Here is a 288,358-nt window from a genome sequence, read left to right on the forward strand (position 1 = left end):
ATTTTCTGTAATAAAATCTAATGTTTTTTTTTTTGGAAATGAAATATAATTAGTTTTGGTTATGATAACAGGTAAGTTATAAAAATTTTCGGTAATGCTATGCAGTTATTTTCAACGCATTCAATTCTGTCTTATTCTCTAAAATGTATCAAAAAGATATATGTCAATAAAATTGAGTTCAAAAAAAGTTTTCAAAAATTTGTATTTTAATTGCTGCAGTGTTCATTAACAATGACCAAAGCATCACTATATTGTGAAGATAGCTAATGATTAAAAAAAAATACACACTCTCTCTCTCTCTCATACATTCACCGACAGAGGAACGAAACGACTACTCTACTACGGAGATTGAATAAAAATATTCATTTCATTGATATACCAAAACGATAGTCTATTTTTTATTTATAAAAAGGAAGACAACTTAAACCATTTATACACGGTTTCAAATTCTGTATAATTAACTTGGGGCTAGACTTTAACCCCCACAACCACCACAGCCTCCACCACAACCTCCCCCATCTCCCCCACCACCACCATCCCCTCCCCCTGAATCACCACCCCATCCCCCTCCATCACCGCCGCCCCCACTGTCACCTCCCCATCCACCGCCACCATCATCTCCTCCTGTATCTCCACCCCAGCCACCACCACCACCATCATCCCCGCCGTATCCTCCAGTGTCTCCATCCCAGCCACCACCACTTTCTTCTCCCCCATGCCCGTCGCCCCCTCCACAGCCACCACAACCACCACATCCTCCTGGATCGCCATCAGCAGTGTCCACATTCCCATCATCACCATCTTCATCTGCCAACATATTTTCAAAATCCTCATCTTTACAACAAAACATTGCTGCCTCCCACTGGTCAACCTCTTTATCATCGTCATTGTCATCGTCGTCGTAAACATCTGGCTCATTGAAAGGAGTATCAGATGAATGCATTGGCTCACTCACAGTGCCACCAGCATAAACGGGCGTCACATGCTCCTTATCTTCTTTCTTTTTCTTGAAGTGCTTTCTTAGCAGATGATTTGATGGTGAACAAATTTGGAATCCAAAAGCCATGACCAAAGCTAGTTTGTCTACCGGAAATTCTTTCTTCCTGCTAACATACGCAGGCATGTCTAGCGTAGTTTCCTTGACTGGTTCCCAATCTGGCGGTCTGGGTTGACAAAGTACTTGCAAAACACTAATACAAAATACCAGCGCAAGATTTTCGGCTCCATCTGTTGGAGAGATATTAATTGTACATTTGGAAAAATCTGCTACAAAACCGTGAAATTTGACTGTGAAATCATAGTAGCGGAATTGTTCACTGTCAAGTTCAAGTATCGAACGCTCCCCAGTAGGTAATCTATACATCGTGACCTCTAAGTGGCCTGGACTTCCTCGTATTGGTGCTCTGCCTGCTTTATATTTGGTGGCTAAAATAGAGGAAATTCAGATTGAACATTGAAGTTTAATAATAACCCCTAGGCCTACCTTTAATTTCTAGAAAGACAATTATAGTTTATGTTAAACAATAGATTTACCTTTCACCCCCGGTACACCCTTCCTGACGCCTGTCCAGCGTCCAACTAATATAGCCCAGTCGCCATCGTTATTCTTTATTATCATAGCTCGTTCTCCTTTTTGTGGTGAGAGGGTAATTGGGGGATTCTCCGCAGAGGACTGAACCTATTGCAATAAAATTACACAAGGAAAGTAACTTATTATGTTCCCCAAACGGAGTTTGGGAACATATTGTTTTTACTCTGTTTGTTATTATTATTATTATTATTATTATTATTAAGGTCTTCCGTTTCAGTCGGAAGACCTTATAGTGATTGTACTGTTTATTAAGGTCTTCCGTTTCAGTCGGAAGACCTAATAGTGATTGTACTGTTTATTATTATTATTAAGGTCTTCCGTCTTCACGGAAGACCTTATAGTGATTCTACTGTTTCTTATTATTATTATTATTATTATTATTCTTATTTTTTTTCCTAAATTTTGTGCACGCGATTTCTCAGCAACTATTCAGTGGTTTTCTATGAAATTTTCAGGAATTATGCGCATTTATAGGAACTTGATACATCTTGGAGGAATTTTGAAAATTCGCTTCCGGTGCCAAGTTATGGACAATTTCCTGATTTTAAAATGAAATTTTGTCGCCCCTTTTTTGCAAAAATGGTAAAAGATATGAACTGGAGACTTGTAAGAGAGTATAGGGCATGACTTATAGGTGAACAGAATCACCTTTTCGTTCGTCGTCGGCACTTCCGGTCGCTTACGGAAGTGATCAAAGAAATCGTAAAATTTCAACTTTGCATTTTCAAATCAAATCCTACACAACATTATTGCATCTCTTTCGTAGCTTCGAAATATGTTGGTCCCACCGGAAACAAAAACGTCAACTTCCGGTTATAAGAGAAAAACTACATAATTTGAGTATTTTTCTTTCCCATTAATATCCTTTGTAGATAAGGTATTTGAAATGAATTTTACATATGTTATTTAGACTGCAAATATCTAGAGTAACATTAATTATCTTTGTAAAATTCACTTCCGGTCGCGTGTTTTCCTGTCCTCAAAATGAGAAGTTGTCTGAGCAAGATCTCGGAAACGGTGAGAGATTAGGACACCAAACTTATATGAGCATCAGACCTTAAGATGTAGGCAAAACCAATTGGGTTCAGAGCGTCGGCCGTCACTTCCGGTCGTCACAGGAAGTGATCCAAGAAATCGAAAATTTCAATTTTTCTTTTTTTAAGTAAAAATTGCATCACTTCATTGCATCTTTTTCACAGATTCGAAAGATGTTGGTCCCACCGGAAACAAAAATGACAACTTCCGGTTATAAGAGAAAAACTACATAATTTGAGTATTTTACTTTCCCATCAATATTTTTTCTAGATAAAGTATTTGAAATGAATTTTAAATATGTTATTCAGACTGCAAATGTCTAGAGTAACCTTAAATATCTTTCAAAAATTCACTTCCGGTCGCATGTCTTCCTGTCCTCAAAATGTGAAGTTGTCTGAGCGAGATCTCAAAACCAGGTAAAAGAATAAAACACCAATCTTTTATGAGTAATAGACCTTGAGGAGTAGCCAAAACCATTTGGGTTAAACGCGTCAGTCGTCACTTCCGCTTGTCACAGTAAGTGATCAAAGAAATCTAAAAAAAACTAACTTTTCTTTTTTAAATTAATGCTTGCATCACTTTATTGCATCTCTTTCGCTGTTTTGAAATATGTTAGATTCCACCGGAAATAAAAACGTCAACTTCCGGTTCTAGGAGATAAACTACTTTATTTTGATATTTAACTTTCTCATAAATATTGCTCATCGATAAAGTACTTGAAATGACTTTATGTATGTTGTATATACTGCAAATGTCTAGAGAAAAGTCAGAGATTTTTTATAAAATTCACTTCCGGTCTCGTGTTTACCTGTCCTCAAAATTAGAATTTGATCTCACAATATTGCTTGGCAACGACAGTAAACGACTAAGGTCTAAAACTTTCTGGACTGATGGTCAGTCATCAGTTTATTTGAATCGTGAGAAAATCTTGTATCGCCGTTACTTTCGGTATTTCCGGTCGTGACCGGAAGTGATGTAAAAAAGTGAATGGTAAATGGTTAGCACGTTGGATTTTCACGCTGACGACTAGAGTTAAATCTCCAGAGTGTCTGAATTTCTTTTATCTCTTTTTCAGCTTGAATTTTCGTTTTTATTTTCAAAATCGGACGGAAGACCTCTCATTGCTCGCAATGAGTTTCTAGTTATTATTATTTTTTTCCCGTTTTTTGTCCAAGCGATTTCTCAGAGATGGCTCGATGGATTTTCTTGAAACTTTCAGGGATTATGACAAATGAAATAAACTAAAAACATTTTGAAGGATTTTTCAAAATTCACTTCCGGTCGTCAGATATGTCCGATTTCCGTTTTTTCAAAAGAGTTCATGTCCAGACGTTTTCTCAGAAACGGTAAAAGATTAAGACACCAAACTTTCAGGAATTATAGATCATGACAAGTACGTTTGTGGAACATGTTTAAATTTGTCAGCCGTCACTTCCGGTCGTCACAGGAAGTGATCAAAGAAATCGAAAATTTCAACTTTTCTTATTTTAATTAAATCTTGCATCATATTATTGCATCTGTTTTGCAGTTTCGAAATATGTTGGTCCCACCGGAAACAGAAACGTCAACTTCCGGTTATAAGCGAAAAACTACATAATTTGAGCATTTTACTTTCCCATAAATATCGCTTATAGATGAAGTATTTGAAATGATTTTAAGATATGTTATTTAGACTGCAAATGTCTAGAGTAACGTCAAATATCTTTGTAAAATTCACTTCCGGTCGCGTGTTTTACTGTCCGCAAAATAAGAACTTGTCAAAGTGAGATCTCAGAAACGGTAAGAGATTAAGACACCAAACTTATATGAGTAATAGAACTTAATGAGTAGGCAAAACCCTTTGGGTTAATAGCGTCAGCCGTCACTTCCGGTCGTTACAGGAAGTGATCAAAGAAATCAAAAATTTAAACTTTTCTCTTTTGAAATAAAACTTGCATCATATAATTGAATTTCTTTTACAGTTTCAATATATGTTGGTCTCACTGGAAACAAAAAACGACAACTTCCGGTTATAAGAGAGAAACTATGTAATTGGGATTTTTAACTTTCCCAAAAATATCACTATTGATAAAGTTTTTGAAATGATTTTTACACATGTTATTGAGACTACAATTGTCTAGTGTGAAGTCAACAATCTTAGGAAAATGCACTTCCGGTCGCGTGTTTTTCTGTCCTCAAATTGAGATTTTGTTCACCTAATTGCTCAAAAACAGTACATGACTGAAGTCTAAAACTTTCAGAATTAATACTCAGTCCTCAGTTTATCTACATCATGTAAAAATCGTACGTTGCTATCACTTCCGGTCGTGACAGGAAGCGATGAAAGAAAGTGAATTTTTAAAGTTTTTTTTTCTTTTTACAGAAATGTTTGGCTAGTGCGGATGTTAGATATACCATAACCATGCAATTTATTTTCATCGGAAGTGCCAATCGAAAAACCGGAAGTTGTCTCAAACATGAGTAGTTTTGAATGGAAACTTTTAGGGAGGATCAGTTGTGAAAAATTTAGGTGTAGAATGAACATTTTATTCGTTTGTAGCACTTTCGTACATGATGAAGTACATGTACATAAAGAAAACAGGAAAATAATTCAGTTTGTCTTTATTTGTATTTACACATCTTTGGAAGCCTTGAGATAACTTTTGTTAATTATTTAGGGTAATTTTATTGACAAGATTGTGGGGGTTTTTTTTCGAAGAAGTCAAGAAAACGGAAGACCTGTTATTGCCTAGGCAATAAGTATCTAGTTATTATTATTATTATTATTTTTTTCCCATTTTTTGTCCAAGCGATTTCTCAGAGATGGCTCGATGGATTTTCTTGAAACTTTCAGGGATTATGTAAAATTAAATAAACTAAAAACATTTTTAAGGATTTTTCAAAATTCACTTCCGGTCGTCAGATATGTCCGATTTCCGTTTTTTCAAAAGAGTTCATGTCCGGACGTTTTCTCAGAAACGGTTAAAGATTAAGACATCAATCTTTCAGGGATTATAGATCATGACAAGTATGTTTGTGGAATATGTTTAAATCTGTCAGCCGTCACTTCCGGTCGTCACAGGAAGTGATCAAAGAAATCGAAAATTTCAACTTTTTTGTTTTTGATTAAATCTTGCATCACATTATTGCATCTGTTTTGTGGTTTCGAAATATGTTGGTATAACCGGAAACAGAAACGTCAACTTCCGGTTATAAGCGAAAAACTACATAATTTGAGCATTTTACTCTCCCATAAATATCGCTTATAGATGAAGCATTTGAAATGATTTTTAGATATGTTATTTAGACTGCAAATGTCTAGAGTAACGTCAAAAATCATGGTAAAATTCACTTCCGGTCGCGTGTTTTACTGTCCGCAAAATAAGAACTTGTCAAAGTAAGATCTCAAAAACGGTAAGAGATTAAGACACCAAACTTATACGAGTAATAGAACTCAATGAGTAGGCAAAATCCTTTGGGTTAATAGCGTCAGCCGTCACTTCCGGTCGTCACAGGAAGTGATCAAAGAAATAAAAAATTTCATCTTTTCTCTTTTGAAATAAAACTTGCATCATATAATTGAATCTCTATCACAGTTTCTATGTGTGTTGGTCTCACTGGAAACAAAAAACGACAACTTCCGGTTATAAGAGAAAACTATGTAATTGGGATTTTTAACTTTCCCAAAATATTGCTTATAGATAAAGTCTTTGAAATGATTTTCATATATGTTATTGAGACTGCAATTGCCTAGTGTGACGTTAACCATCTTATGAAAATGCACTTCCGGTCGCGTGTTTTCCTGTCCTCAAATTGAGATTTTGTTCACCAAATTGCTCAGAAACAGTACATTGCTGAAGTCTAAAACTTTCAGAACTAATAGACAGTCCTCAGTTTATCTACATCTTGTAAAAATCGTACGTTGCCGTCACTTCCGGTAGTGACAGGAAGCGATGAAAAAAGTGAATTTTTAAAGTTTTTTTCTTCTTTTTACAGAAATGTTTGGCTAATGCGGATGTTAGATAGGCAATAACAATGCAAATTATTTTCACCGGAAGTGCCAACCGAAAACCCGGAAGTTGTCTCGAACATGAGTAGTTTTTCATGGAAACTTTTAGGGATGACCAGTTGTGAATAATTTAGGTGTAGAATGAACATTTTATTCGTTTGGAGCACTTTTGTTCCTGACGAAGTACATAAAGAAAACCGGAAAGTAATTCCGTTTGTTTTTATTTGTATTTACATATCTTTGGAAGCCTTGACATAACTTTTGATAATTATTTAGAGTAATCTTTTTGACAAGATTGTGTGGGGTTTTTTTTCGAAGAAGTCAAGAAAACGGAAGACCTGTTATTGCCTAGGCAATAAGTATCTAGTTATTATTATTATTCTTTTTTCTTCTTATTTCTTCTCCGGTACTTTTTTGTCCGCGAGTGTTCTCGGAAACTGCTCATCCAATTGAGTTAAAACCTTTTTAGGGTTAATAGGCATGTTATGTAGATTTGCGGAACAAAGGTCATTTTGCGCGCACGTGCATGCACGTGCGTGCGCGTGCAATGGGTAAAATGACCAATATACTTGATATAGCTGTAATTTTTATATTTTTTGGTGAAATGCTTTGATACTCAGAATATAAGGATATATTAGAAGTGTGAACAAGATGACATGGTCAACATGCACATGCATGCGCGTGCGCGCACGCGCAAAGCGTTAAATGACAAATTTACTTGATAATATCGTAACTTTTATACTTTTTGATGAAATGCTTTGATACTCAAAATATTTATATATATATATATATATATATATATATATATATATATATATAGAAAGAGTAGACAAGATGACATGGTCATCATGCACATGCATGCATATGCATGCACGTGCGCGCGCGTGCAATGTGTTAAATGACTAATATAATTAATATAGCCGTAATTTTTATATTTTTTGATGAAAAGCTTTGATATTAAGAATATATAGATATATTAAAAGTGTAGACAAGATGATTTGGCTATCATGCACATGCATGCACATGCGCGCGCGTGCAATGTGTTAAATGACCAATATACTTAATATAGCCGTAACTTTTATATTTTTTTATGAAAAGCTTTGATACTATGAATTAACAGACATATTATAAGTGTACACAAAATGGTATGGTCATTATGAACATGCATGCATGTGCGCGTGCGCGCAATGCTAAGATGACCAATATGCTTGATTTAGCCGGAACTTATATATTTTTTGATGAAATGTTTTGATACTGAGAATATAAAGATGCATATATAGTATAGACAGGATGACATGGTCATCCTGCACATGCATGCACGTGCGCGCGCGTGAAATGCAAAAAATGACCAATATACTTCATTGCCTTATTTAATGAAGCTTACAGGAAAAAAGTCACCAAAAGGGAGTTGGGGAGCGTTTGGGGAACATCTGTAACGGTCCCCGTTACAATTATAACTAGTTTAAGTTCTTATTAGCAATTTCAAAATGAAAAAGATCTTACATTTGTTTTTGTTTAAAAGAGGTTAAATTCATGTACATACAAATAATTGTAAAAAGAAATCTCTTAAAACCTAGAATTATTAGATTTTTTTATCAAACCTGCGCTGGCGTTGGTAAGGTGTCAGGGCCTATCAAGTGGCAGACGACACTCAATTTATCGTGATAATACACGTGAACCACTGACGTCATCAAAGACAAACTATGTATTACGCGTGCTGTGAACATCACTTCGCCGTCTGCGTTTCGTATTCTGAGAAAAAAAAAGATTTAAAATTTCAGATGAGTGTTATTAAATACTTTTTTGTCTATGAACGCTACATAACGAATATTTCAGTTTTCCTTTCAACTTACCTGTGATTTGCCACAGAACAACTGTTGTCCACTCCTTCAGGAAGGCGCGGTAGAGGCATAGGTCCCCAGAGGTCTTCGTTGTGTTCGGGAATGATGGCCATCTCAAAGTTTCCCGCCTCCAGCTTCAAGGCACAGTCTCTAGATTCTGTAATCTTGATCGTGTGATGAAGATCAATGGATTCTCCGTTAGATAAACGCACAGTTGAAGACACTTCTGATGAACGCTTTTTACAATCCTGCAATACTTCTCTACAAGTTACTCTGCCACTTCCAACTAAGCTTTTACTTCCAAATTTCCCCAGAGCGCCGTACCTGAAAAGTTCGACATTGATGGATTCAACCATCTCTGTGTCAATATCATACATAGGCATATTGTGGGAAGATGTGCTCCATACACCCTGGACATGCTTCTTTATCTTCAAAAGTTCTATATCTACTCCATTTCTGAACACTGCACTAAGTTTCAGTTGATGAACTTTCAAAGAAGACGTGTAGTCTAAAATTTCTGCTTTGTTTAATTGAAGTTCTATATGCTTGGAACAGTGTTGGTCAATGACTTTGCTGGAAACAGTGAACAGATGACCTTTCGGTGGTTTTCCTCTGTACATGGCACCGAATTCTGAAAAGTTCGTTCCAAAAGCTTCCCGCCATAACATTCGTGTCTCCTTATCAGAGACTACGAGTTTTGATCCTTCTCTCCTATCATTGACAGAATCATCGTGGTTAAACAGTTTCCCTAGAAGAGTTTCTGTATCTTTTTTATAACCTACCGGGTGAACTTGATGTGAATGCCAAATTAAGTCAACATCATAGCACGGAACAACAAAAGATTCTGGATTTAGACGCTTTAATGTTAGAAATTGCTTGTACCGCTTTATAGCGTTTTGAAGAAACATTTCATCAGTATAATGAGGCAGGGATACCTGATAGTAGAACATTTTCTGTCTTCCTGCTGCCGCTTCCAAGTCATATTGAATGCAAGATTCGTATGAAGGTGGTTTGATTCCCGTTTCGACGAGATTCACATTGAAATTAACATCCGGGTATTTCTTGGACCATAGCTGCTCTGTACCCGCGGCGTCTACAGTAGGTGTTAGGCTGTGGTTGACTTCAGTATTACAGGTCCGCAGACAATCGTTGATGTACGCCACAGGAGCTAGTAAATGACAATGCCACACCCATGCAATGTCTAGTGGGGCAGTCAGAGTCAGATCCTTATGTTCTGCAGCGAATGGCAACCACAGTGTCTCATACCTGCATTGACGATTGATGAGTTAAACCAGTAGGTATTTGTATTTATATAATTTAATTTCAACGTCCGCTTTAAGAAAATGTCCCCAGGACGATTTTAGTAATACATGAAACATTTTGCAAAAATAAATGCACAATTTTTTTTCAATTAAGATAAATATACTATTGCTACATGTATTTTAGTGTAACTTCACATTCAATAATGCCTTTAATGGTCTTAATGAATCTAAATTTATATTCACTGAACATTTATTCCTTTATTTCTTATGAAAACAACTTCCTTAATAAATCCATTAATGTTTAACTAGTTAGAACCGGTTTTCAAAGGCCACCTTTTTGAAATATTTCAGTAGGCTCTTCCATCAATGAAACATACCATGACGTGCAGATCAATAATACTATATTTTACATACTTAACATAAATCTAAACAATAAAATGTCTCTCTTTAATTTGGTAATTTATGTGGGATTAACGGTTGCAACCATTACAGAAAAAATTACATAATTTTACGTGGGTTTTGTGGTAGCAACCGTTTATTTCCGCATTAACAAAGAAAGCACTTAATTAAATTGCTTAAATATTCGCATTTAGGTACATAAACGCATAATGGTCTCCCCTTTCATAAACATCCTTTTGACCACAAAGGAGAGGCATATATAAAAATACTAATTTGACATATATACCGATGAACACACATAATGATAAATCAACTAATTAAAAGAAAAATCATAATAATAGAGGCACCTGAATATGGCGTATTTGAGGATAGGTCCTCCATACAGGGACGGATATTCGTCTATCGTTGTAAGGAAGCCCAGTTCTTTAGTTCCTGCTGTCTGGAAGTCCACAGAGAATTCATAATTCTCAATGTCTGTCATAATGGCGTTCTCACCGGGACCCCCTATAATAAAATCATCTATATGACTATTGTTTGTGGAACAAATATTATGTCAATGATCAAACTTTGAAATATGTAATGATCAGATTTTCATCAAAATGCATCATTTCGAAACTGGGGTGGTTTCCGAAACGCTACATGTATAAGGAAAAACAAGATCGTGAAATACCGCTTGTCATGTTATTCACCCGGAATTGGAGAATGCGAGAAGAGCTATTAGACGGATAAATTGTGTTTGGTCAATCTTTTGCCTTAAATTCCCATGTAATTATTAAAGAGATCTCATACTTTGGTTGCAACAGTAGCATCTTATGAAGGGTGTGTCAAGCCTTTGAACCAGAGTAAAGTAACAAGGCCAAAGGAATTGGAATATATAGCAACGTGTCGAGATTATAACATTAAAACAGGGACGCAAGAAAAGGACATATTCTTGAAACAAAAATCCATGTAGTGTAATTAATGCCAGAAAATTTATCCTGATCATGTTAAAAAAAAAAAAGGGTTCTTTGACCAGTCAGTGATACGGGGACTGGAAATGTACGATTTCGCTTTCTGTAATAATGAAAAAAATTTGGAAGCTTAAGTTTACAAGGGTGTAAAGTGTTTGTTTATATATTACATGTTATTTCAAAAATGACAAACTAAAAATTTGCACAAAGATTAAGGGTGTGACGCGACTTGATCTGACCCATGGTCATCTAGACAATTTAATTCACTGTCCGATAGGCTTTATATGATTGCTGAGGGCATTTCGTTAATAGCATTTTACTTCCAAACAAAATACAAGCACTTTAAAGGGAAAAAAATCAAAATAAAAAATAGCATGATATTACATTCCCTTTTCATCACATTTTTTTCGGTCAATCAGTGGAAAAGTTGCGACAGAAGATAGGTGTCAAACTCTTGTTCATGCTACTATTATTTGACAACAGAAAAAATGTGAGAAACGTGCACATCTATAGGGTGGGGCTGTTGGAAAATATATTTCATCGGGAAACTACACAAGATCATCTCAACAGTTTATTTAATCGCCTTATTATAACAAGGGATACATTACATAACATTTTGACAACTTAGATATCCCCAACAGGAAGGCCTATTCAGTATAAAAGCCACAGGCACTTGTTTCGTATACGGGGCACCCCTACTTATGTGGTAAAAATAAGTAGGGGTGCCCCGTGTACGAAACAAGTGCCTGTGGTAAAAATAAGTAGGGGTGCCCCGTATACGAAACAAGTGCCTGTGGTAAAAATAAGTAGGGGTGCCCCGTATACGAAACAAGTGCCTGTGATAAAAGCCGCTGATTTTAAAAGTGTACACATACTTACTTTATTCTTTATGTTTTGAAACCTGTATACAATCCTTCCAACTGACTAAGGAATGCGTCTATCATGTCTATCACTCTATGATCATGCTAATATTGATGATACATTATTACACTGAACACAGCTTTGATGTGAATATATAATGGCATGTTAAATACTCGGAAAGATAATGTTTTTATTATATCGTGGAACATTTCCTAATTTTTGTAAAAACTTAACTCAATAACTGACCTTTCTCAAGACTTGTCCATTTACACCTTGTTCATTTGTTTATGAGGGAAAGTGAGGCCCCGATGGGATACATAATTTTTCGTGTATATGAAACACAAATAAATGGAAGTAACTAAGTATAGTTGTTAAATCCGGTTACTGGTTTTTAACACAACAATTGTTTAATATTTCGTGAGATTACTGTAAAAGATTCTTATAGATAGACCTAGTTCAACTATTAAATTACTTTGTGCCCAGAAGGGGAAAGCCCCTTACCGCATTATTAAAAATACTTTGTTTTGTTACAACAGTTCGAATATATATGCGAATGAAAAGTCAAGCAATAGGCCTAATGAATCAAAGTGAAAGTGTACGTGTTTTCAATTTTAATCTGCTGTTTTGTTTACAATTTTTTGAGCAATGACCTAGGGGATAAGAAAAGTGAAACAACCTTCCAAAATGAAAGTAGAATTAATGTCAACATGAGCACGCCAGAATCGACGGAGCAGACAAATGGTACAGAAAACCCTACACAGGAAAATGTACGCAAAATCAAAACAGTTTTACCACATCATATGGCAGGGGGGCCTAAAGGACTAGGTACAGTAATTATTAAATTCAAAGAGCGAGCTGATATTAATAGCGTTGCTACAACCAGACAACGGTTGTGTAACAAAGTAATTAATTACTGGTAACTTTAATAAACTTGTAAGGGGAGAGGAGAAATATGCGACGAACCAGACCGGGATTCAACCCGAGCCCCCTGAGTCTTCATCAGGTACTCTGTCATCAAAGCTATCTGGCCAACGGCGATCGAACCCGTCTGACCGCCACGTTCCTCCCTCCTTAAAAGTCTTCGGCCCCCGAAGACGCCAACCCAGGGTCTTCCTTGGCAGGTCTTTCACTTGTCACTTCCAGGGTATGACATGGCACCAATTGTAATGGGAGAGGAGAAAATGTGACGGACCAGACTGGGATTCAAACCTGGGCCCGAGTCAGGCCACTGGCGATCGAACCCATCAGACTGCTACAGACTTATAAGTTGTATATGCAGCATGCCTGGTTTGAGTGGCCTGACATCGGTGTAACATGTCCTGACTCTATAGTATTGTATGGACTATTTAAGAGGGAGACATCACAAATTATCAGGTTTGGGTAGGGATATCACCGAAGGCTTGCATCTGAGGGTGACAGCTTACTCAGACCTGATGATTTGTGATGTCTCCCTTCTAAACAGTCCATAAATAGTTTTGTTATCCTGGAGTATTTAAATTTAATACAACAGAGTAAAAACATTTAAACGATCCAAACTCTTGTGTTCTCTACCCACTGCTCTGATTCTATAGTTTCAAAAAATGTCGACAGACAACTTTGATGTCGCCGTTGGAATTTATTGTTTACATCAATTATAGGCCGTATATGAGTTATCTTGCTTTCAACATTTTATTCTGATATAAAGGGAGACAACACAATTGTCACCTTGCATGCTCATTTGTGCTATTTCATTGTCATCTGAAGGGAGACAAGATCATCCTGTGTGTGAGGGAGACATCATGAATGGTCACCCTGCATGTGGCATGCTTTGAACCAATCAGATTGACTGGTTTATTCTGAGGGATAATAATAATTGATGGTGCTTTTGTCCTTCGCACTTTTGGACCAGGCCCGACCAAATTTTGCACAAGAAACTTGGAGCCAAGTTGATGTGAAGAGCCTCCCATGCACTTTTCATGGGGTGATAGGGTTATAAAAGTTAAAAATGAAATTATGTGAATCTTTAAAAGAAAATACCATGCTTCTTTTGACTGCATGTGCAACCAAATTGAATATTTATTTAAGAAATGACCATTGTGAGTCACCATTTTTGATGTGTGATGCATGTAGTTTCATTTGATAATATAATGTAGAATCTAATTTAATTATTAAATCTTTGCATAAGCAACCCCTTCCAGAATATTCCTGTATGAACAGTCTTAAGTGGTGTATCAAAATGTATTTAAAACATAATTATTTATATTTCAGGTGATCCCGATGACCGAACTTTGCGTAAAGTGGAAGAAGATACATTGGTTGGAAATGTAATGAGAGAACGAGGAAAGATTATTTGTGAACGTGAACTATTAGGTAAAAATAGATAGAATTCAACGTGTGACATTCTTTGGGCTCTGACTTTATGAATATGCAGTTGTTGTTTTCACATGAGTAAAGCCAGGAATATTTGGATTACTTCAATATATACTCAACAAACCTAAATGTATTGTTATCAAAAAGATTATGTAATTTACAAAATGTAGTTCTGAATTTTTAGAGTTTGGTATATTTTTTTCTATAATAATTAAGGTACAAAATGGGACAATTTTGACTGGCAAATAAATAAATTTGGAATTTTTTAATGTTTAAAAATGGGAATCAGTGTTAAGATTTCATTTTGTATTAAAAAAAAATCTTCATCCATGAAATATGTTCAGGGGCTGACAAATAGATTTTTTAGACACTTTTCCAAGGGCAAGTGCATGGTCAAAATTCACTTGCCCTACCTGAATATTGTTTGCCCCACCATAAACTATTATCATATTTTTATATATTGGTACATACACTGTATATATTACTATAACAGCTGAACAACTATCAGAACGTGCTAGGAAAGCATATTATGCTATTAAATCAAATTTTCCTGCAAACATTAATTTTTCAGCTGAAATTATGTTAAAATTATACCAGTCAATGATAATACCAATTATTACATATGGATCTGAAGTATGGATAACTGACTTCAAATGTGATTTAATGTCTTCAGACCAATTTCCTTTTGAAAAAACACAACACTTAATATTTAAAGACATACTAGGGGTACATAGAAAGGCATCAAATCTTGCTGTTTTATGTGAATTGGGTCGTTTTCCTTTGTACTATTTATGTTATGAATATGTGTTTAAATATTTTAAGAGACTTAAGGAAATGGAAAACAAACATGATTATAATAATTATTTAGTGATTTCTGCATTTAAAGAAGACAAAAAACTTGTATCTAGAATATCTTGGCAAAGAAAACTGTCTTCATTACTACAAAAATTAAATATCACTTCTTTGGATATTTCTCACACAACCTTGAAAAACAAATTACAAGAGCATTACCAAAACAAGATACATGAACAACTGAAAAATATAAGCAAATCAAACTCTGGAAAGTTAGCTTTTTATAGTAAAATTGTAATTCAAAATGAATACAAATTGCAAAGTTATTTAAAGCTGCCTTTAAAGAAAAGTTTTAGATCTGTATTAACAAAATTAAGGATCAGTGCCCATCCATTGTATATTGAAACGGGCAGATACTGTAAACCCCCTATTCCTAGAGAAAAACGTTTATGCTATTCATGTAAATTATTTATTGAAGATGAAAAACATTTTGTTCTATACTGTTCAAAGTATGACCAATTTAGATGCAATTATACTGATATATTTAATGTAAACACATATACTAGTGATAATCCCATTAGAAAAATTGTCAATCCTACAAATATTACAACTGCTAGAAGGATATGTTGTTTTTTGAAAAAGTGCTTTGACACCAGAAAAGAAAGTCAGCAATGAATACTTAGAGATATGTGAATATACTCTACATTATTTTGTTCAACTCACATTTGTCATTTTGTATATGTATGTATTATTCTTGTTAATTCGTTTTATGTCATGACTGTATGCCGACATGGTAATTGTCAATAAAGTGAATTGAATTGAATAACAGTAACGTGATCCAGAGAGCCTTACGTATCACATAGAGTTGACAGGCGCGAATCATTAGATTAAATGAGACACAAAGCATTTCATTTTATCTGATAATCCTTGCATGTATACTCAATGTGTTATGTCTCTTCATCTCAAATTACTGATATAATGATCAATTCATTTTATACCACTCTATTATTAGCTGAATATAATAAACAAAAAACTTTTGGGATCAATTACACAACTTTTATCTGGTAAACAAAAACTTTTTCAAGGAATGTTTTTGATACTCAAGACAATAACATTTTGTCAACTATGTATTATGTCATTGATTTCAGAGGGGGAGGGGGGATGAAACCACTGTGTGCTGATCTGGAAAGTCGGATCACACCTTCACATGATTGTGTGAAGTCAACACTAAAATTCAGTGGTACAAAGTTGGATACTGGTATATGAGAAATCCACTGGTACAAAGTTGGATACCGGTATATAATAAATCAAAGTGTTTTGAACAAGACTTCATCCTAAAGTTTTCTTTTCCAGGAATATAAATCTCGATCTGTGTAAAATAAAACCTTTGTAGGAATTAAGATGTATTCAGTGATAAATCGATTTTATATAATTAATACTTGTATATTTTTCAGATTTTATGGCATGCTCAGATGAACACTATGTCTTGTTTCCATGGAAATGTAGGACACAGAGCAAAAAATACAATCAATGTTTAACAGATCTGTAAGTATATACATGTACATGTACATAGTAAAATAGAAGTTCGAAGTTTTTGTCTTCTTTTTAAATAATGGCTACTTGGAAGCTCGGATGAAATCTAATAACCATGAAGATGAAGATAGTATTAATGTTTTACACTATAATGCATTCCAATGCAGTTGCAGAACTGTAGGTCATTGCTAAAGAATTAAGATAAATGATCAGCATTAATCTCAAATTTTTCACACCTGTTTTAAACTAATGAAAATGATATGTAAAAGGAAAGGAGAAAATGCGTGGCTAGACCGGGAATCGAACCCGGGACCCCTGCATCACTAGTCAGGTGCACTACTGACTGAGCTACCTCAGGCTGATATCCATGACCCAAACCATTACATTCCTCCATCCTTAAATTGTCTTTGCCCTTGAAGACACAACCCAAGTTCTTATTTGCCCCTGGCAGGACTTTCACCTGCAAGTCCAGGGGTGGTCAACGGCACCAAATTATATAACATAAAAGGAGAAATGTATGGCTGGACCGGGAATCGAACCTGGGACCCCTAGGCCTGCATTACTAGTCGGGTGCTCTACCGACTGAGCTACCCAGACCAATATCCACAGCCCAAACCATTACAGATATACATGTAGTTTGACATACCATCATTTTGAGAAAAGAGTATGCACAAAAAGAAGTTGAGCAGGATCTTTCATATAGACCAATTTTAATACAAAACTGGAAATTGTGGCATGGCTAATTCCATCTTTCAATTGATAAATTAGTACATTTACACCTGTGTTTACTATAGTTGTCTCCCTTTGTAGTCAGGTACAATTTTCTCAAAATGATGCAAACTATGATAGAACATGTTATTGTATGTAAATAGTAAACATGGATGAAATTCATTACATAAAATCTTTTTTTTCAAGGAACAGTGATCCAACATTTCAAGATGAATGCAAAGAGATTTATCTCCAAAGGCGGAGACATTATCGTTTAACAGGAAGATTCGACACTTATCATGAAAAAAATGAAGCCATGAAAAGAAGGCTTGAGGAGAGAAAGAAAATGAAAGAAGAAAAACAGCGACAGAAACAATTGGAAGAAGAGCAGCTGGGAAATATACAGGACACTAGCATGTTTGGAAGATTTAGAAATTTATTTAGGTCCTGAAAATTTTTTTTATGAAACACATGCATCAATTAAAGTCATTTCCTAATACTACTGTGCTCTTATCTCAACATTACCAATATTTGAGGTCCCTCTATACACTAAAGTAAAATGTTTTTTAGACAATATTCAATGATTCAGTCGCGAGAACGAGAAAATTTGGTAGGAGGCAGCCACGGGTTTGTGGAAATAGAATGGACACAAAACCCATGGCTTGCGACAATGATTCCTTATATTTATATTATGCAGCACCAAAAATATACTTAATTGTTTGAATTTCTTGTTGCCCTATATCATATTTTTTATTAACGATGTGATGTCATTTTAGCATGAGTTTCTCAGCGTATATTCTTACACTTGAATATGTAAAATGGCATTCAAATCAGTTTCATAGTTGGTATATAAAAACACAGCAAATGTAAATGATACGATTTTAACAATTAGAAAACATGACCTTGCTCAATGTAACTTTGGCATTTTCAGTAGAATCAGTGGCACATATCTGACACCAAAGACATTCTTTATGCCTCCTTTTTAAAATGGGGGCATATTGGTTTGTATCTCTCAATCATAGGTCGGTTGGTAGGCCAAGTGCTGTACAATCAATATCTTGAGAACCCTATGCTTGACAGACATCAAACTTGGTACACTGTTAACCCCTAATAGGATGGCCACTACCGATTTTTAGGTAGAAAGGTTAATGGTCAAACTTCTCTGAACATTGTAAAAATTGAACACTCATTTGCTTGCATTGATAGACATCAAGACTTGGTACTCTTGTACCTAGCACCTAAGGATTAGATGACCCCTACTGATTTTGAGGTTGCAATTAAGGCCAATGTTCAAAGGTCAAACCACCCTTAACATGAGAAGATATTGTTTGCTCAATATCTTGAAAACCCTTTGCTTGACTGACATTAAACTGGCACACTGGCACCATTTATGAAGGAGATGACCTCTATTGATTCTGAGGTCACAAGATCAGGGATCAAACTACTCTGGACAAAAAAAATATTGTCTGCTAAATATCTAATTGAGAACCTTTGCTTAATAGACATCAAACCTAGTACACTGGTACCTGTAAAGGGTAGATGACCCTTGTTAATTTAAAAGCTCACAAAGTCAAACTTAGTACATGTATTGTGGTTGCCCCTGACTAGTAGATAAGCCATGTTTTTCACTATCATTACAGACATTTGGAATTTAAAGTTGATCCTTTTCAATATTGCCATATTGGGGGAAGGGGGTGGGGCATATGGCATATGTTTCCAAAACATTTTGGTTTTTCAAAAGGACACTACCCATTTCACCAATAAGAACAACATTGGAAAATTGTGAAAGCAAATGATGTTTTGAAAATTAGTTGGTATATATAAAATACCTTAAAGTGCAGTACTTTTATCCTTTTTTACAAAATTTACAAATCCAGAAAGAAAGTCTATATTAACAAGTTGCTCTCGTGATAACTACTGCTTCAGCTCTTGAATCTAATCTCAACCTTCATTCTGGGGACTTCTACATTTATAGTTTGTACTTCCTAGTGTTGCTGACAAGTCCAAACTATTTAACATAGAAAATGCAGTACACACCAAGTACACAAGGCAATTTTTTTTTCTTTTCCGTAAGTGACAGTTGATACAGTTTGTTTTGATGTAACATAAATGTGTTAACACCTACTGAGATTCTATAAACATGAAAAAGAAAGAAAAGCAATCACACAAGTTTCAAAGCTTTTATTATTATATTAACAAAATATATCTGGATATTTAATGCTCTGCGTTGAACACTAATTTCCAGATGATCCTCTTACCTTAAAGAATGATAAAGAGAGGAATTCTTTGTATTATATAGATCTCATTATGATCTAAATAATTACCCTACAATTTTTAATAAAATAAATGAATCAGGGTATAAATATACAGTAAATTACATTAAGATGAATTATCACTGACTCCATCTATGTAAAACCAAAACAATTATCTAGTAACTAATTGTGTATATAATAATGCACAAAGAAATTTTACTTTATTTCATTTGTAAATAGATTTTTCTTGTGTAGTCCACATCATAAATTAATTAAGTGCTAAAAGCAGGTAAATGTATATATGGCAACTTATTTGATGATCAAGAGACAATGAAATTTATCTGAAAGAATTCACAACCATCAATACAATATTAAAATCTTTTTTAAATAATAATCACACGGTGAACATGTGTTGCTAATTATGATCTATCTATAACAAACTGAAGACACGGATTGCAGATTTGTACCTTGAAAGGCCCAGATCTTTTACTAAATGTGAAAAACTTAACAAAGTTACCTAGCTGTGTTTCCAACTGTCAGTAATCATGGCAATATTTTAATTATAAAGACACACCATTCTAGGATAAATCATGTATTACTAGAAAATTCATAAAAATACCCGTGGGAAAAAAAGCATAGTCATAATATTTCCTTTTTTCTGCAGGGGCATTAATCAAGTGTATAATAATTAAGTAGTATTATGCAATATGGCAAATAGACATCACCTATCAATCTTCATGTTATCAATAGTTTTTCCACATGCTCAAAATAATTCTCTAACTGGACCATTAACACACAAGCATCCTTTGTTATCTTGCCTACATTACATGCAGCATTCTCCCAGACTTAATATTCCTGTGCGAGGACATGAAACAGATTGGAGAGGACTATTAGTTGAGATCACACTATTACTGAGATGAGCTAGCTTGCTGAACGTTGCTAGTTTGTTCACTTGATGGTTCCCTTAATAACACAGTCTCTTGCTGTTTCTGACTTTCTATAGCTCCCATTTCTTTAGCTTTGTTTGTGGCTGTTTCCACAGCACTAATTAATGCGGAGCGGAAACCCTTTTCCTCTAGTCTGTGTATCGCTGCTATCGTGGTGCCCCCTGGTGAACAGACTTCATCCTTGAGTTGTCCTGGATGCTTCCCTGATTCCAGCACCATTTTAGCTGCACCCTACGGAATACAATCTTACAGGGTTATAATGCTGTAAATTAAGCATATTTGGCTAATGCTGACTTCCATAAGTTATGGAATCTCTGTCTTTCTTTCCTTAAATCTTAATCAATAATCAGTAAATTGTACAGGGGAGCTTGATACATTTTGTATTCTATGCATGACACTTTTGAGTATCATAACTATTACTAGCACTCACCAGTAATGTTTGAGCTGCCAATTTTTGTGCTAGGTCTCGGGGGAGTCCCATCTTGACTCCACCATCTGCAAGAGATTCTATTGCCAAAAATCCCTACAAGTAGTGAAAATTCATCATTATAAGCAATGTTTTTTTACTCCACAAAAGGTACATATATAATGAATAACCATGTTTGTCTGCCTTTTTTACATAAGATTGTTTAGGGGTTTTAAGATACAGATGGCAGATTTTCTACACTAAGACGATAAGCAGTGACTGAATGACAATGCTTACTGTGAAATCACTAATTTTCGGGGGGTGGGGGATAATTTTCATTGATTTGGTGGTACATGTATGAAGAGCCCCACAAATTCATGTTTTCCATGAAATGATAAAATTCTATACAAAAGCTTAAAGTCCATCCTTCACCCACAAAATCAAATCCCCTTGAACCAATATTTTCATTTCAAACCGCGAAAATTTGACCCCACGAAAATAAATGATTTTACAGTACATAAGCAGGTCAACTCCCACTAAGATTTAGAGAGAAAATTTTCTAAATCAGTAAGCAGTGGCTGAATTGTAGTACAATGTACTTACATAGGCGGGTCCACTCCCACTAAGTCCTGTGACTGCATCCAGCTGACTCTCAGATCCAGCCTCACAAATTCCAATGGTTCTGAACAGTCCCTGAATAAGTTCCTTGTCCCCAGGGAGGACAGAGGACCCTGGAGCAATAACTGTGGCCCCACTCTGGACAAGGGCTGGAGTGTTTGGCATAGCTCTTACAACTCTAGTCTGGGATGGAAGATTCTGAAAATGCATAAATGTTAACATTTAAAGCATACAGATGAATAATGTTATAAGTATAGAAAGTTTTTTTAAATATTAAGTCTTTGGTGTGGAGTAGGTGTTTAAATCTAAGTTGGGAGAAATTGGATTAGCAGCTTCCAAGAAAATTTATATTTGGAAATTAGCTTGATTCAAAATTACTGTTTGATACATAAACTAGAATAAGTAAGGAAAGTAAATTTTGACTATCAGATTTCCATTGTTATGTCCTGTCTTTCTAACTGAAACTTACTTTTAGTTTGAAAAATAGCTCACTTTTACACACTTGGAGCAAAGTCATATGAACAGGAGTTTCAACATGCAGAAAAAAACACAAATATAGTTTCCAAGATCAGACAAGGAGTTTCTGTTAATACATTGATTTAGAGACAGTAGATCATGATGTGTTAGACAAGATGTTATATAATACAGTATAGTACATGTACACATCAAATTGCATTTGGTCATCTTTGCTTGAAATATTCCTTGAATTTTTTTTTTTTCAAATTAATTTTAAATTTTTTGATGTACAACATCTCTGATGAATATTGTCTTACTTTCTAACATGAGGACATTTTTGGATCCTAAGTGTAATTTTGAAGTTGTGTATCATACAAAACGAAAAAATCCAATTTTTAAAAAAAACTCGGCATATACCGTAAACTTATACATAAATGAAATGTACATCCTACTCTCAGTGATAAATAAAATATGTGTGTTTTCAAAGAACACTGAATTAAATGCCCTATTAATAAACATCAGGCACTACCTGTAGACCAACCTCTTTGAATCACTCACCCTTTCTAATGTTTCTAGTGTGACCCCCGCTGCTATTGAGAGGAAGAGTTTTTCTCTTGTGACTTTACACGACACTTCCTGTAATACCGGGGTTACGATGTGAGGTTTGACTGCTATGATGACCAGGTCACTGTTTTCTACAATCTCCAGGTTACTTCTGGTCGTTCTTACTCCTTGTTCCTATAAATAGCTCGAGATTTAAGGAATTCATAATGGCTAAATTAGAAATAAACACAATTATTCAATCTGGTTGAAATCAGATCTTTGTTATGCTCCAAAATTCTGTTATAGTTGTTGTACAGTGACTATCAAAATTTCAGAGCATAACAAAGATCTGATTTTAATCAGATTTTTAACATATCAAGATCTATCATTAGATGAAATTTTATTTTGATGCAATTCTAAGATTACATGGTAGTCTTGATACCTCATAATACATGTACATCTAAATACATATACCTTGTGCATTAAACAGTCTACTAAAATGTGTTACATGTATATACATATACCATGTGCATTAAACATGCAGTATACTAAAATGTGTTCCCTGAAAGATCTTACATGCAAATACAGTTCATGAAGGGGTTATACGACATGTGCATCAACACCAAAAACTTTAACCAGAGTCACAATGAATGGGATATAGCATAAGTTCTCCCAAACTTCATCAAGATAAGCTAAAATTTACAAATATATCATAAATATGGAGGTAAAGTTATTTATTACTGCTACTTTATATATTATTATTTTGAAAACTTGCATCATAAGTGCTTCACCAAATTCTAACTCTGCATCTTAGGCCCATTATTTTATTATAATCACCAGACTTGAAGTTCCATAAGTTTGACATAGATAGATTAGGATGTACTGCATACATTTTTTTATGTTTAAAAGGAAAAAAATATTTGAAACTAACCATTTTGTCTGACAGTTTCATACAATTTACAGCCCACAAATTCTATAAAGGTTTAGCAAGCCCAAGTTTACATCTCATCACTAATATTAAATGCAGTAAACAATATGAAGTTATTATATTTGTTATTCAAAATTTCCATAACATTTTAATCATTTCAATAATAATCTCTCAGCCTGTTTCTTTTGGAATGCATGCAATCTAAACTTTATTCACAAAGAAGCAACATATTTTACAAACACATGGACTTGAATTGGTTAACTTTTGACATGACAAGCCCAACATTGAACAACTATTTGTTAAGCATGAGGCATAGAGCTGTGTGTTCATGCATGCAGTCTTTCATACAAAATTATTAACTGCTTTTTCAAGAAGTTTGTTTGCCCTTTACCCACTTGTCAGTAGGTAGGTAAAAAAAAATTTCCAGAAAAAATTCAACATCAGTGCTGAAATTGAAGGTGTTATTAAAATTAAAATAGTTGTTGATGAGATGTGAAAATTCCAGAATGAATTAAAAAAATAATCATTTCCTAGAGGTTTAAAAAAAAGTTTTTTGTTTAGAGGGAGAGAGCAAACAGAATTGTTTTAAGATGGCCTTACCAGTAGTTAACAGATCTGTAACTTACCCTGATACAATCTAACATTTGAGGAACTGCATCACTGGCTATTATTTTGTGAGGTTTTAGTATACCTTTATAAAATAATAAAAATAAATTTGATACAGTAAGTACAGCAACATTCATTGTCTTCAAACAATGTACATTAATTATCACACCCAAGATAATGTCTACAGTTTTAGAAGAACTGAGAACTTATTATGACAAGAAATACATGTACAATAAAAAAATATACAACTACATACAGTACAAAGCATTTTCTACAATGCTGAAATGACAAAGAAATTTAGGTTTTATAACTTGTGTGAGATTAGTTACCAGTTTTTCTCCAACTTGAGTTTCTTAATCTTTATAATTGTCAATGGACACAGGGATTGATGAGTTTCTATTGACAAATAAAAAGTTAAGGAATGAGAGTTGGAGAAAAAACAGTATATAAGATATATGTATACTTTGTGGAACCGGCAACTAATATTCTTCAAATCATCTATATAATTATCATCATTACTGGATGAATCAGTAAACCAATATTACACAGACAATGTGACATCATATTAATATAAGTAGTGTATTATTACAATATTGATGTCAAGACAGCCAATCAATAGACCTTCTCTTACAATTTAACTCAATTCAATTCAATTGTTTATTTACCAATTAAGGGCCCTCAAGGGGCAAAAAAGAAAGTACATTGTAAACACCTGTATACTTTCATATATGTTACAGAACCAATAAAATAATCACTATGTGGGAGTGATGAAGCATATGCTGTAACCGACTACATGTATTACTTGCAGCAACTTTTATATTTCACAATTTGTCAGTTTGAAATCTATCTTAATCTATGATGACTAATTTTTTTCGCGACTGAGGAATAACTCTACATGTAAGTACACAATGAAATAAAAAGTTCACAGTGAGACTTATTTGCAAATAAATAAGAAGGTCACAAAATTCGCAGATATTTCTCACAGTTGGTTTACAGTATGTTATTGAAGATTATGAATTAAACATCAGCAAACCATTTAGTCTCTCTTTTATGTTTTTTTTTTTTTTAAGAAGCATTTGAAATAAAAGCATTTAATTTGGGAGGTTCTAGGAAGAATGCAGAACAAATTGATCTGACTTTTCTGCGACTTTACTAAAATTTCTCTATTTCTTGATATTTCTTCTTCTCTCTCTCTCTCTCTCTCTCTCTCTCTCTCTCTCTCTCTACTTTAAGAAGATTTAAGAAAATCAGTATTTCGTTCAAGCATTATTTAGTTTTTTTAAGGACAAGGTAAATAAGATGATGCAATCAATTACTGTTTTTCAAAATGTCTTAACCTGGCATACGAACAGCTGATGTAAGAAAAAGCCACATCATGAAGCATCAACATGATCCCTGAGTGACCTTGGCATTGTCAATCAATACCTACCAACAAATTTTAAAACTGGGTAAAAATAATAAATAATTCTAATGAATATATTCCAATCTGAACATAATCAATAAAGACTTGTATTGACACATTTCATGTCCAATATCAAGACATGTTTAATGTATTCATATAATCATATAACACTTTTATTAAGTGTTGACATGCTTGGTGTGTAGTACTTATGTATATGATTTGGGGTGAACAAATCTCATATAATATTAATATGTAATATTAAGATTACTGAAATATTCGGCCCTCAGGAAACTGTCATAAAAGCAAACAGTTAACATGGTTACGGTTAAAGAAAAAGAGTCTGTAATGCATACTCTTCTATTTGTCAATTTTTATTTCAAAATATTTCCACTTTAAAATTAATAAATTACATTGACATTTTTTTTTTATCTTCAGCTTAAAAGAGCTAAACTTCTTTACAAGATCAATTTTTTTTTTTTTCATAATCCGGTGTAACCGGCAACTGGTGGTGATGCAATATTGATCTCACTCAGTCACAAAGTGCAGTGTTAACATTATCTATATTTAGAGTGACTTCCCCTTTCTTTTTGCCACCGACTAAAAAAAACAATTTGATTTTCTTACCTTTGGATATAAAGCCACGACTCATGGCCTGTGCCATTCGGCCAGCCCCTATAAATCCTATGGTCATGCTCTCACTGACTGTGAATCTCTGATCTTCTGTTCGAGCCATAATAAGGTTTTATTTGGACACACGTTGTAGGATGCAACGTGCAATCAACTGTAACGACCTCTCCGGAAGTTGGTCAAAATTGAAAGTAGATTTGCATTTAAAATGGGGGCGTGGTTATCGAGAACACATGTGGATGATGCAATATTTCACTAGTTATTCTACTAAACGATATATTAAAGGAAATAAAATCATTATACTATGGGTGAAAAATTTAATACATAAACAAGTGTCTCTGATTCAGAGAACTATATGGTCTGTTTGAATACACAGGCACTTGAAGTGTCTCAAAAAATATGAGATTTCCCTGTCAATCACATCCACATTTCATTCCATGCAAACAGACTGTACTTTTTTCAAGTTTAGGGATTGGCCATACATTCGGTATAATAATTTTTTTCATGATTACACCGTATACAATGAAAAAAAACCGAGGACTAGAAAGAATAGAATAGGATTTATTACCAAATCAGGGCCCAATGGGCATAAACATATAACGTGTATAATTACAGATAAGATAACAGACAGAATACAACATATAATGAAGAGCAATTCTTCCATTTAGTACATTCATTTGGTGGTGTTTTGAGTTTCATATGTTGACATAGGTTGTCTTGATTTAGGATATATCTCTACTCTTAATTGATACAACTTAATGTGCAATGATGTGCATTACTATTACTAATATTATACATATAACTGAACATATAAAAAATGTCTGATACATCAACAAGAGGCAGCAAGAGTCGGTGCTAAAGGATATACAGAAATCCACTTCTGCCTCATGTAGAATAAACAGATACATATATGTTCATATTAATTTAAGATGTATCCTTCATCACAATTTGAGGTGTGTATATAACTAAATATCAAAAGCCCATTTAGTTAGTTATGATAAAGTAGGGATAAAATGACCAAAAGGTACGCATGGGACACAATGCTCACCTATGTCACCTCAAGTTGGCCTTGTTCCTCCCAAAACGCGGGATTTTAACCTCTTTATTCCCTAAGAAGAAATTAACCCCATATTGTGATCCACCCTAATCCTGATGGGAAACTAATGACTTACTAATGAATTGATTATATGAAGCTGCAATAATGTAGTTCTCACTAGTATTTTTAATACATATGTTTTCAAGGGCCGGAGCGCCCCCCCCCCCCCCCCATCCTCGCGTTGGTCCAACTGCAAAGTGTAGACTCAGGACCCCTGGCTTGCGAGGATGCCCCCCTCCCCCAAATGAGATGACTACGACTACATTATTGCAGCTACAATACAACATATTTTATTGAATCATAATCAATTGGATCGGGCACGTTTTTCCAACTTAGATTGTCAGTCTCTCCGATACAAAGAAAATGAACTATAAGTGTACAAGGGTTGACTACGAAAGCCTATTAGGATCAAACTACGGTAAAAAAAAAATTTTGTAAAGGCGCAATAACTCCTTTCCAAAAGGCGTTATAACGCGAAAAAAGGCGTTATTACGCCTTTCCAAAAGGCGTTATTACGCCTTTCCAAAAGGCTTATTATTACGCCTCTTTTTTTCAATACATGACTTACTTAGCCCACCTTGGGGGCTGATTATAATTAGATTTCCAGGAAAAAAGATTTTTTAATGTGTAAAATATTTTCAGTGTTAAACCAACTTAGTCCTTTTCTGATGCCAGACGCCTCTACCAAGGTGCATGGATTTCAGAAATTTGGTTGAAGGCTAATTGCTCATTATACCTATGCAAATAGTTTGCCTGTTTTTTTCCAAGAGGAGAGAAAAATATTTCAAATTTGACATGAATTTTTGATACGTGGCTAGCAAAGCCCAAAGCTGGTTCTGCCTATATCCTGGATTTTCAAAAGTAGAGTGTTGACTTCTCTTAATAAGCATGCAAAATGCAAACAACTGTCTGCGAGATGTGCAGGAATATAGAGAATACTATAATTTATAATATAATTTATAATATTAAAACTATAATCTAAATATTGCATAAATAAAGATGGCTTTGGTTCAATCTTTCATATATTTACTATTTTAAAATAATGCCTTTCCATTTTTGGATATAACTCCTTTTCAAACAGGCCGGTAGTACGAATGCGGGGGGGGGGGGGGGGCTCCCCCACCCCACTTTTTGGGAGAATAATCTTGCTATAGTTTAAATATAAAAAAAATCATTTATTGATTGCTTGGTCCCTTAACATTTTGTTGCAGTATGGTTAAACTCGGGCAAGTCATTGCATTTAAAAAAGTTTTACCGAAAAGTTAGAAAAATTCCCCTCAAGTTTAGGCAGTTTATTTTTTTTCGGGAGGGGGGGTTGTTTCTTGGGTTTTTTTTGTTTGCTTGTCAATTTTATGGGAGCCCCCTCCCCCACTTCAAAAGCACGGGCCTGTCAAAGACATAATAATGGCCCTTCAAAAGGCATAATAACGCCTTTTTGAAAGGCGTATTAATGTCTTTTAGAAAGGCGTAATAACGCCTTTTGGAAAGGCGTAATAACGCCTTTTGGAAAGGCGTAATAACACCTTTTTTCGCGTTATAACGCCTTTTGCAAAGGCGTAATTACGCCTTTATTTGCGTTATTACGCCTTTTTCCGCTTTATAACGCCTTTTAAATTTTTTTTTACCGTAGTTTGATCCTAATAGGCTTTCGTAGTTGACCAACAAGTACGCGTAAATTTCACTAATGATATGAACTCTTATAACAGGAAATCAGCAACACATTTTATTGAATGATACCTCTATCCATAATTCAAATTTGTATACAGTGATATACTTTTAAAAACAAGAGGCCCAAGGGCCTTAATGGTCACCTGAGTATAATACAACAATTTAGAGAATCCATAGAGTATGAAATGAACTGAAAGGTGAACTTTTGTTGCCCAAAAGCAAGAAGTATAGGGTGATCAGGATCAACAAAATAATTTATTCATTACCAGTTCATAAATTATGTTTTGTTTATTTACAAACTATCAGGGCTTCTGTACTATTTTAATGCCTTGTTGTATTCTCTTACATTGACCTCTCTTGGTCTTTGATGAACATTTAATAAGACAAGTTATTTTTGTCTCATTTTTATTTATCTATTACTTACAAGTCTACCTGATCATTAATACTATGAAAGCACTTTTTTTATCATACAATATAAATTCTTGCATAATTTTCCTATTCTATTAACCTTTCAAGTACATTATTTACAGTGATTAATTATCAAAATAAATCGCAAAGGGGAATAACTCCTCTCAGTAGAATACAAATTAATAGAGCCCTGACCAGGACCAGTACACTTGACCGAATGGTTCAGATGTTCAAAAATCTGGTAAAAATACCCTTCTTTATTAAAACTTTTACTCTTTTTGCCTCATATATGCCCAGGTGCAGAGATGATTTTCAAAGAAATAATGCATTTTTACTAAAGATTCACTATATTCACTATATTATTAATACCCCCCCCCCTCCCCACCTAGAAACACCAGAGCCTCTCACCCTGGGACCAGAAGTTTGCTCATCATAAGTAATCATTTTGTTTATCTGCTGAACACTAAGGAGCAGACAGGATTATTTAATAGAATCAATGCATTTTCACTATATTATCAAGAGCTCCACCGTTACACCAGCACATCTGACCCAGGGGTCATGAAATTCACTACTCTGGAAGAAGCACTCTTGCTCATCATAACTATACACTTAGCTTCTTTGCGTTTTAACCAGAATATTTTCAAAGAAATTTTGCTTTTTAATTTTTGCTATATGATCAATAGAGCCCCCCCCCCCCCCACCTTTTCACCAGAACCCTTGAGCCTGGGGCCATGAATTTCACAATTTTGGAAGAGGCATTCTTGCATATCATAACAATGTACTTAGTTTGTTTAAATAATACCCAGGAGCAGAGAAGAAGATTTTTAAAGCATTAATGCATTTTCACTACAAAATAAATAGAGCCCGGTCCTAATATCAACACCCCTGATCTAGGAGCCATGAAATTCACAATTTTGGAAGAGGCATCCTTGCTTATCATAACTATGTATTTAATTTGTTTAAATAATACCCAGGAGTAGAGAAGAAGATTTTCAAAGAAATAATGCACTTTCACTATATGATCTATATAGTCCCGCCCTAGTACCAGAACCCCTGACCCTGGGGCCATGAAGTCACAATTTTTTTAGAGTCACCCTTGCTTATCATAATGATGTATTCAATTTGTTTCAATAATACCCAGGAGTAGAGAAGAAGATTTTCAAAGAAAAAATGTACTTTCACTATATGACCTATATAGCCCTGCCCTAGCACCAGAAACCGTGACTATGGGGCCATGAATTTCACAATTTTGGTAGAGTCACCCTTGCTAATCATAACTATGTATTTAATTTGTTTAAATAATACCCAGGCGTAGAGAAGAATATTTTCAAAGAAATAATGCACTTTCACTATATGATCTATATAGCCCCGCCCTAGCACCTGAACCCCTGACCCTGGGGCCATGCATTTCACAATTTTGGTAGAGAGCTCAATGCTTATTACAATCATGCCAACAGTTTGACTGCTTGATGTCCAGTAGTAAAGAAGAAGATTTTTAAAGACTGCATTAATTTTGGTGGTTTTAGCCCCACCTCTTAGGCCCCAGGGGGCAGGGACCATGAAATTCACAATTTTTTCCCCTTCACACATAGGTGCCATATGCTAAAATTGGCTGAAATTGGTTCAGCGGTTTCAGAGAAGAAGCTAAAAATGTTCAAATGTTAACACACGACACACGACGGACGACGACGGACGAAAACAGATAGCAATAGGTCACCTGAGTGACTCAGGTGACCTAATAATAAGAAGAAAACTAGAGCCGAGCTCGTTGCAATGCAACGAATAGGTCTTCCGTCGGAGCTCCGGACAGGACAGAGCGACCTTGAGTCAAGTTCATGCAACATTTTAAGGTTATAAACAATCCTGTAAGGGGCATCAACTTTCAATGTTTCAACAGTAGAAAGACAGTAAAGGAATGTAAAATTCCCCTGTCAGTGAACTTGAACTTGTCCAAATAACTTTGCGTCAAGCCATGACACATTCTGCAGCTTGCTAAGAGCAAACACCATCTTTATGTCACCGAGATAAAAAAAAAAAATCACAGTCACGTATTCTTTCAGACTATTCATCCAAAACATCATATTCTAAGTGACCTCGAATTTAAGTCAAGGCCATTACACACTCTGGATGATATATTTATCATCTTTTCAGTGAAATGCAAATGCATGCAATTTTTTCTATTACAAAAGTACAGACCTTTTTGTTTATTTGTTTGTATGTTGTTTAACGTCCCTTTCGAGAATTTTTCAATCATATGGAGACGCCACCATTTACCGATGGAGATCTGCAAATTTTGACCTATACTCGGCACACATGGCCATTTAGCAGTGAGGGATCTTTTTCGTGCCAGCACCTACTGCCAGACGGGACCTCAGTTTGTACGGTCTCATCCGAAGGATCAGTCTCTGCGTCCCACAGTGGGATTCGAACCTGCGACGTAAGGATCAACTCCATAATCCACGACTCTAGAGCAGACACTCTTACCACTGCGCCACTTGGGCGACTAGACCTTTTTGAATTTTACACTTATTATATCAGTGACCTTGAACTTGCCTAAATGACCTATGTTAAGGTAAAAAACAACCATTGAAAAAATTATGAGCTTCCAGTGATACCCAATGACAAAGATATACCTGAAAAAGAATATTGCACTTTTCTGTCAGTGACCTTGAACTTGCCAGAAAGACCTTGGATCAAGGTCAAAACACATTCTTGGATCATAAGCAATCTCTGTATCAAGTAAAAGCTTCCAGTGATTTTATGTAACAAAGTTATAGCAAATGGAAAAAAAAATAATATTTATCTGCCAGTGACCTTGAACTTGCCGAAAAAAACCTTTGTTCAAGGTCAGGAAAACCCATCTCAAGCAATCTGAGAAAAAGTTTCCTGTGTTCCTCCCACCCCTTATAAATTTATAATCCAGGCACGAATTTTGCCACTTCTTCTGCCAGTCTAGTACTATGTTATCTCAAACCGGTGGATCATAAGCAATCTTTGTTCCAAGTATGAGCTTCAAAAGTTATAACACATACAGTAGTCTTACAGTTTTCTGTCAGTGACCTTGAACTTACAGGAATGACCTTGGATGAAAGTCGTGTCAAACCCTTTAATTTTGTCATAAGCAATTTCTGTATCAAGTTTGATACTTGCTATTTTTTTTCCAATGACCTTGAACTTGCTGGAATGATATTGGATCAAAACCATGACACACCTTCGGATCATTAGTAATCTTTGTACCAAGTATGACCTTCCAGTTTCTTCATAACAAAGTTATAATATCCTTGGCGAACTATCACGTACAGACGGACAGCTAGGCAGACGGACAGTGTGATTCCAAAAGACTCAAAACACCCCCACCCCAAACCCACACACTTTGTTTGGGGGGATATATAAATTCCTTTGTTAAATTATGAACACTCTTTCCGGCCCAAACCTTCTCCCTGGAATCAATATTTGAAAAAAAAAAAATGAATGTATGCTATGTTGGAAATTTTCTCATTCTAGTCCAGGGATTCTTGAGAATACTATTTTCAAATGACCCCATGCGCGGATCTAGAGGGGGTTGGGGGCAGTTAAATGTATATACTAAACAGAGGCCCATGGGCCACATCGCTCACCTGAGTAACTTTGGCCATGCTGTTCATTACCAGACTTCCCCCCTTGTAATACCTATTGTGGCCCCGCCTACCCCCACGGGCCATGATTTGAACAATTTAGAATCTACACTACCCCAGGATGCTTCCACATAAGTTTCAGTTTTTCTGGTCCAGTGGTTCTTGAGAAGATTTTTAAAGATATTTCCTATATATTTCAATGTAAAACTTGAGATTCCCCCTATTGTGGCCCCGCCCTATCCCCGGGGTCATGATTTGAACAATTTAGAGTCTACACTACTTGAGGATGCTTCCACATAAGTTTCAGCTTTTCTGGCTCAGTGGTTCTTGAGAAGAAGATTTTTAAAGATTTTTCCTATATATTTCAATGTAAAACTTGTATTCCCTATTGTGGCCTCGCCCTACCCCCGGGGGTCATGATTTGAACAATTTAGAATCTACACTACCCCAGGATGCTTCCACATAAGTTACAGCTTTTCTGGCTCAGTGGTTCTTGAGAAGAAGATTTTTAAAGATTTTTCCTATATATTTCAATGTAAAACTTGTATTCCCTATTGTGGCCTCGCCCTACCCCCGGGGGTCATGATTTGAACAATTTAGAATCTACACTACCCCAGGATGCTTCCAAAAAAAAGTTTCAGCTTTTCTGGCTCAGTGGTTCTTGAGAAGAAGATTTTTAAAGATTTTTCCTATATATTTCAATGTAAAACTTGTATTCCCTATTGTGGCCTCGCCCTACCCACGGGGGTCATGATTTGAACAATTTAGAATCTACACTACCCCAGGATGCTTCCACATAAGTTTCAGCTTTTCTGGCTCAGTGGTTCTTGAGAAGAAGATTTTTAAAGATTTTTCCTATATATTTCAATGTAAAACTTGGATTCCCTATTGTGGCCTCGCCCTACCCACGGGGGTTATGACTTTAACAATTTAGAATTTTCACTATCCCAGGATGCTTCCACGTAAGTTTCAGCTTTTCTGGCCCAGTGGTTTTTGAGAAGAAGATTTTTTAATGACCCCACTCTATTTTTGTCTTTTCTTGATCATCTCCCCTTGTAAGGGGACTTGGTCCTTTATTTTAAAAATTTAAACTCCCCTTCCCCAAAGGATACTTTGCACCAAGTTTGGTTAAAATTGTCCCAGTGGTTCTTGAGAAGAAGTTGAAAATGTAAAAAAGTTTACAGACGGACGGACGGACAGACAGACGGACGGACGACGGACAACGGGTGATCAGAAAAGCTCACTTGAGCTTTCAGCTCAGGTGAGCTAACAAGTAAAACTGACCATGCCCCCCCCCCTTAGAAAACACGGACCCTTCCCCCAAAACGCGGATCTGTGTTAAAATGGTATGAAAAGTCTTAGGTATGAAGCTTTACAAGAGGCCCATGGGCCACATCGCTCACCTGAGTAACTTTAGCCATGCTGTTCTTAACCAGATTTCCCCTCTTGTAATACTGATTGTGGGCCCGCCCTACCCCCGGGTGTCATGATTTTTACAATTAAGAATCTCCACTACCCCAGGATGCTTCCATATAAGTTTCAGCTTTTCTGGCCCAGTTGTTCTTGAGGAGAAGATTTTCAAAGATTTTTCCTTTATATTTCAATGTAAAACTTGCATTTCCCTATTGTGGCCCCGCCCTACCCCCGGGGGTCATGATTTTAACAATTTAGAATCTCCACTACCCCAGGATGCTTCCACATAAGATTCAGCTTTTCTGGCCTTGTGATTCTTGAGAAGAAGATTTTTAAAGATTTTTCTTATGTATTTCAATGTAAAACTTGGATTCCATATTGTGGCCCCGCCCTACCCCCGGGGGTCATGATTTTTACAATTTAGAATCTACACTACCCCAGGATGCTTCCACATAAGTTTCAGCTTTTCTGGCCTAGTGATTCTTGAGAAGAAGATTTTTAAAGATTTTTCTTACATATTTCAATGTAAAACTTGGATTCCCTATTGTGGCCCCGCCCTATCCCCGGGGGTCATGATTTTAACAATTTAGAATCTCCACTACCCCAGGATGCTTCGACATAAGTTTCAGCTTTTCTGGCCTTGTGATTCTTGAGAAGAAGATTTTTAAAGATTTTTCTTACATATTTCAATGTAAAAATTGGATTCTCTATTGTGGCCCCGCCCTTCCCCCGGGGGTCATGATTTTAATAATTTAGAATCTCCACTACCCCAGGTTGCTTCCACATAAGTTTCAGCTTTTTTGGCCCAGTGGTTCTTGAGAAGAAGATTTTTTAATGACCCCACTCTATTTTTGTCTTTTCTTGATTATCTCCCCTTGTAAGGGGACTTGGCCCTTCATTTTAACAATTTAAACTCCCCTTTACCTAAGGATACTTTGTACCAAGTTTGGTTGAAATTGGCCCAGTGGTTCTTGAGAAGAAGTTGAAAATGTGAAAAGTTTACAGACGGACGGACGGACGGACAGACAGACGGACGGACGACGGACAACGGGTGATCAGAAAAGCTCACTTGAGCTAAAAAGTCAACGATCCCCCCCCCTCCCCCATACACACACACAAACACACACACGAAATAGGTTTTTCACGTTTGGGAAAAGAGTTACTTTTTTTTTTTTGGCTCGTCAAGAAATTTCTGGGTTGAAATATTTTTTTTATTGGGATCCCCCCCCCCCCCCTCCGTGGAAAAAAATTCCTTGATCTGCGCCTGGACCCCATCTAATTTTTTCTACATGTATCCATTAAAAGAGGATGTGACCCTTCATTTGAACAAAACTTTACCAAAATATTCTGTATTAATTTTCGTTGTTATGGTCCAGTGGTTATTCATAAGATAAAAATGAGAAAAATTTACGAGTAGCTTTAAAACAACAACGACGATAATGCTTATATACACCAATATAGCAAACAAAGATGAAGAATTATGAACAGCAAAAGCTTACTTTGGTCTTTGGCTTGGGAGATGAGATACTTATTAAAAATTGAAATTATTTTGTCTTTTTTTTTTTACAATCGACGGGCCTGCATTTCAAAGAGAGAGAGAGAGAGAGAGAATTTCTAGCTAGGTCTTTGAATAACAGTGAGATCGGTTCAGAAAACCAGGTCCCTAAGAATGTACATGTATATAATATAGGCAGTGCCTTTCTCTCGGAATTCATCACCTGCTTCTATAAAGCTCCATCCTCACTTGTACTGACATGTACCTGGTAAAACCAATCGACTGCGAAGGAAAACATTCTATTTATTTCGAGGATGGGGGTTTACGTATAGTGATGAGAGGAAATTTATTCACCTATACGTTCATTAAATATGAAAGATTGCTTCTGAGTATTTGTATACGATCGCACGACTTTCGTGTTAATTTATAAAAAGTTAGATTATGAAAGCAAAGAACTAAACTAACATTTGTTGTAGATGAATTAAATAATTATTTAGCCGTTTATAAGGTTTTTTTAACATCTGTAAGAACCACTTTATTTTAAAAAACAAATAATCGTCCTATTATTGGCGCCCATGATATATTAGACTAGGTGTTTAAATAAAACATAATTCAGATATCGACATCCAAGGGAACAACACATTCTTTTTCAGTGGCGGAAACAGGAATCTTGAAAAGGGGGCCCGACCAGTTTTGTGTCGGGGTAGGGGCCCAAAGCCACATTACAAATTGATTTATTAAATCTTGTGTATATTTTGGATACAAAAGGGGGCCATGGGCGGATATAGGATTTGTGATGGGGGGGGGGCGTGGATAACTTCGTTCAGGCAGGGGGTTTTGTTCAAGTATGTCACTGCCTATTACATGTATTACGCTCAACATTTACTGATTTACTGGATTATTTTTCCTTCGGAATACCTTTTATTGTTCAGATTACATTGTGTCATATGTATTATTCGTCATGATATAAAATAAATGTGTTCGATTTACAAGATATGTGTGTTGGGTAACTTCAACTGCACACGGGGTATTTTCGATCGATGTGCAAATATAAATGAAATTATTCGCGTCATCTCTAATTTAAAAAAATACATATATATTAATTTAAATTATTCTGTTGTAAAACATAAAAGATTGTGAAAAAATGCTGACAAAAAGAAAAAAAAGCAATTTTCAAAATGTACCTAATTTGAAGACATTAAGTGCACCAGGTGCCTAGAGACTAATTTACCGATTTATCAAGGCATGCTACAAATATATATATGCCCAGGCATCTAAACCGCATGTAAACAAAACAGATGATTTTTTCACGGTTATAGAACTAGTTTCTACGGAGTATTCTTGTACATAATACTTATCCTAATACTTTTTTTTTTACGGATGGTGGTCATGATTTTTTTCTGGTAACAAATAGCATTGCGTCATTTTCATTGGTCGAACTGAGTTACCTGCTGACGCCGTATTCATGCAAAGGGTAACTTCGGCCGATTTCTGTTCAGCTGATTTGCATTTTATTTGTAAAAACTAAATACTATAAATTTAAAAGGTATGAATTTAAGTTGCAAATTTAAACATAGTTGATAAATTTCACGCCAGGAATATCCACTGTGTCTTTCTGTATATACAAGATATTTTTAGAGGTGTTAAACTGATAATTCCCCGCAATGGTTTAAAAATACTCGTCCGTAATTTTTCGGGCGATAAAGTTTCTTCTTGGATGTAATTTTCCAGTAAAGAAATAAATTTCGCCTATTATTATCAACATTGATTTGTATATGAAAAATGCACTTTCTTTCTGCATAAAATAGATGTGTGTACACTATAATGGGTTATAAACAAATTATTTTAAGGTATTTATGAACAGTCGAAATTAACCAGGTGGTCGAAGTTACACTCGTCTGGGACCATCCTAAACTATATCCTGACGTTAAAAAAAGTCTTGTATCTATGTAAGTAAATTACTGCATAGTTACACCATTTAATAAATAAATACATCAATCAGTGGATAGGTTTGAAACGTAGACCTTCTGATTTTAAATTCATTTATTTACCTCACTCGGCACACCTCGGCCGATTCGTACCTCATCTGGATGAAGGTGACGGAATCAGCCGAGGTTTGCCGAATGTTATTTACCTTCGACCAGCCTTTCTTTGCGTCATCATAGGAAATTGACTAGTGCTGTCTACCCTTCAAACGAAATCAGTAGACGTTTTCCGCTTTGAATAATTATGAGATAATATTCATAGCCTAGGGAATGCAAGGTTTTCAGACTTGATTTTTAAGAAAACCGATACTTGGTCATAAAATAAAATTACCATTTTTTAATTGACCATTAATTATAAAACCAAAGTATGGCATTATTAATATTAGTCATGTCATATTTTGAAAATTTTAGGGGGGGGGGGGGGGCGTGCGCCCCCAAGCCCCACTTAAACCCGCCAGTGGGGGCAGGCCCCCTGAACCTCCTCTAAATCTGTTAGTGTTTTCTTTCATTATACGGACTTGCAGAATAAGCGAAATACTCCAGACATTTAATAAAAATCTCAAACCCAATCTAAAACGCGTTGACAAAGTCAAACCAGACGGTTTTAGTTTTTACGGCATTTTTACAGTGATATGAGAAAAGTCGGATAATTGCTGTTAATTTTAAGAAATAAAGTTCGGCATTTTTCAACCTCGTTCGTTATAATATAATTTACTGATAATTTTTTTCCGTTAAGGAGGAACACGTGGACGAAGGATAAAAAAAGAGGTATTCTGCATGTACATGTACACATCATTGCTATAATTGTGTACTCGGGATTAAACCCAAAATCCTTCGTTACATTGTATTTGGGTATAATTTTCACATGTTCTCAGGCGGATAATCATTTATTTTTATCTGTCTAAAGACAATAATTTCAGTTAATATAGAGAAATGTTTTTATTTCGTCGTTTTTTTTCCATCCTTTTGGTTTACACATTTGCTTTGTACACAAAAGCGTGTGTTCATATACCGCTGTTTCTACACGCTATCGATGTGATCAGGGAGAACATGATATCCTCCAGCAATTTACTTCTTATGAAAACACTCAATGAAAACATATTAGGTGAAAATATATACACCCATTAGTATCTTAGTACCTTAGTATCGACCTGTTTAATTGCAATGTCACCAACCGTAACGATCGCTGGTCAGGACTTGAATATAATTTATTACGGTTATTAAAACAACTCGTCAGCTGAGTGGACCTATGATTTAAACAGTAAAATAGGGAAATTCCAGAGTTCGAAGTGTATTTATTTTGGGCGCTCTTCCGCACAAAAACAAATTAAATCGCATTTACGCGTACTTACATGCATGTACCAATAATTTGTGTCATGGGTAAATTCAATTTATTAGATGAAATAAAACAAATGCATAAGATTAATCTTCCTAAACAACACGTTTTTAAAACAATCTATCTGATATAACTGACGGTATAAAATAACAAAGAAAATAAAGGGTTTGTATTTGTATTTAATTTGGAATGAGAACAAATCTTAACCTGTCAAATCACTTATAAAACATACTTCGTTTTCCAGACACTAATTGCCATGCGTAATCTTCATATGCACTGACCAAGAGGTCACAAGTTTGAAATGTATGTCTTCTCATTGCGTGAGTTTTGTCAACACCTGTCGGAGTAGACTATCTAAGCCAATTGTTTCCCAAAGAAAACTGCATAGGAAGGGTTTTTTTGGTACACTTTTTAACGGGTAAAATTCATTCGACGCTCGATAGAATTTTCAAATACAAGTGAAATATTGAGGCGGTTAAGTTACATGCGTCCGACCTAGTATTTTGTATGCAATAATATAATTGTAAGTAACGTAGGAAGAAAATAATACAAAATCAAAAGTACTTAATTTTATTTTCGATTTTCCTGACAATTAAAAATGTGACCTCTACATACAATTATCGTTTTTAATTATATACATCCTGTTTAATGTTCATGAAAGAAATAGCAACTCGTTAAATAATAACATAAGAGAGATAAATAAACTGTTTCTTTAATACGCAAAGAAAGTGGTCTTTTCGGCATTCAAAATGCATTGAATTTGAAGTGAATAAGTGAAAGGCAGTTAAGACTAGCTGATTAAAACGAGCGAGTGATAATTAAACAGTAAGACGGAACCATATGAAAGATTCGAAATGATTTTAAAGTAATTTTCCACAAAGCGCAATTATCTCAACAATGCAATGTTTATAAGAATAAATATGCAACTTTCTTGTAATTGAGCGAATAAAATATAAATCGAAATGTACTAGCGACTTAATCAAAGATATGAAATAATCTGAAAGATTCAACATATTTATCCACTCATCACTTAGTTAAAATGTATTTGGAATGGCCATTCTATGGTTTGTTTTGTGTATGACCTTAGGTCGCTGGTTCACACGCCGATTGATCCTCGGTGACCTCCTTTGCCACGCGCTATCGAGGGAGGGGTTACATAATTGTAAACACACGAGGTGAATGTAAAAGGCGTGTACTTAATGGCTGTGAATAGTCTATGTTTAAAGTTTTGTTTTATTTTCTAACTTTATTGTTTGTTTTTATATGATAAGAAGAAAAGGTTATCTTTTTATCCCTGTTTAGTAGACTGGTTTATCCAAATTTGAAAACAAACGAAATAAAAGGGAAAGTTGTCAGTAAATAATTTGGAAATAAAGCACAAAATACTTCAAAAACCTGATTCTAAAGAATATTAGCATCTAATATAGCAAGGTTTATTATTTATAGTAAGTTTATTTTAATTACACACATGAAGAGCTCTTGTTTACTTGCTGAATGAAAACACTTACTTGTATATGTGTTATGCTTCTAGCTCATTTAGAACACAAGACTCAAACAAAATATCATTTTCTTGAGATCAATAAGATGTTAAATAACAACTTTAATTACGGCAGCTATTTCGAAATATTTACCGTTTTTGAGTTATAAATCAAAAACTTTAAAGGGCCCCAGATCCCTAATTTTAGGGGCCAGACCCTTTTTAGTGGTCTCAAATGAAAGGCCTTAAAATTGTGCACAACTTTTATTCTACATGTTTTATCAAAATATTTTTAGTTTAGAAGATAAAAAGGAAAATATGTGTAAATTTTCGCTCTTTTTGGCGTTCTAATTTTTGACCCCTCTCTAGCGCCATTTGGAATACAGAAATTGAAAAACAAAAACCGATGTGCACAACTTCAGTGCTTCTATTATTTAAATTCGGTAGAATTTCTACTCCAGCTTCTGTAGTCTCTGAGCCTTTGTCTGGAAATGAAGCCTCCTAAATTTTCATTTAAAGGGAGATAACCCAAAAGCGGAGGTGGGTTTTTGAAATGTTTGACAGCATTCTGATAAAATTTTGTAACGTCTTTAAACCCTGAAAACTTGAGCAAAATCCGTTGAGAAATGAGCAAGATATGAGGTCTCTAAGTTGGCGTCTAGGAAAAAAAAAAGAATAATAAGAATAATCTTAACCATCAGAATCAGTAGAAGGTCTTCCGCCTGGAGCGGAAGACCTTAATTAGCTTACGTCTATCGCCGCACGACATCGATGATACCCGTGTCTTAACTAAGGAACTCATTTTCAATTCATTCACAAGAATCTCTTGCACGACTTTTATTTCATCTACACCGCAATGAATTTGCGCTAGAGCGTCTTTTTTTTAATTTCAATTATTCAAACCTTTCCATAGTTCATTTCAATATTCATTCCGCTAGCTGTGCGTAAATCTTGTGTAGCGTTGGTTTCAAGAGTAAGTGACGTTAAAGGTTTATGGCCATAGCAACGGGTGCAGGGGGCAAGTGTGGAGGGGGTGCCCCCTACTGCCCCCTTAATTATGCCGATATATGATTTACTATTAAAAAAACAAAGCTACCTTAAAGATGTGCCCCTCAGTAATTACGTCTGATGACTTTTTTTGTGCCTACCCAAACTGAAAGTATTTGGATGTTTGGCTGATTTTCCACCATTTCATCATTGGACTTCCATTTAGATTTTTTATTTTAGTAAAAGGTTTTTAGTTCACTTATTTTAATGAAAGTGTTTGATGTCACATCTTGGCGTATAGATCAGGTATAAACATTTTCAACATTTCATCAGAGGAGAAGAATGCGAGTGGACGATCAGTCAACCTTGAATGCCACTTACTCTTGAATACGACGATACAGGAAAAAGATCTACGCTAAATGGAATGAATATGGAAATGTACTTTGGACAGATCAAACAACCCAAAGCTAGAAGAATTTAATCAAGATGGCTGTCAAGAACATTAAAATGCATGGATATGAAGACGCATATGAGGGGTTAAATGGATTTGTGGATGAACTGAAAATGGATTCCGAAAAGTAAAGTCATAAAATACAGAAAACATAGGTAATCAAAGATAACGAAGCTCACCTCGACGAATGTTATCTATAAGTAAGGCAAATTTCACATAATATTTCTTTTCTAGTTAGGGTACATCCCAAGATCAATATCTATGCAAGTTTGGTTTAAGTAGGACTTATAGTTACTTGGAAATAGACCTGCTCAAAAAACTTTTAAGCTGTTTAGTAATCAAGAAAATCGTGGTGAGTTCCAACATCCAAAGCAAGTCTGGAATTTTTCATCCTTAGATGCACCATCTATGCAAGTTTAATCATAAAAGGACATAATATTATAAAGCTTCTCCAAAAAATTACCCTGGTCACTCATCTGGAAAATGTAGGTCAGATTCAGAATCCAAAGCAAGTCTGGAAGTGTCCATCCCTAGATACATCATTCATGCTAATGTGGTTAAAATATAGCAAAAATTCACTCATGTGGAAAATCTAGGTCAGATCCAGCATCCGAAGCAGGTTGGTCAGTGTACATCCCTAGATGCATCATCCACGAAAGTTTGGTCAAGGTAGGGCATATAGTTACTTTGGAACGGGACTGCTCCAAAATCTAAATTTGATCTTACATGTGGAAAATCTAGCTCAGATCCAGCATCCGAAGCAAGTGTGGTAATGTCCATCCCTGGATGCATCATCCATGCAAGTTTGGTCAAGGTAGGGATTTTAGTTATCTGGGAATGGACCTGCTCCAAAACCTTTAACCTGGTCATCCATCTGGAAAATCTAGGTCAAATCCAGCACCCGAAGTAAGTGTGGTAGTTTCCATCCCTAGATGCATCGTACATGCAAGTTTGGTCCAGGTAGGGCTTATAGTTCCTTGGGAATGGACCTGTTCCACAAAACTTTAACCTGGTCACTCATCTGGAAAATCTAGGTCAGATCCAGCATTCGAAGAAGTGTAGTAGTGTCCGTCCCTAGATGCAATATGCATTCAAGTTTGGTCCAGGTAGGGCTTATAGTTACTTGAGAGTGGACCTGCTCCACAAAACTTTAACCTGGTCATTCATCTGGAAAATCTAGGTCAGATCCAGCATCTGAAGCAAGTGTGGTAGTGTCCATCCTTATATGCATCATACATGCAAGTTTGGCACAGGTAGGGCTTATAGTTACTTGGGAATGGACCTGCTCCAAAAACTTTTATCTGATCATTCATCTGGAAAATCTAGGTCAGATCCAGCATCCGAAGCAAGTGTGGTAGTGTCCATCCCTAGATGCATTATCCATGCAAGTTTGGTCCAGGTAGGGCTTATAGTTACTTTGGAGTGGACCTGCTCCACAAAAGTTTAACCTGGACGCCGACGCCGGGGGTATAGCATAAGCTCATCTCGACTTCGTCGAGGTGAGCTAAAAATGAAAACCTCTATTGATTTTAAGGTCAAAAGGTCAAAGGTCAAGATCATAAATTCATTCATTCTGTTTGTGTGCAACACTTTCGTTTCCGGACGATATCTCAAGAAGCTTTGAGCTTTTGCAATGAAATTTAATGCCACAACCCTATGGCCTTAAGAAGACATTCATGGACTTTGAGGTCTAAAGGTCAAAGGTCATAAATTCATTCATTCTCTTTGTGTGTTGCACTTGCGTTTCCGGGCAATATCTTCAAAAAGCTTTTGCAATGAAATTTTTAATCACATTTCACTATGGCTTAAAAGAGACCCCTATTGATTTTGAGATCAAAAGGTCAGAGGTTAAAGGTAAAAAAAAAATCATACATTACAAATAACATTTATCAAATGATAACTACAGTTTTTTTTCTTTCTTTTAGCTTTCTTCAATAAAATTTTATATCACAACTCCTTATGACGTATAGAAGACCCCTAACGATTTTGAGGTCAAAAGGTCAGAGATCAAGGTCATTCATACAAATGTTTGTGTATAACACTTTTTCGGACAACATCTTTAAAAGTCTTTGAGCTTTTGCAATGAATTTATGTATATATCAACTCCTTATGGGCGAAAGAAGACCCCTTTTGGAGGTCTAAAAGTCAAAGGTCATAAATTCATACATTGCAAATAACATTTTCCAGATAATAAGTTTAGGTTTCTTCGAGCTTTCTTCTATAAAATTTAATGTCACAAATCCCAATGGCCTATAAAAGAACCCTATCGATACTGAGCTCAAAAGTCAAGGTCATAAATTCATATATAATCTGTGCAGCATTTTTTCCAAACTATATCTTAAACAGCCTTTGAGATTTTGCAATGAAATTTTATACCACTTCTCCCAATGGCCTTGAAATAACCCATATTAATTTTGAGGTCAAAATGCTAAGGTCAGAAATACATATTGCACACATAGTTTTCAGATAATAATTTTAGTTTTTCTGTAAGGTTTTGCACTGTAACTTTTCTTCATGAATTTCGTTAGCTTTAAGAAGACTCCTGTTGACTTTGAGACCAAAAGCTGAAAGGTCAAGGTTAACCTTTTTTCTTTCTTCATCTGCAATATTGTTTTGTTTTTTTTTCAGTTCTTCCACCCTCTTTTTTTCCTTAAGCGGGAGACACAAATTCTACGAATTAGCTGTTTAGCATATTCTTTCAGAAAGTCAGGTTTGTCTTTGTCACTCTTGTGTACTGCATTTTATTGTTGATGTTATCAGGGACCACAACTAAATATTGCGGAAAGGTAATGCTTCTAAAGGTAAAATAAAATATATTTTGCGGATACGTAACATAACTTACTTGCATGTATGCGAAAAGGTAAAAAATGATAATTTCCCCCAAAATTTGCGGAAATGCAATTCGCACAAGAAATCGCCGTGATTCAACAACAATTTAAATTTATGGAAGATTGCAATTTCTTTGGAAAACTTTGTATTATACAATCAATATGATTTGTCTATTTCCCTAAATTTGAAAATATGTTAAGTCCAAGATGACTGCGACTAGATAGAAGAAGGGACAATACGTTGATTGTCAAACACGAAGTCATAGTGCAACTTAAATATTTCATTTCCGTTACTATACGATATTAATATTTTAGTTTTATTAGAATTGAATTTCACAAGCCATTTTTTTTCTAAATCATGGTTAGTTAAATTAGTCTTTAACAATATGAATCGAGGCTACTTTAATTTGAATGCTTGCAATTAAATATGCACTTCGCGCTCGGTCGATATGCTTTTCATGAAGTCGATATATCTATGGATCCCTAAGTTTCTTTTTTACATAATCCGTTTGATATTTATGCGTACATCAATATCCCTCCCATCATGTGTTTAAAAGATGTTCCCGTAACCTTTTTGTTTGGAAACACATACCGAAGTGATTGTGTACTGATCAGACTGGAAAGGCTTACACTGAAGTTTAAAAATAAACTTTTAATTCATAAATATTACACAGAATAAACATAAAAATAATTCAATAGTAGAACACTAACACAACATAAAATGTAAATATTGTAATAACAGTAAAAATGTGTAAGTTTAGAGACAAAAAAGTATTTGACCAGATTATTTCTATTGCATTGGTATAATTTTATAAGAAATAAAAGCGTTTAACCTGCTTAGAAGTGCTATTAGGATGATTCTAAATTAATTCTAAATAACGCTGCTTGAAGATATTATGAGAACGTGTAGTTTAGCAATGCTACTCGACTGAAGAGTAAAAACCACCGGTAACATACATACATGTACAAAAGAACGTAAATTGTACATGTATCTATACACTATCTGTATATAGTCAAATACTGGTCATGCTCTGTCTCAATACATAGTAAATGAATTTTATTTCTTTTGCAGAGCATTAAGTTGGTACTTTGCACAACGAAACCTAACATCAATAACGCATGTTAATGTGTCTGTGTCATGTATGTACAATCACAGGGGCTAAGACCGTTTTTGATGGCTTGGAATGCTGAAATTTTCAGTAACTATGGCGCCATCTCTCCTATAACATAGCCTGGTAGATGATGAGTTCCAATCTTATTGGGGGGAGGCTTGCTTTTTGATTTTCTCCACCTCTCTTTCCTCCAACTCTTCTTCTGTTTCGAGAGATTCCTCATGTTTTTGGAGTTCGAGTTCGCCCATTTCTTTAGCCTTAAGAGCCGATGCTTCGACAGCGTTCATGATGGTCCCTCGGAACCCCCTGCGCTCCAACTCATGCATGGCTGCAATTGTGGTGCCCCCTGGTGAGCAAACTTCGTCTTTCAGCTGACCGGGGTGTTTTTCAGATTCAAGAACCATCTTTGCAGCACCCTAAAAGCAGAAAGTTTTTGTTTGAAGTTTTTAAGAAATTTTAATTATTTCTTAACGATATCATAATGTTTGACGGCAGACTTACAAATAAGGTCTGTGCTGCAAGTTTTGTAGACATGTCACGGGGAAGTCCCATTTTAACTCCTCCATCTGCCAGAGACTCGATGGTCGCAAAGGCCTAAAACATTAATTCGCTGATTATTTATATCATGAAAAAGTGAAAAAAAAACAATAATTTTTGGATCTACAGTGAAAAGCAACTGAAACAATATACCAAACGGTTCTAAATTTAACAGAATCTTCCATTCATTTCTCAAAGACCAGTCGTTAATATGAAAAAACAACGTACATAAGCTGGTCCACTTCCGCTGAGCCCAGTAACTGCGTCCAGTTTGTCCTCTGTCCCTACATAACACACCCCCACTGTTTGAAACAGTTTTTGTACTAGTGGGGCGTCACCATTGCGTACTGACTTTCCTGGGGCAATAACTGTAGCTCCCGCATGCACCAAACTAGCAGTGTTCGGCATGGCACGCAGTACACGTGTGTCCATCGGTAAATTCTGAAAATTGTTAGAAAAGGATTCTAATAAAAAGATATGATTATAAATAATGAGAAAGATTCAAACTAACATAAACTAGATATCATTGAGATGGTGGCCATCTCAAAGGGCCCCGCTTTCAGCAACAAACATAAAAATGTAAGGTAGCTGAAAAGGGTTTATTTTGAAGAGAAACATTTGTGTACTATTAAGGGATGTGTTGTTTGAGTCTAAAGGGCTTCTATGTCATCCTTGTTATAATAAAAATGGCACGAAAATCACGAGTGCTCCATACCTCTATCAAAATACGGCTCAAAAATCACGAATGTTACACATCCTCTATGAAAATTGTTGCATATCCTCTATCAAAATATGGAAGAAAAATCACAAATGTTCCGTACCCTAAGTCAATTGGTAAAGTTTGAGGCTGACTGGAATTAAGAGAAAGAAATTATGCACCGAACAGAGATTTTAAACAGAGAGGCTATTTTTGACCTTGACCCTTGACCTAGAAATTTTGTTCAAGGTCACTGCACATCCATTGACCAGTGGCACTCTGTGAGTGAAGTATGAGCCACATTGGACCAATGGTAGAGAAGATATGCTCCGGACAAGGATTTTTCATATAATTTTGCTATGACCTTAACCTTAGACCTAGAAACATGTTTCAAGGTCACTGCACACCCTTTACCCAAAGACACTCTGTTGGTGAAGTGTGAGCCAGATTGGGCCAAGGAGAGAGAAAATATGCTCCGGACAAAAATTTAAACAGAGAGGCTATTTTTTACCTTGACCTAGAAACTTTGTTCAAAGTCACTGCACATTTATTGACCAGTGGCACTCTTTGAGTGAAGTATGAGCCACATTGGACCAAGAGGAGAGAAGATATGCTCCGGACAAGGATTTTTCATATAATTCTGCTATGACCTTGACCTTAGACCTAGAAACATGGTTCAAGGTCACTGCACACCCTTTACCCGAAGACACTCTGTGGGTGAAGTATGAGCCAGATTGGGCCAAGGAGAGAGAAGATATGCTCCAGACAAGTGATTTCGGGCGGACAGACGGACGGACAGACTGATCACTATGTATAGGGCGCCCGCAGAGCGAGGCCCTAAAAAAAAATGGGAGTGCACATTTTTTTGAGTGTCACGTGTCGATACATGTACATGTAATTAACACCTCTGAATAGAATTATGGGCGCATTCCATACAAGAAAACCAAAAAAAAAAAACTATTGTTATACCTTTAAAAATATGTTCCTATATAAATCAATACTAAAAAAAAGTCTAACATTTCCAGTTTTACTGAGCGGGCATAAAAAAAAAATCGATGTATGACAGCGGAGTGAGATATTGGACCTGTCGATATGTTGGACCGCTTACGTCACATAATGGGAGGGGTCAGCTAAATCTCATTTGCATTCGTTGGTGTTCTACATACATGTATGTCAAAAAAAAAATTAAATAAATAAATAAAAGGTATAACAAAACATTTATTGACTGGGTTCGAGGGCAAAATGCGTTCTGTCGACCCCTCGAACCAAACTGTTTGGTTCTTGGGTCCGACAAAACGCATGTTACCCTCGAACCCAGTCAATAAATTATAATGTTCTTGAAACTAAAGTCTGAACAAAAACTTCATTGATTCTCACCGCCTCAAGGACCTCAAGAGGTACCCCAGCTGCTATTGAGACAAAAATCTTCTCGTTTGTGAAGAAGTCCGAGATTTCTTGAAGTACATCGGATACTGTATGAGGTTTGACAGCCAGCACTACCAGATCGCTTCTCTCTACCACTTCAATGTTACAGGTAGTGGTAATTATACCCAGTTTCTGTTATGGAAATAAAATATCATTGCGCATGTATATGAAATGTTTTCCCAAAGCATAACCAGCATGAAGGATACATTTGACAGAAATATCGAAAGTTCTCAAACTACATTACTGCCATAGGAAAAACGCGCATTTGTAGACTATCCCTTCTTATAGTTAGAGATGCCTACTTGTGGACATGAACACACAGCCCACCCCAAACCCAACCCCAATTAAATTCATTACTGGATTTTTTCCCATTTTCTAGCACTTAGTTCCTATGCACTCAAAATGAAAATTCTAAAAAAATGAGAAAAAGCACATTTATAAAATCACGTTTTGTTTTAAAATTGAGAATACTAGTACTCAAGAAGGGGAGGTGGGGACTACCTTTACGTACAAGGATTGTGAGAAGGCCATGTCAGTAGACAAGAATTAATATCATAATTAAACAAATAAAGCAGGTTTACAGTCTATCTATAGAGAAACTATTGGATTGGACATTACCTTCATGTCTTGCAGGACTGATTCTGACATGTCACTGGCTATCATCTTCTGTGGCTTCACAATACCTACATGTAAATCAAATGTTTTTTTTAAAAATGCAACGTAACTTCTCCAATAAATAATTTATGTTTTTAATGAATTTCTAATATTGTCATTATGATAAAGTTTAGAAACAAGGAAGGATTTTTATCACAGGCTTTAAGATCACTTTAATCCGACTTAAAAAAAAAAAAAAAACGGGGTGTTAAAAGAAATATTTTGTTACTTATTTTTACATTTTTGACTGATTTATAACAATTATTTTTGACTGTGACTGATTTTAGCAATATTTTAACACCCTATTTTTTGTATGTCGGATTAAAGCGATCTCAAGGCCCGTGAGTCTGACACAAGAAAAACCGAGCAACCCCTAAACTTAATCCTCGTTCAGTTCTTAATGCATTATTACACATCGTTTGAAACATTAAGAAGAAATTCGCTTCCTCAGTAATTGTTTATTAAGAAATAAGGTATCAATTTTAAACATTTATCAGGAAATAAATACGGGTTGGTCACGTGAGCAAATACCATAAAAGACCGAAAGGCTTTAAGGTAAATTTGATCGCGTCGTACGGTACCAACCCGTAGCTCTATTTATATTCCGATAAATATTTTAGAATGATACTTTATTACTTATCACAGACCTTTAGATCGCTTAAGGACCCTCTATACGCTAGAGGAAAATATTTTTTGGACATTGAAAAAATTATAGTATGTAAAGGTATAAGCATTGAGCTTATCTATCACATTTTCAACATAGTGTGCCTTGCATTTACCCCCAGGAAAAATGTTCAAAGACAATGAAGTACTGATGAACAGAAATCACTGTTGTTTACTTAAGTGGACAAAATACCTGCAAATGAAATGTTCTATCTATTCCTCTTGGCCTGTTGAAGTGTTACGAATGCTTAATTTAATAAAAATTAAGTAATAAACTTTACATTGCAGTTTATTTTCTTCTTGATCAAAGGGCAGATCACTCTTTCTGCATAAAAATACCACAAAATCAGAACTCTTTAGTGTGCAGTGTATAGAGGGCTCTTTATCCGACTTACAAAAAAATTTGGGTGTTAAAAAAAATACCCCAAATTTTTTGTAAGTCGGATTAAAGCGATCTAAAGGCTTGTGTTACTTACATTTACATTTGTGACTGATTTATAACAATTATTTACGACTGTGATTGGTTTATAACATTTATTTGCTATCATAGTTTTTAACCCATGAAATGATTTATTTTCTACTCTCAACAGTATAATTTGAATGTGTTGAACACAGTATAAATTGAATGTGTTGAACACTTCCAGCACTTAGGACGTCACTGTGAAATTGCGTCGCTCGTTTATAAATTTGTGGTCATGTGACGAACCTGGTTTTATACAAGTTTAATGTACTGTTATATAGGGGGGAAACATGTAAATCTGTAAGAATAAACAAATTGATTCAATTTTATAATTTAAAATAATGTGAACAAGCACAACATCGTGTCTTATTTCAGTCAGTACATTTTCTCATTTTTTCTTCATAATCTAAATGTCGCCCGCGTGGCGCAGTGGTTAGAGCGTCTGCTCTAGAGTCGCGAAGTAAGGAGTTGATCCTTACGTCGCGGGTTCGAATCCCACTGTGGGACTGGTCCTTCGGATGAGACCGTATAAACCGAGGTCCCGTGTCGCAGTAGGTGCTGGCACGAAAAAATCCCTCACTGCTCAATGGCCGTAAGTGCCGAGTATAGGACAAAATTTGCAGCTCTCCACTGGCAAGTGGTGGCGTTTCCATATGAGTGAAAAATTCTCGAGAGGGACGTTAAACAACATACAATCAATCAATCATAATCTATATAATGTGCATTGTGTCTTATCTAGGTTTTATATAATATTACTATACATGTGTAGTAACAGTATTTAGTCAACATTTCAAAGCCAGCGAAACTTCCACATTTACTTTTCATGCAGCTAAATCAGTATTTCTATTATGAGACGACGATTTGAGAAACACAAGTCAATGACCCCACTGTTCCATGACTTATCTCTAACCATTAAGACCCAGTTAAAATAAATGTAGGTCTTTGGCCTACTAACATAAGCTGGCATTTTGTAGATCCACGCCTTGCCTTCCGCTACATTTACAGCATATATACGAGAAAATCTCTGCAATGAGTCATTTTCAGTATACTTCCTCAAAGTCATTTCCTTCCACGAGAGTTTTGCATTGGCAAGGTCACAATTTAGAAAGATCAATGGTGTGTTGTATTGTTTTTATGATAAATTATCATAATTATATTACACACTACCACCATCATCCAACTTCTGAGATTTTTTTCTTTAATCCAAATAATTAAAAAGTATATATCTCGGCACAGTAAATTTACAGAATATATTAAACAATTTTTGGCATATTGTTCACCACAATATGTAGGTAGATCAGAAGACAACGGTGTCAAAATTAACAAGTCACACCCACCCACCCGCCGCTGGCTAAAACATGATGAAGATATACTATCTATATTTTTTTCAATATTTCGTGAAACACGTACGTTTATCTGTTTTGAAAATTGCACGCACGTATCTATAGTGCATGCATATTTTTTTTTGGAATCAAATAAATGTAAATTGATTTTTATTCTGCTTCTAAATTCAATTATCAAATTATATGTTGTTTTCTTATTTGATATACTACTGGCATATATTTATACATCCACTGAAAAATTTCTCCTTTATTTTTCATGAAAACCGGCCAATATTGTTCATGATGTTAAACACTTTACTTAGAACTAATTTAAACTGGTTAGATCCAGTCTAGCTGTACCGAAGTTTTTCAAAGAAATGTCAAAGGTCAACTGTTATATCAATGTAACATTGATAATACAATATTATATGTTGTACGTATTTTCTCATAATTTATATGAATAATTTATACAGATATGAATAATTTATACAGATGCAATAAAATATCTTTGTTTGTTTACACGGGTTAATCATGCATTTCTGCAATTTTAATGACAAGCAAAGCGTTTTATTGTTTAATTAAAGCACAATGGCGGATCCAGAGTGGTTACAATTTAAGAATTTAAAAAAATAACGCACAAGCAAAAAAATTCATTAAATTAATAATTAACCTAGCTATTTTCATGCCATTAAACATAAGTTTTGGAAATTATTGGACATCTTAAAAAGGTAGGGTATTCATCAGTGATCATCATTAACTCTATATTGATTCAACACATTCATAGTTGTCAACAAAAAGTGGGGGGGGGGGGGGGCATCCGTTTATGAAGACTAAAAATACGTATACCTACCTTTTGATATAAAACCCCGACCCAAAGCCTGGGCCATTCGCCCAGCCCCAATAAATCCAACCGACATTTTAGTTAGTTTGTAATTTCATTCCCTTTATACACTGGACATTCAGCCAAGCCATGCAGACTCTTTTGAGGTATGTTAACAACTGAACAGCTGAGAGGCACGTGTTAGCATAAAAATCAATACATTATCACGCAGACCATGAATGAACGCGTTGCTTCACTATAGTAACCGATGGTCGCAGAAACTTTCCCATGTTGCGTGCGCAAACACTAAATATATTTTTACAGTGCGGGGAAAATTACGCTTTTGCGTACTTATAGATTCAATCTAATTAAAATCCGACTTCTTAGATCCGCGTCGTGTCATCTCTGCGTAAAGGAACTTTTTACGCAGAGTTTACATGCAAGTTTTTTTTTAAATTTAATTTTTCCAAATGACACTGTTCTTCATAATGACTCGATTCAGTAAGGTTTATCTACGACATAAATACAATAGGCATATGAGACATGGAAATTTAGCCGGTACATGTGGTAAACTTTATTAAGAAACAAGTGCCTGTGTAATTATTGTCTGGTCATTAAAGTAATTATTTACATAATTAAAACATATAGAATGTTCAGTCCGTAAGCTATATAGGAGATTTAAAACAAAAAGCACACAAACAAAAACTTATCTATGAAATTGATCTGGTTCAGGCACATTTAGCATCGTTTTTGAAAAGGGGGTGGCAGGAGGGAAAATAATTGACGAAAATAAATAAACATGAAAAATCTAATTACAAAGGGATTGGACGCAGGTTCTAAAAAATTATTACACCCTCTCCCTACATGTAAATTACAAAGATTAAATTAGGTCACAGATAAATATGTACATTCAAAATATTCAATATTTGTGAAATTTACAAATCAATGCATTTTAAAGAATCATAGATATAATTTTGTATAATATACATGTATATATAAATAAATATATTTATATTAATACTAATACTAACATGTGAATCTGCCAGAATGTTAAATAAAAGTTTGAACAATAGAGAAAAGACGTTCATTCTCCACAGCACTCAATGAATCTATATCCCATAACAAAACATTTGTATCTAAAATGTGAATTTTATCAAATAATAAAAATTTATGAAGAAATTCTATTCTGGCTTCTTTATACTTTGGACATATAAAAAAAATGACTCACGTATCTTCGTTTTTGCCCATGAGCATAAAGGACTTGAGATTAAATTATGTCTGCAATAATAATAATAATAATTTTAAAAATGGGGGAAATTGTACTAACTTGAAATTTTATTTCATGGTGAAGTGTGGTTGGGGGAGGGGGCACCAAAAATTACAAGAAAAAAATGAATACCTCAAGATGAGAAATTATGAAAATTAGGGGAGGAGGGCAACCAACCTTTCAATTAACATTTTCATTCTAAATTGATAGAAAAAGTTTATGTTTGGAAAAAAGTGGGACACCCCCCCCCCCTCCCGGATACTACATGTGCTTCTGATCATATGCACTCCCTAGCTTATGCACTCCCCAGCTTAGCTGTTAAAAAATATATATCTACTATGCTATAAACATTATTGTATAGTAGATATATTTTTACCAGTTAAGTTGGAGAGCGCCTGTGCTCCAAATCATTGAATTCTATCTATAACAAGTTATTAATAGTCGAATAGAAAATGTATGCCAAAACTTTATCTACAATTAACTCTTTTAACTTATAATTATACCCTCCTAGTGGAAAATAATGTATTATTTAATAATTTATCACGTAAAATTAAAAAAAAATATCCTTGTTCATGTGTTTATTTGTGCCAATACAAGCATGTACAATCAAGTTAGATGTCAATGCACTTGCAGACGTTGTCAAAGCAGTGCCAGGAAGCGTTCTGATCAGCACAGGCCGGAAGTCCATAGCAGTCCCGAAGTCCACGACAACCTGTAGACAACATAAGCAGAAAAATTGAGTACGTAATCAGATATATCCCACACAAAATGGTAGCTTTTTAATGAAACCTATTGAATGAGACAGCTTCAAAGCGTTCAAGAATATTTATTTGTATACCACACCATACCCTACCATTCATTTTTGCATTATTTTTTTAATCTATTTAACAGGAAGGTTCAGTTATTTTTTGCTCTTTTAGAGAAACAAAGCTTTAAATAGAGGTCCCATATCAAGCTAAAAATTTCTTTACAGCGTTGAAGCTATTGTTCTTAAATTCCCAATAACAGCAAACGTTATACTATATTCGAAAGTATAAATTTTGAATAAAAGAGACCCGGGGTTTTAAAAAAAAATGTGAATACATGGACAAGCTTGTTGTTTAGTTTCCCTTGATTTTGGAGAAACTTTGATTTTAAAACAAATCCGCTCTTTTGGCGAACTTTTCCTCTTTAAAGGGACATATATGGTCCTTTATTTTAAGCCCTCTGAATAAAATAAAGAATGGTTGAAGAGAAAGCCCTCTCCTTGAGAAAATGACCCAATAGTAAAACGGAAGAGTTGAAAATATGTTAACAAATAGAGACAATAAAGACGAACGAAAAACAGATTTAATTTTTTATTAAATCAAAGAAAGTATAAAAAGAATTTTACCATAAGGGAGGAGTCATCTTTTGGGGTATTTTCGGAAACATATTTTGGACTTTGGAACTGAATGTAGATCGTTTTAAAGTATCTAGAGCTGCGAGTATGACTAACTATCTCAAAGATATAAATCTAAGCGCTAAAGTAATCAGATCACAGAAACTCGCGGTCATTGTACTTTGGACCCATAAAAATGGTGCACAAATTTTAGATGACATACGTCTCTCCGTTAGGCACGTGCATATTCCCTGTGTACAGCCGATGAAGGATCCGGATGCGCATGTCTCCAGAGTACAATCGTCTGCCCCTTGACATCTCTCGCCAGATATAAATGCTAAAAAGGGAGAAATATTTCTTGAAATGTTTGCACAATTTTATTGGACAGGAAAAATTAACTTACTTCTTTATATTTTGACAAGACAAGCTAAGAAGAACGTTCATAGCTAGATCACATGTATTGTCAAAGTTTCAAACGCACACAACGACTAAGCTATTCCCCCCTCCCCCCGTACCATTCCACAAAAAAACTGTTAACACCAATGAATATTAGAGCCTGTAAAACAGACGAGATGATGTAACCCCCCCCCCCCCACCCACCCACCCACACACACAGACACACCATCACGGCTGCTTATCTCAATTTGGATTCCTTTTTATTAATTTAAAATTTTAATTTTTTATACATTTTTCTGTCAAAATTTCTTAATAAAATTAAAAATTTACACAGGTGATTCGATTTTCCATTATATATAACATTGTTGCATAAAGTTGGTTTTCTAGTTAATATGACGGGTAGAGAAAAATCCAGCACCATCGCTCAGTAAAATATTTATACTTAAGTCATACCTTAGGTTCATCGTCACTCTCTTCACTCATTTCATTTTTCTTTTCTTTTATTAAAAATGTATTTTCCCAAAAGAAATATAAATTAATGACTGAAATGCAAAGAATTTCGGCAAAAATTATACAAATATCCTCTTCAGGACACAAATTTTCAATGGAATAAAAATTATTAATCCCATAGCGAGTTATCTCTCTTATCAGATGGTGAATGAGCCTTAAGATATTTTAACTCTTCTTGTAAAAGAGACCTTAGAAATTAAACGCCATGGCAATTTTACAAAGCTTTTGATTATAAATTTGTCCAAATAATCCAAATGCCGTATTGTTCATAAACATGCGCATTGCCTGATATTATGGATAATATATACGCAATACCTGCGAGAAGACCAAAAACTGTGATGGAAACTAGAACCTTCATGGTGTCCTGATGGTGGGTTTGGAGATATGATGTCGGACTTAGTCGTGAGTAGTTACTTATAGGGATTAGCGCGAGGAGAGATGTGACGAAATCAGAAAGCAAGGGATCAAACGTGTTCTGTTGGCACTGTACATAAAAAGTTGTCCATAATCATCATGGACGGATTATGACGTAATCATATCATGATAAAATAAAATAAAGGAATTAAACATGCAAGGAAACAGCATTTGAGACATTATGGGACATTATGAGCTTCCATGCATGATATTTATAAAAAAAAAATTAAATGATCGTGTTTTAAAAGCCATAAAATAGAAGTAGTGATGTATAATGCATAAGTTGTGTAAAGTTATAAAGACAATCAATGCTTCCTAAAATAGTTTCACCGAAAGTCAACCTGTAACCTTGAAACCAAACTGCATTGTTAGCTGTGAAAAATAATAAAATGCAAGTCTTAAACTTAAGTCTGTGAATTCACTGCGGGACGTGGAGACTGGTCCTTCGGATGAGACCCTCTTCGCTATCCAAGAGTTTCTGATCCGCTACTCTTCTCATAATCCCTTAATTGGCCTACGGTGCTGTCAAAAGTTTGGATTTTTTCCTGAGTTGCGATTGGAGTTGATTAAGGAAGCTCTAAACACTAATTAAAAATGCTTTTTGGACTTTGAGAAAAATATATCATATAAAGGTGCACATATTCAGTGTATCTAGTTCATTTACAACACTGGGTACCTGCCCTATTTCTGCAGAAAAAAACTTCAAAGACAATGAACTATCTGTGAACAGAAATCACTGTTGTTTACTTGCATCGGGAAAATTAATTTGGAAAAAATGTATTCAATTACTTAATCTTGGTCTAACATAACATTAAGAATACTTTAATTCATAACAAATTGTGACATTAACTGTAGATTCCCATTTATTCTATTTTTCTTCTAAGGGCAGATCATTATCATGTTGTAAATTTTGAATTTACTTGGGGGGGGGGGAGGGGGGGTAAATGCAAAATTTACAACATGATAACTAGTTATCATGTTGTAAATTTTGCATTTACCTCACCCTAGTAAATTCAAAATTTACAACATATCACTCTAACTCAATAAAACTACCCTACAAATAGTACTCTTTAGTGTGCAGTGTATAGAGCTTCCTTAATATAATAGTTCGACCAATCAGCAATTGTTTCTTGTAAATGACGTTATATACGTTCGGGATATATTTTGACTCTTGAAAAACACAAGTAAACAAATGTAAGATAACATGTCATTCTATAAATAGTTATAGTGTCATCCAATCTTAAGTTGATGTCCAAATAAAGTGACCCGGAATCTTTATTACAGATGTAGATTTGCATCCTAAATAACAAGTAAACATCGCTAGATCCTCTTGTTAATTATTCTCTAAAATCTTTTTATGTTTGTATTGGAACTTTTTATATCTGTCAATGACGCAATCTGTGCGTATGTGGTAAGATTCGAGATCACGTGACGTAAACATTCCCGTCTTTTGACAGCACCATGGACCAAGGCTTTGTTAGGAGAGTAGCGGATCAGAAACCCTTGGCTAGTGAAGATGCATGAGACCGTATAAACCGAGGTCCCGTTCCGCAGTAGGTGTACTGAGTGCCGAGTAAGGTCAAAATTTGCAGCCCTCCACAGGCATGTGGTAGAGTCTCCATAACGAGTGAAAAATTCTCGAGAGGGACGTTAAACAGCAAACAAACAAACAAACACCATTGCAACTTTGGCACAGGATTGATTTTCATACTGTCATTGATTGTAGATGGTCAGTTGATTAAATAGTGATTTATGGACATTATCTATAAAAGAGATTGCCGGGTTTTATTTTGAAGATATAAAGGGACACCATAAAGGAACTAAGTTGCGCTGTCTCTTGGTGTGCTTATTGGGTATTCCTTCTATGGACCTTTCAATGTATGAATTGACTGTGATCTACGCCAGGATATAGCGGACACTTAGCCGAGCACAAATAATGGGCAAAAATAAAAATTCTCTCCAGAGTTGGTCATCCGTATTAAAATTATAATACATTTTTATGTATGTAAGCCTTGCCTGTGTTATTTCTCGATATTTAGGACAAACATTGGAAAGTGAAAAGTCTGGTACACATAATTCTGTATTCACTAACTTTACAAGATATAAACAACTCTGATTGTATGTTCTTTGAAATGTGAACAAAATGATTTTGAATGCTACTGACATATAAGAGACTGAAAAATTGTAGTTCTTCCATACCTATTCTGAGTAAATTACATTAACAAAATTCTTTGCATTATATATACTCACCATGTGTACCTTTTTAAAAAACAAGGATAAAGTTATGTTTCGTTAGATAATACGATTAAACGAAATTGAAAAGAAATAAAGAAATTAACAGTGCATGTTTATTTTGCCTTCCAATGCATATGCAATACATGTAAATACTCAATTCAAACACACTGGACTTAGCCCGTTTTGTTACCGAAAGTCATGATTTCCGTTCCAAAACGGGCTTTGTCCAAAAATAAGAAGCGTATAATCGAATGATTTCGTGCGCGAGTTCTTTTACCTGATAACCTTCACATCCCTCTCTCACCTGAGTGTATGGAATCTTCCATAAAAATATGCCTAAAATAGAGTAATAATTTACCTCGCCATAATAATGAACCGAGTGAAATGTCTTTTATTGTTTTCTCTTATTCTTAATGTGGTTGGACTAATATTTTTTGTGATTGGATTTTCTACGCATTTTTGGTTGGAATCGGACAAAAACTACCGAACTTCCTCGGGATTTGAAAGCGTAGGTATTAATTTCTGTGTGGGTCAAAAATGTCTGCCTCAGGTGTACAACTGTTACTGTGTTATTAGATTTGACTGAATCATGGAATAAGCTTGTTGTCGTTATAAGTCTTTTAAAACGTTAACCATTTTTTGATATATTTTATTTCGAAAGAAATACCAGTAAAATAGAACATGAAATGCATCTCTGTTTTTGGGGAGGAGTTATTATTTTTTATGACAGTTGTAAATTTCAAATGACATAAACATGGAATATTCACCAGTTATCACAGGTGATTGGTACGTGACCCTCCAGGGCTTTCATGAATCAAGTTTATTTTTCCTCGTCATTTAAGTATTCTCAGTCGGAAAAACATTTGTATTTATTATACACATAGATCATATGGTAATAATAGTATATTAACGTACGCTTTTTATGTAAAATGATATAGAGAAAACCTCCTCCTCTAAGATGGGTTGTAATTCCTGAAAAATCATTTACCAAGCATTGCAGCACTTCAAAGGGTGATAATACCGACAAAACCGTAATGTGAAAATAAAATCTCATGATAAAGCTTGTTGAAATATTATGACATCGCTAATTCTCATTTGCCTAGAGTAACATAGTTTTTCTTACTTTTATAGCTGGGCTTATGGGAAGCTTGCTTCAAAGATTTTTCTCATAAGACAAGTTATAACGGGAAGCTCTATAATGGTTGCTGGTGGATGTTCTCATACGAGTATGAACCAATCAGAGAGTGGCTGAATCCACGTAAGTATCGAGGAGTATAGACCAGAAAGTGATTGAATCCAAGTCATGCATAGTATGGCTGAATCCACGTAAGTATTGAGAAATGAGTACATGTCACTCAGAGAATTACTGAATCCACGGAAGTACAGATGAGTCCCACCGTATTATGCGTATGAAGGAATTAGAGAGTGACTGAATCCACGTAAGTATAGAGAGACTGACCGTATTATGAGTTTGAGCCATTCAAAAAGTGACTGGATCCACATAAGTATAGAAGAGCCCGACCATCAGAGAATGATTGAATCCATTTAAGTATAGAGCAGTAAAGAAAGTATTTAGTCCGAAATAGCAGGGACCTATATACTAACGTTAGTATATAAGTCCCTGGAATTGGAAATAGGTAGCAGGTTGTGGCAGTTTGTGTTTAGATAATTATAAAAGACTTGTCATTATTCATTTTCTCTATATAAAAGGATCACATCTAAACTAAGGTATAATTTATGGACTTCAAACTTTAAAAGCATATCCTTTAATATGATTACATGAAACATATTTTCAGCACCAAATTATAGTTTATTGCCAAGAGATCACGTGCACATTGTACATATTTTAAAGACAGTCCGATGGTGAAAGAAAAAATGGCTTAATCAGTTTATATTAATATGTATTTCACATATAAATGCCCTTCTTGTTTACTGTCAGTTACAACATGCAATATTTAGAAGTTAATTTTTTTTTTTAATTTTACGAACCCTTTTGAATGATCCTGGGTTTTTGTCGTTTTAGCGTGGTTGGTTGCTATCCAGGTCTTGATGACGATTTCCCTCCTCCTTCAGTTAGTGGGAGGGATCATGGGCGTGCTGGTGTTCCTAGGGGTGTGTCCCGGAGCTGCCAGTTTCCTCGCACTCTTATCCATAGCCATCATGATCCTTGTTTCGGGTACTTATCTATAAATTTTAGCTTATAATTTATCATTAGATTGCCAAAATATCGATTTCGTTATTTCCTGCCTTGGAAATGTACTTGTGGTATGTTAAATAAAGATAATTCTAATATTCCAATTATTTTACAGGTGTAATTTCAGCAGTTTGTTTAATCTTGTTTGGTGTCAAGTCCGACCAACCGGAATTGGAAGCAAAATGGATATATTATCCAGAAAAGAACTTTTTATCATGGTCATTCGCCATGGTAGCGGTTTCTGGATTTCTGTCCTTGTTTGGTTCCATGTGTGGCTTTGTTGCCGCCATGACAGCGAGACTAGAGGATAAATATGGCGAACGCCCATCATATGACGGACACATGCTTCGGTCGCAACCAACTGTTTACTGAATCCACAAAAATAGCACCTCCATATAAGTGATGGATAAATAATCTTTTATACATTATACATGTGTATATTTTTTTTCAGTTAATGATGTTAAAAGTTTTATTCGTTTTTTATATTGTTGATTTTTTTTTTATTTTATCCTTACGTAAAGGACAAACATTTATTTCGATGCTGATGCCGTTTTATAATGATATTTACTATAAACAGCGAGAACAACGAGTGAATGTCAGATCACATTTTAATTTTCTTAAATTTAAGCTCCTTTAACGACTTTACTTTTAAAAAATTGAAAAAAAAACAATGTATGTCAATAACAAAGTTTCTTTCTTTAAAATATGTCAACACAATGAGTCTACACGTGTAGACTATAAAACATAGAGGATTTTATGACTGTTATTGTCCTTTTTGCCAGGTACACGGACCACGTAATTTCAAACATCTCATAACATCATGTACATGTAGTTTCATAGCAAAATATGCATAATTTACATCCTTTACCATATTGCCATTGTCACATCTTTATTGGAGTTTTGTATCATCGTTCAATGAATGATGTTTTATTTTTAATAAAATATAATACAAAAATATATTTATTCTTTTGGGGTTTTTTTTACTTACGTTCTCAGCTATTCAGCTGCCCTGTGTCTTTCTTACACAATGCTAGATTACGATTGACTACAAGTATGGAGGAAACCAAAACCTAAAGAAGCTAGGATATTTCAATGAATACAGATAAAAAATTTCTCCGAGCTTTCAAGTGTATTATAAGTACTAAATCTTATGACTTTTCGATTGTGTAGGTAAATTGAACAGGCTGTTACCCTTTCAATACTTCCATGTTATCTTGTGGTCGTCTTGGAAACATTGATGGCTGGGAGAGTGTCTCATGTCTCCTCTTATGTTGCTTCTCAATGTTCAGGAGATATTCCTAGAGTATACATCGCAATATCAAAATCTTATAACGTTAAATAAATGCATAAAGTTCTCAAGGGAAATTGGATTAAATTGTTATTTTTAGTTCAAGATTAGAATATTCGGCACAAGTGACATTTTTACTGGAACACCTTTATGAAAACAGACCTAGCTTGCACTGATGGTCCTTGATTTTCTAGATATATTTTATAAACAAGTAGAAATTACATGTATTTTTTCAAAAATTTCAAAATATTGCTTTTACTAAAAAAAAAAAGAAAGAAAGAAAATAAAAAGCCGACAAGTACAGGTATTTAAACCTTTTCTAGTAAATAACCAACTCCATTGACTTCTAATTATATATAATAAACCGTCCGACGTACGACTGATTGTGCAACTATTCTTTCATTTTAACATCCCTTGCTGAGGTGAAAATGGACTCGGCCTACCTGTATTTACATCCCGTTTGACTTGTCTAATAATAGCGTCATGGCTAATAAGGCCAGTAAGCTTGTTTTGATTTCTCTCTTGGTATGTTCTGTTGGCATCGTCTTCTTTCTTCTGAGTTTTGGGACTGGGAATTGGCTGGAAGGTGGTAATCAAGGTTTCCTCAGCATGGGATTGTGGGAAGCCTGCTTCAAGAACTGGCGTTACTACAAAGACCCTACGCAAAACCAGTACGACGGTTGCAGATGGATGCTGTCATCTGATTTTGATGATATCAGGGAGTGGATTTGGCCGAGTAAGTATATGGAAACATCGTAATGCCAGCAACAACTTAATCGTTTGATATGCAACGTACATTGTAGTGTCCTGTTCTATAGTTTATAAACAATTGCTGGAGGTCATGGCTGAACATAGATTTAGGGAGTAGTTATTAAATTTATCAATTATAGTTATCTACAGTTATCATCACATCTACATTTACGTACAGAATATAACACTTTGTTGGGAATTATGTAATTATTATAGCTAAAAATACATGTATTTGGAATGTGGAAGTAAAAATATAAATGTCACATTCTCTCCCACAACTCTCTCTCTCCTCGCAACGTCAGGGGGTCCTGAGTCAACGCATTGCAGCTGGACCCCTGACAAAGTTCATTCCAAATTTTACGGGCTGACTGAAGTGACGTCTTTCGGGACAATTGCAAATCTTGATTGTTTTTCTTATCTCTCAACCAATCACACTGATAACCAACTTATAACACGTGCATTTGAGGTGATTCCTTTCTGTTTAACCTTTCCCTCTACTTATGAAAACTTCAATTTGATTGGTGCTTCTCAATGAGAGAAGCAAGCCCGAAAAAAACGAATGATCTTTGTCAGGGATCCTACGTCAACTTGTTGACTAAGGACCCCTGACCTTGTGTCTCTCTTCCTTCTTCTACAAGTTATATTATAGTAGTCTTACTATGATTGCAATAATACAAGTGATATAATTTCCTTTCACTTTATAGCATGGTTGCGGGGAGTACAAGGCATCATGTGTGTCTCCCTGATTCTAGAGATTTCTGCAGTTATTGTCTACGTCGTCGTTATGTTTCACATGTTACGACAGAAGTACTTTTTCATCATTCTTTTGGGCACCGCAGTGGCAAACATCATCTCAGGTACGCATAGCCAACAGAATACGCTTTCGAGTCCATCTTTCCAATTAAATTCTTTAAATATTACAGTTTGTCTAATGCTACTAGCATTGTCTTTTCAGCGTTTTTCTGTTTCGTGAGCATGATCGTCTTTCACATCAAGGCCCTTAATGATCTCAGGTGGATTGAGAATAACGAAAAACATAACCAAGGCTGGTCCTTCTACATCCTCATACCAGCCATGTTTTGTTTCGTCATTTCCGGTTTGACAACTTTCATGTCCGCCTGGCGTTTCCGAAGAGATGCAAATGATCGGCCAGTGGCAATTCCGTACCGGTCTTGAAAATGTACAAGTCATAGTGCGATGTCTCATTGCCAGTAGATAAAATGTCTGGTACGTCGCTAAATGATTGTAGTAGGCTGCAGAGCTATGTACGTCGTAGACTCCGAACAGAGGCGATTAATTTTTTTTCCAGAAGCCAGTTGTATAGTTACTAAGACCAACATTGCCAGAATGTGGTGCTTTTGATCTCTTGTGCAACGTTTATTTTTTAACTAGATTGTTTAAGTTCTAGAAAAATATACGATTTTGACTTCTTTTAATTTTAAGCATGACAGTTTTGGTAGCCTTAAGCATATGTAATTATAATTACCATGTTGGCAATTTCAAAAACAAACGCAAACTTTTGTGCCAAACAGTTTATACAATATCTAACAGGTTCTTGGTAATAAACAATACAATACATTGTATCTGCAAATTAGTCGAGGAGAAACGAGGCAATTTGTCTTTTTAAAAGATTTTTTTTAATTTTTGTCTTTTTTAAAGCATTAAACTCAAACTCCAATGGTCCCGAAGGATATACAAAGTGATTTAGTTTGAAAGTGAATGTTATGCATATATGTATGTTTTATCTGCGATCGGTTTACAGGTATTAATTACCAATCCAGTTCCTTTTTTTATTTAATATTTATTTTTTCAGAAAGTCAGGGATGAAATTCTTTTCATCTGCATGTTTTTAAAAAGATTTTTTTTCTCTCGGCTGAGGGGAGGGGGTCCTTATAAACTTTGTCAGTAAATCAAGTAGAAATTTTTAAATCTTTGTGTTAACTGTCCACGATGCTGATTTGTTATGGAGTATATTTTACTTTTATAATGCATAATTGTGATAATTTATTTTGTGTGGGGTTTTTTTATATACATGTATAAATTGACTTATACATGTACATGTTTTATCAGAGAATTAAATGTTATACATCTTTGATGTTTATTGATAATAAATATATGCAAAACAGACAGTGTTTAAACTTTTTTTTAATCTTCATACACTTGAATACAAGTATGTCATCAAAAATACGGTAAATTCTTTCAAGTTAATATCATGTTGTAAATTTTGCATTTTCCTCCACCAAGTAAATTCAAAATTTACAACATGATATTAATGTACATGTATTTCTAATTCACTCATGAAAGGTTAAATTTTAAACGTTTATATAGTCTTTCATTACACTTATTTGTGAACGGATTGATAAGCTTGAATATAGGCGTTGATCATTTTAGTCGATGAGTCGGGTTTAATGCGTATTTTAACACACACACAGGATGCATATAATTTAGACTGTGTTGTCATATAAATATTCTACATGAGGCAGTTCTAAATGGATTTAAATTCTGATCATCCTTTAGCGCCGACTCAGGCTGCCTATTATTGATGTATCAGGCCATCTCCGCTAGCCAACCTCACAAACCCTAGGACTTCATTAGAGGATGAGAAACCCTTGGCTAGCGAAGGTGCGTGGTATCCTGAAGGTACATGTTATGTGTGCAGATGTATATTGCATTAAAAATAATAATGCATATGGTTACACATTAAGAATTAATTAAATATGCTGATCGATGTATCTTAAATTTATAATAAGAACATATATCTACACATGAAATTGAAAATATACCACCAATTAACTAAATGGAAGATTGAACTTCATTATGTGTTGTCCTATTGTCTGTTACTTTATCTGTAATTATATGCTATAATTAATATATATACGGACATCAGAATGTACTATTTTAAAAATGATGGTGATAGGTTTCGATCCATGCAAATATTTTAGGTAAATGTTACTTAAGGTCAAAGAAATAATTTATAAAATTCTCTAATTATATATCATTTATATTGACAACTTTTACCAATTTATATTTGATATTCATCCTATTCTCTAGTTTATTTGTTTCATAATCTCTCGGGTTTTTTTTTAATTGTTTCACTTCCATTGTTAAAGACGGAAACTTTAAGTGTACATTTATAATCTTTAATATTCTAATTTATTCATGTATTTATTTATTTTTAGTTGTTTTGTGTATTTTTATTTTATTTCTTTATTAATTATATTTTATTTATTGATTTTATTTTTTTTATTTATTTATTGTAATGAATTTTAAAAATGATACATTACTTTGACTCGATCTGTTCACCCCTTGTACCAGTTTGGACGCTTCCAAATTCAATTCTCATCTGTCAACTTCCGGTTTATCAGAGAAGAACAAAATGGCTACCTGGAACAGAGCGAGGTATCTGCTCATATCGTCTGCGGTGTTTATTTCGATAGGTTTCCTTTTCTTTCTCATTGCTTTTTCGACACCAAATTGGTTAGAAGCCGACGATAAATATAAATTAAAGAACGGATTTGTCAAGGTAAGCCATATCGAGGTGTACACAGGTAAACAGGAAATGACACTTACTTTGTTTATATACATTGTATGAGCATTTGCCTTTTTTTGCATCAAGGTAGTTTGTAAAAGAGAAGCTTACACTAAATTTGACAGAATTATAGAATAAGGAAAATGATTGATCAAGATCGATCGTGTTGTTATGTCTAAGTTGTCATATTTTTTTCTTCTTTAATAAACAATTGTAAATTTCTAAAGAGAATCATTTTACTCTCATTCTGAGCAAAAAGATTTTTGTAACATTTACGCACCTTACTACCTGTAAAATGTCTGATATTTATTACATGCAAGATTGATCATTTTCAAGCTATAATCTTGATTATTTGTAAATTCACTTTTATTGTATGTGTACTTGATACATGTATGTTAAATATTCTTAATTTTGTATTTTTAGTTGGGTCTGTGGACAGCATGCTTCAATCACTGGACATATTTTAATGATTACAATGGAAAGATTTATGATGGATGCTGGTGGATTTATTCATATGAATATAGACCAATCTTCCACTGGATTAATCCATGTAAGTGTCCATTAGCTGCAGAACTGTAGCTCTCTGATTGAGAAAATTCGGACAGATAAAGCAGAGAGCTAAAGATCCAAGCATTGTAAAAACTTTTGATTTAAGCCGCTGCTTTTTTTGTCGCTCACTTCAGGTGTTATTTCTTGTATTTTATGCTTTACCCGATTTAAGAATATGGTATCCGATAATAGGGCTGGGACGATATATCGAGATATCGATAATATCGATTCTTTGTGAAGACGATACGCATATCGATACATATGATGAAATATCGAAATATTGCAAAAAAAATTCTGACTGCTGTTTTTCTTTGTTTATTTAACATTTGGGGTTTAATATATAAAATAAATAAGCAAAATATAAATATAGATATGAAATAAATAATAATTAACACCACTTGAGTAAAATATTTTTGTTTTACAACATATAAACAACTATTTTGAATAAATTATTTTTTTTTGCAAAGAAATATTTTGTTTATTTCAATGCAAAAAAAGATTTTATAACCAATTAAACATATCGTGATACATATCGTATCGTGGCTCAAATATCGTGATACATATCGATATAGAAAAAGTTGTATCGTCCCAGCCCTATCCGATAATAAGCCATATATTTTACTCCTATTCTTGATACTTTAATTATTAAACCTTTCAACAGTCCCAAACAGCCCTTTATGGTTTTGGAATGTCTGTTTAAAAAAATCCCATTCCCACATCCCTGTTGAGTGTCGTGCAGAAATAAGTCTTTCAAAGAACATACACTTGTTGAAAAAAAAAAAAAAAATTCAGGAGGTTCAAATATCATGTATATTGTCAATAAACAAGACATTAAGTCAGTAAAAAAGAAATGAGATAAATAAAACTTAGGCGTGATATTACAGGATGACACCAACATGGACATTGGAATGAATTTTTTTAACTGATACTCCAAAACCACATACGGCCATTAGGAACCATTGGAAGTTAAATAAAGTATGAGGAATAGAAGTTAAATATATGGTTAATTAGTGGATATCATTCTTAAAATGGGGAAAAGCATAAAATACAAGAAATAATGCCCGAAGCGAGCGACACAAAGTGGCGGCATAAATAGAAGATTTTATAAAATCACTTAACCAGATTTCTGAAGCATAAGTCAAAATTGGCATAATGCATGATTCATATATCTTAAATTGAACCTTTCCTGAGAGACTAAGATATTGTTTGGTAGTTTTTATTTGATTGTAAAATATGCATTCCTTGCTCTACTGCTAAATTTTCGCATGCATATTTCAATTTACCATTATTTTTTAGGACAACACCCAAATATTTATATTCATCAACAAAAGCATTATAAACACTCAGAGTGGCTCCAGTCCATTCTCAAGTTTCTCTATTTCAAGTAAAAAACTCTGGCTTCCTAATTAATTATAAATACCCAAGTATGATATACATGTACAAGTAATACTGCAATTAATGTTACTTCAATTCTGCACTTAAATTCCTACTGCTAACTGGGGGTATTCAATACACTGTACGTGCTATAATTATTCTAGTTTAATACTTTCCATATCTCTTATTCATCACATAAAATATTACACATGTATGCCACCATAACTTGTAGTGAATTAATTGAATCTTCAGTGTTTCCTGTACCTTGAGATTTACTTCCATTATAAGATATGTTTTATGACCTATATACTTTTTGTAGCATGGTTCCTTTCTATACAAGTGATGATGACCTTGACCCTGTTGGCAGAGATTGTTGTCCTCTCCCTCATCATCTTGTTCATCCTTAACATATTAAAGGGCAAGAACAGCTTCGGGGCACTCATGTCTGTGGGGGTCGCAGCAGTGGTCTGTGGTAAGAAGACAGTAATGATGAGAAAAATGGCAAAACTGAACCAAAAAAAATATTTCTAAAATTGACATTTGATAATGAATGATATAAAAGTACTTGTTCTAAAAAAAAAAAAAAACAAGTGTAACAATTGAGTGTGATGTATTTTAAATCCATTACTTTCATGTAAGAGTGATTTTAAGATTATCTGCCTAGTTGAATAAAGGTAAGACATCAGATGTAGAACTTGCAGCATCACTTAACAATTTTAAGATTATTAGAAAAAATTATATAGTTTCTAACTAATATCTTCATCATGAAGATAAGATAGATTCTGACTTTTTTCCTCTATTTTCTCAGGTGTTGTGACAGGTATCTGCATCTTGATTTTTGGCACTATGTCAGTTGTGAACAGACAGTGGATTCAGAATCCAGACAAGAATTACCTGTCCTACTCTTTTGGTCTGATGGTCATGTCTGGGTTCCTCCTTGTGTTTGGGGGGTTCTGTGCTGCGTTCTCTGCCACACAGGTTCGCTTCGACCAGAAGATGAGTCAGGAGAAACCAAGATATGGAGGACAGATCATAAAACCCGCCCAACCAATTTATTAGTCCAGGAGTGCTCCATTTCTGACAATATCAACATTAACTTTGTAAATGGAAATATTCATTTTCTTGTTAAGAAAGTTGACCAAATATATGTACATTGATCTGCCATTTATTTGGAGAAGGATTTTTCCCCCACAATTCCTTGTGGATTGACGTTTATGATTTACTGTACGATAACAGGACTCGTTCATTGATATCATATACAGACAACTTCACAATTTCAATTTGTAAATATGAATTCATTACATCTGTCCATTCACCTCATTAACATCATTCATTAAATTCATGCAATGATACTTTCATAAGTTCATGAAATGCTTTTTTTAAAGTAATTGACATTTTAAAAATTCTATCAGTCTAATAATTGAAGTGCACTCATTACTGAATTTCTCTGTTATTATGAACACATTTCAATAATTGAAAATCTTTTGGACTAGTTTATAGAGTAATGCACTACAAGGTTTAAATATAAAGGATTTTTTTTCAAAAATCTGATATTTTTTCTAGATTCCATATTTACTTTTAACATTCATTTTTATTTCAAATTAAAAAATATTTGAATATATTATCACATTTAGCATGTCAAATTGTATTTTGCAGCTATTTTCAATTTCCATCCATCAACCTTAACTAAGTGTATTTTTACCCTCTGTGTATAATGTATATACATATATTTTATATAGAATTTTTACTGATCATAATGATATGTACTTGTACAATAAAAATATTTAAACAAGTAGTGATGTGTTATGCATTGTTAAATCATTATGCATGTTGTTCTAAGTAGTAATCAAATCAAAAATGTTTTGTTTTATGTCAACGTTTATTATAAATACTAATTCAGAATACATATAATAAAAATCACGACAGGTAAATTACCCTATATAAACCCATCATGTATAAATGACAAAGAACCTTTTTTTTTAAGTAGATGGATTTTTCCATCAAAACACTATCAGTGGACGGTTTGTCTTGATCTTAGGAGTCATGAAAAGTTTTGTATTATTATATCCATATATTCATAATTTTCAATATTTTGTATTTTCGTACCACTATTTTGATGAGGACTTGACGTGACGATACGAGTTATCTCCCTTAAATCGGAGTATAATAAAATTAGGCAAATATAATTATTTGCATGTAAACAAATAGTAAAGATTAAGTTTATGATTATTTAAATTTACTTTTATTATTACATATCAACAATTTGCCATTTTTGTGTGTGTTTCAAAACAACGACGCACCTGCAATGCTGACCACCCCTTTGATTTAAATTTGGAACACTCTCAGGTGTTGACATTCCAGGTAGATGATCTAATGGAGGCGATTTGAAAGCAAGATGGCGAAGTCGTTGATCGCCTTGGGTTTTTCGATTGTGGCGTTCACCTTTATGGTAGCGTCCTTTGCCAGTCCGTATTGGGTAGAATCATTTTCGAAGGCAGATAGTAGATTTGTAAAGGCGGGTCTCTGGGAATTTTGCTTTAATGATTACACATTTTGGAAAGACTACAATGGAAAACGCTACAAAGGCTGTTGGTATATTTTCTCCGACCAGTATCGAGTGATTTGGGAATGGCTATCACCACGTAAGAATTTTAACATATTTGAAACATTAAGATGATATAAAACGCAAGAATCCTAAATAAAACACTCGCAAATTTGGTAACTTAATTTCTTCCGGTATTTAACTAGAGTTTTCTCTAACATCCCTAGCGAGGTTTAGGAACATATTTCAGGAGATAATAATATTCTTAAGGACATACGCAACATAGTTTTGAACTTTTTTTCTTATTCCCAGTATAATTTAAGAGTTCCAATAATTGAAGTACCCTTTGTGTGATTATGATGCCTGGCAATTATGTACATCTCCTTTGAATTAATTATAAATTTTAGAAAATACCATCTAAAACTATATTTTTGTTCATAAAAAAAAAAAACGCAAGGATTTTCTTCATTTGATATCTGTTCAAAACGCCTGGTAATGTATGCTGATTTTTAATCTAAGATAAAGAACATCTGATGGTGCTATGATTTTAAATTAAGGATATCTTGGAAATTATTATCAGTGGTAAAGGTAAATTATAAAGTACATATACATGTACGTTGAATATAAACTTAATTCTAGATGGCATTGTCTTTAAAATTTGTGCATGAAAATGGAAGTATAATTTAAATTTTTATTCTTTTTTAGCCTGGTTTATAGTGTGTCAGGTCATTGCCAGTGTCTGCATCCTTTTCCAGTTTATTGCCACCATTATTCTGATTCTACTGGCCTTGAACTATTTCCCAATATATCTACATGAAGTTATATTAATGGGTGGCAGTTTTGTGTACTTTTTCGTTGGTAAGTTTACTGATCAAGTGACATAATTTTTCTCTTGATATTTCAACATATTTTATTCTGTATCAAGGAGAGAAGACATTTCACACTTTTATCTTTTTTTTTTTTTTTGCAGTTGTCTTAATTCTCATCCAGGCCATTATATTCGGAATCAAGAAGGAGGATCGACAGTGGGTACCCCGTCCGGATCAGAATTACCTCTCTTGGGCCTATGGATTTTTTATCATCTCGGCCTTCTTCACACTATTCTCTGCCATTGCCCTAGTTATGGCTTCACGGGAATTTAAGAATAAGTTAAAACAGGATTATCCAGATAGGCGAGAATACTAACCAACAAGCATTGAAAAACTTGACTTGTAATCTCAACTATGCAAGAAAATATTGATAAGTTGGAGTGATAGTTATCCATTTCATTCTTGTATATAATATTTCATTGCCATTTTGAAGTGTGTGAATTAAATTGTATGAAAGAAATGATTTTTTTTTAAACTTCCATATCTGTTGTATACATGACTATAACATATCTCTAAAGCCCTTTTGTTAGGACTTGTACAAATATGAATGTAGTAGACAGTGTATATGCCAATTTTAAAGGGGGTGGGGATTTGCTGTCTATTTTGAATAGTAATGAAACACTTTGAAAATTTTGTGCCAGCCAAAATCCTTCAACTTGTGATTTTTAATATATAATTTTGATTGAAAAGAAAAAAAAGAGACAAAAAATGTTACTGATTTTTTTTTTACGTAAAGGAAAAGAGCCACAGTATGTATGATATTAGAATGATTGATGATATCATAACATAGTTGTAAATAACTTCATCTTTTTGTAATACCTTGTTTAATATGTAGATATTATATTCACATTGTATTTTCAGACTCAAAATTGTTACATTTTAGATTTTTAGACACAGTGATCATGATTTATATTTATATATATTATTTTTATATTTATCCCTTCAGTCATGAAGTTCTCCTACACATGGAAGACACATGATATGCTATTTTTATAGAATGGCAATAATTCCCAGTTTTTCAGACATTGTAATTTTATTTTACAACATTTTTTTTTTTGAAAATGAAATCTTAATTACTTTTTAGAGTGAGTCAAGATCCTAACAGAAATGATCAATCTTTATGTATACTGATATTTCTCAATTAACAACGTTCACTGATAACATTTTAAATAAATAGATGATAAAGATATCTATAATTTACACAGAATTTATTCAGATGCCATATTTTTTATCTTGCATTTTATATTGATGTATTCCTCAGTAAAGATAATAAACAATCTTCTGCTTTATTGACTTATTAAGAAACTCTTTAAGACTTACTAAGAAACTCTTTAGGTACCCATGTTTAACGACCTTGAATCGTGCTAATTTTCATTGTTTAGTATACATCAGAGAAATCATGAGAGATAGGATACAGTAGAGAATATTTGGGGTACTTTCTTTAAGAGGCCATTGTAATTAAGGAATATATTTGTCTCTGCTTTTTAGTGTATATGGGAATTGTGTTGTGCTCTAAAGCCTATTATTATCCTCAAACGCAATTTTTAAAAAAGCAGCTGGATGCTTAATATTCGTTATATTTCAGGTCCATCTGTCTGTCACACTATATGTTTCTTCCTCAAACTAATCTTACATTTTAAGCAGTAGCCAACTCATCTTTTGGAATATGATTCGTGGTGCCTTGAACATGTTCAAGAAGATATTTGAAATTTTTATTTCTACCTTTGGGGTCAAATGGGGGTAATAAAGTGGAGTTTTTATACGTAAACCTGGTTCCTTGAACTCCTCTTACATTTTTCACAGTAGCCCATTCATCACTGAAATATGATTGGGAGTGTCCTATAGATGTACAATAAGGTTTTGGGTTTTGATTTTCACTGTAGGGGTGATTGGTGGTCAAAAAACATTTTTCTACAAAATCCTGGTTCCACAAACTCTTAATGTTTTTGCAGTAGCTAACTCATCTTTAAGAATATGATAAGTGGTGTCCTGTAGATGTGCAATAAGGTTTTGAAATTTTCATTTTCACTCTTAGGGGCCGAAAAAAAACTTCTACAAAAACCTGATTCCCTTCACCCTACTTACATTTTTAACAGAAGCCTATTCATATTTTGAAATATGATTGAGAGTGTACTGTAGGTCACATGCAATAAGGTTTCGGAATTTCGATTTTTACCCGGAGTGGTGGTGGTGGGCGATTGCGGATTAATTAAATAAAATGACTTTTTTTAAACAAAAAACCTGGTTCCCCGAAAGCTTACATTTTTTTGCAGTAGCCAACTCTATTTTGGGATATGATTGGTGGTGTCCTGTAGATGTGCAATAAAGTTTTAGAATTCTCATTTTCATCCTTCGTGCCGAGTGGGAGATCGAAAAACGTCGTTTTTTTCCTACAAATACTTGCTTCCCTGAACTCGTCTTACATTAATTGTTTGCATTAGCAAATTCTTCTTTTATATGGTGAATGGTGGTGTCCTGTAGATGTGCAATAAGGTTTCAGAATTTTAATTTTCACCATGAGAGCCGTCAAATGGAGGTAAAAAAAAATGATTGTGTGTGTGTTTCCCCCCCCCCCCCAAAAAAAAAACATGGTTGTAGCCTACATTTTTCTCAGTAGCCCAATCATATTTTGGAAAGTAAGACCGGAGTGTCCTGTAGATGTGCATTTAGATTTCGGAATTTCGATTATCACACGGGGGATAATTGGGGGTCGAAAACGCAATTTTTTGTAAAATATAGAATTGTGGCTTAAAATCTTCCTTTGTTACACAAATATGAGGGAGAGTACATTTAGAGGCAAACACCTGCGTGCGGGTATTACTGTCTTATGACAGCATCAATCTAGTAATTTACAACCTATAGAAGGATGCAGAGAAATAGTTCAGAGGTCATACAGGAGATGCAGTTATGAAGGCATAACCCCAAATTGGTTTGTCATAGTTATTATTAGTAAAAATAGCATATGAATCATTTGAAATTAATTTATTCTTTCAAGAATAAGTGACTCATTAGTGGGAGTGCAGTTATATTAAACAGACAGGCAATATTATTTAGTGTATTATACCAAAGCTCCATTAGCCATGTTTACAGTTCATGTGATATGAAAGCGCGTATAAATACACGTCCTTAAATGTCCCCTTCCTTTTTTCCACTGAAGTTAATCAAGAAAACTGCTATATTTCAGCATATGTTTTACATCTTGACTTCCCTCACATATTGGTCATGTGACAACCATTTTACGAGGCTTACAATTTGAAGTTTACATTTTACTATGTATTAATTAATGCTTATGGTATGATTAGATGAGAGCCGGTAGCACAGCATACAAATTTATTATTTAAAACTTCATTCTGTAATTCACTTCAAACTTCCTCAAATTTTGTACGCATAAAAATGTACATCCATAGTAATAAGAATTTTCAGACCATGGTCACGCTGCTTCTACGACCAATAAAGTGTCAAAATCTGGAAAGACAAACTGAAACAACCGAAACTGTTTACAATTTTATATACTTAAAATTCGTACACTTGTGACCAACATAACTCTAATAATGATCAATATTAACATGTTAGCACTATATATTAGAATCGAACTCTTTCTGTCAGAGTTGAAAGACTAGAGTTGTGCATATTCGAGTAGCAAAACAAGTAAGGGACACAATACATCACTAGATAGCACCAAGGATTTCATTTATCAACCCCTTGAGCTAAAATAAAACCGAAAACAAACTGATATCGAAATCAGAAAACACCTCGAATTCAAAGTCAGGGGATCTTGCAGTTGTCCAATGCAATGTCAAAATATCATGCTTATAGTAAATCGAAATCCACAAGCATGGTCGGTAAAGGACTTTTCTCACGAAAACGCGGACAAGCTTTCAGTTCCAAACAGATCCACTGGCCATTTGCATCTGGCTGCAAACACATTAAGGCTTTTTCCTCGAAATCTTTCCTGAATTGATGGATGCATCTTACGATCGTGCAGAGAGTGGATAGGGTGTTGGCACGTACCGATGTTCTCTTTCAGGAATATCAAAATGAACGCTACACAATCTTTCAACGATGTCTTCTACTTCATCGGAAGTGCACTTCTGCGGTGGAACCATACTCTGACGTGGGATTCTGCGAACTATGGTGGGAATCCCTTTTGATTCCGCTGGACCTTTCAATGGGTTATACTCTGATAGTCGGTCCACGATTGACTGAACCTCGTTTTCGCTGTATTTTTTCTTGTACACGATAGGGGGCGGTAATTTTATAAACTGTCCCCTAGACTCCGGAACTTTACACGGATCGTATGTCGACAGTCTATCCACAATACTTCTGACGTCATCGGCAGTGTACCTTGACCCAGGGGTCATAGGTGTATTTGGCTTTTGGCGCCCGACGGGCGGAAGATAAAGACTTCTAGAAAAATCCTCGGAAAAATTTGTACGACCTCCCGGCTCGGAATTGACGACTGTGAACCGAGAAGAACCTTGAGAGACGAGTTGCCTGTATTTCTCGCGGGTTATCCGGGACTTTTGTCGTTGGCGGTGAAGAATCTGTCTAGCAAGTTCCACACTTTGTGTTTCCATGTTTTGAACTTCTTTAGGCAGTAGAGACTTCTTCACGTTTTTATGAAGGTTGAAGTACATTCCTGTCTCAGCTTTCCTTGGAGTGACGGGTTTAAAGTGCATGTTCATCCTCGCGGAGGACCACCCTATTGGAGCTGTTGGAGCTGTCATTTTGACTCCTTGTTCCGATCAACAATGTCATAAATACAAAACGTTTTTACTCCTAGACACGATGTCTTCACAGTGGTGTTTGCGTCTAAGATCTCGGAACTATCAAAAACATGGAAAAAGACAACCAAAATTTTTAGCGTCCAGTCACTCGATTGTTTTGTCTATGTGTTAGAGATCTCGATTTCTTAAAACAAGGGACAAACAAACTAATGCCACACAGTGATTAAACTGAAAAACATACCCAATGAAAACGATACCTAGATATTGGTGATTAGTTTCCGATTTGGAGTAATCCAAAACATTAGAACACAATCTGCTTAAAATCTTGATCAAAATTTAATACATGTACACAAAAGCAAGATTCTGTGTAATGTATTCAGAATTAATCCATGGCAGTTTAAACTCCCAATCATACATGGCTTTACGAATAGCCTTTCACAATGCTGTTTAAAACTGTCTTCATAATAACAATTAAATAATTTCTTAATTAATGTTCATTTCTATCGATTCTATTCAATGTATCATAAACACAAAAGAATGCACAATCTATTGGAAGCTTCATTTCCAACCATTCCTTGCCACCCCATTTCACTGACCATTTAAATCAACATGGCTACGTTTTATGTGAGACAATTGCAAGACTTTAAATGGCTTTTTTCGGCATATTTAATCAATGAATGACATCTAGATGATTCAAAAAAGAATGCAAGGATTATTTTAAATGTTTAATGTCAATGTGATCTATAAAACGAAGACATCACAAACCCTTTCATAAAAAAACATATTCTAGTGCCTGAGAAATTAATATAAGCTATAGTTAATTGATGCACAAGACTAGGATAGGATATTCATCAAAAGCATATTAAATATTTTATTCAAATAATTGTTTAATTATATATATATATATATATATATATATATATATATAGAACTACACGTTCCTTGTTTTATAGAAAATCAAACTCTCTCTCTCTCTCTCTCTCTCTCTCTCAGCTTTCAATTATTATCAGACTACTAAATACAAAGCTGTTAATAACTTTCCCCATTAGAAAGCATCGACTCTTTGACCTTTGTGACATTTTCCGGTACATTTTTAAAAAAAAAATATTTTTCATGTAAATTAGCAGTTTTATACATTCGAGACGACAAATATATAAGACATTTCAACTTTTCAATTTTATGAATATCGATATACAATGTACAAACTTCATTATCATAATATTGTGAACAGCTATTTGAGTATTTTTGTGCGGATCCTTCGTATAGTGTGACAAAAACATTGTCATATACATGTATATAAACTTGCAAATACCTATGTGCTATTATGCAGGCGATTTAAGGACATACGCAACGTACCTTACCTACTGATAAATTTTCAAGATATTCTTAATTTAAGATTATAGTGCCATCAGAAGTTCGTAGACAAAAGATCAGCATGCATTACCAGGGGTTTTGAAAAGATATCAATTGATGAAATTTTTTGTATAATTCAAAGAAAAATACACAAAAATTACTAAACATATATTCTAGATGTTTTGTTTATCCAAACTTGTTTTAGAAGAAGCGTACAACAGCATATATAGACATAAAAATGTAGCACACAATTCCTTTAAGTATCGGAATTCTTCAAATCCAGGGAAAAAGACAATAAAGTTCAAACTACGTTGCGTATGTCCTTAAAAAGCGCTTAATGACTATCTGCACTAGCACAACAGAGTAAATACTAGCAAAGTTATCTACAGTTATAAAAGTCACTATCGCCCTCTTGTCTTCATAAGGTTTTAAAATGCACTAAAGATTTGCGCAATAACATTGAAAAACAAAATTGCTATTTTCGGAGAATTACGCAGTGGCGGGCAATGAATATATATATATATATATATATATATATATATATATATATATATATATATATATATATATATATATATATATATATATATATATATATATAATTCATAGTTTCAAGACAATCATATTATGTATACGGATTGATTATACAAAAGAGTTGCTTATAAATGCGTAATCAGCTATTATCTCCTTTTTTGCTTCCATTCATGTCTTTTTTCATAGGTAAATAACATTCTATATATCTTTTTATTTTACCAAAACGCTCGTAAGAGACAAAACAACAGTCACTAAGTTGGCTATTATATAGACAGACGATGACTTCATATTGCCCCTTTGAGCCTCAAACTTCTGGTAACTATATTTCTCCCTGCTGCTTGCTTCAAGATCAACAGAAATAGAAGCAACGCAACTTCCTCTTTTTGACGTACTCTTGGAGAAAGGTACACGTGGTAAATCCTCTGTATTTACTTCCATTGTAACGGAAGTGACGTTCACATTTTTGCTGCTTGCATTGCTATATTCACACTCTATGCGGTCAAAGTCGAGTTCACTTTGAGGAAACTGCATAGAACCGAAAGTCACGGGACAGGTGAAGTCTCCGTTAGATTCCGAAGAGCATGGCGTAATGAGTTTGGTCCGCTGGTACCAATACACTTTCCCGGTAGACTCTATGGTCAGAAAGCGGGGATTGATTAGTACTTGTGGCTGCGACTCCCTACAAAAGTTAAAAGAGTATACGTAAAGTGTCTAATTGACATCCAGTCAAGATTTGTTTACTTGTAATATCAGGCCCTTACAAAGCTTTTTCAGATTGAGAGGGTACTTAATGCTAAGAGGGTAAAGCACTTTAAATAATTTGAGAAGCAGAAGGAAAAGAATATGCCCATCGTCCCATGATTGGTAACTTTCACTTCGTGGGGCTAAGGACGAGGTTTAGTTCCTCGTAATATCTAACAAATACTGAGCAAGACACTGGTACCGATCTCGCTTGAATGATTTTGACCCCTAATACCGGTATATATCAAAGACAGAATCATATTTTTTTTAACCCTTAGTGCTAGTATATACATGTATTTCCAAGACTGCTATTTTGACCCTTAGTACCGGTATATATCAAAGACTGATATTTTTACCCCTACTACCGATATACTAGTATATCAAAGACTTATATTTTTACCTTTAGTACCGGTGTATATCTATAAGTCTTTCACATATATACTAAGAGTCTGGTGTCTCTGGAGCGAAAGATACCCTCTCCCGTTTCCTACGACTATTGATAACGTCCTTTCATTTAGGATAAACAAATTTTGGAATGAGGATATACATGCAAGGGAGTGTAAGTAGATTGTGATATGGGTTGCCTTGTTTTGAGTGTTTCATAAGCATAATAGGAATGTTTTTGAAACGGTGCTTACATATTTAGGAAATATACATCAGGTGTCCACACTTCAGTACTGTTGACTGTTACATGCTTAATGATGTCAGAGTACCAGTAAAGTCGCCCGTCAACCCATTGCTGAAATGTAAGATTCTATAGTGTAAGCTCAAATAATTTGTATCTTGTTTTAACTCATAACTTTTCGACACATAACAGACATTACAGGTTTCGTAAACTTATCAAACTAAATAGAGCGGATAGTTTATTATGCCATCCTGTATTTTCTTTGAATATAACAAGCCTCATATCTACTGTATACAACTTCAATTTTTCATATAACTTTCACTATTTACACACTTAAGAAAAAGCCACAAATGAAACATGAAGTTAACTTAGCAATAAACAAAATACATGACCTAACACATATTTGAGGCTTCTCTCTTCTTTTAAAATTCCGAGAAATAAGCGCAAATATACACTATGAAGCTTTTAACTGAATTGTACTCACAAATCGGGTGTCCACTATGGAAGTCATACTCGGAATCTCGGGGTCTACCTTTAGAACTTTTACAAAATCAAATCGAACATTCACCAGGAGCGGACTAGAAGACTCGTTGTAGGGCCGGAAATGCTTATTGTACTTTAGAAAGGCTGTCGTAAAGACGTTTGAAGTTTCAGCAACGTAGCTCTTCTGTCCAAATGTTCCAGTTAATCTAAATATAAAGATTTAGATCTATAATTGGTTCAATGCTACCTGTTCAAAAGAATAACCTGTTCGCCCTAACTTAACTTTTAAAGTAGCAAACAAAAACAAAACAAAACCAAAGAAAAAACACTCAAATATAAGAAAAGGTATCATGTTTGTAATGGAGTAAAGAAGCTGCAAACAGACATTTTAGATATCCCAGTCTTGAAAATGCATGTAAGTATAAAAATGTCAAATGTTTTGAGTTCACATCTACTGAATTCATGTATTTGAAACTAAGCTATAAACATACATTGTAGGCTATGATCCAATATTCAAATATACGTAAGTATCAGATACAATAATACTTTTCGGGCTTTTATACTTCACCCTCTCTCCGATGTTGCAAAAGCTTCTCATGTCTATCTTAATATCAATTAAGAATTAACTAAGAAGGATAAAAACTTTGTTTTAGTCAATAAACACTTTGATAACAAAGAGGGTTTTACCAGCTCAACATTGCTGTGAATGATTACCAATTCTCTGACTTTTGGAGTACAGAGGATCTAGTGTTGGAATTTTCATAATTGGTCCGCTCTCAGAGACGTCAAGATTTTTAGTGAGTTTTTTCTATAATAAAAAAAATGTACTACCCGACAATATGATTTCCCTAGCCTATTTAAACAATTATTTTAATCTTTTCTCATCGTGAACATATTGGTTGGATGATGTAAACTGGGGTAATGCATCGTGCGTAAGCACTGTAGGAAAATATATATATATACGTTTTCTCGAAACAAAATACATTAGTAAATGGCATCTTTTATCCTAGAAGACATGTGTATTTTATATAAGCATGGCTAATAACTGAGATGTTGCAGCTCTAATAAAATATTAATCGTCATTATAAAAATAAAGAAATAAAAAGCAAATAAAATTAAACAAATTTTAATTATCAATAATCTCATTTTAGGATCATGAAACGATTAATAAATATTCAAGTACATTAAAGTTATATGAGAATGAAAATTTCCACCACCCCACACGTTGATAGCAATAACTATTTTTTTTTTCAATCAAGGCAAAAATAATCGTGCTAAATGTTTATCGACACGACCCATTGAGAATATGATATACGGAGAGATAAAATTTGCAACGACTCCAGTTTTGGCTCAGAGGTTTTTACTCTCTGAGAGAATAATCATAAACTGATTGCATTCCAAGATACTGCACCACTGCCTAAATCATGCAAAAACTGGATGAGATCACTGGAAAATCAACTGTTTTTCCGACACAAAGGCCGTCAGATATTTTGATTTACATGTAATAAGCAATTGTTTTATCTTGCAAAACAACAAGGCCCAATATTTTGGTTATTTTGCCGCCTTCCGCCAAAAACATAATTTTTCTTCTTAGAATGATATAAAGGGAGAGAGACAATGAATATGAAGAGTTAATAATGGAGTGAACACATATTAATATATTTGACTGCTAAGCCAAGATATTCAAGTGTGCAGACATTGTTCAGAGCGCAACTGCAGGCAAAAACCAGTCTACAAGAATCTTTAGATCTAGAGCTTAATAAGTAATAGGCGTTGCTGCATGCATCAGCAACTTTCCACTTAATTTATGATCTTATAAGTTGAATGATATATCTCTAATCTGTTCTTCTGTTATGAATTTTATTATTTTATATTAAGTATTATACACCTAACGTTACATTTCATCGCAGAAATGCCCCTTTTTCATAAAAGAAATGTTCAGTTTTTTCACAGTATTTCAAAAAAAAAAAAATACTGTGAATAAAATATTAATCATCGAATACTATACATATGGTAAGTTATAAAAGAAGAAAGATGTTGTTGGGAATTTTCACAGTTGAAAAGTAATTTTAAAATTACTGAAAATTTTAAAGTAAATAAGCAATAAATCCTAAATTACCAAAAAGCAGAAAAGACAATGGTCGACCAGTAAGAAAGAGAAACATAACAGAGCATTCCACAACACTTTTACTTGGCACAATCATGTATAAAACAATAAACAATCATATATTAAGATAATTATCAAAGATAACATGGCAAATGACAGAGCCACAATATGTAAACCAGTGCCCGTTCTGTAAATAACAGGTCAGCTAAGGTTACGGCTCAGAGTGGTTGCATATTGCCGTAAAACTAAACAGATCGGGTAATAATTGTGACATATGGCGGCATCATCTCCAAAGATGTTTGGATTACACGGTCACTCGCCTCGGAATAAAGCGGGACAGACACTCAGATATTAGGTCCTGACTCGTACTCTGGTGCTCTTTGAAAGGTGTCAGATTCTACAAAAGTAGTGGGTTGATACCGCCCACTTAAAACAAGAGTACCATTGATAACAAACTGAGAGACGTACTTATCTCATCAAGTTAAGGGGGAAAAACAAAGTTGTATACATTCTAAAAAATACTTAAATGCAGGGTACCTTATAAATCACTTAATGATCTCAGGGAAAACTACTAACAAAAGTAGTACTAAATTAAAATACTAAGGTTTAGGTAGTACATGTACTTGATTTATAATGGGCCACGCCTGAACACATCAGAGTTACATGTATTAGGAAAAACCGAACAGTTCCTTTTTTTAAACCAGTACAGCCTCAAGCAAAAGTAGTAAAACCATTGACAACATTCAGATGTTTTTGACGTAGATCATGACCACTTTATAAATTTATACTGGATCACGCCTCACACATCAGAGTTATAAGGAAAACCGAACATTTTTTTAAACCAGTACAACTATATCTAGCTTCAAGCAAAAGTAGTAACCCATTGACAGCATTCATGTATTTTTTAGACATGGATCATAACCACTTTTTTACTTCGCTGACAAGGATTCTTTAATGACTTGTTATAGGTAATACAAATAAAAAAATTAAACTACAGTGTAGTAAATATACTCTTTATGAGTCAACATAAACATTTTTCCACTGCACCATTAGCCCATTTATCTTATTTGTTTTAATCATGCTGTGTTCAACAAAAAAAATCATTATATAATTAAATTTCTGCTCTTTCAAAGACCTGGAAATGCTGTTTTTTTTTTGTTTTTTTTTTTTTTGTTTTTTTTAAATATACATATCGAAAGTCAATTAAAATACAAAAATCTAGACCAGATTGCATGCATTTATTGCTGTGACATATACGACATATGAGAATCTTTAATTAAGATAACTCTTTGTTAATTAAATGACAATTTTACAATGTATGGTAAGCCTTCATTTACAGAGAAAATGTATTTTGCAAATACGTGTATTTCATGAGAATGCTATCATTATGAACTGTATAGGAATTTGGACTTGGTGAGGTTTCTGTTTTCTTTACGATTCGAGAGATTGTGCCTATATATTCATTATTCAAATAGTCTTCGAAAAATTCTTTGTTGCTAGTTAGTGCTTTATTAGCTGTTAAGTCAAGATAATTTAAAACAAATTAAACACTCTGTGCATGAACACTACAAACGTATTCGATTGGCTTTGCGGGGCAATTATCAAATAAATCCCCAAGAATTCCCATCGTAAGTCCCTATATAAACAGATTTATTAGCCATGTGTTGTATTATTTCTTACTGGTAAATTGACGCATGTACTACACGTTTAGAAATAGTTTATTTGGAGAGGGGAATATTGAGAAACTTTCAGAATTACGAATATAGTGTGTTTATACAACATTTGTTTACACTTTGAAAAGTTCTGAAAATGTGTGTCATTTTTAATACATGTAGGTTCTTTTGAACAAACTAATATGTCTCTAACACGTTTAATTCGCTCCGACTTAAATTCTGCATCAAATGCAAGAAAAGCAAATTCCATAAAAACTAAGCGTACATTCTTAAGGTTCACTCCCCAGTACTTTATTACATAAAACTGAAAATGCACCTTAGTTAAAAGAACTGAGGTCACTTGAACCTTTAAATATTACGCAAAAATCTAGTTCTTTCCTGCTTTTCTTTAGCTAAAGACTGCAAAACATTTTGAAACACTTAGTTTTTGTTTTTTATTTATATGTTTTTAAATTCATGAGATTAGTGAAGTTTTTTTTTTCGGATCAGTGTTTTACACTGTATAACATTATCTAAGTTCCAGTCATAAAATAATGAAACAAATGTCTGTTATGACTTAAAAACCGCCGTCTTAGTGCGTTAATGTTGGTGTTCAATCTCTTTATCTATTCAACTGAGCAACCTAGATGTCGTCTCGCGGTCAGAAATATGTAAGATTGGTAGAAACTAAGACAAAAAAAGATTGCTCCTTAGGTTTCTTCGTTCATGGGCCGAATTATCAGGTTAAACAAATTCCATGCAGGGTTCAGGAAAAATATGTTTTCGCCATTTGGTTAAAAAAGCATAAGTGTGTAGTAAGCCTGAATTATAAAAGGTGGAATATATATATATATATATATATATATATATATATATATATATATATATATATATATATATATATATATATATATATATATATATATATATATATATATATATCAGAACTAAAAAATACGTTTTATTTATTTAATGATATATATATATCAGAACTAAAAAAATACGTTTTCTTTATATTCATTTACCTGTCTATAGCAACTATTTATGTCATTTTTTTTTAAAACTCAAAAGTTACCCTTTTCTTAAACTTAAATAACTTTATTCTTCATGATTATAATTTGTACAGTTATAAAGGTTAATGTTTTATTTCTGTTTTCAGATTTTCGTCCTGAAGAAGGGGTGTTAAAATACTTTGTACAAGCATAGTTCTTATGATTGAGATCAAGCTGCAAACTCAAAAATGTTGATCTTCATTTAAAAACACTAAAATCTTTAATATACAAATGTGGCTCTTAAGCAAATATTTGTATTACAATACACGAACAATATAGTAATAAGATTTGGATATCTTAGAAACTTTATTGGAAGATTATCAGACGTCCATTATTTGGATGATATTTGTCTTCGTGGCCTTATATCAAACAATCTGGTAATTAGTCGAATCCCAAAGTCAAATATTGTCTAATATCGACATACAGAGGCTGATAATTGTTGTATTTACAGACTTTGTCATGTGGGTGTATAACCCTTCCGAGTGTAATAAATATCGATGACCTCAAGTTAATGGTGGCATTTTCTAAGAAACTACAGCACATATTGTAGTTCATTAACACATTATCGTCTCTTTAATCTAGTATTAATAAAAGATTATTTCAATTTTAAATGAAGAAAAACTCAATGTTGCCTGCAGGTATTCATACCCATATGATATACATTTACTAGTAGTCGGAACAGGTCCTAAAGTAAGGTAACACATCCGCTTTGACTGCAAAGTGCAAACTTCAATCTTTAACAAAGCATCACAGCACAGCGATTGCCATGTGTACGTGATTGATAACAATTTGCTCATTTTTCTCCCTGTAGTATTCTTGTCTAGGACAAGATGTATAAGTCTAGGAATAAGCTAGGTATAAGTCTAGGACATATATAATTTGAGATCATTGTAACTAAAAATGTGGGAACAGCGTTAATTAATCTTCCATTGAGGTTGTCTAGATACCACAGCCTTAATGACTGAAGAATTGAACAGTCTTGACATTAGACAAAACATTTTAACTCATTATATGCTAAGACATAATGACGTTTGCTTTGACCGACTGAACACCAGGTAAGGTCATCCATGCAAATGACCAGCGGATGAAATGATAAACATGTGTAAAAATATAAATTAAGCTATTACTGAATCTAATAGGCAATAATATATAATACCAAATACAATACGTAGTGCCAAAACCGCAATATAAATGTAATATGATACATTTTTTGTGAAAACTATATCGAGATCTTAACGTTCGTCTAAGATAAACTTTACCCCAGTAATATTTTTTATCACATTTTATGATGGTGATGGATATAAAGACAGGCTTTTTATGATATAAAAAGTTAGATTTACAGATATAGAACACAACGCCTTCATCAATCTTATATCCGTCATCTTCTCACAGTTTATTAAGTTACTCATCCGTATCGGAGTTATTTATAGAAGACGTATGTTTTAAATTTTGACAAAGAACAAGAATAGAAAGTGAGCATAATCCTATATTATAACGACACGTGGTTTAAGACGCAGTGAAAGGCATATTCAGCGCCTCCTCCCCCGCATCAGGTGATGATTTTGGCACGAGTTGGCGGCATCCGAAGTGCTAATAAACGATTGCCAATCTTTTTGTTACTCGCGACAGGGGGTCTACAACATTCGCAAGTCAAAATTTCCACCCAGACAGATGAATACCATTCAGATTATCTGTCTGATTAAACTACAAGATTTAATTACATATCTTACATCATATAATCCCAGTTAATACTACGGTTTTCATTTTAAACATTTACATCTCTTAACCTGTTAACATACATATAAGTTTTATGTACTTGTCTTCAAATTAGGCCTACATTGATTTTACAAAAAAAAAAAAAAAAAAAAAAAAAAAAAAAAAAAAAAAAACGAATACCAGATTAAACAGATTGGGATTAAACTAAGATGAGCGACTTATATTGGTAAAAAAATAATGTTTAATTAAAGCTTTATTATCACGTTTCAAGCATCTTAGTTTCCTGCACGGTTTACAATTAGGCACATGTTACACCAATTAATATTTGCTTAATAACAAGTGGTTCCTGTGGTGCTGTCGTTTCGAGATTCTAGACCCATTAATGACTAGAGCAATTTTCAAGATTCTTCACATCAAATAGATCCTATATTTGCCGTTAGCATTGAAACCTGCTGCGATTTTCTGTGTTTCGTCTGTTTATTTTAGGGATATACATGTGTTTTTTCCGCATTTCTACATGCATGTTTGGCTATCAAGATGCATGTTATGTATTTCCTTGATATTATCAAGAACTCATAAATTTGCTTTGAAGTTAACTATATATCATAATTTCCTTCATGAGACATTTAAAGCAATACTTTTATTATATTAAAATTAATTGTTCTACTTTTATTACCTTTACGAAGCTTTGAACATAGATTAACTTTCCTGATGATAATTCAGAGTAGTCGAAACATAAAACATATTTCTTACCTTGAAAACAATCCTAAGAAAAGAAAAATATACACGTCCATCCTTGTTCGCTGTTCCCCGCACACGATGCAGTACGAACTCCCCCTGAAATCAAGAACACTACATAATGACAGATCTTCTATAGTGGCGGCTGTTATATTTGACAATGCCGAGCCACCGGACAAACTAAAGTACCAAACCAGTAGTTATAACGAGCAAAAATACAAACAAGTAAGAAAGCACGAAATCAGTGGCTTTAGTAATCAGGTGCATGCTCCCCCCTACACGTCAGCACTCAGGCTTATTGCTAGGAAAATAATCCCGACATGCACCGATTAATCCGCTAATTAAAACCTGATAATCCCAGAAAAACATTTTATCAGTCTTAGAAACAGACAATATTTCAAATAACTAAACGATTTTACTATTTTCCAAATAGCATTAACAGGTGTTTCTTAAAAACAAAAAAGCTCTTTCATCTAGTTTTGCTCTATCTTAAAAATACCTACTCCTTTATCCAATGTTTCTTTGCAAATATTTTGCCTTCAACAAAATTTGCGAAATTTCAGCTGTTATTCTGTCCCGAAGGATTGGTAGTGTGTCACCTTAAGAACTGACCGCCTGACTACGGAAGGATATCGGGAACCAATACTACTTGAGTTGTCAGTTGGAACTTTGAACAGAAATACCGGTAATTATGCGACAATGGACCTGCCTTCATCCCATTATATTCCATTATTCAGATGTTGTTCATGTAATTACCAATTTTCGTATATGAATGACTTTCTTGAATTTCATCAAAATTGAATTAGAGAGCTCATTTAGTTTCTGCCATTTTAGAGAACTGTGGAAGTAAGGCTTTCAGCTAGAAAATATTGGACAACTGACCCTACGAAAAACAGGATCAGTCTCAAATTTGATATTCTTAAAATCAGTCCTCTTCTTTTTTGAATAAAGAAATTGTCCTTTTTTCTTACGATGTTTCATATAGAGACAAAGCACGCTTTCGATTGTCTGAGTGGCCATATATTTTGCCAACAATTAGAGAGCACGTTTCAGATTGAAATAGGAAAAATAGTGCAAAAAGTTAAAATCCCAAAGACATGAAAGTTTGAAAGGGTGTGTCGCATTGAAAAAAAGTGCATAACCATTATAAAATCGTTCTTTAGAGAGCTACAGTCACCCAGCACTAAATTCACAATGAAATGCTCTTATCCACTACAATTCATACACAGGCAATTCTTTGGTGTTAAATGTGTTATTAAAATGCCATTTTTTGGATTCAAGTGTCGATTCTGATTTACGGAATGATGAGTTTAAAGCACAAAAACTGGCACCTTCGAGAAGATTGTAACAAGAATTTCTCTAAGAATGACAACTTTGAGTGTTTCCACGTAAGAGCGCGGAATTGTTTTTTCCCTAGTTTCACACAGAAGTCTGCGGCTTTACCTTGAAATAATCTACCCTTGATTCATAACATGCTTAATAACCAGGAAGTCTGGTATCGCAAGCAATAGAGCACATCACCCGGACTGACCTGAATGCTGCAATATTGGAGTATAAGCAGAGTACGTAAGCAGGTACTATTTTAAAACCGAAAGATTCAATGTTACATTTTTTACCTACCTACACAATCATTACTTACTTAGCGACAAGTCAGACAAATCGAAAGAAAATCAGAAAGCAATATTGTTTATTATGAAAAGAAATGATAATATTCTTGGTGATGACTGGTCACTGACATTGTAAAATGTTTTCCTGCACTCCAAATTCAGATTTGTAATTGATACCGTGTAATCTCAGCATGCCTTTACCAAAGTTATCAGTCCAAATGAATTTCAGTGAAGTTATTAATGAAACTGCGATATTCTAAATCAAGAGAAATGTTACCAACCAATTTGATTGCTCATTATTCAAAACCGCTAACGCTTGACAGTTTCAACTTTCACAAATAACGTTTAAATTGCCCCAGGGTTTTATATATAATAAATAAGCTAGGAACTATCAAGAATGCACCGACAAGCAACAAATGAGGGACAACTTAAAGAGACTGTCCCACATGAGGTCATCAAAAAGGCCATGCTAAGTTACTATCTTCCACCCCAAACAATCAATCTAATTAACGACTAATTTAGTGATATCAAGCTGCTGTTTACTTTCAGTGACCACACAACTACATGAAAAGAATAGAAAAAGGATGCACAACTATCTTGCCATGTATGTTATAATTAGTGATGCTTATAATCAGTGCAGCTGAGAGAGACAAGAGGCCCAAGACAGACATTTATATATCAGCAAACAGAGGATTTATGGATGGTCAGGCTGCTACCACAACCACCCACGTGCAAGCAAGATGGATCTTAAAGGCCCTGGAAGAAGCAATAACTTGGGCAAGGATGGAATATAAACATCAAATGAAATTCCAGCATCAACAGCAGAGCTATATATGTATAGACTGGTTAATGGATATCTTCATCGATAGCTTGGAGTTCCACCCAATTTTACTTCCATTCCAGTGAAGCTTCAGATACCATTTTCATCACTGATTGAAGAGTTCAAGGTTGGTTATGACACTGAGAGACTCCCAGGATGCGAAAGTCAGAGGAGTGCAGACAAGAACAGGGCGAAAGTGGAGTGCTAGTCAAGCTATACTGCAAGCAGAGGAACAGCAGTCTGTTAAATGGGTCGCCTTGGCAGATGCAAGTTGATCTCGGGGGCGGAAACACGTATTTTCTGATGTGGTCAAAAGAAGACAGCGGCCGGACCTAGTTTTTTGGTCTACAAACAAGAGGATCATCATCTTCGAGCTAATGATGCCGAAAGAAGAAGATTGCGACATTGTCCGAGAGGAAGTGTGCCAATTACTGGGAACCAAAATGACCAGAGAGGATGGAAGACATGGCTATTCGATCCTATAGACGTTTGATGTCGTTGATTTCCTGCGTAATCTATATGGAGAATGACTACAACCTTTGGAATTAGAGGCAGAAATAGAAAAAAAAAAGTTGTCAAAATCTTAGGCGAGGAGGCAAAGACAGCTTTGTGCTGGATTTGGTAGCTATAAGAGACATCAATGAGTGGAAACAGCATGGTATGCAGTGAGAAGATCTTCACTATGGACCCACCAACTGTAGGATGTCGTGGTTTTAAAGAAACACCCAGTGATAGTAGGAAACCACTAATGATGTCAATGGCGGACTTAACACTCAACAGTAGCAGATAGCAGTGAGGCAACAAACAGAGTTTAGATTAGGTGCCTGATCCCAAAAGTCAGAAGCAGATAGCCTGATCAGTATTAAGCAGAATACCATCATCTGTACGTAACATAAAAAGCAGGATATACGCACAAAGTGAGTACACTTACTTACCAGAACAACGTCAATACACAAAGGTCATATGACAGCAACTTTTCTACCTCTCAAAAGATTACAAAAACACTTACTAGATAACCCATTTTAGTTAGAATGAGCTAACCGCGTCAAGGAACAGGTCCTCAGAACAGTTGGAATACGTCCTATGTAGTTGCAATGTAGAAAAACGTAGCGGATCCGCTCTGGCACGATTTTCAAATGAAGTTGCATTGAAAATATCCACAAAACTCATTCTAACCTTCAAGTATCTTCCACCAAAAAAAATTAATCCATATAAAGGAAAAATTGAACACATTTAAAATGATTTTTTCAACGTTTTTACTCGCATCAATTTTATCCCCATGTCAACTGATATTCGGAACTCTCTGAATTGTTCAAAGTACAATGCGTGAACATTAGAATTCTTCAAGTTTGCAATACTGCCCACATACGGAACAGATTCTATCGTTAAATCAAGTCCGTAGGACTATTAGCATCTCAACCATAGAACATGTCAACACTTTGTCCATCTGATTCTTCAGCAGTTCAGGCAGGTCCGTAAAATGCGGGGTGGGGGTGGGGGCTGGTTAGCTTTTTCTGGGTATTGTATTTTGCTATAGTAAATTTACCTTTAGATGATGACTGGTCCCCCACTTTTTTCGCTGTAAGGTCGAGCATTGGCAAATTCCAGGATATGGACAGTAAACAAGTTTTGTTTTTTTTTTTTTTTTTTTTGCTTGTGAGATTTTTTGGGGAGGCTCCCTCCTCCCCCCTTTTGAAACCGTTGCTATGGGCCTGCAGTTGAAAAAAAATTCGGAACGATGGACATTTAGAAAATTTTAAAATGTTGAAAGCACAATTAGAGTGATTATTATCATTTCTGTGAAGTTTCATTAAAACTGCCCATACTAACTGCGAGAACATTCATGGACAAAATATATTAGAAATTATCTTTTATTTGAATAAATTTGAAAATGAAATCTTTTCATGCAACATTTTTTTCATTTCATTCTCCTTAAATATAATCCAAGTTAGTTTAAAGTCTTTGAAACGATATTATAAAGTTTTGACATGAGCTCCCTATATAACTGCATGTTTTTGGGGTTTTTTTTTTTTTAGAAATCAAATTTCTTCATGCTCGCTTATCATACCAATGCTTATTAGCTTGAGATTAAATTGAGCTTAATCTGTGATATCTTGCGATGATATCACATACTATTTACATTATTATTAAAGAAAGCTGGAGAAGTTTTGATGGGATTGTAATCAATGGATTTTTTTAAAATGTTTTGTTCCACCACAAACTCAGGATCACAAGTATGTTAAAGATATATATTCTCCATTTCGGTTGTCAGCCCTCAAACGAACATACTTTATTCAACAAGCTTCATCTGTTGTTGGAATGTCTAATATGTCACTCGAGTTAAAGTTAATAACAATAATTCTTCGAAAAGTGGCGGTTCAGGCAAACTGACATTTTGTCACCTAGTTAATGCTTAAATGTAAAATGAATTTAAATTTGTATTAATCGACGTAAACTCTCTTGATAAATAACATATAACATATACCAAAATGTTATTAATATATATTTTAAACCAGAAGTCTCTGACGAGACTGTAGCTCTACTGGTTGTACTTATAAAAAAAGATAAAAGGAGCACTTTGACTTGAAACTTTTCAACAGCAATAAATAGAATTATGATCCTTGGTTAAGTCTCTTTTTGTGGCAAGATTTATTGCAATCAGACTAAAACTGTAGGAGGAGTAGCCTTTTTAAACAAGTTTACAGAAATTTCGATTTAAGTAACCATGGCAACATCATTCAACAAAATCAAAAAACAATAACGACAATTATGTATCTCATGTAATCTACTTGTATGTCAAGTTATACTGAAATCAGACAAAAAGTGTAGGAGAAGTAGAGTTTTGAAAGTTTTAAACAGAAATTTCTATTTTTAGTAACCATGGCAACACCATTCATTGAAATCAAAAACCGATATACAGAAATACCTATCTTATAATAGTTTGCTTGTGTGCCAAGTTATATTGAAATCAGATCAAAACTGTAGGAGGAGTAGCGTTTTGAAAGTTTTCACAATAATTTCTATTTTTAGTAACCAGCAACACGTTCATTGAAACCAAAAACCGATAAAGAGAACTATGTATCTTAGTATAGTCTACTTGTGTGCCAGGTTATATTGATATCAGACCAAAACTGTAGGAGGAGTAAATCGGACCAAAACTGTAGGAGGAGTACCATTTTGAAAGTATTTCCCAGAAATTTCTATTATTAGTAACCATGGCAACACCGTTCATTGAAATAAAAAACTGATACATAGAATTATGTATCTTATTATAGTCTACTTGTATGCCAAGTTATATGGAAATCGGATCAAAACTGAAGGAGGGGTAGCATTTTGAATGTATTTCCAAAAAAATTCTATTTATAGTAACCATGGCAACACCGTTCATTGAAATAAAAAAACCGATAAAGAGAACTATGTATCTTAGTGTAGTCTACTTATGTGCCAAGTTATATTGAAATCGGACCAAAACTGTAGGAGGAGTAGCATTTTGAAAGTATTTCAAGGAATTTTCTATTTTTAGTAACCATGGCAACACCGTCCATTGAAATCAAAAACCGATACACAAAATTATGTATCTTATGATAGTCTACTTGCAATTGTGTGCCAAGTTACATGTATATTGAAATCAGATGAAAACTGTAGGAGGAGTAGCGTTTTGAAAGTTTTTCACAGAAATTTCTATTTTTAATGACCATGGCAACATCGTTCATTGAAATCAAAAACCGATAAACAGAACTATGTATCTTAGTGTAGTGTACTTGTGTGCCAAGTTATATTGAAATCGGACCAAAACTATAGGAGGAGTAGCGTTTTGAAAGTATTTCACAGAAATTTCTATTTTTAGTAACCATGGCAATACCGTTCATTGAAATCAAAAACCGATACACAGAATTATGTATCTTAGTGTAGTCTACTTATATGCCAAGTTATACTGAAATCAGACCAAAACTGTAGAAGGAGTAGCATTTTGAAAAATTGTTTACAGACGGACAGACAGCTAGACAGACGACGGACACCTTACTATCGCATAAGCTCTTCTGGTCTCTGACCAGTAGGGCTAAAATGAGGTTTAATATGCATATACTGGTAATCAGCAAAGCCTTGCCTCCGGGAATGAAATAATACTTTTTAGAAACGTACACAGATCAATTTCAACATTTTTTTTATACTATAGAAACCAGTGATGATAGTATTAAATATGAGAAATATGTATAAACTATTAGGAATCTCTCTACATGACTCGATAGTGGTGCTGCCTTTGGTCCGAGGGTTCGAGGTTGAATCCCTCCATACTGGGAACGCATGCTAATTATTATATCTTAATCGTCGTAAATAAGAAAAAAATATGGTTTTATCTTACCAGTATAATGAATATTTTCTAAATTTGAACAATTTGTGATAAAAGAAAGAAATCTGGTATTTCCAATATGGCTACCATAAACTATATTTTCTTTAATAAAGCAACTGAACTGAAACAAGCAATCGATTTGATTAATATCTCTTGAATTATTTCATAAATTTATTTCATGCTTTAATTATAGAGGGAGTAAGTAAATTTCAATTTTACTTTCCTATTTCAACAGTTCTACAGCTAACCAAAGGGCAAAAATAAAATGATCATAATCAGCAATGAGTTGAGATCCTGCAAGATCACTTTGTCTCAAAAGCTTACAGCAGTCTTTTAAAAGGAAAAGTTTAATTTGTATAGAAATGGTTTCCTATTTAACACATTGACGAACAAGTACAGCACAGTGCTGTTAAGTTTCAGTTCATGAAATGATACTTTTCATGGATACGGAAAGTCAAGTACCATGTCAACTGCACGGCGAAATAAGAACAGTCAATATTGAAGAAGAGAAGGATATAATAATAGATTAAAAAGGGAAAGGTACGAGTATGATAGTTATTGTGCTTGCAATCATCAGAAACCCAGAAGCGAGAGAGACCTCGTAAGTTTTCGACGATGGTGTTTACTGAAAATGTGAACATGACTAACAGTGATCAATTTCATAATTCCTGTTATTTATCCTTAAAGTTAAAACCAAATGTCGAAAGGTTTTTAACCTACTAGTAAGTTTAAAGATAGCAATATTGTATTATAAAAAACAACAACATGCATGCTTCTTAAAGAACCACTTTTCCTACAAATTTTGTTTGTGAGATGGACTGCTTTTTTGGGCATGTTCTGGAGTATAGGTATCAAAATAAATCCTCAGAAAAACGAGTATTTTTTTAAAATAGTTCTGCAGATTTTCATGCAATATTTCTCACCCATCAGCAAAGAATTCATACAATGTCTATATTTTCCTCCAATAGATCAACATATTATGCAAGATGTAATGAGAAGCGTTTGTTTTGTTCTAATTAAAACTGTTCCTCTACAGATGGTTTCATTTTCCGGTGAGTGGATCCCACGATTTTAGCGTATTTCTAGTAATATTCTCCTGCTGTGATGCTCATTTTTAAATGACTATTGTTGACATCCAATTAAAACCCTCATCTCCTGACTAATTTCACTATCTGAATATCTATTTGTGAAGAGATTGAATTGTCAAGTTTTAGCACTAACCAGACTTCAAACAAAGCCATTACTCTTATCCTAGAATAGGGTTTTGGACTTCGAACTTATACAAGTGGCAGTTCATTTTTTAAAGATGTGAAATGGATTTCAGTATTTTGTACCTGTATTTGAATGGGTTTTTTTTTTTTTTTTTTTGGGGGGGGGGGGGTATACGTCTATAACAAAATGAAATATCCTGTTTATCGGTTTTTAATTTCGTTAATTTAATGGTGTTGCCATGATTAGTTGATTTTTGAAATAAAATAATCCGAGAAATTCGTTCAAAATGCTAATCACCCTGCAGTTTTACTCTGATATTTAAAAAAAAAAACCTTCATACAAGTAAACTACCTTAAATAACATAATGTGTATCAAGTTTTGTTAAAGATTTTGTCGTGGCTACTAAATATAGAATGATCTGTGAAATTAGTTTAAAATGTTACTCCTTCACAACTATATATTATCCGTCCACGATAAGTTGACCGAGCGGATGTAACCTTTGCATGATCATTTTTTTTTTAACGATTCTGTTTACTTTCCGGTTATGACAGGTCACAGAAAAATCAATAACTTACATTTTACATGTTGACCTGGTTACTTAAAATAGAATTTAAAAAAAAATCTTTCAAAGTACCACTTGTCCTTCAGTTTTGGCTTGATACGTGTAACTATAAAACTTGGTATCAAAAGGGGTTTCAAGTCCAAAAACAACTAGATACAAACCTTGAAACCAATAGAGCTACAATCTCGTCAGAGATTTCTGGTTTATTTATCTTTTTAAAGGTAAGAGTTTAAATATTGAAATATATGTTTGGTGTAAAGCATGTACTTAAGTACAACATGTTAAAAATGCATCTATCTCTAAACGATATATAAATTGTCTAATGATGTATATATTGAAGCAAAAAATTAGACTCTTAGGAAACCTATAAATCACGTGTTGCTCTTCTGCTTCTTTATTCACTTTAGTTTCTTTAAAATCATTTGTAAAAACACCGGTAAAATTAGCTGAAGACGCACAATACTATAGATAATAAACATCTTAATTTTCGGTAAAACATTTTTTGTACCTCAGACCGTAATGAGTTGGAGAGATTCCATTTTACAAAAGTAATGAGTTTTTCTCTATCATATATATTTTTTTCAAAAGTGAAAACTGGGAATTTTTTAAAGTATGAAACACTGAAAATCTAATTATGAAAAGATCCAAGGAAAAAACATCTTTTGATAAAAGAACAGTTGCTGGGCGTTCTCTGCTAGATTGGATTTTATGGAACAAAGAATGACTTTCCATTTCTTATGATTTCGATTCGCAAAAGGAGCATCATTTGTATGTGTGCTCAAAGAATTAAATGCACAATCAAATACTTAGAGGGATTTGTGATTCTTATTCCCAGACCGTATATCAGCAACAATTGCGCAAGACATCTGCACCCCTCCTCTAGGGTTTTAATCAATGTATTAAAAACAAAAATAAGTACAAAGGAGATATCGTGAGGTATAAAATATCAGGGTTTTTTAAAAATAAATTAAAGACACAAAACAACATGTTATAACAAGCCAACGATGGATTTTATATATAATGAAATTATTTAATATTCCTAATGTCGAAAAAAAAATAGGAGTTTTATACTAGCAAATCCTAGACAGTCATGTGTTCTTTGAAGCAAGCTTAAGTCTCAATAAGTGAAACAAGAATCATATCTAAAGTCAGGCACGTAGTATCGTTTTTGAAAGGGTGTAGCCAGAAAAAAATGATAACTTACCTGAAAAACTTTGACAAAAAAAGAAAAAGAAAGAAAGAATAAAAAAAAAGAAGAAAGGGGAAATTTTCCAAACTCGAAAACTCTAATTTCTGGGGTGGGGATAGGGGTGTATGGTTTTAACTTCCTTTTTATTAATACATATCCAAATTACCATGCATGATTTAACTATGTTACAAAAAAAGTGGAGGGCATGCCTTTCAATGAACATTTACAATAGTTAAAGGTAATGTTTGGAAAAAAAGTGGGGGGGGGGAGACTAATCTGCCCCCTCCCCTTCCCCCCGATACAACTTGTCTGAAAGTTAAAGGCCCAAAGTGCAAATCAAATAAGAAATGATATATGATATATTATATCTCTTTTTATGCCCCCGTATCGAAGATTCGGGGGTATATAGTTTTTGCCCTGTCCGTCCGTCTGTCTGTCTGTCTAGCTGTCTGTTTGTCAGCAAAAACTTCAACCTTGTCCATAACTTTTGATTGGTTGGAGCTGTGGCTTTCATATTTCACATGTGTATTCCTTGTGACAAGACCTTTCTTTGGGTACCATCATATTTGACGTTTTGACCTTGACCTTGGAGTTTGACCCAGTTTTGCAAAATTTTACCAAAAATTAACCTTGGTCATAACTTTTGAACGGTTGGTGCTAGTGCTTTCATACTTCACATGTGTAATCCATGTGACAAGACCTTTCTTTCAATACCAACAACTTTGACCCTTTGACCTTAACCTTGGAGTTTGACCTACTTTTGAAAAACTTTAACGTTGGCCATAACTTTTGAACGGTTGGTGCTAGGGCTTTCATACTTCACATACGTAATTCTTCTGACAAGACCTTTCTTTGAATACCAACAACTTTGACCCTTTGACCTTGAAGTTTGACCTACTTCTGGAAAACTTTAACCTTGGCCATAACTTTTGAACGGTTGGTGCTAGTGCTTTCATACTTCACATATGTAATCCTTGTGACAAGACCTTTCTTTGGATACCAAATCCTTGACCCTTTGACCTTGGAGTTTGACCTACTTTTGGAAAACTTTAACCTTGGTCATAACTTTTGAACGATTGGTGCTTCGGCTTTCATATTTCACCTGTGTATTTCTTGAAAGAAGGCCTTTCCTTGGGCACCATTAATTTAGACCATTTGACCTTGACCTTGATGTTTGACATACTTTTGAAAAAACGTTAACCTTTTCCATATCTATTCAATGGTTGCTGCTAGGGCGTTCATATTTCAAAGATATATTCCTCGATACAAGACCTTACTTTGTGTACCAACATATTTGACTTGCATTTGAGAAAGTTTTACCTTTGCTATAATTAAGTTGCCATACGGGGGCATCAGTGTTTCACAAACACATCTTGTTTAATTGTTAAAATAATTTTGCATATTACTGATTTCTTATTTCAGTGCTCTGGTAATTTCAAGCCGTGTCCAATATTGAAATATAATAAATATCGAAAGTTATGTTCTCTGATATGCATATTTTAAAGAATTTTTCATAAATGTTAACATATATTAGAATTGTAATAAAATATGTAACTAAGTACTTTTTGAGAGAGAATAACATTTTCAGTAGAACATAATAAATGTGGTTTAGGGAGTTTCGTACATAAATGCAACAACTTGATAAGACTTTTATTACACTGAACAGAAAAAAAAATTAATATCGCCGGAAAACTGTGAAAAGTAGTGATAAAACCTCGATAAAGTGTGAAACAGCGTTCTTCTTTACAAATTCTGGATTTTGAATTAAGCTACCTTCTATCTAGATCTTTTGTAATTGGTAAAACAAGCAAAACCGCTACCCCCGTCACTTCATTACAGATCAGACGTGGGGAATATTATTTACAAACCCGAGAACAAGAAATCTCTCTAAAAATAGTAAGTGATGAAGTTTGCACATCGCAGTCTTCAGGGATTATCTCTTTGATGCCGATTTAATTCTTTATACCTGATGCAACATCGCTGTTAAAGCAACGCTCTAGAAAACTGAAAACAGAAGATGGGAAACAGGGAAAAAACAGATGAAAACGTTTGATACTGTCGAATATTTATTCTTTTCTTTCCCCCTGTTATCTTCAGCAAAGATATAATTCAATCACTTTGAGTTTCAGCATGTATTTTTAAAACGAATTATTGAAGCCGTAGAAAGCATGTGAGATTTATTTACTCATTTTGTGTAGGTATTTACAATTTTTTAAACACACTTGTGTATAGACATTGAGTAATTTTGGCCAAGTGGACCTTTAGTTTCATAAGCACTTAAATTAAATTTAAATGAAACAATTCCATTATGCCATTGAGCGTTTAAGGGTCTTTTCCCATGCAGAACATCTCAATGTTCAAGGGACAGATAAGCGCAGTGATGGTTTAATAACCAATCTTCCTGGGCGGATCCAGGATTTCAATTTATGGAAGGGTGAACGTAGGAAACAACATACACTCAAAATACAATAAATGTGCATTTAATAGCATATGTTTTAACAAGACTTTCTTAAGGGGGTGGGGGGCACTTCCAAACCACCACTGATTTTTTTTCTTTATTCATGTTCTACATGTAAACATATTTGAATTAGACTCAACAGATGAACTCAATGGTATTTTGATCAACTCATCAAAGTAACCTAACAACAAACATTTTCATAATTCTGCTTTATTGGTGCATATATCGTACAAACAGTGTACATTGAAGTACATTGATGCTATAAATATATTAATGGTGTATAACAGGTTTCGTCTGGTCACAATAAACAATACACACTTTTAACATTTACATGTAAGTAGTCTGCTGTCAATATTACCATTTATGAATGATTAGACTTTCACATAAACTTGATATTAAAGACTAAACATTCTGTATGGAATAAATCAAGTCCCTTCATTTTGCTTCAACACTAACATAGAAAGTGCTACTCTCTCCAGTCTTTGAAGCCACACATTAACAATTCGTTATCATTACTATTCGGAAATGTATCTTGGGATGGATTTTTCAATTCATATAATTTTACAAAACTGGCCATGGATAATGCAGATAATATCATTAATAGCTGGTACTGGAGATTTATAGTGAGTGACCATAACCTGAAGTAAACGTTTGTCAATCTAATAATTGAATATTTTATTTGTAAATTCTTGCTTGAGGAAGATAATTTGTACAATTTTCAGTCCAGTGTCTGCCCTATCAGAGTTTATAAGTGTGTCTTTCCAATAAGATTTTTTTTTCTGAGGCTTGCTGGGCAGGCCTAGGTAGTTGAAATATAAGAAGCAATATACATCTACTACCCAAATACATGTACTTCAGGGTTGATGAAATGTGTAAATATGAAACATCATAAAACATTTCTTACTAAATTCTTTATTGTCTCAATAACATACTATATTAAATATTAACTCATATAAAACATTACTTCTTACAAGTTTAAAACCCTATTTTGAGGAATGTTTAAAATTACAGTGTATTACAGCCAACAAAAAAAAATGCATGGAATTTTTCAATAATTTTTCTAAGAAAAAAACTTCAAATACTCTCCCCTTCGTCAGATTCTAATGTGACTCAATACAATCCTAAAGAATAACAATTCCGTATCACATACAACATGACTATATGATAAACAATAATACAATTTCTCTATCACACTTGATATATGATATATGAGCATTTCTCAACACAAACAAAACCCACCCTTGCCTCAAAATTGACAGTTCTTTTTTTTTTTTTTTTTGGCAAGGATCAAGTTTGATAAGCGACATCCCTATAATGTGAAGTGCCTGTCTAATTAATATCACAAAAACACAAAGTGATTTTGAAATACATACAATACTTTTAGTACTGGTATCGAAGGTACATGTAAATGCTGAAATCTTAAGTGGTTTATACATGGTGTTATATCACAGAATTCAGGATGAAATGGCATTCTGAACAACATTTGTTAATCAACACAAAACACAAAAAAGCTTGCTAACATAAAACATATACATGTATACTGAAGCACTTTTTTTTAACACAGTTTGATACATTAATTCTATTTCCGACCATACTTTCGTATTATAAGCCGGAAATTTAAAAAAACAAAACAAAAAAACAACGCACACACACATTCACACATAGCATTAATTCTGCTTTAATTTCTCATTTTAAATGTTAGTTGACCGATATATCATTTATAGATGAAAAATGTTTAATTTAAACACAATTATGCTCAAAACAGCATTCACTTTCTGAGAAAATTTACCCCTTTTATTGAACACAACAGGAATCATTACAATATCAAGAAAGGAGAATGTAAATACAGTGAAAACTGTCTAATCTGACACCTTCCTAATCTGTTTCACTGTGAATTCCAACCTTTATTTCAATTCCCATTTTACTATTTTCCATGTTCTTGACACTGTGTAATCTGACACCCTCTCTATTCTGACAAAAATTTAGTCTCCCAATGCATGTCAGATTAGACAGGTTTCACTGTACTTATTTCTCTGCTGTGTTTGTTTTATTTAAAGTTATGTCATCACAAATGAACTTATAAAATTCATACATATTCAATCCCAGACATAACTATAAGTTCATAACTAATGTATCACAATATTCATGGTCAACAAATATTAAAATAAAGCACTATTTATTCTAAATATAGTAACACAGGAAGCCTACATAATATGACTAGATATCATGATCTATATAATCAAGCACAATTAACTGAACACAAAATTTTGAATAGAAAGGTCAATCAAATTGTTCATTAAAAAGTTTTACAAAACACAATTCGTCTCAAAATCTCTGTTACCAAAACTTATTTTATTAAAAGATGGTGACTTTATTGCATATAAACATTAAGCATATATATATTACACACTTACTAATGAATTGTTTAAATATCATAAATTGGAAACCTATCAAATTAATTCACTCCTTTGAATAAGCCATTATTCAAATCTTCTTGTGAAAAATATGTCCTAAAAGCCATAAATTTTCTCACGTTAACTAAGTAAATGACATCACAATTAATCTGTATCACCTTGGCTAAATGACCTTGAGGTTTGAGTCAATGAAGATCTATATACATTGAGACATTACGGGTTTATTGTAGACTTGCCAATTTTTAAAGTTAACACTTCAGCAGTACAAACACCAACAACTAGGTGAAGTCTTCTCGGTAATTATTGCTGAGTTGGAGACGTAACATGCCTACTGGACTAGGAGACACACTGCACTAGTCCTGTGAAAATATCCACGCTTCCAGCACCTTGACGATGAAATCTTCTGATGAGGTGAGAACATCATTGTCATAGGTATCACAGTGATGAGTCTGACCATGGTACAGATCACCATCAAACCACAAACCAAACAGGCCTCTAAAAATAACAATGGACTTTACTTTAAACAAGGAAAATCGTTGATGTTTTCCTGACAAATGTCTAAACAACTACTCATGCTTTTAAAATAAAAATAGACAATGCTAGATGAAATCCTGCAAAAGTATGGGTAATTGAAATTTAACCAACGGAATACCGTTAGTTCCATTAATATATCTTATAGTTTCTACTGAAAGTTACAGGCTTATAGCAGGAAAAAATACTTTGTTCAAATCCTGCAGTTGGTTTAGGAGCAGAAGTAGATTTAGCCCCCCCCCCCCCCCCCCCCCCTCCTCCAGTCTTTCACTAATTGACATTTTTTCTCTTTACATGTTAGCAACTTTGCCTTATGAATTATCATAATACAAAAGACTGTATGCAGAAAAATTGATTAAAGCACAAATTATTAAAAGCTTTAGTAAATTTGAAAAATTAGAATGAACCACTTTTACTTCATCTTGAACAATACCATAATCATTATTTGATATTTTCTCTTTAGCAAGTTATTACTATGATATACAAATTGTACTTCGGGTTTGTTGCCATGATGCTCTCAGTGGCAAATATGCACATTTTACAGGTAAATTTATAAACACAACTGACTAATTATCTTTTGATATATTAAAATATATTCACAACTTATAGTGATATCAATTGCTTTACCACGATTTCCATGGATTCACATACAAAAACATTTTTTTTTTATTCATGTGGTGTTAATTGCCTCATTTTTCTTTATACATTGGGTTCGACGCCATCTTATGTTCCAGAAAATTCCATAAGCTATCAGATCAGATACTGGCCAAAAAGATCTGTACATTTTTTTTTTTAATCAGAAATCATATCAAAATTTCATCTGTATAACTTAAATCAAGTTTTCATTGAATAATTCATTATTGACATTTTATCAAATAATTAAACAATTGCTTGTTGTTTCTTTCCGTAAAAATTACCAGTAACTTAGATCTGCCAACCGTTACCACCACGTTACTCTCTTTTTTGCTATTCACAACTGTTTATCGAAAAAGAAAGTAGACTTTTAATTAAATGTACAATAATTGATACGCGAATAAAATCTGAACATAGTTTACGGACATCATCTTATACCTAGTGTAATATAGGCAGAGTAATTATGAACTCTGGTGCAGTCGTTTCAGAATTTATTTGCAAAATTTATTAATTATAGAGATGTAGACAATATGGAGGGAATGATCCTTTGTTAAAAGTTGGTTTTCCATTAATTTATCTTAGATGTACTTTATTACTTTATTTCACAAATTTTTTTTTTCCAAATACAAATGCCTCAGTGGATGATAATTCCTGATCCCTAAATTCAGTGAAAGTCAGAAAGAACCCCTTATCAAACCTGGTGAAATCAGCATAGATATATATATACTAACTGGCCGGCCCCTATAGATAGACTCTCCTGGTTGCCTTTGATGAAAAAATTATTGTCTCCTGTCCACCTAAATACCTGTAAATAACATTAATAAAACGCAATGAATTCAAAGGTAATATTTATTAAAATATACCAATACATTGGACAGCTGGTTAAGGAAAAGGGAAGTTGAGGAAAAAGCATGTCTGGGATAAAAGCCATTAATCTATACATTGCTACACATATTATAACAATACTAATATACTGTAAATGTAAAAACAAGATTCTTAAAATATTGTTTGCTTTGAATTATTCTGATAAGTATATACAGAGTACATTTACATAGACATCTTCCCATACCTTGAACTCTGGATAGAATGTAAATAAAAATGATTCCCCCGTTCCGTAGAAATGGTCACTTGGTTTCAGTTCACAAGATGTCACTGCCCCAAAGATCTATACAACACAGAAAATGGCACAATTAACATTTTGAAAATGAGTTATTTGTATAAACAAGAGTCTTAGACACTACTTCTGCTGAATAATCTCATGTAATAACAAGGAAGATAACTCAGATTCATGCAATTGAAATCAAGACTCTCGCAAGCAAAAGAATGTACATTTCAATGGTATCTTATGTGAAAACATCACTCAAGTGAAATTCATGTACATGTAAAAATCTAAAGTGAATTGCACATGGAATTCTTTACATATGAAGTTTATGCAAGGCTTTCGGCTATTAGCTAAATTAAGACAAGAGAACCAATAATACCTTTATTTGGACAGAAGATTGCAGAGGGCAGTAAGCACATTTAAGTACGGTACATGTACCAGGATACTTTTTTTTAATGTAATGTCCATCACAACTGTTTACTTACATTGTCATTAGTGTCCTTGACTAGGAGCATGACAGGGCTGTCCACACCTTGCATATCTCTGTACAGGGTTTTCAGGCTAAAGCCATGCTGTTCTGTACTGTAGATCAGTGTCCAGGGGTAACCAATGGTCCGGGCCGGCATATGTCGACTGAGCTGTAATACAGAAGATACATCTTACATTTCATACATGTCACAGCAAATTCAAGTCCTAAGCTTATTTTTCATGTTCCTGCCAGGTAAACTCAAATTTAGAAACATTAATAATTTCTGATTCAGTGTACAGATACCCAGAGATTTCTGACTTCTTATCTTACCATGAGTACGTGATAGTCATCTACAATGGTGGATTGTCCATGTAGCTCTGGTAAGATCGGTGTTTCCTCTGTTTCGGACTTCCTCCTGTTGGCCTCTTCTGCACTGATTATCTAAACAAAATTAAGTCAAACATAAGTCACAGTGTTTTCATTACCTCTAATGCTTTGCATGAAGATTCAGAATAACAATTGTCTGAAATCCCTATTCATCCTTCTCTGTGCTCATAATTGTTAATAAAGTAAATGTACTCATTCTCTCCCTTTTTTTCATGCCTTGTTTATAAATGCAATTCCCACAACACATGATCTCATTTACATAGCATGTTATTATTTCCTTTGTGTTTACATATTCCTTTCATACAACATTTAGACTGCAGTTTTATTTTGTAAAGCAAACTTCCCACCAAAAAACTAAGTATCTACCCTCTCCATACCTGTCAATGGTACACAAAGCATCTGAATTTATCCCTTCTCTTTTTTTTCAGCTCCATTATGTAACAAATTGAAGTCTGTAACTATTAATTTGATTCTTACCACATTCCTGAAGTCCTATAAGCCCCCTATCCTCCACTACTAAACTCTGAAACTCTATACTCAATTTTCACCATCCCTACCTCCCAGTCTTTCTGTAAAGCAGTCAATCCATTGCTAAAGTACTCTTCAAAAACTTCCATTTCATCCGGGTCATCTTTATCGTCATCATCAAGGACAACAAAGCCCCTCCTCTCCGCAGAAATTTCCTCATCGTCCCCATACAACTCTGGCTTCCACTGGACAAAGAATGCGTAAAGCTGATCCACCCTACAAGGCAAAATAAATGTATCATTTCAACAATAACCTAAATGTTTTTATTTCCTTTAATTAAAGCAGCAATATGTAAAAAAGGGTATGCTACTTAGAATGTTGCTCAAAAAAATAATTAATTTCCAATCACACAAATTTAAGGTACTTTCACATGGTAGAGGACTCACAAGCATTATCTTTATAAGATTTAACCATTATTACATTAGGAAGATTTCTGACATGTATTATTCCTGAGCTGAGCCACAATGACCTACTTTTCTCTAGGTATGGAGAACCAGTACTCTGGCTTCTTTTTCTTTTTTGTGTAGGCTTGGATTGGTGCTGTCTCAGAGACATGTTTATTGACAGGTTTACCCAGATGTAGACAGAGGTACAGGGGTGGATCCTCTGCAGCAACAGCGGGGCGGGGAATCAGTTCTGAAATAATGGAGGGAGGGTGTCAGAACAGCTTAGTGTGCAAGTCTATACTAAGAAAATATTTTGTTACAAAGTAAACATTGGGAATCATGTAAATAAGAGGGAAAGAAATTACATATTTACTGACAGATTTTAGTTTGACAGCTTGATTTCCTTCTATAATCACTATCAATATACATGTATTTTGCATGTACATGCATGTAATATATCTGTAAATCAGAAATCATTGCATTTTTCCAACTATACTGAATTCCTTATCAGATTCAAGTATATAAATAAAACAATATCAACATCTATAACATGTATGTTCCTTAGTAAGACAAATTAAACATGCTGCAACCTTTGCTTCAAGTTTTTTTTTAAGCATATTGGTGTTATACTCTAGAATGACATATATTATTTTAAAAGGCCCTTTTGAGCTCTCTTCTTGCTAATGCAAAAGCAGCAGTTTTTCAGCCTTGCATGAGTTGCCAATTTCTGATGCCCTAAACACATCTGAACCTTTCTCTTCATGTTTTAAACATAATAACAAATATTAGCCAAGCTATGTGTTGAAAGATGCAACACGGGGATAAAACATGCAAAGGACAAGGTATGGTAAAGGCCGAATATGGCCCCTTATTTGATATAAAAAAAATCAGAACGCGGTTAAAATTGCAATAATTAGCAATTAAGAACTTTAAATGCAACTTGTTTTAAAACCAGCATTAATTTTGATTGAAACTGTACAGGGAAGCCACATGAGGGTGACAAAGTAGAACATTTTACTAAAATTTCTCTCCATTCTGATGGAATTTTGTAAAACTTGAGATACTTTTCAATTTGGGAAACATAGAGCACAAGCTTGCTCATCTGACATTTTTAAACACAAGATGTGTCTGATACTTACGCCTGAAATATACAAATTTGGTAGATAGGCAAGATTGTGCTCTGTGATTTCTGAACCAAAATGCGCTTTAAAATTAATGGAAAATTGAATAAAAAGAAACTTTGGAAATTGACAATTTTGTGACCTCTGTGTATCATATCACTTTATATATCAAAACCTATACTCATTTTGTAATGTGGATACAAAAGGTTTTTGATTATGAAGTACTGCACCATTTTAAGAGATACCTCAAACCAGGGGCCAAAAAGGGGTCTTAGCCTATCTTGTCCTTTATCAACTTTTCATGCATAAAAACAAAGAATTCTAAAATGTTTCTGCAAGTAAACTTTACCCTGTATACTATTTGCAGTGCTCTGCAACTAGTCTCTACCATGTAACTGGAATTTTTTATTGTAAAATGTACTCATGCCAGTTTCTGTTTGCAATGCAATGCTGCCAGTATATACTATAATACAGTAATTTCTGCATGGACTATTAAATTACTCTTTGCTTGCAATGCTCTATAGCCTTTATCTACTGCAAAATACCTAGATACTATACATTGATACAAAGGTCCCCACTTTTACATGAAAGTTTTTTCCCCTGCATGAAATCAATGCAGTTGCATGTTTGCTTTCTATGTATTGCAGCATTAACATAGATCTTGCAATAGCTAGATTAGTAAACTTACTGTATTTCCATGAAAGTTGAACATTTATGCATTGTATAAGCTCTGTTACAAAATACAACACCACATGAATTCACACACAGTGGTTAACAGTGATTGATCACTGACAAAACATGGTTGTAAGTATTATAGACACACAGTGAAATCAGGAGATGCAAAACTAATATGACAGCTAGTCTTCTATATACTGTATTTCTTATCCAAATGACCAGTCTTGATATAGAAGAGAATACCACAGGGTGAGAAACAAAATTCAGTGACCACTCGATCCAGGGAATGAGTTTGAGATCATATCCACTTTTCCCCTTGATGATTTTACTGGTTCCTTATAAAACTTGCTTTTTGCCAAGTAATAAAGAATAAAGTTTGTTTTAGATTAAAGAGCTAGGTTCACTTTATGCTTAAAATGGCCCTGTAGATATACCAATTCATTGACTAACATTCCATGTTTTATTTCAAACATGAAGATAAAGTATAGACTTAGTGCTTTCATTTCTTATTAAAAATTTTCTCCAGAAAGTTCAGGTATTGGAAAACAGGCTTTATGAAATTGTAATGTTCTTGAATCTTATGGAAAACAGGTATATTTGAGTACTTTCGGAGAAGAAAAATAATATGAGCACACTCCTTGATCTAAGAAATAAATCATGTTTTGTAATCCTCAAAAACAGTTCTATAATTTTATAATTGGATATTTTAGATCAGAGGTTGCGCTCTATATGAAATATCGAAAAATAGCTTTAAAGATTGGCCATTTTTGTAGATTTTTTCAGGATATGATGAAAATGACGCAATTCATGACATCATAATGCATTCACTAGCCAGAAAATTGTGTCATTTTTGATAGATACACAATCACCAATGGTCAAAATGGTAATTAATGCATTGTCAACTTAAACTAAGCAGTTTCACTTTTTTAGAAATTCGCAGGGCCAAAAAAGGCCCTAAGTAAAGCTTGTTTTTTCTTTATCTTTTCAAACTTGTCTGATGTACATAATTATGATATCTGTTCATTCAGCATCTAAGTCTCTTGTCAAATCTGAAAGTACCTTTACTTTTGTTTCATTCTCTTGACATTATCACCAGATATAAATAGAAGAAATTGTCATGCCAAAAATTTTGGTCGTCACCAGGGATAAGCAGATTACAACATCCACTTGTTCTTGGTCAATTTTCACTAATCCTGGGCAAGTGGACAAGTGCTTTTTTCGCACCCTGTACCATAAGGGCAATTATTTTTAAATTTGATTTTAGCATTGAACACTAACTTCTATGAATAAAATTATTAAGTAGACTGCCAACTTAGATTTAAGCACGAAAATTGGAAAATTGTCTTCTAGACTATCAACAAATTTTAAGGTAATGCTCTGTATAAACAGGAAGGTAAAATTTTGTGTAAAGGGTAAACACTGTTTTTGTGTAAACATACTGCACTGTGGTGAAGAGAAAAGGGGAGATAAATTGTTACCTTTGATTAAATCTGACAAGCTGTCATCTGAGAAGTAACACTTTTGATTGTCAACTAACACACAAATACATCATAAAGTCTAGTCATTTTAACTTTACACATGTAAACATTTTTTATCATGACATTTCTGCAGTCTTGTCATTCATGTATCAAAACAAAGATTTTTCATAAAACAAACATTAGAAAAAAAATTAATAAAGAATGACAATTTTACAGAGGACAAAAAAACTAGCAAGTCACTAAACAAAATCTGGAGAGATCTAAACAATATGAAAGGCATTTTATATGTAATAAATGCCAAGTAAAGAAGAAATTACAGAAAGACAAAATCCAAGCTCTGAAAAGCAAAACACTTACCCAAGCCTTGTTAAGTTAGTCAAGAGAAAACAAATTAGTTAAAAAAAATTTTTTAGTTGCACAGATTTTTAAATTTCAATCTCAAGACAGCTTTACAAATATTTTCACTAGCATGGAATTCTATTCTATGAACTACAGAGACAAGAGTTAGCTTACTATCAAAGGACTGGAATAACTCAGGTTTATCTGCAAGCTTAACTGCATTCTCCACCTCCACTTCAAGATCTGCCCCCATTGGATCCGACTTCTCTTTAGGTGAAGAACCCAGGGATCTCAATCTCTGTTTTATCATGTCACTTTTTCCCTTAATATCCAGTATATCAGTTTTCCCCTTTTCATTATCATGAGTTACCTCCCCTATGTCCTTAACTTCTGAACCAGTTTTAAACAATCCTGTTGCGTAATTAACAAAAGCATTCAAGTGAGGAGCTACGTTAAATGAACCAAATGAAGCTGACCTACTCTCTGATTGGCTAGGCTGCTGAACTAATGGAATATCTACAGGAGTGGATCGAAACTTTTGCTGTTCAAATTCCTCCACACTTAACTTAGAGAGTGCTACCTTGGCAGTTTCTATGTCTTTAGCAGTTACCTGCCCTTTAGAACTTTCTGACACAGGGAGATTATGGTACACAATGTTTCCTATTCTCATTTCTTTTGGCGATGTCCCAGGGACTGGGCTAGGGTCATTTATCCTATCACTCTCATTTCCACTGAAAAACATGGGCTTAGACTCGGATTCTGTATCAAATGAAATCAAATCTTTCTCTTTTTCAGAATTATATGAAACATCATTTGACTTATTTGTACCATTTTTCTTTGATTCAATACCAGGGGAGGAACCATTCACTTTTTCAAAATCTTGCAAATCAGACTCAGAAGAAACAAATTCTCCAAAATCGTTAGGTGATGTCATTTCTAATTCACCAGTATGATAATCAGTGTTTTTATCCCTGTCAGACATGTTACTGACAGCGCTGGACTGACTGTTGTCACCTTTTACTGGGGAGTTGGTTGTTGACACGCCTCCTCCTCCTTGACTAGCAGAACATGAACACAAGCTTGCAGAATCTGACTGAGGACTTGGAGTGACTTTGGGAGGAGTAGATGCACTGTCAGAGATGGTCAATCGGTCACTCATAAATCCAGCATCTGATGCTGCTCTTGCAACCTCAAAATTTGGATGACCTTCACACCAAGACTTGAAAAGAGGACAGCTCTTGTCATGGTATACTTCAGGCTTCTTACCCCCTTCACTACAAAAATAAACCAAAGTTTTCAGTGAAATAAATCCTGGATTTTTATCAGATACACAAACTTAATTTATAGTAGAATGTTAAAAATCTGAAATATTTGCGCAATTTTTAAATAACCTAAACTGCATAGAATTATGGTCCTTGCATTAATTCACTGACCATAGACCTTTGGCCTTCATTGCAGCAATGTCGTGATACATGGCTGCGCTGATCACCATGTCCATAGGTGCTACTACGCCATATCTCTCTGCTCCATGTTCCAAAACAAGTGGATCCGATACATTTGGGTCAAACATGACAGCATTAGGGGTCACCAATAACACACCACTCACAACTCCCTGTATTAAAAAAAAAACATTAACGGAATCAATTCTGCAATGAGATACACTGTACAAAGAGAAAAGTTTTTTTTCTACTTTTGATGTTCAGAATAACCATGCTCAGATAGAAATAGTGCAGTTTTGTAGATTGAAAAAGAATGTATAGTTAAACACACTTATAACAAAGTGCTTTGTTATAAATGTATTCATTATATGTGTACCTGGTAAGTTAACAATATATTTTAGAGCCATGGGGAATGTAATTCACTTCGCTGTCAGCATAAATTCATTATTTACAAGTATGTTCACTATAAGTGTGTTTTACTGTACAGTCTTTTGAATGTGCATGCAACAGAAATGAGGATTCTGATTTTTTAATCATGTTAATAACCCTGTCATTAAGGAAGAAATATTTAGTGGGGGGGGGGGGGGTTAATTCGATTGTCTTTTCTGGCATGGTTATTAAAAATTTAAGTATAAAACTGTGCTTTAAAGGTTCATGGTGATTATTAACTTTCTTAGTTTTTCCATGCTTGCAAATATTTGAAGAGAAGTAAACAACATATCAACAAGTATAAAGTAAAAAATAGTTAACATTTAATCTCTGTATCTTTCTTTATAAAAATTGATTATTGTTGAACAGCTTGTGAAAACTTTATTCCCTGTGACATTTTCATCACTTATTTTTTGTACAGATTCACACATTTTTAAAAACATTAATTTTTATAAACATTTTGAAGCATTTACTCTTTTTTTTAATTGTAGTTATACATGTAGAAGACAGGAAGTCGGAGATAAATGGAATCACGGGCTTATGCAATTAGAAAATTAACTAGTAATGTGCCTATTCTAATGTCTGAATAAACATTTCATTCATAGTTCACATCTGTGTTGGTGTTATAAAAAAGTCATCATAAAAGTACACCATTTATGTTTCAAGATTTCATGCATTCTGTTTGAAGATAAATTGATTTTAGTTAATCAAGTAATTCATCTTGCAAGTAACAGCTTGCTATGTCTTGTCATATGACAAGGTTTTATTAGGAGAGAACAATCATGCTCATTATGGGAGCCCACTTTTGTTTCTGTCCAACAGAAAAATCCCTGCCTAAAACCAAAGGAAAGCAATGAACCAGGAATGATGAAATTATAAAACCCCACCCATTTTTACCTTCTCTTCAGCAGAGTTGATATAAGCCTGTTATAATAATATTATTAATGTTTCAGATGTTCATGATGAAAGCTTGGACAAGATATAAAGCAACATTTTTATTTTAATATCAGCTAAAACATTTTACGGGGCATTTATGATGTACATAAAAGTAAGAGGATCATTCAAAAAATATGTAAACTTTTATACAGTGTGTTAAATATTTTCATTTTATAACATCATACTATTATGAAGCATAATTTGGTGGACATATATTAACAATAAATCTGATAAATTTGAATTTTCAAAAAATCAAATACTGTGGAATCATCACTGTTTAAGGGGGATCAATGTTCATGGATTTTGTGCAACACCCTTATCCACAAAATTACATCCCCATGAATAATAACTTTTACAACATATCACTTCATTGAATCTTTAGTTATACAAGTTACACATGAAATTACAACCCCATCAGGGCTCTAATTGGCAACTAATTTAGTCACCATGGCACCTAAAATATTTCCATAAGTCCCCAAATTGGCGACCATTTTAAATTGATTTGACGATCGTCAAATTCCAGAAATTTTTCACATTTTTAACAATTTTTCTGAAAAAGCAAAAAGAAATTTCAAAGAATAGGAAATTATTTATAGCAATGGACATGTCATGTTTTCTTACACATGTCATGGGTCCCTATATTCTTTTAACTTTTAAAGTTGGCGCCTTAGAAAAATTGTCTGGCAACTAAAAATTTGCATTGGCGACTAATTTTTTTGGATAAGGTGTCAGCTGGCACCTAAATTTTAAAGGCCAATTAGAGGCCTGCCCATGAACTAGTAACATTTTGATAACCTACAAACACTGACCCCAACAAATTAAAATGATTCAACAGTATATCGATCATGATAAATAGAAAAATTATTTGAAAATGAAAACTGCAAAATTAGGGTCACAGAGCACATTAGAATTTATCAATTCATTAAAAATACAATGTATGATTTATATTGTTAAATCTATATTAAGTACAGTTCATAATTTCACATGCCAAATTGCAACATAATATATTGCTTTGTTGAACAGAAATCAATTGCAAAAGACAGGTAGTCCTCATTGAAAAAGCAAGAGAAAGATGACGTAGGACGACACTGAGCAGTGAGTAGCAATACAATTTTATGTTGCACCTGGGAAACTCCAAAATAAACCTTTAAAATGCTGGAGGAAGCACTAATTATATCAAAAGTGAGTCATGCATTTATGTATTAATGGTAAGAGGCCATGTATTGGACATTAGAGGGTCTGAGAGGAAATGGATTATCAGTAAAAATATGGTCAGAAAGTTACTGTAAATCACCATAATTTAGCAACACCTTATATTTTGCGAGATAGTAATATAGCATTAATTTATAAGCGAGACAAAATTTTCATGAATTCTGGTTAAAGTTCTACATAATCTTCATTAATACAATTCTATGCGAGACTGAAATTTTTGCAAGCAGAGCACCTCGCATAAATATATGAAAATAAAGTTCTCGCCAATAATAAATGATTTACAGTAGTACAAAAATGAAATGTTATGGAAGCTATGGGTGCTTAACTATTGTGCAACTTATGAAAGCAGAGTAACTTGGTAAAAAAAAAACTGATAACACTGACAAATTAACACATGCTTCTTAAACAATTATTGGTATACTGAGTGTCAAGTAGTATAAGAAACATTTTTAAATACTGGGTTATGCGTTAATGACCAAAGGTGAAAAGTAGAGGGCGACATTTTTTAGAAAATGTCATGACGTTGTTTTTGGCTATACAATATTGTCAAGTGGGCTCTGTGGTGACAACTTATTGATTTTAAATTCAAGTATCGTGAGTTCCATTTGATCAAATGGAATAAAACGACACACAATGACAAAATAATTGATTTTACATATAATAAGGTGTTGATCTTGAATTTCTGTAAAATAATATAATGAAAAGCAACATTGTCTAAATATTTTTAGAATGCAACATTGTCTACATATTTTTAGAATGATCCTTGTATATTCATATACTAGGGCTGAAACGATTCCCCGAAATATCGATATTGTTCAGCATTACTGCTCAGTTCAATGTTTGATTCACCATCTCGATTTTTGGTTCGGTACATTTTTTTATAATAGGGTTTGGTTACTCCTTGAAATAGTTCGGGTTCGACCTCATTTTGATAGTTTGACACACACGAGGGAGAAAATTGTGACGGAGAAAGTTTCAGAGCAGGCTGCCATTGCTAGTATTGACACAAACAAAGTGCTCTTTTAATCTACAGAAGCACAAGGAGTGCTCTTTATTGTATCACCACCTTTTACTTGCCTTCTGAAATCTGAATACATGTTTTCTTTAACCTTATGATTTGTTTCTTTTTTATTGAATTGTGACACAAGTATCGCAATATGTACTGTATCATGGAGGGGGCGTATTGTTTCAGCCCTATCATATACCATTTTTTAAATATCAGAATGACAATAATTAAAATTCATTGGTAACATTTTAAAACATTTTCTCTTTAAGTTATTACCAGTTCCAGCTACCTTATTTTGAAAAATTTTACAAGAAAATAGAATATTCCAATCTCCTCTTCTATTACCCAGAGCATAATTTCACAAACAATTTCTTTGACATTTACAAGATAATGATAAATATGATAAAAAGAGCAATTTACCATCTCCCACTTTCATGCAAAACTTGGGACAATTTATAGCTTCCTGCACTTTGAATTTTTAAGTGGATACAATAAACAAGAAAAAGATTATTTTAATTTTCACCAGTAATTGGATAATTGGCTCTGTGCATTATGAGCTGTCAATGAGACAGGATGAAAGATATTTTACTGCAACACATTTAACCAGATCCATTTTGCAACAGTTTATACCATCTGACATCTTTTTTTTTTTTACCAGGAATGTTTTACATACAGTTATCAGCCATACTTATATATAATTTTGTATACCACTAGACCAATAATATGAAACATGCTTCCATACAAAAAAAAAGACTAGTAATAATGACAATTATTGCCTAACAAATAAATATGTAGCCTGCCGCAATAGAGTTTAAAATATTCTGTGATATCTAAATCTCATCTGTGACATGTCCTTGACCTACTAACCTGTCCATCAGTTATGTGTTTTGCATTGACTTTGATGAAGCGTTCGTAACATTCCTGATCAAGTTCACGAGCCTCCTCTTCTGAAAGTTTATGTGGAATTTCAAATTCAGTTTTTTCTGTAGGTGAAGAGATAGGGGTAGGTATCCGTTCCACATGTCCAGGCACACGGGATGGAGGTTTATCAGCCATCTTTGTCAAGGGCAAATCCTAAAAAAATAATTACCTTCTTCACTTCAGAAGTTATTATAACCAATAGAATAATATGATATTCTAAGGTGTTTATAATGCAGTCCAAGATGTCACCTTGTGATGGTGTATAGAAAAATATTTAATTAATACATCTACATTCCAGATTGTGATGAATGGTTAAGATAAAGTCTTTGAAACCAGTACTAAGTGCTTGTTTTCTTACAACAATTTTATAAGTTACTGTACTATGGCTCAATTCATATTAAAGGTATCACTGGTAGTTTTATAATGAGAATGAACTTCATCAATCATAGATCCACAGATAGAATAGGTATACAGTGTTTCCCCTGTAAAAACTCCCCCCTTTTAATGCCTCCCCTGCCAAAAAATTTCCAAATCCCACAATATAAAACCTGTTTTACCATCCCACCATCTGCCAATGTGTTTCAGGTACAAATCCGTCTTTTATCATTATGATCACCCCCCGATAATTACCGCTAATAAAGAGACCTTTTGATTTATTTTTCGACAATTAGATCAGTAAATGTCTGCATTATAATAAAATTAAATTACATTTAATGTATTTATTAAGGAATGAATTTAATAGCTACCCAATTTATACAGTATAAAGTGGGTTGGGGCAGTTTAGGCTTTATAAACCGCGAAGCTGTTTATAAAAAAGCGTGAACTGTTCCAACCCACTTTATACCGTATAAATTGGGTAGCTATTAAATTCATTCCTTATAATTTAATTTTCATTCATTTTGTGTAAGAAAAAAGATTACTGCCCTTAAAAAATGACATCAATTTGTACAAAATTTAAATGTAATGTCATGACAGGCGGATCTATACGTATTTGACGCAAGTCACTGTGATGTAGGCAACCAAATTTATATGATATAAAGTAAATTTTTTATCTAATCAAATACTGCGTTATAACCAGAATTAAATTCTTTGCAGTTAAAGTAATAACACATGTCAATCGAACACATATTTGTTTATTCATATTTAAACTAGAAAGATTTCCTACATTAGTACTATGTATATCTGTTAATATGGTTAATCAGGACCTAGTATTTAAATTCGTTGACGGTTTACACACCTTTTCACGAGTTTTAACTAAAAAAAACCCATTCGAAGGCTATCTCTCTTTGTACAGTTAAGACGTGGCACGAATCCACCCACCCTCACAGTATTTTAAAATTGTTTGACAATATGTACATGTACGCTATCTTTCTTTTCTCGCTATAACAGAGAATGAACTTAACAGAAGAGTTTTTTTGTATAGTGAATAAACTGCACTCTTGAGAGCACTTCTATACCTACACACTGTGTTTATCTATGGCATAAATTACTTATGTTCAGACGAGTGTGAAAGAATTAGAACATAATGTCAGATTATATTCATACCCCTTTAAAAAAACCTTTTTCAACATGTTCAAAACTTGTTTATATTTTAAAATCAGTAAATATCATAAATAACACTGATTATCACATTGCTTAGTTTGATTCATTGACATTCCGACTCTACATCCTGTTAATATCCATTGTCAATCTACAGTATTAATCACATTAGTAGAAAAAACATATAATAAAGCTAACAATAATTGATGCATAAATAAACAGTTGAATTGCATTTTCTGTACAAAATTGCTGTAAGTAGTGAACTTCAGATGTCAAGTGCAATGGAATGTAATTTTAAAATATCCGTGTTGGTTGTCTACAAAAACTTACTGAAGAATGCTTATCCTGAAAATATGATGTTGTCTGTCCTCCTTGATATATTTCCCCCCTCTCCTTTTTATTTCTATTCATTTTCTGTCACATTTTTGTATTGTAGATATACTGTAGATTCCTTATTTTTCGCGAGTACTTATTATCGTGAAATGGCTCTTTCACGTCAAATCACGAGAACAATAATTCGCGAGTGGACGGTTGATCAAGGGATTTTACATTGATTTCAGCACCATAAAAATAAAAGCGAGAAATTTTATTTCGCGAGTGGTGCGCGATAATTAATTCCTCGTGTATATTTAGGAATCTATAGTACTACTGACCAGTTTGTATAAAATGTATATATGTAATTAATATTGTACTCCATGTACCAGTATTTTGGTTTGGGCGAATAAATTGAACTTGATCTTGGTAAAATTTGGGAGATATACAAGCCTTGCTGTGTTTACAAGCAGTACTTGAGGTTTTTATATAGGATATCCAAATTTGCTAGGTCTGAAAAACTGAATACCATCATATATAGCCTTATTTCAGTCCATTTACAGAATTGTTGAATATGGCAGATCCAAGGTCAAAATGTATTTTATTAGTTTTGAATGGACAGACGCCAGACTTGGACTTGAAATAGTGATCCGTAATTTGATATACAAGGTCTAACGACTCTGCATCAGAAAATATGATCGACATTTTTTAAAATTTTAAACAATAAAATAAAACCTCAAAAAATATCAACAATAGATAAATATTTTAAAAATAAAACAGTGTATCAAAAAATATCAAAGATTTAATATCAATGAAGAGCAATTTTTTCTGCTTTCAGGTGCCTAATTGCATTCCCCTGTTATGATGCCATCCCCATTATAATGCCAAAGTTGTCAAGGTTCAAATGTTGGTGGTACAATAGTTGAACACTGAACATTTTTTGGATAAAAAGCAGGAAATTTTAAATTTTCCCATATTCTAACAATTTTTGGTGTATACTATGTAAGTTGATGAAGGTTTCTCAACAAGAGGCCCATGGGCCACAACGCTCACCTGAGTCAATATGGCCATGCTGTTCTTTGTCAGCAGATTTCTTCTTCTATATATTCATATGTAAAGCTTTGATCACCTGTTCTAGGCATACCCTATCCCCAGGTGCCATGTTTTGAATGAAATTGAATCTAAACTTTCTGAAGATGCTTCCATATTCATATAACTAATCATGGTTTTGCTGTTCTTGAAAACGGAATTTTAAAGATGTCTGCCACGCTACCCTGTGGGGTAGGGGGGAGGGGTCATGATTTGAACAAACTTGAATCTACACTACCTGAAGATGCTTCCATATCAATATGACTAATTATGGCTTTGTTGTTATTGAGAAGAAGATTTTTAAAGATATTTCTTATATATATTCTTTTGTTAAACTTTGATCCCCCATTATGGCCCCACCCTACTACTGGAGGATGCCTTGAACAAACTTGAATCTACAATACTTGGGGATGCTTCAATATCAATATGACAATCATGGCTTTCCTGTTCTTGAGAAGAAGATTTTTAAAGAATTTTCCTATATATTCCTATGTAAAACTTTGACCCCCCATTGTGGCCACACCCTACCCCCAGGGGTCTTGATTTCAACAAACTTGAATCTACACTACCCAAGGATGATTCCATATCAATATGACTAATTGTGGCTTTGTTGTTCTTGGAAGAAGATTTTTAAAAGATTTTTTTTCTATATATTAATATGTAAATCTTAGATCCCCCACTGTGGCCCCATCCTACCCCCCGGGGTCATGATTTGAATAAACTTGAATCTTCACTTCCTGAGGATGATTCCACTTCAATATGACTAATTGTGGCTTTGGTGTTCTTGAGAAGAAGATTTTTAAAGAATTTTCCTATGTATTCCTATGTAAAACTTTTATCCCCAATTGTGGCCCCACCCTACCCCCAGGGGTCATGATATGAACAAACTTGAATCTACACTACCTAAGGATGATTCCATATCAATATGACTAATTGTGGCTTTGTTGTTCTTGAGAAGAAGATTTTTAAAGAATTTTCCTAAATATTCCTATGTAAAACTTTGATCCCTCATTCTGGCCCCATCCTACCCCGGAGGGTCATGATTTGAACAAACCTGATTCTACACTACCTGAGGATGATATCAATATGAATTATTGTGGCTTTGTTGTTCTTGAGAAGAAGATTTTTTAAAGAATTTTCCTATATATTCCTATGTAAAACTTTGATCCCTTATTGTGGCCCCACCTTACCCCCAGGGGTCATGAATAAAACAAACATGAATCTACACTATGTAATGAAGGTTTCCCATAAGTTTTAACTTTTCTGGCCCAATGGTTCTTGAGAAGAAGATTTTTAAAAGAAAACACCAAATTGTCCCCAATTCTTATTATCTCCCCTTGGAAGAGGGCATGGCCCTTCATTTGAACAAACTTGAATCCCCTTCACCCAAGGATGCTTTGTGGCAAGTTTGGTTGAAATTAGCCCAGTGGTTCTGGAGAAGAAGTCGAAAATGTGAAAAGTTTACAGACGGACGGACGGACAGCTAGACGGACGGGCAGACAGACTACGGACAAAATGTGATCAGCTCAGGTGAGCTAAAAAAACTATTTTTTTAAGGCATAAGCCACATCCTGAGGTCCACACAGGAGGTTGGCTTGCTGAAAATGTGATTTTGATTGTAGTCCTATTTGCTGATGGAAAAATCCAGAAAATGATGTGCATGTGTAGGCTGATGTACGTGACAGGTTACACTTCCTGCTAAATACTTTTTCATGATTTCAATAACCTGAAGTTCTAAGATTTTTTTTTATACAGAATATATGGTGAAAATAAGTTCCAGTGTGATAAAAGCAGTTGATTACAATTTTATCATGGAATTTAAGTAACAACATCAAATTCTTAGAAAATTTGAATTGGTGAAAGAAAAATGATAATTATTTTCTATAAGTATTCAAGTTCCTCCATTGTTTTTGATACTTTAAAGAAATCAGCCTTAGAAAACATCAAACTACATCAAAGTATTTATTCAGTAGTATTGGTTATTGCTATCATGTACAATTAATATTACTTGTGCAACAAGGCCTTAACTTTATCTCTGCTCTTTTTTCTTTTTGTGATAAGATTTCCTCTATTTGTTTTTCAGTTTGTGTGTTATATGTCATCATTCTGATTATTTTACCATTGTAGGAAGGTCTTTTTTAGGACTGCCCACTTGAGTGTGTGACTTCTCTATGCTTTCTTCTATTTTGGACCTCGCTGAACCATCTGGTACATACAGTGTCTACAGAGAAAAGTAACAGCTGACCAGTTAACACACAGCAATATTGCCCTCATATTATATAGAATGATAAATGATTAACCTGGGGGGAAAATCAGGACACATTTAACAAATTTTAAAATCTAGAAATACAGTCAAACCTCATTATCTCGAATTCGATGGGACCCAGAAAAAAAACTTTGAGATATCCAAGGGTTCAAGATATTAAGGGTAAAATACTTAAAATATTAAGTGCTTGGGACTTCCAAATCACTTCGACATATCTATGGTATTTGAGATATCTTTGTTCGATATACTGAAGTTCAACTGTATCAGATTTAGGGTAAATATAAACTGTCACCTTTGAATTGTTCTCCAGCAATCATATCCATTTTCAATCAAAAAAAAGAAAAAAAAGAAAAAGGAAACAGTACTTTTAAAATGAATTGAGATTATGTAGAAATGGAAACATTAGCTAAGACAGGACTTCATCTTTATCTTTCAAAAAAAAAAAAAGTTTACCCATATCATATAACTTTAACTCATGTAACTTCAAGGAAATTCCTTCACATTTTTTAATTTGATTCATTCCATCGTAATCCCCCCCCCCCAAAAAAAAATCACATAATTTGTTCTAGATTTTCTAATCATGAATTTTTTTTTTCAATATGAAGTATAATTCATTAATTAAGCACGAAAAAGCTTCATTAAAGCTGTGAAACATAGTATTGATATACTCAAATCAGCGTTATCTGTTGTCTTATTGATTTTCCTCACTATCTAAATGTCAGCATAGTCATTACAACAAAAAATTAATGTCTTCATTAATTACACCACCATTTCTGATTTATCAATAAAATTGTCATTTAAAAAAAAATTTCCATTCCTCCTGCAGTATGGACCTTGTATTTGTTTTAAAATACCGGTAAGAATGTTGAAACAAAATGCTATAATAAAATATACCTTCTCTTAAAACATTATGAACAGATATCCCATTTTTATCAATAACATTCAGATCACGTTACTCTTTTATCAACAGTGATGGAGTGAAGCTTGCACACACAAATACAGTCTTTCACACCAAACATTGTGGGTAATTGTTAAAACTGGAACTTGGAATGTGACAAGATTAAATGGTTATTACAGGACTAAATAACTACTTGATCAAGCCATTTCCCCATTTGCATTAATCAGACATCAGTACTCTTACACAAACATTCCATTTGAAAACTCGGTGAATTGTTCTCGGATGCTTTATAGGCAATAAACACATTATATAATATCAAGTGTGCATATTAAGAAGTAGATGACACTTTTACTGTGAAAAGATGCGACAAGTATGGCTTTTGTATACTGCCTCTTGTTCTTTTCATTTAGTTAAGTTTTCATTTAGTTAAGTAAGCCCTCATCAATGAAAGAAAAGTATAAATGTAAATCAAAATGAGGCCCATGGGCCATAATGCTCACCTGAGTCACTTTGATTTCAGTCCAACCCTAATCCAGGGCTGATAGCTTAAAAAAAATATTTAAAAAAGTTTATTAATATTTAATTTAGTCTTGCAACTCTTGAGCAGATTTTTTCCTATATACTAGTACATACTAGTACAATGTACTCCCTTGTAAAACTCTATCTCCTATTGTAACCTATTCCTGGTTGGCACACTTCACAGCCCCATGATGCATAAACTGACTTGTTTTGATGATCATAGGCTTCAAAGTGCCAAAGATATGCATCAAAATCAATTTGAAAATGAATACCTGCAAAATTTAAAATGTATGTCATTATGGTTTACTTTTGAATCAACATAACATGAGGCCCTAAGATGCATCAACTGACTAGATTTGATGATCCTAGTCCTTATGGTGGGCAAAAGATCCATATTTTCACAAAATATAATTTTAGGTCAATTTGAAGTGACATTGAGACCATGCCCTTTGCACATGGTAATGTACATGGTAATGCCCTGAATAATTTTCAACTTACAACATATCCACATCCTTATGCATAAGTTTGGTGAAAATCTGCTCTTGAGAAAAAGATTTTTTTTTAGCACCTACTACTCTTTTTTTTCATTTCCTTCATTATCTCCCCTTGTTTTAATGGTCACATCCCTATTTTTAGTATGGGCCAAGGACGCTCTCTGACAAATTTGACAGAAAATGGCCAAGAGGTTCCTGGGATATGGTCCATATTCCAAAAAGATGATGCATACCACACAAATGGCCATAGAATTAGCTCTATGAGCCTTCAGCTCAGAAAGGCTAAAACTGTAGGCTACCTGGTTTATACATGGTTATTCAATTCATTTGATTCTTTGGTAACAAACAAGAGGATGCAGGCTCAAAACTCAGCTGAGCTTTTTTATAAACATTAACACTGAGGTAAACCTACAGTTAAAACAGGACACTTCCTTTTCATATATTAACTGTTTGAGACTACAGTCTTTATTACCTGTCCAGCAAACACATTTCGTGTTGACATCTTGTTGAGTTTCTGGAGTGCTGTGGGGGTCGTATCATAATGTGCTGCAATGGAGACCAGAGTATCATTCTCTGACACCTACAATGAAATTCCCATCATGGCAGTCATTTCATTACAGTCCCTGAAACGTTCTACTTTCCCACTTGAACGGTGAGCGAACGCTGAACGAACGGTGAACGAACGCTGAACGAACGCAGAGCGAACGGTGAGTGAACGATGTGTGAACGCTGAACGCAACTTGGTGAACGATGTGTGAACGGTGAACGGTGAGCGAACGCAGAACGCGAACGGAGCGCAAACGCGAACGCAAAGTGAACGGTGAACGAACGGTGAACGCAAGGTGAACGATATATTCGGAATGCCTCTGAATTTTTCCTTGCATTGAAACTATTTTATTGTATTAAAATGTCAGGTGCCAAAAAAATAAATAAATAAATAATAAATAAGTAAACCAATAAATGAATGAATAAATAAGTCAATAAAATAAATTCTCCAAAATTGTCCTAAGAAAGACGATGCACGCACATTAAGCTTTTAATCACTCGATTTTTATCGCATTAAAACATTGCAATTGTTGCCGAACGCTGAAGTATAAACAAATCAGAGAAAACTTCTGACTTATAGAATGAATTAAAGCGGTTGTAACATCCATTCATATATCTCCCTGTCAGGGCGATTTCGTGTAAATTAATGAAAAAAAATTAATTACAAAAGGCCAGTGGACGTTTTGCATTTATACGCTTGTATTTTAAATTTTCAATACAATAATATATTATGTGTAATTTCTATTTTTCATTATGATTTATTGAGCAGACTTCTACATGTATATGTAGATGGCCGTGGTTATACTCGGAAAAGATTATACAAAGACACATATTCATATTATTTGCTATGAATTCAATTTTCACAACCTGATATTTAAGTAATATGCTGTTATAGTTTTTATTTAACAGACAAATGAGAGAGAGAGAGAGAGAGAGAGAAATATTCCGTTTTAGCCCCCCCCCCCCTCCTTTCAGGCTTCACTAAATGTTTGTACCTATATCAAACAAAAACTGAGAATTTTTTTCTAAATATATCAGACAGTGAAAGTAACTTTTTTTTTTTAATCAACAAATCATATCCATTTGTTTGACAGTCATATTCGTTTTAATTTCCCTGCTTCAAGTTCACACGAAGTCCACGTGCTTGTCCTGTCAATCAAAATCATTCGACACTGTGCAGGTGTGAAAGTTTCGTCACATCGAAGTGCGAGTATTTCCAACAAGTTATAACATTTATTTTTATCATTTCTAGATTTGATCCCAACATTTGAATAATAAATGAATAAAATACATTGGGCATTAACACTTGAATTTGAAACATACTCTCTGCCAATTTCAAATACCACCGCCGACACGTGTACAATTTGAACAACTATTGTTTTGTGACTTTTTTAGATGCATGTTTGTTTTGACACTTTTGTTCTAAATAGACCTTAACTTTTTTTTAAAAAATGTTTATTAAAATATTCTGGAAATACAGTACTGACTAAGTAACCAATCTAGGGGAAAAAGGGGGGGGGGTATTAATCTTAATCATATCGAATGGCAAACATATAAAGTTACGGTGAAGAAAGAATTTTTTTCTCTATAACTATAGACTTTACATATTATAGTAAAGAAAATTCTGTAGTGCAGTACATTTCAAATAAATATTTCCTTTAACCACACCATCAATTTAACTCGCTCCAAAGATAATAAATTAACAGGATATCCGCAGTACTATATATAACTCTCAGAACTAGTTCTGTCATATTTTCTGTATTAATTGAAAGAAAAAAAACGTGTTAGAAATAAATATTTCGCAATTTTGCTGCGTTATTATTTGACTTGGATAATTATATCACCATTAACGATTTGTCGTCTTTAACAAAACAACAAAATGTTGCAGTGCTTGAAGTATTTGCACATTGCCCTTAGTTAAATTTAATATTTCAGCATCGTTCTACATAGGTACAGAATGTGCTTATAACAACATTTGTTTTTCAGAGTAATTTAATAAATAACCTAACAGCTAAGTTAGAATAATAAAAATATATATCGTAGATATTTTTCAACATGAAATAATGATTCTTCAAACACGATATGTTAATTATTAAATTAAAAAACCTTTAACTTCTTCCCTACAAAAAGATAAGTCCTTTCACTTCGGAGTTCCGAATGACAATGAAAACTGAACGATAGGTGAACGCTGAACGCAAGGTGAACGCAAAGTGAACGGAACGAAGAGCGAACGCTGAACGCTTTGTGAACGGTGAACGCGAGCGCACGGTGAACGGTGAACGCAAAACTGTGAACGGAGAGCGAACGGTGAACGCACGGTGAACGAACGGTGAACGCACGCTGAACGAACGATGAACGAACGGTGAGCGAACGGAAAAATGGGAAAGTAGAACGTTTCAGGGACTGTATCACAGCTCCATAAAATATTAAAGTGTTTCCTATATAAAAATCAATACATTTATCACTTCAATTTCAAAGTATTAGCTGCAAAAGAACGAGGGCGCTTTTGATTGGCATTCGGCAGGAATCTGGGGCACTTGAAAAGTGAAAATTTCATTAATATGTCACATGAAATTTTAGCATTCTTTTCATGTATCGGGTTCCTGTGAAATAGGAAAGGGAAATATTTTCCCGATATTGTATTTTGATTTGCTAAAAAAGAACTTGAAAATTGGCTAGATGAGTCAAATGGTACAAAATGTTACATTTTTAAACACGTTTTTCTAAAAATTTGCTATCTCTGGGTCATCTCTCCATGATTTTGAAACGTTATTTGTTTGCATTTTAATTCAAAGAAACTAACAAACATTTGTAAGAAATGGAGAGAAGACCCAGAGACGATAAAAAATGAACTTTTTCCAAAAAAATTCCAATGTGTAAATGCGGTGCTTCATTGTTGCTTTAAAAACCATAAAGTGTCTGTAGCGGTGATAGCTCAGTAGTATGCGTTACCCGTCCAGTGCAAGGAAAAAGAAATATTTTTGGTTCGATCCTCGCATGGAGGGTAAATATTTTTTTTAGTACAAACAATCAATTCTTTTGTCAGTTTAATTTTATGTACTTATTTATTTTCAAATAGATAAATTCTGGTTCTGTTGCACCGAAAGCGAAAGCAATTCTTCCAACCTACTGACACTTTAATACATACATGTACTTGTAAATGCATTTAACTATACCCTATATGTGTTTATTATTTATGTGAAGCGTTACTAAGTTTTACATGTAGTAATTATTAAGATGAGGGGGGTGATATATTAAATATGACAAAGTATTTCAAACTAAATGTAACATTTTTCCATGTGCGAAACTTTGTAAAGTATGTCCAGCTGTGGTCAACCGACCAAATCGTAGACATTTAAACTATAAATGTTTCGTACGCCTTATTCCTGCAGATCACACGCCAATCACGCTCATCTTCTTTTTAACAAATAATAGGTGACAGAATGAGAAATACAATGCCCTTGGTATTAACTGAAAAGTTCCTTTTTCATATATTCTTATATTGCCCACAGCAAAAACCATCTTAGCTCTCAAATATTGAACCACATGTCTTCAACAAGACTGTAACTCTACTGGACTGAACTGCAAATGACTTGGTATTTGTAATATTTCAGAGAATTCTACTGACAACCACTAAACTATTCATCATAATAAAAAAAATCATTGCAGGAGGTTTAGCAGTTAGTAAGTTTTTCACAGATTATTTTTTTCTTTAGTAGCCTTGAAAACAGCACTCAACAAAACTTTAAACCAATATACAGAATAATGCATCTTCATGTAGTCTATTTGTGAAGTTTTAATCAAATCAGAATAAAAATTGTAGGAGGACTAGCAACATTTGTTTTGCCAAGTTTTACATTTTTCTCTGAAACCACATCCTACATCGCATCAGACAAAAAGAGGCAATGCGACTATAATTTGAATTGAAATTTTTGCCTGAGGATGCATTGATAAAATAAAGGTTGTTAGAAAAAGATAAAACCATGAAGGAAAAGCAATGTTCTGAAAGAAAATATGGCTGATAAACTTAAAAACTTCCATCATAAAAATGTTTTGAGCCTCCAGTTTGGGCGAGCTAAATACACATTCTGATGGATTACTAGCTTAACTAAATACATCTCCATGTTTCCTACATTTTTAACACATATATAACATAATTTTTAAGGTTCATCAATACTCTGATAAGAGAGATAACTCTTAATTACATATCTATTATTCCTTTATAAATTTGTCAAGTTGAAGCGTCTTTTTTGTCCAATTTGTCCCGCAAGCTATGTTATAATTGTTTGTAGTTTACTTAACAAATACATTTCTTTTGGAAAATCATAAGAGTTAAAGAAACATTTTATATGAGTGAGCAGAGGGATTATGAACCTTAATCTCTGCTACTTTCAGTATTTATTAAATAATCAAGTCACCTTATACTCCACTGTGCCTTCAGGCTGCACTTTCTTGGGTTTCTTTCCATTCTTTACAGTATCACTAGTAACAGGCTCCTCTGTGGCCTTGACTTTCCCAACCTGTCCTTGACCTGTCTTGACCTCTGACTGAGGATGTGTGTACCATTTGGTGGTGTGAGAGTTTTTTCTTTCTATAAATTTTCCATAAAAGAATTTTTTTAAACAGTATTCTCTTCATCTCTCTTTATTCATAATAGAAAATTATACAGATCAACACTTAAAATTTCCTTTTAAAGTAGTGTTTTTGTCTTAGTTAAGGGGCCTGACCTATTTAAACATAGAAATTGATGAACAAAGAAAATGCCTAACAAACTAAGTGCAAAGGATGGATCTAAAAACATGATAAAGACCAAGGTGTTTATTGATTTTTGGTGAAGATTTCAAAATATTTTGTTTACTCTCCATGTCCTTATCTCACCTGAATCAGAACCTGTGGACAGATCTTCTGTACTGCCAGTCCGGAATCTAGAATATAAAACATTCCGACTGACAATGGATAGCCAAGCAAGGACTCATCAATCAAATAAAACATTTCATTGATTAAAATTAACGTCTGTTGAGTGAGTACATTGATTTATGACACGAGTAAATGTATCGAGGCCAGGAAGGTCACACTTGGTAAAAGCAATGTAAGCCGTGATCAATGGTTGAATTACATCTGTAAAAGGAATAAAATACTCTTAAGTGCTACAGCACCATTTCATGAAGCCACCCATTGTCCAGTGTTTACCGTTACAGAATCATTTACAAAAAAAAGATATACAGATTAGCAGAGGAAAAAATTATCAATTACAAGAAAGCATATTTTTAGTTTCCACAAAAATATGCTTTATTTTTCTTGCAAAAAGATGTATTCAGTATTTCTTATTTAATTGTCCTTGAACTCAAAGTGCATTTGAAATAATTGGGGTTTTTATTCTAACACTATTGCCATTAATCACAAATGCACATATAAAGCCTGATAAAAACTGAAATCATAATCAATGATAACTCTCAAGTGAACATATAACTACATTTCACATGCAGTAAATCAGTAATTTTCTCTCCCATTCTTTACACTTCCCAGTCAAGAAAATACTCTGTTACGTAATTTTTAGACATAACATGCATCTTGTGACCATTAAATACATCATCAGCTAAGTCAATATACAACAGCATGCAATGTTATGTATGGTTTAATATCAGAGACTCCAAAACAAAGCACTCGCTATCATGAACGAAGGCTATAAATTTCTAAAACAATGCACAGATGTCTGTGAAAAGCCTTTGACTGTAGGACTAGAGGTTGACTTCAGAATTTCATGGAATCCTATATTCTTACTTTTTCTTATGTCTGAAGGTTGTTCTCAATTCAGTTTGATCTGCTTTTAGCAGCATTAATATAAGCAGTATGTTCTTAATGGAATTTAGTAAGTTGTCCAAAAAGAGTAAGCTTGGCATGCTTCAGATGTGGAAAGGAGATGGGGTGAGAGTGTTTAGTTACTTTATATGGCATTGACATACAGACTGAGGAAAAGATGGACAGATGGACAGACAGTCGAGGAGGAAACCTATAGTCTCATCAGTAGGGGACTAATAAAATAACAAGAGGCCCATGGGCCACATCACTCACCTGAGCACTGTGGCTAGGTAAAAAGCAAAAGTCAGTTCTGAGTATTGAAAAGCTTTAATGCATAAGTGGTCCCGACCTACCCCTTAAAGGGGGGTATGATTTGAACAAAATTGAATCTACCCTACCTGAGGATGCTTCCATATAAATATGACCAATCATGGCTTTGTTGTTCTTGAGAAGATTTTTAAATATTCTTTCCTATATATTCCTATGTAAAACTTTGATCATCCACTGTGGCCCCACCCTACCCCCGAGAGTCATGATTTGAACAAATTTGAATCTACACTTCCTGAGGATGATTCCACATGAGTTTCATCTTTCCTGGCCCAGTGGTTCTTGAGAAGAAGATTTTTAAAAGATGCCATTTAATTTTCACTAATTTGTAATTATCTCCCCTTGGAAGAGGGTGTGGTCCTTCATTTGAAAAAAACTTGAATCCCCTTTACCCAAGGATACTCTGTGCCAAATTTGGTTGAAATTTGCTCAGTAGTTCTGCAGAAGAAAATGAAATTGTGAAAAGTTTACAACGACGACAGACAACGGACAAATTTCAATCAGAAAAGTTCAGTTGAGCCTTTGGCTCAAGTGAGCTAAATAGTGTAATTACATTTGATTTTTTAAAAGGCTCATTAGTTAATTTCTCATTTCTTTTCCTCCTCTTTTTCTTTTTTTTAGCGGAGGGGGGGGGGGGATTAAAAGTGAGTATAATTGTAAACTTATCAACTTTGAACTAAGTCTGACATATTTACACAAATGAATATCTAATGGCACCATCAGTTACAACAGAATTAATGGACAACAGTAAATAGGTCCACATCTGATTCTATCCCTATCAGAGCCTAGTCCAGATTTGGGGTTCCAGCAATCTTGATGTTCTAGAGCTGTTTCAATTTCATTTGATTTCATGGTAGATTGACTGACATATGACTAATGAAGTGAATTGGCCAGGAGTTAATCAAGTTATGAGAAGACATCCATCTTCCATGTTTTTCAGGAGAAGGTTCAATTCGACAGATAATGGCCATAGGATGGTGGAGCAATCAATACAACTCCTCAACCAGAAGTCTCTGATGAGACTGTAGCTCTACTGGTCTGTTTGTTTAACAAAAGAAAAGTAGCACTTGGATTTGAAGCATTGCAACATGCAACAATAAATAGAATTATGTATCTTAATGTAGTCTACTTTTGTGACAAGTTATATTGAAATCAAATGAAAACTAGGAGTAGTAGCGTTTTGAAAGTATTTCACGGAAATTTCTATTTTTAGTAACCATGACAACACCATTCACCCAAATAAAAAAAAACAGAAATACATATTATGTATCATAGTGTATTCTAACTGTGTGCCAAATTAGATTGAAATCAGACCAAAATTGTAGGAGGAGTAACGTTTAATGGGAATTTCACAAAAATTTCAATTTTAAGTAACCATGGCAACACTGTTCATCGAATTCAAAAACCAATGCAATAAATTATGTATCTTAGTATAGTCTTCTTGTATGCCTAATTATATTAGAAGCAGACTAAAACTGTAGCAGGAGTAGCGTTTTAAAGGAATTTCACAGAAATTTCTATTTTTAGTAACCATGGCAACACCGTCAATCGAAATCAAAAACCGATGCACTAAATTATGTATCTTAGTGTAGTCTACTTGTGTGCCAAGTTATACTGAAATCGGACCAAAACTGTAGGAGGAGTAGCGTTTTAAAGGAATTTCACAGAAATTTCTATTTTTAGTAACCATGGCAACACCGTCAATCGAAATCAAAAACCGATGCACTAAATTATGTATCTTAGTGTAGTCTACTTGTGTGCCAAGTTATATTGAAATCGTACCAAAACTGTAGGAGGAGTAGCGTTTTAAAGGAATTTCACAGAAATTTCTATTTTTAGTAACCATGGCAACACCGTCAATCGAAATCAAAAACCGATGCACTAAATTATGTATCTTAGTGTAGTCTACTTGTGTGCCAAGTTATATTGAAATCGGACCAAAACTGTAGGGGGGAGTAGCGTTTTAAAAGAATTTCACAGAAATTTCTATTTTTAGTAACCATGGCAACACCGTCAATCGAAATCAAATACCGATGCACTAAATTATGTATCTTAGTGTAGTCTACTTGTGTGCCAAGTTATACTGAAATCGGACCAAAACTGTAGGAGGAGTAGCGTTTTAAAGGAATTTCACAGAAATTTCTATTTTTAGTAACCATGGCAACACTGTCCATCGAAATCAAAAACCGATGCACTAAATTGTGTATCTTAGTGTAGTCTACTTGTGTGCCAAGTTATATTGAAATCGTACCAAAACTGTAGGAGGAGTAGCGTTTTAAAGGAATTTCACAGAAATTTCTATTTTTAGTAACCATGGCAACACCGTCCATCGAAATCAAAAACCGATGCACTAAATTATGTATCTTAGTGTAGTCTACTTGTGTGCCAAGTTATATTGAAATCGGACCAAAACTGTAGGAGGAGTAGCGTTTTAAAGAAATTTCACAGAAATTTCTATTTTTAGTAACCATGGCAACACCGTCCATCGAAATCAAAAACCGATGCACTTAATTATGTATCTTAGTGTAGTCTACTTGTGTGCCAAGTTATATTGAAATCGGACCAAAACTGTAGGAGGAGTAGCGTTTTGAAAAATTGTTTACAGACAGACGGACAGACAGACAGACAGACGGACGGACGACGGACACCTTACTATCGCATAAGCTCTTCTGGTCTCTGACCAGTGCCAAGTTATATTGAAATCGGACCAAAACTGTAGGAGGAGTAGCGTTTTAAAGAAATTTCACAGAAATTTCTATTTTTAGTAACCATGGCAACACCGTCCATCGAAATCAAAAACCGATGCACTAAATTATGTATCTTAGTGTAGTCTACTTGTGTGCCAAGTTATATTGAAATCGGACCAAAACTGTAGGAGGAGTAGCGTTTTGAAAAATTGTTTACAGACAGACGGACAGACAGACAGACAGACAGACAGACGGACGGACGACGGACACCTTACTATCGCATAAGCTCTTCTGGTCTCTGACCAGTAGAGCTAAAAATGAGCACTGTACTTAAATTTGATCTCTGGAGATATTTTCAGCTAGACTTTCTTGCAATGTCAATCTTTTACAGTCCATTCTGTAGAAAATTTCAGAGATTAACAACCATTTATCACAAATTTGACCAATATCCTTGCTTAAATCTTCTCTCCTCTGTGCTACAGTACTAATGGATTTGGAGAGTCAATTTCTCAATATGGAGATAAAATCCTACAATTTGTCTGTGAATTAGTTATTAACTGACAGATTATTCCATGGGCCTTATAGCTTACCAGAGAGAACCAAAGGAATAATTCATGATCAAAAGCAACACATGTTGAATATAAATTTAGTACTGTACATGTATTGACACAAATCAAGCTATTTTCATTTTTAAATAAAAGTGTCAAATGTCAATGCAGAGGTCACAATCACAAGTATTTTCTAAACTGTTTTGGAACAGCAATAAGCATTTCATACCAATTTAAGTTAAAAAAAAAATATCAAGGTCAAGGTCATAAGGCCAGTAAACCTTTAGTAGTACTCAAAGATCTTGTATCAAACATTATCCCACTTCAGACAAATTATTGATTAGATAAAAACTAATCACATGATGCCCTGAAAATTTCTAATAAACTTCTTGCAGGGGATACATTAATCATTGGATTCGAGATTCTGCTCTCAATGTAGCTGAGCTGTATACATGCAAACAGTGACTAGAAAACAGTTTGCACAGACCTCAAGATTCCAATTCTTTGAGTACAATTAAAAGTAATAACAAAGCTGCAAACATTTTACCAGAGTATTTAGAGGAAAAGGAACAAGACTTCATGCAATTTTGAATCATTTTTGAATCATTTGCTGTTGTACAGTTGAAGTTTTTGGGACATTTCTACACTGAAAAATGTGCTGATGCTTGAAAACATAGATCATCTCTATCTCAAAATTGATACCTGTATCTCAAATTCCTTGTGAATTTTGAATTAAGTTGGAAGTCCCAACCACACTATCTTCAGGTATTTTAACCTCAATATCTTGAAACCTTCCAAATCTCAAAAGTTTTTCTTTGTGTCAAAGAGTTTGAGATACAACATGAAGAGATTGGACTGTATTTGATTTATATAATTTAATTAAATATGTTACTGTTTCTTCAGATCTTCATTGGGATAAATTTGCTATAGCAGTGCATGATATTGGAAATATGTACTGGGCAATATGAAGTCACTGGATGACTTCATATTATGTCCAAACTGTGTATTATATTATGTAATGTACTAACAAAAGCCTACCTAAGCTTTTCAAAGACTGATTTTTGCTTTAAAAGGTCAGAAGTTAAGTTCAAAGGCATAAGATAACCCTAGTACATGTACTTTGGTGTTCTGGTGAGAAGAAATATGAAACAAAACTTCTATCATAAATGATTTTGTTTTTAGTTCAGAAATTACTGGATACAACAGACACAGAAATATACAGACTACCAGTACACATGATGGTTATATATATATATATATCATATTATAATACATGTAGTAAATACTATTATATCATTAATAGGGTGGATACGATTTGGATCACAAGCTTATGGAGCTGCAAATGCTGTAGAATACGTCCATTCTCACTAAAAACTTAGTTCCTTGGTCACATACATGTACTTCTTCAAATTATTGTATGGACCATTGAAAGCACTGATACAGTGTTTCTTAATGGTTTCAATTGTCATTCTATTCATTTTATGGATTATGAGTGGAAAAGCTATGATCATACCCCCCCCTTTTTTTTTTTGTGAAGAAATATTTATGAATCTAGTCTGAATTAAACTTTTTCTAAAAGCAGTCTATAAATGATGATGGTAAAAATGTTTTACTAAACAAAGTAGTGTTCAAAAAAATATGAATGCATCAGCATACAATAGATGTAGGATATAAATTTGTCTTTGTTATCCTCAAATTTAAATGTGGGATCTTGCCTCTTTGTTCTGATTTGAATTTTAAGTGATTTCTGTCTTTGCACCAGTGATTATCTTGTTTTGGTTTCTTGTGGTGGTGAGGAAGACAAATATAACAATATGGAGGTTTTTGCAACAGAGATTTTTTTTTCGGAGACAGAAATTACTATGTATTTACAACTCATGGGGACCAATTATTCTCTGTAGAGAAGTGGACAGCCCACGTATGCAAAAGCTAAATGTCCATTTCTCTTAAGAAAATACTGAGAAATCATAGAATATGCTTTTACAGTGACCACAGCTCTATGCAGTACATTATGTTAATTGTCTACCAATACACACTGCTCAATGACCTACAATATAAAGCAAACACTGAGAAACTGACATATAGCTACTACCAATACACTTAACTGACAGTATATGGTAATAGACCCTTTTCCTATGACATATTTTGCCTAGGAGTTATTTCCCTTAGCCGCCATATTGTAGGGCAACATTCCCAGATCCCTTCATTATTCAACCAAGTTCAATTTCTTATACTGGTTACTGAGGTAAAGATAACACTATTTTTCTTATGAATACACATTTTTAATAGACCCTTTTCCTATGACATATTTTGCCTAGGAGTTATTTCCCTTAGCCGCCATATTGTAGGGCAACATTCCCAGATCCCTTCATTATTCAACCAAGTTCAATTTCTTATACTGGTTACTGAGGTAAAGATAACACTATTTTTCTTATGAATACACATTTGTTATATCCTCTATTGATTCATGATAATAAGATTGTAAATATTTTCCCCCATATTTTTCTTGAATGCATGTTTAAAATTGGTTGCTCAAAGAGGTAAATTCACTGCTTTGCCATACAAGATGGCGGCTAAGGGGAATAACTCCTAAGCAAAATGTGTCATAGGAAAAGGGTCTATACATACACTGCATACCAGAATAAACCATATACTGACACAATACACCAAGTACTGACTACCGGAAACATTCTTGTAGTTGATCTAATATACAGTCCATTTTGAAAATGAGAAGAATACTTAATCCTCACAAAAGAGGCACAAAGACATCAGATAATCCTATGGTCATATAACATATTAGCAAAGCCTTCGGTTCAAATCAGACATTTTTAGACTAGATATAGTTTGAAGCATTTCTAATACATGTATATATCTAATAAATATAAAGGACAACTGAGGACAATGAATGACTCTTGGCAGATAATCCAGAAGGAAAGAAACAGACCATTTCATAAAATAAGATTATAACACTTTTTAATTAATACCCAACCTTTCTCACCCCAATCCAGTTTACATTGTGTTTTATCACTTGTAAACTATAATAATCATGATAATAAAACCTTGTGAGTTGTGACATGACAAGATTATACATATATCATGTTCCAGTTCACGTATATATTACCTGTGTTTATAAACTTTTGTCAGGACCATGCTTATCTTGGCACATGGGTCAATAACCTTACATGCACTGTGCCAAAACAGTCCCCAGGTTCATATTTAAAATGAACTTGTTACTCAGTTGTTTGCAGAAATAATAAACAAGTCAAAGCTTTCAATTCTAGCATTGTAATTTTCTACTGCGTAAAAGCTTCAATAACATTGCTTGGGGATAGAAAGAAGGTTTAGGATTTAAGGAATCAGGCAGCTACTATAAGTAATGGCAAAGAGTCATTAATAAATATCAAATCTTAAGTCACACAACATGAAATAAATCAGTCTGCATGCTGTCTATATTACCTTGCAGTACCAGAGTGAATTTTCTCTATCATTCGATCCTTCAAACTTGGTCGTTTGGTCGCCATAGCAACACTTTTGTAGTTCTTTCTTTTATTTCACCTTTTCCCCATCTGAAAAAAGAAGAAAAATTTGAATTTTTATTTTTTATTTTTAAAGGCATCCAAACCTTGTTCCCAAATCACTTCCTAGTAAAGAGAGCAGGGAATAAACCATCATATAACTTTATGTCAATACACAATTCTAATTAGCAATTTTATCAAGTAAAATCCACTATCCCCCTCCCAATATTTTTTTGTTTGGGGAAGGGGGGGGGGTTGTGAGATGATATACTACTTAACAACTATAAAACCTTAAAGGTAGACATACAATTCAACGTACATCCATTCATTGCTATGTAGAGGAATTTGGGCATTTATAACTTCCTGTATAGTTTTATTATTCAACAATAAAATTGCATATTCATTTCATTTAGAACATATTATATGTTTGAACAATTCTTGTGCCTATCTTTCTTTTATTTCACCTTTTCTCAATCTGAAAAAAGAAGAAAAATTTAATTTTTTTTTTTGTATATTGCAGGAAGACTTTGTATATTGATTCTGTTTTTAGTCCTGGGCCTTCACAAAAGTAAAATATCAGTATATGACAATTATTACATATAAGTAACATGCCACTGAAGTAGAAAACTAAAATCTTGTGTGGTAGAATCATCTGCATACAATGTATAGCCCAGACTTATATCTTATACCCCTGTGTCCCATCAATTTACCAAATGAAGTCCCTCCCTGGTCAGTAATAAGAAACTTTGTCCACATACACAAAGAACCACATACTCAAAGATGCACGTGCATGTAGATCATATATCACAAATGACTGGAATTTATCAAATTTGTACATTTATGTAAAGAGAGATTCCTATTACATACTAATATCTCTGCTTCCTCTAATGAAATGGAAATAAAGTTATGAACAGCATTTTTTTTTTTTACAGCAACACCAACATAGAAGTGCTATCATTATAAATGCTATGACTTGATGCACCTAATGCTCCATTAGAAATCTACAGTCACTGGTTAATTGGAGTGAGGAAGTTGAAATAACATTTGTCAGCAATTTTTCCTCCTATTAGTTTTTTTTGTTGTTGTTGTCATTGTAAAATAATATGTAATAGGGTTCCATACAGTGTATATTTAAAGTCAGTTGGTTTAAATTTCACATCTACTGCATGACATGAACTGATATTATGTACATGTATGTAAATTCCTATGAAAAGCTGTAAATAGTTCATTCAATTTCCACCAATATTAATATCCAATTTCTTTTCAATTACTAAAAAAATTCCTTAAACATAAAAAAGTTGTTTTTTTTTAACTTTTATGACAATGAATTAAAATTCAATCTCCCAGTTTCCCTATATAATTTTATGTAAAATCATATTCATTGGTTTGGATATAAATGCCTGATAACAGTTTTTTTCTTAATCATTCTAATAGTAATTTTTTTTCTTTTTGACATGAGGAACAACCATAAGACTTCTTATATATCTAGAACTTAGGAAAGGTCATCTATAATATGAATGAAATGTATAGTGATTTTGTAGCCAATGTACTGCAACTGTACATGTATATCAAAATCCCCCATCAATAGATGAACTCAATTTACCTAATAATGACCTTTATAATAGATCAAGTTGTTATAATGCATGTGGAGCATTGCTGATAACCATACATGATGACCATTAAGCACAAAGCATATGTAAATGTGCATGCATTTGGTATATGACATTATTCATCACCTTATAATTTTCTCTACTCTCACTCAGACAGTTGTTTCCTTTTTACACCCCTTACATATTTTCTTGATACATGTACCTTTAGCTATATACTTAACCTTTGAGCAAAATTATTGTTTGTAGACTTATGAACATATTTAATACGTATTTCAATAAAAAATAATTTTCAATGTATGACAAAATTTCAACTAGTATAATGCTTAAACATATCTAGAACATAATCTGCCAATACATAACCATATTATATGATATGGTTATTAAGTAGAATTGTATCTACACAAAGGATTAACTTTTCCCCTTTTACTGAAAAAAAAAATTAAAGCTTATTAAGAACCTACTTGATTTAGGCAGACTATATTTACTCATAAAGGATTTGGTTTCAACTAAACTCTGAACCTTTCATGAACTTGAGTCTCTTGACAGCGCTGTGCGTCTATGTTCAGTTGAGCTACATGAGACAACAGAACAGCATACATTATAATTTTCAACAGTGAGATACTGTAACTGTGTATTACATAGTGTAGGTGATAGTAGGAAAAGACATATACGAGCCCTTATGATTACATAGTGTAGGGTGTAGTAAGAAGAGAAAAAGACGAGCCCCTATGATTACATAGTGTAGGGTGTAGTAAGAAGAGAAACAGACAAGTCCCTATGATTACATAGTGTAGGGTGTAGTAAGAAGAGAAATAGACGAGCCCCTGTGATTACAAACTGTAGGGTGTAGTAAGAAGAGAAAAATACGAGCCCTTATGATTACATACTGTAGGGTGTAGTAAGAAGAGAAATGGACGAGCCCCTATGATTACATATTATAGGGTGTAGTAAGAAGAGAAAAAGACGAGCCCCTATGATTACATACTGTAGGGTGTAGTAAGAAGAGAAATGGATGAGCCCCTGTGATTACAAACTGTAGGGTGTAGTAAGAAGAGAAAAATACGAGCCCCTGTGATTACATACTGTAGGGTGTAGTAAGAAGAGAAATGGACGAGCCCCTATGATTACATATTATAGGGTGTAGTAAGAAGAGAAAAAGACGAGCCCCTATGATTACATACTGTAGGGTGTAGTAAGAAGAGAAATGGATGAGCCCCTATGATTACATACCGTAGGGTGTAGTAAGAAGAGAAATGGACGAGCCCCTATGATTACATACTGTAGGGTGTAGTAAGAAGAGAAAAAGACGAGCCCTTATGATTACATAGAGTAGGGTGTAGTAAGAAGAGAAAAAGATTACCTCTTATGATTACATAGAGTAGGGTGTAGTAAGAAGAGAAATAGATGAGCCCCTATGATTACACGGTGTAGGGTGTAGTAAATAAAGAAATGATTCCTGTAAATAAACTCAAAATGCACTGACAGTGACAGTATACTATTTACAAAATATGCTGTCACCTTTTTACAACTTTTGTACTCTATTGCAAAGCTATAAATATTTAGAGTGAAATGAAAAAAAAATACTCTCGTTATAGTACATACCACGTACATGCTGATATGAACATTCTCGATGTTTTTAGTGATTATTTTTCAGCTTTCCGCAATGCAACAACACACTTTCTAGACTTAAAAATTGAGCATTGTAAACAATGTATGGGGGCATTCTTAAGTAACCTCGCAATTATCACTTCTTCCAATGAACTCAACAATCAGCTGACCAGATGTTAAATGAACATAAAAATAAATCAATGCATTTATCGCTTCTGCGTTCTTACAATAATTAATATTTAGCAATTTGCAGATATGAATTAATTAAAATAAATGAAATGTTTTTCTTTCACTACTTACTAGCTCCTACATTTCTTCTGGTTCGCATTCCTTCAAGAATTGATAAGAAATCCTCTCAACCTCTGTCCTCCCACCAGTATTCATCGGCCATGTTTACAACTTCATTACTTCCGTTTAATGACAAAGCGAGGTAACTCTTGATGACAAAAAATTTAGTGGTGGATCAAAGAAGATTGAAGTGAAAGCAGTGGCGTTGCATAGGTACTCCCGGACAGGATTGTCTCTAACCCCCTTTTCTCTTCATTTTCTTTTAATTTTCTGATTCTTATTTACAAAAAAAATCAAATCTGTCATATTTTAACATTTTTTTTAAAATATTCTAAAGTTTAATTTAAATTAAAGTTGGCTATTTGTTCAAATTTACTGAACCCTTTCCCCTTAATTTTTTTCCATTTCATATGCACCTTATCTTCACCATGATGATGAAGATAAGGTGCATTTGAAATGGGAAAAAAATAAATAAAAATGAAACAAAAGGCTCGTGAGCCTTTATTTTTTGCGAATGAACGCTAGACCATACACTTGCAAAATTTCATAGATTTCTTGCGTTTATTTGTATTGTTGAAAGATTATATATAATAATTACCTAATATTGTGATTTTTTATTATTGCTTAAACAGTCAAATAATCAAATAACTTATTCGCGAAAATAACCTTACCTTTTTCGTATATTTGGTGATCTACACACAGGCACTTGTTTCTGTAATTATAACTGTTTAACCCGTAGTATAGTAATATCACACTATGGGTTAGAAAATATTTCAGAAACAAGTCCTTGTTGTCTGACGTCATGGCGTCAGACAGTATTAGATTTAGCCAAGGCTTGTTAGTCAAGTCGTTCAATAGAATTCTTGTGATAACTTGATCTTGGAAACTTCATACTATCTTAGCTATCAACTGGAGAGCATGAAGAGTAAAGGAAACATGCTAAACACCCAAACAAGCCAGAGTATTGAAGCTGATATGTCATTATTATCACATTATACATTACAGGTTGCATAACATTTGGCCATTCTCGAATGCATCATTCATGTCCAGCAAAACAGAAATGAATGAAGCTGGTCAGGTCAACACTTGTCGATTATCTTTATCAGATTAACTAATGGATGTTTATTTTCGATGCATACTGAGTCTCTCTATGTTTAGAATTTTTATAAATCTACACATATTCATTTATAAATTGCAGACGTTTCATTTATTCATAGTAAAAAAAATATTAAAGTGATTGATATATGCTGAATATTCTTTTGCTAAATGCAAAGATGTTAGCTCATTTGTAACACGTTTATTATTTTTTTAAATAAAACATTTCTTAATTATCAAAATTGCTCACCAAATGATGTTTAGATTTCTATGTGTTGTAGTTTTTCTTTCAAAAGCACTGGTTATATCTTTTTATCCATGAACAGGCCCGTTGGAAGAAATTTCAGAAATTTTCAGTTTAAGATGGACACTATCAAATTATCAGAAGTTAAATATAAATTACATGATTTAGGAGACCCAATCATAAAACATAGCTATGTATAAATCGGCATAAATGGGGGGGGGCCACTCCCCCTCCCCCGGCCGGACCCTACGTCCATAAAAAAGGAAATTACAAGTATAAATATAGTGTTTATGGAATAAATTCATGTCCAAGTTTAAATTTATGCTGATGCCACTGATTTAAACTTTTATTGTTTCTTAGCAAAAGAATTCGTTTCATTACTCAGAGTCACGTTGATTACACTGGATTTAACTTTTCTTGATTCTTCGCGTAAAAATAAATTTGCTCAAGTCAGACAAGCTTTTTAGGAAAGCTAATACTTGTGTCTTTTACTATGTGTTCACATCTGAGCCATAAAATATCAAGTTCAAAGATGAAGAAAATGAGACTTTTAAGTGATATGTTCCGATGGACGACAATATGTGCAGTGAGGGTAGGTACGGTACATACTAGTATTGTCGCCTGCGCCCTAGCATTTTAAAAAAATCTAAGAGTGACCTTGAACTTGCAAAAATGACCTTGGTTCAAGATAATGCCACATCCTCTGTCACAAATAATATTTGTGTGAATGCCCTGTCAAGAATTTTACATTTTTTCTGTCGGTGACATTGAAATTGCTAAAAATACCTTCAGTCAAAGTATATATTACCCTCAGGTCACAAGTAGCATTTGTTTGAAGTATCAGCTTCTGATATTTCTCCATTAGAAAATTAGACACATGACAACACTTTAAAAACTTTTCCTGCCAGTGACCTTGGACTTCCTAAAATGACCTTTGATCATGAATATGACAACCCTGGATTATAAGCAGTTATTGTGTCAAGTACTTACTTCTAATTTTCTTCATAAGATAGGCTAGACAGATGTGGACCTAACAACAGTAATAATTATTTTTTTCTCTGCAGAAACCTTAAAATTACCAAAATACCTTTGTTCAAGGTCATGAGATCCCCTAAGGTCATAAACAATCTTTGTGATAGGTATGACCTTCCTTTTTTCCATTATATGCACTGGTCAAGAGAAGAATTATACATTTTCCTAAAAATGACCTTGAACTTGATCAAATGACTGGATCAAGGTCATAAAACACCTTCAAGTTATAAGCAATCTTTGTATGAAGTAGGAACTTCAAACATTTCTTCAATAGAAAATTAAAGACCAGACACATTTTACGATTTTTGCATATTAAAATACCTATTTTACAGGTACAAAGTTCTAGTAGCTAACCCATGGAAATATGTTTCTGGTATAAATATAAATAAACAAACACGATTGACCCACGTCACTATAGCATAACTGTAATGGATACCTTTATTTAAAAGTGACCTAGAACTAGACCAAATGACTTTGAGTTGAGGTCAGGACACACCTTCAAGTTATAAGCATTCTTCGTATGAACTTATGAACTCCCAACATTCTTTCATTAGAAAGCTATATACCAGAAACAAATCTTTCATTTTTTCTGCCTACGGCTTTGAACTCGCTAAAATGACCTTGGGTAAGGGTCACAGGACACCCTCAGGTCATGAGCCATCTTTCTGTCAAGTATGAGCCTCCAATTTTTCTTTATTATAAAGTTATAGCCCTTATAAAGTTAAAGCCCAGAAACAAATGCATACACATACTGACAAGGTACTGTTAAATCACTTATTTTCAAGTGGGCAAATTTTCATATTTTAGGAAAAAAATAATAGTTTGAGGGGATTTGATTTTGTAGTTAAAGGAGAACCACTATGCTGTAGTATGAAATTATAACATTTTTTGGGGGGGATATGAATTTGTGAGCCTCCTCATACCACAAAAATGATGAAACCGATGGACATCTAGCAAGCTGTTTACATGACAAAAATGAGAATGAAGGAGATTTTCAAGTGTAATTAACCTAATGTCTCTTGAAAATTAAAAAAAATTTAAGGAGCTAGAGCTTGAGAAAAAACAATTACAAACTTGCACTGATAACTGAACCTACATTTCTTTTTCGGAATGTTTTTTAAGTTTCTTTTCTCTGTGGAAATTTTAACAAGACTTACATTTGAAGTTTTACACTTTAAAGCTGAACACAACTTATAATTAGGCACATGCCATATTAGTTTTCCTATCTCCTATATCAGCGCAGGGGTGCATAAACCCTCCACATTTGTTACCCCCAACTGCTTTCAACTGGCAGCTGTAGAACACATATATCTTATGTTGTCCTTTATGTTTTATTTCAATGAACATGCATTTGTGTTTATTTCACTTTGCAATGTATCTTTGGTAACTTTTATTTCCTGACGTAGGCATAGAGAAGTAATTTTTGTCACACCCAAGTATTTCACAATGACAATGAAGGAAATGTCCATTCAGGCATCGTCTCAAGAAAGGGTTCGGAGTCCACATATACCGGGTAGCTCTCTCCTACATGGGAGAGGATTATACATTTTGGCCATTCAGGTGAAATCTGTGAAGCGAAATACTTTGAACTGTGGAGAAAGCTGAGACTTATATAAGGGCTAGAGAAGGGGAATATGGTGGACAAAGATACCGTATAGCAGGATTCTTCAGTGGGTGTAAAATTGGCATTTTGCTGGCTCAAATGTATGTCAATAATTTTGGCGGAACATTTTTTGGCGGACACAGTACCACAATTTTGCAAAAAAGAGATAAAATTAATCTTTTAGATGAGTTCTAATATGCTTAATATATGTTTGAATATCGATTTTTGCAAGAGCTTGAGTAAATACCAATACCGGATAAAGATTTAACATTTAACAAGGGACTGATCAAAATTATCTAAGTAATTTTTCTTAAATTCAGTTTTAATAAGTAAGGGTACAAAATTAGCGATTAAAATTTTAGCGGTCTACTTCAAAACTGGTAAAATAGGCCAAAGTTAGCAATTCTGCTAAAAATTCCCGCTATATGGTAACTCTCCTCCTTTTATGAATTGTGTTCAGCTTTAATCTTACTCCCATGGTCCTTTGCAATTTATTAGCCTAAAAATGTCATGTCTAGAAGTTCTAAATTGCAATAACTCTTTATTACAATTTGTTCAAATCAAATAATTAAAAAACAAAACTTTCATGTCAATTTAAAATTTTTAACTATTAAATTAACCCAAGTACAATTTCAGTCAAAATTTCGATGAAATTAATACATGTACATGTACTTCAAATAAACTATGCCTTCAACAATTGCTAGCACTGGACATATTTAGTACTGGTTTCAACATATTTTACTTCACACTAGAATGCAGTTCTCTCACACAGTTCAACTTGTATACCTTCACTAAGGTGAATTGCTATTTCCTTGGTAACTATACAAAAACAAAGATAAAGTACTCTGTCAATAATGTACTAATCACAAACATTCAGTGTATATATCTATACTAAAAATACACTGTACTACTAGTGAAAACTGAAACAGAAAGGTGAATCTAGATGTTATCTACACATACCTACATGTATATCAAAAACAATAATTTTTTTCTCAGTATTGTGTACAATGGACAATCTCAATATTACATGTATAAACAATGCAATATCATACATTTACCAGACACAATGTTAAAAAATATTTTACAACTGTGAAAATCAATGAACCACAACAAAAATTTGAACAACAAAAAACATTGTTTTCATCATGTTCCTCTTTTCTGCCAGTCTATGCATAAAAGAACTTATCGACACTCTTGATTATGAATTTTTTCATGTAGTGAAAAATACAATCATACTCCTTCTGTCGGGGATCAGCCATACAGTCCAGCAATACAGAGGCTCCATTGTCTGTTACAATGGAACGCAGCACACAGCGGAACTGTGTGACAGGCCATTTCATGGGACCATGGACTTCATAGAACAGCCTCTCAGAGACAGTCTGTTCTAACTGTAGATTCTCTCTAAATCCTCTTTCCTTCAGCTCTTTCATCACATTTTTTCTCTCCACCCAAATCCTGCACATTACCTTAACATCCATGTCAATGTGGTACTCCGAGTCTTGGAAATCATACTGGATGTACGAAGGATCGTTCTGTCTATCTTCTTCCTCTGCTAGCCTTTCCTCTTCCTCCTGCTTCCTCCGTTCCTCCTCTTCCTCCTCATCTTCATCCATGGGATCCACCACTGGAACTAATTCTGTTCCGTCAACAGTGGTGGAAGATGTGGGACCTTTCCCTGCAGGTGCCCAGCCCTGATTATCTTTGTACTCTTCATCATCTGCTGAATTATCATACATTGTTGACCCTGATGCTGAATTCCCATAATCAGAAGACTGATGGTACTCCTCTGATGTGCTTGGTCTATTCTGACCCTCTGACAAGTTTCCTTCAGGTGCTTGACTGGTTTCACCAGTCATCTGATCTCCCCCATCTTCCTGGTTATCCTCTGTATATTCTTGTGATTCCTGTTCCTCCTCATTCATAGCTGCAGGGCGGATTGGTTTGCTTACACTTCTGTAGATGGAGTAGTTTCTAGAAGATTTCAGGTTAACTGGGAGGGTAACATCTGCCAAATCACAGTCAAACATCAGACTTCTCTCTATCAGGCGGTATAAGAACACCATCATCTTTTTACACCAGCTGAGCCTCATGTTTCCCGAGGCCTCCAAAGCCTGTATGTCTGGTCGGGAAAGCTTGTCCAAATTCATTCTGATGAGCATTTGATAAGGACCAAGCTCCTCTGACATAGGATTCTTAAGTTTAATTTTCTTAACCTCAAATCCCTCAGGTATTTCATTACCTAGTATGTCCATAATGCTTTTTGTCTCTGCATAAGCCACATCAAACCAGCGCACTGCTTTTGCCTCGGCAAGATTCATTTCTTTGATTATTTTGATGACCATTGTTGAATTAACATTCTGTGTAATGTTGTGATCTAGGACAAAGGGATCCTGAAGAATCATGGATCCAACCTAAAAAGAAGTGCATAATCTTGTGAAATGGAGTCTGAAATCATCATTATATTCTTTATGTAAACAATCAGACAAACAAAATATACTAAAATTAAATAAAACACTTCTGCCATTTCTATTTCCAGCCTCTGATGTTCACATTTACATGCAGAGGTTATGTTTGTACATACAGTGTATACATACAGGTAACTGAATTTTTTCTTATAAAGAGAAAAATCTGGTAGACAACAATGCCAATGTAATATCTGAGTTCCTACAACTCATAATAAACTGTAAGATACATGTATACATGTATTAATCTTTGTTTCGTCTCTTGGACTGAAAGCAAATGTTTACCTTGAGTGTCTTTTCCAGAACTGCTCGAGTCAAGGTCATGGGTTTCCCTGTCCTCACAGACATAGGGTTTGACAGGAAGTCAAAATTACCAAAGTATTGAAAGAACCCATGTAACAACTCCTCTAAAAATGAACAAGATTCTATGGTTCATGAAAGATTCACAGCTTTCAGCAATTCTAAAATTGAACATGTTATACAGCTTATACATATATATTATACAGAACATATACATTAGACAATTAATAAATGATAGAGGCTCTAATGAAATAGCAACAAAATACCATATGTTATATGTCTGGTTAATACCGTACCTATGGTTTGTATGTTGGTAGTGGGGGGCATAAACTGAGCTGACACGAATGAACAATCCCACTGGTCAATGATAGTTCTTTCTCTACCTGAAAAATAAATAACAGAAGCAATAATAACTACTCATTTTATAATCTACATTGAACATCATTGTTCTTCAGGGGGTTTTAAAGTCTGTACCTAACAAATATAATCATTTCATAATATATTGCCTGACATTTTTTCCTTTTAATATACAAATGTAATAGTTTTTACCGATCATGATTTACATAAAAACACTCCACTTGATTGTCAATTCTTAAAAAAAAAATCATGTATTTGTTCCTTACAAAATAACAATTAGAAAGTCACATATACTACAAGCATGTAAAACCAAATATTGTAAAGTCAAGTGTATTCTATGCACTTTCTTTTGTCAGAAAATTGTTCCAAGAGTTTGGGGGGGGGGGGGGGGGTGCATACATTACACAGGAACTAAATCCAACACACATTTTTCTGGACACTTTTCTTAGCTTTAAGGACTGATTTCACTGATATCATGCGGTAGGTTTATTGTGTATTCCCCCATTTTGAACGATTGTCATGCATGACAAAGATCACTGGTAAATACACCGGAAAGTCAACAGTTAGATAAATACCCATTTAGTTGGTATTTACTAATTTCAATAAAATTACTCAAAAAGCTATTAAATTGACTTTATTTTATTTTTTATTTTGGGTATTATCACTGCTAAATTTAACTCATATCGACCCCTTTTTCTTTAACAATTTCCGGCCACTTGGATTTGAAACACCTGCAGTTTAAAACAACACACGAATTTTGCTTGGTATGAGTTGTTTATGTAAATACAAACATGTGCATGGAATCATTGTGAGCACATTGTTCAGGTACTTCTCCCTTCTTTAGGCATGTAATAATTTTTGTTTATTATATTGTTTGTCCACCTTGTACGTATGTATTTTCTAAACACTGTTTTTCATTATGAGAGTAAAGTTCACCGTCATTTTTTAAATATAATAAAAGAACAATCAGAAGTCAAAATGAAATGTAAATATAGCTCATTTGTAATCTGCATTTACAAAGAAATTTAAAAATTGTGTGTTACTTTCATTTTCGAAATGATACAAATATTTTACTTTCTAAACTTTTTTTACTTTACTTTGCTGAAAAAAAAATTGGGGCATGTTATATACATATGACCTCTTTTATTCAGGATTTCCCCCAAAACTTTGGGGGGGGGGGGGGGATCTATTACATGAATGTGTGCTTTACACATGACTTTATGTTACCCAGTAGCAAAATTAATACCAACCACACATTCGGGCAAGTTCTTCCACTGGGGGTAGCACAGGGGGTGTGGTATTCATCAGGTAGTAAATGACCAGCATAGTCAGGGCATATGAGGACAATCTGTTGGAAGCCTTGGGATTCCCAGCAATGTCCTTGACCTTGGCCCAATACCTGATGGTATAGACCAGGGGTTTGATCCTTGCATCATACAAACTGAAGGTCTGGAGTAACCGAGTGTTTTGTAGGGCCAATCTGTATGAAAGAACAAAAAAAAAAGAAACATAATTATATCTTTATGATAGAACTTAGTATATCTATTTGATACATGTCCACTGATACAAAAGTTAAGTTAACCAGTGCATGATATGAAGACATCAATTTATGTATGGCCTTCACTTTATTAAAGCTACATATAATATCTTTGATGAAAGTGTCATAAGCAGAAAAAAAAAACTGAATTGAATGTAAAATTTCCAGTTTGTTACTATCAAAAATGAGGAATGTATCTTGACTTTCATTTTTTTTTTTTTGGACACATAGCAAATACCTAGGAAAATGATATATGATCTATGTATTTCAAAAAAATTTACATTCACTTAAAACTTCCAAACATTTTACCTTAAAATATTGCCTAAATACAGTAAAACTTGGTTATTAAGAAATCGCTTTTAGAAAAAAAAATTTTTATATGAAGACTTTTCACTATATTTCTTATACAGATATAATGATTCTCTGTTATAAGGAAGCAAAATTTGAAGTCCCTTTGACTTCCTAATAAGAGTTTTAATGAATAAAATGTCAAACTGTACTTGTTGTTAATGGAGAGATCGCACTTGATTTGGGAGTTGTAATCAGTGAAGCGTAAAATGGGACATCGCTGACTTGGTACAATCTGGGATTCCATACAGGTGGGAGCGTGCTCAGTAAGAATACGCTGGATCAGCTTCAACTTGTCCATGTTCCTCATACCATCCACATCCGACTGAGTGAGAGGGGCTTTAGCTTTCTTCTTCAGGGTGTAAAGATCTTTTACGAAGGGTAAGGTCACATTCTAAACGAAAACAGCTGTCAGTGTATTGATATAAAGTAAAACCATTGCATGTACATGTATATAGAAACCCAAAACTTTCTAAGCATCTAATCACAGGCAGCTCATTGCCAACTTCATTCAACTTCAATGATATTTTTTGTTTTTACTTTTCTTATGTTACTTTTTTTCTATATGGGCATATGTAATGGTAATATAATCAAAATACATTGTACAGAATACTTCTTTTAAGTTCAGCATTTCTTTTGCAATCATCACAATACATGTATTTCCTTATTTCATAGGATAAACAATCAACTTTCATTGAAGATTCCCAAAATACATGTTTATTGTCATTTTTACTAGAGCTCCATGCTCCCTAAACTTACCCCCGTTCTACATGGAATTCCTAGTTTACTCAGGTCAATGAAGATGTCCATGTCGCAGCCTTTTATTCCAAACCCATTCACAGATGACCCAAACTGATTTACCGTCATCCCTACATTAAATACAAAGGAAACACTTCATTTTCAAAATATATGGATCCTTTTATTTATTTTTGTTGTTGTTATTTTTAAAGAGAAATCTCAATGTTTGTATGTGCACCAAAACAAAAAAATTCAAATAAATTATACATTCATGTAGCTTTTTTCTGTTTTATTTTTCATGATACATGTTACTTCCATATTCTTGTACAACTGAATTTCAAACTTGTATTAAATTGACACATTAATGTTAGATCCATTAATTTTCATTGACAAAATTTTTGTTTGAAATCATTTTTTCACAACTAAGTCTTCGAGAATGAGATTAAAAAGAAAAACCAGCATTTTAAAGTCCATGATACTGCACACAAACAAACCTGAACAATATTCACACTATATACTATGTATATACAGTCAAACCTCGTTATCTCAAACTCAATGGGACCAAGAAAAAACTTCAAGATATCCCAGGGTTTGAGATACTGAGGGTAAAATACAATGAGACAATAGTGATTGGGACTTCCAAATTACTTCGACATATCAATGGTATTCAAGATATCCGTGTTTGAGATACCAAGGTTCAGCTGTACATGTACATGTATATATTTGCTCCAAAAAGTAAATTTGTCTCCTTTGACCAAGTTGAACAAACCTGGGAAGAATGGTGTGAGAGCGTCCTCGAGAGTTTTACAAATTGTATAGCGGTACTGGAACTCTAGAGCTGTCACTTGTGTTAGTTCTACTAACAGCATCATCTGGGTCTGTATCTGATGGAGAGTAACAGTTAGGACATTTAAAACACTGGACATGTCACTTGATCCTCCAGAATGAAGACTGTGGGGTGGTAACTTAAAGAAACTTTTCACCAGATCCCCCATACATGCTTTTTTTAAATTAAATTTTCTAATGTGTTTTTGCACATCTTTTAATGTGCCCAGTGTATAAGTCACACCCATGGAAGATCAAGTGGATGGCTGGATGATCAGATATTTACAGGAAAGATTGCTCAAGATCATTGGATGTTAACTGTATGGTAACAAATACATGTATACCAAAGGTTTTTTTAATTAGAAATGAACAAAGCTTTTCTTTACTTTAATTTATCAATTTTCGGTCATTTTATGTACTAATATGCCAAAGAATTTTTCATTGTTCTAAGTCAACACCCAAAGAGGTTCAAGCAAGAGTGGATAATCAAATGAAAGGAAATTTATGTATATGTTTAACTTAAATTCAAAATTTTGTTGTAAGTTTTTAATAATTTTACTATAACACTGAAACAGTTTCTGAAGTTGAGATACTACAACAGAACAAATCATCATGTCCATTACGACTTGACAAATTTGATCATGAACAGCTTTAAATAACAAGATTATAATGTAATCTTGTGTTGTGAACAGCTGGTTACTAACCCGCAGGTGTACCTACCCCCACACACTGATGTTCTGTTAGGTAACTCCTGAACTCCTCCAACTGTATAGGGATAATGTCCTGACCCTCAGAGTCCTTGGCTCTACCCTGCTTGACTGGTTTAGGACCCTTGGCTTTCTTCCCTTTGGGCTGATAAGTATTGTAACTCTCATATGGACCCATCTGTATGTTCTTGGCAGCTAATTTTTCAAAATTGTTTTGGTACCTATTCCATGGCATGTCTTTGTTGTTCTCTTGACGCTGCCATGGGAAATAAGGTTCTGTTCGCAGCTCTTTAAATGAACGGGGTCTGATTTCTATGTGTTGGCTGTTTATGACATGTTGTCCATAAATAGTAACGGTTTTAACTGTATCAGGTGACACAAATTCCACAATTGCAAAGGCTGGTACTTTCTACCATGAAACAATAAAAAAAAATGACATAATTTAAAATTTTCATTATCTAATAGAACTAATAGAGATACTCCAAATACATGTATCTGTATTGAAAAAAAAAAATATATTGAGTTATCTTTATTATAAAAACATGACACTTGTATTACAAAAAACCTAAATAATATAATATTTTTTAAAAGAGAAAACTTGGCAAGGTCTGCAATATTATCAGAATTTCAGAAATCTTAAAGAACTATTCCCTACGAAAATCATAGATGTATATGACTAACAATGTATATTAAAACTACTGAAAGATTCTACATTTAGTAGAATTGTTCCCTCTCAGCTGAAATGAAAGAAGCGGTTTTGTGTAATAATTCAAGAGCAATCATTTCATTAGTACCGTCTTGGCAGATTTTTTTTCATCATAGATAATTTTTCCCACTGGTCCAAACATTGAGAAATAAGCGAGCAGCTCATGTTCCTGTGTGGCAGGTGGAAATCCCCGGACATACACACTTCGCATGGCCTCATCTCTCCTGGTCTGGTAACGTCGGAGCTGAATCTGATGACGCTTACCATTGATATGGTAGTCATACAGGTCAGCTGTGAAAAACAAAAACAAGAGGCCCATTACCAACAATACTCACCAAAACAATCTAAGTATTGATGTACCTAGAGAGGATTTTTTAAGACTTTTCACTGTATACATTTATTCTTTATAAAAATGAACTGTGGCTCAGCTCTTCTGGAGTAATTTTTAAAGATTTTTTTTTTTTATAGAACCCTGTGTACAACAGTTAACCTTTATTATGGCCTCACCCTAGCCTCATGGGTCTTAATTGACTAGAACTGAATGGATTTAAACTATATATGGATCAATATGTTTAACTGTTTTCCAGCTGTTTTTTTTTTTTTTTTCAAAAAAACAAATTCAAAAATTATTTTTCCAATTTCCATGTTAATCTGCAACCTTCTGATGTCATCTCATCCTTACCCTAGCAATCATGAGTTAAAAAACTAGCATTATTTTACTTCACAAAGGAATTCTTGCATATCAATACAACTAATTGTGGTCCTGCCTTTTTTAGAATTTTTTAAAAAGATTATTTCACTCATGTTCACATTTTACTTTATTTTATGGTAATCTGCTGTAACAGGAGAGGAGAAAAATGCAACGGACCAGACCGTGATTCGAATCCGGGCCTCCTGAATCTCCAGTCAGGTGCTCTACCAACTGAGCTCTCTGGCCACAGGCAATCAAGCCCGTCTGGCCGCCACATTCCTCCCTCCTTAAAGGTCTTCGGTAGGGATGGGTATCGGCAGAAATTACGTATTGCAATATATCACGACTTTTTCCAAGAATATCAGGGTAATATCATGATATTTTTACTATGTTTTAAATGAACATCCATAATTCTTCTAACAAATCTGTTGTGAAAATGTAATTAAACTGTTTAAAATTTTAATTTATATATATTAAACAAAGCATATTTGGATGCTAGGATACCATTGTTTTACAACATTTTACACTTCTGGCAATTGTTATTTAAATTTTGAACAAATAAGTGAATTATTTATGGGAATTTAATGCCAGTATTTTAGTCTCCATATCATGATAGGTATCGCACAAAGAAAAATCATGATATACCGGTATACAGATAAAATCGCACATCCCTAGTCTTCAGCCCCCAAAGAAACCAACCCAGGCTCTTCCCTGGCAGGTCTTTCACCTGTCACTTCCAGGGCATGGAACTGCACCAAATGTAACAAGAGAGGAGAAAAATGTGATGGACCAGACCAGGATTCGAACCGGAATCCCCTAAATCTCCAGTCAGGTGCTCTACCAACTGAGCTATCTGACCACTGGCGATCGAACTCGTCTGACCACCACACTGTATTTTTCATGAAAGTTGTTAATGTCCATTTCAAGGAGGTGGATTTACTTCCTATAAATTGCACCTATTTAAAATTGTGCCAAAATGCAAATCAGACTTTACTATTGAATTGTCAGTGTCACAATTTCATTAGCTGTGTTAACTAAGTATTATTCTTAACATGCTCAAAGAAAACTCTGGACTCTATTTCTAATTTTTCTACGATTTCGTGGAAATTATTAATATAAATCAACTTTCAGTTTCTAGCAAAGGAACATCTTGTTTCCCCTCACCTGACGAAATTTCACACTGACAGATATCGCAAATAACAAACATTATAACTAAGGAATGCTTTTCACACACTCCTAGACTATATAAAATTGTAGGGCAAATGGCACAATGTCTCTCCCTTTCAGTATAATATTCACGCCATAATCAGGCGGCCATGTTCCTTGTTCCGTAAAATTTATCCTTGAAGCAAAACATTTTTCGTTCTTCAAAATGGAGTTTCTTATTTTCAGATTAGCATTATGACAAAGTTATAAATGCATAATTTGTACTTTGAAACTTTGCCTCTGTAATATGTAATGTCTTAGAATTTGTTACGAAAGGCTTTGGATTTAAGATTAACTGCAACATGGCGGCCCTCATTGGAAAAGTTCGTCAAACGACATGGCTATTACCGCATGTCCTGAAAGGGTCTCTTCAATGTTTACCAAGGGTCAATAAAAGTATGTAGAAAACCCAATTCATCAGCGGACCAAATTGACATTATGTAAAATATTTTATAAAATATGCTTTTAGCCTTAGAGGAAATTCGAGTTGCACCATGTGAAGTCTTTCTAAGCAATTTCTGTCTCATTCTAATTTCAACTTATTGAGATGTAATATTTAATTTATGACAAACTTTAGAAAATAAAAGGTGTCCTTGGGTGAAGGGGATTCAAGTTTGTTTACATGAAGGGCAACACGCTCCTCCAAGGGTAGAGATAATTTTAAAAAAAGTAAAGGTTGGTTGGGTCATTTCAAAAGAGATGAAACTTATGTAATAGCTTCTTGACATAGTGTAGATTCAAATTTATTCAAATCATCACTCCCGGGGTTCAGGTCTGGCCACAATGAGCAATCAAAGTTTTATATGGGTATATTTAAAAAGACTTTCTCAAGAGAAGTAAAGCCATGATCAGTCATATTTATATTGAAGCATCCTTAAGTAATGTAGATTCAAGTTTTTCAAATCAAGACCCCAAGGGACAGGAAGGGGCCACAATGGGCAATCAAATTTTTACATAGGAAAAAGAATCTACTGGTGAAGAACAAGAAGGTTCATAGTTACTCAGGTGAGCGTTGTGGCCCATGAACCTCAGGTTAATTATGTTCTTAACCTAGCTGGGAGATATTTGCAGATTTCAAGGCAATAAATTTTCATTGACTATATTGCATCTTAAGTGAAATATGACATTAAAAAAAATGATGCAAAATTAACATTTTAATGATTTTGAAAGAAAATAGTGTATTTTATGAAATATTTACCGGTAGTACAGGTCTGCTCAGATATGATCTTTTTTTATATTGTGTAGAAATGAATGATAATATCAATGAAATATATAAATGTAGTAGCTGAGCAAGTTTGTGCTCTGAAAGTACTATAGTCAAAATTAAATAAATTTGTGCATTTGTCCTCATTTTAAAAAATTACATTAGTCTGGACGTCAAAGAGACAAAAAATGCCAATTATTTGTTTAAAATTTACGATATATTTTGTTAATTCAGATTTTTTATACAATTATACAATATGGACAATTGTGCACATCTCAAAGAGATTTTCAAATTTTACTACATGAACTATGGGAGCAGGAATATGCCTTTATCAAATAATATGTTGACGGTGTGACCGTTAGGGTGATCGTACATACCTATTTATTGAGAGGTTTCTTTTGGTGAACTTTTGTTGTTACCACTAGAACGTAGTTTGCAGCGAGATGCAATTCACAAAGGATTGTGGGTCAAGGAGTTAACGTGGAAAAAATTCATTTGGATCAATGTGCCAAATTTGATTTTCTCTTCGTCTAGGCATTGTAAGAGCTTGCAGTGTGAGCCCCGATTTGTGCCACTCACGGCGCTCTTTTTTATAGTTCTTTATGTGGAATTCATTCAAAATGCTACTCCTCCTTCAGTTTTCCTTTGATTTCAATAGAACTTGGTACGCAAGTAGACTATTCTAAGATACATTAATCTTTTTATTGATTTTTGATTTTGACAAAAGGTGTTGCCATGGTGACTTAAAATACAAATTTCTGTGAAATTCATTGAAAACACTATTTTTCCTTCAGTTTTGGTTCAGTTTCAATAAAACTTAGTATACAAGTAAACTACACTGAGATACATAATTCTTTTATCAGTTTTTGATTTTAACAAACAGTGTTGCTATGGTTACAAAAAGGAAATTTCTTTCAAATTCATTGAAAAGGCTATTTCTCTTATAATTTTGGTCCAATTTTAATAATTTAGTACACAAAGTCAAGTGGGCTATACAAATGTACATGTATACATCTTCACAACATCAAGGTTTTGTGATATCGTTCCTCTTCAGAAACCCTCGAAACCCTTGGAATTAGATTATTGACAATTCTTGTTTATGTGACATCACAAACTGTTAGGATTTTCTGCTATTTTCCAGAAAGAGGACAAAATGGACAAAATTGTTCTCTTTTGAGTATAAAATTTACAGAGCTCAAGCTTGCCCCAGAATAATATTCATAAATATATGGTACAATTATTATTTTGTTTATTTATTCAAACATTATGCATAAAAATACAATTTACCAAGAAACTATAAGGTCTATCTGAACCATACTTGCATGGATGATGCATCAAGGGATGTACACTCTCAAACTTGCTTTAGATGCTTCATTTGAATAATATTTTCTGGATGAGTGACCAGTTTAAAGTTAGAAAAAGTCCATTTCCAAGTAACTGCAAGACTTTTCAGACCAAAATTGCATAAATTTTACATCTAGGGATGCACACTACTATATTAATAGTTTAGTGTGGAATTTTGCCTTACTTAAAGGTAACATTTGTTGAGGTGAGCTCTGTAATTTTTGATTACCTATGTTTAAAGATTATTAGAAGGATAAAGACCACATCAGTTAGTGATTTTATGTTGGCCTGCCTATAATAGTGATTTGTTTGAATAAAATCATGGGGTTTTTTTGGGTTGGGATGGCTAATTGAAGTTGTCTGCTTGTTTCAGGACTTGGTCAAAAGCTTTGATTCAGAGAATTGATACTGTTAATTCTCTTTCATCTTTATGCAAAGATCTGAATTTTCACTTCAGTTTTGCAGAATTTGTTCTATTTCTATTGCAGACATGGGTATGGACTTGTATCATAGAAACACAACAGTGACATCTAGGACTATTACACTCACAGTTAGAGACCAGTCATCCTCAAAAGTCAAGACACCAGATTCTAAAAAGGTAAAGAGGAGACAAGGGTACAGTCTCAAAATAATGAACCACATATCAAATTATGCTTGTTCTCAAAAACTACAGTTGTTGATTTTATAAAGTGAGAATCCACATGTTGTAAACATTGAACTTCAAATTCTTTAAATAATAGCCAAGAACTAAGAATGGAATAATAATACAGGGGTTCAAAAATTATGACATAAGAATGAACTTATGCATTAGAAATCTGCATGAAAGACATATCTAAATCTCTGTGCATGTCATTTTTATTATTAATTTTTTTTTACATTTTAAGATGCTCCATGCAGTAACCAAGTGATTATTTTGCATCCCTTTTATCATTCAAAACCAAATTTGCAAAGTTTGCCAACATGATCTGAAAAATTAAAAACTCATGCCATTTTTCCAAGACTATTTAAAAAAAAAAATTCTGAAAGCAAAATGAAAAAGTGAATTTTGCATAGTTCTTGAAAGTAGTTATCAACAGCTGAACACCCTTTTCGTATGGATTGTATTTTTGAAAGTTTGAAGGAATACCTTCTGGAAAGAAAATTTCATTCAGAGACTGTATAGAACTGTAAATAGACTCAATCAAGAAACTCTTCAGTTTTACACTAAAGCACTAGACAATAATCTAAAGAAGCCTGCTTCTCAGAAATAAGGTTTTAAAATTTGAAAACAGGAAACTGTTATGAAATTTTCTGAGTATCATAAGACTTCCACCCAAATATTAGAGTACAGTAAAACCCAGTTATAGCGAACACGCTTATAATGAATTGACGCTTACAACGAAGTGATTTTCATTCTCTTTGGCTTTAAAATATATTGTAAACTAAACGGATATAACAAATTAAGTTTATGACAAAGCAAAATTGACTGTCCCTGGCACTTCAAGTTTTACTGTTATTTAGTAGAATTAAATGGCATTTTCAAGTAGAGTAAAATTTATCCAGTCTGTGAGCTTAATGTAGCCATAGTGTGATACAGTTTGTCCTTAGTGATGTACTTGTTTTTGTTTTTTTTAAAAAGCATTTATATATTCAAACTTTTTTCAGATTGCAGGAAAATCCTACTCAAAAAAGAAGAAAAAGAAAAGTTCCTCAGCCAACAACAAAGAGACTCAATCTACAGGTATTTATTTCTCCTTTTATTATAATTTCATACATAAAGCGTGGAGTGCTATCAAAACCAACTGAAATATTTTGTCAACTTTGTATAGTATATACCTTTGGGCATTCAGTGGGTCAATAAATCTTTAAAAATTATAGGTAAAGTTGTGTTCTTCTTTATTTAATTTTGAATTTTGTACATGATCGGTGTTGGATATATGGTTTGACAAGCTTGAGTCAGGATTGTTGAAAAGCCGTGGTAGTGTAAAGGATTTAAACTAGATCAAAGTTCTTCATAGTGAGGCCATGCTACTACTAGCACTAGCCTACTGATAGCCTTTCAGGTCGGTTGGTAGAAGACTGGATTTTAAATCTAAGGGTTGCAAGTTCAATCCACACTGAGGACACCCCTAATTGGTTATGATTGATAGACTTCTTTTTTCCTTCAAGTAATGGAGGTAATTTTAAGACAAAAGATCTATGATGTTAATTTCCCTTATCTCTGCTTCTGTCAGTTCATCATCATTGTCAACTGTTCATACTGGATAATTTTTACCCAGTACTTTTCATCAAAACAGTGGAGCCATATATATCTGGATGCTTCACCTTCCAGATGATATTGTTAGAAACAGAATATACATTAATATCTACCAATTATAGAAGGTCCATTTTAGTACTTGGAATGCTTCAATGACATTATGAATCTGGAGGATTTCGAAGGAACACAAGCATTTCACTTTGGATAAATGAGGCTCAACTGTAATCATAAGATTTCAATCTATGACAAAACACACTGAGAAAAAGGCAAATCAGGTTTATCCCAAAGAGATGATTGAAGTAAATACTAGTTCTCTTGTATTAAAAATTGGGAAAGATTTTCAAAGCTTACTGGTCCACTACTTTAGGAAGTAGTTTAATTGTTTTTAGCTCACCTGAGCTGAAAGCTCAAGTGAGCTTTTCTGATCACCCGTTGTCCATCCGTCCGTCCGTCTGTCCATCCATCCGTCTGTAAACTTTTCACATTTTCAACTTCTTCTCAAGAACCACTGGGCCAATTTTAACCAAACTTGGTACAAAGTATCCTTGGGTGAAGGGGAGTTTAAATTGTTAAAATAAAGGGCCAATTTCCCTTACAAGGGGAGATAATCAAGAAAAGACAAAAATAGGGTGGGTTCATTAAAAAATCTTCTTCTCAGGAACCACTAGGCCAAAAAAGCTGAAACTTATGTGGAAGCATCCTGGGATAGTGTAGATTCTAAATTGTAAAAATCATGACTCCCGGGGGTAGGGCGGGGCCACAATGGGGAATCCAAGTTTTACATTGAAATATATAGGGAACATCTTTAAAAAATCTTCTTCTCAAGAACCATTGGGCCAGAAAAACTGAAAGTTATGTGGAAGCATCCTTGGGTAGTGTAGATTCTAAATTGTTCAAATCATGACCCCCCAGGGGTAGGACGGGGCCACAATAGGGAATCCAAGTTTTACATTGAAATATATAGGAAACATCTTTAAAAATCTTCTTCTCAAGAACCACTGGACCAGAATAACTGAAACTTATGTGGAAGCATCCTGGGGTAGTGTAGATTCTAAATTATGACCCCTGGAGGTTAGGGCAGGGCCACAATAGGGAATCCAAGTTTTACATTGAAATATATAGGAAAATTTTTTTAAAATCTTCTTCTCAAGAACCACTGGACCAGAATAACTGAAACTTATGTGGAAGCATTCTGGGGTAGTGTAGATTATAAATTGTTCAAATCATGATCCCCGGAGGTAGGGCAGGGCCACAATAGGTATTACAATGGGGAAATCTAGTAAAGAACAGCATGGCCAAAGTTACTCAGGTGAGCGATGTGGCCCATGGGCTCTTGTTAAATCATAGCCAGGACTAGGGTGAGGGGTTAATGTTTTTCAAACAGAAATGTAAAGATAAGTCTTTGAAAGGCTTTTTTTTCCTCAAAGAAAAAAAACCCCAAAAGTTCTTTGTACTTATCAAGCACCTAAGTGTGTTAAATTAATAGGTTTTTCAAACCATGGATCTGGCTCCATATGGAACTACTCTCAGATATCGAAGACTAACACAGTATTCCATTGATTTTAAATGAAAAAGTTGTGTAGAACTCTAATTGGTAAAGGCCCATGAGCATCCTATGTGATGCTGAGAGTTTTTAACATATTTTACTGCATCAAACCAAGGAATGCTCCATCTTTAATGTTTGAATTTATCCATTTAGTAACTTCTAAAAAACATACAAATGATATGGAGTCAAAGAGCATCACAGATGACCTAAAAGCAACTAAAAAATATTCTACAGAGAGTCAGAATTCTTCCCTGTCTAATACAGAGCCAGTGAGTATATCACACACTTGTACTAAATATCAATGATCCAATGTACTCTAAACTCTAAATCACAGGGGCTGGAATCAGTATGCAGTTGACCTCTTTATGTTTATGCTTTCACAAGGGTAACAACTCTTGCACAATTTGCTTTTCAATTGCCTGGAATATAAAGATTCTGATTTTCCATTTATTGAAGACTGAAGAGCATTTCTGTTGTAGCACACATTGAAAGTTTGGGTTCTGGATGGTCAGGGAAGGTGGGTCAGAAGAAGTGTCCAATCATCTTCTTTTGATGAAGCTTCTACAAATAGTAAGTAAAATTAATTCAAGAATTTATATTAAAATCATTCTGAAAGTAAATTTTAGTGTAGATTTAAAAATGTCAATTTACCAGTCTAAATTCTGATCTGCATTTGCTTTTTAGGTGTAAAATATGAAGTAAACTAACTTACCTTCCTGCTACTACATGTATTTTGTGAATATGCCATCCTGTCCAAATCTCTGTGGCATGTCTTTATATAAAGACAGAGAATAAATTTATTACATATGTATATGGTTCCCTGATCTGAGTTGGACTTACTAATTTAGTGCTTCTACTAGAGTAGAGTAACTCAGGGAGCATTTTGGTCTTTTAGCTTCTTGTTTTCTATCAGTAGGAAAAGATTTTCTGACAAACAGGAAACAGATCTGGTCTATTCCCGATGTTTACAGATCCAAAGAAGTTCAGACATTTATCTCTGAGGCTCGGTGCTCAGTTCTCATTCATTGTTATCCAGATACATGCTACCATTTAATAGCAATATGTGAGAGACTGGGTACAGTGTCCAGGGCTGTCATTGTTAATCGTAAGGTCAGTAGCAGGAACTCAGTCTAATGATAAATTGTTTTCTGTAAAACATCTGAGATCTTTTCCGTGAAGGAAATTCATATAAAAACTGAACATCCTTTTTTTTAAGGTTTACATGTAAAGATAAGCATTACAGTGACACTTGTCTAATCCAGATGTTGTGTTATCTGGAATCTTGTCTAATATAATTGAAAGTTTTAGTCCCTTTCACCTAACTTGAGTGTTTAAAATGTTGTCTAATCTGGAATATTGTCTAATCCGGCAGTTTCTTTGGAACCGGATTAGACAAGTTTTACTGGAAGTTTATTTCAATGAAAATTGATGTGTGAACTTTATATTATTATCTTTATGGTGGTACATGAATTTTGTCATACACCAGTCTATTATTTCCATTTAGAATACACATCCTTTTCTTTGCAGACTGTTTTAGTAACATATGAAGATGAAAATGATGTCACAAGAATGACTACTGAAGTTAATAATGATGTGAGCAATTTGTATCCTATTTATTTTTGTCCAGTAATCATTAAAGAAAAACTTTGTACCAGGATTTTTTTTTGGTCATTTTTTGTTTGTTTTGGGCAGGGGGTGATTAAACTTTGTCTTTTTTCTCACACCCTGTGCTTTTAAAACTGGTTTTAATTATTGTTTTTTTTATTTTTCAGTCAGGGACTTTTAATATGATGCAGCTAGAGAAAAGGGTATTTAAGGTTACACAGAAGACCCTAAGGAAAGCCACTAATCAGGAACCTAAATGTCAAAATGTGAATGTACTATCACAAACAAATCTCTATGACAAGATAAAAAATAAAAAGGTGAGGACTTCATGAATAGGTAGTCAAAGAGATCTTTGGTCTCAAGTCTGAAATTATATCTTTTATTTTGACACAAGAATGTGTCTCAAAGTTTTTTACAGTTCTATAAAGATAGATGGAATTTGAACATTTTGTGAATGTTATTAATTACTGGGGTACTGGTATGCAGAGATGCATTATATGAATACTGCATGTAGTTATGGGTAATATTGAAAATTTTCACCCTGCAAAAATCACTGTCAACCGAGGCACAGCAAACACAAATGCAGGTGAAAGCAAGTACGCATAGATTCCACACAGTCAGTATTTTTTTAATATCACCAGTTGTAAAGCAATGTTGACTGTTGCTAAGTTCTGTCTTGGTGAAGGGTGTGATTTTTTCTTTCAGATGGTAATAGTGATTTTTAACAAACGTTTCTAGACAAATCAAATTCAAGTAATTTACATGAAAGTATAATATAATTATAAAATTATGAAATGATCAGGAATATTGTTGCTCTCTGATTGGTTCAGACTTTCTTTCCTGAGGTGTACCTCAGAGTGAATTCACCTCCAAATGAAGTTCTGGGAGGTTTATTTGGGTTTTTCCTCTTGACCAACCATTTTTACAATTTTATCAACGATTCAAATTGCATGTTTTAAAGCATGTGTTGTTGTAACATAAATAATGCAGACACCAGTATTGAAGAGTCTAGGCTCCTTTATTAGTAAATGGTTGAGTATTTATTGTTTTACAACAAAGTGCTACCTTGGCATATTGCCAACTTTTGACCAAGACAAATTTTGGTATATTAAAGTGGTTGGCAATGTAATGAATTCTGCCATAAATTACAATACAGTGAGTACAGCTGTAGTCAATCAAAAAAATAAACATGTAATTTATTCAGTTACTATCTGTTTATGTCATACTTGTACACATGTCATTCGAATGCACCTTTTATTTATTTTTTTTTTTAAGTCATAAATTGTTTTTTGTTTAGTATTATACTTGACTTTCTTGTGTTTAGCTTGGAGACCAGATGAGAGTGTTAGGAGACAGAGGAGGGACTATATCAGACAGACAGCGGGTCTGGTTCTTCATCACTCAGTGTATACAGGACATTGTTGATATTACTCATCCTGATCATCAAGTATTGCCTTTTGGATCAATTGTCAATGGATTCGCCACAGAAAACAGTGATTTAGATATTGTTGTCATGAAAGAGGTTAGTGGTACAATGTATCACATTTTGACTCACTCAAGCCAAAGGCTTAATTAAGCTTGTCTGATCAAAGTATGTCCGTTGTCTGTTATCTTTGGCATCATTGTTGGCTTTGTAAACTTTTCACATTTTCATCTTCTCCAGAACAAATGAGCTAATTTATTTTTAAAGCATATAGATTAATGAAAGAGGAAATTCAACTGATATCAACAGATAAATTATTGGATTTTTTATCATGTATGTTTTTTAATCTTAGAATGGGATTATTGTTATATAAAATACAGGTTTTGTTGGTAAAAGTGGATCTCCTTATGTTTTTATTCCTTGTATTACAGGGATATAATAAAAAAGATGATGGAATCAAACTTCTGATGAAAATACAAACAGCATTAAAAAGACTTCACTCATATAAGAATATTGCTCCTATATTAAATGCTCGTATTCCAATTATCAAATTCCAACATCCTGTAACAGGAGTTCATGGAGATATATCATATGGGTAAGTTATAATACTGTAAATATATCTTATTTGGCGATATAAGGTGGAAATTGATTTTTCAGAAAGTTGGCGTAGATTTGATTTAGCGCTTTCTGAATTTCGCAATGCACTTGGTTTTTTCAGAATCTGCTTTCCGCAAAAGGCACTAAATAAATTTCTGCTCATCAACTTAGTAAGAGGTGGAAGCATTTTAGTAAATGATTCATTCAGTCTGATTAAAATCAAACCTTCACTAGCTCCTTTTATTTTGATTGTCATGCCACAATCAGAGGAGCTATAGGGAAGGTTTGATTTAAATCAGACTGTGACTCATTATGCTGGGGTTTTTATGACAGGGGTCTGAGAAGAGCTAACAGTTTGAATATGAGCTTTGCAGATTTTCACATTGCATCTTAGAGAAGCAACATCAGATTTATGTATTCCATCAATTCTGTATTGAAACCTGTCACAAATGATTCTTTTTCCCTTTGTTACAAACAATATATCTTACATAAATATTAGTTGGTTTGTTTTATTCAGATGAATAGTTTATACGTTTAACATTTAATTAATAACTTCTGTTGAATTTCACAACTTAGTAACTAATTGGTCAATTTTTGCTGACTTTATACATAATTCAATTGTTTAAAAATAATGATAATTACCTGTGAAGAAAAATCCACTAAAATATCCATTGAACTTTTACAGGTATCTGATTTTTCTTCTGCTAAAATGTCCTATAAATCTGCTGCTAAAATGTCCATTCAAACTTTTAATAATTCCACTAAAATGTCCTTTGCTTTACTCCACACTGTGACAAGTAGTTTGTTGTCTCTGCCTTTTTCTAAAATGTCTAAGATATGCTGATACCTATGGTTCTTATACAAAAAAATGTATATTTATGATATTATGATAAAAACAGTATCAAATTGAATTTTTCAGAAACAACACTGGAATAACTGCATCTATATATCTGAATGCCATTAGTCGATTTTCACCAAGTGTAGTGCCATTCATACTGACAGTGAAGCTATGGGCGACACACTACATGGGCTGGTTTCCTCAGAAGTTTGTCTTCACGGCCTTAGCTTTGTTTTATTTACAGCAATGCAAGGTCATTCCTCCAATAGGGGGTCTCCAGATAGAACTAGGTAATTATTTGTAAATTGTATTACATCAAGTAACAGGATGGCAGGGGCCTTTGCTAAAACCTATCAGTACTTTGCTTCTCATTGTGAATCATTGAGTAAGAACTATGCACACTAACACTTGATTAGGGCCTACATTTTACACACAATTTGAAATGTTAAGCAATCGATCAACAGGGTTTGAAATACTCATGAAATTTAATAAATAACCTCCTTAATATTTTGATATGTTTAATTTATGCAAAATTAATCATATCACATTCATATAGTAAAATTTTGTATTTGTATTGCATTTGAAATTACTCATTAAGTGAACATTTTTGTTTCATTTTGTTTCCTAAACATATGCTTCACCCCCTTCCCCATTTGCATATGCAAGTTTTACTTTTATAAAGTTGTCTCTTTTTTTCTTGATAAACAAATTCAATTGTATGCAAATTCATATTTTACCTATTAAACATAGATACATGAAAACTTCAAAAGAACTCATTTGAATGTATGACAACTTTTGAAAATTGACCTGGAGATAAGCAGTGAAATGATAGTATTGTTTGTAGTTTTATCATGTTTATAGGATTTTTACAATTTCTTGTATATAAATTTACTGGTAGTTGTCATAAATTTGACATGTGTCACTTTACATTTCAATACATTTCATTTAATGAGATATACATAACATAATTTTTTCCCAGAGGGTCAGAATTCCATGGGAATACAATTTCTGTTCAATCCATGGGTAGAAAATTAGGTGGATTTCTTAGATTGCCACTATATGTCTTAAATGTACTTTAAGATTTCCAAGGAAAATTTTTTACCGTGCACATAGTGTAAATTAATACCATACGGAAAAAGGTAATTCTACAGTATTGATGTGTGCTCAAATTTACTGACTTGCACTTCTTTCCACTTACCTTCTTTGATATTTCTATGGTTGTTTCCTTTAATATTTCAGAACCTTCATTGGGTTCCAGAAAATGGGAATGTGATGTAGAAGTGTCGCCAGAAGATTTACTTTATGGCTACTTTAAATTTTATGAACAGTTTGATTTCCATCACAATGAAATCTGTTTAGAAACTGGTACAATCATTCCAAAGAGAGGCTATTTTGATAACAAGATTGTGAATCCTTTTACGAATGGTGAGATTTCTAGCTATGAAGACATTATATGCAGATTAAATGAAGACAGTATTAGTGGCATTCAGAGCAGCGTGAAGGAGTCACTACGAATATTAACAAATTTACCAGACTCTTTCATATTAGGCAACAGAAGGAATCTATGATACATTTTAATGTAAAAAATAGAAGATAAATTTATATGTGTGTTTGGTTTAATAAACATCTCAAACACTTAAAACTTTAAAATCCAGGAATATGTTAAAAAGTCAGATATATCTGTTATACCATCAGACCTACATGTGTATCATGTTTGAGATATCAAAGTTTAGTACTTTTTCAGAAAATCCTGTAGATCACTAAATTTTTGCAGCACCTTGATTTTGAGAGATAGCTGTTTGGTATTTATAAGCAAAACAAAATTTTCAGGAATTTTGGTTATTGTCCTATATAATCTTTAACAATAGAATTATACGCAAGAATGAAATTTTCGTGAACAGCTGGTCATGCGTAATTATACAAAATGAAAAAATAGGGTGATTTACAGTACTTTCTGAGAATTATACTAAAGTGAGGTGGTTATTTGTTCTATAAACACAAAGTCCATTTCACAAAAGACAGGATATGGTTTGTACTGATTACAAAGCTGTAAACAGGGTAGATAAAATATTTTAACCAGTGTGACATGGAAGTTCAAATTACTTGGGGAAAAATTGACAAAATGATATACTGCACCGGAAATTTCAAATGTCATTAAATTGTTTATAATTGCAAACATTAAAATGATGAGAAAATGTAGGGATACAGTGCATCAGTAATTATTACCCTTCATTCATTTTTTTAAATTGTCCCCTACAAACCAAGCATGACTATAGGTTTCCCTAAATAAGCACAACATGAAGTAATTTGCTCATTGTACCGGCAGATTAAAACTTAGAATCTTCAACTTCTTCATGACAAGCACCGTTATGATGACCACCATTCGAAGGACTGTCTTTCCTCATATTTCTCCTAGCTTTTGCTGCTTTAACTCCCTTTTTGTTTACATGGCACAGAATTCGGGTCAAAGTCAGCGTTACAAAGGTCAGAAGTAAACAGCAAAACACAAGACAGTATAACAAAATCTCCAGCTACAAAAAAACCCTAGAGTTATGATGATGTTTATCTCTAGATCCAGAAATATATCTTCTCTTGTCAATTGAAAGGAGTAGGAGAATTAGTAAATGTGAAAAACATTTTTTTAATGAATGGGAAGTATTAGTATGGGAAAAATTGTAACTGACCTGTTTTTCTGACATCCCCCAGTCTGTTGTTGCTGTGGGATAAAATGAAGAAATGTAACAGACAAAAATTTATTAATCAATTGTCCATTCCTCTGAATATATCTAGTATAATATGGAAGTTTTTTCATTGCATAGAAATAAGCTATGAAATGATTTATTTTTCATATGGCACAGAGCAATTTCTCAAGGGGCTAATCGATTCACAATTGAAATTTGAATATGTACTTAGTATATTATGATACCAATTAATTGGAAATTTTTATGTATTGTTAATAAGGCTAATCCACATACTGTGGCTCTATCATTGCTTCTTTTTGTTTAAACATGAAATAGCATTCAACCTGTACAATACCAGTAGTAACAATGCATGTGAACTAGAGGCGTATGGGCCACATTGCTTACATAAGTCACATTTCTGAAAACAGTCTTTTATGTCCATCACCTCAACAGTTTATAATTTTTAGTTTGTTTACTGGGACTTGATATCAAGTTAACAAGTTGTAGCCTAGTTGTTCTTTGAAAAGTCTACATATTTTGTACATCTTTTATGGTTTCACTCTAAGTCAAGAAACACCATAATTTACACAATCTTGATTTTAAATTTCCTTTGTAAAGTGGCCATGATTTGAAGGTACACTGCATTGAGGATGTACATTTTGTTCATGTGGCCCCAGGGACTATTGTTTTACATTGCATAACATTTATAGGAAAACCTCAAGTTTAGAAAATTTCCTCTCATTGGTGAGAATAGCAGGGCCACAGTCAGCAAGGATCCCCATGTAGAATAGATACAAATTATGGCCCCCTCAGGTTAGGGGGTTAAATTTTTAAAATGTGAATAGGTATGGAAAACTTTTTAAAAAATCTTCCCAAGAGCTCATTTGGAAATGTTTTATTCAGTGCACCTGTGGATTAGGGATGCGCAATGTTATCAGTATACCGGTATATTGCGATTTTTATTGCGTGATACATATCGTGATACGGAGACTAAAATACCGGTATTTGGTACATAACTATAAATTCCAGAAATTATTCATTTATTTGTTCAAACTATTGAATGACAATTACAGAAAGTGTAAAAAATGTTGAAAACAGTTAAAACAACGGCATCCAAACATACATAATGTCATTATATTATATAAATAAAAAAATTAAAAAGTAAAGTTATATTTTTATAGCACATTTGTAAGAAATATTATGGAAATTCATTTGAAATTGTAGTAAAAATTGTGTGTAAAAATATCACGATTTATTGTGATATTTTGGGGGAAAATCGTGGTATATCACGATACGAAATTTTTTGCCGATACCCATCCCTACTGTGGATATTACAAACAGATCTGATTCTGATGTGATAAAAATCTGTAAAAAGGAAAGTGGGGGTGGGGAGATTAATTGTTGTGTTTAATGCCTAGCATTGCCATATTTTGTGTAGCATTGTCAAGCAATGTGGGAGCATGGAGTATGTGAGCTTGCTTCATCATTAAGGTGTTGAAAATATGAAAAGTTAGAAGACTGACAGACAACATATGGATGATGAAAAAACATAGATCAGAATAGCAAGTTGCGATGAAACTTAAGCTTAGTTAAGCTAAAATAACAAACAACAAAACAAAAACTTACCAGTATTAAATTCATACTTCTCCTAGTGCCAAAAGAATTCACACAAAGTGTGAAACAGCCGTTTAAGCCCCCCCCCCCCCCCCCCCGGCTTGTTTTCAAGTATGTTTAGATTAAATTTGTATTATTAAGTACTTGGAATCTTACCTGGACATTGACAGGACTTGCTTGGGATGTAACAACTTTTTTTAAATGCTGGTGCTAAATTCAACCATAGATTTTCTTGCTGAACTAGTGGCCATCTGCTTTTATTGGCTGCTGATGTCTTGTAACCATTATATATCAAGTGATTTTTGCTTTGCTTTGTATATGGACGCCATGTTATCTGAATATCTGAACTGGGATAACTGAAAAAGAAATCAAGTTTTGAAACAGTTGTTTACATCTATACAACCCTATAAATCTCTCTGTCAACAGGATTCTTGTTTGCAATATATCAAAAAATGGTTCTAAAAGATGCTGACCTGTTTTGAGAGCTTGATAAATCATTTAAGCTGTTCATATAAAGATTTATGTAGATATTATATTTTCAACTTCTTTGGTCTTGTTATTGTAATAGTTTGGGCTGTGGATATTGGCCTGGGTAGCTCAGTTGGTAGAGTACCTGACTAGTGATGCAGGGGTCCCGGGTTTGATTCCCGGTCCAGCCATACATTTTCTCCTTTCCTGTTACAGATTTGGTGCCATTCATCACCCCTGGATTAGCAGGTGAAACTCCTGCCAGGGGCTAATAAGAACTTGGGTTGTGTCTTCGAGGGTGAAGACAATTTAAGGAGGGAGGAATGTAATGGTTTGGGTCATTTGTGGCCATAGACAAAATGGTTCCCGTTACATTATTATGCCTGCCATAAATCATAAATATGGCCAGGGCATATAGTGTTTGTTGTGTCCATCTTCCATCCTTCCATCTGTCCTTCTGTCACACTTTGCCTTAAGCTCAATTTCAAAGAAACTGTGCAAGATATTTTTATCAAAACTTATATGCTGATACATACTGAGGAGAACTATTCAACTTTATCAACATTTTTTTACTGTGACCTTGACATCACTTTTCTTAAATTTGTGTTAAGGCTAAGTTTCAAAGAAACTCTTCATGATCTTATAATAAATCATCATATGCTGATGCATATTGATGAGAGCTATTCAACTGCATCAACATATTTTGACTTTGACCTCTTTTTTGACCTTGACCTCATTTCTCAAATTAGTGATTATCTCAATTTCAAGAGAAACTTTGGATATTTTTATCAAACCTTATATGCTGATTTATACTGATGAGAACTATTTACCTTTATCAACATTTTTTGACCTTTGCCTTTCCCTTGACCATGACTTTTTTTTTGGAAAATTTGTGTTAAGCTCAGTTTCAAAGAAAGTATTCATGAAATTTTAATCAAGCCTAATATGCTGATACATATTGATGAGAGCTATTCAACTGCATCCCTTTTTTGACCTTGACTTTCCTTTAACCTTGACTTCAAATTTATGTTTAGCTAAATATCAAAGAAAGTACTCAAGATATTTTTGTCAAAAATATTTGTTTATACATATTGATAAAGCTATTTACTGGCATCAGCATTTTTTACCTTGACCTTTGACCTTGACTTCAAATTTTTGTTTAGATAAGTTTCAAAGAAAGCATTCAAGATAGTTTTTTCAAACTTTACAGGCTTATACATATTGATGAAAGCTATTCAATGGCATCAACATTTTTGACCTTGACCTTTTGTTTGACCTTGACTTCAAATCTGTGTTTAGCTAATTTTCCTTGACTTCACTTTTCTTAAGTTGAGTTTAGCTTAGTTTCCAAGATATTTTTATCAAACTTCATACACAGGCTGATACATATTGAGGAGAACTATTTAACTTCTACCACATTTTTGACCTTGACCTTTCCTTTGACCTTAACCTCATGTTTCTCAATATTTTTTTAAGCTCAAAGAAAATATTCCAGATATTTTTATGTAAGCTTATGCATTAATACATTATTTGGTGAAAATTTATCAACTGTGTCCATTTCTTTGTTACCTTGACCTTCCCAGTGACCTTGACTTTACTTTTTATTGTGTATTTAATTCAGCTAAAGAAAGAATTCAATGTATTTTCCTCAAACTTCATACACGTAGTCTAGTTCAAATTTTCACATTGCATTACTAATAATCAATCCTAGGCAGGGCATGTCCTATGGGCATATTTCTAGTTTTGAACATGATTTTATTTTAACATGGCCAAATATACATGCTTGTTATTGGGTTATTTACTTACAGCATGTTCAGGAAAGCTTAATGCCCAGTAATTTAACTTCTTTTCTTAATTGTGCAAGGGGGGGGGGGGGCATAGGGTGTAGATATACTAGTAGCACAAACACTTCTCTGAAATGATGACAATATCAGTATCTACTGATTGGATTGGGGTACTTAAACTTCTCTGGAGTTAATGATTAACTGTGTAAACTTGTCAAAAATATTTGGTTGGTTTTTGTGGCTTATAGGCCTTTAAATTTATGTTTTATGATCATAAAATTGACATTTTCCTTCTTGTTGACTTTTTTTCAGAAGAAGTAAATGTAAAATTTATGTGTATGGGTTAATATTGTACACTAAATATGTGATAAGATGTGATAAGAATATCCCTCTCTGTAATAACAGCTTTATACATACTGTATTTTATGCAGTTTTAAAAATACACATTCTCGGTAACATGGAAATAACTACGAACTGTAGTGTTCTTGCTTCTAACTTTTGTAACTAACAACATGCATAAATATCCAGATTTATAGTATATAATACTGGTACTAAGAGAATAATTGATGATGAGATAAAGATCACCAAGAAGATAAAAGACTTGAAATAAGCCCACTAACCCATGCTGCAAAAAGTTTTTAACAGCTGACAAGACAAAGACAGTTGTAGCATCAGAATCACATCCTTCTCCTCCTCCACTGAATATGCACAGAGGATCACTGGTCCCACCTTGTAACACATAGTATGGCTCCAGCAAAGCTAGAAACACTAGGGCTGATCCACTGATGTGATTAAGATTGTTAATGGAAGATACAGAAGAGAAATCATAGAGAAGGCGTAAAACTTCATTGCAGATACTATTTGCAGTGACGTCATCAGGAAAATAGAATGTCTCCAGCAAGCTGCTTGCATTAGATGAAGTCATTGATGAGAGCATATGTATAGCCTTCTGAAGAATTTCTTGAGTGCATGGGTACTGTCGCTGTTGTACTATCACTGACTTTTTTCGATATATATAGGATGGAGCTACTACATTAAGGTGAACTTGTTCAATATATCTATGATTTTGACTGTCCTCACCCTTCACAATATCATCATCTAGAACTGGTCGAAAATGGGGTAAGGTCCAAGGGGATTGGTTCAAACTCACACTGAGCAGATCTTCTGGACTTATCTCATGAACACATGGCAGTAAACTGGTTGAATTGCAAATAGTTTTTAATTTAGTATCGCTGACGAAAATCTCTGCTGCGTCTGCTCTCTGAAGTGAATAGGGTATATCAAATGGTAGAGAGATAATTTTGGAAAACAAAGCTTCTTTGGTGCTTGAATAATGAAGAGCCTTAGCCATGACAGAGTCTGTTAAAATGGCAATATTGTCCCCATCACCTCCAAAAGCAACAATGTTGTTTCTGACCCACTTGATGGCCAGAATTTGGTCTTGTATTCCAAAATTCTTGGAAGGAAGAGATGGAAACAAAGCAAATCCAAAAATTCCCAAACGATAGTTGATTGTGACCACTACTGACCCTGTTTCGAGAGCAAGGAAGGAACCATTGATAATAGCCCCTGCGCCGTATTGGAATTGTCCTGGGTGAACATAAATAAGGACAGGAAGTTTGGACTTATCCTTTTGTACTGGAACAAACACATTCATATTTAGGCAATCCTCGCTTATTTTCAAATTGTTCAAAAACTTATGCATTAGAATATCCATAGCCTGCATACATATAGGGCCATAGTTCAATGCCTGCAAAGTTCCGTTCCATGCTGGTATCGGTACTGGCGGTGCAAATCGTCTGCTTTCTATAGGAGCCAGAGCGTAGCGTATTCCCAGAAATGACGTCACCCACTGGTCTGTCAATCCTTGTATCTTACCATTTCGGGTTTCGATCACATTTTGTGCCAAACGTCTTATTATTTGCAGTGATATTAAAAGTGCGACAAAGCTCTTGTTACGCATCACTGTTGTGTTGTGGTATTAGAGTGACAAACGCCCTATCATTATCGTTCATGCATTTCTGTTTTTCCCACGAAAGCAGATCATTTGCATTCTTACCACGCACCTACAAAGAAATTTTATGTATTGCTGTTTTGGATTAATTTTGAACTGTGATTGTTGACAGTTTAATAGAATTATATTTGTAACACATGACATAGGGACATTTAGAAGTAATATGAACATTTCCGTAGTTCTCTTTTGGTGTTGCTTGGACATGATGTTCAACAAGAAATTTCCGCAAAACGGATTGCACATTAAGCAGTGTGTTAACATATTGACTTGTAGAAAAACTGTATTTATGTGTTTGATTCTTAACCTTTCTCAAAAGACGATGTGTATTTTAATTATTTATGTACTTTTTCGACAAGACTTCCTAGAGTTTCACTAACTTCTGACTAGGTTACCTGAGACACCTGCTTTCAGTTAAGTTTTATTTGCATTCACAAAGACAAATTTCTAAGTTAGTACGTTCGTCAGGTTCTGAGAATCGCTATGTCTACAAAGTTCATCATTATATAGTTAATCATGTTTTATAGGGAAAATTATCAAATCTCTATATATTTGAGGAACCGTGAATAAAAGCACCAATTCCAAATTCAAAATTGATTAACAAGTATATTTTAGGATAAAAACTATAGGTTTGGAAAAAGATCGCATCGGTTTTACTCATGCGGAACTTTCGTTATGTTATACACAGTCTAAAAAGTATGTGATATTGCTAGATTCCACTAATCATCTCCCATTTCATGCTAATTAGGCAAGATTAAAGGAAAATCAATTTCTCCAAAAATGTATTTTTGTATACTTTTATGGGATGCAAATATCTGCCTTTTACAAGACCGTTTCTTAGACTTCAAAGAACCTTGAGATGGATGAAATGAAAAGTGTTGCACAGGCCCGTAGAACGCGCGGGAAGGGGGTGATAGTAAATTTTCTTTTAGATGCTGGTTGCCCCCCCCCCCCTTTTTTTTTTGATGTTGTAAGGTTGAGCACTGGCAAATTCTAGGATTTGGACGATAAATTAGTTTTTTTGTTTTTTGTTTTTTTTTTTGTTTTTTGCTTGTCAGACTTTTTGAGGAAGTTGCCCCCCCTACTTTTGAAACCGTTGCTAGGGGCCTGTTGCACGAAAAAAAAAATCAATTGAGACACTCAAACAATTTTAAGAGTTATTGTTCCTGGTTGAAGAGCCCGAAAATGCAATACTTTGCCACCAAATTTTGCTTATCTGCTATTGAAACATATACCAATTAATCACAAAGCATCGTGTTAGTGAGCATATCGATCGATGTAAGCAAAATACCACCCATGCAGAATCTAGGGATTAGAAAGCACCTGTCAAAATGAAACGTTAAACTGTGCATGTAAATTGATCTGCAATAATTCATATATTAGGGGACCTCTGACATGCGAAGTGCCTTTTATATCACTTATTCCTATGGTTGACATGATGGCTTTATGTTCGACATGACACAGTTCTTATACAAAAGGGTAAATGAGGACATACTTTATAACAGACAGTTTATCATTTATCGAGGCAGTTGTGTGAGTGCGTCCTCAACTACCATATGCAATTTTATTTCAAGAAAAAGAATATGTGTTTCTTTTGTTTTTTAATAAATAAGTAACTATACACTGAACATCCCAGCATTGTACAGATATCCTCTGCATAGAAATTAATTTAAAAGCTTAACCATATCGCAAGAATTGTTTCATTAGAAAGGTACCGGTATGCATCGGCTACTCCAAACAAAGTTCTACAGCTTAATTTCTCAGTTCTTATTTCACCTCAATTAAAGTAAATAAAAATACTTCATAAATTCATTATTTTATTTAAAGTATTTCATCTAGAAAGGGAAAACCCAGATGATTTTATGGACCCTCTATACACTAATGAAATTTTTTTTTTGGCCATTGAGAAAATTATATCATATAGAGGTGTAAATACTGTGTCTATCTACATGTATTTCATTTTCAACATAGGGTACCTGACATCTATCTTCAGGAAAAAATTTTCTCAGACAATTTAGTACTGATGAACATAAATCACCGTTGCTTATTTAAATGGAAAAAATACATGCAAATAAAGAGTTCAATTAATTTATCTTGGTCTAATAAAATGTTAGAAATGTTTGAATTGATAACATATGGAGTAATATGCTGTAGATTTCATTTTATTCAATTTTATATCTAGGGACATATCACTCTAACTGCTTAAAATTACAATGGAATCAGAACTCTTTAGTGTGCAGTGAAATCTTTTTTATTTCAAAGTAGGAAAAGAAAACCTTTAAGGATATCCGATCCTCGGCCAGGAAGAATAACTCTTAAATTTACTATTTTATTTAAAAAGTCCCAAAATGGAGCTTGAAATTGAGATCTTATCGTGCAACAATTTTCATTTTATGCATCTTAATATGATTCAAGGTTCTTTGAAATCTTAGAAACGTCTTGTAAAAAGTTGACATTTGTACCCCATAAAAGAAAAAAAATTAATTCATTTTTTTAGAGAAATCGAATTTTCTTTAGTTTAGCATTAGATTCCACTGCTTATTAGCATGATGTGAAATTAGATGAAATTAGATGTCATATGTGATGTCTAGCAATGATAGCACAAATTAACTTTTTTTTTTACTACGCATTGTATGACAATTGAAGTAAAAAGAAATGAAATACTGCACAAGCATAAAAAAGATGCAATTTTCTCCAAATGCCTGGATACCTATATTTTTCTATCCTAAATTATATTTGTTGATCAATTTTCAATTAGAAAATCCATGACTGCATGGTGTTTTTATTCGCATTTCCTGAAAATACATTTGAGATTTGATAATTTTCCCTATATAATATGATGAACTATAATGATGAAATTTGAAGAAATTCCATGGGTAAATTCACGTTACTATGTGAAATCAGAGACATTTCTGTGAGCATTTTCAATTACTTAAAAGCTGATTTTCAGAACCTGAAGATAGGACTACCTTAATCAAATTCAATAGGATAAGATATACCGGTAATTTCTTTGCAAAAGCTCAAGGTGAAGTAAAGTTATCTTCGTGTAACCATTTTATTCAATAATGCAATACATGACATGGCCGTAGGAACGGGGGGGGGGGGGGGGGCACGCCAGGGGGGCTGTGCCCCCCCCCAATAATTTTGCCGATATTTAGATTACTATAGAAAACATAGATACTATATGCTTGTGCCCCCCTCAATAAAAACGTCTGATGACCTTTTTTTTTTTGCTTGTCAAGGAATTTTTGGTAGTTGATAGTCCCCCCTCAACTAAAAATATATGGTTGTGCCCCCAAATTGAAATTGTTTCCTACGGGCCTGCATGAATTCCTGAAGACCTTTTGACCTCAAAATTAATAGAGGTCATCTATACGCCAAGGAATTACAAAATAAAATTTCTCTTCAGATGCTCAAAGAGACATAGGCTATCCCCAACAAGAGGCCCAGGGGCCACATCGCTCACCTGAGCACTATGGCTAGAAAAAAGCAGAAATCAGTTCAGTCTTGAAAGGTTGAAAAGTTCAAATATAAAAGTGGGGGGGGGGGGGGGGTTCATGAATTGCACAAATTTGAATCTACATTATCTGAGGATGCTTCCATTTAAATATGACCAATCATGGCTTTGCTGTTCTTGAGTAGAAGATTTTTAAAGATTTAACCTATGTATTCCTATGTAAAACTTTGATCACCCATTGTGGCCCCACCCGACCCCTAGGGGTCATGTTTGAACAAACTTGAATGTACACTATCTAAGAATGCTTCCATATGAATATGAATATGCATATCATGGCTTTGTTGTTCTTAAGAAATATTTTTTTTAAAAAGATTTTTACTACGTGTTCCTATGTAAAACTTTGATCACCCATTGTGGCCCCACCCTATCCCCAGGGGTCATGATTTGAACAAACTTGAATCTACATTACCTGAGGATGCTTCCATGTACATATGGCCAATTATGGCTTTGCTGTTCTTGAGAAGAAGATTTTTAAAGATTTTTCCTATATATTCATATGTAAAACTTTGATCGCCCATTGTGGCCCAACCCGACCCCCAGGGGTCATGATTTGAACAAACTTGAATCTACACTACCTGAGGATGCTTCCACATAAGTTTCATATTTTCAAGCACAGTGGTTCTTGAGAAGAAGATTTTTAAATGATGCCATTAATTTTTCACAAATTCTTAATTATCTCCCCTTGGAAGAAGGCGTGGCCCTTCGTTTGAACAAACTTGAATCCCCTTTACCCAAGAATACTTTGTGGCAAGTTTGGTTGAAATTGGCCCAGTGGTTCTGGAGAAGAAGATGAAATTGTGAAAAGTTTACAACGACAACGCCGACGACGGACAACGGACAAATTTTGATCAGAAAAGCTCACATGAGCCTTCGGCTCAGGTGAGCTAAAAAAAAACTATTTTATGCAATGCATGAACTTTTGTCCTTGACCTTTTGACCTGAAAATCAATAAAGCCTTTCTTTATGACATACGGAGTTATGGTATAAAATTTCATTGAAATATCCAAAGGTCTTTATCGTTATGAGTTAATTTTAGTGGGCAAATTCAGTGAATTTTTAGAGTTGGCGCCGTCACACTTATCTAGCGCATGCGTACCAATAACATCCGAGAGAAAAAAAAAAAAATACTGGCGCAGAAAAGGCGAAGGCAAGAGTGCAGTTAATAAATGAACCTACACACAGTAACTCTTAAATTTCACTGAATTTAGCCCACTAAAATTAACTCATAACGATAAAGAGCTCCAATAAGTAAAATGCAAAGGCGAAAGTGCGATATTAGTATCGTTCCTTCGCCTTCGCACTCTTGATCTCTTACGCATCTTCGCGCTTCGCCGTCGCATCTTCGCATTTTCGCTCCTTCGGCTTCGCAACTTCGCACTTTCGCCTTCGTACACTCGCATGTTCGCCCATCCTCACAATGTCAAGGTTTTGTGATTTCGGAACTCCACACAAACCCTTGACATAAGTCGCTATTTAAAAGTTGGGTTTGTGGTTACACATGACGTAGTGGGTAATTATAAACTAACCAATGAGAATATATTTTTCAAATCCGTCGTTTTCGAATGGCCCAACTCCAGAGCATATCTTTTGTGATTGCTAGGAGGGCGATCTTCCAAAAAGTAATCCCCGATGTTTCATTGAATGTAACTAGTCACAAATCCTACAATATCGACACTTTCCATTTTAAAGACGAGTCATATTTGTTTACAAAACTTACCTACAATAAAAGCTGTTTTCTGATTGGTTCCAGTCCTAGACCAGGAACAAATGAAATAGTACCTTTCTTGCGCAACTTTTAAATAGCGACTTATGTCAAGGGTTTGTGTGGAGTTCCGAAATCACAAAACCTTGACATTGTGAGGATGATATGTTCGCCCTAAAGGTGAGAGTGCGAAGGTGCAAGTGGCCCCAACGGAACACCATACACAGGACTTCCTGAGATATGGTTTGAAAACTAGACGTACAGAGCCAAATTAAACAAAACAAAACAAAAGGCCAATTAACCTGAGTCATATTGGCCCTGCTCTTATTCATCAGATTTTAAAACAATTTTCCCTCTTTATCCTATGAAAATTTATCTACCAGTACTGTGTTGTATGATACGCTTAATTTTTGGTAACTAGATGATAATAATGAAAGCAGATTTGTCTGTTCCATTTTATAGTGTGTTTTGAAACTTACAGAAATTGCTTAAACTGGATTTTTAAAAGATTTTTAATATATATTTCGACCCTCTAATTGCTTCTCCATCTTGGCTTCCATCCTCACAACGTCAGGGGTCCTGTGTCAACTCGTTGCCGTGGGACCCCTGACAAATTTCATTTGATATCTTACGGGCTGACTGCAGCGACGTCTTTCGAGAAAATTACAAATCTTGATTGTTTTTCTTATCTCTCAGCCAATCACATTAAACCTTTCGGTGATAAACAATGCGCAACACGTGCATTTTGAGGTGAACTGATATTCCTTTCTGTTTACATTATCTGTCTACTTCAATTTGACTGGTGCTTCTCAATAAGAGAAGCAAGTCCGAATAAAAGCGAATGAAATTTGTCAGGGGTCCCCCGGCAACGAGATGACACAGAACCCCTGACGTTGTGAGGATGCCTGGCCTCTTCAATTTACACTACATAAAGAAACCTTCACATGCGTTTTATCTTTTCTGATCCTTTTAAGGAAAAGACTTAAATGACGCCAACAAAATTTTCATTATTAATCATCTCCCCTCGAAAAAGGGCGTGATCCTTCATTTAAAAAATTGAGCACCCCTTTATCTAAGGATTTTTTGTGGCAAATTTGGATGACAATGTCATGAAAAGTTGAAACTTTACAGACAACACAAGACAGACGGACGCTGGATACTTTTCGATCAGAAAAGCTCACTTGAGGCCATGGCCCATGCCCCCCCCCCCCCCCCAACTGCTTATTCCCGACTGCTCGCTGCCCATGTCCACTGCTTATTACTGCCAACTGCTGATTGCCACTGTCAACTACTCACTGCCACTGCTTATAGATGATACATGTGTATTGACTATTGTTATCTTTTGAAATGCACACTTGAATATGAGTAAACCCTATAACAGCAACAAAATTACAACAAAAACGGGAGCAAATCCAAAATGTTTATAAGAGGAGAGAGGGGGAGATATACAGTATATATCCACTTGAATACAGAACTCCAAAATTTCCGAACAAACAAAACAAACCAAACGCTATTTCATCGGGAAGGGCCGGGGGGGGGGGGGCTAAAATTTCAACAGAAATATGGAGTTAAAATTATTTTCTACATCTGTAGGGATTCGCAAAAAGGAAGAGGGGGCGTCTCACATTCTGTGACTCTTACTACCGTCCTGGAATCCTTTGCCGATTAATCACGAGTGTCATACATTACAAGGTATTTTTATATTCATAGAAAATTCCTATTTACATGTAGGGGAGGTCCCTCAGAGCGATTAGTAGAGGTTTCAATACAATTATCTCTAATTAGGGTCCTGGGTAACATAGGACCATAAAATAAATTCAATTTTGATACATTCATGAAGATGCAAAATAACTTTAAAGAACTACGCACGGTAACTCCCGATTCCCGCCTACATTTTACAACCATTTAATTCAATATTGATGACAATTTGGCCATAAAATCTTTGTTTAATACAAAGAACAGTTCAATGGTAATTGATTAATTACTTTAATTCCAGTGCTAAATAGTAAAATATCCCTAATTCCAGCTCTTGAAATAAGGGGGGTAGACGATATTTTCCACTGAAATCGGGCTATAAAGCATCACCATATTCTGAAATAGTCTTGGATATGAATAAATGTTTCTTAAATCTTTTCTTATGTTTTATGCATATAAAATTAAGCATATATATTAGTAAAATATAATGTTTCAGTTGTAAAGCACTTGGAAATTGCTGAGAAAATAAGCATTTTTGTCGTTTTTTTTGTATATAAACATATGTTCCCCCCCCCCCCCCCCCGTGAAACACAAAAAGCTTTGGTATGAATATGTGAAATGACAGTCCATATTACCCGTAAAAAGGAATTTTTGTTTCACGGGGGGGGGGGGGGGGGGGCTGGATAATTTTTGTTTTAATAATATTTTCCGTTTTCCGTTGATTTCTCTAGTGAAAAACACGAGTTTTACCAAATTTTAGAGTTATCTCTCGTTGTTTTCCCAAAGAAGTAATGTTTTATGAAAATTCATATAAATATCAATATAAATATTAAAAATCATTCGAATATCTTCACTTTTGAAAATCGACTTGGAGGTAGGCGGGAGAACAATACTATCGTTCGCAGTTCTTTGTCTCGTGATCTATGACATATACAAAGTGTTTGAAAAATCACAAAATATTTTACTCTGTAGGCTAAAGTAAAAAAAAAGCCATCGTGTTACCTAAAACTAAAACAGTTTCATATTGCTTATCAGAAAATTTTGAAGTTCGGTATTTTTAGGTCACCTGATCACTCAGGTGACCTATTGCTATCTGTTTTCGTTCGTCGTCGTGCGTCGTCCGTTTAACTTTTGAACATTTTCAACTTCTCCAAAACCACTAAACCAATTTCAACCAATTTTGGCATATAGCATCTATGGGTGAAGGGGAACAAAAATTGTGAATTTCATGGTCCCTGTCCCCCTGGGGCCTGAGAGATGGGGCTAAAAACCACCAAAATTGATGCAATCTTTAAAAATCTTCTTCTTTACTCCTGGACACCAAGCAGTCAAACTGTTGGCGTGATTGTAATAAGCATTGGGCCTTCCACCAAAATTGTGAAATTCATGGCCCCAGGATCAGGGGTTCTGGTGCTGGGGAGGGGCTCTAATGATTATATAGTGAAAATGCTCGAATTGTGTGAAAATCTTCTCCTCTGCTCCTGGGTATTAAACCAATGAACGTTGATCTAACTATATAGTTATGATGAACAAGGATCCTTATTCCAGAATTGTGAATTTCAAAGCCCCTGGGTCAGGGGTAGTTGGGGGGCTCTTATGATTATATACTGAAAATGAATTAATGCTTTGAAATCTGCTCCTTGGTATTAATCAAACATTTATTATGAGCAAGGGTACCTTTTCCAAAATTGTGAAATGTGTGGCCCCAGGGTCAGGGGTTCCTGTGGGGTAGGGGCACTACTGATTATTACTGATTAATGAAATTAAGTAATCAAACTTAAAGCATGCTACATGTATAGTTATGATGAGCAATGGTGCCTCTTTCAAAATTGTGAATTTCATGGCCTCTGGTTTAAATCCAATTCAAGTGTTGGAAAGTTGTTACATGATACTCAGGTGACCTATAAGGCCCATGGGCCTCTTGTTTTTTTTTAGGGGAACCAGATTATACTTGTATTGCTTGTTAAACAAATAAGGTTTTTCCCCCAAATAAATAAATATACAAAAATGTGATTGAGACTTTATTTACAAAATCACAAATATTAATCACTACAGGTTGGATTGAAACTTTCCAAATGTCAAAAAAATCCTTCCAAGACATAAAATATTGATGCATAAACACATCTGCAAAAAAAAAAAAAAAGAAACTTCAACCGGTATGTCACTATAACTGAAAAAATCAAATCACTCATGATTTACAGAATGTTTTGAAGTCCTAAAAAAAAAAAAACAAAAAAAAAACCCAACTAATTCACTCAAGGTGTACACCGATGCAAAGAAATCATTACATCTTTTTAAATTATTTGTTATACACATGTATATACCCAAATAAAATCCACAAAAAGATAATATGTGTTACACAAAATAAAACAAGTAAAACAAGGCAACCTTAACAAATTTCAAATCTTTTAGCATATTAGCTATGACTGACAAACAAAAACAGTTGGACTATATACATGTATATTCAAGCCCATGAAATAGGCAAGCACCAGTATCAATTTTCCATGGCACAGTACTCCCCCTTCTGCTGACAGCACAATATGCCCAACTACTCAGATTTGTGGCCCTAACACCAGAGAGTGCGGCATGCCCTGCTCATCATTTCACTTTACCAGACAATACTACTCAGTCTATGCCCCACTACACTGTGCCTCAATACTCAAGACAGCACAGTGTCTCCCACTACTCCAGATAGCAAAGTACTTCCCAACCCACCAGAGAGCACATTTTGACCACTGCTCTGGATAATACATCTCACTACTCAAGAAAGAACTGATTTCCCCATCACACAATGTTCCCAACTAAAGCAGAGCAATTCAACAGGCTATGTAGCAAAATGTGTCACACTTCTCTGGAAAACTGGATGATAAAAGGGTCTATACTTGAATGAAAAACAACTGAGCTTGGACTTTTTAAGAGGGTATGGATTTATAAAATAAAAAAACAAAAACCATAAGCACAAACAACTTGCTAAATTCAAAAGGAACATTCAAAAATGGAACAGACAAGTTTGCTTTCAGTATTATAGTTACCAAAGATCATATCATACATGTCAATGAATTACACTAAAAAAAGAAGTAAAATTTTAGTTAATTGTTACATAGTTGTGTTAGACAAGGAGTTGAATAAACATTACTTTTATCATATTATATACATGTATTTGCAGAAAAAGAACAGATTTATTTTTAGACTGAATATAATCATGATACAAGTGTAGGTATGTCCAACCAACTACAGTCAAACCTCATTATCTCAAACTTGATGGGACTGAGAAAAGACTTATCCGAAGATTCGAGATATTGAGGGTAGAATGCTTAAAAAATAAGTGGTTGGGACTTCCAAAACCATTCAACATATCAATGGTAATTGAGATATCAGTGTTTGAGATACTGAAGTTCAACTGTAGTAATGCATTCTATGCCCTAGTGCTGTCTCATTCCTCATTGTTTTCAGCATATCTGCATTCAGGTTGTCAATTTGAGTCAACAAAAATGTTAAATTAATGTGAAAAATAGAGAAATTTTGGCATACAGATTAATTTTTACAAACATTTTGAAAAAAATTAACATCAGTTTCTGCATGATTCAGCAACATGAGATATGTCCTTTAAATGAAGGTAACACTGTTGAAAAAATCATCAAAAGTAGTGTTTGTTTGTTTGTTGTTTTTTGTTTTGGTCATACATGGGAGAAATTCACATAACATTTGTTGTACTGCAAGTTAGACAAGATATCAGTACTGATATAATACTTGCAGAATTTTTCATCTATATGTGGAAATAATACTCTAAATATACATGTAAATATACCAAATCTTAATCACAGTGCTTTTTACAATATACATATATATCAACAATAATCAAGTTCACAATAGACCTTGAATTTCCAAATGCATTTTAAAAATTCCGCATCAAATTTCTCACTGTAGGCTACTACATGACAGCCACTCAAAGGTTCAAAATTTATGTAATACTGTACCAGAATATTTCATGCCAGGTGGTATATTCTATAAACAAATAGTCTATAACCTTTTGATTTTTATAAAAATAAAAAAGATAAAACAGCATATAGATCAGGACAACCTAAATATGGACACACTTTTTCATTAATTTTCTTTCGGACTGACCTTAGCAACACAGATAACTGGTTTATATAGAAAATACAATCATCTGTTTGCGGTTCTGCACTACCAAGAGATTAGCACAATAAACTCATCTAGTACGAACATGGATAGAGAAAATTTACGGATATAGTGACAATTTTTGGGATCCCCATCAAAATTCTTAACAATTAATTATTCAAAAAATGCTATGGTTATAATGAACTCTAATACAAAGAATTTTAAGATGTAAGGTCCTGTAGAGGTTAAAAATAAGGAAACTTAAATATCTTTTTATAACAAATTTTTACATATCTTAAAATATAAAATATTAAACTGACCAATTTTTCTCAAGTATTTATATTTGAAGTTCAATTCATCAGAAAAACTTTTGTACTCCAAGAAAAGTTTTGTATGTAATACTTCCCTGAACATATTTGGTATTCATATTTGAGGGGAAAATGTATATTGTTGATTCAATTTATATACTTTGATGAAATTGTTATATGGATATAATGAGTTATGGATATAGTGAAGTAAGTTCACAGGTCCTCAGGATTTTGCTTAGCAGCTATAACCAAGTTTTACTGTATTTGAAAAGAAAGAGAAACTTATCCCTATTCTTTCAAGTAAACTTAAAAAAAAAGCAAAAAACTTTATATGACATATATAAGTAATGATAAGAGATTCTGACTAAAAACTGCAACTGAACAGTGTTTTCCCTTTATTTCAAAGTAAAGGATTAGAGATCAATTGTAACAGGCTTTTGTTTGAAGTTTATGAAAAATCTCTGTGGACCTTACAACAATTAAATTTTGATTTTTTAATTTCAAAGCGGCATATTTATCAATTGAAGTGGTCAATCTGCCCAGTAGCGGTTCTTAGGGAAAACACAGACTGAATAAAATTCTCATCATAAAAACGTTCATCATATAGCCTATTTTGATATAAAAAATCACTCTTTCCAATTATCTTAAGGTCACTTTTTTTTTAATCCCCCTCCTCCTTCCTTGAAAAAGTGGTTACGTTGCATTAAAGAACATTCAAAATCAATTGACACTACTTCATTTCATGCAGTCTTGAACACACATCTGAACTTATACAAGTAAATATTTACCCCAAAACATTAGAAATTCCTACACTAAAAACAAATTATATAAATGTAAATCTGATTTTTATTTTACACTAAAAATTAATTATTTTGACCCAGGGGAATCAGAAACTTTATATGGCCTAACCATCAGCTAGATGAACACAATCTTGGAGCTCAAAGATAAATTGTGTAGAATTTCAAATATTCAACATTGTTTCTGAAATTATTTTTGCATCTAATGTAATATGAAAAAATGTCTGAATATGGCACTTTGCTGCCAGGCATATATAACATAAACAAATTTTTAACATAAAAAATCTACAGGATTGTCACTTGCTTACACATGTACATCTAAAAGGTTGATTCTAGAAATACATGCTGTTTTTAGTAGTTACATGTTTTTATCCAGTAAGTAACTCTGACTTTGGTACTTTGCGAAAAATCACTTTAAGGTCGGTAAGACTTGAACTTGAGTGAAAGACTATTGATGCAAAACCTTTGTCCAGTGGGTTCTGGCCCATCATTGAAAACATGGCCAAGGTGGGCATCACACTATAAAAAAATTATCAAAAACTTCTAAATTTATTTCAAATTCAGAGAGAAAAATCTGTGTTTCTATTGAAGTATGATAAAACTAGTTTTTGAAATAGTTGAAAGACATACTAGTAATTCAGCTGAATTACATGTGCAAGTCATTTCTTCATTTTTTTTTTCATTTATCAGAATTTCATTATAATCTGTCTGCTACCATTGCATTATATTACTGTAAACCAACTTTTATTCGTGTTCGAAAAATATCCGCGAGTTTTGCAACCTACTTTAACTCGCGAATATTAATCGCTGCAAACCAGTTATTTTGCTTTGTATTTGTAAAGAATTGTTTTTGTCAGTTGCAAAAATTAATTGTCGTGGATTGATTGCAAACTGAGGATTCGCGAATAAAAGATAATGTGAATAATAGTTGGTTTACAGTATTCGCTGAGGAAAACAATAATAGATCATAAATGTGAAATAAACTTAGTTTATCTTTTATTTATAAGTCACAGTTATGAAAGAAAAAATACCAACTTACATTTTTACATATAACTTCTGTGCGTACCATTCCAATACTGTTATCAGGGCGACGTAAAATGTGTGTGTGTGATTCATCACCGTTTTCAGTTCCAGCAGCCTCAAAGAAGGAGGGCCAACCACAATGGGAGTCATACTTAGCATCAGAACTATTCATAATTCATTAATAAATATGATTAAAATTACATAATCTTTGTCACAAACCAAGTGTTTTTGTGTCCATTCTTTTCCATCAAACTTTTGTAGAAACTGCAGACACAAAAACTGATGACTTGTGAGGATGTAATCTTGATAAATAGTAAAAAATAATGTACAATATATCATATTAAACTTTGAAATATGATAAATAAAATCTAAAAAACAGAAAATATCTTTGTCAGATTGTCAAAATTTATATTTTTTATTGATTTGCTATTTATATTACCTAAAAAGCTCCGCATCACAACATACACAATGATAAGTGCCCTTTTCAAAGTGGTTCAAATAACTTCCACTAAATGGCTAAAAATAAAAGGACTTGAATCAAGGATGAATTCATTGGAATACATACATTTAGGCACACAATACACATAAAAAAAATCTCTCAATAGTACCAAATTGAATAAATGATTTCTGAATCAAAAGTCCACAAGGGGCAAAAAGAAATTCAGTAAGGCCAAAATAAAAAATACCCTAATGCTACCGACCCAATTAAATAGCGCTGACTGAAAAGTTTTTTTTATATAAGATAGTTCAAATATTTTTTTTTAATGTTTATCACCTTTTACAAAATACAATTTCATTAAAATCTGTTTTTATCAGAACGGTAGATTTTGTTCTAAATTGTGATTTTCAAGCTTTTTTTAAAAATAAAATGGCACCCACAACATGTGGTCACAGACTTTGTGACCACATGTTGTGGGCACTATTTTGTGACAGAGGATTAGTTCGTGTTATAAATCAACCTTATGCCTTTAGCTTGTAAGAATCCTACTCTTAAAACATTTCGGTAATAAAATTTACCATGACTAATTAAGAGTGTTTCGGTGGTATTTACAAACCTGTCTTTTAAAATTAAGGTATGTAGTAAGCATGGTAATGCCAGCCTCATGAGCAGACGAGGGGCCCATCTTGTGAACTGAACACATCAATCAAATTCACTGAATATTATATAATTTCAGTTTTGATCTAACAAACAGTTCATCTTTGTTCCTATGTTTACTATACGGACCATAATAGTTGTTGTAAATATACCTGCACATTTCATCCTGTGAAAATAATTCAGACGTCCTTTCTTCATGCCTTTTATTCATGTGTTAAACTTCGTGACTGACATTGTGTATAACATTTTCCTCAAATTTAGAATATGGTTTCGTTAAATTAAATATTGTTGACATACTCTTTCCAAATAGTTTTGAATTCATGATACAGCTTTGATCCTGAGTCGTCCACTGTATTTTTCTTTAATTAGGCCCTTGAAGATTGGTTGTTTCTTTGGTTTAAATCCCTTTTAGAATTGTTGGGATGAAAGCATTTGAACATTTGACCGGTGAAGGACTCCAAATTTAGACTTGCAGTACTCAACACTTTTGACCATTGAGCAGTGAGGGATCTTTTTCATGCCAGTATCTACTGCGACACTGGACCTAAGTTTTAACACTCTCATTTGAAGGACCTGTCTCAACTTCCCGCGTGGGATTTGAATCTGCGACTTAGAATTAGCTCCTTACTTCGGGACTCCAAAACGAAATGTTTAGAACCACTGCACAATTCGAGGACCTTTAAAGAGTACATTGCATGTATAAGCACTATATACTCGGATGTCCAGTCTTTGTGTATCTGAGGATCTTGTCTTATTAAATATTTGATTTCAATAAATTTACTTTGCATGGTGTGAACTATTTCACTATTGTGAATTAATTTACCTTAAATTTTGCTTTTAAATGGCATTAATGTATGATATTCTATTTACAAATCGCTTTCTTTAGTACTTTTTCCTTATTTATAAAGGAATAAGTCCATTAAATTTCAGAATGTATTTTCAACGCTGCTGTCCAAAAAAAAATTATTTACCTACCTACCTACCCAACTTGAGATTTTAGGGTCGGGTTAGGGGAAACGAAGATATTTTTAATGATAGCCTAAATAAATTGACACATACAATCAGACCTCTTTATATTGAACTTGACGAGACTGAGAGAAAAGTTTGAGATATTCAAGAATTCAAGATATGGGTGAATTAAAAAAAAATGACCACCAAACTGAATTTTTTTGGCAAAATTCAACTACTTATAACATATTTTTCACTTATATCATCATATTGCAAATGCATTCTAGTTTAAAATCCTGAAGTGGCAATAGAATAGACAATTGGATTAAAAAGTTTCAGAATTTTAATTAGTAAAATTTCTTTTGAAAAAAGAAAATATCATTACACCTTAAAAGACTTTCTAAAATGCATAATCACAAGAAATTATAGTTTTTTATGCTTCAAAATGGTAAAAGGGGTATAAATGATTAAATCTTGACCTTGAATGAGTATCTTCTCTTGTACATGTGACAAAAAATTGGGTTTTTGATTGTTATTTTACATTATTTTTTCAATTCTGGTTTGAAAAGTTTTAATATGAAAAAAATATGAAGCAATAAAATTCCCCAAAATTCACTTTTTTGTCCGTTCAAGTCAATTCTTTAAATCTAAGCCAAAAAAGAATTGTTATATACGAGTTCTCTTACAAAAAATACTAGATTTTGAAGTCACCCTATGTTACCAGGGATCGACATTAACGGTTGTCCGATTGCCCGGGACAAGTAAATTCTCAGTTCAGGCAAGCGAAATTGTTGACTACTTGTCCGATCGGGCAAGTGAATTTTTCTCATACAAATATACATATTTATTTAGTTTACCTTAATTTATAAATAAAACAATAAATTGAACACTTGATTTCTGCCACGGACCTGACTGACAATGTTTTTGCATTCGGAATTCCTTGGTAGCGTTTCTGGATTATACCACTCATTTTAAAAATCGGGTTCATTATTTTCTTTTGTAGTAAATACGCTCTACGTCTAACAAAATTTTGTTAACTTCTTATTAGGAATTTATTTATTCAAGCATAGCATATAAGTACAGTGTAACACGATGTATCCTGATCAAGATAAGATGTATGTTTTGTAGCAACTATCTTCCTTAAGCGTTGCTTCACAGTTATCTCTCAAAGCACAATCACAAAAGGATCCTACCGAAAATAATTTTAAAAATAGGAATTTTATGAAAAGGAAACTGAGGGTTATTGTTGCATGGCAGAGTGTGTTAGCAGGTTAAATTTACAAGCACAGTGGTATTCATTTATGTACAAATGCAGCATGTATCGACATTTTTCAGGTAGCTCAACTTGCCAAATTGACAGTAGTGTACTTGGTCACATTTTTTCTTACCATAACGTTTACAGTAATTAATAATTTTCTTTTTAACTTCTTTCCTTATTTTGGACAACCAAGTTTTGCATTCGGACAAGTCAAAGTTTGAGATCACTTGCCCGAAGGGCAAGTTAATCTGAAAGTTAATGTCTATCCCTGGTTACATTATTGTGTTGCACTCCTGAGATCTGATATGTATTTTATTTAACTTTGTTTTAAAAATTATAACACACAATAACCCATTCTTACTTTGTAAATCAATTTGTCGTGTTGATATTTTTCATCGTTTACAGCAGGTTTTTCATATTTTGAAGACCTTAAAACATGATTACTTGCAAAGTGTAATATATATAAATTGTATTTAAAATATATGTGATATGATGAAAACTATTCCCTGAATTGACTGTAAAATTTCTGTAATTTGTTGATAGACATAGTGTTTTGAACATCAAATAGTATCAAGCATTTTTTTTCAACTTATTTTTTAGAAAAGATAGTTAAAAAGCATCGGTAATTATGAAGCAGTTTTGTTGCACTCCTGACTGCAGTAAAGCTTAAAATTAAAACCATAGAACACAAAAATTCATAAAGTGTTGGCAACATCAAGTGGTAATGAAATTGTGCAATACTTCTAGTCCAATACTTCATAATTAAAACAGATGAAAGTATTTAAAATTCGCATTTTATCTGGAATTATACCCTATTTTATGCCAAAAAACTAGCTTAAATGTATATTTAGAAGATAAAATATATTTTAAAGCATATTTTCCTTTAGAAGACAAACACAGTAACCCACCAGAAAAATTCTACTCATCATTTTTTCTTTATTTTTATTCTTATTGGATGATTTATAATTCTAACATATTTGTTGCACTCCTGACCAAAAGCATTGGGGCCTTTAAAGTAGAATTGTGAAGTGAAAATTACATAAGAACTTGTTCTGTTGTTTCAGTGAAGTTGAGGAGGAATTACTTGAATTTTATGACAATGTTTTAGTGTGTTTATTTTTAACGTTCATTAAAAAAATCACAAAAAAGATAAAAACACATCTGAATTGATAAAATTGAAAAAGGAAGGATTTTGATAATAAAACTGTCAATAATATAGCATTAAATTATACAAAAAGATCATTATTAATTAATGAATACTTCTAAGCATGAATAGAAGTCTTTTTGTCACAGAACTTGAATCTTTAAAAAAATGTGTTGCACTCCTGACCTTAGAAATATGGATCTGAAGCACAGACAGATCCTGTAATTGATAAATCTATTTGGTAAAAATGTTCTTTGTGTCTTTATTTTCCAAAATAAAAATCAGAAAATCATATAATGATAATAGTTTTTTCATGCTTGGAAGCAAAACATCAAATGTTGCACTCCTGACATTTTTGGGTATGCACATATACTTGACTCTCATTAATGCTGCTTGTGATTTATATAACATTTTTAAGTGTTAAAATGTATATCAGTTATTATTTTACACTTCCAAAATTCTTTTTTGTCTTAATTTTCTATCAGAATTTTACAATCAATGTTTTTTTGGCAACACTACATTTTTTCTGTTGCACTCCTGACATGGTATAACATTTTTTTAAACATCAGCCATCACCACAACTTGATTAAACAAAAGTTTCAACAGTCCACATTTAAAGCTCAATACTTTGAATATTATCAGGAAAGTCTTTATTTTCAACATGAAGCATTATTTTTTATTTCACAGATCTCCAAAAAATATTGAAATTTCAAAATGTCACAAAAAGGTGTTGCACTCCTGACAATTTTAGCATCATTTTTGGGCATAACTTTTTTGTTAATTGAGATATCAACGAGATATTTGGCAGGTATTTAGACACTATCTAAAGACATATGCTGAGACATAGAAATCTATTTTCATTGTCTGTATTTTTAGTGTGGGTTGATAAATATGCATTTCGTCATTTTTTTTTAATTCACCCATATCAAGGTTTAAATACGTATAGAAAAAGTGGGTGGGACTTTCAACTCATTTTGACATATCCATGGTATTCAACATATTGGTGTTTGAGATAATGTTCAATGTTTAACTGTAATACCAGTAATAGAATTATAAAACACATGTACAACCTACTGTAAAAGCTAAAAAGATAGAGAAAGACTGTATTCATGAATGTTTAAAATCGTTCACAGACAGACACTTTGATTCTTGCCTCCTCAGTTTTCCTTTCTCTGGTAACTGCATACTGCTCTGGTGTGAGACGTTTTTCCCATTCATTTTCTGGAACTGTTCTTGGGTCATCAGGGTCAACTTCAGTGGTGTAAACTGTTAAAATATATCAACATAAAATTCTCTCCTGTTCTTGAACTTTGTTTTTGACATATTAATGCAAATAAACATACAATTCATGAAAATTCTGTACTCTACTTATTACTTTCATTTCTTAAACTTACTGCTGATTTTATTTTACAGACAAGAAGAAAGTGAAGATGCATAGAAACCATTTAGGTAAGTGTCAACAGAACATTTTCTCTACATTCAGTGATTGGAAAGGGCTTGCACCATGCACCATAGTCGCATGAAGTGAAAATTGGCGCATTAAATCAATCATTGGCGTGCCAAGCTGCACGTTCAATTTTTAGCTAAAACCCATCAAAAACTGCTTCCTGTTAAAGCACTTAACGAGGTTGGATCCTGATATCCAAAGTAAGAATTTTTCGTCAAGATATTTTAGTATCTACACACATAGCTTAATTAAAAATCAAAACAAAAACTGCGGGGATCAATATGCTTCTTTTGGTGCTATGGTACATTTAATATGACCTTTTTGCACTGAAATTTTGTCTTGATCATAAATCACATCCTCCAAGTTTTCCCTCCAATATTTTTATCCAAATAAATCATGGGACAAAATATACTATAACATCTTTAAAAAGACACATTAAAATTGTGACAAAGAAAAGCAGGTTCAAATTGCTTCGCACAATCAATTATTTCACCTTTCTGCACCCACAAAATGTCATTTTTCTGGCATTAAAAATTAAGGACCCTCTATACACCAATGAAAAATGTTTTTTGGGCTCTGAGAAAATTATATCATATAAAAATATAAAATGGAGTTTATCTATTTAATTTTCAACATAGGGTACCTGCCATTTATCCTCAGGAAAAATATTCAGAGACAATGAATTGTTGGTGAACTGAAATCATTGTTGCTTACTTAAATGGCAAGAATACATGCAAATAAGGTGTTCAATTAATTCAGCTAGACCAAATGAAATGTTTAGAATGTTTGAATTGATAACTAACTGAATAATAAATTTAGATTTCAACTTATTTCATTTTCATTTCATTTCATATTGGCGCCCAACTACAAAACCCACATGGTGAGTGGTGTTTATAGAGTCTCGTGTGTGAGATTTCTCAGGGGTAAGAAATCTCAAGAAAAAGAAGGGGGAAGTGTAACAGAGTTAAAAGTGGCTATGCGTTGTATATAGTGAGGCCACACTCCTACTAGCACTAGCTAGTGGGTTATATAAACCCGTTAGCTTAGTCGGTAGAGCATTGGATTTTAAATCTGAGGGTTGTAGGTTCGAGCCACAGTGTGGACACCCCTAGCTTATCGGTCATAAGTGTATAGAGGGTTCTTAAACAAGAAAGTCTTAAACTTTTGTTGAATTTAAGCAGATTGATCAAATTTATCTTATATATTCAGAAAAGAAAATCAAAAGTGGGGGTCTATGATTCAAATTTTTAGATGTTACTAAAAAAGTGTTAATTTTATGTTAAAATTGGCTCAATTTTTTTTCCTGGACTTTCAGAATAAATTTAGTATATTTGTCACAATATGATGATAGAATTCATAAAAATTAATTTAATAGATATTTCAGAACCACTGTATAAAACATTTCACTGCACAAAATAGCTCTGTGTTCAACCACCATGAATCTGCTCAAAAGCTCAGGATCAAACTTCCTTTAGAGAGATAACAAAGGTACACTACCTCACTCATTTACAAAATTTTAAATGTAAATGTCAAAATTTAAATTTTGACGTTACTGATTCAAAAATATCAGTAAATCATATTGCATGCACGTTCCTTTAAAAATGCTGCTATGCCATCCGACAACAAATTCACAACAAATGAGTTTATTGGTCTGTAGAGACAACTATAAAGGGTTAGGAGGTGGATAAAATACACAGGTTGGTTATAGAATATGTCTAGAATTGCGGAATGAAAGGTCGTTGATTGATCAAAACTAGAAAGTGATGAAATGCATCCTCAAAGTGCGCAGAAAATCTTGTGCCATAAATTGCACTTTATTTACATAATGGTATCTGTTACAGTAGCATTATGGTCAAGGACTATAAAACCATAACGCTACAGTTCTGCAGCTAAGTTAAACCGGTTAAACGGGTTTTGATATCATCACAATGGATTGTTTGATAGCTATGTGAAAAACCATGTGATAAAAAGAATTTTCTATGCTTGGTGGTTAGATATAATTTTTTTGTTATCCAACTCCATCAGTGTGCGTACTCATTTTATTTTTTTACCCCTCGCCAGGGCTCGGGGATATATATTAAAAACACACAACTCATTGGATTAAAAAAATCATATTCAACCACAAGCCCTGTCAGATCCAATATTAAATACATGCATATTCTATCTTTACTTTCACTTCCTATGCAGTTGCAACAAACGTTACTGGTTAAATGTCAATTAATAATTGAATTATAATTCTCATATTTAAGAATTTCACATAATAATCATTTTGATGCAATACTTCAGTAACATAAGTCTCATTATTGCCACTTCTATTTTCAATACAAACAAAATTATTATTGTTAAAACCCTGAGGACGTTCATCAGACTATAGTGCAGCTTTTGTTATCAGCAAGTAAAGGAAATTCGAACGAAATGTGTGTACTCACAGCGAAACGCTGATACTCTATTGCAGCCTTGAACATTAGAGAGCCTTTTGGACACATTTAAATTTCTGAGATTATTAAGATGTTGGAATCTGGAAGCTGGTCGACAAAACACACGAAACACGGTTGCAAAAGACATGACTTCCAAAAATGCGTCTGCTGTGTTTATTTTCCTCTACGTCATGGGTTTTTAACCTCTAAGTCGCGTTTGATTGGGAGGTTGGCATCCACCCAAAGAAAGTCATCCCTGGTCAATGTTGTATTTAAGGTCAATACGATGTTTTAACCACCTGGAGGACACAATATTCACCGAGCCCGAAGTGCAACCTGCTGAGGAGTATAATAATGATCAAATGATACAAACTCGTCAGAGAAACCAGGGACCTATATACTAAGTATGAATATAGGTCCCTGGGGAAACCATTTATCTTTCTTGTTTACATTTACATTTATTTAAACGCATTCTGTAAAGATCTGTATCTGTATTTATTACGTCGTGGTGACCAATACTGGCTTTTACGAGAGAGGCGCTGTCGACTTGTCGAGGGCGGTCTTGAATTAAGGCCTCGACATGCAGATTTTGCGCGCCCTGTGTCTTCGTCAAAGTAATCACAGTATCTATGAAAAATGAGTGCTCGTATTGCTTTGTTTCCAATGCTTCTGGAGTTGTTTTTCGCTTGTTTCACTTGTCAAACGCAATGAGAAAGCATGGTTGATGGTTAAAATAAATAAATTTGGAATATCTTAATCTAAAAAAAATAAATGTCAGGCACATGGTGCTCATCGAAAGGGGGGGGGGGGTGACAACTAACTTGAATAAAGGAGAATTCTCCGAACTCCAAAATCTTATTTAGTGAATATTATATTGGTGTGCTCTGGGGCGTTAGCTAGCATGGTTAGGCTCCATGAACGTAGAAGGGTTTTACATTTCACCAGTATTGGATCAAAAAAGATGAACTGGGGGTCATCTTTTCAATGAACATTTTCATACGAAATTGATAGTAAAAATCACATTTAGAAAAAGGAGGCAGACCACCCCCCCCCCCCCCGGTCAATACTACGTGCCTGAATGTTGTGTTCACCTGCTGAATGAAAGTCGGGTGCGGGTGAAATAACTTTTCAGAAATAATTGTATTAATTTACAAGTTCTCAATATATTTTTAGTCCAATGTAGAAAAGAATGAATCCTTATATTCACCTGGAAACGAGAACGATGTGTTTCCAGAACAGGATGGAGGTTCACAGATTTTAGAAAGTGAAAAAGATATATATACTATAGTATCATGTTTTCGGCACGTAACATTGACATATTTCTTCTTCGGTGCCTTCGGTCACTTAATTTTCTACTAAAAATATAATCTTGATTGTGATCTTCGCTAGCCAAGTGTTTCTGATCTGCTACACTCCTCAAAAAGTGTAGCAGTCGGATTGGAAACACTTTCCTAACGAAGTTTTGTTTATTTATTGGCCGAGGACTAAGCGTTTGAGTTGATATCGAGTACACCTTTATATGCCCTTTGCCCTTTACACACTTGACTGATCATTCGGCTGTTGACCTTAGGGAGATCTTGCTTGGTCATCATGCATGGCTTATGAATATACAACATAAAGAAACTTTTAATAAGAGTACTTCGATTATGCACATTCACGACCAATACATCAACAAAATCGTTAAACTCATTAGAAGAACTTGAGACATAAGATATACATTGCATTCGGCTATCGAAACTTCCCGAGCTTTCCCGAATGTGGTGGCGCTGTAGTTGCCTCCAGAGGGTTTGAGAAGAATCGAGAAAAACATTTATAAAAACATGGCTGGCAGACAGTTTTATCCAAATCCGTACAATAATACTGATCTTCCACAAGGTTGGGAAATGTTACACGATCGTAATACAGGTTGGCCTTACTTTGTAGACCACAACACAAAAAGTACGAGCTGGGAAGACCCTCGGATAAGAATGGTAAGATATATATCTATTTTTTTTTTTAACCTTTTCCACTTTTCAGAACATTAATATATAAAGTTTGTTAAAATATATAATTATGGAACATCCTTATAATTTCTTTTAAAGAAAGATAATATGCGAGTATTCATTATTGAAAAAGCTTAGCTTTGTCTTTCATGCGAGGAAAGGGGACATGCACCGTTAAAAAACAAGGATAACTGTAAACCCCGGGGGTAGGGATGGGTGGTTTAACAAGGAATTCAATTTGTAATAGCAGGTGCATCACATTCTTTGATAAATGCGTAAAGGGTCCGAAATTTGCTATGAAATCCGGATGGGTCAGTGTTTTATTATCTTTAATGACAGGATATGAAATAAAAAAAAAAAAAGTAGTTTCAAATTGGAAAAAAGTAGTTTCTTTTTTTCTTTTTTTTTTTAAAGAAAAAAAAAATTTAATTGATGTCTAATTACAGAGACAGCACGGTTTTGGATATCCAGATCAAAATTCATTTTACTCCAGAGAAATACCTGTGTTCCATGAAAGTTCTAAACCTCCAAAATGGACACATCAAGCAGGACACAGAGCTGGATCCCCAGCAGGACTTGGGTCTCCAAAGAGAATGCAGTCACCAGGTCGAATGGGGTCACCCCAGAGGACGAGTTCACCACCAAGTTCTGCTCCTCAACAAATGCCAATGCCACAGCCATATCAGAATGTGAGAGAAATACCAGTTCATCACACATCTTCGACTAAACCAAGTCAGCAACCAGATCTTCAGGGATATACTTTCTATAAAGGAAATTCTGGAGGAAACCAAGGTGGCTATCCTCAACAGGGTTATCCTCAAACATCACAGGGTCAAGGATATCCTTCATCACAGGGTCAAGGATATCCCCAAGCACCCCAAGGAGGTTATCCGCAACAGCAGTATCGACAGATGCCTCAGCCACAGATGCCTCAGCCTGCTAAGGAGATACCTGTGTACCACCAAGGAGATGTGAAGTACCCTCCACAACAAACTGGGCATCACCACCAGGTGCCACCACAACAATACCAGCCCCCACAACAATATCAAACACCACCTCAGACACCAACAAATCAGACCCAGCCTCCACAGCAACAACAGTATCATCCAAAGTCGCCAAAACAGGTCCGGCGTCAAGACAAACCATCACAGAAAACTGCTGAAGTTCCTAAAACGGAGACAAATGACAGTGAACAAAACATGACTTCCAGGGAACCTACAGCACAGAAGAGTGCAGATCAAATGGACAGTGCCCCAACAGAAACAAAGAAAGATGAAAATTGTCCTTTAAAGAGGATAGAAAAAATAGTCGGTGATACAGCACATATAAAAGAAGGAGTAAATGCATTTTCAGGAAAAAAATCGGACAAACAATATAAATATCTAGAGGAAATGTTAAATAGAGGGATTTTAAAATTAGATGGAATTGAGGCCGGTGATGATGAGGCTGTGCGAACAGCACGGCGGACAGCAGTGAAGGACATGCAGTCATATCTAGATCAGTTGGACCTTAAAGCTTTTGTAGAGGAAGAACCCAAAACAGAAGAACCAATGAAAACAGATTCTAGTGAAACTAATCAGGAGAGCTTGGAACCAATGGAAACGGAAGATAAAGAGGAAGTCAAGAAGCAGGAACCAGAGGATAATGCTGATGCATCATAACCAGATGTTGTGTCCTTTAACATATTCAAATTTGAGGTGGACAGAGTGCATGCTTATTTAAACTTAGTGATAGCAATGTTTGTATGGATAGATATTTTTTTGTTTGTAAAACTGCTTTTGAAGTTGTTTTTGTTAATATGTTGAGAGAGACTGTTGAATGGTTATTTATTACTTTTTTTTAAATATATATATATACAAGTAAATATATCAGTGTTACAAAAGGTCATTCAGTACTACAATTGTGATGCAATAAAAGGGAAGTCGAAGATCTGTAATTTTTATTTTTTAATTTTTTTTTATTTGGTGAACATTTGAGGCCAAGACCATTGAAAAGTTGCAGAGGATATGCTTAGATTATTAATGGTTTGAAGTAACACTCTTTTTAACATTTTTGCCTATTAACATAAAATCATGCTGCACATTATTTGTAATTCATTGGAATTAAGTTGACTGCAAAGAGGGTTGTTGAAAAATTCATATTTAGTAGTAAACACATCATTTGCATTCCAAATCGTCAATGATGTTGTGTATTGTACCATAATAATCACTTTTCATTAATGGTATTCACAATGATATTGAACACAAAAAACAAATTTCAAATGAATTTTATTTTAATGTTTATATGGAACTTTTTTTCACAATGCAAAATATGGTTGCATTTAATCATCAGTAGTACCACAAGGCTTGCTAAACATCAATAAATTTATTTAAAGACAATTTATCAAGTTTTGGTGCCGAGATGATTTTGATCTCCATGTGATTTTATGTCTGATAACTTTAGGATGGAAATCACAGTAGTTTAGGTATTAATTATGTACCTTTTTTGTGCGACAGAAACATGGCCATTGGATACCTACTAATTTGAAGATTACAGGGCTCTCGCATCAATTTTGGGAAAGCGGCCAGGGCCATAAAGATTGGGAAATGAGTGACCTTTTGGGGGAGTTCTGGGATAACCATTATGCTTTAAAATCGTTATACTTCAAGATCATGATATACAGTAAAACAAACTTATAGCGAACATGCTTACAACGAATTGACGCTTACCGCAAAGGGATTTTAATTCCCCTTGACTTTAAAATATATTGTAAACTTGACGGATATAACCAATTGCGCTTTTATCAAAGTAAAAGTTCGTTATAAGTGTGTTTTACTGGATTGGGTTTCTGGTCTTTGTTATCAACTAACTTTTGTTTTGCAATGCAGAGGAATATGAATAGCAAGTTTAGTTATTATATATCTAACTTTTGTCTGGGAGAAATGACTATTGGGAAAATTAACATGTTCAATAGGGGAAAAAAGGTACCTTTTTCGAATTGGGAATGGGGCACTTGAATGGCCCCAATTATAAACAATCGAGAGCCCTGGATTATTTCAACAAGAGGCCCCAGCCAAGGGCCTTAATGGTCACCTGAGTGTAATACAACCCTGTACAGGATCGACAGAATGGTAAATGATTATATAAAAACACCTTTCATTTAATTTCTCTACTAAATACGTTGGAGCCTGTCTTAATAGTCGAGTGAATTTACCATGAAACATCAAACTACATGTAATTGCAACACATTACAATTTCTTTTGTTATAAATAAACTCTAGGATGCATAAAGTAAATGTGACAAATTCAGATGACGGGAAATCATTACATGGGGTTCATAAACTTTCCATGAAAATTACACTGTACTATAGGAAAGGGGCATAACTCTTGTCAATTAAGTACATTTTGGTCTAATTTTGGTGCTTTCTTTAACCTTGAAAAAAGAAGTGAATTAAGGAAGCTCTAAACACTGCACACTAAAGAGTTCTACTTGTAGGGTAGTTGTATGCAGTAAGAGTGATCTGCCCTTAGAAGTAAGATAGAAAAAAAAATGGTTATTTACTGTTAATTACACAATTTATAATAGATTAAAATATTCTTAGCATTATATTATAACAAGAATAAGTAATTAAATTTGTTATTTCCATTGATTTTCCCAATGTAAGTAAACAACAGTGATTTCTGTTCATGAATAGTACATTGTCTTTGAACATTTATCCTGCGGAAATGAGGCAGGTACCCTATGTTGAAAATGAATTAAATACATATAGTCTCAATATACACACCTTTATATGATATAATTCTCTCCGAGCCCAAAAAGCACTTTTTTTTAGTGTTTAGAGCTTCCTTAAACTGTGTATAATGACATTTATAGATGCAGTTAGACGTTTTACACCTTAAGAAAAATGGATGTTAATTAAAGGCTCACCTCAGAGTGTATTTGCATTTCCTTGCCTTATAATATTATAATAAATTTTTAGGGTAGAGGTTATCAAACATAGATCAAAGAACACGGTTTACTTGGGGCCTTTTTTGGCCCTGTGAATTTCTGAAAAAATGAAACTGCTTAGTTTTAGCTAACAATGAATTAAATGTCATTTAGACCCTTGGTGACTGCATATGTGCATCTTTAAAAAATGACATCATTTTATGGCTAGTTAACATAGGTCACAGGTTTGCTGACGTCGTTAAAACTAGGTACGCAGTTTATATGATTAGGGCGACTTTCTTGTGCACATTTGATTATGTCACAATGAGAAAGAAATCTGCAATGAATTTTTTTTCGAAAAATCCATCAGTATGAATATTTAGAAATATAACTTTTGGTGGCATTAATAGTTTAATGTTAAAATATTTAAACAACAAACTGAAGTTATCACAAGTAATGAAAGCTTAGAGTAATTTAGCAGTTCCAAGGAGAAGCTGAAAATATTCAAATGTTTTAAACAGACAAAATCAGATAGAAATAGGTCACCAGAGTGATTCAGGCAACCTAGAAATTAGGGAATAACTATCTTCTTATTTGGTTATTGAGACCGTTAATGCTGATTTAATGGTCAAAAACTGAGTTTTACCGGTGTCGCGTAAGCATTAATGGTCGCAAATACCAAATTAAAAGATGGTTATTCCCATTCTTAAATGCAATTTATGTATTTTGTTTGAGGTTTATGTCTTATTTTGTTGAGTTTTGTTTTATGAAATACGTCATCACGGAATGCTGTGTTTTTACGTCACTTTATTGTGACGTCACATTAATCAAAAGCTTTCACTCTCGTTAATGATCGTTTTACTGCCTCAAATACCAGTGCCTTGGCCAATCAAAATGTGTTTTACGAAACAGTTGCATTAGAATTGCATTAGAATTTAGGTTAAGTATAGATCTAGAGTTGCAATTTTTTGACTATGTTTTTTTTCCTCTAATGTATCTTGGTCATGTGGGTGGGTGACTTGTAAATTTTGGTTCCATATTCTTTTCTTTGTACAGAAAATCCTGTATATATGTTGCTTGATTATTTTCATCCATTCCAAATCCAGTAGAAATCTAGATGGAGGATGTCTGGGGCTTGAAAAATCTGTATAAAGGTTAAATATGTGGTAGATTCAGTGTCCAGATATTATTGTGCATCACTTTGTAAAAAAGGGTTCTTATAACTGTCGAGGATGTGATGCAGTACTGGTTATATCTACTTATACTTTGGATCACCACAATCATGTAAGCTGGGTGATGATGGTTTATTATACTGACACTGTTACTGACTGACTGAAATTTATATGCCTTCAATTACATCAAGTAGACTGTGCACCTACTTCACTGCCCTCTTACCAGTGCTTGCTTTTGACCAGTGTGTCCCTTCTCTGCATGGTTGGTTTACATACCAGTATAAAGCATTATGGTTGAACCATTGCCATTTTCTGAGATTTAATATGTTCTATTAATAAAGTATATTCAATTTTTTTCCCATCTGCCTTGCTGCTTGGCAAGAAATTGCTACCTTAAAAGTAGAGTAGTTTTTTTTTTCCAGACCACCAAGTCAATCTGTCATTGACCTTATATTGTTGAAATGAAGACACAACTAAAATCAGTGACCTGCAGCAAACATATTGACATAAACAAGTCAATAACCTACAACATGAAATGAATTCCAAATAAGATTTAAGCAGTTATATGTGTTTGTTTAATAAATGTCCATTTGGTATTTCATCCAACATCTTTTCAGATCTGGGCAGTATGCAGGTTGTGCTTTATACAGGTCATTCTATCTATTTAGAAAAGTAAAGTGTTGGATTCCATGATGTGTTATTGTTGACCTTCATGCATAGTTAAAATTATATTTCCAGCCCCCCCCCCCCCCCCCCCCCTTTCCATCCAAGCTTTCAGAAGAGACAGAACTTGCAACTGGTTGATTGTTTCTGACTTGTACATAAATTAAATCAAATTGTCAGGGATAAAACGAACACAAAATGTTGCTGTTGAAGATTTACTTTCACCTATGACAGCAAAACAAAGATTCAAAAAAACATTACAGAGACTGGATAAGATAAAATTTAAAGTATAAAACATTTATTACAGAAACAGTTAATAGTGATCAATAGGGTATACCTGGGGAGTTTAGGATAAAAAAAGCTTTCTGTTCATACCCTGTGTGTTAAACAAATTGACCCATGGATATAAAAGGTGCAGAATGCTGTGCTTTAAAATTTCCAATGCAGATGAGGAAAGGGGGTAGTAATATCAAAGCAATCTTAAAACTTTTAAGCACAAAATATTTTTAATGCTATTTTGGTATGTGGATTTTCTTGGAAAGCAACTAAATGCATGTACATCTGCCATGACTATTTGTACAACAACTTTGACAATTAAAAGACTTAACAAGACCATTTTCTTATCATGTTTGCTACAACAAATACTACAAATCTGTAATATGTTACATGAAATTGGAAATGATACTATAATCTTGACTGTTTGAAACTAGTCTGCTTTCAAGTCTATATGCTAAAATCATTGAAAAGGGGGGGGGGGGGGTAATGAAAGATGACTGGGTATTCATTAATTGTGAAACTAACAAGAGAATATATCAGATCTCCCACATATAAAATTTTACTTTGTCCATCAACTTTCATCACTAAATTAAAAACTGGAAAATTGACGAAGTCATGCTACATGTTTCTAATAATCTTGTTCCTTTCACCTTTGACTTTGTTCAAGTGCTCACAAAACCTATAGGTTTCTTTTCTATAATAATTAGCCTTCCACCTATATTATATTATTAATATGAAGTCTGAAATATTCAAAGTTCAATTCACAAAACAGTGTGTGTTCATAGGCAAATGACTTGTCAATGTTGACCTTGACCTTTGATCACATGACCCCAAATGAACAAGTCCTTCTCAATTCCATCACCTACACATTAAATATGGAGTCTTTAGGTTAATTTTTTTTCAAGTTATTCTATTCATAAATGTTATTGTCATAACAAAAATTAGCCCTTGATGAAGTGACTAAAGCCTAAAATAAAAATTTGTTTGCAGTTGCCTACTGATCCACTGAAAATGCATCTGATCCAAACTTTTTTTTAAGCTATTTTGTATCATTTTTTTTATAAGTTTCAAGATTTCAGATATTGAAACTGTTTCATTCTCTATTTTTGTTTTTATCAATCAATGGCTTATAACAAGTGGAGCTTATATTTATGTTTAGTAAGCCTATGAAATCTCTATTATTTGTTGTCTTACAAAAATCTGAAAACAACAGTCTTTTTTTTCTTAAAAAAAAAACTTCCTACCTACCCATTCTAAAAATTATAGGTTGGCAACTGCAAACAAGGAATTTTTTTAGCTTGGCCTAAAAAAAAAAGCATTCACCAGCCTTGTAGTAAATATGAAGCTTGTACTGGAGGTACCCAAGTGTGACATATAGATGTATTACCCTACATGTAATAATGAAAGTTCTTAAAAATACATAAACAACAACTTATATTGTCATACAACATTTGATACAGTAAAAAAGCACTGGCAACTCAAAACTAACCTATTGTAGAAAAAAAACTTCAACAGCAAACTTCCAGGACAACCTGAGGTCCTGCATGCTTTCTGTAATTCACAGTTAATACTCCATTTTTATTTTCCTCTGAGGTGACAATATCTGACTTAATTTGTAATAATATGTATATTTATTATGCATGCTCATTATAAACTTCTTTCACTATAAATCACAAAGCACGAACATGTATCTGTAAAAGGCAAAATACTGGCAAATATCATAAAACTAAACAATAATCCTTTAAAGCATCAAAAGTTTCATTCTTTGAAACTATATGTTAATACATGTACCTGAATAATGTGTATTTCAAACACATGTATACATCATGTATTTTGAAATTATGGACATTAAAGGTAAAAATTATTAGCAGCACTATAATAAAATATTAAGCAGTAGCACGTCAGCTGATGTATTTAAGCAGATGTAATTAACTTTTAATTGACCTTGCACTGTGGAAAGAAATGCGTTTTTTTTTTTGGCATATCCATTTAACAGATAGATAAATTAGAAAAAACAATTCTTTTTTTTAAAATTAGGTTCATTCTAATAAAGTTTCTTCATTTAAGAATTACAATGTACATGTGCATGAATTGATTAAAAAAAAAAATAAAAGTGACCAAAAAAAAAAAACCCCAAACAAATAAACAAAAATACAAACAATACCATTCATTCAACAATAAAAATAAACTTTTATTATTTAAATCAGACACTGTAAAAGTCTACAAATATTAAAAAATGCATATTAATAAAAAGCACCAGGAATAAAGAAAAAAAAAATTGTAAGCTATTCTTTTACTGTTAGAAATGATAAATGTACAATGACTGAAATTTATGAATTCAAATTTAGAATCTCTTGATAAGAATACGATAACAAACAACATACCGTATTGAATGTCCCTGTAAAACCTACTTCTATGTAACCGACACACTAATTGTAATGACACACGGTATAACGATGACGATGATGATAGATGTCAAAATAATAATAAAAAAAAGTATTGGCTCACAACTTCTATTAAAGGTAACAGCATTCAATTATAAGATAAAATATGTGAATTCCTAGGAAAACTTTATCAACCCTAACAAACTAATAAAGTACAACTTTTTTAATCATGTAAAATAACAATATAATAATGGCACTAATAACAAAACTAATCTAACAACTGAATTCAAACTGTGAGTAAATTTATAGGGAAACCTGTCTTACTCTATGTTTTACAAACGTACCCAATAATGGATAAATTTACTTATTTCTTCAAGGGAACTCTTGTATAAAATAGCCTAGTTAACAAAATTAAAATTCTGTAAACCAACTGAACTTTACTTAGATTTAATTTATCAAAAACATGTAGCTCTATATAACTTGTATCCTGAACTCTTTCTTTCTTTTCTTTGTTTTTTGATTTGTGGCATCATACACTAACTACTGTGTAGCATAAAAGTCTTTGGAATCATGGGAACATTAAGCTTGACAAGGTAAACTAAACAAAGAGGTGGATTTGCAGATTGGACAAAGTGATGGATCTAAGACTTTTTAGGTGTGGATCTAAATATTGTCAACATCCTCAACATCATCCACCCCTGTCATTACCCCTTCTGTTTGATAAGCCTTTTCCCGGTGCTTGGCTAGAATTCGCAGCAGTGGACGGAGCTTTAACCACCACTGGTCTGTTGGAATTCTGTGTCTGTAATGAACCAAATAATACCATAAACCAGTAACATGAGTTTATTTCTGTTAATCACAGATTACAGAAACCAATCTGCACATCAGTAACAGGAAATTGAGAAGTTAACATGATTTGTACCAGATACCTGATACTTTTAGCTACATTTAAACATCAGGAATATGGTATAACACATCAAGTGACTATTACATGTATTTATACATGAATTTATGAATAATCATTTCATTACATGCTAAATTTACTTTAAATGTTCATTTATTCAACAGCACATACTCAAAGTCTGTCGTCTTTTTGAGTTCCTCCACTGGGGTGAAGGTCAAATGGCGTCTCTGCACTCCCAGTAAAACTGCAGATGATGGGTCTTTATTTACAACTTTACCTGCTGTAAAATAGTTAACATGAACAGTGAGCTCTTTACTGGACTGATACAACATGGCATTACAGAAAACAACATATGTAATGTTCAGACATTAAATGTTTTGAATCATTTTTTTTACTCTTTTTTACATGACATACATGTATATGGTAAAATAAATGTGGAAAAATACAAAGAGGATTACTGTAAATCACTCTTAAATCACGAGACCTTTATTTAGCATAATTACACGAGACAGTCTGCTTGCAAAAATTTCACTCTCGTGTATAATTCTACTTATGAAGATTATATAGACCAATAGCCAAAACTTTTGAATATGTACTTATTTTTCAATAAATATAGAAAGATTTCATGTTTTACGTTGATTTGAAAAAAAATATACAGCTTTATCATTATATCATCAGAGCTGCCAATGTAAGGAAATAAATATCCGTAAGGAGGGGGTCCAGGGGCTGTCTAGGCCCAATAGTTGGTGCTTTTTTCCCCATATTGTTTACTTAAAAATGATTTGGATTACAAATTAGCACAGATACGTAAGTGCTGTAAGGACTATGACTTTTCATATTAGTGAAAAAAGAAGGTTGACAGCTATGGAAATTCTAGTATTTCTAACTTTGACAGGGGAAACAGAAATTGGAAGAATAAATAAATAAATCTTAAGGTGTATTTTAGATGCTCAAATCGTAAGCCTTACACCAAAATCATAAGGGTTGGCAGCTCCGTATCATAGACAATTTACAATTTGTGTTATTATAAATTGCACTGTTGTAGAGCATAAGGATTAACGATATTTCACCTGTCGCTACAATATTTATAAACTGTCTTTTGGCGAAATTTTCAATTAAATCAGTTTCTATTGTTTTATGGTTAATTACAGTGTATAGATGACCAATGGGTAAAAACGAAATCAAGAATGGCAACGAAATTTAACATCTTGGAGCACTAAACTGTTTAAAAATGTTCTTTTTAAACAGGAAAATAGCTGATAGAGATTACAATGTTTGAGATGCTAATGGATATTGCCTATAAATATCTAGGACCAAAGTGTTCAAATGGTAGCAGCTTTTTAAGGATGGTAGGCTTAACATCTTTAATGATCAACTCTAGTGATACCTGCTTATTGCCTGTACATTGCGCCTATTGATTTTGCTTTTTTTCCATACATGAACATTTAACTGCATGGGCGATAATTTTAGGATCTCACCGATATCCAATATTCCACAAAATATATATATATATATATATATATATATATAAAAGTAACATGCCTTACTATAGTAGTACATGTACATTTTTTAAGTGAGAAAAAGACAAGTAAAGTCTGTTGAAATAAAAAAATTTTAGAATTGTGAATAAAGATTGACAGGTTTGTTATCAGGTTGTCACATCACCTAAGGTCAAGAAAATTCAAGCGGTTGCTTCATGAATCCATTGACCTCAAATGAAAAATCACTGTATATTTTCAAAATTTTAGTAAATGAACCTCAATTTTTGTATACTTATCAAACATAGTAATTTAATCAAACATGCATCATTATTTGCTGTACACAGTAATTTCCCCATAAAACACTGTGTCTGTGACCTTTTCTAACAACCCTCATAAATACTTCAATCATACTTCCACAAATTTCTGAAGAGGAGTGATCGATTCCTTGGTTTCATGTTCTTTATAATGACAAACCACTCTTTATTAAATTTACAGAAAAATCTTTTGACCTTTGGGTAATTCTTATTACACAAATACAGGTACATGTATATTATCTTTAAATTTTCACTTATGCATCATGACCAAGGCTTTATCGTAGAAATGCTAAAAATGAGAGTAGAGTTGATCAAGAAGCCAATTTTTTTTAACCAAATATAATGTACTCTGTATATTGTTTCCATGAGGAAAATTAAACCTTTTGACTGTAACAGGAAAGGAGAAAATGTATGGCTGGACCAGGAATCGAACCCGGGACCCCTGCATCACTAGCCAGGTGCTCTACCGACTGAGCTATCCAGGCCGATATCCATGGCTCAAACCATTACATCCCTCCCTCCTTAAATTGTCTTCGCCCTCGAAGACACAACCCAAGTTCTTATTAGCCCCTGGCAGGACCTTCACCTGCAAGTCCAGGGGTGGTCAACGGCACCAAATCTGTAACAGGAAAGGAGAAAATGTATGGCTGGACCAGGAATCGAACCCGGGACCCCTGCATCAAGCTACCCAGGCCTATATCCATGGCCCAAACCATTACATTACTCCCAATTTTCCTTAATAATTATTACTTACTTCCCCTAATAACTATTACCTATGAAAGCTTTTATCTAAACTCCAAATAATATTCATAATTGGTATAAAATTAATCATTGGCTAGATTCTGATGCAAAGTAAAGTCTGTTAATTGATGAAGTCTGTTGTCCTTTTGAAGCAAATCTGGATATGAAAGATGTTTTTAATAATGCCATTATGGGTAACCTACCATGACTATCTATGTAAAGGTTATGTATACATATATTAAGTTGCAATACTTTTAAACTAAGTTCAATGTTGACCTTGAATGAGGTCCACTTTCAGAAGTTGTACAGGATAATTCATGACCTAAAATTTTTTGTTTAAATGACATTTTTGAGATTTGGTTTATGTTGTGCTAGTTTTTGTACTAAAAAGTACATTGGTCACCCTTAGTCATTCATACAGATTATTATTTATAAGAAATGCTAAATTGAGCTTTTTAAATCACTCCATCTCCAAATTATATAGAAAAGTATGCTGTGTAGTGATCAAAAAACAACCACTGCAGACACATGTACAGAAATGGTGAAGGAACAAATTTCTTCTGTAATTATTATTGTGAACCTGAGTAAAAATTTGTAAAGTGATGACTTTTCATAACGTGTGAATTTAAATTGCCATAATGGCGAACAAGTAATGGATTTTTGCGTCCTGTCAAACTTTTTTTTGATACAAAAGAGGGATTAGTCCCTGAAAACAAAAATAATGAAAAATCTGTGTAAGTTCATTAATATCAATGGCTACAAAATAATTCAATGTATTTTATTGTGTATTAGAAATACCTACCAGAATTCATACTATGTTGGACAATATCAGCCATATACTGTAAAGCCTTAGCTGCCATTTTTGTTCCAAAGTTTCTGTCAAATGGGGATGGCATGCCTCCCTGCTGCATGTGGCCCAGAACATTCTTACGACAAGTGAAAACCCCCTTCCCCTCCTCCGAAAATAGCTTCTCAATGAAGTCAGTTGTATAGTTTGAATTTGCATTTTCATTTCTGAATAAAGAAAAAAAATTATTTTCCAATCAAGGAAAACAAACCTTGATGATGATTGGAAGAAGAGCAGTTCATCCAAGAGAAGTGTCAAAAAAAGTTTACATGTATGCTGAACTGTCTGATTATCATATATATCTCTATAGTTACATTGTTTTCCCAAAATACAGTGTACCCATACTTCAAACATAAAGGCTAAGGGCTATTTACTGTCTATTAAAATCAATGTGCATGCATTGTACATGTAAGAAAGGGAGAAGTAAAGACCAAAGCAAGAGAATCATTGACAATGAGCTCATTTTATATGTACACAAGTCTAAAATGAGACAGTTAAGCTGCTACTTGAGGTATAAATCTCCCTTTCTTCATCACAGTAGATTAAGATGTATGAGTACACCACCTTAAAACCTTAAAAACTACCTTAAAATGAGTCCTCTTTGAACACCCAAGTTCACTATTTTGTCCTTCAGGTGGAAGACATCATCCTACATCAATAAATTTAACTCATTTAAATGTTAATTAAAGAATGATTCAGAATATCATTTCAATAGTCATATTGAACACAGCTATGGCAAGAGGTCTTAATTTCACCTCACACAACTTTGACAGATCTTTTTTGACTACAAACCCTTAATTTTGTAATGTTCACTTCCTCCTCAAAAATATAAGCAGCATCTGCACCACCTGCCAATCCACTCATTGTTGCTAGGTAACCACAATAACCTCCCATGGTTTCCACAACAAAGACGCGTCTCTTAGTTCCTAGTGCAGACTGTTTGATTCTATCACAAATCTGAAAATGTTAATATTTCAAAACATATAATGATAATGAAAAATTGCAATGTAAATATACTGTAATATATGATTTTAACTTTATTTACTGCTTTTTTTAACTTTATAAGAATACTCTTTAAATTACTGTATGTCCTTAATGTCATTGACTGCTGGTAATCTTTTACTTACGTCAGTAATTTCATTGATTGCTGTGTCCGCTCCGAGGCTGAACTCTGTCCCTGGAACATTGTTACTGATGGTACAGGGGATCACCACAATAGGAATACAGAAAGCCTCAAACTGATTTCTGGCCTCTGCCATCTGTAGAGCACTGTGATATGCCTGAAATATTTGATGGTTTTAGTCTTATAGCATACGTTATTTATACGTAGCTTATATTTATACATTTATGTCTTTTGATAGGATCTGATTTAAACCTACCTCGAATCCCCCTATTATTAATAAGCCACTGACATCATATTCTTTGAGTTTTTGTGCAATTTTGTCCAGACCATATTTTGATCCCACACATCTACACATACAACAAAGTTCACACTCAGTTTGAGACAATACACATGTAGCATACATGAACAAGATTACTGAAAAGCTGGGTCATATTGCACATTTAGAATACATGTAACAGATGTTTTCAATTCTTTTATCAATCTAAAATAATTACAGTTTAATAAGTATTAACGGTAAATCTTGAGGAATTTTTTAACATGTCTTCAAGTTTTTCAAAACTTGAGCACCAAATCACTTACTTTTTTGTGCCTAGAAGAGAACCCCCAAAACTGGACCAGCCATGGACATCAGTCCAACTCATTGGCTTGACCTGACAACAGACAAACAAGAATATCAATACCTAACAACTGGTACAAATCAACAGACAGTTGATTTAAGAAAGCATTCATTTCTACAGTTCACATGTATCAGTTAGTATTAAAAATTCATTTCCCTGTGAAAAATCTATATGACAGCATGTTAGGAGAATTAGTAAATAACATTCAGAGAAGGGTTGATGAGGGAAGTAAGGATATAATTTATGTGCTTGTAATATTTAATGTAAGGCAGAGTAGAGGGAGACTGCAAAATCCTTGAGAAGCAATAAATGAATTGAAATTCATGCAAGGATATTCAGTTATTATTTGTGAGTACATGTATACATGAAAAACATTACAGAAACAGCTAGTTCAGTACACAATACAGAAGAACATGTACCAATTATTTACTTTAAAGAAAAAGAGTACACATAAAGAAAACACTGCATCATCAAAATCATTTTGAAGCATCTTTAAAGGAGATATTTATTTTATGATCCTGTACATCCAACATCCATTGTTTCACAGTTTATGTAGAAATTATTTATGTGTGTAACAGGAGTAAAAATTAAGTCTTTCAAATTTCAGCATATGCGCACCTCTGACAAATAAGAGTATGAAATGTTACATAAAATGTAATTGTAAGAAAAGGATAAAAAATTGGAAGCAGTCTTTTACTTACTTTATATGTTGTTACAATGAACAAGCATTTTTTAACTATCTACTTGATAGTCTTTTTATCCTTTTTAACTAAAGTAAATTAAAGTAATATGGTAATTGAAAACTGCCAAGAAGATAATAGCTTTATGTATATTTACATGTATATGCTTTGCATTAAAAAAAAACACAAAAAACAAAAAAAAAATCTATTAACTTTATCCAGGAAACATAAAAATTCTTTTTAATTTATCTTTGTTACCTGGTAATCAGATGTGAAAGTGATCATTACTGATAGATAACTAACAAAGTTCTTTAGGATTCTCAGTGGAACATTTGCTCCAAGACTATGGCTAAACATGCAGCATTTGATAGATGATGACCAGTTGTCTCAGTTTATCTAAATTCGTGGTTATATCAGAAGCCAAACATAAAGAAATATAGCATTTCTTGAGGACCTTTTCATCTGAATAGTCCAAATGCAAAAATTGATGATTGAGCATGCAGCTGTTCTTCAAAAGTTGAAAATGTGAAAAATTTCTCCAGATGGACAGACCAACAAATTCAAAAAGATCAGTTTGGTTAAAAATGTTTGAAGATAGTGCAGTCAGTGCATGTGCACCGATTGCTCTTGGTTGCCCAAATAACTCAGCTGACTTATTAAAAGCTGAAAAAAAAGCTAGATACTTTTCAGATAAGGAACTAAGTCTTACCGGATCTATAATATCTGTCAACTGCAACCAAAAACAACATTTGTAGAAAACTTTAATTGTTGATTTACACTTTGACACTTAAATTTACCTATTTTGTAATGTATTAAAAAACAGAAGTTTTTGTGCTTTGACATTCCACTTTACAAATGTATTTGTATCATATAAACAACTTGGCAAAAAAGGAAAGTAAACAAATGTAAACATGTTTTTCGTGAGTACATGTAAACAAAATGTTCACTTTCTAGTTGCCAGAAGCAAAATATTGTCTTTGGAAAAATCTGTGCATTGTGATACAGCAGAAGTCAAAATAATTCTTAAAGAAAGAAATGAAATTAAAATTTTGATATTTTGATATGCAAAATAACACTGACATTTACATGAAACTAAACATGCTTTAATAAGCAGGGGCCGGTTTTACAAAAGAACTTACGACTAAGACCAAAATTTTATTCTGTTTATAAATTTCTTATTTACACTATATTGAAAATGGTTTTAATTTTTTAAAAGGAATGTAGTAAGATATTTTTACATTGGCAATTTTCAACAGAATCTTTAATTTTGCTAACATTTTACAATCCGCTAAAGATTTTGATCTTAGTCGTAAGTTCTTTTGTCAAACGGGCCCCAGATGAGGAACAGAGAAGTTCAGGGTAAATTTTAAAAAGAGTCCAAATCCACACATATGATACACTGTACTTAGAGAGTTAGTGTTAGTAATGAGAGACTACTACCACCTTTTCTCTACATTATACACCAAATATTCCCCAGATAATAACTTCCTTACATTGCCATACAGAAGTCCATCAAAGGAGTCATGAAAGCCCAGGACAGTGTAGCTTTTGGTCAGAGCCAGACGGACAAATGACCTGATGGCTGCGTTAGACCCACAGGCAGGTGCTCCTATACACATTACAGCCAGTTTCTTCCCAGTCTGAAAACAAAAATCCAAACACTTCAACAAAACCTCCTTATATGAGCCAGTACCAGATACTAATAAGTGCTCATTCTTTCTGATCTTGCATTCTCAGGAATTTCTTCATAACATTATATTCTCAAGAATGCTAAGTCTAACTACCGGTAATTTAAATTGCAATATTCCATCAACTTTTTATATTAAAAATTTCATACTCCTTTTTTTGGATGCCTTCACTTCAACAACAAAATCTTGTCTAGCAAAAAGATAATTTTTTCTCTATGAATCCTACAGAACTTACATAGGAGATGGTCTCAGATAGAATTTTGAAGAAGTCATATGATAATCACACATATCAGGGTACATGTTTCCTGGGTAATAATTTTGAAGTTACAACAGATGAATTGTTGAAGAATTGATAAAACTTACAACACACATTGTTCTTGGAGGACCACTTATCACATAAATTGTAGATACACTGTAGTTCTTAAGTGAATGCTGTATTTAGCTTTATCACACGAGTAGTTTCTGAGAAAAATTCCTTCTGAACTTACCCCACTAGTGGTTCCTGATGGATCAAATTTATCCTTTGGAGGTCGTAGTTTGCTCAACATTCTGTAGGTTGTTAGGTTATTCTGGAAACTCCTGGTGACATACAAAAGTACATGTACATGCAGTGCCCTTAAAATACTTTGATATTTAAAAATCTAGTTTAATGTGTAGATGTTTCTTACTTTCCTCTGAGCCTGACAGCTTCTTCAAACTTTTTTTCATTCATGGCTTTTTGCACAGCTTGTGTCTGAAATTGTGATTATCATTTGCAAAGTAAATATTTTTCCTCCAACAATTTAAATTGGAATAAAAGATACTAAGAAAACCACATTTGCCTGTGAATTTTAATATGTGTTTCAATCTTCATAACAACTTTAAAACTTGTGGGCTATGACACAGAAGTAATAGTAGAAAAACAAAAGGGCAAAATACACTTGTAGTATGCCTTCAATCTTTTGATTCCTGTGCATAATTAAGAAAATTCCAATGTTATTAAGATACAAGTACATGAATTACAACAATTCACTGTTAACAAGATATTTTTACTAAAAGTACATTTATTTTTGTCACCAAATGTCTCAGTGAAAGTATTACCCAGCCACCACAACATTACTTCAGATGTTTAAATATCACTTACTCTTTCTACACATTCCATCAGTGGGACTCTCACTGTCTGATTACCATCTAATGAACATACACAGGCGGGGGTGCCTGGTTCAGCATCCATCAGGGCCAACACTGCCTCTGCCCCCATACGGGCACCCTGACAATGAACAAAGTCCATAGATAAAAAGAACTGACAACTTACTGTTACCTACTCATTCCATGTCATACTGCACCAGTATATTATATATATCTACAATTTAAATTCTATAATTAGACAACAATTTTTTCAACATTTGCAGATTGAAATAATAAGTATTTTGAGAGTGTGACTGAAGCAAAATGTGCCCTTTACTGGTCCCAACAAATCTTATAGAAATGTACATTCTTAGCTTAAGACTCATACCATGAATGTGAGAATTCTAAAGAACAATATGAAAATCCCTATAGACATGTATTTAACATACATGTATACAAATTATATACATGTATTTGCAATTATGATTTATTCAGCCCCATCCTTTGGCCTGAAACAATGCTCAGAGGGATCTTTTTCACTCAGACAATGGTTAAATTTCACAAATAAGATCAATCAGCAACACTTCTATACACAGAAGTTTAACAAATTTTAATTTACAATGTATTATCATAAAAATACATGTAAATTTCAGAAAATAGCACTGTTGATTTTCAGGCAATAAAGGGCATCACTGTTTTATGTATAGCATACAGTGAAACTTGTCTTATCCAGATGTTGTGTATTCCAAAATCTTTCCTAATACGACGTAAACTTTTAAGCCCTGTCAATAATTCAATTGTTTAAAATGTTGTCAAATCTGGAATGTTGTCTTATCCCACCAATATCTATGGAATCAGTGAGGTTTGGATTAGACAAGTTTTACTGTATTTCCTTCATGAGGGATAAAAATCAGACAAATATCTATATAATGTTGCAATATTTAATCATCACTGGAAGTCTGACTGACCAGGATTCTGTCAAATGCTGTGGGTTTTCCTCCTCGCTGTACGTGTCCAAGGACTGTAACTCTTGTGTCATACTTCAACCTATCTGTTATCACCTACAAACATTGAAAAGAGATATCAAGTATGTACCATAGAACTACTAGTACATCGACATATACATATATGTTGATTAAAATGTGAAGCTTATAATCAAGCTTCAAACAAACAGATATAATTATCAGTTACTCATTGTCTTAGAGAGTATACAATGAAAGAATATGTTTGATGCAAAGACCAATAATTAATTCTTGTCTTTTGTGTTTGGTTAAATTTCTTTGATGACTAAAGTTCTTGCTGTCTGACCTTTTTAACCATGTCAGCACTGATGGGATTTCCTTTCTTGTCTATTGCCCCTTCAGCAATCAGTATAATGTTCAATCTCTGTCCCATGGCTCGCTCCTATTAGGATCATTAGATGGTTGAACAAAATCAATATACATGTACTACGTACACATAAATATTACAGTACATAATATCTACTGTGAAATACAACATTTTACTTTCTCTTTTCTGATAATTTAAAGTATAATGTTAAAGTTCTTGTCATGTTCAAATTTATAATGCAGTCACCAAATTATTAAATGTTGTGAGCTCTTTAGCTCTGTATGATGTTAAAATTAGGGAATAACTGTCTTCTCATTTGTTATTTGCGACCGTTAATGCTGACTTAAGGGTTGCAAATTGAGTTTTACCAGCTCCGCTAGAGCGCTGCCTGTAAATTCAATTTGCAACTGTTTAATCAGCATTAACAGTCGCAAAACACAAATGAGAAGACATTCTAATGCAATTTATGCATTTTGTTTGATGTTTATGTCTTATTTTGTTGAGATGAGCATTTTGTTTCTGCTTTCTAATTGTTGACACAATCAAAATTTATCACTCTCGTTAATGCTCTTTTAGCTGCCTTAAACAACAGTGCATTGTCCAATCGAAATGCAGATTACAAAACAGTTGCATTAGAATGTTGTTTTAGCTGCATGAAATGTAGAAGAAACATATCATTATTTTAAAAGCTTCTGAAATCTCTATAAAACAACCAATACTGAACCATGATTTTGTTAACTTTTTCAAGATCCACTTACTGCTGCCAGTTTCTTACACAGAGTTTCCTCCCATCCCTCCTCTGGGGGCCACTCAGGGATAAACACCCAATCTGCCTCAGTGGCTAAGGCCCCCACTAATGCCAAGTACCTGTCAAAAGTAAACATACACATACATGTAGGAACATGGATGTGTCATGTATATAATTGCATTTCCATTCACTTTCAAGTAAACAATTATTCTGCATACAATTATAAACTACTAAAAAAAAGTTATTTTTGAATGAATGCATACAAGAATGAAATTAAAAATGTCAGAACAATTATGTACATACCCACAGTGTCTCCCCATCACTTCTAGTACAAAGCATCTCTGATGACTGATGGGGGAAAAGCATAAAGATTAAAATAAATCTTTAGAACTTAGAAGATTGATGTAAAATGACAGTAAAACTTCATATATATCAAACCTGTTGGCGCTATCCAAATAATCTAAATTAACTATGTGATATAAAGAGCACATTTTTGAAAATCAAAATGATTTATGTTGGTCTAATACTATTAATGCTAAATTTGTAACATATAACTAGAGTCTCCCATTCAACAAAGAAGATTATTATCCTTCAGAATAATACAGTCAATCTGATTGGTCTAGAGCATGTCATGTTCAGGGAGACAATTCATGATGTCTCCCTTACTTGCAGGGTGGTGACAACTGTGTTGTTCAGGGAGACAATTCATGATGTCTCTCTCATTTGCAGGGTGATGACAACTGTATTGTCTCCCTTTAGAAGATAAAATTTTGCAAGCGAGATAACTTTGATATAATTAATAATTATATATGCAGGACCAGTAAAAAATAAATAGAATAAATTCTAACAGTGACATCAAAGTTGTCTGTTGACATATTTTGAAAGTATTGAATCAGAGCAGTGGTAGAATGCTAGGGGTTTGCTTAATATTTTATACTCTATTTCATTAAATTTAGATTTTTGAGGATAATAACACTATTGTGGACTGTTTAGTACAGCTAGGCAGACATCACAAATCATCTGTTCTGAGTAGGGTTGTCACAAGCACCCTCAGGTGAAAACCTTACTCAGACCTTATAATTTGTGATGTCTCCCTATTAAAGATTCCATAACTGTACAACGTTTTACAAGCTTTTTTCCAAATGACTGTTGAAGAGTTAATCTAAAATTCACAGAACCTTATATTTTTCTAATGTCTTTACCTGGAAGCTGTTGTGGCAATACAATCTACAGCTTCCACAATACGATGAAGAGCTGTGTCAGCTCCAATAGTCATATCCGTTCCACAAAAATCGTTGTCAATGGATCCCACCAGCCCCACAATATTCAGCTGTGTACAGTCTTTTCTCTGCTGCTCGCTAATGCGACCTACAGAACAAACCCCGTATCATGCTGTGTAACTGTCCAGTCCTCAAAAATAGCTGCTAAAGAACAGTCCCAAAACCTCTTGATTAAAAATTCAAAATTTGACCGCAAAACCTTCAACAGAGGAGTCTTACTTTCATTATTTAATGTCCATACCATTCTTGAGTAAATCATCAAGAAGTTCTGCCCACTCTTGTCTGAAGAGATTGGCACCTGTCAAACTGCCATCTCCTCCAATCACTACAAGATTTGTGATGTTATTATTGACCAAGTTTTCTGCAGCTTTCATACGGCCTCCTCTTTCACGAAAATCCTGACAGCGAGCACTCCCTATCACTGTGCCTCCCTGTCAAAAGTGTTTACTGACTTTAATGAGGGATATTACTTTTGGAGCAGTTCTGTAGTACATGCACTAAACAAGCTAGTGTATCAATAGATATGATCACTGTAGACACCATCTACGTGTAGCTTGTTTTGAAACTGAGAACAAAGAACATTCCTCTTACTGCCTGCACAGCCAGTAGGGCATATACAACTGCATCAGGAAAGGAATAGAATTGCTTTGAACAGTTTATTTTTAAAGGTATTTAATGTATAATAGAGAAATACATGAATAACCTATTTCAGGGATTTTTTTACCCTCGACTCCAGGGGTCGGGGCCTTCAAGATTGGGAAAAATAGCAATATTTCGTTGAAATTGGGAAAAATATCTTCTTACAAATAAAAAAAAAGCAGAAGTCAAATATTTAATCATTTTTCTTATTTGTTTATAGTATGAAGCTGAACTAAACCAGCTTTAGTGATATGAAATAATAGAGACTGTTCAGGACCTTAAAAATGGTAAAGCCGCAGGGTGTAATAACATTGTAAATGAACACTTTTATACAACGTTGTCATCTTTTTTACCTTTACGTAAGAAGTTCTTTAAAATAAAATTTGATAGTGGGTTTGTTCCAGATGAGGGTTAATCGGTATTGTTTGACTATTTTATAAAAATAAGAGTGATTCAACACAGCCTGAAAATTACCGCCCCAGGCAAACTGGAGAGACTGACATGATGCATGTTTATTTATTAATTAACGATCCAGACTTTAATTTTTAAACATCAATCCCGCTTTAAAAAATATGCATACGACATCCGTAGTATTCCGAATAACTTTTCGAAACTCCTCGCATGGCTCTTACATCGCATGTAGAGGACATAAACACCTTTTTGTCATTATTTTATTTTAATAATTTATAACTTAATACTTTTTTCATATTGGGAATTTTCAGGTATAACTTTGGGTAAAAAACATGCACTTTTCAGCATTGGGAATGGGGCCGAATTTCGGCCCCCGAGAGACCCTAAAAAAATCCCTGTATTTTCAGTATATACTCAACTTAAAAAATGCTTATAAAATGAATTTAAAAGATAGTAAGAACAAACATCATGAACTAAATGAAATGTAAGAAGACCATTCAGTATTAATTACATGTGTATAAGAGTTGTATCTCTCCTTGAAAAATCAGTAAAAATTTTAATTTAAGGACACACGCAACGTAGTTTGAACTTTATTGTCTTTTTCCCTGGAGTTGAAGAGTTCCAATACTTAAAGGAACCGTGTACTACATTTTAATGTCTATATATGCTGTTGTACACTTCTTCTAAAACAAGTTTGGATAAACAAAACATCTAATATGTATGTTAAGTAATTTTTGTATATTTTTCTTTAAATTATACCAGAATTTTCATCTATTGATATCTTTTCAAAACCCCTGGTGATGCATGCTGATTTTTTGTCTACAAACATTTGATTGCACTATAATCTTAATTTAAGAACATCTTGAAAAATTATCAATAGGTAAGGTATGTTGCGTATGTCTTAATTCTCTGAAATCTGCATTGTGACCTATGCATTTTAATACGAACATTTGATTGCACTATAATCTTAATTTAAGAACATCTTGAAAAATTATCAATAGGTAAGGTATGTTGCGTATGTCTCTGAAATTTGCATTGTGACCTATGCATTTTAATACATCAAACATGTATTATGGATTTCTTAATCAGATGCTTTCTTCCAAATATATTAATTTTTTTTATTTTCCTTTTATGAAAATGATACTTCACTCTTATGCTTCTAAGTGAAATTCATTAGGTCATATCTATTTTCAGATAATTTTGAAGACAATTTTTGGTACAGCAGTAAGCCTCTCCTTAAGTTTTACTTTGATTTATGGAATATTTTCACATTTTCCTTGATTAAAATTTTGGTTAAAAAGATTTTTTTTTCTATTTATGCTTTAGATACCTTAATTGTTTCCTTCAAAAAGTTTCCAAGGACATGAGTCCTGAAGTGAATCTAGCATATGAAATTAACACACAAAAGTGTTCACGAAATTAATGAGAATTGAGAAACAAAACACATTTCTTAGTTGTAGCACTTGTGATATTTCTGTAATTGCAGATCCCATTCTCTCTTTCCCTACATGATTAGGTAGTTGATATATTGTACAACAAACAAAGCAATGCGGATGACAATTTCCTCTCTACTAGGCCCCTATTTTCTTCTTACAATGCTCACATTGAGCAATTAAGAGCATCTTAATTATGAAAAAGATCTGCATTAAAATACATGTACTGTTAAGATCTATTTTAATAATGCAAATATCTATACAAGTGTTAGATCTTCTTAAAAGTGGAAATAAACAGTCTAGTAATTCAGTAGTAGTTCTAATGTTTTTAGTAACTTTACCCTCTGCATGATCCCTGAACTACTGGCCCATGTAGCCTCCACAATGTTGTCTCCTCCATCTACCATACCCTGGTACCCCTACAATGTTACATTAAGTCATGTGTACTGTTACAATAATTCAGCTCTACACAGAATGAAATCTGTCTAAGATATTACAGTGCACATTTATCATGTTTATATTATTTATATACTGTACTAAACAGGCAATAAATTTTGTTTCATTCTCAGAGTCTCTGTTTTTCTTTCTCTTCTTGTGTGTGTGTGTGTGTGTGTGGGCATTACTACTGAATTTAACAAGTAAATTCAACACAGAATTCACATTCATTGAAAGAGACTTACAATTGTAAGTTAAATGCAAACTTAAAATTTTATAGCTCATTGAACTAAATATCATAATTACTTTTCTTAGATGGACTGTGAGTAACTTTTAATTATTAATACTATTTACCTCTTTTATGTAGAAAACTTTACAACCCAAGTAGGCACCCATTCTTACTACAGCTCTTACACTGGAATTCATACCTGAAATTTTTTGAAATGCTTGAATTCATATTTATCAATGTCACCACCACTCACATTATGAGCACAAATAATGTCTCACAATACCCATTCCATACAGTAAAATGTGCTTGACATAGTGAACACACTTGTAATGAATTGATGCATAGCCTAATTATAGTGGAGTGATTTCGATTACTTGTGACTTTAATAAATTATTATATTAATAATATTCCCAATATTTTAAACTTAATGTTTATAATAAAAATAAATTACGCATAATGATGTAAAATCATCTGTGCCTGGCACTTCATTATAAGTGTGTGTTACTGTAGTAACATTTTAAAATTCGATCATGATTGAGAGAAAAAGAAAAATACTAGATTATTCTTACAGTACTTAGTAATCTTATCAAAATCAATAATGCAGGGCTTGAAATAATTAATGGCCCCCTAGTCTGGGGCCAGTGAATTTTTAATCTGGGCTAGTACATTGTAGAGGGCCCTTTGGGTCAGTATTTTTTTGTATGCATAACACAATTTACTCACGGTGGGGCTAGTTAACTTGACAGGGTAGTGTCTCTAAGTTCTGTCGTTTCTTGTTTTGTTAAGTTGTACTACTTAGTATCACAATATAAACAAAATATTACTATTATTATTATGGTTTTGGGCCAGTCTATTTAAAATCTACTGGCCAAGTGAAAGTACTGAGCTGACGTAAAAATTTAAGGCGATAGCCCAAGTGACCAGTGAAAAAAAAATTATTTCTAGCCCTGTAATGATAAGCAACAGGCTCTGAATATTTTAAAGTGACCTGCAGTAATGTACAAATCTATACGGTATCTATGGCACGCCAAATTTACAAAAATGAGTAAAACCTAGTCTCACAATTGATAAACTAGGTTTATCGACTGTAAACTATAGTTTACAAATCGTAAACTATAGTTAACGATTCGTTAAGTATAGTTTTCATCTGTAAAACTATATTTAACGGTTGTTAACTATAGTTTACGAATGCCAATCTAAGTTTATCTGTCTGTAATAAGCGTTAACAATAGATTTTGTTGATAAACATAGATTCACGTTTGTAAACTATAGTTTACAATCGTAAACTATAGTTAACGGTTGTTAATCATAGTTTCACAAATCGTGAAACTATATTTATCAGATCGTTAACTATAGTTAACGGTTTGTAAACTATAGTTTACAAATCGTGAAACTGTATTTATCAGAAAATCTATGTTTTGCAATCGCAAATGATTGTTTTCGGTGTTAAGTATAGTTTACGGTTGTGAAACATAGATTATCGCGTTAACTATGGTTTACAGATGTGAAATATAGATTAACGTTGTTAATTATAGTTTACAATTCGTAAACTATAGTTTACAACCGATAAACCTAGTTTTTCGATTGTGAAACTATGATTATCTTATTTTTGTGAATTTGGCGTGCCATAGGTATCACAAAACTCAAATCATTTCATTGCTAATAACGGATTTAAACTCTAGGCCTACCTGTGCGCTCAAATTGTGTGCATTACATGACTAATGTCAAAGCAATGTGGTATTATGAGTGTCATCATGGTTTGCTGCAGTTTAACAATTTTAGCCCTTTTTTTCCTAATGACAATCTATCATTTGGACAGAAAGAGAAATGAAAGAAAAAGTAAATTCAAATCAATAAATAGAGCACTTTAAACATTTCAGTCTCTTTATTAACAGTTACACATGTATTCCATTTTTTATTTTTTATACAAAATTTCTTTCTCCCTCCGCATACCCTCCCCATCCATCATCTCCATCCCCCCCAAAATATTAAGTGAACATAGGTTTTTCACTGCTGAGTAATGTTCGTTACACCTCGGGTTTTTCCTTTACACTCACATAATAACACCCGAGGAATCCACTACAGACAATAGTTTGTCTGCTAGTCAATCATCAGAGTCATGGCGGTATTATAGTCGATTGCAAATGACAAGATTTTTGCAAAGTTATTTTTTAAATGACATACCCTGAGAATCCCCTCCACTTGTAAACACGCCTATGGATTTCCCAGTCCCACTTCCCCATGCTAATTCCTGTCCTTCTCTCCCCCTTTCAGTCATGATGCTGTCTTTTCTACTCATACTATCTCGAACACTGTGAATCCGCTCCCTGTCACTTCTAATAACCACTCCATCCGTCTCCATTGACATTGCCATTTTTGGTGGAATGTCCTCCAGCAGAGATTATAAGACCTTCCACACAAACGACCTAGACACAGATTCGGAATACCTCTAAAGTTTTCATCTTCAATGTTTCGGTAATCTCCGTACGAATCACCATTCGGTAACTATCGAATAATTCCGTCATCTGCATGGAGTAAAAAAAAAATACGGAATCCACCGAGGTTTTCCGACTTGGAGATTTAAGACTTTACGGAGAAAACCGAAGTCTTAAGGTCAAACTATATACAGTAAAAGTTCACAGAAAATAAATATTCAATCTTCTACATAACAAACAGACTTAAAATACAAAACCAACAAAAGACAATTCAGCAATAAAATTTTCAACATTATTGTCTCAAATATTTGATAAAAGAGAAATAAAGTTTCAATAAAATCAAAACGTCGGTTGGCCTTTCTTCACGATTAGCTTTATCTTCCGGCTAATAACTGTTTCTATGCGAATGAAAAATAGTTCTTAATAGTTGATTTTAAAAAGGAGCTACCACGCATAAAAGTAGAAAGCATCAATTTTTATATGATAAAATTATAATATTATGAAGCGTTCACTTCTCAGTGATTCTAGCTGTTGCATCGTTTAATGAACTAGGGTTTTCATATCGATTACGCCGCACTTCCTTTTTCTCAACAACGTGAAATCGCAACCATGAGGTGCAAGATTTCTCCTCGAATTTTTTGTTAATTCTTTACCAAAAAGAATTAAATTGATAAAAACTTGACACTTTTATATTGATAATTATGTACACATTTCATTCAAATCATTTTTATTGGTTACGTTTTGTGATTATTCACTATATTCAGGGAAAAGTAATGGAAGTTGTGAATATTTACCATAGATGTAAATGTTGAAAGATTTAGAAGTTGTGTTCGCGTTATTTAAAATGCGTTTGAAAATTTACAAATGGTGAAATATATTTAGATTATAAGTTATGAATTGCAGACGTCATGAATGATGCTGTAAAAATAATAGAAAGAGTTGGGGGGAGGGGGGGGGGGCTGTCACACAGATAAACTAAGAGACTCGAATAGTATATACAATTTGTGGTTCTATACATGTATCCTGTATGGATTTTTCTGAAGACTGCCAGTAAGAGCTTCACTAAAGGAATGGGATTGTCTTTGTTTTGTCCATGTCCCTCAGAGAATTTTTCACTCATGAGCATACATGCCAACTTTTTAAAATCTCCTTGGGGGAGATTGCGCGTAACGACATTTTTCAAAGGTCTAAATTCGCAGCATTTTGTCGTGAAAATAAGTATTTGTTGGGTTTTTTTTTTTAAATATTAGTCTAATATCTTTTATCATATATTATCACTACTTCAAAAAGTTTTTTTTCTCTATCAACTTCAACAAAAACACACTATTATTTGGAATTTAAAAAAGGAAAATTTTAATCAAAATTATTTAATATGTTAATATAAAGATCAACATTACCCCCCTGCCCTATGCAATGTCATACACATACAGATTATTACATGGATAGGGATGTTAAACTTAATTACAAATAAGCTAGAGCAAGTTACTAAAAGAGTTCATGCAGTAACTGTCTTTGTCTATTGGTAAATTACACATTTTATAAAGCTACTAAGTCAAGAGTTAGACACACAATTTGTTGTTTTTTTTTAATCAAAGGGAATACTAAGAAGAAGACACTTTTAATGTTTTTCATACAAAGTCTGTAAAAGGCCTTCATTACTTTTTGTGAACCACTCCTGGAATTCTGCTAAAAAACTAACGGTTTGTACTTGCAGACGCATCTTTTCAAGTTTGATTTTGGCAGTGTCTTTTCCATGATCAATGACGTAGTTGTAATTATAGTGCGCAATGCCGTATTTCCTAAACTTGAAAACCTTTTATTAACAGCTTATACGTATATTGTCAAATTTTGCTGTGAAGTGTGAACTCGTCACAAGTTTGTATCCTGTCGTGTGTATTTCTAAAATTTCCACATCTGGCATGATTGTCTAGGGTAATATACACTGTTAATGAGAATTGGGGGCAATTAAAACCACAGTAATGACTGGTAGCACAGTTGACACCTTGTTGATTACCTGTTATCAGCGGCAATAAACAGATATCTACCGATAAACATTCGAACTGCCATCTTTTTTCACACGGAAATGCGGTATTATTCAAAGCGGATCGGTAAAAAATCCGGAATTCCTAAAAATCGGTAGAAATGGGATTTAAAAATATATCGGTAGACAAGCGGTAGATGGGGTTAAAAATCGGTAGACTCCCGAAAAAATCGGGAAAGTTGGCATGTATGCATGAGTCATGTTGGGATGCCACCAGTTGCTGGTGGAACTGCAAATTTAGACCTATGCCAGTCACTTCTGGCAAATGAGTAATGAGGGATCTTTTTTGCCAGCATATTCTGCTACACATGACTTTGGTTTATTCAGTCTTATTTTAGGGACCAGTCTCCATATCTCGCATCTTTGTTTTGAAAGGAGTAATGTAGATTCACTCTGCACAAATGAATAATTTGAGTAGAACTGATCCAATTCCTATTAATTTTAAGTATTGATTCAGTTTGAATGATTAGTGGGGAAATATTACTAAGGCAGATATGTTGTATTCTTTCAGTACCCTCAGGTTGCAGAAACGGCTGGCCTCCGCTGTCCTAAAGTGTGGCAAAAACAAAGTTTGGCTTGATCCCAATGAAACAAATGAAATTGCTAATGCCAATTCAAGTAAGTGAATATTCAGCTTTTATTTCAACTTTTGAAAAGTATTATGCAGAATAAAAAAATTTTATTTATAATTTATTAAAATTTGAGGTATTATGTAACAAAATTTTTGCTCATTTTAGGACAAAATATCCGTAAATTAATCAAGGATGGTTTGATTATTCGCAAACCTGTTGCTGTGCACTCACGGGCTAGAGTTCGTAAGAATGCCATTGCCAGGAGAAAGGGTCGCCACATGGGTCATGGAAAGAGGAAGGGTACAGCTAATGCTCGTATGCCAGTCAAGATCTTGTGGATGCGCAGGATGAGAGTGCTGCGTCGTCTTCTAAAGCGTTACAGAGAAGCGAAGAAAATTGACAAGCACTTGTGAGTTTACACCACTTAAGCTTAATGTATTTTGAAATAACAATATTGAATGGTGATTATGGTTATTTAATTTTTAAAAAAATATGCTTGCTTTTCAATAAGTGTTTCAAATCTGAATAGGATTTGAAGTAATATTGAAACACTGGAAACAACTTGAAAATGAAAATAGTCTTGAGTTATACAATGCTCACCAAATAATCAAATACTGCTTTTCTGTTTGTACAAGGCATATGATTCCTTCACTTCAAGTCAGTTTCCTCTTACTTGGCATAACATGTTCATCTTTGTAGATATCATGAACTGTATATGAAATCTAAAGGTAATGGTTTCAAAAACAAGAGAGTATTGATGGAGCACATTCACAAGAGGAAGGCCGAGAAAGCAAGAACTAAACAGCTCAGGTATAAAGCAAATGTTATCCTGTAGAAATTAGAGATAAGGGAAGCATTTACTTATCTGTATACATGTATTAGAATTGTTTGATATTGGCAGAAAATTTTTGCAAAATTTTCAACTCCTCTGATTGCCTATCATTTCTCTCAGATGCATATGATATATTCAATATCTTATAGAATGAAAGCTTAAACACATTAATGTACCTTCAATCTGTACATGTAAATAATGTGGATTCAAATAAGACTTAAAACTTGTTCACAAGACTAAAATTAATGCACATTGTTCATCAGAAGATGGTTCAGTAGGATATTACAGGTACATTATTGATAGAGTGCCACAGTTAAAACAGCTGCTAAATTGTCTATTCTTAACTTTGCTCTGTTAATAAGAAATTATATTAACACCATCCAACATGTAGATTGGTGCTTCATTGCTCTTATGTTGTTGATACATACATGTACCCTAGCCTGATGTCATTTTCAATACTCATTATAGCTTGGTTAGTTCTTTACTACCTTGTTAGTACACACTACAGTTACATTCTTCATACAAGTCCTAGTCTGATGTAGTTAACTTAATCAAAGCTGCTACAATGTCTGTACAAGTGTTTAGGTTTAACCTAAAGAATGCATAATTCTCTCATCTGTTTAGAAGTAGATATTTATGAATGATATTCTCATCTAGATTGGAATATATTTGATTGTATTGAAATGGTACTTTTTATTATATTTATACCCCCGTTCCGAAGGAGAGGGGGGTATACGGTTTTACCCTTGTCTGTCTGTCTGTGTCCGTGTGTCTGTCCGTAACAAATTTTGGTCGCAGTTTTCTCAGCAACTATTCATCACAGATGCTTGAAATTTTAGAACAATCTTTGTTTAGGCATGCCATATGGTCGGATTCCTTTTTAGCTCACCTGAGCTGAAGGCTAAGTGAGCTTTTCTGATCACTTTTTGTCCGGCGTCCGTCTGTCTGTCTGTCCGTCTGTCTGTCTGTCTGTCTGTAAACTTTTAACATTTTCGACTTCTTCTCAAGAACCACTGGGCCAATTTCAACCAAACTTGCCACAAAGTATCCTTGGGTGAAGGGGATTCAAGTTTGTTCAAATGAAGGGCCAAGCCCTCTTTCAAGGGGAGATAATAAAGAATTAGTGAAAAATTAATAGCATCTTTTAAAAATCTTCTTCTGAAGAACCACAGGGCCAGAAAAGATGAAACACATCAGGAAGCATCCTCAGGTAGTGTAGATTCAGATTTGTTCAAATCATGACCCCCAGGGGTAGGGCAGGGCCACAATGGAGGATCAAAGTTTTACATAGAAATATATAGGAAAAATCTTTAAAAATCTTCTTCTCAAGAACAGCAAAGCCATGATGAGTCATATTTATATAGGAAGCATTCTCAGGTAGTGTAGATTCAAGTTTGTTCATATCATGACCCCCGGGGGAAGGGCAGGGCCACAATGGAGGATCAAAGTTTTACATAGAAATATATAGGAAAAATCTTTAAAAATCTTCTTCTCAAGAACAGCAAAGCCATGATAAGTCATATTTATATAGGAAGCATCCTCAGGTAGTGTAGATTCAAGTTTGTTCAAATCATGACCCCCGGGGGTAGGGCGGGGCCACAATGGAGGATCAAAGTTTTACATAGAAATATATAGGAAAAATCTTTAAAAATCTTCTTCTCAAGAACAGCAAAGCCATGATAAGTCATTTTGATGTGGAAGCATCCTCAGGTAGTGTAGATTCAAGTTTGTTCAAATCATGAGCCCCAGGGGTAGGGCGGGGCCACAATGGAGGATCAAAGTTTTACATAGAAATATATAGGAAAAATCTTTAAAAATCTTCTTCTCAAGAACAGCAAAGCCATGATAAATCATTTTGATGTGGAAGCATCTTCAGGTAGTGTAGATTCAAGTTTGTTCAAATCATGACCCCCGGGGGTAGGGCGGGGCCACAATGGAGGATCAAAGTTTTACATAGAAATATATAGGAAAAATCTTTAAAAATCTTCATCTCAAGAACAGCAAAGCCATGATGAGTCATAATTATATGGAAGCATCCTCAGGTAGTGTAGATTCAAGTTTGTTCAAATCATGACCCTCGGGGGTAGGGCAGGGCCACAATGGAGGATCAAAGTTTTACATAGAAATATATAGGAAAAATCTTTAAAAATCTTCTTCTCAAGAACAGCAAAGCCATGATAAGTCATTTTGATGTGGAAGCATCCTCAGGTAGTGTAGATTCAAGTTTGTTCAAATCATGAGCCCCAGGGGTAGGGCAGGGCCACAATGGAGGATCAAAGTTTTACATAGAAATATATAGGAAAAAACCTTTAAAAATCTTCTTCTCAAGAACAGCAAAGCCATGATGAGTCATATTTATATAGAAGCATCCTCAGGTAGTGTAGATTCAAGTTTGTTCAAATCATGACCCCCGGGGGTAGGGCGGGGCCACAATGGAGGATCAAAGTTTTACATAGAAATATATAGGAAAAATCTTTAAAAATCTTCTTCTCAAGAACAGCAAAGCCATGATAAGTCATTTTGATGTGGAAGCATCCTCAGGTAGTGTAGATTCAAGTTTGTTCAAATCATGAGCCCCAGGGGTAGGGCAGGGCCACAATGGAGGATCAAAGTTTTACATAGAAATATATAGGAAAAATCTTTAAAAATCTTCTTCATAAGAACAGCAAAGCCATGATAAGTCATATTTATATAGGAAGCATCCTCAGGTAGTGTAGATTCAAGTTTATTCAAATCATAACCCCCGGGGGTAGGGCGGGGCCACAATGGAGGATCAAAGTTTTACATAGAAATATATAGGAAAAATCTTTAAAAATCTTCTTCTCAAGAACAGCAAAGCCATGATAAGTCATTTTGATGTGGAAGCATCCTCAGGTAGTGTAGATTCAAGTTTGTTCAAATCATGAGCCCCAGGGGTAGGGCAGGGCCACAATGGAGGATCAAAGTTTTACATAGAAATATATAGGAAAAAACCTTTAAAAATCTTCTTCTCAAGAACAGCAAAGCCATGATGAGTCATATTTATATAGAAGCATCCTCAGGTAGTGTAGATTCAAGTTTGTTCAAATCATGACCCCAGGAGGTAAGGTGAGGCCACAATGGGGTATCAAAAGTTTTACATAAGAACATATAGAAAAAATATTTCTTCTCAAGAACAGAAAAGCTATGTTTAGTCATATTGATATGGAAGCATCCTCAGGTAGTGTAGATTCAAGTTTGTTCAAATGATGACCCCTGGGATAGGGAGGAGCCACAATGGGGGATCAAATTTTACAAAGGAATATTTGGGAATTTTTTTAAAAAAATCTTCTCAAGTACAACAAAGCCATTTGTTATAATGACATGGAGGCATCATCAGGTAGTTTAAAATTCAAGCCCCCCCCCCCCCCCCCCCAGTAATCATTCAATACTGAACTGATTTGTGCTTTTGCCTAGCCAATGTGCTCAGGTAAGCGATGTGGCCCATGGGCCTCTTGTTGTTCAAATCCGATGTCATCTTCCTGTTAATCCGTGCGTCTGTCCGTACCATACATAACAAATTTTGGTCGCAGTTTTCTCAGCAACTACTCAGCGCAGATGCTTGAAATTTTAGCACTATCTTTGTTTAGGCATGCCATATGGACTGATTTATTTTTGTTCAAATCCGATGTCAACTTCCTGTTTATCCCTGCGTCTGTCCGTACCAAATTTCCGTTGCATATTTCTCAGCAACTACTCAGCGTAGATGCTTGAAATTTTAGCACAATCTTTGTTTAGGCATGCCAAATGGTGGGATTTATTTTTATATGAATAAGATATCAACTTCCTGTTTATCGGTGTGTCTATCCATAACAAATTTTTCGTCGCAGTTCTCTCAGCAACTACTCATCACAGATGCTTGAAATTTTAGCACACTCTTTGTTATACCCCCCGCAAACGAAGTTTAGGGGGGGTATATTGGAATCACCATGTCCGTCTGTCTGTCCGTCTGTCTGTCCGTCTGTCCGTCTGTCTGTAGACGAGATTTTGTCCAGGCCGTTTCTTGGAAACTATTGCAAGGATTTGTCTGAAAATTTGTACACTTATTATTCACCATATGAAGGTGTGCACCTGGTTTTTTCATCATGATTGGATAATTTTTCTGCATTTTACAGGTCTTTTTTTTCATTTTTATTGTGTGGTTTTGTCCGGACCTGTTCTCAGAGGCTATTGCATAGATTTGTATGAAAATTTGTACACTCATTATTTACCGTATGAAGATGTACACCTGGTATTTTCAACATTATTTGATAATTTTTCTGCATTTTACAGATGTTTTTTTTTTTCATTTTTATTGACTTAGTCATTATGGGTTTATAAATGTCTAAGGTTTGAGACATAGAATCTAGAACATCTGAAGTGTACAAAAATGTGAACTACAGCTTAAAACTACTCATTAAAACTGAAAAAAATATCACCAGGTATTAAAAACAGTTTTTACATTACACAGCAGATAGTGTAAATCCATTTGTCCCTTGGGAGTAATGAGTGGACATGCATCCAGTTAAAGATTAATTAATGAGTTCAGTGTGGGAAGCTGTTAGGGCATCTCTGATCAAGCAGGTCTTATCTATATCTCCTGGGAATTGGGCAGAAAGAAATAAAGATCTCTGTTGTCTAAGTCTCTTAATCGTAATTTATGTCTGTCAAAATACATAGTTACTGGAACCAGCCTTTTATTTTTAAAATGAGTTTGATATAAAGGTATTAAGATCAATTTGATTTTGTATAATTAATTATCATGATATTTTTTTTTTCAACAATCAATTTGCAGAGTGTCATGTCTCACAAAGATGACAGATAGTTGCAAACTATTTCTTCAATGTAATAAAAAAACACTGTAATTATTAGTATTGATGTTTTATAAGGCTGCACCTTAATTTCATTCATTAAAAAAATATAATGAGTAATTAAATTTTCACTCTAAATGTTAAAGCAAATTGTGAACACCTCTCACATCTAGAAAACATTAGTGATTTGGTACCTTCTCTGAAAAACCCAGCGGGGGGTATTTGTACCTTTCGGACAGTTCTAGTTTATGCATGCCATGTGGTGGGATTTCATGTTTAAATCTGATGTCAACTTCCTGTTTATCTGTGCATCTGTCCATACCAAATTTCCGTCACAGTTTTCTTAGCAACTACTCAGCGAAGATGCTTGAAATTTTAGCACAATCTTTGTTTAGGCATGCTAAATGGTTGGATTTATTTTTGTATGAATTCAATGTCAACATGAGAGGGTAACCGTAAATTCACATCAGAGCGGGGGTATTACTAGTGAGCATTCGCTCACAGACTTCTTGTTTGATAATATTGAAGACTGACCAGTAAAAATTATTTATTTTGTTCAATACAGTGACCAAGCCGAGTCCAGAAGACAGAGAGTCCGTGAGGCACGTAAACGCCGTGAAGAGCGCATCAAACAAAAGAAAGAGGAGATGCTTAAATCTTTTTCTGAGAAGGAACCCCCAGCATCAAGTTCTTAAAGACAGACTTTTGTGTACACAAAGATTTTATTGTCAGCACAATAAACCTCTGTGGGGAAAAATGGTTGTTTGTGATAATTTGTTTTTCAAAGTATTAGAAGGAAAGTCCAAAAAAGTTTGCATAGTCTTTGAAGATGTACATGTAGTCAGTCCCTGTTCCATGGAAGATTCACTCTTTATATGTATATATATATATACATGTATATATAATGTATTGTTTATCTTTAAGCCATGAATTGTGGTGAGATCACAACTTTTTTCACAGGGAAAAAAAAAAGATACTGAAACCAGAATGTTTTCATAAAAGCATAGATGCCTTGTAATATATTCCATTTAGTCAGTCACTATAGAAAGTTCTTTTTCCTCAAATGGATCTATTGGGCATTAATTTTAAGGGAATAAGAATACTGAATGTCAAAAAGTACAATTGTAATTTCTTTTTAATTTGACCTATTGAGGATAAGTGAACTTTACTTGTGGACATATAATTTCCTAGGATTTGATGTATATGATTCATATATTCATGTTAATAGGGTGGCAAATATCAAAATTATGTGTAACAGCAATGTGTCTTAGATAAAATAAGCTGGGATCATCACATTTGATTTGATCAAGGCCAAGCAATTCATATGCATGAAACTGGGATATGAAATATGCATGAAAATGGGATATGAAATGTAATACATGGAGCAGGAAGAGTCGGTTTTGTAATTATCATTGCCTGTCCTGTCCATAGGGGTCCAAAATGGCTTGCCATCCATCTGCCTTTTCAAGCAGCAACACAGTGTTAGTCATGATGTGATTTTGAAATTGGTTCCATATGTTGCTTTGATGAATAAGGGGCATGGGAGACAGCTTGTAGGAAATGAACTGTAAAAGAAATGTTCAAGAAAAACATATAACTTCCCCCCCCCCCCCCCCAATTCAATAGGGGAACAACTTTAAATTTAGAATATCTAATGGTGGTGAAAACAATCGGTCAACTACTTTTGGGGGCAAACATAATACTAAGTTTGATCTCTATTACAACTTACTATCATTGGGGTAATTTACTTCTGTAGCAGTGTACCAAATATGGTGTCTGTACAGCAAATGGTTCTCAACATACTAAGATGACAATACCTTCCTGTGTTTAGTGTCTATATTGTATGACCTTTTAATCAATAGCTACCATCTATTCCCTAGGGGGAACAAGTGCACCAAGTTAGATATCTGTCAAGCAAAGGGTTCATCAGATATTGAGCGGTCAGTACCTTCCATTGTCCAGTTGGACCCTTAACCTTCGACTTCGTGACTTCAAAGTCTACAGTGGTCAACTACGAAGGGGAAATGATGTACCAAATTTGGTGTCTGTCAAGCAAAGGGCTCTCAAGGTATTGAGTGGTCAGTATCATCCTTTGTCCAGTTTGACTTTGTGACCTCAAAATCGATAGGGGTCATCTAGTCTAATGTACCAAGTTTGATGTCGGTCAAGCCAAAGGTTTTCAAGAAGTTGAAAGAACAAGATCTTCCCATGTCTAGCGTAGTTTAACCTTTGACCTTGTGACCTCAAAATCAAGTGAGGTCATCTACTCTTTAGGGGAAACCAGTATAATACCAATTTTGATGTCTGTCAAGCACAGGGTTCCCAGGAGAATGAATGGACGATACTTGGTCTACCTCATATTGACCAACAGATGCAAATTTTCAAAGGGGGCATGAAAAGATAAATTCTGAAAAATGCATTAGAAGTCATTAGATTAAATTTTCTTTGTGGTCAGCTGAAGATCTATCAGACAGTCACAATTCTGATCTTTCACGTCTGCATGTGCATATACATTGTATATATCTGGCGGCTAATGATTCACCTTTAATAACATTTGTCTTCATATAATGGAGGCAATTATCATTAAAATTAAATATGATTTACCAGAGATGGAGCAAGTATAAGAAACACTTCTGAGGCCTCTATGTTACTGTTATTGATTGTCATTTTTTCAGTCTGTGGTTTTAAAATAGAGGAATGTAAAAGCTTGTTTATCAAAGGGTAAAGAAAACAAGAGGCCCATGGGCCACAATGCTCACCTGAGTCACTATGGCCCTACTGTTCTTAAAGTCATATATGGCATATTTTTTATAAGTTAATTCAGACTAACAAAAATTGGAAAGATCTTTCTATTTGTTTTATTACTTTATATAAAGATAAGACTTTCCTGTAAATTCCACAATTTAAATCAATCACGTTTCAAAGATATTTGAAATTTAAAATAATAACCGATTTATTTATTGACTCCGCATTAAAATAACAGACACAGTTTAAAGTCAATTTAAGGTTTTCCATCCCTAATAGGACCTAATTCTCTATCCTTAAATATCCATCATGTATATAATACTCTGATATTAATTCAAAGCATATATTTTATAGTATTTAATAGTATTTATATATAATATTTTGAGAACCATTTACTCAACGGACATTTAACTCAGTATATTGGTTCTCCTTAAGAAGTGGATGACACCTATTAATTTTGAGGTTACAAAGTCAAAGGTCAAGGATCAAACTCGACATAAAACATTGATAGCTTAATTATATCATGAAAACCCTTTGCAAGACAGTATAAACTTCATACTCTGGTTTCCATTGAGGAGTAGATGACCATTGTAGTTTTTGAGGTCAAAAGATCAAAGGTCAAGGGTCAAACTTGACATCAGAATATATAGGCTGCTCAATAAGAACTCTGTCTTTGACAGTCATAAAACTTGGTACCCCTAGGGAGTAGGTGACCCTTGCTGATTTTTCAGTCACAAGGTCAAGGGTCAAATGATATAGACAGTATCTTGAGAACGGTTTGCTTTAAAGACATCAAATTTTGTACACTAGTACCCTCTTAAAAGTACATTACCCCTCATGATATTGAGGTATGACAGAGATCAATCTTAGTATTATGTGTTTGCCCTTGACTAATGAATGATTAATTGTTTCCACTCTCAAAATTACTGACAATTTGAATTTACACCGTTTCCTTTTTAATATTTCCACATTTGGGGCATATATATTTGACAAACATTTCTTGTTTCTTATATATGTAAAATTTAATTGCCTATTGTGGCCCTACAAGGCAAAAAGTAGTTCATACTCCAAAGTCAAGGTAATGAGGTCAAAATTTTGGTATCAACGGAAATTAAGGCCTAGCTAATATCACAATTAATACATTTAATTAATAAAAGTCTTGTCACAAAGAATAAAAATGAGAAATATGAAAGCCCTAGCACCAACCAATGAAAAGTTAGTTATGGACAAGGTTAAAGGTTAAAGACCAAAGTAAGTCGAATTCAAAAATGTTGATACCCAATGAAAGGTTTGTCACATGGATATAAAAGCCCTACATGCAGAACCAACCATTCAAAAGTAATTTTTTCAAAGTAGATATAAAATTCAAGGTCAAAAGGTGAAAAATATTGACACCTAAAGAAATGTCGATCCAGTCAAAGATCGGTCCAGGAATACACATGCAAAATATGATGGCCCTAGCACCGACTATTCAAAAGTTATGGTCAATTTAAGTCTAAAGTTTTTGTACTAAACAGATAAACAGCTAGGCATATGGACACCAGACGAAATGTGATATCAGAAAAGCTCACTTGAGCCTTTTTCTAAGGTTAGCTTAAAAAGGACAACAGAGCATCAAAGGATGATCAAATTTCAGGCAAAATAAATTAACATATTCATGTATCAAGTCATTAGTTTTGCTACAGCAGTTCTTGGAAAGGAAAGTGTACAGTTTTTGCATGGTGTAGTTTAATTTCTTGTTTTATCAAGAAACAGACGATTCAATTTTATCATTTTCCTAATGTACATGCTCAATATGTTTCTGCTTTTTCTTCGATCATCATCATTATCCTTCTCATCTAGTAGGTAGTGTATTAACCTTTTTCTTCTTCAAATAATACTTATATATGAGTCAAGTTTTAAAAATCATGCATCAAAGTAACTAAGTTATATGAAATTTTGATTAATTAAAATTAGAAGTCGATCTCTGATGAGACTGTATAGCTACTGGTCTGTACTTTATAACAAAGGAAGAGAAAAGTAGCACTTGGACTTGAAGCTTTGCAACAGAATAAATAAAATAATGATCCTTGGTTTAGTCTCTTTTTGCGGCAAGATTTATTGCAATATCAGACTAAAACTGTAGGAGAAGCCTTTTGAAAGTATATTTCAAAGAAATTTCTATTTTTAGTAACCATGGCAACACCGTTTAGGGAAATCAAAAAATGATAAACAGAATTATGTATCTTTGTGTAGTCTACTTAGACCAATTATTTTGTTGATGCTAATCATACTATTTTTCTTGCTTTTGGGCAACAAAGCTTCATTTATCAGTTTATGGATCCTTTAAATTGTTGTATTGTAACATCACACTTGTTTCTCCTAAAGAATAGGTGACCCCTATCAGTTTTGACATCACAAGGTCAAAGGTCTACTCAAGACTAAAGATATTGTTTGCTCAATACATATGTCTTGAAAAACCCCTTGGTTGAATGATTGAAATCAAACTTGGTAAATTATATGTAGTTCCCCCATAGGGAGTACGGAACCTTTGTCGTCATCAATCTAAAGATAAGAATATATTGTCCGCTCAGTATCTTGAGAACCCTTTGCTTGACAGACATCAAACTTGGTATACTGCCTCCCCTTAAGAAGATGACCCATATTGATTTTAAGGTCACAAGATCAAAGGTCAGATACTGATACTCAGTATCTTGAGAACCCTTTACTTAACAGACATCAAACTTCTTACAATGGTATCCACTATAAGTAAATTTCCCTTACTTAAATGATATATGTATCAAGGTCTGATGGAGATTTAACATCAAATTATGTTTGCCCCTAACTAGTAGGTTACACACATTTTCACTATCATTACAGACATCCTAAATTTAAATATGACCCTTTCCAATTTTGTCATATGGTGGCATATCTGTTTCTAACATATTTCTTGTTCAGTCTATTTTTCCCCAAAAGAGATCCTCTTGTCATTATGACATATACATTTCCCATGGGTGAGTAAGATACTGGTTAATACTGTTAAACCAACAATGCCAAAACTTTTTGGGAATTTTGAATTCAGCCAATATTAGGAACTTCCTCAATTGCAGCAGTGTCTTATTAGACAATGACCAGCTGCATCTTGAATAACAAAAACACATTTTCATATTCAGGTATTTTGTTTATTACCATATAATAATACAAGTCAATAACACATTTCATTTCTACTCATTTGAATTGGTAACAAAATAACAAGCCACAGGAATATCAAGTCATTCAAAGGGATGCAAATGCATTATAAAATTAAAAACTTCTTTTTTTGTTGACCACAAAATCTTCCTCCTCCCATCCCCTCATTTTCATGTTGTTTTATATCTTCAATCTCTGTCCTTTTTAACCACCATCCTAATCTTCATCACCCATAGGGTCATCATGGATGTGAAGGTCATCAAGCATCTCCTGGAGACTGATCTGTGGTAGACCCTCATCATCAGTTTCATCTGTGTCAACTGCAATCTTGCTCTCATCTGTAGTAAAAACATTTTAGAAAAATTTATTAAAATGTGAACACATTTTGACTTGTAACTGTTTCTGTAATCACAGGACAGTAAAGTGGATCATCTCATCTTTTCTTTTATCATTTTATTTAAACAATTTTTGTTTGACAATAACAACTTTAAACAATATTGTTGTATAATTAACTGGTTCTCACCTTTATAAATATTGACATGTTGTCTGGTAGTCTGATCTTCCTCCAAATCCTCCAGAAAATCTGTGTAATCTCTGAAGTGAAAAATGGATTGAAACCATTTATTAGTGAAGCATGAACCCTTTTCACAGGTTTTTGAAACCTTTACAATATAGCATTATGTGATATGAATCAAAATTTTGATCAAAAGGTTTAGCTGGGAAATATGCTGTTATGTTTTAAGTACCTGTGTAGCTGGAATATTTAGCTCAAGTTTTATCATGGCAATTTCATGAAGTAGGACTTTAAAACTTTATTTTTATCTATCAAAAGTCCAAATTTACCTTTCATTGCTGGCAGTTTCCATATGAAGGTCATCATGGAGATGCTTCAGTTTCCATCTTCTCTTTCTGTTTCTGAGTGTTTTGTCACCAAATACCTTCTTCACTATTACCTAGCAGTAACACGTAGAAAGGTTTGACAATAAATGACAATACCTTGATTCTTTAATCTGAATATCAAACTGACTACTGAAATCTATTAAAAGACCTCATATACAACACAGTTAAAATGCTAGAAAGTATATCAGCTATCATTTAAGTGTTTGAACTATGGTAAACAAAACACTGTCTTGAAGGTATACATATAATGTACATGCAGAATTTAAATTTTGGATAACTAACCACATCTGGTAACTTTTCAGCTTTAACCTTCTCCAAGTCTGGGTTGTTTAAGTTGGCATTTGTGAAATCAAATCTGCAAAGTAAATTAATGAAATTTTCAAAGTAAAAATTAGATAAACCCCTAATATTTTCATTTATTTACTAGTACACGCTGTAATCACATACAACATTCTTTAATCAGTAATGTTACAGGTACATGTACTGTCATATTTTCAGTGATTGATTTTCATCTGTTGAACTACTGCTTTTTTCATTGCTACCTGTAAATATGGTTATTGCACTGTATATTGTATATTCTATCACCATTTTATTCATTTACCCAAGAACTGCCTTGTCAGCAAGCATGCCAGTTATCACTTACATGTGTAACTGTGCTCCAGATCCCCATGTTACTAGTACTTCCCCAAGAGCTGTCCTCAGAATTTGAGGGCTGTACCTTTCTCACATATATTTACATTTCCAAATATTTTTCCTTAAGATTCTTTGCAAAATAGAAAATGTTCATGTTCTCATGAACTACGTGGGATGAGTAAGAATATTTCCATTGTGATGTGATTAAAGTCAAAAAATAGTGCAAACTTTTTTTTTTCAAAAATGATCATTGAATGACAAAAAAATGTGGCAAGTCATCAGAATAATAATGTAAATATAAGATATGAATTTAATTTTTGAGAATTCATGAGGTACATGAACAACGACACTTCACGCCTGCATATTTATCATGAAGTGCTAACACGCTTCATGAAATATGCTGGCGTGAAGTGTCGTTGTTCATGTCCTCATGAATTCTCAGAAATTAAATTCATCTCTTAAGTAAACCAACCATGTTGTCACTATTCAGCAGGTGACTCTTGATAATCTCACTTATCTAGGAAATGTATCCCACACATGTGGCATGTGAAATAAGTTGCATCAAATGCATGTTCCCAAAGTTGTACCCATAGTGTGTCTTTAGCATATACTAGGTGCTCAATGTTACACAACTTATCCAAAATTTGTGTATCTAACATTCACTAGGTATCTTGTGTTATGCTATACATGTATTTATGTACTTAATACTTGGTGTCAATGTTACACCACATACCTGGGAAATGAGTCTCCAACATTCAACAGGTGGCCCGCATTAAATAACTTACCTGAGATGTGTATCTCTAGCTTTCAGCTAAGTGTCTCATCCTTCCTCACTTACCAAAGAATTGTGACCCCTGTACTCAGCAACTGCTACTGATACATCACTTACACCATAAATATGTCCCTAGTATTAAATTAAAGTACATGTAGGTGTCTCATGCTACATCACTTACCCTAGAACTGTGTCCCCAGCACTCAGCAGATGTCCTAGGTGTGTCCTACAAAAGTACTGCTGCTCGCTCAGTCCCACGTCTGTGACCTTTGACACCCACAGATCAGCCAAAACATGCTGAAATATCAAAAGAAAACAGTTAATAGATCAACGATGACAAAATTTGGTACCCCTCATTGATTCACTTGTATCATCCCTCCACATTAATTTTTTTGTGACACAGGATATCTGTTGCTATAAGATATTGTGTGTGTGGCAAAATCTGACATACCTATGTGACACAACTATTACTAGTTTACCTGTGTGACACAAGGCTTAAATTTACAGTATGATTTACCTTTTTGGACAAAGGAACTTAAATGTGTGATAAGATTTACCTTTTGGGACACGGGTACTCTATGAGGGCGGTCCTTTTCTGGAATAATGTCTACCTGCATCACCATAAACTCCACAAATCTTTTTGGAGAACAGAGATTTACAAAGGGATATCTCCAGAACTGTGTGCCACTCACATCTGCCACTAAAAAAGACAAACACCAACATACATGTATTCAACATTCTCTCTGTCAAACTTTTCTTCATGAGTGCCATACTCTTCCTCGCTGAATTGTAAGGGAATTAAAGTAAAGCTTAACTTGTTGTGTATTGAGATCACTGCTTATCTTATAGAGTATTGAGATTGCTCCTCACTTTGATGTGTATTGAGATCACTGCCTACCTTGTTGTGTATTGAGATCACTGCTTACCTTGTTGTGTACTGAGAATACTGCTTACCTTGTTGACGTGTATTGAGATCACTGCTTACCTTGTAGAGAATTGAGATCATTGCTCACTTTGAAGTGTATTGAGATCATTGCTTACCTTGTTGTGTATTGACATCATTGCTTACCTTGTTGTGTATTGAGATCACTGCTTACCTTGTTGTGTATTGAGATCACTGCTTACCTTGTTGTGTATTGACATCATTGCTTACCTTGTTGTGTATTAAGATTACTGCTTAGCTTGTTGTGTATTGAGATCATTGCTTACCTTGTTGTGTATTGAGATCATTGCTTACCTTGTTGTGTATTGAGATCATTGCTTACCTTGTTGTGTATTGAGATCACTGCTTACCTTGTTGTGTATTGAGATCACTGCTTACCTTGTTGTGTATTGAGATCATTGCTTACCTTGTTGTGTACTGGGATCACTGCTTACCTTGTTGTGTACTGGGATCACAGCTAACCTTAAAGTTTATTGAGATCACTACTTACCATTTAGTGTATTGAGATAACTGGTCACTATGTAATGTATTATCAATGCTTACCTTGTTGTGTATTGAGATCATTGCTTACCTTGTTGTGTATTGAGATCACTGCTTACCTTGTTGTGTACTGGGATCACTGCTTACCTTGTTGTGTATTGAGATCATTGCTTACCTTGTTGTGTACTGGGATCACTGCTTACCTTGTTGTGTACTGGGATCACAGCTAACCTTAAAGTTTATTGAGATCACTACTTACCATTTAGTGTATTGAGATAACTGGTCACTATGTAATGTATTATCACTGCTTACCTTGTTGTGTATTGAGATCATTGCTTACCTTGTTGTGTATTGAGATTATTGCTTACCTTGCTGTGTATTGAGATCATTGCTTGAAGTGTGCTTACTTTGTAGTGTATTGGGTTCACAACTTAACTGTTTTGGGGGATAGCTTACCTTGCAGTGTATTGGGGTCTATAAGATGCACAGACTGGGTAACACGTGTACAAATGCAGATTGGGTTGATGTTGCCAAGCATCTGGGCAAGCTTAGCAGGGAGGCACACTATGTTGTCCTACGAAATAGAACACAGTCAATACAATTTTATACATATTAAGAATATACTGTCGGACAAAATATCAGAAATTCTTAAGCTGTAGTAATAGTGAATTGACTAAGAATTGGTTATAAATAATGTGTACTGTTAGAAAACCTAAGCTATTGTCTCTCAACAACTTCTACTGAAAGATAAAATACTAGGAAACTGACTATGATAGTCACTTTATCACATGTTTAAATTAGTTCTGATATTGATTTTACTTTTCCACATATTAGAAGTTATCAATCATTTATCATTAATAAACATTTGAATACCACCGCTAAATGAACTGTATAATAATAGAAATTATAAACTATTTAATACACTCCAAGCATTTCTAAAAACAAAAGACACAGCTTAGCAGCAGTAGTTTCTACTAAACCATTCCCCTTTTAAGTCCTTGATCCCCCCCCCCCCCACAAACATGGCTATCCATCTTTCCTTGAAAGAAAAGAAATGGAAGGAGGAGGGTGTTAAAATTTTCATTTTATTACATCGATACAATTTTTGCTCAGATGAATTTTAAACGAAAATGAAGCAAAATATGTCTTCCGCTGGATCCTCGCAAGTAATATTGTACAGAGGCAGGAGAACAAGATCTAGAATCATTCCCTTTTTATTCATACCTTATATGGGTAACCTAACAACATTACTAGATCATTGATTAAATGAGTTACGTAACATAAAACTACATGATAATGTTTATCAAAGAACTTTTAGGGAAAGAATTGAGCTTAGTATATCTTATGTTTCATGCTCAAATATACATGAAGCTCTGGTAAGTGCTGTGGCACACAGGCTTCTCATTACAGATGATATACATACACGTGTACGTTAACTTTGAGAAGAAAGTACATACCTTACAAATAGGCACAATCTCCACTGAGAAAGTATGTTTGTATGTGAAGGTATTATTCCTGACGTCATGGGACACCAACTCTTGTGCTGATTGATACCTGGTTTTAAAAAAGATTCGAGAATTACAGAATATTCAAATACATGTAATACAGTAAGTAAAACTGACCAATCATATTGGTACATGTATTTATCAAATTTAATGTAATAAATTTGAAGTTTGTAGATTGAAAGGAACTAAGTTATTGAATCTGATAGAAGTTTTGACAGATATTAAACAAGAGATTTAGTAAATTCTCTTAACACAGACAAATGTCACAGTGGTAAATATAATGGAGCAGAGTTTAACTGCCTCTTTTTACACAACAGGGTCCTTGTAACCTTCCAACTGGGAATTTTAAATGAAAAAGTGGCAAAATGGGGAAATATTGATTATTAATGTTTTACTATAAAACAGACACTTAGATTTACTATAATGTGAAAATTTAAATTTCTGACAAAAGAACTGAAAAAAATCCAATTTATTTGTCATTTTGGACTATTTACCTTAGTTTTTTTGGGGAAAAAAGGAGTCAGCTAGGTCTGGGTCTTTTTTACAGACCAGCAAGAAATCAAAATGGATAAAATGCCCTGCCAATGGATAAAAGAATATTACCTGCAAGGGACGACATTAACCAGAAAATCAACCAATTTACGGGCATCTTGTTTTTGTGCATAGAAGAAGTCCAATCCATCTAAAAAAAGATATACTAGTATTAAATGTATGCAACTTTCAACATATACATGATTCATATACAAGGACAGTCACAAAAAATACGTACCATGTACAGCTTTTATGTTCACTGTGTTGGCATGAGCTTTGTGCTTCAAAATAAGCTGCTCCAAGAAGAAAAATGTCTTCTTATGATCTGTCTATAATTGAGAAATTTACATTTCAATTCAATTATGCTATTTTGTTTTTTTCAAACTGCAGATTATCAATTAACTCATGATTCTTTCTGCATTTCTTATCTTTGAAACAAAAAAAAAAGAGAGAGTAAAGAGAGAGAGAGAGAAAAGAGAGAGAAAATTTAATTTGGGGAAATATTTGCCAACCTTTTGTCTGATTTGCACGACAGCTCTCCAGAAATCCTTGGCCTCCACACGATGACAATCATCACACATGTTGTTGTTGACTGTAAACTCCACCACAAACACCTGCTGTAGAACAGCCCCATTCATCACCTACAAAATATAACTCATGATTAACACCATCTATAAAAGGTAATCCAAATCATACAAATGTACACAGGTAATCCATTTAGTCATTACTGTATATGTGAACACAACTTTTATATATACCGTATTGCGTGAATTTTTAGCGGGGTGCTAACTTTGACTTATTTTAGCAGTTTTGAAGTAGGTTGCTAAAATTTTAATCACTAAATCTGCAAGTTTGTGTATAAGTACTGTATACAAGAAAAATAACTTTGATATTATGTTGTTATACAATATCCCTTTCTTCTGTTATTGATTTTTACTCAAACTCTTGCCTAAATCTGTATTCAAACGTGTATTAAACATACTGAAAACTCATCTAGAAGATGAATTTCCTCTCTTTTGCATTGGCATGGTACTCTATGTCTGCCAATATTATTTGCATACCTTTGAGCAAGCAAAATACTAAATTTTACACTCGCTTAAGAAACCTGCTATACAGTTTAAAGTCAAACTTAGTTATCTCGAATTTGACAGTACAAGGATTTTATTTTGAGATATACAAGGATTCAAGATAACAAAGCTTAAAAACATGAAGAACAAGAGGCCCATGGGCCACAATGCTCACCTGAGTAACTATGGACCTTCTGTTCTTCATCAGCTGATTCTTTTCCATATTATATTCTTACATAAAACTTAGATTATATATTGTGGCCCCTCCCTACCCCAGGTGTCATGATTTGAACAAATTAAAAAATATAGTACCTGATAATGCTTCCACACATAAATATGACTGATCATGGCTATGCTGTTCTTGAGAAGATTTTAAAGATTTTTCCATAACATTCTCATGTAAAACCTTGACCGCCTATAGTGACCACACCCTACAACCAGGGGTCAGGATTTTTAAAAAAACTTGAATCTACATTATGTCAGGAAGCTTTTACATGTTTCATTTTTCTGGCCAGTGGTTTTTGATAAGATTTTAAATGATCCCACCCAGTTTTTCACTATTTCTTAAATAAATTATCTCCCCTTGGAAGAGGATGTGGCCCTACATTTGAATTAACCCAAATCTCCTTCACCCAAGAAATTGATCCCGTGGTTCTGAAGAAGAAGGTGAAATTGTAAAAGGTTTATGATGACGGCAATGATGACAACAACAACAACATACAATGGACACTTGTGCCTTCGGCTTAGGTGAAAATAAGTATTTTATAATACCTCTTTTTGTACAGTGAGTTTCACTTTGATTCTCATGGAGTGTGGTTCTGTCCAGACAAATCCTGCATCAACCAATCTTACCTATTTTAATAACAGAAAATTAATAAGCTTAAAATTTAATAAGAATTTTACCCTTTCAAAATGCTTATATGCTTAATGAGTTTGAATTATTCCATCTTAAAATAAAACTTACTTTATTTAATCCTTTCAATTTCTTCAAACAAATAGAGAGAAGCTCCCTAGACTCTAGCTGTGCTGGGATCCAGGTACTTGGGGGTTGCAAATATCTGTGATATCAATTGAAATCACTTTTACAACAGCAAACTACTTGTATTTAATACTACAACCAATTACTCATGTTCAACAGTTTTTTTCTCTCTTTAAAAAAATAATTCTCTAATATGGAATACAATTTTGAAAATTTATCAGTTTTAACAATTTTCTTATATTTACCGGTTACAGTTTCTGCAGAAATAAATGACTGCTTGTTTTGGTATTCCCTCTGTGATGTCTACTTGTGTTCTGATACAGGATACACACATATTTGAGGCATTGGGCTCAATTTCTACACCACACTGACAACACAATCTGCAACAGAAAGAAACAATACAAAATAAACTAATTACTACACTGATCAAGTAACTTTTCATTTCATGTCTATTATTGGTATACTTATTCTCTACTGAGAAAGGGACAGTGAGTTTAGTCCTTCCTGGTTAAAAAACAAGAGGCCCAAGGGCCTTGAATCGCTCTTCTGATAAACTGTACAACCTATCACTTCTATTTGAAGCCTCTAAGTATCCTGTATATTTAGATAAATCCTTGAAATTCCAATTCACACTCTGAGAACCCAAAATGATTCTAAGCCAATTAGTACCTGAGAGTTGGTCATGGTGACCTATTTATCACTTGTCATTCTCTGAGGACCCATCAACTAAGTTTGATGATTCTAAGCCAATTAATACCTAAAATGTTTTTTTTTATTATAACCATAAAATTTTATATAAGTAGGTCAAAGTAACCTACTTTTCAGTTGTTGTACTCCAAGGACCCAAGATGCATCAACTGACAAAGTTTGATGATTCTAAGCCAATTAGTACCTGAAATATTTAATTAAAGCCATAAATTTTCAAAAGTAGGTCACAGTGACCTACTTTTCAGTCAACTTACTCCGAGGACCCAAAATGCATCAACTGACAAATTTTGATGATTCTAAGCCAAATAGTACCCAAAAATATTAAATTCAGCCATTAAATTTCAAAAGTAGGTCACGGTGACCTACTTTTAAGTTGTCATACTCCAAGGACCCAAGATGCGTCAACTGACAAAGTTTGATGATTCTAAACCAATAAGTACCTGAAAATATTTAATTAAAGCCATAAATTTTCAAAAGTAGGTCACTGTGACCTACTTTTCAGTTGTTGTACTCCGAGGACCCAAGATGCATCAACTGACAAAGTTTGATGATTCTAAGCCTATTAGTAACAGTAATATTTAATTAAAGCCATAAATTTTCAAAAGTAGGTCACGGTGACCTACTTTTCAGTCGAACCAAGATGCATCAACTGACAAAGTTTGATGATTCTAAGCCAATTAGTACCTGAAATATTTAATGAAAGCCATAAATTTTCAAAAGTAGGTCACAGTGACCTACTTTTCAGTTGTTGTACTCTGAGGACCTAAGATGCATCAACTGACAAAGTTTGATGATTCTAAGCCAATTAGTACCAGTAATATTTAATTAAACCCATAAATTTTCAAAAGTAGGTCACGGTGACTTACTTTTCAGTCAACCTACTCCGAAGACCCAAGATGCATCAACTGACAAAGTTTGATGATTCTAAGCCAATTAGTACCTGAAATATTTAATTATAGTCATATAAATTGAAAAGTAGGTCACGGTGACCTACTTTTCAGTTGATGTTTATTGAGGACCCAAGATGCATCAACTTACAAAGTTTTATGATCATAGGCCTCAAAATGTCCAAATTATACATCTAATGCATCTAAAATGCTTTGAAATCGAATGCCTACAAAGTTCAAAAAGTACGTCAATGTGACCTACTTTTAAATAAATATGTTTTATGGCCCCAAGATGCATCATCTTACAAGATTTAATGTATTTAAACCTCTCCGTTTTCGAATTAATGGCCTTAATTGTTTTGAAAAAGATTACCCAAAAAATTCAAAAAGTAGGTCAAGGTGACCTATTTTTTAGTTGACATAATTTGAGGACCCAAGATACATCAACTGACAAAGTTTGATGATCATAGGCCTTAAATTGTTCAAAATATGCCTCTAAATCATTTTATAAAGAATGGCTGCAAAATTTAAAAAGTAGGTCACCGTGACCTACTTTTGAGTCAACATGATATGAGGTCCTTAGATGCATCAACTGACAAGATTTGATGATCCTAGTCCTTATAGTAAGCAAAATATCAACATTTTAATAAAATGTAATTTTTGGTCAACTTTGAAATGACCTTGAGACCACGCCCTTTGCCCCAGGGTAAATCCCCATGCAAATTTTAATCTACAACATATCCTCATCCTTTTGTGTAAGTTTGGTGATAATCTGCCCAGTGGTTCTTGAGAAGAAGATTTTTTAGCAACCAGTACTTTTGTTTCTATTTTCCTAATTATCTCCCCTTGTTTAAGGGTCACAACCCTAGTTTTAGTATAAACGGGAGCCCTTGGGCCAAGGATACCCTGTGACAAATTTGGCAATAATTGGCCAAGGGGTTCTTGAGTTAATGCCCACATTCTAAAAGGTTTACGCACACTGCACACTGCACGCCGCACAAATGGCCATAGCATTAGCTCTTTGAGCCTTTGGCTCAGAAGAGCTAAAAAAAGATATTCACTCTTTGCAACTTCATGACTACTTCCTAAGTTGTAGTAGGTAGTTTTCAATGAATGCTTTATAGCGAGCTCAACCAGCGGCACAAAACACTGCTCACAAGTAGCTTCTCTGGACAAAGAGAAAATTCTGACTGCTACACATTGATTTGCACATTTTAAACTCCATTATGGAAATGCAACTAACATATGATGTCATGTGATGTCAGCATCAAGACTGAGTTTGCCCAACATTTTACCTTCAAAATGTCTCATGCAGTTTGAAGAGGCTGATCTACTACTTAAATGAAACAAGTTAATTTACGGTATCCAGAAAAAATACTCTACTGCGCTCATTCAAACCGTTACACCATAATCCATTAAACATATTTTTTGTTAAGCTTCAAATATCTTTGTAGTGTCAGCTGTATAATGTTTCAGGAAGTCTACATTTTGCATGCATGTATAGACTAGCTATACCACATATCAGCCACTTGACAAGAAAGCATATACAGTCATTTAGCAGGTCGAGACCACTAGATTTCTGATATCAGCATAAATTTGCATGTTAAATTAGGTATATGTTTACTTTCCTAACTGTTGAATGAGTCGCAATGCATTATGGGCTACTATACAAGTATTATACGTACTCAGTTACGTTCAAAATAAAGAGCAACTTTAATAGTCCCTTGGAAAGTCATTTTCAATTCTTATTTTATATTTATGAAAGAAATATTGAAAATGATGTATAATCTTTCATTTCTAAGCTCACATTTGCAAAATTTGCTTTATTAAGCCTTATATCAACTTGTAATACATCGGCATAAACTATTGTTCAAAGAGATCTAGGTGTTATTGTGTCGATAAACAATTGAGTGTGGTTTTTTTCACATGATATTATACACCTATTTGCTGGCTATGAGGACAATAGCAAGTTTATCGTCCCCCAAGACAGGGACTATTTCCCGATAGTTGCTGTCGAGGGGGATGATAAACTTGCTATTGTCTGAATAGTCAGTAAATAGGTGTTTTATTATACCAAAGCCGACTTTACTTTTGTTACGTCACAAACCAGATACGTCACAATACAACAACCATATAGTTTTGAGATGAAAAACGAGGGAAATGGAATGCCTCCGGTGAATAGTTTGATGACTATTTCATCATGGGCAAATAGCACAAAAACTATTCCATGGCAGGGACTGTTTAGGAAAAATAGAAGATTTATTTGTTATACTTTTATGTAGAAAAAATTCACAGAGGTATAATAAACATGTACCGGTATATAGTTTCAGACAGCAGTACAAGGTACAAGGCAATTATTATTTAACTCCTCAATATCATCAACATGTTTTTATGTACATACAAACTTCAAAGCGTTTGTACGGTATTTGAAGCAATTATTAATCATCTAATATAACTCCAATATTAAATGTGAGCATGGAACAGTGTCATTGGAATACAATCTTTCAATTTCAGCCTTATAAAGTAGAAAAGAAGCTGTATGGTTTTACCAGTGACCAAGTAAATATTATGCAGTAAACCAACGAAATCCACATGTCACTTTTGAATCGTAAACATGTAGCAGACCATCATGCTTTGCGATCCATTCAATCTATTGGAGAATGGGTTTGACGAAAACATCATCACTGAAAGGAAAGTGCCTTACATATAAGGTAGTGTACCCGACCTGTTTAGGGTATTCCGAATCACCTTTTACATTTTGACTGCAAACGATTTTATTAACAAGTTTATGAAAGGTTGTTTGGGAGTAAAGGAAAGCCAATTCTGTGAAAAATCAGATCTTCTTTATAGGGCAAGTCTATCTTTGATACAGCGACCTTGACTGGGAATATATTTACACCACCTTTTTAGTGTATTACTAGCACATACGCACACTAGTACTTACATATGTGTACATATGCATGTCCATATTTGTTTGATAAAAGGATCCACAATGAGCAAGTGTATACCTGGGCAAGTTTTATTAGCTCTTGCTTTGTCAAATTACTACTTTCATACCCCTTGCATTTAATAAAACCATATTAAAAACATAGCCTGTGCAAATTTATTCGGCTGTGATCATGTGCACACGTGGTTTGAAATATTCAAACTGTAGGCGGCTACCAATGCAGCCTTATTATTAACTAATAATATATGTCTGAGGTGTTATAAAAAACAATTAATGCTCATGAAAGCTCATAAAATTGCTGTCCTATTAATACCTAATAATATGCCATGTTTCATCCATCAACAATTCCCAGATAGCATGACTATGTTGGGCCAACGTTGGTAAATGGTTGTACAGTTGGCCGATGGTTGGCGTTGGCTAGACAACGTTGGACCGACGTTGGACCAATGTTACCATGTCAATTTTTTCTATAGTAACCAACCATGTTGAGATTCTTACGTTTGCCCAACGTTGGTCCAACATTAAGCAACTCCTTTTTGCTATATTTTCTACGGAAGTTGGGATTCTAAAGTTGGCCCAGCGTTGGCCCAACGTTGTAATACAACCTTAACAAGCTTGATTATTTATACTGGTAACAGTATGTTTGGCCATTGTTAGCATGCGTTTTCTCTACATTGGTCCAACATTGTCCCATCATCCAACTGCGAACTAAGGACGATGTGCATATAAATTGGGAGTATTACGTTGGGTCATTGTCGGCCCAATGTTTGCTAAGCCATTAAAAGATGCATGGTTATTTAAGCTGGTAACAGTATGTTGGTCCAGCGTTGGCCCAATGTTAGCATGAACATGGTCACTGTGTGCTGGGAATGTAATAATATGCTGGCCAAACCGAGGTGCATTTCGGTTTCATTAAAAAACTGGCTGTTAAAAGAGAAGATTTTTTTTTAATTACTCACTGAATTTTGGTTTAAATTGAAATGAAAAAAATCTACCAGAACCCAATTATGAAAAATAGCAATCAAATCATTATTAAAGATTATAGTAATGTACGAAAACTGCAAGTAGAACTTTGATTCCACACAATAAATAGAGATGTAGATTATATATTTAGTATCCTGGAACTAAAGTGTTGTGTTTAAGAACTCCAGATAATTAGGTCAGTGGTGAAATTCACTTGCTCAGCAGGTGACTGGCCGGTTTCCTAGGAAACGAGCATCTTATTCAGATCTTGCAAACTCAGAGCGGTCACTTTCTTATCACGCCCGCACTGGAACAAAGCACACTCTTTGTAACTCAAAAAAGAGAAAATGGATTATTTTAGCCCTAGAAATGTAAGTAAAATTGTTATGTGTGATTGATAGAATTGTATGCTTTGTTAAAACTTCACATACGCATAATGTAAAAATTATTAAAGAAGCTATTAAAAATTAGCACTTGTTTCAAAATGTTCATGTATATATATTTACTAGTTATCTGTTTGTAAGAAAAATACTTTATTTAATGATATTGTATTTTTAACATTGATAGCAACTGGTGAAGAAAAAATCCTCTGTGTCAGATGGCCTTTGACGCAAAAATATTTTCCTGGAAGACATAGATTCTAGCACAAAGAAACAACAATCGCATGGACAGGAAAAAGGAGTGGACAATTCAAATGTTATATGGACAGGAGAAAATGCATTATTAATTTACATTCTACAAGTTTGAAATAGTGGATTCCTGCACAGAAGTTTAGAAGTGATTATCAACATGATCAAAATTGATGTGGAGTATACTTGGGGAAAAAAAAAACATTTGAACTATTCCTTCCCCCGCTGATTGCATTCAACAATTAAGATTCTTCAATGAAAGTGACATGAATACTCTAAAACATTAGTAAGAGGAACATGTTGATTTTCTAAAATTGATTAAATTAATTCATTGTATTGAAATAATGGAAATTAAAACAAATACAGGAATTGTGTTGTACCTCTATGATTGAAAGCTTATCATTTGCCATGTAAATTGAATGCGTGTCCAACGTTGATCCGATGTTGGCGATACGATTACTATATATAGGCCTATACATGTACCTTTACAACGTTGACCCAACGTTGGCCTTTCTGTTACAATGCGACATACATCGTTGGCCCAATGTTGGCCCTACAATTTAGGGGTTGGACGATATACCGATACAACGATACATACCGATATTTTCTTCTAAGATACGGTTTACGATACAGGTATTAAAATATCGGTACGAAACGATACACGAACGACCTATCCAAAAATTGAAAATGAAAGTAGTTGTCCTTGGAAAATGGCGGCTTGTATGAAGCGAAGACATGATATTGATATTGAAAACACGCTTTAGAACTAATAATGTGTAGATAAGGGGTAAATCATTTTCACTTTTAAGCATCCTCGGAAGATGGAACAAGAAAAGTTCAGTTTGGAAAGCATGTTATATATATACAGAACGTATCGTTTCCACGACAGTTGATATTATAATAGTCCATCTGGTACTAACAGCTCATAACAATGTATGGATTCTCTAATTTCAAAAATTTGAAATTTTGAAACAAATTGTGGATTTTTTTAAACTCAATTTGGTTACAGACTTTCATTAATTAATATTAATGTACATGTGATGTTTTTAAATGAATTTTTAGACAGTGTTCTTGATGAACTACACAACTATTTGTAAACAACTTGTTTATAGACATTTGGCAATATGTACATGTAACAATGTTTTTGTAAATTTTAAGTCAATGAAATTGATGAACTTCAAGTATTAATTTCAAAGCACATATGATTTGATATAGAATAATTTGTAGATTTAATATCAAGACAAAAATGAAATAAAATACAAAGTTTTTTTTTATAGTTTTATAATTTATCATAATATCGAGATACGTATCGTATCGTGTTATGTGTACCGAGATACCTATCGTATCGTAAGATCTGTGTATCGTCCCACCCCTACTACAATTACATTATTACATTACAATGTTGGGCCAACATTGCGCCAACATGTTGGGCCAACAAAGGGCCACAGTGCACTTAGACATTGCGCCAACGTTGTTTGCCAACGTTGGGCCAACAAAGTGTGTTACGTTGGACCAACGTTGTCCCAACGTATGCATGCTATCTGGGAAAGACACAACATCGATGAGAAATACCATACAACGTTTCTACATGGACATTTCTTCGAAAAGGATAGCAAGTTAATGAATTAAATTATAATTTTTTTAATCAACGCATAATCTTTACCTCTTTATTTTTTGTATCTAATAAGTATAAACCATGCTATTAATGACTGTTTGGTTGTCACACATGTGCATGTGTCGTGCGAGGTGCAGTGATAAATTACCGAGAGTCGCGAAACGCGGGGGTGATTGGGAATACCCTCCTGCTAAATGACTGTACTTCTGAACATTTTCAGAAGCAAATTTAATAGTAACAAGAAAGAATGTCATCTACTATACCATTATGATATATACACATTATTACACAATAAATGGGTGAGCAAAAGGTGAACGAACAGTACCATAAGTTCATCGAGAATAACGTTTTTTGAAATAATACTAACATGAGGTTCGTTGTTTTGGATGTTTCTCCAAGGGAGAAGTCCATCGCTGGGCGATTTTGATTGAAAACTGTCAACACGTGTTTGTGAAATATGTCAGTGACGTTTAACTGGAAATACAATACGCATTCTAAACTCCAAAACCGTACGCGTTTACAATTCCTACAGGGGGCGCTAAAACTCTTGCACGCAGAAGTTGTTGATGTGGTGAAGGAGTTACCACAGCAAATAGAAGGGTATAGAGATAGGTCTTTTTTGTCACAAGATAGCAATGATATTTAGTGTATTTTAAATGCAAATACCCAAATAAATCACTTATTAATCCTTGTAAAAATACAGAAAATTAAGTGTACAGTACGGGTCAAAGAAGGTTATCAAAATGGCGTCGTTATAGATTAGAACTACGGGTGAGAACAACGTTCTAACTTTTATGTCATCACTTCTTTGAATTTTTGCATTCTGTGATATTATTTGATTTTATAGATTTGACAGCTCTCTTTTTTTTTATTTAAGGACCATGTTGCATGTAAGTTTTTGACCCAGAACATGCAGAATGAGAATAAAAAAACAAAACAAAACAACATAACAATCTTTTAAGTAATACATGTATACACTGATACAGAAACTCATAGGTTATTGACTGAACATCGGGGAATATGCCTGTCTGAGGTCTTTGCGGGGCAAAGTGGACCAAGCTTGCAAGGTCTGCATCTGTGCAATTTAGACCGAGGTCGGGCATATTTGATTATATTTCTGGAAATTCAGTCAATAATCTTTTTAGCTCACCCGAGCCTTAAGGGAGTGTTTTTTGATTGAAATTTGTCTGTAAAATGTCTGTCCTGGTCGTTGTCAGCTTTGTCATAAACTTTTCACATTTTCATCTTCTTCAGAACCACTGAGTCAATTTCAACCAAACTTGGTACAGAGTATCCTTGGGTAAAGTGGTCAATTCAAATTTGTTCAAATGAAGGGTCAAACCCTCTTCCACAGGGAGATAATTAAGAAATAGTTAAAATTGGGTGATTTCATCAAAAAATCTTCTCAAGAACCACTGGGCCAGAAAAGATGAAATTTATTGTAGCGTTTCCAAGTTAATCCTTTTCACATTTATATTTCAGTAGCTCTTAATCATAATTCCTCTTTGTAATAAAACACAAAATAAGGGTAAATGTTTATTAAATCCAAATGACAGTAAAACATAATCCAAATCAATGTCACAAAGTATAAATCCAAAAGAATTGAATGAAAGGCACTTAAAATAATTATTCCAATGTAACTCAAGTTAAATCCCCATTATTAATCAAACTATCAAATTCCAAATTATCCCTTATTCATCATAAAATGAGCCTGCTTATATAGTTTATGACTCCTCTTACTCCTCGTAATGTCTCCCCTGAAGTAAACTAAGGTCAAGCTATAAAATTTAAACACTAATAAAAATCACTACTAGTGCATAAAACTTCCTCCTAACCTAAATAATTAGGGATGGCAATCGATTATAGAATTGCTAGTCGGTTAACCGCAAGACGTTCCGACCGATTAACTGGTTAATCGTATCAAAATTCACGTTTTCTTGACAATTGCTTTTCAAGTAAAGCTCTGTCCATATACACAAATAGACCCAAATAAGACGATAGAAGTTAAAACATTCCATAAGTCTTGATTCTGGATCGGAAAAATACGGTAAATATTTTTTATTTCAATTTCAGTCGACAATAAAAATTGAGAAAACCATGAAAAAAAAAACCTAAGAAATCTTTGATAATTTTTTCAGAGCAGATGTCACAAAAGTTCTTTCTGCATGTTTACTATGATAACCAAAACTACATGTGAACTGTATATAGCCCTTAATTTACAATGTTTGTTTAAAAATTACAAGTAAATTGCATTGAAAACTGAAAACGACAAACACACCAATTCACACTGCTCAGTGATTCAATTATTGTCATTAAAGAATTACAGGACAGTCGGGGTAACGACGTAATGTTTTCACAGTACTTAATTAACACTACGTAAACTGACCAATTACTCAACGGTCTCAGTCTGGAGATTCATAATTACATGTACGTCCAAATTATATCCTTTAAATCCTAAATGATCATCCTTTGTGCAGAGATTTCTTATTTTAAAATAAATTTCTAAAAAATGTGTTCAATTTAACAAATATTTTATTTTTTCTGATTAACAGATTACAGATTTTCTAATCGATTGCCATCGTTCCGACCGAGTAATCGGTTAACTGGTTACAAATTGCCATCCCTATAAATAATAAAAACATACTAATCTACTGAATAAGAAAAGTAAATATAAAAAAATAATAATTAAAAGATAAAAAAAATAATTAAGCTACATAATGTAAAAGTTTCTGAGATTCAATTTTGTTCAAATCATGACCCCTGGAGGTAGAATGGAGCCACTATGGACGATCAAAATACATAATAAATAGTAAGAGGATATTCAGTGTTCATTAAATTTTCTTTGGTTTTCTTTTTGCCTTTTTTTCTTTTTGTATTGTCTTAGGCTATAATGTCATAGCTGAGTCGTTGTGAGATGTCCTATCTAAACAATTGAGAAATTAAAATTGTAAAACATAGAATTTAATAACAATTTGGAGAATCTTTGGCAGTTTAAAGTTCTTGTCAAGATGATATATCTACTGTCAGTTATCTATAGTGAGTATTTTCTTTTTAACACTCTTTGTGAAGGGAAGGAAAATCAAAAGTTTTGCCATAATTTTTATATTTTCACTGGTGAAAATATTACTTTTGATATTTTCATTGTGAAATTTCACTTGTGAAAATATCACTTTTATTCAAGGGTTAAATTACAGTATTTCACTTTTTGAATTAAGGAATAACTGTCTAATTTTTTGGTTTATGCATAAAATTATCAAGCAAGCCAATCGATTGATCATCCTCATGAAACCAAAAAATCTGACAGTTATTCCTTATATTTACATGCTCTTGATTCTGCAAATTCATGTGCTACAAGCCCTGCTTCTCTCTCTATTTGTCCCGCCCCGCACGTGATTTTTTTTCACCACGCCTGTCGATGAACCAGTAGATTTATGTAGAAATAAGGTATTTTTACTATTTGAAATTTTATCTCGGACAAAGACATTAGAAACGTAAATATAATGTTATACATGTATTACTACATTTATTATACCTCATTATTATTCAATAAAATTTCATCTGATTGGTTCTAGGCAGTCACAATTGACATTATATATATAATTAAGACTCACAGTCCCAGTGAAATACAGATTAAAAGAGAGACAATTATTTTAGAACATATGCTGACTGGGTATGTACAGTATACTGTATGCATATTATATTTCGCTGTGTACTAGTATTCTTTTTACCACCTTTTGCGGATAGACATTTCTGCTAAATGAAGTGTATGTTAGTAGTCTCATATCTAGCACATTCAGAAATGTTATCTACACTAACTTTTTTGAAAAGTTAATTTCCACCAATATTGTACACACTAAATATAATGCACATTTACAGTATTTTGAATATTGTAGGCATTAACTGTTGCAGAAGAAAGGAGAATGGATGTACTTGTAAGCCTAAAGCATGATGGGAGGCTGAGTGATTATCTATATAAGGCCTATGCCTCCAAGCATTTGTGTGATGTGGAGGTAGTGACATCAGACCAGTCCACCTTTTATACACACAGACTTGTTCTGTCAACGTTCTCCGATTTCTTCCAGAGGAAAATCAAGGGACGACAAGATTCTTACAATATGGTCATATCAATAGGTATATTTTGCTGTGTAATGTATAATATAATGTGACATTGCTTTTTGAATTTTCAAAAATATTTCATACTTCTATGTTTATAAGAATGGTCATTTAATAAAACAGTTAAAGTGTATCATTGAGGGAGCTGGCAAGATTCCAGTTCCTACAGAGCAAGTAAGATTATTTTCCGAGCCAAAGCCAAAGAAAATAGGCTTGCTTGAGGGAAACTGGAATCTTGCTGACTCCTTCAATGACACATTTCAACTGTTTTATTATACCGATACAAAATTAGACCAGTAATTGTTAATTCATGTAACTGCAATTCTATTTTATATGCAGTGTATTTATAATGGAAATATCAGTTGCCCAGAATCAAATGAATTAATGGAAAGGCATTGCATTTTAATTAAAAGTCTATAGAATACATGTATCTGCATACGTATACATACCAATTTTTACTGTGAAAAAGTAATATGATGTGCCTCTTATCATGCTTACTGCACATTAACTGTGTCAAATTTACCATGTTGATGTCACAATAACAAGTTACTCATTTCCTGTATAAATGAGACCCCACCCTCCTTATATGTAGCTTTAACTGAGCTGCGTTATGAACATTTATGATTCTATTTGGAACATATTGGAATTTTTCATGATTAAAAGAAAATGCTAGGTTTCCAAATAGGTGTGTATCTATTCATCAAACTGACACACTTTTTGCAGGGAATCAGTGTTTTTTATAGTGATTTTCAGTGAATCTGCAAAATATCTTGATTTATGTAATGAAAAATCAGAAATCAGTAGAGGTTTTATAAAAAAAAAAAACTAGTGAAGGGTAGTTGAAGTTTATTATTTTGTTAATTTCAAGAAGAGGAAGATACTTTATGCAGATTTCAAAAGCCTTGCTGGGCACATCTTTGTAAGCCAAGGGTTCCAATCTGCTCCTCAGAGTGGAGTTGACCCCTTAATTGGCTAGCAAAGATGTGCTTGGCAAGTGTTACCATCATGACATTACAGTTTTAGTAGTAAGTGATGTAGATTGATAATGGATGTCTGTTTCACCTTTCAGATGTGGATTCAGCTGTGTTTAAAGTGCTGATGGAATTCATGTACACTGGTCAGTTATGTGTCACTCCACCTGAACGAATTTCTCTCTACCATGCTTCAGTGATTTTAGAGATGGACACTGCACAAGAACTTTTACAACAAGCCTACATATCCAGTGAATGGCCTGGGATAATGAATTCCAAGATCTCTAAGAGCTCATCTGAATCAGATCAAAATGTCAAAGTTGGACAAGATTCCGAGGTCAAAGAGACCAATATTCTGTTAGAAGATAATACGTCAAAAGGCACAGAGAAAAGTTTAACTAGAAGTAAATTGTCTGATTTACATTTAAAGAAAAAGAAAAGGGGTAGAAAGAAAAAAGAAATTAAGGTTGAAGAAGATGCTGTCCAGCAAGTGAAGGTAACAGAATCAGATAGTAGAGGAGATCTGGAGTTAACAGATAATCAAATGGTTACCAGAAACAGAGGAAAAAGGAGGCCAGTGGTGGACAAAAAACCCAAAGTACGAAATGTGAAGGAAAGTTCAAAGGAAACAGGAAGGAAAGAAACCAAGAAAAAGAAGAAAAAGGAAAATGTCACCAAAGTTGCAGCTAAAAAGATTATCAAAATCTGGGTTCCCAACGGTGCTAAAATTAAATGTGAGACCTGTGGAAAAACACTTACTTCTTATACTGCACTTAAGAGACACATGGTCATTCAGCACAAGGAGATACCACTCAGATACACCCAGAGCAAGGCATTATTAAGCAACATCACAAAGAGTTCAGGAGCCATGCGTTATTGTACATTAACTGACAACTCTAAAAAGTACATGTGCACTCTTTGCTCCTGTAGCTTTCAGTATTATAGCCTGTTTTATAGACATACTCAGGAAAACCATATGCAGGTCAATCAGGGGGACAAACAAGGGGTGTATTATAGAATAGCCAAACATGTCCAGAATATGAAATCCATATTTAGTTTAAAAAAGAAAAACAAGGGGAAAACAACAAAAAGAAACAGGAGAAAGGTATCCAGTAAAGTGTATGAAAAGTGCTGCTTTTGCCACTCTGTTCTTTCTAAAGGGAGAATATATGCCAGCCACCTTATCAAGAAACATTATTTGAGTTTTGAAAAAGCTAAAGAATTAACAGGGTACCCTAAGTATCGCCTGCAACAGAAGTGGGAATGTCCAGATTGTAACCTGACATTTGTTGGAAATAAGGCCCTGAAAAGTCATTTTGAGGGAGTGCACCAGTTGGATGATATGAAGTATCCATGTCCAGAGTGTGATAGTTCTTATTCCTCTTTAGGTACAATTAAATCACATTTACGCTGGGTACACAAGAGGACTGCAGCTGAAGTACGGGAGGCTTTAAAGAACTCAGTCACCTGTGAAGTGGAGGGATGTAACTACTCCACAGGAAACATGGTGACCATGAAGCTTCATGTTGTCAAAGAACACCCAGAAGTAGAGTACAAGTGTACCGAGTGTAATTTCACCTTTCATGTGAAGAAGACGCTGAATCGGCACATGATTGTTAAGCATCTCTGTCGTTCTGAACACCTCAAGAAACAGTGTGACACATGTGGAAGGAGATTCAGCAAAAACTCTCAACTTCATGTTCATCAGTTTCTCAAGCATGGCATATACCATGATGAAATGAAGGTATTATGAACATCTTCATGTACATCTATTTCTTTTTATTAAAGCATTGCAGATTCCATCTATTCTGTATACATACAATTTTCTTTATATTTTTTTCTTTTTCAAGTTGTACCGTTGTGAACACAATGGCTGTAATAAGGTATGCATGTCAAGCTCAAGCCTGAAGTCCCACATGAGGCGCCATTCCTCAGACAAAAACTATGAATGTCCTTATTGCTCTCTCAAGCTCAAGACAGAGGTGTAAGTGCTTAATTTTAGAAAAGAACTGACTTTATTCCAGGTCTGTAACTTTTACTAGTCTGTAGAGATGTACTTAATCTGAGAAAGGAAGAACAGACCTTTATTCAGATCTAGACCTATTCATAGTCTTTATACTGTAGTAGTAATTTAGGCTGGACTGTGGATATCGGCCTGGGTGGCTTAGTGGTTAGAGGACCTGACTAGTAATGCAGGGTCCCGGGTTTGATTCCCGGTCCAGCCATATGATTTTCATTATATATGTATTTTTGAATTTTCAATCTATGTTAACTCATTCCTCCTTTCCATACTACAATACCCACTTGTAAATTTTCATACAAGTCCAAGAGAAGATGGGCAAACAAGCCGAGAAAAATGCCTATGGTTTGACAAATAAGAAAGTGAAAAATTAAATCTCAATTGTAGCACAATTTTTTCTTTGATATTTCGGTAAACATTTATGTATACTTCATGTAAAATCTCTACAATATGCAACAATCTCACGGATGTTCAAATAATTTAAGGAAAGAATTTAATAGCCACCCAATTTATACAGTATAAACTGAGTTAGAAATCCCAAGAAATCCTCATTTTTTTTTTTTAATCATAGAATAATTTTTGCTGACAAAACTTTTCCACATAAAAGTTTTGTTTGACATAATTTCATTCCTTTAAATAATAAGAACTTTGCTCTAAATGTATGTTTAGTTTTTGATTTTTATACTTTTGAAGCTATAGGCATTTTGTGCACCTTGTTCACCCATCTTCTTTAGCTAACAAAAAAAATTTCCAAAAGAAAGCTAAGCACATAATTTATGTAATATTCTTTGTAAGATACTAATATGTTTTTCTTTCCACATTTCAGCACCCTGAAGAAGCACATCAACAAGATGCACCTGGGGATTCGGCCTCACTTATGTCAGGTGTGTGGTCAGAGGTTTGGGGAGGATTCGGAGTTACAGTCCCACATCAAGAACCGACACTCTACCGATAAAGAGTTCCAGTGTGAGCACTGTCCCTATGCTACAGCCAACAAAGCTACATTTTACAGTATGTTTAGTTTCTTAAATTTTATACTAAAGAAGCATAAGTTAACATTTTGTATTAAAGAAGCATATACAATAGTAAATACTGGTTTATATTTTATCTTCTTGAGTGTGTGAAAATTTCATTCTCCCCCTGCAACAGAGTTGTACAGTAGGTGATATTTTATACTGATGCACTTGTGTGTGTGGTGGGTGATGAGTAAGTGCATGCATAACAGAAGTTAGCAGGAGATTCATGTAATTTATACAATCGATGTGCTCTTTTGCAAGGGGATGCTCCACTCTGCGGTGCCCTTGTTAACTTTTAGATATAAAAATATGAGAAGAATCCCTCCATAAGTAAAATATGTTCTCATTAAAAACAAAAGTGCTCATTTATTGTATGACATGACCTTTTGAAAGTGAAAATAATGTTCCGCAAGTCATAATACATGTTAGCTCTGGAACTAAGGTGAGTAAAGATGAAATGGTAACTATGTCTTCCAGTGTTGTAACAGTATAATATTTCTTTTTTTAGCACACTTGTTCATGGTCCACAAAGTCAAAGCAAAAGAAGACACCAGGAAGGAGTTTCAATGTCCTCATTGTGAGTTCACAACCCTACTGGGCCACAGATTCAAAACCCATCTTAATGGACACAAAAATATCCGGGAGTACTCTTGTAACATGTGTGATAAAAAATTCATTTCCAGTTCAACTTTGAGGGCTCACAAACAATGGACTCATTCAGAGAAAAAATATGACTGTCCACATTGTGGATATCAGACCAAAACCTCTCAGAAGCTGAACGAACACATTAGAATTCAGCATCAGCTGAAAGGATTCAAACCTTACAGGTGCCCTTATTGTACATTCACTTGTGCAACTGGTGGTAATACACGCAAACATATCAAACAGAAGCATAAGGATTTGGAGGTGCGTTACATCAGAGATGACAGTCTGCTGGAGGCGGCACGGCTTGCCAGGAAATCCGGAAACACAATGTCTCTTAATTACATCTCAGTTCAGGAGGATGTGATTCCAGATACACAGCCGGGATTCGAGCTGCAGGAATTTCAGTTGCCACCACAACAAGAACCCAGTCACCATGGAAACCACCAAATTCAGCTTACTGCAACACCAGCTGTGGTTGAGGTCAGCAATCTTCATACACTGACTAATGTGGCAGTCCATTCTGACCCAATTATTGACCCAAATCATCATGTTCACCCCAGTAATCTTGTGCCTCAGGAAGTCATGGTCACTCATGAAAACATTGTAGTAAATAACCATGGAAACATAGTTACTCTTGGTAATGTCCATCAGCTGACTGAAGATAGTGTAGGGTACTCGGCCGCCATTGTGAATGCCATAAATCAGTCTATGCAACACTTATAGAAGTATATGTTATGTCAAGGCATTATGACATGTGTGTTTGCATCTTAGAAACTGAATGAGTTTTCAGCAAGCATTTATATCATTAGTGCCCCCCCCCCCCAATATGCACACACACAAAATGTACATGTATCCATCATCAACTGCATGTTCTAGTAATGACTTACATATATCAATTAAGTTTCAAAGTTCAATAATAATACATGTATACAAATCTATTAAAAGCACAAAAGAAAGGATTTTTTTTAATTTATGTTGGATTGTTTGTTTGGTTGTTGTTTTTTAAAAGCATATTGGAATGTACCTGCACATTCATGTACAGTGTATGCATTGACAATTTCAGAAATGGAATTTGAATTTTTAAATTATTAGCAAATACTGTATTTTGCAAAACCTTTTACTATATTTTTATCTACCATGCTGATTTTGATGTAAACACAGTGTTGCTCTGAATTGTTATGAATGAAATAAATCCATATAACCTTTATCTTGAGTAGTTTTTTTCGTCAGATTTTATTGGAATGTAATAGGATGATGATCTGTCATTTTACAACCTCAATAAAAGTCCAGATCATTATTTATGCTCTACTGAATGAAGACCGAAAGAGCTTCAGCAATGATGAGGTGTCCATTGTCAGTCTGTTTGTGTAGCCGTTTATCTGCTCAATTTTCCAAAACACTACATCTCCATCCTGCATGTAAAGTTTTAATCTGATTTCAGTAAAATTTGGCACACAGGAAAACTAAACCAAGGTACATGTACATAATGAATTTTACAATGGTTTCTAAAATTAGAATTTTGTGTTGAATTCTTTCAAAATGGTCCTTTGTTTTCAACCAATTAAAATAAATAAATTTAAATTACAGTGTATGTCACAATCTACCTAGCTTTACTACATTGTTGTTGAGCTACAACTACTATAAGTATGAACCATTAGAGCTATTGTCTCCTCAGAGACTACTGATTATCTCAAAATCCATATACAGAAACTGGAGAATGTCGGCACCCACCCATCATTACACTTTTCACCCCACTATTACACTTTGGCGTAGCTGTAACATTGACCATGTGTAAATAGTCCTTGGACAATAGTATTATATACATGTACTCCTGTCAATAGCAAGATACTGTTATGTATACTTGTTTTAGAGACATTCATATTTTGGCATCTTTGGGACAATTCTTATTTTAATATTCATGTACCACAAAAAGGTATATTGCAGAGAAATACAGGTGGCGGTGATTCATGATTGTGCTAAATATCCTGTGTTTGTGCTAATTTTAAGTATGCTTAATTGAGTACATGTGCAATACAACGATATTGTTTAAGACATGATCCATCTTGGCATTCTACAAATTAACCCATGCATCTTACAAAGCTGACACTCTTTCTGCCATTTATCTTGATTTGCTTTATGACCTAATGGCTTAAGAATTTGCCTTAGTCCTTAAGGTCAAGATTTAGTTACTGTCTTTTTGGTGCTACATCAATTATAAGATTATATTTGTCATCTGCTTTCACTGAAAGGGGAGGATCTGTCTGTGTGTAACACTTTTGTTTCTGGATGATATCTCAAAAAGTTTTGAGCTTTAAAAATGAAATTTTATATGTAGTTTGCAAAGGTCTAAAAAAAAAAGACCCTTATTGATTTTTAGGTCAAAAGGTCAAGGTCAGAAATTCATACATGCTGTCTGTGTGCAACACTTTCATTTCTGGACGATATCTCAAAAAGTTTGAGCTTTTGCAATATTTTAAATCATGACTCCTTAAGGCCTAAAAAAGACCCCTATTGATTTTAAGGTCAAGGGAAGAAATTCATACATAGCAAAAATGATTTCCAGATGATACCTTTAGGTTTCATTGAGCTTTTTCGATGAATTTTTATAACATGACTCTCAGTGACTTAAAGAAGACTTGATTTTTAGGTCAAAAGGTCAAGGTCAGAAATTCATACATAGCAAAAAATGGTTTCCAGATGATGGTTTTAGTTGTCCTTGAGCTTTTTCAATGAAATCTTTTGACTCTCAATGGCATGAAGACACCTATTGATTTTTAGGTCAAAAGGTCAAAGTCAAAAATTTATATCTTGCATTAAGTGGTTTCCTTGTAATAACTTTAGTTCTCTTTGAGATTTTGCAATGAAATATACCTTTTGTCAATATGACTTATAGAGGACCCTTTTTGATTTTGAGATCAAAGAACAAGGTCAGAAATTCATACTTTAGTTCTCTGTTAGCTTTCACATTGAAATGTAAGGTCATGAATTTCTTTGACTTAAAAAAGACCTCTATTGTCTTTAAGGCCAAAAGCCGAAAAGTCAAGGTCGACTTTTTTTCTGTCTCCGTCTGGCTAGAAATGAATTATGTAGAAAATGAAGCATTTCCATGGATTCAATTTTAATCCAATCTTCTGAAAATACAGATACCCATATTCAATCTAACAATATTTTAAAGATGAGGTCAAGAACATGTAAATTACCATTTTCTGAGAGACTCTAGGTAATCCAAAATCAATTCATTTGTCTGATATAGAAAAAAACCTTGAAGTTCATATTAATAACTTTTTGTTCAATGAAAATGACAGTTTAAAACTATTTTAATTCTTGTGTCCCCTTTTGAAAAAAGGGGGCATATTGATTTGCACCTGTTGGTCTCTGTGCTAGTCAGTGTTGCTGTCAGTAGACCAAGAGTTGTCCGAGGAATATCTGAGAACCCTTTGCTTGACAGATACCAAACTTGGTTTACACTAGTACCTCCTGAGGAGTAGATGACCCTTACTGATTTTGAGGTCACAAGGTCAAACTACTCTAGACATAAGAAAATACTGTCTGCTCAATTCTGGTATCTTGAGAACTCTTTGCTTGACAGACATCAAACTATAAATTAGTACACTGATACCACTAAGGAGTAGATGACCCTATTGATTTTAAGGTAACAATATAAAATTTCAAGGGTCAAACTACTCTGGACAGAGGGAGATATTGTTTTCTGAATATCTTTTGATAGAATCAGACTTGGAACACTGGTACCCTCTAAGAAGTAAATGACCCCTATTATGATATTGATGTCTGATAGAGATCAACTTGGTATTATTTTTTCCACTGACTAGTACAAAACCCATTTTTTCACTATCATAAGATTACAAACATACTAAATTTAAAGTTGATCTTTTTAATATTGCAACACAGGAAGGCACATGTGTTTCTAAAAACAATTCTTGTTTTTGCCTAAAAAATATGCCTCAATGCACCATATTTGGCCTAGGAAAAGTTGTTAAGCATCATTAAAGGAATTCATTTCTCATCTTTGAGAAGACCCTCGAAATAGCTCATTCAGTAGAGCTAGTGCTCACTCATAATTTTAAGGCTGTGGGTTCAAGACCCCACCGTTACAAACTTGAGTCAATATAAATAGGTAGCAGCTATTAATTCTCCAAACCCTGCACTTTAAAGTGAAAGTTGCAGGTCTTTTGGATGAGACATTAAAAACCAAGTATCTGTGTCAATGACAGGCATTTCCATGCCAAAGAACCCTCACTGTTCAATGGCCTTGAGTGCTGAGTAAAGGTCTAAATTTAAAGCCCTCAGTGGTATGGTGACATCTCATTGGAGTGAAATACTCTTGCATGGGATGTAAAACTGCATACAATCATCAACTTTGAGAAACCTGTAGGCATCTTTAATTTACTTTTCCCCGAGTAGTTGTCTTTTTTTTTTCATATACATGTTAAAAGCACATAAGACAATTCTGATTGGTTGCTTTTCCAAGTGAACCTAAAATGTACAAGCCCATGTTTGTATTATGGGAAAAACAGGTCCCAAAACCAGTGCTCATGTTTCTTGAAAAAAAAAAAGGAACAAGAGTTTGAAAATAAGAGGCCCATGCATGGGCCAAAACACTCACGTAAGTAACTGTGGCTCTTCTTGTTCATCAGCACATTCTTTTTCCATATATTCCAATGTAAAATGTGTTTACCAATTGTAGCCCACCCTATCCCCAAAGGGTCATGATTTGAACAAACTAGAATTTACACTATGAGAGGATGCATTTTTTTTTTAATATATGACTAATCATGACTTTGCTGTTCCTGTGATAAAAAATTTTCAAGATTTTTATGCCCCGCCATGAATATGGCCGGGGCATATAGTGTTTGTCATGTCCGTCTTCCGTCCTTCCGTCCTTCTGTCCTTCCGTCTGTCCTTCCGTCACACTTTGCGTTTAGCTCTGTTCAAAGCTCAGTTTCAAAGAAACTATCCAAGATATTTTTATCAAACTTCATATGCTGATAGATATTGATGAGGGCTATGCAACTGCATCAACATTTTTTGACCTTGACCTTTCCTTTGACCTTGACCTCACTTTTCTTAAATTAGTGTTTAGCTCAGTTTTAAAGATACCATTCAAGATAGTGTAATGAAACTTCATATGTTGATACCTACTGACGTAAGCTATTCAACTGCATCAACATTTTTTGACCTTGACCTTTCTTTTGACCTTGACCTCACTTTCCTTAAATTAGTGTTTAGCTCAGTTTTAAAGATACCATTCAAGAAAGTGTAATCAAACTTCATATGTTGATACCTACTGACGTAAGCTATTCAACTGCATCAACCTTTTTGACCTTGACCTTTCTTTTGACCTTGACCTCACTTTTCTTAAATTAGTGTTTAGCTCAGTTTTAAAGATACCATTCAAGATAGTGTAATCAAACTTCATATGTTGATACATACTGATGTAAGCTATTCAACTGCATCAACATTTTTTGACCTTGACCTTACTTTTGACCTTGACCTCACTTTTCTTAAATTGGTGTTTAGCTCAGTTTTAAAGATACCATTCAAGATAGTGTAATCAAACTTCATATGTTGATACATACTGATGTATGCTATTCAACTGCATCAACATTTTTTTGACCTTGACCTTTCTTTTGACCTTGACCTCACTTTCCTTAAATTAGTGTTAAGCTCAGTTTTAATGAAACCATTCAAGATATTTTTAACAAACTTCATATCCTGATACATACTGATGTAACCTTTTCAACTGCATCAACATTTTTTGACCTTGACCTTTCCTCTGACCTTGACCTCACTTTTCTTAAATTAGTGTCAAACTTCATATGCTGATACATACCGATAAGAGCTATTCAACTGCATCAATATATTTTGACCTTGACCTTTTCTTTGACCTTGACCTCACTTTTCTTAAATTAGTGTTTAGCTCATTTTTAAAGAAACCATTCATAATATTTTCATCAAACTTCATATGCTTATACATACTGATGTAACCTTTTCAACTGCATCAACATTTTTTGAGCTTGACCTTTCCTCTGACCTTGACCTCACTTTTCTTAAATTAGTGTCAAACTTCATATGCTGATACATACCGATGAGAGCTATTCAACTGCATCAATGTTTTTTGACCTTTACCTTTCCTTTGACCTCACTTTTCTCAATTTGTGTTAAAATGTTGCATTACTAATATACCCTTGGCGGGGCATTCATGTCCTATGGACATATTTCTAGTTTCTAAATATTCCTGTAAAACTTTGATCACCCGTTGTGGCCATACCGTACCAAATGGGGTCATGATTTAAACAAATTTGAATATACTCTACCTATAAATATGGGTGATCATGGCTTTGCAGTTTAAAATAAAGATTTCACAGATTTTTTTTCTACGTATTTCCATGTAAAACTTCAGTTGCCCATTGTGGCCCCACCTTTCCCGTGGGGGTCATGATTTGAACAAACCTGAACATACACTACCTGTGGATGCTCACATATAAATGATCATGGCTTTGCCGTTCTTCATCAGAAAATATTTAAAGATTTCTCTTATGTATTCTATTAAAAACTTTGATCCCCACCCTACCCCCAGGGGTCATGATTTGAATAAACTTGAATCTACACAACCTGATGATGCTTCCATATAAATATGATTAATCGTGGCTTTCCTATTTTTGTTGAGAAGATTTTTCCTATTTATACCCATGCAAAACTTAGATCACCCATAGTGGCCACACCCTACCCCAAAGATCATGATTTGGATACTGTAGATCACTTTTTATTCGCGAGAACTTTATTTTGGCATAATTACGCAAGACAGTCTGCTCGTGAATGATTTGAATTCTACCCATGTTAAACTTTGATCACAGATAGTGGCCACACCCCATCCTGGCCTTGCTGTTCGTGAGAGGAAGCTTTTTAAAAGATTTTTTCCTAAATATACCCTTGTAAACTGTGATCGCCTATAGTGGCCCCACCCTACCCCTGGGGGTCATGATTTGAACAAATTTGAATCTACATCAAGCCAGGAAGCTTTCACATAACTTTCATTTTTTCTGGCCCAATGATGACGACGACAACGAAGATAACAGACAAATTTTGATCAGAAAAGTTCACATAAGCCTTCGGCTCAGGTTAGCTTAACACAGGTTACTAATAAGCACTTAGAAACCTTTATGCATTGTATAACATTTCAAGAGCAGATTGAAATGTATTACAAAGAAAAACTTCGTTTAAAAGACAAATATTTTATTTTGTTAAATTTAAGCTGTAAACCTACAATTATAACAGATAAAAAACAAATATTTAACAGATAAATGACAACATATTTTATATATACTGTATATTGGATATGAATAAAGTTGTGCTTTAGTAAAGTTTTGTTAAAAATGATAAACTATTCAATGGATTCAATGTTGCATTTTTTACTTAAAAAGAACACTCTGTAATGACAAAAATGTTAAACATTCATAATTTATCCCAGCATCCTTGTCATGTACCAATATTTCTTGTGTATAATTTATATTCTCTTGATTTTTTTTTAATAATACACCGAATACAAGGAATTGAAAATTGTATTAGTGTAAATATATATCATAATGTTTGTTTACAACCTTCTATTACAGTAATAGGCCTTGTCTAGACTGTAAAGTGATCTGTATGAGAACCATGTTTTCACGCTGGGACAAACTATGAAACCCCTTCCAAAATAACACTTTGTACTTGATTCTTTATCTGACCATTAGCTGCCCACATAGTTGATGAAACTTCAGACCAATACTATTTGTTGTCATAAATCAGAATAAAACACAAGATCAAGAAAATCATGCAATAATTATACATGTACATACCTATTGCTACTTAAAGTGCTGCAAATGCGGAAAATATAGCTGTTTATCATTTATGTAAAAATTATAGCTTTCGATGGTATTTTTCTCTTTCCACATTTACAGCAATTAGTTAAACCATTCTATTATTATCTTCCTACTACTTATTACTACTATTATTAATATTATGTTTACATGGTATCATATATCATATATTTGCACCAGATTACAGTATTTTTTACATTTTTTTTCTATAACAAAATATACTGTCCTAACAAAACGGAAAAAAAGAAGTGTTGTACAAACACATGTATAAAGGGTAGAACACACCGATTACAGACACAATATATATAATTATTAATCTTTTTTACACAGCCATTTCATTGCTTTGTGGGTGATAACGATTGAGTACTCTTTGACATGGTTAGAGACAAATGTTGGGGAATAGCACACCACAATGTACTATTTATGCAGTATTTTATTGCATACAACATATTAAGCTTATGTTATTTTTCAGAGATTTTTAAGGACTAGAACATTTAAAATACCTCTAGAACCAATATTAACATTCATCTTAAAGTTTACAAAATATTCATGTTTTTTCACTCTGTCATTTTATGTTCAATTCTGAAAGCACTGAGCACTAACAAAGTAATAAAGTTTAAAAAGTGTATATTAACAAGATTCATGAAAAAGTACTGTAAAGAATTAAAATTCTTTAAAAAAGCAACATTCCAAGATAAAATGGTTATTAATGAATCTGCAATTGTACTTGAGAAGTTGAAAACAAAAATTGTAATGCACATCAAACACTGGTGAAATGTAATGTTTGGTCTCAATAGAGAAAGTCATAAAATGTCTAAATATAACAATGATTTTCCCGGCTTAATTGACAATATAAACATGAAAACATGATATGAAAATACAAAATCATAGCACAGCATGGAACATGTATGTTAAATAGGAACTGATTTAATCAAATATATGCAACATTTTTTCATTCTAAATTAAAAATTCAACTGAAGTTGGGATTCAATATACGTATATCAAAGGTAATTTTTCCTTTTTACAGTTTGCAATTGTAATAAATTTTTGATATTTTATTTTTGGTAATTGGTTACTGTAAAAATAATTTTTTCCATTGGGTCAAAATTCCACGGAATCAAAATTTCTTTTCAATCCACTGGTAGAAGATTATGCTCATTTCTTAGATTGCAACTATATGCCTCAAATATACTTTAAGTACGCTAGGACAAATTTCCACGGAAAATTTTGACAGCATACATAGCGTAAATTAATACCATGAGGAAAAAAGTACTTCTACAGTATTTGCTTAGAATTATGAGATTCTGCTAACAAGATGGAAAAATATGAATGACTCTACTGAACAAAAAAAAAGTAAACAAACAATATATAAACCACAAATGTACAGACTGAACAATCCCATCACCTCTTTTATGACATTTTCATGCTTTATTGCAAAGTTATGCATCTCATTTTAATCATATTATGTTCAGCTGATCTCTCCATTGATCTCAAAGACTTATCGCCAAATTGTTCAGAACATTAAAAATCATAGGACTGACCCATATGAAATATTTAGTGTCAAAACAGACATCAATTGTGAAAACTAAAAACACGTACATGCATATATTTCTATCAAATAAATCTACAAAATATTGTGAGAAAAAAAAATTTGGGGGAAATTAGCACTATACTGGACAGAAAAAAAATCTGGTATTTTTTATTCACCAAAAAAAAAAAAAAAAAAAAAAATACCAGTTCATCTGATAAAAAAAAAAATAGTTAAACAGAAGGTTTCAAAAATACACTGAAAAATATGAAAGAAAAAAAAAATAGACAGTGTGTAGTACATTGGTGGCCAATGACTAGAATCTTCAGTACTAGCACTTTCCAAGGTTTCACTGAGCTGGTTTCTATCAGGTATCATTTCTGGTGAACTTTTGACAAGCTCTGTCTTTATTCTGGTAGTGTTCTTGACTTAGGCAAAGTACATGACCTTAACAGTGTCTGGATGAACTGCAATTGCTCGAGCCATGGCAGAGGGTGTTCTTTCCATTTCATCTGAATGACGGCTTCCTTCCCCACTGTGGATAAGAATATTAAATAACATGCCATATTACAGAAACTTTTAATGCATGTATTATCTGTATTATCTCAAACAAAATTTACAGGGATAGCAAATTGCAAAGAGTATTCATTTTCTTCAATAAATGGCACCATTGTGTTGATATATTGACTTTACAGTCACCGTGAGCAAGAATTTATCATTCCGATTACAGACCTGTCGTGTTCCTTCTCCACCAGATGATAACGCGCTCTGAATGCTACTAAATGGGCATAGTAAGCTGGAGCTGGGATTGATACGCTACGTGTACATCGTACATATGTGTGACACAGCTGATATGTCAATTGTTGAAGCTCGTCCGCTTTAAAACAATTGTCATCCCACAACACATGGTAATGAGAGGGCCGACTTGTGCCCTGTGAGTAAACAAATCCATTTATTACATAAGTTTATTTTAAAATTTTAATTACACTAACATTATATTTTGCATGCTTGTAATCTACTTGGAAAAGTATCAACACATTGTAATGCAATGTGTAAATTATTAACAATGACATTCTATTTCTCTTTTTAAGTGCAATTTGTTTAAAAACAAAATGATAGAAAATACAAGTATATGAGACCAGCAAGTAAAGAGAAGAAAATGGAAGAGATCTATAGGTGGAACTGTTATTTCTGAGAGTACATGCCAACATGAGATATACCTTAAGCTCCTGGATTACCTGAATTCCAGCATGACTGCATAGGTAGAAATCAAACTCAGTGGGGTGTGTTATTCCCACATCCACAGTTGTTCCTGCTGGGATATTTCCACTGCGCCCTATCTGGTCCTTCCTGTCGGCACAAAACAGGCGAGTATGATGCCGCTTCTGGACAGCAATAAATGTTATCCCAGGCTGGTATCCGATCTCCAGCTTCATACAAGCCTCCCTTACTGCTCTTAGTTCATGGGCAAGCACCTGTCATAAACAGGGTTGGAGTTTAAAGAAATACATGTACATACCGTATAAGTGGAAATTTTAGCGAGACTCAAATTTAGCGATAAAGAATCTATAATCTAAAGTTTATTACCTTCTGGAACTGTCCCTCACTGACACCATCCCTGTAGATGATGATGCGGGTCGGTTTGAATTGTGTGGACTTGTAGAAGGAGATTAAAAGTTCACGAACCATAGAGCAGAACTCCTCTATCACTTCCTTACGATGTTCCTGAACCCTTACGGTAGCTGAGTAACGACTGGGATGGGCATCCATACTACCCACCACCTGAAGACAATGGAGAATATCATTTTTAGATGAACATTTTGTAGCTCAATGTTCCCCTTATCTTTGTTTCATTCATTCTAACACTTCTGATACAAGAGAACTTTGGGATTAATTGATTGTGATCTTTGACTTACAGCTGCTATGGAGGGCTTGCTTGTGTCCCCAGCAGGAGGGTGTGTCACATCAGCCCCAAGGAAAATAACTGGTTCTCGAAACACAAGGGGTCTACAAAGCAAATAAAGCACATAAGCCACAAACCATAACACATACATCATGGAAAATACAACATTTATTAAAAATTACTAATAATTACTTTCACTTAACAATTGCCATTCATTAACATAAAGTATTTTATACAGTATAATTTGTCCAAACTGGATACTACCGGTTCCATAAAAATTGGCCAGATTATACAGAATCTGGAGTGCAGGAAAAATGCAGGAACTGAAATTTATTTCTGTTGTTTTGTGTACAATGCATATGTTGCCAAAATCTATATAATGATTAAAGGGGGAGGAAATAAGCACCTCCCTCAATTTTACCTGGTCTGTGAACCCCTGTCAATCACATGAAATTAAGGCTGAGATTGGATACTGAAAATTGATTGACATATTGTTACCTGCCGTTGTGTATATCTTGTATACCTTGCCTGGGGATCGTACCGATCATTGAATTAACATTCAGTCTTTGATGCCTACCGCATATAATTTATAACCTCGTGATAAAGAAGCAGCCAGAGCAGATATTATTTTTTTTTATGATAAAGTAATTAGCCATATTTAATTTATATTTAATCAGTCTGTCAAATAATTAAATGAAAAAGAATGTCAGTCATATATATAGTCATATTGTCCAAGTTAAAAATTTTAAGACGTGTAATATTTCTTCGAGACATGATGATGAAAGTTACGGTAAAATAACCAGTCTTAAAGAGAAATAAACAGTATTATAAAAGCTGTCATTGCATATACAAGTTTAGAATTATGGATCCCGAGGAAAAAAGTACATGTATGATAAAGTGATTGTATTCCTGTTTCGTCTACCTGTCGGAGAAACAATACGATGCCATGACCATTTTTACGAAACATCCATGCGTCATTGGTTAATCACTTAGGAGTTATACAAAAAAATATTTATTTAATTTATTATATATTTTCTACAAAAATTAGCCTTCAAACAGGATTTCAAAGTTTAAGAGACTTAATTATTCAGGACCGCGCTTTTTTCTACTTTCGTTTTGCGAATGACTATTTCCCTCGGTGTCGCCAGCTTACAACCAAAGATTTGAAATTTATTAACGCACAAAATTAAACTAAAATTGTCTCCTTTATTCAAACATATTTTTTAAGAAAAAGAATTGAACTAAAGGAATCAGTCTACATCAAAAATTTAGCATGTTTTATTTCATAAATTTGACGATCAACATTTCGATTGACCAACGCGCAAAGTTAAACTATATGTCTTAGTAAAATATTTACAGGTAATATACAGGTAACATCCTGTGTATATAGATAGGTATATACAAGCCAGCTTGGTTTCCTCGGGGCTTCACGGCCGTGTCAATTAAGCTCCACCCCACACCAAATTTACCTGAGGAAAACCGACCGGTTGAAAACCTCGGCCTTTAAATAATTCAGTATTTAGGGAGTCCAGAAATCATTCAATAGTATATGCATGATTTCTTGTCAATTTTTCTTTTTCGTTTACAAAGTTAGAGATTCCAAACTCAACTTGAAATATAAATGGAGTCAAAATCTACAGACACGTATATATATCAAGCACTTGTTTTGCAGGTCATTAACCACATTCAATATAACCATAAACACAATTATTTACGATTTGATAATTTTTGAATTGACACTTAAATTTTTTGTAAACATTCATGTCTTCCCTCCAATGTTAGGGTTTCATTTCGAAATTAGACGTTTGAGTTTCGATCATGATTTATATTTTAATTGGTAAATAGTGTACCTGTATTGTCATTTTACATTAAACTGTGTGATATGGCATTAAAATTAAGTTAAATGAGCAAGTATTTTTTTTTTAAATTTAACTGTAACTTAACCTTATATTTATTCAAATGGGCTGTGTCACCACCAAGTTTCAGTTCGTATCATGGCACTTACGCGAACATACATTAGCACATCTACCACAAAAGTGTTAATTGCTTTCAGGTAATATTGTGTGGCTGGATTAGAGGAAATAATTACCATTGATTATGAGCAGGTTGGGACCATTATGGCCATTCAGAATAGACAGGATTTGGATTACACAGAATTTTTTCAATACATTTGTTAAAGAAGTGCATGGGACTAAAATTAGAGCCGAAATGGACAAAATTACGGAGTACTCAGAATCTGGATTAGACATATTATACACTGTACTGTATTACATGTTCCAAACCCTTTACCTGCTACTTGGCAGTAGGATGTTGTTAATGCCTCCAAGTTTAACATTGATTTTTAGACAGAGGTTAGACAGTGTCTGTGGAGAAGTCTTGTTGACATTTTTAGATTGCACGCACTGTGTTGCTAAGCCAAACAGGATGTCACCAACTCTCTTCACTTCAGCTACAAACACAAATTAGGTATACAGAATTAAATGCTGTCAAATGCCCCCATTTGGAAGAATTGAATAAAGGAAGAAAATACTATTACAAAAACAGCTCATTTATCTTCCATGATTCAGAAATGGTAGCAAACAATGTAGAAATTGGACACACACAGAATAAAAAAAACAACTGATATACGTATTCTTTTTAAAAAGGTCTGAAAATTTGCAAGGGAAATATGCATACAATTCAAAAAAACTAAAGGACAATCATATACTTCTTAGTTTTCATAACACACTAAATTATTTGTCAAGTGTCTTACCATAGACTGGTGTTCTGCCAGGTAATACGACCACAATCAGCTGTAGCCCTGCGTACGTGTTCTTCAGGTACCTGAACATTGGTTCTACCTGGTCAGGACCGGTGGCATACTTACAGAAACAGGGCTGACCCAAGATAGGCATGCCTGCATCTGTAGAAATCTTCTGTAACTGCTGAGTAAAATTCCTGGCAACAAAGTCAGATGCATATCAGGTTTTATTGTCTTACGTGGGCATAACTAACTACTATTGCATTAGAGTTCCAAAAACATTTCCCAAAACTAGCAAGGTAATATTTTCTTTTAATACAAACTTGATCACAAAAAGAACATTAAACAAAAATTCCTACAGGCTAACAAAACCTATATTGTACACTATTTTCCCACAACAAACTGTATTCTACCGGTAAATATTTACCTTAGTGCATCTTCTCTAACACTCCTCTGTGGAGCAAAGCAGGCAATGGCCCAAACTCGTACTTCTATTCCATAGTAAAACTGCTTTCCTCTCATGTCCCATACACCTTGGTTTGGCAGAGCTTGAGCTTTAGTCTGGAAGTTGAGAAAACTTTGTTCCTTCAAACTGTGTTGTCAATTCTATGACTCAAATAATTTCTTGGAAAGCTAAATTGTTGCATAAAAAGGTAGACATAACATTAATTCTGAAGTGAATTATGCCATTAGCATATTTTTTTGTAGACTTGTATAAATACAGACCGCTCCCCCATATTGTAGTTTAGGATGTGACAGGACTCGTCCATGAAGATCCATCATTTGGGGGTTGACAGTGATTCCAAACGTCCTCAGATGGGGATCAGCATTGTAGTTAGCCTTTTTGACCTAGATATAAGTACATGCCTTAATAATGGGAGCTCTCTTTTTAAATAAAATCTGTAAGAAATTTTATGTTTTTACTTTCTTCCATTACATACCAAAGTATTGATTTCTTTCTCCCTGTCTGGTGCATTCTTTGCTGTTGCCTGTAGACAAAATATAAAGAAAAAAATACAGAACTGTTAAACCTAAACCTAAATTGATCAACACAATCAATTTTCAAAGTGGTAACAATAACTGTCATATCAGCATTCTATCTTCATTCTCAGTTATTTACCCTGATCATGGTAGATGTCTGGAGATCGGTCAATTTCTTTATACATCTCTGGCCTCCAACAACATTACAAACCTACAATAAGGAAAGAATATGGTATTACATACACAAACATGCACCTCCAAATTCTCTTAATTTAAACTTATTACATACAACTTCTTTAAAATACTGTAAACCAGCTATTACTTGTGACAACTTTTATTTGCAATTTGTTAATTTGAATTCTATCTGCAACTACTTATTTCATGCCTGTGGAAACATTTGACATAAATTCACAATGAAATAAATAGTTCACAGCGAGAATATATGCGAGTAAAACAAAGTCACAAAACTCATGGATATTTTACGCACACAAATAAAAGTTGGTTACAGTATGTAAACCTTGGCAATAAATTATCATTTTTGCAAAATACAATGTACATATCTCTATAAGAGTGTAGTAACATTTCAAGATAAGATGCTGTCTTTGTAGTTTACATTGTACGCATCATTTAATTCAAGAATTTGCAGCAAATGAATGTTGCTGGAGTGTTCAACTAAGGAATACATGCTGCCTGCAGATTCTCCAGATAAATTAATGTATAATTAGCTAAATTAAAACCTGATATAGTGACCACCTGTATTTAGCAACGTCCTTTCATATGTGACCATTAAATTTCCTCCTGAGTTTTATCATTATATTTTACCTGCATTCAGCAACTCCCTGACTAACACAACCTACGACCATCATTTTCCTTCCTAAAGCAGTGCAAGGCCCTGAATTTAGTGACTTTTCCTTCTTTCAATAATAAAAGTAATTAAATTCTTTGATAACCCAACCAAATTTGCCAAAAAAAAAACTACCCTAACAACAGAAGTATATTTCTCAATGTGTTATTTAGTAACAAATTGAAAATTATTAAAAAGATTAACACATTAATAGTAACTGTAGATCAACACTGATGGAATGATTTTGACAAGAAGTGTATAAAATTTCTGAATGTTTGTGCATTAAGGAAAATCTTTGCGATTTTTATTTTTCACTTTTTGCATTACCATGTTGTATTGTCATGGGTAGTTTTCATCCTTTCGACGTAAGTTAAAACTGTCGTAAAAGTGTAAAACATGATAAAACAAGCCTGGATTTTCTTTCAAAAATTATATTTACACTTACACTTACATGCAATTAGGAATAAAGACACTTTGTATGAACAACAAGAGATGTTTGTGAAACACTTATCCCCCCTCCCTCCCCCCAACAATTGCAATTTTTCTAAGTCCAAGGGGCATAACTCTGTCATAAATTGCTCAATCGTACCCAAAACAGATCTTGACCTAGATATTTTTATGATAAATCTGTATACCAAATTTCATTTCAGTATGTGCAACCTCTGTGAAGAAAATGAACGGAAACTGCAAATAACTGGAATTTTTCAAAGTCCAAGGGGCAAACTATCAAAAATTGCTCGATCATACCAAAAACAGAACTTGACCTAGATATTCTTATAATAAATCTGTATACCAAATTTCATTTCAGTATGTGCAACATCTGTAACCTCTGTATGTGTAATCTCTGTAAAACTCAATAACACTGGTAGATCTAAATGAATAGCTCAATAACACTCGTAGATCTAAATGTAAAACACATAACACTGGTAGGTCTAAATGTATAACTCAATAACACTGGTAGATCTAAATGAATAGCTCAATAACACTGGTAGATCTAATTGTATAACTCAATAACACTGGTAGATCTAAAGGTAAAACTCAATAACACTGGTAGATCTAAATGTAAAACTCAATAACACTGGTAGATCTAAATGTATAACTCTATAACACTGGTAGATCTAAATGTATAACTCAATAACACTGGTAGATCTAAATGTATAACTCAATAACACTGGTACTAGATCTAAATGTATAACTCAATAACACTGGTAGGTCTAAATGTATAACTCAATAACACTGGTAGACCTAAATGTAAAACTCATAACACTGGTAGATCTAAATGTTAAACTCAATAACACTGGTAGATGTAAATGTAAAACTCATAACACTGGTAGATGTAAATGTAAAACTCAATAATACTGGTAGATGTAATGTAAAACTCAACAACACTGGTAGATCTAAATGTAAAACTCATAACACTGGTAGATCTAAATGTAAAACTCAGTAACACTCGTAGATCTAAATGTAAAACACATAACACTGGTAGATCTAAATGTAAAACTCATAACACTGGTAGATGTAAATGTAAAACTCATAACACTGGTAGATCTAAACGTAAAACTCATAACACTGGTAGATCTAAATGTAAAACTCACCTCTAATGGAAGATATGTGTGTTTATGCTCCTGTCCCACCTGTAGACATGGCAAATGTGGATGTCTATAGGAAAATTTTTTTATAAAAATTATAAATTAAAGATGATGTCAATTTATTTGATTGTGAGTCAAGCACAGTCATATACAGGTAAATTATTGAATATGTTGACAACCAAGGATATTTCAACAGTTGTATTATTTTTTTTACTATCTTAATTATTTCTTTTAAAATTTGGACATGTTGATATAAATAATCTCAACTACCCCTTTGATCTTGATGAATATTCAGGCCCAAAGAGCAATACTGTATACAGGGTTACTTTTGTCCTATGATATTATCGCCTTTTCACACTTGCAAATAATTTTGCCTGTTTTAAATTCGCCCAATCACTGTTCTGGTTAAGAAATTATACTGTATTTTTGGAATTTGACCCGTTTTAAATTGGCCCACCTCTGAGTACGGTGAAAGGGGTGAAATGAAACAGGGACAAAAAATTCCCTGTATACAGTATTTGCCCATCAAATACTGTACACAGGGTTATTTTAGGCCTTCCACGATTGCAAACATTTTTGCTCAATTTTAAATTCATCCAGACACAATTGTGCTCAAGAGATAATGGTGTTTTCTTTGAATTTGCCCCATTTTAAATTTGCCACTTGTAAAACAGGGGCAAACATTTCCCTGAATACAGTATTTCTGCTCTGTTGAACTAAACTGTTAGATGCATATGCATTCTGTACAAAAACAGTAAAGATGACCCATGTCAAAAATTCACCCCATGTTCTGACTGTACACCAGGTAATTTGATGAGCAGGTAAACGTGGTCTCATTCTAATAAATCTCTGGAACTTTCAAATGTCTACAATATTGTTTGTCTGACAACTGTTATTAAATTGATAAATGTGAGCGTGTTCACATAACAGCTACTTATTTATTATAATTATAAATTCCAGCTGACTTATAACATACAACAGTATGAGTTATAATATATCACAGTAAATTATACACATATTGAATACCAATAAATTAATAATAAAAGTATTGATTTTCTGATAAAAATACATTTAAAGTAAGCCAGGTACAAAATCCATTGAAGGACACTTTCTGCATGGATCCTTAGGTTTATACACAAGTAACATTCTTTGTTATAATAATTACTGATATTCAAGAGAACAAACTGTGCTACATTATGTTACTGTGCAGCTTCTTTTGCTTAAAAAGAATTAGGGAATTTTTTTCTGTCTCTACTTTGTTTTGGTATGAAATCTTGGACTTGAGTGTCAAGTCCAATATCTTGACACTCCAGATATCACATTTTCTGATAATTCCCAATATGTCAAAATACCTAGGCTTACCTGTATTTTTAATAAAATGTGTGTTCAGGTATGTATAATAGTGTAACATTTAAATCTCTTTATCAACATTAGTAGATAAAAGGTAAGAAAAACAGGATAAATATTCACACTGAGAAACATTTCTCTGTATACTTCCATGTATCACGTCTATTTTACTGCATTATGTTATAATTGTGTGTAAAGTGCTTTGGAATTATTTTATAACTCTCTCTCTCTCTCTCTATATATATATATATGTGGAATAATAAAGTATACTTACAGTAATTTCATCTTGTACCTCTCCAGGAAGTATCTGGCGACCGTACAGTCAACTGTCTGTCCTGAATCCAACTGGAGGGGAAATCTGAAAACATTATTAAAAACTACTGAGATTCTCAGTTGAACTGTCAAAACCAAAAACAAAACTTCATACAATACATGTACTTAATCAATTTTCCTTTACTAACAATAAAACTGTATAAAGTTTTATATGTGGCATTTAAGAATCCATTTACACCACAGAGATAAAACAAAAGTTAGGCAGAGAAAATAATAACATTTTCCAACATTAAATTCATTTCATTTAAAAATTAGAGCAGTCTGACATGGTAAATAAGTTAACAATTTTCAAATAATTAGTGTTGTTTTGATTGTTAAAAAGTCAATTCCAATTACGACTGCCCTGTTATGTCGAAAATGTAAACAACTTCATTGTGTTAATTAACAAAGTTAACATAAGTTTTCAAAATACACTGTGCTCAATATTCATAATTTGATAATAATCATTGCAAAAATCCTGCCATTTGAGCACTTTTAGAATCTGCATAAGGGCAGCTTCAAGTGTTTCACACCTAAAAAAGTGCACTACAGAACGAGGGTGTTTTTGATTTAGATTCAGCAGGAAGCTGGGACTTGAAAAGTGACATTTTTCATTCATGCGACACATGAACATTTAGCATTCTATTGATGAGTTGAGTTTTTTGATAAAGGAAAGGGAAATACTTTCCTGATATAGCGATTTGATTTGATAAATTATGTCTTGAAATATGGCTAGATGGGTTACAGGGATGGGGTAATCATAATCAGCTGTAATTGATTACAGTTTGTGGTGTAATCAGGAGTAATCAGTAATCATAATCAGTTGTAATTGATTACAGTTTGTGGTGTAATCAGGAGTAATCAGTAATCATAATCAGTTGTAATTGATTACAGTTTGTGGTGTAATCATCAGTAATCATAATCAGCTGTAATCGATTACAGTTTGTGGTGTAATCATCAGTAATCAGTAATCATAATCAGCTGTAATCGATTACAGTTTGTGGTGTAATCATCAGCAATCGTAATCAGCTGTAATCAATTACAGTTTGTGGTTAAATCATCAGTAATCAGTAATCATAATCAGCTGTAATCGATTACAGTTTGTGGTGTAATCATGAGTAATCAGTAATCGTAATCAGCTGTAATCGATTACAGTTTGTGGTGTAATCATGAGTAATCGTAATCAGCTGTAATCAATTACAGTTTGTGGTGTAATCATGAGTAATCAGTAATCATCCGTTATATTTACTGATATTTTTTAAACAGATTTTTATATTAAAGTTAAATTTTGATTCTGTTGCCGAGATCAAAAGTACTTCTTCTCACCCACAAAAATTTTAATACATTTGCATTTAATTAACTATACCGTATTATTGATAGTTGTTTCTTAATTATGTGAAATGTTATATATGTTATCATAACTATTATGATAGACTTTCTTCAAGGTAGTTTAAGTATAGTCTGCCCAGCTGTGGTCAGCAGACCAAATCGTCTGCTCGACTTGGACATTAAACTATGAATGATTCGTACACGATTCCTGCAGATTACACACAAAATACGCCCATTTTATTTCCACCCACCTAGCATTTTCTAAGTATTTTCTATTATATATTAATCAAAACGAAGGGATTCAAGGCAAACACTTGAAAATTTTATTTTTATGATTGCAGTCATTTAGAAAGTTGACAATCTAAAGTAAAACTGAATGGTGGATATCACCTTGTAAAAATGTAACTCATTTACAATTGTTTCAAAATTTGGAATAGTACATGTGTACTTCCTTTTTTTCCTGGTCAATTAGGCCACTGAAATTTACAATTTGCATAGTGAAATATTTTTGAATAGCCGAAACAAAAATCATTTCAAGCCCTATAGATAGTTCAAAGAAATGGGATGAGCATAATTTTATTTGTAAACGAGTTCAGTGAAGAAGTATCTATGATTCTCTGTGAGGCATTACTTATGACAAACTTTATGTAACTGTAGATGTATTTGTAGGGGGCGGTACTTATGACTGAGTTTGAGCAGGGCAAGGGGTAACATTACAGTACTTACGATTGAGTTTGAGCAGGCCGGCGGGTGAAATTACAGTACTTACGACTGAGTTTGAGCAGGGCGGTGGGTGACACTACAGTACTTATGACTGAGTTTGAGCAGGGTGACAGGTGACATTGCAGTACTTACGACTGAGTTTGAGCAGGGTGACGGGTGACATTGCAGTACTTACAATTGAGTTTGAGCAGGGTGACAGGTGACATTGCAGTACTTACGACTGAGTTTGAGCAGGATGACAGGTGACACTGCAGTACTTACGACTGAGTTTGAGCAGGGCGACAGCTGACATTGCAGTACTTACGACTGAGTTTGAGCAGGGTGACAGGTGACATTGCAGCACTTATGACTGAGTTTGAGCAGGATGATGGGTGACAATGCAGTACTTACGACTGAGTTTGAGCAGGGCGGCGGGTAACATTACAAACTCGATACTTTCTCCTCATGGTTCCACAGTGTGTGATTTCTACCTTTAAATCTGTCATAAAATTAAAAATACAGTAAAACATGCTAATAACTAAGTGCCAGGGACGGACAATTTTGCTTTGTTATAAACGTAATTCGTTATATTCGTAAAGTTCACAATATGTTTTTTAAGCCAAGGGGAATGAAAATCACTTCGCTGTAAGCATCAATATAAGAGTGTTAGCTTTAAGCAGGTTTTACTGTATTATGTTAGATTCCCTTTTGTGCATGATCTTAAGTATGACAAGTTCACTAGAGAAGTATCTATGTAAAAATTTGCTTTAATGTTACAAGATCATATTACTAGTAGCACATACAAGTAAATGTTTATATAACTGGCTCAATAATCTGCTCAAAGATCATCAATAGATAAGACTTACTTCTGATTTCCTTGGTGAATTTGACTCTCTGAGAATCAGTAAGTGGTCTCCTCTGTTCATTTGCATCTTTCAGTTCCAGGATCTCACACATAAAATCAATGACAGACTGAGCTTTATAAAAAGCTGTAGCTGACACTGAAAAAAAAAAATCAAGTTTGTTGCTTGCTACATGTACATATCTGTATAATAGAGATAATGTATTATTCTTTCTTAGAATCAATTACAGACAAAAACAGATGATGCATAACCTACCATCAATATTTAGCATCATCTTCCAGTGAGAGGGACGAACACTCTGATGGAAGCCAAACCACACCTCTCTTCCCCCTCCCAAAGGATAATCATAGTCTTCTGGAGGGGAGAAGAACGACCGCCCTACTGGGGTGTACCTGTGTAAAGACCAAAATTAGCTACACCGTACCAAACCTGGTAAAATTAAATCAAATTCAGAAAGGTTAACATGTTTATTTATTTAGTTGAGTAAGAAAGGATTTTACCCCCTGTAACTTACATCATGCTGGGCAGGTGCCTCATGATGACATCTAGAGCCTCCACAGCACTCTCTGGAATCCTGCGTGCCCGACCCTCTAGTGCCTCCTCCAAGGCGTACAGACTTATCTGTGACACCCATTTAATGGCAACTTTAAATATTCTGTCACGCCCTTCTCCTGGCAGGGTTACCTCCAGCTCAACCTACAGTTCAAACATATTACCTCCTTACGTCCACAAAAACATACAGCATTGTTTGTTATGTAAAGAAATCTACATGTGAAGTACAGAAATACCTACATGTATTTTTTACAATAATAAATGTCAGCTGCGTGCAAAACCTCAGTTTAAATTTAAAGGTACAGATACTGCTTCCCAATAAAAGCAATGCAAAGTAATGCTACATGCACTACTATCTAGAAATTATACCATACATGTACACATTTTATTTCTCTGTTCTTTAGAGCAATACATTGTAAATATGGAAGAATAAAACTGTCCACATCAGAAATAAAATTCTGCCAAAAAAATGACCTTGTCCTTGCCAAATGGCAGTGGCTCTCTGCTGTACATTTTCTCTCTACCATCAAAGACAGGTTTTTGGCCAGAGAAGATTCTTGGAGTATAGGCATTTACCATTGTCTCCACTATCTCTCTGAAATGATAAGGAGAATGTAACCAAATTATGTAAAACTGTTTAACTATCTATGATATTAAAAGACTAAATTTACACAATAACTGTTAGTTTAAGCCAGACTTTATCAGTTTTTCTACTCCAATCCCAATCGAAATTTGATTTTACAGATTAAGCAAGGTTCCATTATTATATTTTCCACAATGGATCTTTGACAGCATTCAATCGCTTTATAACAGTCCTGTAAGATTTGGATTTGAGGATGATTTACAGTTGATTTGGATGATAACTTACCTGTTGACTCTTCTGGGACATTTTTCAGGTGTGATTGCTACATTGTAGTGGTGAATGAAGCCCTTTGGGATGTTTACATGGAAATGGTTTGCCCGGAGAGCAATGGGTTTTCCCTCGCGGCCATGGTCTGGCCTGAGTGGGCAGACAAACTCTCCCGCATTGCCATTGGATGGTGGGGGTGGAGGTGGGGGCTGATCAGCAGGGTGGGGTGGAGCTGCATGAAAAACTCACAATGATAGTTCAATAAAATGTAAAAGATCACTTACACAAGAAAATCACATACATATAAGAATAGGCATCTCAGCTGATCAGTTTTAAAGATTGTGAGAATCACACTGGTATACATTGATATTCAAGAAATATCGAAAAACATAACTGAGCAAGTTCCTTGCGTATAAAAATGTATAATAAAATTGATAAAGATATTGAAATAATATAACAGAGCTCCAGATAAGGTGTGTATTTGCAGAAATACGCATTGAATTTCACAAAATACGCATTGAAAATGAAAATTGGGCTTACAGTTACGCATTAGAAATCGTAGAAAAGCATTACACTATGAAAGTACTGCGTACAATGGATTTAATAATACAATTACAACTTAGCTAATGATATGAATTGAAGTTAGCTCAGTGTTTGATCGTAGAAAAGCATTACACTATGAAAGTACTGCGTACAATGGATTTAATAATACAATTTCAATTTAGCTAATGATATGAATTGAAGTTAGCTCAGTGTTTGATTTTTTTCAAAATGAAATATTGAGTTAAAAGGGTTTTAATAACCATGCAGGAATATTCTAGGATTTCCAGTTTGGTTTATGCTAGTTCAGATCATGTACAGGGATGTCGCCATTCGAAAAGCCCTTTAACATGTTTAAATAGAAAAACTAGGCATAGTTACTTTTAAGCACACAAAAGATTGTGTCGTCTATATAAGATGCTATTGTAACAAGTGTAATATGTAAGTAATAGAAAACAATGTTACCTAGAAAACAATGGATAGTCTTAGCTGTTGAAAACAGTTTATACTGCAATTTATCATAGAGTATTGATGATGGTAAAAAAAAAAAAAAATCAGTGAAGACCACATTAAAACCAGCTCTGTGGAATTTAAGATCAATGAAATAAATAAATTGCTGAAGAGAGACATTACACATAACCTGTATTTGAATTTACCAATTAAGAGTTCTCTTAGATTCTCTCGAGTTCTCTGTTTAGTAGGACGGTTACACACAGTTTGTCCATAAAGATTTCATGATGGGTTCATTGCCAATTTCTGATTTCTCTCAACTTGTCATATTAATGAAGGTTATTTTTTTCTCGGTTTACTCTTGCTACGTACGGTATCATCTTAAATGGAGAAAAAGTTCCTTGTGCTTATGGTAACTTTACCTACTGTATGATCTTCCTTCTCAAAAAAATGTTTCAGTTTTTTGCAAAAAGTCTTGTTGGCATTTTAAAAATTTTATTTTAATAAATCAGGACCCATATATTAACAAGTATATACCGGTAGGTCCCTGAATAAATGCAGGAACTGTCCTTTGTAGTTTTTTTTTGTTCCTCTACTAAAATACTTTTATTTCGATAACAAACTCAAAATCACAATAGATATCAAAACATTAATATAGTAACAAAATACTCTTTAATCATTTTGCTGAAAATCAAAATCTGCATTGATTTTAAAATCAGGGAGTAAATACACATCAGGTTGAAAAATTATCTGGAGCTCTGATATAAGCCAATTATAACAACAACAAAAATCAGTTTAATTGAATGAACTTTTTTCTTCTTTCAATTTACAAAGAAAGTACAAAATCCTGTTCTCTGGTATTTTGAAATGATTCTTTGTATCCAGATTATTCTTTCTGAATAATTTATTTTGACTATAAGCATTGATAAGAGCATACACAAGGCATATAATATATGTATTTTAGAAAAGAAATTCAAAGCTTTGTAGATTATTTTTCAGTTTTCCTTTAAAGTTTGAGAAGAATGTACATAAACTTGAGCATTAATAACAAGAAACAGACAAGTTGTACTTGAATTTTGAATAATATATGCCATTAACATGAATTTTCACATTTTTTGTTATAAATTTCTTTTAGTTTTTCCCATTTCTGGACACAAAGGAAAAAATACAACCTTTCTCAGATCTCTTTTAATGAGTCAAAAGCTCTTTTTTTCTTTAAAATTACAAATATACTATTTATTTGTTTAGTTGAAATTTTACACTGGTTTCTGATCAAAATTTAAAGAATGACCTGGCTAGATTCAGTTATCTATTTGAGAAGACTGAAAAACATTCCTGGAAAAATCAGCATTCTCAATCACAAGAAATGTATGGTTTATATGTTCTTACCCTCAAATGTAACTAAGAAAGAAACAAAAACCTCTTTTTTTTTTTTACTGAATAAACAGATTCTCCTAGTTGATAATCAAGAGCATTTATCTCAGAAATAGATGTTTTTGTGAAACAATAATGCTCCCATATAGAAGCTCATAGCTAAGGTGAAATTTTTTCAAAAGTAGGTCAAACTCCAAAATCAAGTTCAAGGTCATGAGTTCAAATATAATGGTACCCAAAGAAAGGTCTGGCACAGGGAATAAACATGTGAAATATAAAAAGCCCTAGCACCAATCATTCAGAAGTTAAGCTACAGATAAAGTTTTTCATATGTGTTCAAACTCCAAGTCAAAGTCATGAGATCAAAAATGTTGGTAACCAAAGAAAGGACTTGTCACAAGGAATGCAGATGCGAAATATGAAAGTCCTAGCACCAACTGTTCAACAGTTATGGCAAAGGTTAATGTTCATCAGAAGTAAAACAAACTTCAAGGTCTAGGTCATAAATAGTGGTATCCAAAGAAATTCTTGCCTGTGAAATATGAAAGCCATAGCAACAACTTTTCAGAAGTTATGGCCAAGTCTAAAGTTTCTCAAAAGCCTATCAAACTTTAAGGTCAAGGTCATGAAGTCAGAAATACTGGCACACAAAGAAAGGTCTTGTCACATGGAATACACAAGAGAAATATGAAAGCCCTAGCTACTTCAACCCTTAGTTATAAGCAAGGTTAAAGTTTTTGCAGATCAAGAAATAGACAGACTGACCAAAAACTATATACCTCCGAATCTCAGA

The 288,358-nt window shown here is 33.8% G+C and overlaps 21 protein-coding genes across 29 annotated transcripts in view; 9 read left to right on the forward strand and 12 right to left on the reverse strand.

Moving 5' to 3' along the window:
* Positions 1-475: 475 nt before the first annotated feature.
* On the reverse strand, positions 476-12,282 carry LOC133196946 (uncharacterized). The gene is made up of 6 exons (XM_061332794.1): positions 12,174-12,282; positions 10,464-10,620; positions 8,468-9,721; positions 8,216-8,366; positions 1,534-1,678; positions 476-1,425 (listed from the first exon to the last, which is right to left on the reverse strand). Exons 2-6 carry the CDS (start codon positions 10,595-10,597, stop codon positions 476-478), a joined length of 2,634 nt encoding a protein of 877 aa, XP_061188778.1. The 5' UTR covers positions 10,598-10,620; positions 12,174-12,282.
* A 303-nt stretch (positions 12,283-12,585) lies between these two features.
* On the forward strand, positions 12,586-17,795 carry LOC133178542 (uncharacterized). The gene is made up of 4 exons (XM_061313249.1): positions 12,586-12,752; positions 14,175-14,276; positions 16,523-16,613; positions 17,517-17,795. The coding sequence occupies exons 1-4, from the start codon at positions 12,635-12,637 to the stop codon at positions 17,758-17,760; spliced, it is 555 nt and encodes a 184-aa protein (XP_061169233.1). The 5' UTR covers positions 12,586-12,634; the 3' UTR covers positions 17,761-17,795.
* Positions 17,796-19,759: 1,964 nt separating this feature from the next.
* On the reverse strand, positions 19,760-26,263 carry LOC133178551 (pyrroline-5-carboxylate reductase 2-like). The gene is made up of 6 exons (XM_061313261.1): positions 26,092-26,263; positions 24,086-24,150; positions 22,547-22,726; positions 21,518-21,730; positions 20,939-21,031; positions 19,760-20,739 (listed from the first exon to the last, which is right to left on the reverse strand). The coding sequence occupies exons 1-6, from the start codon at positions 26,198-26,200 to the stop codon at positions 20,470-20,472; spliced, it is 930 nt and encodes a 309-aa protein (XP_061169245.1). The 5' UTR covers positions 26,201-26,263; the 3' UTR covers positions 19,760-20,469.
* A 19,221-nt stretch (positions 26,264-45,484) lies between these two features.
* Positions 45,485-52,718, reverse strand: LOC133190174 (pyrroline-5-carboxylate reductase 1, mitochondrial-like). Its single transcript, XM_061325661.1, has 6 exons — positions 52,573-52,718; positions 49,242-49,306; positions 48,576-48,755; positions 46,730-46,942; positions 46,466-46,558; positions 45,485-46,380 (listed from the first exon to the last, which is right to left on the reverse strand). The coding sequence occupies exons 1-6, from the start codon at positions 52,637-52,639 to the stop codon at positions 46,108-46,110; spliced, it is 891 nt and encodes a 296-aa protein (XP_061181645.1). The 5' UTR covers positions 52,640-52,718; the 3' UTR covers positions 45,485-46,107.
* Positions 52,719-54,391: 1,673 nt separating this feature from the next.
* On the reverse strand, positions 54,392-56,450 carry LOC133178562 (serine protease inhibitor Cvsi-1-like). Its single transcript, XM_061313274.1, has 3 exons — positions 56,391-56,450; positions 55,393-55,506; positions 54,392-54,521 (listed from the first exon to the last, which is right to left on the reverse strand). Exons 1-3 carry the CDS (start codon positions 56,431-56,433, stop codon positions 54,421-54,423), a joined length of 258 nt encoding a protein of 85 aa, XP_061169258.1. The 5' UTR covers positions 56,434-56,450; the 3' UTR covers positions 54,392-54,420.
* Positions 56,451-59,049: 2,599 nt separating this feature from the next.
* Positions 59,050-61,875, forward strand: LOC133178569 (uncharacterized). Its single transcript, XM_061313286.1, has 4 exons — positions 59,050-59,232; positions 59,856-59,982; positions 60,748-60,900; positions 61,034-61,875. The coding sequence occupies exons 1-4, from the start codon at positions 59,095-59,097 to the stop codon at positions 61,288-61,290; spliced, it is 675 nt and encodes a 224-aa protein (XP_061169270.1). The 5' UTR covers positions 59,050-59,094; the 3' UTR covers positions 61,291-61,875.
* Positions 61,876-62,636: 761 nt separating this feature from the next.
* LOC133178576 (uncharacterized) lies at positions 62,637-65,017 on the forward strand. Its single transcript, XM_061313293.1, has 3 exons — positions 62,637-62,942; positions 63,661-63,813; positions 63,912-65,017. Exons 1-3 carry the CDS (start codon positions 62,690-62,692, stop codon positions 64,130-64,132), a joined length of 627 nt encoding a protein of 208 aa, XP_061169277.1. The 5' UTR covers positions 62,637-62,689; the 3' UTR covers positions 64,133-65,017.
* A 1,301-nt stretch (positions 65,018-66,318) lies between these two features.
* On the forward strand, positions 66,319-70,089 carry LOC133178584 (uncharacterized). The gene is made up of 4 exons (XM_061313304.1): positions 66,319-66,479; positions 66,909-67,035; positions 68,728-68,880; positions 69,217-70,089. Exons 1-4 carry the CDS (start codon positions 66,333-66,335, stop codon positions 69,465-69,467), a joined length of 678 nt encoding a protein of 225 aa, XP_061169288.1. The 5' UTR covers positions 66,319-66,332; the 3' UTR covers positions 69,468-70,089.
* Positions 70,090-70,752: 663 nt separating this feature from the next.
* Positions 70,753-73,108, forward strand: LOC133178592 (uncharacterized). Its single transcript, XM_061313317.1, has 3 exons — positions 70,753-71,050; positions 71,656-71,808; positions 71,921-73,108. The coding sequence occupies exons 1-3, from the start codon at positions 70,804-70,806 to the stop codon at positions 72,133-72,135; spliced, it is 615 nt and encodes a 204-aa protein (XP_061169301.1). The 5' UTR covers positions 70,753-70,803; the 3' UTR covers positions 72,136-73,108.
* Positions 73,109-75,642: 2,534 nt separating this feature from the next.
* Positions 75,643-87,830, reverse strand: LOC133190181 (uncharacterized). The gene is made up of 5 exons (XM_061325672.1): positions 87,563-87,830; positions 80,284-80,488; positions 79,813-79,913; positions 78,895-79,112; positions 75,643-76,554 (listed from the first exon to the last, which is right to left on the reverse strand). The coding sequence occupies exons 1-5, from the start codon at positions 87,601-87,603 to the stop codon at positions 75,791-75,793; spliced, it is 1,329 nt and encodes a 442-aa protein (XP_061181656.1). The 5' UTR covers positions 87,604-87,830; the 3' UTR covers positions 75,643-75,790.
* Positions 87,831-100,638: 12,808 nt separating this feature from the next.
* LOC133190192 (oxidation resistance protein 1-like) lies at positions 100,639-139,924 on the reverse strand. Of its 3 annotated transcripts, none has more exons than XM_061325684.1 (17): positions 139,810-139,924; positions 136,233-136,342; positions 128,294-128,340; positions 127,834-128,006; positions 123,342-123,449; positions 120,812-120,913; positions 115,699-115,905; positions 111,243-111,421; positions 109,984-111,083; positions 108,006-108,047; positions 106,284-106,446; positions 105,840-106,026; positions 105,226-105,336; positions 104,912-105,064; positions 104,394-104,489; positions 104,056-104,129; positions 100,639-102,655 (listed from the first exon to the last, which is right to left on the reverse strand). In XM_061325684.1, the coding sequence occupies exons 2-17, from the start codon at positions 136,295-136,297 to the stop codon at positions 102,514-102,516; spliced, it is 2,949 nt and encodes a 982-aa protein (XP_061181668.1). In that variant the 5' UTR covers positions 136,298-136,342; positions 139,810-139,924; the 3' UTR covers positions 100,639-102,513. The 3 variants fall into 3 exon arrangements, with proteins under 3 accessions (XP_061181668.1, XP_061181677.1, XP_061181685.1); XM_061325693.1 differs by having other exon boundaries at positions 139,820-139,912; XM_061325701.1 differs by lacking the exon at positions 108,006-108,047 and having other exon boundaries at positions 139,810-139,893.
* A 4,368-nt stretch (positions 139,925-144,292) lies between these two features.
* LOC133190210 (poly(A) RNA polymerase, mitochondrial-like) lies at positions 144,293-153,729 on the reverse strand. The gene is made up of 10 exons (XM_061325714.1): positions 153,607-153,729; positions 151,840-152,042; positions 151,059-151,454; positions 150,283-150,397; positions 149,535-149,644; positions 148,928-149,169; positions 148,141-148,370; positions 146,830-146,916; positions 146,519-146,640; positions 144,293-146,182 (listed from the first exon to the last, which is right to left on the reverse strand). The coding sequence occupies exons 1-10, from the start codon at positions 153,647-153,649 to the stop codon at positions 144,938-144,940; spliced, it is 2,793 nt and encodes a 930-aa protein (XP_061181698.1). The 5' UTR covers positions 153,650-153,729; the 3' UTR covers positions 144,293-144,937.
* Positions 153,730-153,950: 221 nt separating this feature from the next.
* Positions 153,951-166,083, forward strand: LOC133190217 (speckle targeted PIP5K1A-regulated poly(A) polymerase-like). The gene is made up of 12 exons (XM_061325728.1): positions 153,951-154,044; positions 156,685-156,794; positions 157,841-157,916; positions 160,132-160,247; positions 160,458-160,548; positions 160,892-161,088; positions 161,506-161,571; positions 161,751-161,900; positions 162,908-163,105; positions 163,438-163,601; positions 164,523-164,731; positions 165,681-166,083. The coding sequence occupies exons 1-12, from the start codon at positions 153,951-153,953 to the stop codon at positions 166,007-166,009; spliced, it is 1,800 nt and encodes a 599-aa protein (XP_061181712.1). The 3' UTR covers positions 166,010-166,083.
* LOC133190225 (uncharacterized) lies at positions 166,057-172,958 on the reverse strand. Its single transcript, XM_061325739.1, has 4 exons — positions 171,609-172,958; positions 168,893-169,092; positions 167,126-167,157; positions 166,057-166,972 (listed from the first exon to the last, which is right to left on the reverse strand). The coding sequence occupies exons 1-4, from the start codon at positions 172,949-172,951 to the stop codon at positions 166,769-166,771; spliced, it is 1,779 nt and encodes a 592-aa protein (XP_061181723.1). The 5' UTR covers positions 172,952-172,958; the 3' UTR covers positions 166,057-166,768.
* Positions 172,959-181,921: 8,963 nt separating this feature from the next.
* On the reverse strand, positions 181,922-194,648 carry LOC133190420 (methionine-R-sulfoxide reductase B2, mitochondrial-like). The gene is made up of 5 exons (XM_061326051.1): positions 194,483-194,648; positions 191,760-191,872; positions 186,600-186,676; positions 186,177-186,324; positions 181,922-185,656 (listed from the first exon to the last, which is right to left on the reverse strand). Exons 1-5 carry the CDS (start codon positions 194,616-194,618, stop codon positions 185,552-185,554), a joined length of 579 nt encoding a protein of 192 aa, XP_061182035.1. The 5' UTR covers positions 194,619-194,648; the 3' UTR covers positions 181,922-185,551.
* Positions 194,649-196,212: 1,564 nt separating this feature from the next.
* On the forward strand, positions 196,213-198,830 carry LOC133190380 (BAG family molecular chaperone regulator 3-like). The gene is made up of 2 exons (XM_061325987.1): positions 196,213-196,440; positions 196,899-198,830. The coding sequence occupies exons 1-2, from the start codon at positions 196,291-196,293 to the stop codon at positions 198,111-198,113; spliced, it is 1,365 nt and encodes a 454-aa protein (XP_061181971.1). The 5' UTR covers positions 196,213-196,290; the 3' UTR covers positions 198,114-198,830.
* Positions 198,831-202,392: 3,562 nt separating this feature from the next.
* On the reverse strand, positions 202,393-223,330 carry LOC133190236 (ATP-dependent 6-phosphofructokinase-like). Of its 2 annotated transcripts, XM_061325750.1 has the most exons (22): positions 223,044-223,330; positions 220,985-221,058; positions 220,537-220,614; positions 217,954-218,143; positions 217,635-217,800; positions 216,736-216,780; positions 216,443-216,551; positions 215,664-215,759; positions 215,324-215,416; positions 214,372-214,497; positions 213,917-213,981; positions 213,737-213,827; positions 213,054-213,200; positions 212,270-212,290; positions 210,843-210,913; positions 210,520-210,610; positions 210,268-210,420; positions 209,933-210,097; positions 209,725-209,789; positions 209,096-209,307; positions 205,929-206,037; positions 202,393-205,655 (listed from the first exon to the last, which is right to left on the reverse strand). In XM_061325750.1, exons 1-22 carry the CDS (start codon positions 223,231-223,233, stop codon positions 205,517-205,519), a joined length of 2,496 nt encoding a protein of 831 aa, XP_061181734.1. In that variant the 5' UTR covers positions 223,234-223,330; the 3' UTR covers positions 202,393-205,516. The 2 variants fall into 2 exon arrangements, with proteins under 2 accessions (XP_061181734.1, XP_061181740.1); XM_061325756.1 differs by lacking the exon at positions 212,270-212,290.
* A 443-nt stretch (positions 223,331-223,773) lies between these two features.
* LOC133190413 (large ribosomal subunit protein eL19-like) lies at positions 223,774-232,306 on the forward strand. Its single transcript, XM_061326038.1, has 5 exons — positions 223,774-223,908; positions 225,847-225,953; positions 226,073-226,316; positions 226,607-226,717; positions 232,113-232,306. The coding sequence occupies exons 1-5, from the start codon at positions 223,904-223,906 to the stop codon at positions 232,240-232,242; spliced, it is 597 nt and encodes a 198-aa protein (XP_061182022.1). The 5' UTR covers positions 223,774-223,903; the 3' UTR covers positions 232,243-232,306.
* Positions 232,307-237,462: 5,156 nt separating this feature from the next.
* On the reverse strand, positions 237,463-253,525 carry LOC133190363 (60S ribosomal export protein NMD3-like). Its single transcript, XM_061325952.1, has 15 exons — positions 253,387-253,525; positions 245,516-245,650; positions 245,256-245,349; positions 245,063-245,143; positions 243,737-243,865; positions 243,463-243,553; positions 243,297-243,375; positions 242,646-242,742; positions 241,645-241,762; positions 240,323-240,465; positions 239,947-240,062; positions 238,643-238,715; positions 238,304-238,413; positions 237,984-238,054; positions 237,463-237,798 (listed from the first exon to the last, which is right to left on the reverse strand). Exons 1-15 carry the CDS (start codon positions 253,428-253,430, stop codon positions 237,677-237,679), a joined length of 1,503 nt encoding a protein of 500 aa, XP_061181936.1. The 5' UTR covers positions 253,431-253,525; the 3' UTR covers positions 237,463-237,676.
* A 20-nt stretch (positions 253,526-253,545) lies between these two features.
* On the forward strand, positions 253,546-262,991 carry LOC133190306 (zinc finger protein 99-like). Its single transcript, XM_061325854.1, has 6 exons — positions 253,546-253,619; positions 256,913-257,150; positions 258,202-259,847; positions 259,954-260,087; positions 260,950-261,134; positions 261,648-262,991. Exons 2-6 carry the CDS (start codon positions 256,940-256,942, stop codon positions 262,505-262,507), a joined length of 3,036 nt encoding a protein of 1,011 aa, XP_061181838.1. The 5' UTR covers positions 253,546-253,619; positions 256,913-256,939; the 3' UTR covers positions 262,508-262,991.
* A 6,030-nt stretch (positions 262,992-269,021) lies between these two features.
* The window catches only part of LOC133190253 (protein argonaute-2-like), a 28,194-nt gene continuing 8,857 nt past the window's right edge, over positions 269,022-288,358 (reverse strand). For 3 of the 6 annotated variants that reach the window (XM_061325790.1, XM_061325774.1, XM_061325810.1), the window contains 19 exons: positions 285,220-285,433; positions 284,826-284,946; positions 284,314-284,495; positions 284,055-284,191; positions 283,803-283,937; positions 283,348-283,435; positions 280,868-280,951; positions 279,253-279,316; positions 276,953-277,024; positions 276,774-276,821; positions 276,559-276,681; positions 276,260-276,393; positions 275,845-276,029; positions 275,382-275,541; positions 273,106-273,196; positions 272,777-272,971; positions 272,428-272,664; positions 271,922-272,121; positions 269,022-271,724 (listed from right to left, as the gene is read on the reverse strand). In XM_061325790.1, the coding sequence (XP_061181774.1) occupies positions 271,619-271,724; positions 271,922-272,121; positions 272,428-272,664; positions 272,777-272,971; positions 273,106-273,196; positions 275,382-275,541; positions 275,845-276,029; positions 276,260-276,393; positions 276,559-276,681; positions 276,774-276,821; positions 276,953-277,024; positions 279,253-279,316; positions 280,868-280,951; positions 283,348-283,435; positions 283,803-283,937; positions 284,055-284,191; positions 284,314-284,495; positions 284,826-284,946; positions 285,220-285,433 (2,576 nt within the window). In that variant the 3' untranslated portion in view covers positions 269,022-271,618. Of the gene's footprint in view, positions 271,725-271,921; positions 272,122-272,427; positions 272,665-272,776; positions 272,972-273,105; positions 273,197-275,381; positions 275,542-275,844; positions 276,030-276,259; positions 276,394-276,558; positions 276,682-276,773; positions 276,822-276,952; positions 277,025-279,252; positions 279,317-280,867; positions 280,952-283,347; positions 283,436-283,802; positions 283,938-284,054; positions 284,192-284,313; positions 284,496-284,825; positions 284,947-285,219; positions 285,446-288,358 lie in introns of all 6 variants that reach the window. The other 3 variants (XM_061325781.1, XM_061325766.1, XM_061325799.1) reach the window with 1 other exon arrangement.

This window comes from Saccostrea echinata, unplaced genomic scaffold (assembly GCF_033153115.1).
Source record: "Saccostrea echinata isolate AGI-Se365-2 ecotype Australia unplaced genomic scaffold, CSIRO_AGI_Sech_v1 ptg000001l, whole genome shotgun sequence".
Taxonomy (NCBI): domain Eukaryota; kingdom Metazoa; phylum Mollusca; class Bivalvia; order Ostreida; family Ostreidae; genus Saccostrea; species Saccostrea echinata.

Excerpts from the sequence above, each read along its gene's own strand:
- LOC133196946 (XM_061332794.1), bottom strand. The coding sequence starts at position 10,597 with ATGACAGACATTGAGAATTATGAATTCTCTGTGGACTTCCAGACAGCA. Across the intron at positions 9,722-10,463 it reads CTCAAATACGCCATATTCAG|GTATGAGACACTGTGGTTGC; the intron begins GTGCCTCTATTA and ends TCGTCAATGCAG. Across the intron at positions 1,426-1,533 it reads GGGTGTACCGGGGGTGAAAG|CCACCAAATATAAAGCAGGC; the intron begins GTAAATCTATTG and ends CCTCTATTTTAG.
- LOC133190413 (XM_061326038.1), top strand. Across the intron at positions 225,954-226,072 it reads AATTGCTAATGCCAATTCAA|GACAAAATATCCGTAAATTA; the intron begins GTAAGTGAATAT and ends TGCTCATTTTAG. Across the intron at positions 226,718-232,112 it reads GCAAGAACTAAACAGCTCAG|TGACCAAGCCGAGTCCAGAA; the intron begins GTATAAAGCAAA and ends TGTTCAATACAG.
- LOC133178584 (XM_061313304.1), top strand. The coding sequence starts at position 66,333 with ATGGCTACCTGGAACAGAGCGAGGTATCTGCTCATATCGTCTGCGGTG. Across the intron at positions 66,480-66,908 it reads TAAAGAACGGATTTGTCAAG|TTGGGTCTGTGGACAGCATG; the intron begins GTAAGCCATATC and ends TTGTATTTTTAG. Across the intron at positions 67,036-68,727 it reads CTTCCACTGGATTAATCCAT|CATGGTTCCTTTCTATACAA; the intron begins GTAAGTGTCCAT and ends TACTTTTTGTAG.
- LOC133178562 (XM_061313274.1), bottom strand. The coding sequence starts at position 56,433 with ATGAAGGTTCTAGTTTCCATCACAGTTTTTGGTCTTCTCGCAG. Across the intron at positions 55,507-56,390 it reads AGTTTTTGGTCTTCTCGCAG|CATTTATATCTGGCGAGAGA; the intron begins GTATTGCGTATA and ends CTCCCTTTTTAG. Across the intron at positions 54,522-55,392 it reads CACGTGCCTAACGGAGAGAC|GTTGTCGTGGACTTCGGGAC; the intron begins GTATGTCATCTA and ends TGTTGTCTACAG.
- LOC133190174 (XM_061325661.1), bottom strand. The coding sequence starts at position 52,639 with ATGTCGGTTGGATTTATTGGGGCTGGGCGAATGGCCCAGGCTTTGGGT. Across the intron at positions 46,943-48,575 it reads CTCTTGAGGTCCTTGAGGCG|AATTTACCGATGGACACACG; the intron begins GTGAGAATCAAT and ends AACAATTTTCAG. Across the intron at positions 46,559-46,729 it reads GCGGAAGTGGACCAGCTTAT|GCCTTTGCGACCATCGAGTC; the intron begins GTACGTTGTTTT and ends TTAATGTTTTAG.
- LOC133190181 (XM_061325672.1), bottom strand. The coding sequence starts at position 87,603 with ATGGACGTGTATATTTTTCTTTTCTTAGGATTGTTTTCAAG. Across the intron at positions 79,914-80,283 it reads CCATAGTGGACACCCGATTT|CAATGGGTTGACGGGCGACT; the intron begins GTGAGTACAATT and ends CTTACATTTCAG. Across the intron at positions 76,555-78,894 it reads TAGCAATGCAAGCAGCAAAA|GAGTCAAAATGACAGCTCCA; the intron begins ATGTGAACGTCA and ends GATCGGAACAAG.
- LOC133178542 (XM_061313249.1), top strand. The coding sequence starts at position 12,635 with ATGAGCACGCCAGAATCGACGGAGCAGACAAATGGTACAGAAAACCCT. Across the intron at positions 14,277-16,522 it reads TTGTGAACGTGAACTATTAG|ATTTTATGGCATGCTCAGAT; the intron begins GTAAAAATAGAT and ends TATATTTTTCAG. Across the intron at positions 16,614-17,516 it reads AATCAATGTTTAACAGATCT|GAACAGTGATCCAACATTTC; the intron begins GTAAGTATATAC and ends TTTTTTTTCAAG.
- LOC133190363 (XM_061325952.1), bottom strand. The coding sequence starts at position 253,430 with ATGGACTTCTCCCTTGGAGAAACATCCAAAACAACGAACCTCAT. Across the intron at positions 240,466-241,644 it reads AGACCCCAATACACTGCAAG|TGGCAGATGTGAGTGGCACA; the intron begins GTAAGCTATCCC and ends TGTCTTTTTTAG. Across the intron at positions 237,799-237,983 it reads ACATGTCAATATTTATAAAG|ATGAGAGCAAGATTGCAGTT; the intron begins GTGAGAACCAGT and ends TTTTTACTACAG.
- LOC133190225 (XM_061325739.1), bottom strand. The coding sequence starts at position 172,951 with ATGCGTAACAAGAGCTTTGTCGCACTTTTAATATCACTGCAAATAATA. Across the intron at positions 167,158-168,892 it reads CAAGTCCTGTCAATGTCCAG|CAACAACAGACTGGGGGATG; the intron begins GTAAGATTCCAA and ends TTTATCCCACAG. Across the intron at positions 166,973-167,125 it reads GGGGGATGTCAGAAAAACAG|CTGGAGATTTTGTTATACTG; the intron begins GTCAGTTACAAT and ends GTTTTTTTGTAG.
- LOC133190420 (XM_061326051.1), bottom strand. The coding sequence starts at position 194,618 with ATGTCTTTTGCAACCGTGTTTCGTGTGTTTTGTCGACCAGCTTCCAGA. Across the intron at positions 186,677-191,759 it reads GAGAAAGGAAAACTGAGGAG|CCATTTAGTGGAAGTTATTT; the intron begins GCAAGAATCAAA and ends TTTTATTTTTAG. Across the intron at positions 186,325-186,599 it reads TGTGATGCGGAGCTTTTTAG|TTCTGATGCTAAGTATGACT; the intron begins GTAATATAAATA and ends AATTATGAATAG.
- LOC133178576 (XM_061313293.1), top strand. The coding sequence starts at position 62,690 with ATGGCTAATAAGGCCAGTAAGCTTGTTTTGATTTCTCTCTTGGTATGT. Across the intron at positions 62,943-63,660 it reads CAGGGAGTGGATTTGGCCGA|CATGGTTGCGGGGAGTACAA; the intron begins GTAAGTATATGG and ends TTCACTTTATAG. Across the intron at positions 63,814-63,911 it reads AGTGGCAAACATCATCTCAG|CGTTTTTCTGTTTCGTGAGC; the intron begins GTACGCATAGCC and ends TTGTCTTTTCAG.
- LOC133178569 (XM_061313286.1), top strand. The coding sequence starts at position 59,095 with ATGAACCGAGTGAAATGTCTTTTATTGTTTTCTCTTATTCTTAATGTG. Across the intron at positions 59,983-60,747 it reads CAGAGAGTGGCTGAATCCAC|CGTGGTTGGTTGCTATCCAG; the intron begins GTAAGTATCGAG and ends TTGTCGTTTTAG. Across the intron at positions 60,901-61,033 it reads CATCATGATCCTTGTTTCGG|GTGTAATTTCAGCAGTTTGT; the intron begins GTACTTATCTAT and ends ATTATTTTACAG.
- LOC133178592 (XM_061313317.1), top strand. The coding sequence starts at position 70,804 with ATGGCGAAGTCGTTGATCGCCTTGGGTTTTTCGATTGTGGCGTTCACC. Across the intron at positions 71,051-71,655 it reads TTGGGAATGGCTATCACCAC|CCTGGTTTATAGTGTGTCAG; the intron begins GTAAGAATTTTA and ends ATTCTTTTTTAG. Across the intron at positions 71,809-71,920 it reads TTTTGTGTACTTTTTCGTTG|TTGTCTTAATTCTCATCCAG; the intron begins GTAAGTTTACTG and ends TTTTTTTTGCAG.
- LOC133178551 (XM_061313261.1), bottom strand. The coding sequence starts at position 26,200 with ATGGCTCGAACAGAAGATCAGAGATTCACAGTCAGTGAGAGCATGACC. Across the intron at positions 21,731-22,546 it reads CACTAGAAACATTAGAAAGG|AATCTTCCATCCCAGACTAG; the intron begins GTGAGTGATTCA and ends ATGCATTTTCAG. Across the intron at positions 21,032-21,517 it reads GTGGGAGTGGACCCGCCTAT|GGATTTTTGGCAATAGAATC; the intron begins GTAAGTACATTG and ends CACTACTTGTAG.
- LOC133190306 (XM_061325854.1), top strand. The coding sequence starts at position 256,940 with ATGGATGTACTTGTAAGCCTAAAGCATGATGGGAGGCTGAGTGATTAT. Across the intron at positions 259,848-259,953 it reads TATACCATGATGAAATGAAG|TTGTACCGTTGTGAACACAA; the intron begins GTATTATGAACA and ends TTCTTTTTCAAG. Across the intron at positions 261,135-261,647 it reads CAACAAAGCTACATTTTACA|CACACTTGTTCATGGTCCAC; the intron begins GTATGTTTAGTT and ends TTCTTTTTTTAG.
- LOC133190236 (XM_061325750.1), bottom strand. The coding sequence starts at position 223,233 with ATGGCAATGTCAATGGAGACGGATGGAGTGGTTATTAGAAGTGACAGG. Across the intron at positions 216,781-217,634 it reads ATTGCCACAACAGCTTCCAG|TCATCAGAGATGCTTTGTAC; the intron begins GTAAAGACATTA and ends TTCCCCCATCAG. Across the intron at positions 205,656-205,928 it reads AAAAAGACGACAGACTTTGA|ACACAGAATTCCAACAGACC; the intron begins GTATGTGCTGTT and ends GGTTCATTACAG.
- LOC133190380 (XM_061325987.1), top strand. The coding sequence starts at position 196,291 with ATGGCTGGCAGACAGTTTTATCCAAATCCGTACAATAATACTGATCTT. Across the intron at positions 196,441-196,898 it reads AAGACCCTCGGATAAGAATG|AGACAGCACGGTTTTGGATA; the intron begins GTAAGATATATA and ends GTCTAATTACAG.
- LOC133190210 (XM_061325714.1), bottom strand. The coding sequence starts at position 153,649 with ATGTTTGTTATTTGCGATATCTGTCAGTGTGAAATTTCGTCAG. Across the intron at positions 151,455-151,839 it reads AAAAAAAATCTGCCAAGACG|AAAGTACCAGCCTTTGCAAT; the intron begins GTACTAATGAAA and ends GTTTCATGGTAG. Across the intron at positions 149,170-149,534 it reads GAATTCCATGTAGAACGGGG|AATGTGACCTTACCCTTCGT; the intron begins GTAAGTTTAGGG and ends GTTTTCGTTTAG.
- LOC133190217 (XM_061325728.1), top strand. The coding sequence starts at position 153,951 with ATGGCGGCCCTCATTGGAAAAGTTCGTCAAACGACATGGCTATTACCG. Across the intron at positions 160,248-160,457 it reads CCCTGTCTAATACAGAGCCA|CACACATTGAAAGTTTGGGT; the intron begins GTGAGTATATCA and ends TTTCTGTTGTAG. Across the intron at positions 161,089-161,505 it reads CTGTCATTGTTAATCGTAAG|ACTGTTTTAGTAACATATGA; the intron begins GTCAGTAGCAGG and ends TTTTCTTTGCAG.
- LOC133190192 (XM_061325684.1), bottom strand. The coding sequence starts at position 136,297 with ATGGCGACCAAACGACCAAGTTTGAAGGATCGAATGATAGAGAAAATT. Across the intron at positions 105,065-105,225 it reads ATGACTATCACGTACTCATG|CTCAGTCGACATATGCCGGC; the intron begins GTAAGATAAGAA and ends TCTGTATTACAG. Across the intron at positions 104,130-104,393 it reads CATTCTATCCAGAGTTCAAG|GTATTTAGGTGGACAGGAGA; the intron begins GTATGGGAAGAT and ends TGTTATTTACAG.